At 43.1% G+C, this 231,355-nt stretch overlaps 2 protein-coding genes across 12 annotated transcripts; one reads left to right on the forward strand and one right to left on the reverse strand.

Annotated features, from left to right (window-relative positions):
- The first annotated feature begins 6,633 nt into the window (after nt 1-6,633).
- Nucleotides 6,634-132,873, forward strand: c8h7orf25 (chromosome 8 C7orf25 homolog). 5 transcript variants are annotated; one of them, XM_080193617.1, is made up of 4 exons: nt 12,230-12,310; nt 14,210-15,372; nt 23,934-23,988; nt 132,840-132,873. In XM_080193617.1, exons 1-3 carry the CDS (start codon nt 12,234-12,236, stop codon nt 23,945-23,947), a joined length of 1,254 nt encoding a protein of 417 aa, XP_080049743.1. In that variant the 5' UTR covers nt 12,230-12,233; the 3' UTR covers nt 23,948-23,988; nt 132,840-132,873. The 5 variants fall into 5 exon arrangements, with proteins under 5 accessions (XP_080049740.1, XP_080049741.1, XP_080049743.1 ...); XM_080193616.1 differs by lacking the exon at nt 132,840-132,873 and adding an exon at nt 64,729-65,468; XM_080193614.1 differs by lacking the exons at nt 12,230-12,310; nt 23,934-23,988; nt 132,840-132,873 and adding an exon at nt 6,634-6,715 and having other exon boundaries at nt 14,210-20,577.
- On the reverse strand, nt 25,898-229,934 carry amph (amphiphysin). 7 transcript variants are annotated; one of them, XM_080193610.1, is made up of 25 exons: nt 229,707-229,934; nt 141,737-141,817; nt 122,682-122,736; nt 118,926-119,020; nt 106,195-106,290; nt 100,709-100,816; nt 99,539-99,624; nt 91,957-92,032; nt 84,332-84,414; nt 80,795-80,945; nt 79,199-79,327; nt 72,801-72,851; nt 62,832-62,942; nt 60,000-60,023; nt 58,284-58,307; nt 57,406-57,756; nt 55,810-55,842; nt 52,539-52,601; nt 48,586-48,696; nt 46,761-46,820; nt 41,115-41,174; nt 38,760-38,831; nt 37,959-38,246; nt 34,682-34,783; nt 25,898-26,595 (listed from the first exon to the last, which is right to left on the reverse strand). In XM_080193610.1, the coding sequence occupies exons 1-25, from the start codon at nt 229,776-229,778 to the stop codon at nt 26,488-26,490; spliced, it is 2,490 nt and encodes an 829-aa protein (XP_080049736.1). In that variant the 5' UTR covers nt 229,779-229,934; the 3' UTR covers nt 25,898-26,487. The 7 variants fall into 7 exon arrangements, with proteins under 7 accessions (XP_080049736.1, XP_080049731.1, XP_080049732.1 ...); XM_080193605.1 differs by having other exon boundaries at nt 56,101-57,756; XM_080193606.1 differs by lacking the exon at nt 72,801-72,851 and having other exon boundaries at nt 56,101-57,756.
- Between the last annotated feature and the right edge of the window lie 1,421 nt (nt 229,935-231,355).

The raw sequence follows: 231,355 nt of genomic DNA on the forward strand, positions 1-231,355 counted from the left end.
ACAGATACCAGAATACACCTTCAGTTTGTCTAAGTTCCAAGTCCAATGACAAGAGTTGAAGATAGAAATACCAAGCTGAGAACATAGTGACAGTAGTGGCGAAACCTGTGTAAAACAAACATAAATATTATCGAAGGAACCACAGAGTGAAGGAACCTTTGAAAGCTCGAGGAATTTTGGCAGATGACAGAGGGACACAGGGAGATATTGGTTGGCAAGAATTGGCACTAAGTTGACATAGAGGTTTGAGTTGACATGGATTGGCATGGATGGAGCCTAGAGAGTGATTGGGGTGAGGGATGAGGCTTGAAGAATGTTATTTGTTTCATTATTATTTCTATCTATTTAAAGTACTTGTTCTGGAGTTACTCACTGAGACTATTCTTTCAGTTTGCACTTTACTGAGTAGTAGCCTGGATTAAGACTATCAACTATATAACAGAGGCAGAACAAAGATAAGATACACTTATTGAAGAAATTCTACCAACTTGAGGCAGACACGCTTTCATCAATAAGTGTATCTTATCTTTGTTCTGCCTCTGTTAGATAGTTGATAGATTTCTAAAACTTGCTTATAATCAATAAAATTTGATATTATTCATTTATGTTTTGTCTGAGTCTTTGCGTGTTGGTTATATCTCTGTCGAATTCAAAAAGTTTAAAAGGGCAATTTGGTTTCCAGTATTAAGCCTTGCACAGCCAACTTGGAACAGACTAAAACATCCAAACAACTCCTTTTAAACTTCCAACAGGCCACGTTGCATATTCTAGGCGTGTATTCCTTTAATCTAATGATCTAATTAAGGTTCAAGATGGTTAAAGCATCTCACAGTAGATCAGATGATGAAATGTTGTTCGTCCAGTTTACACCGGGCTTCAGTAGAGCATTGAGCAGGCCCTGAATGGAAATATAGGCATGAGGGCAAGATGGTGAGTTGAAATGGCAAGCAACAGGAAAGTTGGGGTCACATTTGCAGACTGAGTGAAGTGTAACCTTATCTTCCAATTAGGTGCTTTACTGTTGTCTGGATTTAACATTGAGTTCAACAACTTCAGATTACAAACTCTGTTCTGCACCTTGACTTTTTAACTCAATTATTTTATCCCAATGCTTCCCCCCCCACCCCCAATCAGATGGTCATCAGTCAGCTTTTCTTAAGTTTATCTTTCGCTGAGCGCTGACCCTTGTTCTCCCATTAATACATTCTGCTATGTTACCTCTATCACTATTAGTACCTTCTCTAGTCTTTAACACTACCATTAACAGCCCTTCTGTCTTGCGCCTGTGACATCTTTGTCAAATCTCTCCTGGCTCCAATCTACCCGTGATCTTCGATTTTTGTCCCACCCTCAACCAGCCTAAAATCTATCACATTTCTCCCTCTAACAAAGAGTCAAACGAACTCAAAGTGTTGACTCTGTTTCTCTCTCCACAGAAGCTGCCAGACTGCTGAGCCTTTCCAGCATTTTCTGTTTTTATGACGTTCTTTACGCTGTCACAGAAACAGAGATAATTGGTGTGCCTCTCCCATCATTGCTTCATTCACCGTATACAATGGAATGTGTACATTGTGTGTGAAGCACGGGATCAAATAAGGCAGTATCATTTCACCAGCTGTCTCTTCTCCAGTGTCTTCACTACAAAACCGCACCTCATCTCAGAAAGTTAGGCACACATGTGGAGAGAAGCTACGGAACAGCCAGAGAAGTCAGCACGTAGGCCGGAAATTTACTGGCACCCCCACCCTAATTCCAGGGGCGGGCGAGGCTCACAGAGCGTCATCCTCCGTCAGCTTCAGGCCGGATTGTACGAACCTTGGGCAGACGTGTCAATAAAATTCCGGCCTGAGTGAGCAACTCCAATGGTGGCACAACTCAGGGTTTAGTGGGCGGATCCTTGAGTGTGATACTTTTAAAAAATATATTGCTGCATAAAATATTGTGTTGTACTGATCTAAATAAAAAGATTGGAATCCTGGTGCTGGGATAGGTATAGATTTGTGGATTTTTTGTTCATGTATTAAGGGGTTTAAATCAGCAGAGTTAAGATAGCGTTGAATTGTATAAAGGTTTCAAACCATCTGATATTGGATTATGTGTATAAAACTTGTAATTACCTTTCTTTGCTGTTATTTTTGAAGGTTTTTTGAGGTAGAAAAAAATGCTTTTTGTTTGAGTATGTTATTGTTGTATATAATTTTGGAGGAATGTATTTTTTTTTGCCTCCATGAAATTTGAATGTAGTACTAAGTTGTGGACTGATGAAAACTATCTCTCAAAGTAAATTTTTCACTGAGATCTCTACCTCAGTCCAATCTGTTTCATAAAGACAATCTTCAGTTTCACTAATTCTGTTCCATTTTCTGTGCTCAACTTTCTTCTGATTGTGTTCCCACTGGAAAAGAGAAAGTTTGGGTTGGATTGCTGACTAATCCCAGTTTGTCCAATCCAAGCTTTTATTTTGATGACTCACGTTGTTACCGCATTGCATCTTGCATGTGAGCTGGTTTAAATGGAAAGTAGCACTCAATGTATTGTAATGTACTGAACATATTACAAATAAAGGTCCGTATTTATCGCGGTAAGTCTGTCTGAAAATGATCTGGTCAAGTATCAAATGACCTGGTCAAGTATCAAAGGATCTGGGAGAGGAGACCTCGGGCAGAGGGCGGTGCCAGGGTAGGTGCAGGCAGGCTGATGAGGCCAAAGCGGCATGAGGTAGGTCAGGCCACCTCAGAGTGAGTTGAGAGTGCAAGGGGCCAGTTTAGTTGCTAAGACCACAGTCGGAGCCTTGTAGGTAGGCTAGCCTTCAGGTGAAACCACACTGGCAGATCAGCATCTGTTTGCCGCCACACTGAATATCACATAAAATCAAGTTGATAAGTACTACGCAGGTTCAAAAACAAACTACACAGAGAGGCTGTGAGGGAATACCATCAGGAAGAGAGTACCATGGAGTTTGATTGAGGAGTCAAGAACTCCATCATGTGGTTGATAGCAGAATGACAATCAAAGTTAGATAAGAAAACTAGTTAAGAACCCACATAGTGTACCCAAGGGACAAAACAGTTAGTGGGTGGGTCAGAAGAAGAACAATGAACAGAAAGGGGTAATGTTTATATTTACAAATGGTTACACAAATAAATAATAAAATCCAGGAAAAATGGGGTGGTATAGTGGCACAATGATTAATTATTGTTACATATATTGGGATACAGTGAAAAGTATTGTTTCTTGCACGCTATACAGTCAAAACACACCATTTATAGGGTAGATATGGAGGAGGAAAGGAGAGAGTGCAGAATATAGTGTTACATTGATAGCTAGGATGTAGAGAAAGATCAGCTTAATGTAAGATAAGTCCAGTCAAAAGTCTGATGGCAGCAGGGAAGAAGCTGTTCTTGAGCCGGTTGGTACGTGATCTCAGACTTTTGTATCTTTTTCCTGACGGGAGAAGGCGGAAGAGAGTTTGTCAGTATGTGGCACTGCTTTGATTCTGACTCCAGCCTTGGGTCACTGTCTGTGTGGAGTTTGCACATTCTGCCCATATCCACCTAGGTTTCCTCCGGACGCTCCGGTTTCCTCCACGGTCCAAAGACGTGTAGGTTAGGTGGATTGGCCATGCTAAATTGACCATTAGTGTCCAGGGATGTATAGGTTCAGTGGATTAGCCTTGGTAAATGTGCAGGTTAGAGGTATGAGATGGGGCATGAGTAAGATAGTCTTTCAGAGAGTTGGTGCTGACTTTATGTCTTGAATGGCCTCCTTTTGCACTATACCATTAACCATAGGGATTCTATGGTTCTTTGGTAGTAGCTGAACAGATTGGGAGAGATGCTGAGGAGAATGTGGATGGAAGGGCAGCAGAAGGACTTTATGTAGGGAGTGATTAGGGAGGTATCCCAATATATGGATACAAATACATATTTCAACAAACCATCCCTATCCCTGCCTGACTTTGCTTGTGCTCCTGGAACATATTTTCAAAGAAAGAACAAAGAACAACACAGCACGGGAAACAGGCCCTTCGGCCCAACGAGCCCACGCCGCCATTTCAACATTGTGAGTCCCCTCTTCCACCCATGACCCTTGTCTACGCTTATGGCAGTCCACATTGGAAACCAGATTGAGGGGAGACTAATTTAGGGACAATTTGTTACACCAATCAGCCTAACAGCACATCTTTGGGGTGTGGGAGGAAACCGGAGAAAAAACCGGAGAAAACCCGCGCAAACTCCCACAGACACTGGCCCAAATCCATGTATCTGCACAGCAAACAGTGATAGTCACTGAGCTGTCGTGTTGCCCAGCATCTGGTCCAGTTTGAGTGTACACTAATGACTCGAAACATCCAAGAGCAGCCCTTGTACGACCCATTGCGTGTATGCCCCTTGTTGGACAACAAGGTGGACCGAATCACCACATAGGGATCAGGCAGGCATAGGGATGGTATGTTGAAATATGTATGGTGCAGGAGCGAATGAGATGATCAGAGCATTTAATGGCTTACTACAAAGAAATACAGTGAGATATGACTAGGCCATAACAGCATAGCGTAATTATATAATGGTGGGATATTACTATATAATGCAGGAACTATAAGGATAAATTTGAGAGTTATTCCGAGGATAGAGTGATGGATTATTCTAAGGCTAGAATGGTGGATTATTTTGATAGTAGCTTCATGGATTATTCTCAGGACAGCATGAAGGTGAGTGGCATATGATAAGATAATTACCCTTATAATTCAATTGGCAGAGTTTTCCCATTAACGTGTTTTACTGTAAGGCCATAAAACTAACTGATGTTATTAATGAACATTCAGCCTCTGTGAACAGCTTCAGGGTGTGAATACATGTTGGGAGGAGACAAAAGGCCAGAGGCGCTGAAGTTCACACTGACTGTCAGTTCCTTATTGATCTCTGAGCCTTGCTGTTTGTCAATGCACTTGGGAATTAGTATCCTCTCAAATTCTTCCGGCATTAGCGAAGATTCGGCCTTGAGATCTTCTTTTGCGACTGATATTATTTTGCTTGGCACAAAAACTGGCACTGGCAGGACTTTCTTATAAGGAAGCTGATACTCCAATGCTTTCTGTCCAAGCCTGCCCATCCTCATCCTCTGCTCAGGAGAACTCTGCACTATGAATGTAAGCTGTTGGTTCTGGTCATAGTGCTCTCTTCTATTGCTACTATCTTCAGTCAGAACAGTTCTATTAAATCAAGCATAGAGTGTTAATAGAACCATCTAAGTATGATAAAGCCGCTCCAAACTAAAGTAAATCAAACAACTGAAAATATTGTGATCCATTGAAATCATGTTGTACTTTAGAGATTTCATTTTTTTTCACAGGGATACTAATGCTACACGGGGCATTTAATTTATAATCATCAGATTCTCTTTGAATCAAAAATTTTAATTAGAATAAACCAGTGAGTAAATTTTAGCAGTCTAGAGATTGAAGTAAATACACAGCCTGGAACATCTATCACTGGCACTATTTTCATTTTCAGATCTGCAAGAAAACCATGACAAACATAGAAGCTCATAATACAGAAATACAGCTATTGTTTTCTGGATGATTTGCTGCTTCCAACACCTATTCCACAGGTAGGTTCATTCTGAGCAGATTTGTAAACTGTTGTAACAAACCAGCATCATCCTTGATCTATGTGCGTGCTATCACTGTGCAATAAGGGTGTATTCCTGCACCATTACAGACATGTGTGTCCATCTCAAATATTCAAGCAACCCTGGCCTCGGGATGTAGCATAGACAGATACCCTCTGTGCCATTCAGCTCAGTTTACTGGGTTTATTTTTACTAACCAAATGACTGGTACAATAAATGTCAACTCCAAATGACTAATGTGTATAGTTTGTTCTCTGTAATGAAATTTATTGAAAATGTTTGTAATGTTCTCATTACTGAACTGAAGCACCTCAGAGTGCATCTCGATCTCTGGAGAAAATGTCAATATCATTGAGTTTTACTGTTATAATAATTGAAACTTCCTTGTAATGTGCCTTTCAGATTTTATATGAATATATATTTGCAAACAAAAAGTGACTGATTCATTTGGGGTTGATTTTTTTTTGCAAACGTATACTTTATTCAAATAAAATGAATCAGTCACAACTAAACAAAAATATTAGTTGTGTTCAAAATTTATCTAACTTCCTTCAATGTTTTTGAACTGAATGCAATATACATAAAACACAAAATGACACAGGAAAGTTCTATCTCTAACTTGCACAAGAACTACATTTGAAATAGATACTATCTAGAATTTAAACGTTCAAATTTTCTGATGCCATCCTCAGCCAATATCTTCACCAACAAGTGCAAAATGAAGATTACAATAAGATTTGCAGCTATCCAACATCAAATATAATTTGCCAATACTTCACAATGCAGGACTCTACTGAAATAATCTGTAAGGAAAACGTCCTATACCTGCTTGCTGTCCTTGTTACCATTATCAGATCCTCCCAACAAGCAGTGAAATGTTCCCTTTTTGCTGAATTGTCTTCCTTTATGTTGCATCTTAGGGCAGCAAAGGGGAGACCCCCACCGAGACTTTTAAATTCAGAAATTGAAGACATCTTTAAACTGTATCTGCAGAAAATATGGGAAAGATCCTATGCGTGTTCTTTCGGTGACTCAGTGTCAAAGTCATAGTTGACTGATGTCATACTGCAAGGCGCCTGCTTAAGTAGGTTTGTACTCCTATTTCTGCTTAAGTTGCATCACTTAATTATTGAGTTACAAACTTGGCAGAGCAAACTGGTCTGAACTAATTGCGATCGCTACACAAAAATGTACAGGAGGTCAGGAAAGGCTTTCCTGTTTTCTCACGTAAAGCACAAGGGAGCAAACTAGAGTGTAATATTTTAATATAATTGCAAGCAGGCATGTGATGATATGTTTTGCATTGATGTCAGTTATTACAATTTTGGCCATTGGAGATCCAAATACGTGGAACAGATTCATTGATGTAAAATCTTGGGAATGGGGGCTGGGGAATTGATACTTCGCAATCTCATTGGATCAGGCTCCAGGTTTCTTTAATGCACTGACGAACTTTTCAACTCAGAGTTGCATCCACGGGTCACACACAGAAAATGCAGGTCTCATTGTACATGTTAAATGGTTCTGACATGGGTTCCCTGTTTCTCAGGCTGAAGTTACAAAATATATTTCACGGAAGCATTAAAGGAAAGCTTTTTTTTTTAAATGAAGAAAGATCCCTAAAGGTACACGGCTTTTCAACTTGATTTATTGTCACTTGTATTGAGAAACTGTGAAAAGTATTTTTTCTTGCACACTATACAGACAAAACATACTGTTCATAGAGTACGTAGGGGAGAAGGAAAGGAGAGGATGCAGAATATAGTGTTGCAGTCACAGATAGGTGAAGAAAAAGGTCAGCTTAATATATGATAGTACCATTCAAAAGTCTGATGGCAACAGGGAAGAAGGTATTCTTGACTCGGATAGCGCATGTTTTGTATCTTTTCCCCGACAAAACAAAGGTGGAAGAGAATGTGTCCAGGATTCAATCATAATATTTAATTGACCACTGGTTTTATTTCCCCAACCACAGATTATTCAAACTTTTTGTGGTAGGCAATGAAACAATGCATCCCAGGATCTGAGTTGTTCACATCTGCCATTATGCCACCAATTCTATCAATAGGCTCTGTATAATTACCTAGCAATGAGCAAAGAACCTGCTTTGGCATCGAGGATAGCTCGAAGATAATTATGGAGTTACGCACTGTACTGCGAGAACACTTGGAGCTAACCTCCAGCACAGGGGCAGCACTTACAGCACCAGTAAAGGTCACCTTCCTCCTTCAATTAGCACGTAACGCCACAGCCACCCGATCACCAGATTCACATAGGGATTTTTTGCAGAATCTTTTTCTTACACTTCCGCACCCGACTTATATATTCTGCTTTACAGCATCAGATTATGCCGCACAGTGCTTCTGTAATGAAGCCTCTTTTTTCTATGAATGGATTGTTAGCCCATCTTTTTACTAATTCATTCATCGGACATGGGCATTGCTGGGTGGCCAGCATTTATTATGATGTGGAGATGCCGGCGTTGGACTGGGGATGAAACACAAAGAAATCCAACAACACCAGTTTAAAGTCCAAACAGGTTTATTTGTAGCAAAAGCCGCAAGCTTTCGGTACAGCCTGTCCCTTCGTCTCAGCCACCTGACGAAGGGACAGGCTGTCCTGAAAGCTTGCGGCTTTTGCTACAAATAAACCTGTTTGGACTTTAAACTGGTGTTGTGGGATTTCTTTGTGTTTCAGCATTTATTACCCATCTCTAATTGCTCAAGGGCAATTGAGAGTCAACCACATTGCCGTGCCTCTGGAGTCAAATATAGGCCAGACCAAGTAAGGACGATAGATTCCTTCTCTGAAGGACATTAATGAATCAGATGGGTTTTCTGACAATCGGCAATGATTTCCTGGTCATCAGTAGATTCTTAATTCCAGATAATTTTTAATTGAATTCAAATTCCACTATCAGCCTGGGTGGGATTTGAACTTGGGTTCCCAGAACATTAGTTTCTGGATTAATAGGCTGGCGATAATACCACTAGGCCATCGTCTCTCCTCCTAGCAGCCAAACTGGCTAAATATAGATGCAGCAAGCATCCGTTACAGTCTTATCACAGACAAACAAGTACCCAGTCCATGACATCCAGTATACAGAGACCACAATGTTGGTCTCCTTCTTTCCAAAGTTACGGTATGTGTGTAGGAGCAGGGTCACAGTGGCTGGTGGGAGTGTTCTCAGTTATTTTGAGCCATGCCTACTTCTTTTCTGTGCTGAGCTTTGAGTATTCCTATATGTTACAGGTTGCTGGAGATCTTTGTTATTTTAGGTTCTTAGCTGCCTCATTGTGGTGATTCATTGTTAATATCAGTACTGATTTAGACTTAAATGTGGGAGGCATGATAGGGAAATTTGCAATGACACAATAATTGGCAGTGCAGTTTTTGAAAAGGATTGCTATGGACTCCAGAAAGATATCAATGGGTGGAAAAGTAGCAAACAGAACCTCGCTAAATATTTTTAAGACGCGGGTTGATGGGTTTTTGATAAGAGAGGGGATTAAGGGTTATGGGGAGAGGGCGGGAATGTGGAACTGAGCCACGACAGATCAGCCATGATCTTATTGAATGGCGGGGCAGGCTCGAAGGGCTAGATGGCCTACTCCTGCTCCTATTTCTTATGTTCTTATGTATTTGGTGAATGCAAACAAAGCAAAGGAATTCTCAATAAACGGGAAGAGAGGGGTGGTGGAAGTGAGAGATCTTGGAGTACATATCCACATATCCCTGAAGGTGGCAAGACAGATGGATAAGGTGGTATGTCTTTTGACAATGGATAAGTGGTAAAGCACACAGAATGGCTGGGGTATATAATATAAAAGCAAGGATGTAATGCTGGAACTGTACAAGACACTGGGTAGCTCACAGTTGGAATTTTGTGTACAGGTCTGGTCATCACATTTCAGGGAAAACATAATTGTTACAAAGGGTGTACAAGATTTACAAGAATGCTGCCAAGGGCTTGAAAATTGCAGCTATGAGGAAAGATTGGATAGGCTAGGGTTAAAGTCATAGAATCCCTACAGTACAGAAAGAGGCCATTTGGCCCATTGAGTCTGCATGACCACAATTCCGCTTAGGCCCTATCCCCATAACTCTGGCACTGAGGGGCAATTCAGCATGGCCAGTCAGCCTAACCCACACATCTCTAGAATGTCAGAGGAAACTGCAGCACCCAGAGGAAACCCACACCAACATGGGGACAGTGACTCAAGGCCAGAATTGAACCCGGGTTCCTGGTGTTGCAAGGCAGCAGCCCTAACCAGTGTGCCACCGGGAACAGAAGAGGCTGTGGGATGACTTAATCGAGGTGTGCAAAATTATGAGGGGTTTAGGTTGGATAGGCAAGAAAGACCTGTTTCACCTAATGGAGAGGTCAATTACCATGGGGCACAGGTGTAAGGTGTTTGGTAGGATTAGAGGGGACATGAGGAAATTCTTCTTCACTCAAAGGGCAGTGGGTGTCTGGAATTTGCTGCTTGGTTTGTTGGTGGTGGCAGGAACCCTCAACTCATTTAAAAGGTACCTAAATCTGCAGCTAAAGCAACATGCAGGCTATAGACAAGGTGCTAGAATGCAGATCAGAATGGGCAGTTCTTTTTCTTTGGCCAACACGAACATGATGGGCTGAATGGCCTCTTCCCATGTTGTAACTTTCCTGTGGTTCTATGATTCCTTCTAAATTGACTCTAGAGGGCAGGATTTTCCAGCCCGCTCATCCCAAAAACCAGAAAATCTCACCCGAGGGTAGACTTTTGCATGGTCCATCCTCCCACCTGCTATGATTCCTGTGGTGGACAGGATGGCAAAATTCCCCTCTACATTGATTTGTGGTGTAGAAGTGTTGCTGAGGCAAGCACTTTAAAATGCACCATAAAATTATAATTGTGTTTGGTCCATACTGCAATTTTACCTATGAAGGAGCATTGAAACCGCTACAAAGGGCTACTAAACCCCGGGTAAGTGGCAACTGAAATCATTTGAAAGGACAATGAAATAACAATTTGTATTGATGTAATACAGCAGAAAAATGTCTCAAAGGATTGAAAGTAACTGAGAAATCTCACTGATATGTGTAAGGTGGTCCTATGGGTTGTCGTTGCACATACATAAAATATATGGTGGCAATTTGATCTTGGGAAGGATGTTAAGGAATGGAGTGTTATACAACATTGCAGAGTGTGACAAAACTCAGAAAATCCACTTCCATTTCTTTAACTGACTAAAAGATATAATACATATATCCATGTATCTTGTATCCTTTTCACAAAGGAAGTTTGGGATTACATGGCCAAATCTGTATTTTATCCAGCGTGCACTGTGTACCTCTAGGATCTGGGTAGGCAGGAATTCACTGAACTTACCTTATTTGAAAGAGTGAATAGAATCAACAAATGGTTACAGTTTAGGGAAGCCATTTGGCCCATTATGTCTGTGTTGGCTCTCTGCAAGAGCTATTCACTTAGTCCCCTGCCATTTCCTTGGCTCTGCATTTTTTTAAATTCTTCAAATATTTTCCCATTGTCTTTTGGGAGCAATGATTGAATCTGCCTCCACCACATTCTCAATCTTAACTACTGTTGTGTAAAAATGATTTTCCCTCTGGTCACCTTCAGTTCCTTTGCCAATCAAGATCCTCTGATTCTCAACCCTTCCACCACTTTCTTCCTATGTATCTGTTCAGGTCTCTCATGATTCCAAACATCTCTATCAAATCCTCTCTGAGTACAGCCCAGCTTCTCTAACCTATCCACGTAACCAAAGTCCCCAAACTTTGGAACTATTCTTGTAGATCTTTTGTTTCCAATCTTCCCAAAGGCGCTAGAATGCAGATCAGAATGGGCAGTTCTTTTTCTTTGGCCAACACGAACATGATGGGCCCATGATGGGCAGAAATGGGCACAATATTTCAGTTGTGTCCAAACCAGTATTTTATAAAGATTCATCATAATTCCCTTGCTTATGTACATTGTGCTTTTATTTATAAAGCCCAAGATCCTTTATGCCTTTTGAACAACTTTCTCAGCCTGTTCTATCACTTTACACAAGTACCTCCAAGCCTTTCTCCCCTTGCAGCCATTTTAGAATTGTATTTGTTTTATTTTATAGGGCCTCTCCTCATTCTTCCTACTAAAATGTTTCACTTCACCCTTCTCACAGCTTGTCTATGTCCTCTTGAAGGCATTCACCATCCTCCTCATGGTTCACAGCACTTCCAAGTTTTGCAAATTTTGAAATTTTTCCCCGTGCACCCAAATCTAAATCATGAATGCAGTACAAGAAAAGCAGTGATTCTAATCCTGACCCCTGAGGAATTACACCATGTAACTCCCTCCAACATCTCAGGCTCCTGTCACTGCCCCTTCTATTCCAAAGGCTTTAACTTTTATGTGGCATTTAATCAGTAACCTTTTAGAAGTGCACATGCACCACATAACCGCAATGCTCTCACTAATCTTCTTGCCTCATCCAAAAATTCTACCAAGTTAATTAAACCAAGGAAGCTTCCCACTCCCCCCTTCCCCTACTACTCAATGATCATCTGCAGGGAATCCCCTCTTCCGCTACTGCGCATGCTCCAGGCCCTCACCAAGATGGCGGCGGCCTCTGGTTGGGACGTGGCAGAAAAACCGACTCACTTCCGGCAGAGTCAAAACGGAGGCCCGGGAAGGTAACAGGACAGGGGCCGGGGGTGTGGGGAAGGGGAGAGACTGGGGGGGGAGGGGAGAGACTGGGGGGGGGGAGGGGAGAGACTGGGGGGGGGGGTGGGGAAGGGGAGAGACTGGGGGGAGGGGGGGAGAGGGGAGAGACTGGGGGGGGAGGGGGAGAGGGGAGAGACTGTGGGAGAGGGGAGAGACTGGTGGGGGGAGAGGGGAGAGACTGGGGGGGGGAGAGGGGAGAGACTGGGGGGGGGGGTGGGGAAGGGGAGAGACTGGGGGGGGAGGGGGAGAGGGGAGAGACTGGGGGGGGGAGAGGGGAGAGACTGGGGGGGGGGTGGGGAAGGGGAGAGACTGGGGGGAGGGGGGGAGAGGGGAGAGACTGGGGGGGGGAGGGGGAGAGGGGAGAGACTGTGGGAGAGGGGAGAGACTGGTGGGGGGAGAGGGGAGAGACTGGGGGGGGGAGAGGGGAGAGACTGGGGGGGGGGGGTGGGGAAGGGGAGAGACTGGGGGGGGAGAGGGGGGAGAGACTGGGGGGGGGAGAGGGGGTAGGGGGGGAGGGGAGAGACTGGGGGGGGGAGAGGGGAGAGACTGGGGGGGGGGGAGAGGGGGTAGGGGGGGAGGGGAGAGACTGGGGGGGGGGAGAGGGGAGAGACCGGGGGGGGGAGAGGGGAGAGACTGGGGAGGGGAGAGGGGGTAGGGGGGGAGGGGAGAGACTGGGGGGGGAGAGGGGAGAGACTGGGGGGGGGAGAGGGGAGAGACCTGGGGGGGGGAGAGGGGAGAGACCGGGGGGGGGGAGAGGGGAGAGACTGGGGAGGGGAGAGGGGGAGGGGAGAGGGGGTAGGGGGGGAGGGGAGAGACTGGGGGGGGAGAGGGGAGAGACTGGGGGGGGGGGAGAGGGGAGAGACTGGGGGGGGGAGAGGGGAGAGACTGGGGGGGGGAGAGGGGAGAGACTGGGGGGGGGAGAGGGGAGAGACTGGGGGGGGGAGAGGGGAGAGACTGGGGGGGGAGAGGGGAGAGACTGGGGGAGGGAGAGGGGAGAGACTGGGGGAGGAGTGGGGGGAGGGGAGAGACTGGGGGAGGAGGGGGGAGGGGAGAGACGGGGGGGCGACTTGGGGTTGAGGAGGGGAGGAGTCTGGTGGTGGGAGTGCATTGCGAGGAGAGACTGGACGGGAGGGAGGAAGGAAGGGAGGGAGGAGTGAGGAGTCAAGAATGTGGGGAGAAGTGGGGGGGGAGGTGGTAGGCAGGTGAGAGGGAGAGGGTGCAAGCTGGAATGGGCGAATTGGTGGTGGTAGGTGAGGGAGGGAAGTGGGGGAGTGACAGAGAGGATGGGAGTTATTGATAGGGGTATGGGATACATGGGAGGGAAAGGGAGGAAGCGGGGAGGGGGATGGAGTGAGAGACTGGGGTAAGAGGGGAATGAGAGTTGGGGCTAGAGCATTGGTTGCGGACCAGCGATTGGCCCAATCTGCCAACCCCTAGATCTGATTCACTGGGCTGTATCTGTGTTCCCTACACAAGCCATGTACCTGTCCCACAACAACCCTCTACCCCCATCATCAACTAGCAATCCTGAATGTGCTGCTTCTCGGCCTTTCGGCTAAGATCAAGTGTAGAATTGACATCCTGCACTTGGCTCAAGTCATGAGGTTACACTGGGGCTTCATTTGAAGCAATTTTTAAAAGTGGCATCTGGGCCTTTTGGCTAAGATGCAAATGAGATCAAGCCTTGGAGGAGGTGCAATGCCTTCTCCAACCAGCTTGGATCATGTAGATCAAGCCCAAGACAGGCCCTGTCTTGTCAGCTTGGATCAGGAATATCTTATTTGCTGAGACTATGAAGTGGACTTTTATTGGATTGAATTGGATATAAACAGAAAAAAAACCCTGAATGTGATGGTTTTGTGTTTCAGGGATGCGATGTCCCTGCACAAGATTCTGTCCGAGAGGATTGCTGAAGCGCAGGAGCTGCTGGGGAGGGCAGAGGCGCTGACTCGCCGCCGTGCTGGTGGGGTGCAGGGTGGTGCCAAGCTCTGCAGCAAGCTGAAGGCTGAGCTTAAGTTCCTGCGGAAGGTGGAAGCAGGCAAGGTTTCCGTGAAGGAGTCGCACCTGCAGAGTACGAACCTCACCCACCTGAAGGCAGTCATTGAGTCAGCGGAGAGCCTGGAGGACGTGGTCAGCCTGCTGCACATTTTCAACTACCAGGAACGCTCTGGGGAAAAGCAGTCACTGGTGGTGGACGTGGTCGCAAACGGAGGCCTCACCTGGGTCAAAGCCATCGGCCGGAAAGCCGAGGCTCTGCACAGTATCTGGGTGGGGAGAGGCCAGTACGGGGACAAAAGTATTGTCGAGCAAGCAGATGACTATTTGGAAGCAAGTAAGCAGCAGCTGGTGCAGTACAGCAATCCACACATTGTGTTTGCCTTTTATAATGGCATTTCTAGCCCCATGGCAGAGAGACTGAAGGAAATGGGGCTTTCGGTGCGGGGAGATATCGTAGCTGTGAACTCAATGATTGATTTCACAGAGGAGGCTGATAATTGGGCTGACTCTGATGAAGATTGGGAGGAGCCACTGCAAGTGACAAAAGTAGATCGATCTACCGTCGTTGCCAGTGTTGCTTTTCCTGCCGAAGTTAAGGTGGATTTCTGCAACCGTGTCAATTTAGACATCACCACTCTGATAACGTTCGTGTCGGCAGTCAGTCACGGTGGCTGCTGCTTCATCTTTAAGGAGAAGGTGCTGACGGAGCAAGCTTCCCAAGAGAGGGAGGAAAGCGTCTTGCCCAAACTGCAGGCCTTCATGAAAGGCAAAGAGCTGTTTGCGTGTGAGTCGGCGGTGAAGGATTTTCGAGCCATTCTGGAGACGTTGGGTGGCCCTGGAGAAAAGGCCCGGGCGCAGAAGCTGCTGCAGGAAATCACGGTCGTTCCAGACCAGCCTTCTGAGCGGGCCTCCAGATTGGAAGCCAGTGCAAAAATAAACAGCCGTTCTATTACTATCTTTGGCACTGGAGATGCCTTGAAGGCAATCACGATGACTGCAAACAGTGGCTTTGTCCGAGCCGCAGATAACCAAGGTGTGAAATTCAGTGTGTTTATCCATCAGCCCAGGGCCTTGACAGAAAGCAAGGAGCCAACAGCGACTCCTTTACCTGGGACTGTCTTTCATGAGAAAATCTCCAATGGTGGTTTAGTGAGGTAGAGAGATGTCTGGTAATTAACGTTGTCATGTCAAAGGGGTTTGGGAGATGGTTTGACTGTGGGCACTGATGTAAAACTGGCCGTCACATTTCAGCCTCTTGGACATCCTGTCCTGATTTCCTTTCCATTGATGTCAGATCTTGCAGGGTGTGTAACAGGCAGCTAATTCAATATTGCTAGTTTCACACCATCCCCGACAGTTAGAATTACCCCCCATGTCACTGAAGTACGAACCAATAATACAAAAAAAATCAATTGACAGCTAACAGCCACTTGGGCAGTCCTTGACCTTCTCAGTCTGGATGCAAAAGACACTACACTGTTTAAACAAACTAGTGTGCAATTCTCAAAAGCCATGTTTAGTGATGTTTCATTGGAGTACACGATAACTTCAACAAGGTTGCAATGGCTAAAACTGTGATGAAAGCAAACGGCTCCTTTCATCGCTTTCTGTTGTTGAAAGCCCAGTACCCTTTGGGGTCTGATGAAAGGCTATTGGCGGGGGGGGGTCCATGGAAATCAAGCCTTGAAACTTCAGGAAGTAAAGTCTTGAATTGGTTATCGGATGAGAGATGCAGCTAAAGAATTTGTTTTCTAATGCTGAGCTTGGGCACTGTCTAGCTGGTGCCATCATATTCAGCTGGCAATGAAAAGATGTTTGGTGGGGTCTGGTTAAGCAATATCTAACGACAATGAATAATTTTATTTTTGTTTTCTGGGAATTAACAGACAAATAGAGACGGCAAAATAGGAAAGAAGCGGTGGAAGAATTTTAAGAGTAGAATTTGTAGGATTAAGAGGAAGGAAAGAAAAGAATGGAATTGGAATCGGGTAATGGGAGATGGTGAGTGGATCCAGATGTAGATCATCAGCAACATTGCAGGTCGAAGTATTCAAATGATGCAAAGAAACATAATGGGAACTAAAATCTTGCAGTCTTTTTTGTTTGTGGATTGTTTCTGCAGCAAGGTGCTATTTGTTATACAGTTAGGAACATGACTTTATTCAGTGTGGAGTTAGCTCTCTTCTGCTGGCATGTTCCTGTTTGCAAAGTGCACAATAAAAACTTACCTCTTACGCTGATAGAAAGGTACATTCTTTACAGTTAATCTATAATCTGTTAATACCTACAGATTTATGCCACAAAGCTTTTGAAGGTTAAAGAAAAATCAACATTTCTGGGAAGAGCCTGAATGCAGAAGAAGGGATTCCCATTTGCTCACCCATCTCCCTACCCATTCCCCTGCACCTTGTCCTATCCTCTAGCACAAATTTCCAGAGTGTCCACTATTTCGTCCCTAGCTTTTAGACAAAGGTCATGGGTAGAGGAGGGCACTCATAATGTTAAAATGGCAGCACGGGCTCCTTGGGCCAAAGGGCCTGTTTCTCGTGCTGTGTTGTTCTTTTCTTCAGCAGATCTCGGAGATTTGTCAGCCTTAAGTCTGAATATCTTGTGTGTGTATACTGACCACCTGCATTGACCTCTATAGTCCCGGTATCTATATCTTTGTGAAAACTGAGGTGAAGAGCTTACTGGCCTCTTGCTTTCCACAACAAGTTTGCCCCATCACCCTGATACTAGGGGATCTATCAGCCTTTTAATTACACTTGTTTTTCTAGCCTTCCTTACCCTCATCATTTGTGCAACCCATATTATTCCAACTCTTTTGCTACCCCTATTTTTCCATGAAACCCTTTTGGAATGAGACCTGATCTTTTCAATGTCATTGCAAGCTGGCCACACTGAAAGTGATTGTTCCTTTTAAAGCTGTTAGATAAGAAATGGTTGATCTCAGTCATTGAGTGCTACATCAGTGCCACAAGCAGTCATCCACTGTCACCAAGAGAATACAGAACAATATCAATTGGGATATTGTGCTCTTTCAACCTACACCAGAACTAGAGGGCACAGCCTCAAAATAAGGGGAGGGGGGGGAACACAGTTTAGAACAGAGTTGAGGAGGAACTTCTTCTTCAGAGCGTGGTGAAGCTCTGGAATTCTCTGCCCATTGAAGTGGTGGAGGCTACCTCGTTGCGTATGTTTAAGTTACGGGTAGATAGATTTCTGATCGATAAGGGAATTAAGGGTTATGGGGAGCAGGTGGGTAAGTGGAACTGAACCACTACAAGATCAGCCATGATCTTACTGAATGGCGGGGCAGGCTCGAAGGGCTCCTATTTCTTATGTTCTTACACCATGGGCTTCCATTAGTGGTTTAAGCCTGTGCCAGTTTTGGATTCAGCAGTATCCAGACTTTGGCCATTGTATTCGATGTCAAAGACCAGCAGCCAGTACCCGAGCTAGAATGTTGTTGGATTCCAGTTGCCATTAAGAAGCAGTAATTGAGGGATGTCAAAGTTGTGATCAGCTTGATATCCATGTTGATAAAGATTAATAAGGGTGCTGAGCTCTGGTAGGATCAGGCAAACACTCTCTAGTTCTTGTCAGCAAGCTCATGCTATCCTAACCCGTTAGCACAGCATGAGCTTGCTCTGGCTCCGGAGCAAGCTCCGACTCTGGATGTTAGAGGTTCAGCAATGCTTCCAAGCTGAAATCAAATTTGAAAATTTCTTAGTTGTGAGTCACAACAAGTAGCTTTATTTGAAGCATCTAGGTAACCAGAATTCAATTCAGCAAAGAACATGTAAAATTTTCAATGAAAAGTTCAGCACCTAAAGTCTTGTCGATTGGAAATTAGTATTTAGAAGTAAGCATGGGGCTGTGTGCAATTAGTGCAATCAATGTTTGTAAAGCTGTTATAAACCTAGAGTTTATAATGTCTCTGAGACTCCTTGATGGACATCCATCTACAATACATATTTTGAAAAACTGCCCAGAGATGGGTTGCTCTTTGAAAGAGTGCAGAGGAGAATTGTGAGAATTATAAAAGGTTGGAGGGACTTCAGTTACATGCAGATACCAGAAAAACTTTTGAGCAGAGAAGGTTAGGCTAAGGAAGATATGTTCAAAATAATTTGTGGTTTTGAGAGATAGGGAGACGTGTTCCACCGGAAGAAGAGATGGTCACCAAAAGACACTATGATAATGGGCAAAAGAAATTGGGTCGTGAAGAAGATCTTTTTTTATGTACAGTAACTTAAGGTCTGACTGAAAGGGTGATGAGAGCAGGTTCAATACTTATCGCACAGATATAAGTAATAAAAAATGTCTAAGTGTTGGGAAAGAGTAGGATAGTAGGACTAATCGGATGCTTTGCCAAAGATGCAATACAGGAGCAACAGGCTGAAATGTTTTCTGTGTTATTTAACTATGATTTAAATGATTGCATACATTTTGGACAAATGCAAAAGTAATTTGCCCCACTCCAGGCCAGTGTATAGTTATTTGACCACATGCCACCTATAAATTCTCTACTCTTGGGAAAGTTACATTTCTTCGAAAAAGTAAAATCAAGCATTGCGATTATTATCCCTCATTTCTCTTTCTTGACATAAATTGATCCCTTTCCATTTTAAAGTAATCAGTTAGCCTCAAAACAATCATCTCTGTGAGTCTATTCTATAGGAAAGAAAGTAAGTCACCCTACTATGCACTTGCAACCATTTACTTGTGTCCACAAATCTTGTGCTTGCTGTTAGCTTGTTTACTTCAACCATATCTGTACTCTTGTGTATTGTTATTTTGCAGTGCAGTGTCATGTCTATGTCAGTTGCTTTTTTCCCTTCAGAAAAAATGAATTTAATAGTTTGGACTTTACTTTGTAATTCAGGCCCCTCAGACATGGCTAATACAAGATGTTAAAAAAAAGTTTTAGCCGATTTAGGTATCATCATTGATCTATATTCTCAGTTAAACCTGTTTCATTTGTGACCAGTGCAGATCCGCTGCTCCCTTTGCATCCTGTTTGCCTCTTTGACAACAGCCTCGCGTTCACCAGATATGCATTTGGAGTACGGGGATAAGCACTCTCAAATTCTTTTACTTCACGTTTTATTTCAGGTTTTGCTTGGGCAGATAGTTGGATCGGCAGCATGAAGTGTTGAAGCTAGATGAATTGCCTGGAAAGTAGCTTTATAATTTTGTCGTTAAGTATCTGTTGTTATTGGATGCCTTGTCACAATGTACAGTCCCCGCCACTTATACCATCTACACTTGGGCACTAACCATTTCCCATTACAAAGAACTTGCTTGTAATGCAATAAGTGTATTGACTATTTTAGACAATTTGATAAATACTTGCCTTGTATATAATTGAGTTAAATAATCGACCAATCACTAAAAGTTGCACCAGAGGTGACTCAAGGCCATTTATAAAAAAGAAACAAACTAAGCTCTAGATTTTATTTCTAGAGGAATATAATTGAAAAGTCAAGCGATTATGCTAAATCTGTACTGTACCTTGGTTAGACCACACTTGGAGACAGTGCAGAGAAGTTTTATACGGGTGATATCTAATATGTGCGGGTAAACATATCAAAGAAATAATTCACAAGCTGGGTCTCTTTCTCTTGAAATAAGATGACTGAGAGGTCTTTAAAATTCTGAAAGGTTTGGATTGAGTGGATTAATCTTTTTCTGCTTAGGGGTTGAATTTTCCTGGAAGTGAGGCCTTTTCATGTCATAATTGTTTACTAATGCAGACTTTGATATGTATTAACCTTGATTTGCACTTGATTGAATCCATATCTGCCAAATCTTAGACAATAATTGATCCAGGACTCCTAAAGATGTTCTCCTTCCCTCCTTGTGTAATTCAATGTCATTGGCAATCTCATGCTAAAGATGCCTTATATCACTTGTAGAATGTGGTCTGGATTCAATGTTCATTACACTTACAGCTGCCCAGTGATGACTCAGTTATCAGGAGTCTGAGACAATAAAGTACCTTATACAGGAAGGCAAGTAACAGCGTGACCTTTTTAAGCAACCAGATTGAAGAATCTTCACAGAGTCATACTGATTCTAAATCAGGAAGTGTGAGTTGGAATACTTAATTCAATGCAAAATCATGTACTGATGGCAAAGTAGAGAGGGAAAGAAATATTCAATTGGAGAGATAAGGGACAGTTATTTTTGGTTTTTTATTTCCAATATTAAAATCCAAACAAATGCAATTCTACATTTATAATTTAATGTTTTGTGGTTATTTGGCAATTAAGATTTATTATGCTGTTAATTCACTTAAACTTGAATGAACAAGTTGTATGCTTAGTGGGTATTTGAGTGGATAAGTACTGAAAATTTACACCCTGACAAGGCTGTTATATCAGCAGGCTACTTTATCAGACACCATGTGCAGAGTGTCAGACTCTGGATTTTCATATTTCACTATCATTATGCATGCTCGGACTCCAAGGTTTGTTAACATCATGGTAGAGACCGGTAACATTCAGTTTTTTTTTATTAGTATTTAATAGTCCAGGTATTTATTAAGAGAACGAAACCACGAGGTCCAGTGTTTAAACCAAAATAATTTTACTACAACAAAATCAAAAGCTTGACTCTGAATAACTGCATCTGTCTTAAAGAGCCGGATACGTTAAACACAATTGCTTGCAATCTAAATAGAACTTCAAATTCTCTTTTACACTCATTGACACACAGCCCCTACAAATCCATGTCAGATATTTATCAGAAATTGGAAGATTGAAGGACTGTTCCAAAAATTAATTTAACAGTTGTGATTTCTTGAACCTTGCTCTTACTTCCTGTAAGGCTGTCTCTTCAGATCTCATCCAGCTATTCCCAGTTGTAGACTCCTTGTTTAACACAGGCATCACTAGCTACCCTGGGTCAGAACGTTTCCTGATTTGTACTGTTCTTTGACTCTTGGATCTTGCATCTTCAAACTCCTTCTTTCTCCTCCTTAACTTGGCAATCCAGAAGTTCAACTTGCTGTTAGGACTCTTTTAGTAACTATTTTAGCCAACGCAGAAGATTTAATTGGACAGAGATGTTTCCTGCATCCCTGCTTGTTCTAAAACTAAATGATGGAGAAGCCCTACTTCAAACAGGACACACACTCAATCATTCCACCCTTATAATTAACTTCTGATTGAGCATGCTATTGTTTATCTCCCAGGGAACATGGTCACATGATCATTTACTGAAAGTCAGCAACTTTACTAGAAATCCCCAATCAGAGAAAACTAATTGTTAAGAGGCCATCACATCAACATAGAATATAGTTATTTTTCACCACAAGCGCATTAGCCATCACAAGTTGCTGTCCAAGCATCACTGTTATTTTACCAAGCTTCCACTTTGTTAAAGCATAATGAGTATGATCTAGTAGTTATGTTTCCCCAGGATTTCTTCAAATCTGTGTAAGTTAATGATTCAGTGAATACCCATTGAAATTCAACTCCATAATCTTTACAAGTTTGTTTAAAGAATCCTGTAGAATGCCCTTAACTTTGTCATCCACTTTGCTTGTTAGAAAAGCTAGTTTATAATTACTAGATTTTCTGCCCTGCTGCTTGTGTTTTCAAATTCCACTATAGTCTTCCCTCTCCCAAACTCTCAAATCTCCTCAGCCGCCCCACCCCCAAAAACATCTCTTGTCTCTTCATGAAATGCAGGATGGGTGGTTGGGGTGGGGGAGAGAAAGCAGTGAGAGAACATTCAGAAATGTTTTTACAATTATGGAACATTTTTGCAGAGAAAATACTTCCTTATGTTGGGAATAGCGTAAGTTACAGCTATCAATATGCGGTAAGTCACCAAGACATTCAAAAGGGCTTGTTAGAAATACCTGGTCACCCAGAGTGGTAAAAATGTGGAACTCGCTACTAGGGAGTGGTTAGAGTGATTAGAATAGATACATTTAAAGACAAACTGGACAAGCATATGAGAGAGAAGGGAATACAAGGGTAATGATAGTGGAAGTAGGGAGGAAAGATGGATGGAACTTAAATGCTAGCATGGGGTAGTTGGACTGAATGGTCTGCTTCTGTGCCATGTATTCTATGTTTTCAAAACTTTTGCGTTCCTGTAACTCCTGTCCTCTTGAGTACGTACACTTCCTTCATCTGCCCTTGGCAGCCATGCCTTCAGTGCCTCTGGAATTTCCTCCCTAAATTCCTATATGTATTTTCTTTAAGGTGCTCGTTTAAAACCCATCTTTTTGACCAAGCCCAAAGATACCAGTTTCTGGCTCTGTCAATTTTACAAATTAACAGCAGGAGTAGGCCACTTAGCTCCTTGATTACATTCCTATGAAGCACCTTGAGATATTTTCCTACATTAAAGATGCAATATAAATGCAAGTTGTTGAGCCATGTTTGGCATCCTTCAGTTTTCAGTTACCACAGTATTGAAAAATATTTATCAAAGCAGTAATTCCTTTATTCCAGGTTGCATTATTTCAGTGTCAAGAACCCCACTGATATTGCCTGTGAGTGTGTCTCAAAACCTCCAAGGATAACTTGAAATACTGTTCTCAGTGGTGTATACTTGTTTGGAATAATGTCCAGTCCCATCGTTGCATAAGCAATTAATAATTAAAATGAAAAAACACAGATTAATATATTCCAATATTTAAGTTTATTAACCTTTTTTCTGAAATTACCTCTTATTCCCAAAATATACTCACTGAGACGCACCTTTTTTCAAACAACATCCAATTTAGCAATTCTAAACGTCAAATCAAGCTCATAGTCACCACACTATACATGACCAAGTCTGGGAAAACATCTTTTCCTAGCTCAACAAATGCACAAAACTGTGTCTTTTAAAGGAGAATGTCTTGCATTCTGTGACTCTAAATGTTAGGTGGAACAAGTTTCTGCGTCTCTGATCAGAGATGGAAATGACCTCTCTGAAGATGAGGTGGAGAAGGCCTGTCTAACTGATGGAAAACTAGCATATTTTCCCAATGAGGGTTCTAGCAGAAATACTGTTCAGTCTCTGATATTTTACCCTGTAGATTCAGCTCCCTACATCTCTCAGATTCCTTGCCTTTAGAAATGATCATTTGTAGCACCACTAATCTCTGGTAGACAAATGTTTTGATATGGCAGTTGGCACCTCAATTTCTCTCGTCACCTGCTAACCTTGTTACTGGGTAAATTGCATCTCACTATTCTTCTAGACATCTGCTAATTTGACTTGTTTGTTATTAACACTGTTGCCTCTCAATGCCAGGGACCCAGGTTCAATTCCTGGGTTGGGTCACAGTGTGGAGTTTGTACAGTCTCAGTCCTTTGCTGAATACTGAACTTCTAATCCTCAGGTTTGCTGTTTTTTCTGGCAACCTTATATGACTTATTTGAATCTAATGCTATCTTTAATTTCTTTTTAAGTCATAGTTAGATTGCTTTCCATGTGTTTTTGTGCCATAAAGGAATGTATAACTATTGCAATGCATAAATTTGTTCCCTATATGTTAGCCATTGCCTATCCATCATCATGCCTTTTAATGTAGTTCCCCACTCTATCCTGTCTAACACACACCTCATACTTTCTTTTGTTTAGATTTAGGAACCTAGTTTCAAATTGGAGGTCTTCACTTTTCATCCTAATGAAGCAGGTGAGAGGGTCTGAATGGCCTATTTCTGCTCCTATTTCGTATGTTCTTATGTTTCAAATTATCATGCCGCCTTTGAACATTTATGTACATCCAGATGTCACTGCAGGTCCTTTCAAATTGTACTGTTTAGTTCATATTAGTGATTCTCATTCTTCTTGCCAAAACGTTTCACTTTGCGTTTGTGTTAAATTTTACCTATGTTTAAAGTTTATTTATTAGTGTCACAGGTACACTTGCATTAACACTGCAGTGAGGTTACTATGAAAATCCCATGGTCACCACACTCCGGTGCCTGTTCAAGTATACTGAGGGAGAATTCACTCTTCGCAAAATTCAGATGTGCAGTTTTTCTGTTAGGTTTAAACCTAAGGATATTCTAGTGTAGCACCCTTTTAGCATAGATTTAGATAGGGCCAGTTACAGTCAACTATAACAAGGCGGCAAGTCATGGAATCAGTAAATGCTGCTACCACTTTCACAGGGACCTATCTAACTGGGCCAATGCACCTAACCAGCATGTCTTTTGGACTGTGGGAGGAAATCACAGCACCTGGAGGAAACCCATGCAGACATGGGGACAATGTGCAGACTTAGCACAGACAATGACCCAAGCTGGGAATGGAACCCGGGTCCCTGGTGCTGTGAGGCAACACTGTGCCACCATGTCTGCCCATTTTATTGTTTATTTCCTCTGTAAGTCTATTACTATCTCCCTCATTGTTCACATTTTTTGAGTTTATCATCTGCAAACATTGAAATTTTAGCCGGTATATTCAGGCCTATATATCAAAAGAAACATTAGTTCTGATACTGGGAGGTCACCATTCTCTCTAATCTGAAAAACAATTATATACAAACATTCTTTTTGTCCTTTAGCCAGTTTTGTATCCATGCTGCCACTCTCTCATCCCATCAGTTTTAATTTTGCTAACAAATCTGTTGTGATACTTTGTCAACTGTCTTTTGAAAGTCTGTATGCACAGCATCAATCCTCTCCGTAACTTCATCAAAGTTCTATCATGAAATGGTAGTTGAGAGTTTGTGTCATAGGACTTGATTTTTCAGACTGAAAAGGCTATTCTGCCTGAAAGGAGTTGCATCAGTTAGATAGGTCCCTGTGAAAGTGGTAGCAGGCACTTACTGATTCCATGACTCGCCGCCTTGTTAAAGTTGACTGTAGCTGGCCATATTTAAATCTATGCTAAAAGGGTGCTGCACTAGAATATCCTTCGGTTTAAACCGAGCAGAAAAACTGCACATCTGGATTTTGCGAACAGTGAATGAAATCATCAAGTAGTAGACTTCCCTCTTCACCTTCTGGGGATTAAGCATCAATGGGATTGCAGGAAGTAAAACTCTAGTGGAGCAGGACTTCACAGAAGCGTTTTATAATCCAGCTAGTTGCTGCTTAACGTCTAAGTGGTACAGATGAAATACTGCTGTAAACTTGGTTATGTGGCATTCAGGCTCTTAAATAACAGGAGACAGGGGGCAGCACTGTTTTGCTTTATTTTTATTCCGGCACGAGCAGTGAAATAAATAACAATGATCACAGAACCACACATCGATACAGTTACGACGCCTATTATTATGGTTGAATTTATTTTGGCGCATGTTTCACTTAGTTGGAATAAAACATGCCAAATAGTTGCTGCAAGGATAAATAGAGGCCATGGTTTTAGATAACTGACATACTGTTTTATTTCACCTGTAAAGGACCTGTGTCGATTATATAGAACAAAGTGGAATAGCAGAACCCGGCCAGTAGGTGGAGGAGTCTTGTCCCTTGAGCATCATTCTGGATTTATAATCTTTGTGCACAATACATTACAAACACGGCTTTTCAGATTCGTTTTGGCAATAAAGCAACAAGATTTGTTCAAAAACAGAGCCGACAGGAAGTGCTGGAGGTAGGAGCATGACATATATGGTGAGGGAATACATAAAGTAGGGTCACTTACACTGCATTACTGAAAAGACAGCTCTTCAGCCATATAGGTGTAGGTATGAAAACAATTGCAGTAAACATATTAAAGAGTAATAAGTATACAGATTATCTGACTACTTGACAAACTACTGAACTGTGATGCATTGCAACAAATTTATATAGTGCATGGCGCAAAATATAAATTTGTCATGGGGAGGATTACACTAATATTATACTGATAGTAAGGGGGTTCATTCAAGAATCAACATTAACTCCAGGAGAACATAAATAAACATGGAGTTGCACTTTGTTAAGCAAATACATATTCATTTCCATAATTGATTTGAAATATATCAAGGTCAATGCCATGCTTCCTGTGTTTTCAGCTAATATACATCTCCTCTCCTCATTGTGTTCATTAGATGCTTTCAACCTGGCATATTAGCTTATCAACTCTGATATTAACCTTTGAAGATTCTAAGGACACAACCGTGCTGTGGGAGACCATGTGGTTTGCAGGGTAAAGTCCTGTTTTTCTGATAACTTCCTCACAGACAGTCAACGGCTGAAGTCTACTCCAGTTGCTGAGTGAAATTCTTGGGAAACAAACCTTTAGAGGCATTGGCAGCGCCATACTGTAACCAGTCCGATTCCCTTATACCTGTGAGCCATCCAGCATCCTGTAAGGGCAAAGAACGTATTCATCTATCTTTACAGCGCAAAAAAATGTCATGGTACTATTCAAAGATCAAGGTCACTAACCTCCACCTCCAAGCCCAGGGTCTTTTCAATGTTTATCCTTCAAATGACATCACTAAAAAGAGACCCTTTGGTGATTTAGTCATTCCTGTGAGCTTGAGGGTGGCAAATTTGCCGCCACTGTTCACAGCCGTTACCAGCAACTTACTTTCGAAAGGGACAACCCGCAGCTTTGTGTTCTCAGGGGTAGGATTTCTGGAGTGTGTATGACAGGAAGCCCAGAGAGGAAAATTATCAGCTCACAATCCGTGACTTCTACCATATGCTCCCTCCAGCCCCTCTCATCACTGGAAGAATGGAAGTTGAGACTGCAACAACACACTTCATTCAGGATTTTATAATTGCCAAAAGAGGAGACTTCCATCTTATCAATCAAAATGCAGACACATAAAAAAATTATTGAACATCTGAAAAAGATCCATCGAATCTAATCCCTTGGTTTGTAGCCCTGTAGGTTATGACACTTCAAGTGCATTTTTAAAATGCAATGAGGGCTCTTGTCTCTCTTTCTGTGAGTTGAGATCCCCTCCACTCTTGGGATGAAAAAAATTCTTATTCCCTGCCAATCTTTCTATCAAGTACTGTAAATCCATGGCCCCTAGTTATTGACCTCTGTGCTAATTGAAATACATTCTCTAATTCTATCTAGGTCCCTCAGTTTTATGCACCTCAATTAAATCCCACTCTCAGCCTCCTCATTTCAGAAAAAAAACTCCAGCCTACTCAATCACAGCTAAAATTCTCCATCCTTGATATCATGCATGTAAATTTCTTCCATACCCTCTCTGTAACAGTTGTATCTTTCCTGTAAAGTGGTGATCAGCAGTATATTTTACTTTTTGATATGATTTATTATTGTCACAAGTATACAGTGAAAAGTATTATTTCTTGCTGCTATACAGACAAAGCATATCATTCAGAGAGAAGGAAAGGAGAGAGTGCAGAATGTAGTATTACAGTCATAACTACTGTGTAGGGAAAGGTCAACTTAATACAAGGTAAGTCCATTCAAAAGTCTGACAGCAGCAGGGAAGAAGCTGTTCTCGAGTCAGTTGGTAAGTGATCTCAGACTTTTGTATCTTTTTCCCGATGGAAGGGAGAATGTCCAGGGTGCTTGGGGTCCTTAATTATGCTGGCTATTTTGCTGAGGCAGTGGGCTGTGTAGACAGTCAATGGACGGGAGGCTGGTTTGTGTGATGGATTGGGCTACATTCATGTCCTTTTGTAGTTCCTTGCAGTCTTGGGCAGAGCAGGAGTCACACCAAGCTGTGATACAACCAGAAATAAATGCTTTCTATGGTGCATCTGTAAAAGTTGGGGAGTGTTGTAGCTGACAGGCCACATTTCCTTAGTCTTCTGAGAAAGTAGAGGCATTGCTGGGCTTTCTTAACTAAAGTATCAGCATGAGGGGACCAGGTTGTTGGAGACATGTTTACTAGCTGTTTACTAAAACTAGTGTTTTATACATTTCTAACCTTCCTGGCTCTTCTATGCCTCGGTTTTAAAAAAAAGAAAAGTATACCTTCTTTACCACTTTATCTACCTGTCCTGTTACCTTTAGAAGTGGATGGACATGTACTGCAAGTCTCTCTGTTCCTCTACACTGCACAGTATTATTCATTAGTGCTACCAAAGTTAGACTGACTAACCCCTTTTTGAACCACAGTACAATATTAGCAGATCAGCAGTCTTCTAGCACCACACCCAAATTGTGGAAGAGGATGCTCAGAGCCTTTGTTATTTCCTTCCTTAATTCCTTTATCAATTTGGGATAGAACTCATGGCAACCTTTCTCCTCTCTCACTACGTTTAAACTATCTGATATTTCACAGGCCTTCTTTTCAACAACAGTGTCTGCATCGTTGTTCTCTGGAGCAGTGTACTGGTGGCTGGTGAGTGTAAAACTGCGAGTGTACTGTTTTTATAAATTGTATTGCTGGGTTGTGGGGTTTTTTTCCTTTTGTGCTTTCCGTAGTGGATCCTAGGCGCAAGGGCTGTTGGGAAGGGAGTGAGGGAGTATAAAAACAAGGCCACAGTAGACAGCGGGCAGCGGAGTGAGGTGGGTGCTGAGTGAGTACTGCAAGGGCTTTGGCGAGAGCAGGCTTAGGCAAGGTGAGTTACTGGTCAAATTTTTCTAAGTGTGTCCATAGGTCTAAGGGTAGTCAAATAAATGGCAGGGTCCATGGGGAGACGTGTCAGCTGTGTAAGGTGCAATATGTGGGAGTTTCTGGAGACACAGCATCTCCGGAAACTCCACATCTGCACCAAATGTCTGGAGTTGCAGCGTTTGAGGGCCCGGGTTAGGCAACTGGAGTTGAGGCTGGAGGATTTATTTATAGTTAGGGAAAATGAGGCACTAATGAATAGGAACCACGTTCAAGAGGGGATCCCAGAGCCAAGGAGGGGGGATGGGTGGGTTACAGTTAGGAAGGGGAAAAAGAAGAGGAGTAATGTTCCAAAGACTACCCCGGGGTAGTCTCTCAAGATAGCAGGGGTAAGGCACCGACTGAGGTGGAAAGGGCACAAGGGGGAGAGGAAAATGCCTCAGAGGGAAGGAAGGGGGCTGGATGTGAGATAGTGGTGGGGGACGGGAGGGTTAGAGGAATTGATAGGCGGTTCTGTGGGCAAAAGTGGGACTCCAGGATGGTAGTCTGCCTCCCTGGAGCAGGGGTACAGGATGTGTCGGAGAGGGTAGAGGGAATCTTGAAGGGCCAAGGGACCCAGGTGGATGTAATTATACATGTAGGAGAGAAGGACATAGGAAGGAAGAGTAGGGGGGAAATACGTAGGCAGTTCAGGGAGTTGGGAGCCAGGCTGAAGTGTAGGGCCTCCAGGGTGGCGATCTCTGGGCTGCTGCCAGTGCCCAGCAATAGCAGGCATAAGAATAATGAGATCCTGCAGCTGAATGCGTGGCTGAGGGATTGGTGCAGGACAGAGGGTTTTAGTTTTGTTGACCATTGGGAAGTCTTTGCAAAGGAAGGGCACTTGTATAAGAGGGATAGGGAACACATACTTTAGCTGGGAGGCTGGCTGGAGTGTTTAGGCAGAGTTTAAACTAATATGGAGGGGGGGTGGGGAGGAGAGAGACAGCTCAGGCACTGGGAGTGAGTTGGAGGTTAGGGTAAGTCTAGATGATAGGAAAATCCACCAGGAGAAGGAGGATCCGAGAGGGCCTGAGGGTCTTCGGTGCATCTGTTTTAATGCAAGGAGTGTGACGGGAAAGTCAGATGAACTTAGGGCCTTGATGTTCGCAAGGAATTTAGATGTGGTGGCAGTGACAGAGACGTGGTTAAAGGAGGGGCAAGACTGGCAGCTAAATATTCCAGGGTATAAGTGTTTTAGGTGTGACAGGGGAGGGTTGAAAAGAAGAGGGGGAGTGGCACTCTTAGTTAGGGAGCAGATCACAGTGGTGCAGAGGGAGGATAATATGGAGGGGTTGGGAATTGAGTCTCTGTGGGTGGAGTTGAGGAATAGGAAGGGGGCCATTACTATGCTAGGAGTGTACTATAGGCCGCCCGATAGCCCGCGGGCAGTGGAAGAGGGTATATGTAGGGACATTTTGGATAAGTGTAGGAAGAACAGAGTTGTTGTAGTGGGAAATTTTAATCTCCCTGGGGTTGATTGGAAGGTGCCTAGAGCATGGGGGGTCTGATGGGGAGGAATTTGTAAGATGTGTATTGGAAGGATCCTTGCAACAGTATGTAGATAGCCCGACTAGAGAGGGGGGTGATACTGGATTTAGTTCTGGGAAATGAGCCGGGTCAGGTGGTTGAGGTTGCGGTAGGCGAACATGTGGCTAATAGTGACCACAACTCCGTCTAATGGAAAAAGATGAGAGCTGTCCTAAGGGGAGGGTGCTAAATTGGGGGAAGGCTAGATACAGCTGGATTAGGCAGGAGCTTAGGGATACAGACTGGGATAGGCTGTTGGAAGGCAAGACCACGTTAGGCATGTGGGAGTCTTTCAAGGGAAAACTGCAAAGGGTGCAGGAGAGGCATGTGCCGGTTAGGAGAAAGGATAGGAAAGGTAGGATTAGGGAACCGTGGATTACTAGAGATGTAGAAGACCTGGTTAGGAAGAAACGAGAGGCGTATGTCAGGTCTAAGCAGCTGGGAACGGAGAGAGCGTTGGAGGAATACAGAGAGAGTAGGAGGGATCTCAAACGGGGAGCTAAGAGAGGGCATGAGATGGCTTTGGCAGGTAGGGTTAAGGAGAATCCAAAGGTGTTTTACTCCTATCTTAAGAACAAAAGGGTGGCTAGGGGTAAAATCGGTCCTCTCAGGGACAGACGTGGAGAATTGTGCTTAGAGGCAGAGGGAATGGGGGAGATCCTGAATGAATACTTTGCGTCGGTATTCACGAAGGAGAGGGGCTTGATGTCTGGTACAGTCATTGAGGGAGTGGTAGACCAATTGAAAGATCTATCGATTACGAGGGAAGAAGTGTTAGGGCTTTTAGCTGGCATTAAAACCGATAAATCTCCGGGGCCCGATTGCATTTATCCTAGGCTGCTTAGGGAGGCGAGGGATGAGATTGCTGGGCCTCTGACGCGAATCTTTGTCTCTCCTTTGGACACAGGTGAGGTCCCAGAGGACTGGAGGATAGCGAACGTGGTACCGTTGTTTAAAAAGGGTAGGAGGGATAGCCCAGGTAACTATAGGCCGGTAAGCTTAACGTCAGTGGTAGGTAAGTTGATGGAGAGGATTCTTAGGGATAGGATGTATGCTCACTTAAAGCGTTGTGATCTGATTAAGGATACGCAGCATGGCTTTGTAAAGGGGAAGTCTTGCCTTACGTATCTGGTAGAATTCTTTGAGGAGGTGACAAAAACAGTCGACAAAGGATGAGCCGTTGATGTCGTCTATATGGATTTCAGTCAGGCGTTTGACAAAGTCCCTCATGGTAGGTTGGTACAGAAGATTAAAGCTCATGGGATATGTGGTCAGGTATCTAGATGGGTAGAGAACTGGCTTACAAAGAGGAGTCAGATTGTAGTAGTGGAGGGGTCCTTTTCTAGCTGGAGGTCTGTCACTAGTGGTGTGCCGCAGGGCTCGGTACTGGGACCTCTTTGTAGTGTATATAAATGATTTGGAAGAGGGAGTAGTGGTGTGATCAGCAAATTTGCTGTTGACACCAAGATGTCTGGATTGGCAGGCAGTGAGGAGCAGTGTCTGGCAATACAGCGGGATATTGATAGGCTGGTTGATTGGGCAGATATGTGGCAAATGGAGTTTAATCCGGATAAATGTGAGGTGATGCATTTTGGCCGGAATAATGTAGGGGGGAGTTATATGGTAAAGGGTAAGCCTGTAAGGAGTATAGAATCGCAGTGAGACCTGGGGGTGCAAGTGCACAAGTCTTTGAAGGTGGCAGTGCAAGTGGAGAGCGTGGTGAAGAAAACCTATGGTATGTTAGCCTTTATAGGAAGGGGTATAGAATATAAGAGCTAGAGTCTAATGTTGCAGTTGTACAGAACGTTGGTTAGGCCGTATTTAGAGTACTGCGTCCAGTTCTGTGCAGACACATGGATTTGGGCTGGTGTCTGTGGGAGTTTGCGCATTCTCCCCATGCTTGCGTGGGTTTTCTCCGGGTGCTCCGGTTTCCTCCCACACCCCAAAGATGTGCTGTTAGGTACAATTTATTCCTGCCAATCAGCCTAAATCAGATTCCCTCAATCTGGATGGCCATAAAACATTAGACAGGGGTCGTGGGTGGAGAGGGGGACTGGTGGTGTTGAAATGGCGGCGTGGGCTCGTTGGGCCGAAGGGCCTGTTTCTCGGGCTGATTTTGTTCTTTGCATCTGCCTTCACAAAACAAGGGGAACAAAGTATTCATTAAGAACCATACCCATGTTTTCCACCTCCACATACAGGTTAACATTTTGGTCTCTAATTTCCCCTATTCTTTCCTTAGTTATCCGCTTGCTCTTTGTAGTTATAAAACATTTTTGAGTTTTCCTTGCTTTCACCTGCCAATATTTTTTCCATATCCTCTTTTTACTTTCCTAATTTCCTTTTCAATTCCAGCCCTTGCACTTTTTATGCCCCCAAGGTTTTCTGCGAATATTGAGCCTTTGATAGCTCCCAAAAGCTTTCCTTCTTTGCTTTATCCAACTCTTTCTGTTGTTTGACATCAGGGTTGTCTAGTCTTGGGAGTTCCATCCCTTTTCTTTGTGGGAACATATTGGGGTATTGTCATGGGCAGGACAGAAAATTTCATGGAATATTGACTTGGGGGGAATTTCTAGTCCCAGGGCAGGAACGACCGGAAAATTCCACTCATTAGTTTTGATTTTTCTCTAATTGCTCCTTGACTGCATCCCATTGCTCTGACACTGTTTTATGTTCAAGTCCATTTGCCAAATCGCATATCTGCTTCATAAAATTGCTTTTTCTCCAAATTAAAACTCTTGGTTTACCTTTGTCCTTTTTTCATTACTACTTGAATTGCAGCTGAATTATGATCACTACCACCAAAAATGCTCTCCCATCGATACCTCTTCTCCCCATCCATTTCCTAAAACTAAATCCAGAACTGCCCTCTTGTTAGGTTTGCTGTATGTTAGCCAAAAAAGTTCTCCTGAAGGTATTTTAAGAATTCTGCATCTTTTACATATATATTTTATCTCGGCCAATAATAATGTAATTGAAATGTACTAATACTGCCTGAATGTTTCTGCGTTTCTCAGCAATTTGCCTACATATTTGTTCATCTATCTTCATTGGGCTGTTTAGGGATGTTTGGTACATTCCCAGCAGAGTGATTGTCCCTTGTTTATTCCTCAGTTGAACTCATTTGATGACCCTCGAAAAAACTGATCCTTCCTCACAGCTGTGATTTGAGATTCACTCAACCCCAGGTTCAGGTTGAAAGCAAGTGTTCAAACACATTTCATTAGAAAACTTGTACAGAAGAGACAGAATTCATTTCTAGTCCATGGTTATACTAAATATACTTGTGTTACTAAAAGCAAAGAAAACAAGTTAATTGCACCAGTGAAATATAAAATGGAAATCCAATGTGCCAGTCAGTCCCATTAATGTCCTAACTAACCATTTCTTGAATTCATTAACTAAGCTGCAATCTGGATACTCAGTGCTAACTCTTAAGGAGCTCTGGAATTGTGATTTATTTTTATTCTACAGTTCAAACCTGGAGATAAATTGTTTGGATTAAAAGCCGTAGGAAAGTCCAAATCAGATTTTTGCAAAACAAAATCTAGAAACCAACAGCTAATCCCAATCTCGTGGTTCTCCCTCTTTAATGTTGACATTCATTATCCAGTTGTTTTGGCTGGCCTCAGTTGGTTGCATTCTTGCCTTTGTTTGTGAAGATTGTGGGTTGAAATCCCACTCCAGCAGACAAACATAGGCTTTTGCTTCAGTGAAATATTGAGGGGGTCATGCATTCTGGGTTAGGCCCATTTCTTAGCTAAGAGGTAAAAATACCATGTGAAGTAAAGCAGGCAGCACTCTTAGTGTCTTGGCCAATATTTCTCCCACACCATCTAGCAGTCATTTATATTATCTGGTGTTTGTGGAATCTTATGGGTAAATGGGCTAAGAACAGTGAACACACTTCAAAAAGAATTAATGGGATTATAAAGCCCTTTTGGATGCTGGGATTGGGGAGACATTCTTATATAATTGCAAGTTTTTGTTCCTATCGGAGGCAAAGTACACGGAGTGCTTCATCAATGCCCCAAAACTGACATTCACCATGACTCTTAAGCAATGTCTCCAATTTTTGAAATTGCATCTGTTCAGAATTTCAGTGCATTGAACTTTCGGAATTTTAATTCTTCTAGCGAAGAGACCCCTTTCTTCCTGCACGTGCTCAAGAGTCAGGAAGTAATAACAATATTTCACTGTGAGCAAAACTTTGAGTTTCAGATTTTCTAGTTGCCAGGTCTCTGTGGTTTGAAAGCAGTGTAAAAAAAAAACATCTTATAGAACCATTCCATTGGAATGGTAGTAGCTCAGTCCTAAGATACTGGTTTCTGCTTACCTGGTCTTCAATGACCTCAGATGGAATCACTAACACAATGTCTCCACGCTGTAAGTTAAGCTCATCTGCATTAGCAGCTTCAAAGTTATGGAGTGCTTGAACCTGTTGGAAAATTCAACCCATAAAATGTCTGCTTTCGTTGATAAGGCATCCATCACATCAAGGTTACTTCATCTTGCACATCATATTAACACCCACAGAATGAATTACTACATGAACGTTCAATCTGTACTGCTCCAAAAATCCAGGGAAAGCACCTAAAGTAATTGCAGAGAAAGGAAGAACTAGATAATTGTCAGCCTTGGGCCAGTGGTAACATTGCCTCCGAGTCACAGGTTGTGGGTGCAAGTCCCACTTCCCAGAATCTTGATCACATAATCTAGGCTGAAAGTTCACTGCAGTTCTGAGGGAACATCAAATGGCCAGAGGTGCCATTTCTTGTGATGAGATGCTCCATCTGCCCTCCTAGGTTAGCACTGTTGCCTGACAGCGCCAGGGATCCATGTTCAATCCCTGGCTTGGGTCACTGTCTGTCTGGCGTCTGCATGCTCTCCCCATATCTGCGTGGGTTTGCTCCGGTGTCCTCCCACAGTCTGAAAGACGTGCTGGTTAGGTGCACTGGCCATGCTAAATTCTTCCTCAGTGCCTTGGAGTGTGGCAACTAGGGGATTTTCACAGTAACTTCGTTGTAGTAATAAGTAAACTTTATAGGTATGTAAAAAAGACTACATGGCACTTTAAAGAAGAAGGGAGATTCTCCTAGAGTCCTGGGCAATATCTATCCCTCAAACAACTTCACTAAAAACACGATTGGGTCACTGGCCGAAATCGTCCATCCTTGTTTGTGGCTGGGATTTTCTAGTGCCACTGAAAGTGAATGGAGTTTTGGTTGGAAGTCAAATTCTCCTTTCTTGCTCTCAATGGGTCCCGCCATAAAGAGACTGGAGAATCTCACCCATAACCTTCATTGCTGTGCACAAATCAGCGACTGCACTTGTCCACATTACAACTGATTACACTTAAGGGGATGCAATGGCATTGTAAGGAAGACAATAGCGTAGCAGTATTGCCATTGGAATAGTAATCCAGTGATTCAGAGTAATGGTCTGGGGACCCAGGTTTCAAGCCCATCACAAAATCTGTTGAAATGTGACTTATGACCCACAGCAATGTAATTGATTCTTAACTGCTCTCAGTTCAAGGGCAATTTGGGATGGTCAAAAAATGCTGACCTTGCTAGCGCTGCCCACATCCCATGAACAAATAATAACTTTTGGCTGTAAAGCCCTTTATGGGAGGGCGACAGGGGAAGGGTGCTGTCCAGAGGTCACGAAAGCCACCATACAAACATATGGGCCGCGATTCTCCCATCCTGCTGCACTGATCTTTTAGCACAGCGGGACAGAGGATTTACGTGCTGCCTGATCCACAGGTTCCACACTGGGCATGTGGCCCCGAGCACATTTCCCAGCACCTGATTTCTGGCATTGTCAGCTCAGCACAGAGCCAGATAACATAAGGTAGTTCTAATTTTAATATAATTTAAATATGATTAGCGAGCCCGGAGACCTCAGTCCCGGACCCACTCACCTCTCCCACCCCACCAGGAGTATTTCACTCCAGCGGGGTTTACAGTGATTCCCCACTTTTGGGGAGCTGGCAGCTTGATCCTGCTGGAGTTAAGGAAGGAGCAATTGGGGTTCCCCCCCAGAGGGTCGAGCACAGGGATTGCCCCCGGGCATTGACACCATGATAGTAATGGCCTGTGCCCCTGACAAAGAACAACACAGCACAAGAAACAGGCCCTTCGGCCCTACAAGTCCACACGGCCCATTTTAACACTCAGTGAGTGCCTCATTCCAATCCTTCGTCTACCTGCGACTATTGTCTACATCTCAGGGACTCCACAATAAAGGGGTGCAAATTTATGTGCGCCAGATTAAGGGAGACAGTTTAGGGACAATTTATTAACACCAATCAGCGTTTTTGGGGTGTGGGAGGAGACTGGAGCACCTGGAAAAAACCCACCCAAGCACGGGGAGAATGTGCAAACTCCCACAGACACCGACCCAAGTCGGACATTGCCCAAGGGGCAAAGTGCCAATGTACAGGGTGTGTCTTGGCACTGTCCATTGGGCATATGGCAGTGCCAAGGAGGTGGAACCCAGGAAGAGCAGGGGAGATCAGTGGGGTTGGGGGGTACCATTGCCGCTCTGCAGTCAGGATCAGTGGGGGAGCGAGGCCACCACTGAGATGGGGGCAGGGGTGGTGAGTCGGCACTGTGGGGGAGAACGATGGGGGGGTGGTGCTGGAGATCGGGACCAATCGGGCAGTGGGGTGCTCAGAGGGGCAGTGGTGTGGAGATGGCCAGCAATTGAGCTGGCCAGCAGACAAGGTTACACAAACTCATGTGCTGATCTTGGCACTGACAGATCGGCGCATGGGCAGTGGCTCACACAGCGCTATTCTGCCGGCTTCCTGAGCAGGAATAGGTCCCACCCACTGGTTTCCAATGTGATTTCCACTGGTGCACTCAGAGTGTGGGAGATGTTTCTCTGAACTCCCACTGAAGAAACAGTGTGATTTACTGCAGTTTTCACACGAATTTGACTCCTGGATTTTTTTTGGGATATTTGCCCCCTCACTACTTCTATCTCTAATACCTACCCTTTCACTGGAGGGAGGGAGGGAGGGAATGACTCCTATTTGAACAACTGATAATTGGTCTAAAAGGCTGATTAAGATATGGGGCGGAATTTAGCCATTTTTCGGCAAAGTGTCATCTTGGGCAGGAAAAGCGGAGTGGTAGCCAGCTGACTGCACTGTCCGTCCTCCGGTATTTCACTCCAGTGGGGTTTATAGTAATTCCCCACTTTTGGGGAGCTGGCAGCTTGATGCCGCTGGAGTTAAGGGAGGGGCAATTGGGGTCCCCCAGAGGTTCGAGCACAGTGGTTGCCCCCGGGCATTGACACCTTGATAGTAAATTGCCTGTGCCCTTGACATCGCCCAAGGGGCAAAAATGAAGCTGTGGGTCCCACAACATCAGGTTGGTGGGCTGAACTCTGAATGAGTCCACCCCATCAGCAACATTGAAAATAGCATCACAATCTTATAAAAACCAACGTGCATCTAGATTTACACAAATGGACCCAGCCCCACCTATGAATTCCCATTATGTCATTGATATAAAAGCCATTTTGGGATTCCTACTCTGCCATTCACACCCTGTAAAATACAGATTATTGTTGGTTTCACAGAAAAGCATAAAACAACTCACCTTATACATGAACCCTGGAGGCATACTCTGTGAGACAGGAACTTCACCCTCAGGTGCACTCTGCTGCTGAGGGGCAATGGCACTTTCTGCATTGACATCTTGGCCAGCACTAGCTGAGGTCATTTCTTCTGTTTGTTCTGGTGCACCGGCTGCTGCAGATGTCTTCACGTCTGTGGCTGGCGTTTGATCCAGTTCTTGCGCATCCTGAGATTCATCCTCTTCAGGGCTGCGATCGTCCTCCCCCTCGTTATTGGAGGCAGGCTGAACAATTACCAAAGGAACTGAAACCTTTCCAAAAGGCACACAAGTCAAATTTCAAACACCTCTCCTCTGCAGAAAGGTTATACGCTCTAATATTCCAATTATCTCAAGCAAATCAGATTGGGCTTTTGAGAATATGTGTAACCTGGCAACAATTTTGCAATATTTGCTTTTGGTGCACAGTGTGCACCACAGGCAAGTTTGCATGGGAAATAGCTCATGGTAAGTTTGGAAGTGTTAGGGTTTTTAGGTAGTATTAAAACTGATAAATCTCCGGGGCCTGATGGCATTTATCCCAGGCTGCTTAGGGAGACGAGAGATGTAATTGCTGGGTCTCTGACGCAAATCTTTGTCTCTTCTTTGGACACAGGTGAGGTTCCAGAGGACTGGAGGATAGCGAACGTGGTACCGTTGTTTAAAAAGGGTAGTAGGGATAACCCAGGTAATTATAGGCCGGTGAGCTTGACGTCAGTGGTAGGGAAGTTGTCGGAGACAAAGATTTGCGCTAGGTGAATTAGGTCTAGAGGATGGGTAATGTACCTGAGAAGCTTCCAAGTCTTCAGAAATTGCCTTGTCTTGTTCAGTCTCTGCCTGTGCCTCAGGTGTCACACTCTGTAAGGTAAAAATGAGAACAGATTTGAAAACAGTTTTGCAACATTTGAGTTCTTCTCTGTGTTAGTCTGCGTCATTGTGCCACCCTCTGGTTGGATGCCATTCCTACAGCTGGATGACAGTGTCTCTTGGCACTTGAAGAATTCTATTTAACTTTCTACTGGATTTATTGGTTCTAAACTCCACTATGTTCTTCAAACGTACTGTGGCATGGCATTTATATTGAAGTGCACTTAAAGCTGCGGAAGTGGAAATAATGAGTTTTAGGTTGTCCAATTATGGTGAGGAATATTTTTTAAAAATAAAGACAAAACTATTTGCACACCTCTGTCACAAACCAAATAAATTCACAAAGCTATTCGGGTTGTTCTTATTGAGTAAGCCCATATCTGAGACATAAGCATAGTTTATACTGAAGTGGAAACAACTTAGTCTTTATCTCTTTCTACTTCTTTGGACAAACTCAATCAACTAACCATTAATCAGAAATGGTTTCTCCATAGAACTTACAGAAACATCTGTTAAAAGTTAGTGAATAAAATATTGAACCAAATTGGTTGAAATAATTTTAATTAAATGCCATTTTTAACGTCACCCCAGTAACAGCTCCATTGTTTACAGTAAGAAATTATGTGAAAGACACACTTACGTTTGGTTCCATTTTGAAAGTCTGTCTTTATATCCCAATCAAATGTTAATATGGCAGTCTCTCTAAAGGCAAACGCTTACATTTAGATTTACCTCTTCAAGCCTACCTGGAGACTCTGATCTCCAGCCCTTCTAATAGCGCTTTGTCAGCAACTTTGGGAGAGCAAAGACTTTGGATATTTTGATGTGGAATGGGACTGGGAATGAGTAAAGAGCAATTGATTGGCATAGCCTGTCAGATTAGCATAGCTATCAGCAGTAGAAATGGGCTAAAATCATAATCATAGGTTGAGAAATCTGGAGAGAATTAAGATGCAATGTGTGGCATTGGCTGTGGCTAACATGTATATGATAATAAATCTTCAAACATTTACCTGCATGCTGAATTCATTGCTGGTGTATAGGTACAGGACTGTAGCCTTTTTGCCTATAACATTACAATACTGACATTCCTAATGCCAAAACCCCATTCACTATGAACCAGGAAGAAAGGTGAGAAAGAAATTTACACAAAGAAAAGACATAGATATGTAACATAATACGTATAATAGTGTGGAGGATGAGTTCATGAAACACATTCAAAGAGTTTTCTAGATAAGTATGACAAGGAACCAATTAGGGAACAAGCTGTTTGATATAAAGTATTGTGCAATAAGACAACTTTAATTAATAATCCTGTTGTAAGGGAGCCCTGGGAAGAGTGAGAATATTTTAAGAACTTAATTTTGAATTATCGAGATAAGTTCAAAATGGGAGTCTTAAATCTGAATACAACAAAGTACATAGTTACGAAGGGTGAGTTGACTAAGGCAGATTTGGAAATTGGACTTAAAGATATACTGACATATAGGCAATGGAAAATATTTATATTTAGTTTTAACTAAATACAGATATTAGAACAAAGAACAACGCAGCCCGGGAAACTGGCCCTTCGGCCCAACGAGCCCGCGTCGCCATTTCAACATTGTGAGTCCCCTCTCCACCCATGACCCTTGTCTACGCTTACAGCACTCCACACTGGAACCCAAATTGAGGGGAGACTAATTTAGGAACAATTTGTTACACCAATCAGCCTAAGAGCACATCTTTGGGGTGTGGGAGGAAACTGGAGCACCCGGAGAAAACCCACACAAGCACAGGGAGAATGCGCAAACTCCCACAGACACTATCACTATCAGCAGTGATAGTCACTGAGCTGTTGTGTTGCCCAACATCTGGTCCAGTTTAAGCGTACACTAACGACGTGAAGCACGAGGCTACTCTCGAAACATCCAAGAGCAGCCCTCGCACGACCCACCACGTGTATTCTAAGGAATGAAAGCCTGAATGGCAAAACTGTAGCTGCCAAGCGAAGTAATCAGAGGATTTGGAAGATATTAGAATTCAGCAAAGGATGATTAGAAAATTGATAAAAGAGAAAAAAACAATATGAGAATAAACTAGTAAGTGACGAAAAATAATAGATTGTAAAAGCTTCTATAGACATACATAGAGAAACAGATTAGTAAGAGTAGAGATGACATCAGGATGTATAGGAGCAAGAGCTGATGGCAAATAATTAATTGCAATGAACAATTTACACTTATAGATGATACAATTTAAATTTAACCCAGCCATCAAGCAAGACTGATTTACCTCAGTGCTCTCAGTCTCAGCACTGACTGCTGGCTCCTGCACTTCAGGCTCCTTAGTTTCCTTGAAGGGGAATAAAGCACGATATTTATTTAAATTGAACAGAGAATGGTGGAATGCTGCAGAACAGAAACACTCTATTCAGCTCATCAAGTCTGGTGGTTTTCTCGACCAATCTAATTCCACCCTTCTGCATGCTCACCATATTATTTCTGTTTTCACATGTCTATTTGATTTTCCTGTTTAAAAGCAATTTGCGAGCTTTGTTTCAGCAATAGTATGTGGCAGAGGATTGACCATGAACCACCTTTTCTGTAAAATAATTTTTACTAATCTCCCTAATAATTTATTTTGTGATTATCATAAATCTGCACTCTCTCTTCAAAATGATCAACTATTTGTTTGATCATGGCCCTCCAAAACAGATTGCTTTTGCAAGTTACATTACTTACATTACACAAGTGACACCATTGATTAATTTACACAGCTATTTTGCTTTTGCAAACTTTTGCAGTATAAAATAATAAATTGTGCAATTTGAATTGATCACAAAGATTATTTGAAAACAGGATGATTAAAGGATGAACAGCCTGTCCTTTTCAATAACGTGAGCCATTGCTTATAAATGTCTTCAGCAAAGTTCTAAAACTTTAGCACTGAGTGTAATCTATACCAAATGCACAATAATCATCCATAGGAACATTGAAATTAGGAGCAGAAGTAGGTAAATTCAGCCCTTTGAGCCTGCTCCGCCACTCAGTCAGATCATGGCTGATCTTTCCCTGGTCTCAAATCCACCTCTCACCTATTCCCCAATAGAATAACTATGTCTCTTCCTGCTTTATGTATAGTTTGAACATCCACTCCCTCCACCACTGATGTACTGCCATACAATGAATCTTATCTATAGGATGCACTGTAGCAATTTGTCAAGGATTCTTCAATTGCACCTCCCAAACCTGCATCTCCACTACCTAGAAGGAGAAAGATAGCAGGTGTATAGGAACACCACCATCTCTGAATTCTCCTTCAAGTCACACATCACCTTAGAGTAGATATATATTGCTATTCTTTGATCATCAAGCTAAAAGCCTGAACATCCATACCTTGAAGATCGATATGAAAAGTTCTCCAGTCAAAATGGGGAGAAACATATTTCATATTGTTTGTCCTTGCATCACTCTGGACTTTTAATCTCAGAACGAGATTTGGGATTTTAAAATCGCCATTTAAATAGTCAATATAGTAGAAAATAGATAATGTGATAATCAAACTATACAGAGCATGATTAGATCACATCCTGAATACCGCAACAAGATTTTGACCCTGCGACAGTGAAAGAACTGTGCTGTAGTTCGAAGGCAGGATGATGTGTGACTTGGATGGGAACTTTCAGGTGATGGCGTTCCCATGTAACTGCTGCGCTTGTCCTTCTTGGTGGTAGAGTTAATGGATTTGGAAGGTGCTTTCAAAAGAGCTTTGGCAAGTTGTTGCAATGCATCTCGTAGGTGGCACGGGCTGCTGTCACTGCATTGGTGGTGGAGGTTGTGAATGTCGAAGATGGTGGATGAGATGCCAATCAAGTGGGCTGATTTATTGTGGATAACGTTGAGCTTCTTGAGTATTGTTGGTTGCCTATCTAGGCAGATGAAGAGTATTCCATTACACTCCTGACTTGTACCTTCTAGATGGCAGACAGGCTCAGACGGGTTAGGAGGTGAGTTACTTGCTGCAGGATTCCTAACCTCTGACCTGCTCTTGTAGACATTGGATTTATATGGCTAGTCCAGTTCAGTTTCTGGTCAGTGGTAACCCCTCCCAGGATGATGATAGACAGAGATTCAGTGATGGTAATGCCATCAAGGGGAGATGGTTAGATTCTCTATTGTTAAACATAGAACATAGAAAACGACAGCACAAACAGGTCCTTTAGCCCACAAGTTGCACTGATCATATCCGTACCTACTAGGCCTATCTATAACCCTCAATCCCATTAAATCCCATGTACTCATTAAAGATGATCACTGTTTGAAACAAAAGTTATATGACAAATTGTGGTTGTATACAATTCTGCTGCTGATGGTCCTCAGTACCTCATGGCCACTCAGTTTAAATTGCTAGGTCTATTCAAAATCTATCCTACTTAACATGGTAGTGCCACATGACAGGATGTAGGGTATCCTCAATGTGAAGATGGTACTTGGACTGTACAGTGATCACTCCTGATATTGTCATCTATGACAGGCAGATTGGTGAGGAAGATGTGATGTATGTTTTTTTCCCTCTTGTCGCCCCCCTCACCACCTGCTGCAGACCCAGTCTACAAACATACAAACAGGAAGCAGGATAGGCCATTGAATACCTCAAGCCTGCCATAATACCATAAGATCATAGATGATCTGATAGCAACCGCAAAACCTCAAACCGCATACCTCTTATAACCTATCACCCCCTTGCTTATCAGGAGTTTAGCAGCTATGTTCTTTAGGACTTGGCCTGCTTGGTCAATAGTGGTGCTATCAAGTCACTTATGATGATGGACTTTGAGATCCTCACCCAAAATACATTCTGCACCCTTGCCACCCTCAATGCTTCCTCCAAGTGGTGTTGAACATGGTGGAGTACAGATTCATCAACTGAGCACGGGGTGGTAGGTGGTAATCAATGGAAGCTTTCCTTGTCCACATTTTATCTGATACCATGAGACCTCATGGGGTCCAGAGGCAATGGATTCCCAGAGCATCTACCTTCTGATTGCGCGGAGGGTGTGGAGAGTCTGCAGAAGGATCTAGATAGGCTGGGTGAACGGGCCAGGAAATGGCAAATGGAATTTAATGTTGGCAAGTGCGAGGTGGTCCACTTTGGTAGGAATAATGGTAGGAAGGACTATTACTTACGTGGCGAAAAACTGCAGCAGGCTACGGTGCAGAGGGACCTCGGGGTCCTTGGGCATGAGTCGCAAAAACCCAGCCTGCAGGTGCAGCAGGTGGTCAGGAAGGCAAATGGGATGCTGGCCTTCATAGCGAGGGGGATTGAATATAAAAGTAGGGAGGTCTTGCTGCGGCTGTATAGGGCATTGGTGAGGCCGCAGCTGGAGTACTGTGTGCAGTTTTGGTCACTGTACTTACACAAGGATATTTTGGCCTTGGAGGGAGTGCAGAGGAGGTTTACTAGGCTGATGCCGGAGTTGAGGGGGTTGAGCTATGAGGAGAGGCTGAATAAACTAGGCTTGTACTCGTTAGAGTTTAGAAGAATGAGGGGAGATCTCATTGAGACGTATAAGATGATGAATGGGATGGATAGGATAGAGGTGGAGAGACTCTTCCTGCTTAGAAAGGACAGTAGGACTAGGGGGCACAGCCTCAAGATAAAGGGGGGAGCGGTTTAGAACGGAGTCGAGGAGGAACTTCTTCACTCAAAGGGTGGTGAATCTCTGGAATTCTCTGCCCGTTGAGGTGGTGGAGGCTGCCTCGCTAAATATTTTTAAGACGTGGGTTGATGGGTTTTTGATAAGAGAGGGGATTAAGGGTTATGGGGACAGGGCGGGAATGTGGAACTGAGCCACGACAGATCAGCCATGATCTTATTGAATGGCGGGGCAGGCTCGAAGGGCTAGATGGCCTACTCCTGCTCCTATTTCCTATGATGGTATACCATTGTGTTTTCTCTGCTGGGTCTGTTGTGCCAGTGGGACAGGACATAGCCAGTGATGATGATTGTGGTGTCTGGGACGTTATCTATAAGGTATGATTCTACGATAGTGATAATGGCAGGCTGTTGCTAAACCATTCTGTGGGACTGTTCTCCCAATTTTGGTACAAGCCGTAGAGGTTCATAAGAAGCACTTTGTGAGGTTGCCAGGGCTTGTTGTGCTGTTGTCATTTCTGGTGCCTAGGTTGATGCCTGGATTCCTTCCTTTATTGACTTCTCCGAAGCAGTTTGATAAAACTTGCTTGGCTATTTCAGAGCACATTCAAAAGTCAACACACGTGTAGAGGTCTGGATTCACAAATAGGCAAGATCAGACCCTGTAAGGATGACAGCTTTCCTTCCTTAAAGGACATTAGTGAATCAAATGGGTTTTTACAACAATGGTTTCATGATCACTATTACTGAGACTAGCTTTTAATTCCAGATTTATTAATTGAATTTAAATTCCATCAGCTGCCATGGTGAGATTTGAACCTCTGTTCCCAAAGCATTAACCTGAGCCTCTGAATTACTAATCCAGGGGCATCACCACTGTGCTATCACCTCCCACAATAAAAGGAATGCAACATTAGTCTGGAAACAAAAAACTTAACTCAAAATATTACTTCACATTGAATCGTGAGCTGAACCAGACAGGGGATGTGAATAGGTGTCAGTGGTGCGGGGTGGGCTTCTGTATTCAAGAATTATTTTGAGGGGGGTGAGGGGGAGATCAGAGACTTTGAAGGGAGGTCAGAAACTTTGATAGGGCAAGTGGAGGATCAAACTCCTTGAAGGGTGCTATTGGAGGTCTAGGCTAAGAGCGGCCATGGGATTCAGATGCCTCATGGAAAATAGAAGGTGGATTAGAGATCTGAGTGGAGACCTGTGGGGTAGGTCAGAGTCTTTAAGAAGGTTGGGTGGAGGCTGGAGCACTTGCAGGCACACAGATTCAGACCATCCCAAGAAAGGTACTTACCTGCTGGATCCACCAGATTCCTCCTGGCTTAAGCTTTGGAGTTTTCCCCGAGGCTCATGAAATCAAACAGTGAATAATAATGAAGCATGCAGCCTCCTTGGGGTGTTTAAAATGTCAATCTGCCTCTTCTGGAGTGGGTTAGCTGCCCACCTCCCCATCCTGCTACTATCAAGAAATTGACATCTTGGGCGCTGGAATCAGATTTCTAAAACTGCGACTTCGCACTCAACCTGCCTGTTTTTGGGAAGTTTAAAATTCCTCCATAGAATCTTGCAGACAGAAGATTATTCAGCCCATCATAACTGCGCAAACAACTTTGTAAAATGTTTTCTAAGTGCAAACTATCCTGCTATCAAAGGTTGTCATCACTGGCTCTTGAACCAGTAAGCACAGGTTGGTAGTGCAAGGGAAAGTAATAATAGGAATACGAACATGAGTAGGCCATTCAACCCATCAAGCCTGCCCCACCATTCAATATGACCATGGCTGATCAGACACTTCAATGTCTTTTACACCCTTTAACCCCATAACCCTAAGTTACACAAAGTAACTCCTTGTATATGCCCAGTTAGTTTTTTTTTTAAACAGAGGAAATCTGATAGAAGTATTCAAGCTGCAAAACACTCAGTTAAAAAAAAAACACAACATGTAATGAAGGCAGAGTTTGACTTTATTCAGTCCTTTATGCCAACCGCCTTCAGAATGGGTTAAATGTACTCATTAACTGCGTTATTTCTCAAGGGCTGAATGTGCCACCAGTGCTCGATCAGCAAAGGGTTGCTGTCAAATGCACCCAATTATTTGCATGGCAGGGATATCACAGTCTTCTTTTATAATGTGCACAAGCGTCTCTGACGCACTTGAAACAGTTCCATTTGTGGAGAACTAATTGTAGGGATGAGATTTTGATGATAGATATTTAACCATAGTGAAGAGATGATCTTGTTTTTTACGCAGTCATTAAGACCCCATTGACATACCTCAGAGCTGCCAGTCTCAGCACTTACAGCTGGTTCCTGTACCTCAGGCTCCTTACTCTCCTTGATGGGAGGAAAAAAAATGGGAATTATTTCAGCTTGAATATACCTCCAGCATCAATCTAATTGTGTAAAACATAAGAACATAATGTGACTTGAAATGATCAAAGGGATAACTCAAAGAAGAATGGTTTCTCTGATGGGATTCGAGCAATGGGTATTCCTTAAAAACATACTTAAGGATGAGAAACATTTCAATACTGAGATGGACTCCCTAAAATGCTAAAAACAGCAGTGGTAGCAAATGTATCTTTTGAAACTGTGAACATTCAGCCCAAGCTTTTTTGTATCAGGGCAAAATCACTGTGATAACTGTAAAACAGAAAATACCCTGTAAGTCAGGCAGCATATGTGGGGTGTGAAACAGAGTTAATGGCCTGGATTATTGTCAAATTGGGCTGACTTGGGAGTCCTTCAAAATGGTGTGTTTCCACTCTCATTCCCATTTCTGGCCATTTACACTGGTGTAGGATAAGAGTTTGGGTAGCCAACCTACACATAGCACTCTTGTCCTTGCTGGCTCCATCGTGGAGGTGGACAGTTCAAATTCCTCTGCAATTTTGGGGGAGCCAAGTTCTTTCTTAGTTGGTGTGATTTGACATCTCTCAGAGGAATCATGAAACAAGGGAGAACTGAAATCATCAACCAAAAACAAAAACAGCCATTCTACATTCCCATTGGCCTTCTTACCTTATCATAAAGTTGCCAATTAATCACAGCCATTCATATTATCAATGTTAGAAGGATTTTTTATTCATTAGCATTCATGATGCCATCTGTTTAGCCTGTTTTTGTTGACATGGTTACCAGATGGCCTCATTATGAATTCCTGGCTCAGTGCCAAGAATAACTAATGCACTTAGATCTTAACAATGTTTATACAATGGGGTGGCACAGTGGTTAGCACTGCTGCCTCACAGTACCAGGGACCCGGGTTCAATTACAGTTTTGGGTCACTGTCTGTGTGGAGTTTGCATGTTCTCCCAGCGTCTGCTGGGTTTCCTCTGGGTACTCGAGTTCCCTCCTACAGTCCAAAGATGTGCAGGTTAGGTTGATTGACCATGATAAATTGCCCCTTAGTGTCCTAAGATGTTTGGGTTCAGCGGATTAGCAAGGTAAATACGTGGGGTTATGCGGATAGGGACTCAGAGGGATTGTTGTCGGTGGAGGCTCAATGGTGTGAATGGCCTCTTTTTGCACTGTCGGGTTCTGTGATTCTAACTGCAGAAGAGAGTGAAAACTTTGCTTGATTGACAACTTTATTATTGTGTAAAAATCTGTTGTTACTTCGAAGAGTTTTGTTCACTGCAGGTGTGTTTATTTACACAAGATTAAGAGGTCTGAATTGGATACTATGAATGTCTGTGGCTCACTAAGCATTGAAGAGGTTGGAAATTGAATATCTACTTATTCTGCCTGTTTCAAACTTACTTCAAATATATGTCAGGCTGTCCAATGGCTTATTGGTTCCGTACATAGTGGATACTAGGAGAATGGATATAGAGAATGCACAGGGGGAATGGAAGGGGCGGTGGGGAGTGGGGGGGGGGGGGGTGTTGAATATAAGGGTATGAGAGGACACGGGAGATATGGAGAGACATGGAAGGGGCATGGGTGTGAGGGCTGCATGGAGGATATATGTGTACACATGCAAAATTGAACAGAAAAAACATTTCTGCTGTTTGAGCTATAACAAAGGAGGAGGGATGGGATGAATGAAGCACTTGCTGTGAATTAAATCAGTCCACAGTCAGTCAGTGGGACTCACCACAACCTCCTCTGCAGCTTCACTTGGCACAGCAGGGACAACATCCTGGGGGGGCTCAATACCTGCTTCTGGAGCCTTGGGCTCCTCAGCAAGAGTGGATTCTGTGTTGATCTTTGGAGAGCAGAGTAAGGGAGCTGTGTTAGAACTTCAAGCACACAAGACAATTAAAAACTCAACGCTGTATGAGATGGAAACAAAAGTCTGATCTAATGAACTAATTTGACAAATTTTGCTGCAACTTAACAGCAAGGGTCACTGATTTATTGCTTTTATGCAGATTCAATGCTTACAAATTCTAAAATCCCATACAATGAACATAGACTGTGAACTCTTCAGTCAACATAAACCTCTTTGAACTTTCCGACCGCTTTGTTTTTTTATACACCTGGAGCTTACTTACCTTTCCAAACTATTCCAAATCTTCTGCTTTCCCTTTCCCCACTATATAAATTCAAACCCATCCCAAAGTTCCCAATCTACTTACCCAGGAGGATGCTGATCCCAGCTCTCTTTAGCTGCAGCACATCCATCGGTACATCTCATTCCTACCTAGCGTTACGTCCAATGATCCAGCAAACTGAAACCTGGCATTGGAATTGTGCCAAAATATTCAAAGTGTCGAATTTACATGAAAACTGGAGTAAATCATGCTGGTTTTCTCAGTAGGAGTTCAGAGAAGAACCTCCCACTCTTTGCACTGCAGAGGCGACCAGCATGAATATCATTAAAAACCAGGGGGTGGGACTTATCCCTGCAGGAAGGGTTAAAATCAGCGCACTGAGCGGGGCTACTGCACATGCGCCGATCTATCAGTGCGGAGATTGGCGCATGCGATAGTAGCGCCGTCCTAACAGTCTCATGATTGCTGGCCAGCTCGCAGGCCAGCCCCGTGACCCCTGCAATGCCCCCCATGGCTCAACTGCTGCCCCCCCCACCCCAACCCTCTTCCTGCCCCCATATCCAGTATCCCCTCACTGATCCCCCTCCCGGACTGGGAGGGGGTGGGCTGGGGATTGGGGCCAGGAATGGTCGTGGGGAGGTGGGGGGCAGCGATCATATCGTGGGATGGTGGAGGACCAGCAATGCGGTGCTGGTCAGCGATTAAGCTGGCCAGTGATTGCAAGTTCGGCAGTGCAGGACTAAGGCACATATGCCAATCTCGACACTGACAAAATCGGGCGCATGAGAAGTAAGCCTTTCCAGCTGGGATAGGGCCCGCCCCATAGTTTTTAATGATATTCACGCTGGGGACCTCTGCAGCGCAGAATGTGGGAGATTCTTCTCTGAACTCTCATTGAATTACTCCAGTTTTCACATGAATTCGACACTTAGAATTTTCTTGGGAATATTCTGGCCCAGGTTTTTAATCTCCGACTCCAGGGCTCACACAGAGTTTCTTTCCTCCTCAGACCCATGCTCTACCTTCCCATTGGCCAAGGTTCATGTGCTCCGTTCTGACAGGCCCTGTACAGATCATGTGACCCACGAATGCTGAGCCCATAAAGGGGGTGCGCTACCACATTCTACTTCCCTCCCCCGAATGCCCCTAGATATACACACAAAAAGACTTTGATATACAATTATTTACAACAGAGCAGAATTTCCAGAAAAAGGGAGTCAGTCAATCTGCAGACTTTTGGACTTTTGCAGAGCACTGCAACTCTACAACTCCTGGGTTGAGGTAGCAGTGTCTGTAAACAGTGGTAGGCAGATTCATAGGTTCCAAAAATGCCTCTTCCGCTCCTTCTGCTGACACCTGAGATTCCCCTTGTGAAATACTTGGTTCAGCTATCGCCAACTTGATTGTTGGCACACTTGAAACTACCACTGTGTCCACACATCCAGTGGGGATTTGCAGCTCCCTGCCTTATTATCTGGTCTATGTGCTCTTCCTGGGTAAGATACTCTCTCAGAAAGGTGGTGCAGATTTGATGGGCCAAAGGCCTCCTTCTACACTGTCAGGATTCTATGGGTTGTGTTGTATGAGAGAAGAAAATTGGCTAACCTGAGTGGCAGTGGTCTGTTGTACTGCTTTCATGTTGAGTGTTAAAAGTTTGTACTGCTTTTTCTGCCAACCCATTGGAAGCAGAGTGATAAGGGGCTTTCTGTAAGTTGAAATTCTTTGGCTGTGAAAGCGGTGCTGTTGTGAGAAACTATCATTTCAGGGATACCAAGTATTGTGAAGATTTGTCCCAGCTTATCGACAGTAGCTGACAAAAAGTCATCAAATGCATGACTTGGACCACATTCTCTATTTCTTTGCTAAATTCTGGCCACCAACTGTAGCTCCTGATCAACATCTGGAAGGATGGCATGGTGGCACAGTGTTTAGCACTGCTGCCTCACAGTACCAGGGACACAGGTTCAATTCCGGCTTCAGTCACCATCTATGTGGAGTTTACACTTTTTCCCTGTGTCTGCATGGGTTTCGTTTGCATGCTCCAGTTTCCTCTCACATTCCAAAGATGTGTGGTTTGGTTGACTGGCCACGCTAAATTGAACCTAGTGTGGGGTTACTGGAATAGTATCTGGGTGGGATTGTAGTCAGCACAGACTTGATGGGCCAAATGGCCTCCTTCTGTACTGTAGGGATTCTATGATCTTCATCTTGGTCTGCCCAGGATGGGTTCTGTGCAGCTCCTGTAGAAGTGCCTGCTGTCCAAGGCTGGTACTATCATTTGGGACCCCCATCTGAAGACCCTGCCTTCACAGCTAATTTCATCCCTTTGCAACAATTAGGGTCTCAATTATTCCGACTCCGATAATTCTCAATTATTCTAATGGCTGAATGGAACTTTTACAGTTGCATACTCATGAAGGTTCAGGGACTGGGGTGGTGTTTCCCAGTGCAACTGGTTGATCAAGGGATTTGGTATCCAGACCCTCAGGAAATTTCAGGGTTTTGTACTAAGTTATACATTTGTGGGTTGCAAACTGTGAGTAAACTAGCTTTTCCTTTTTCTTATGAAGTTATCTTTGAAAAATAAACCTTTCGATGTACCTCGAGTTTAATTATCCCTAGCTCTTCCAAGCGTTTCAATTCAACCTTAACTTTTTGACATTGGGTGTAAGGAAGAGGTCAGTGACAGAATCCTGTGTATATTTAAAGCTGAGATAGCTTTTTGATCAGTAAAGGAATCAAGGGATATGGGAAAGTGGACGTGAGAAACATTGGATCAGCCATGATCCTATTGAATGGTGCAGCTGGCTTGAGGGGCCAAATGGCCTACTGCTGTTCCTATTTCTTATGGTCTTATGGATCAAAGGGATCAATTTTCCCGAATAATGGTATGGCTTTTTGACTATGGTTGCTAAGGATGACTTTTTATCTTTCTTCCTCACAGGCTTTCAAGAGCTCACCCTTCTCACCCTCCTCCAAATTGTTGTAAGCGCAACTATGGTCCGATCTAGTCTCATTGCCAATATAGTAACGCAAGATAATACGACCAGGAAGCTTTAAATCACAATGGTGATTTATTAAACAGTAACAGCAGCAAAACAATGTACAAGCTCAACACTAACAATAGGTTTTTACTCTCTGACTCCAGGGCTCACACCAAGGGTTTTATTCCTCCCCAGACCCGCACCCCTACCTTCCCATAGGCCGAGCTTCACCTACTTCATTCTGATAGGTCCCAGGCAGGGCACATGACCAGCTAACAGAGGGGCCGTGTTACTGCATCTTCCTTTCCATATTTTAAAATAATAATTGAATTCAAATTCTCAAACTGGATATTAACTCCAGTTCAAGCCCGAAGTTTAAATTACTAGTCTGGTAGCATAATCACTACATCCAAATCAACTTTACCATACAATCTAATGTTTCAGGCATTACTGCAATTCAGTTCTTTCAGGCACATTGTGCATCCATCCAGCAGAACATAAGGTCTGAAGACAAGGCTGCCAAAAGTCAGATTATGGAATTAGAAAACTCCGGAGGAGCTGTGACTCACCACAGTATCAAACACGCTTGGGTTTGACAGCTCCACCACTCCCTCAGTGATACCAGCATCCAGCTTTAATAAAACAGAGATATCAAAAGGAAAACTGAGAACCAGGAGTGGAAAGGAATACAGGGGGAGGGATTACATTTCTCACCAAATTTCAGCTATGACGGCTGTGATTCTGTCAGATGAATCTAGGCAATAGCTCTAGAGGATTAACCAGATTGTGCAAAACAGGGTAAGAAGCACAGCTGGTCGACACTTTCATCTGTCAGAAGCCCCATCAATATTTATCTGCACAAGCTCCAGCACTGCACTATCCTCACGAATCTTTATTCAGGGATAACAGGCCTCCAAAGAAAGATGAAATACTATGAAGTGTCGGAATAGATAGCATCCGAGTCACAAACTTTAGCTTCAAGCCAAACCTCATGGTTTAAATATAGATCAATTCTTTAACATAATACTGAGGGAGGGCTTCATTGTTGCAGTTTAATGGATGAGATGCTGGTCCAAAACCCCCTCCAACTGTCTGCTCAAGTTATTGTAAAAGATTTTGCAGCATTACTCAGAGAGAAGCAGGGAGTTAATTCCAAAGTTCTCACATCTAAATATCAAATCAGGCCAACTGGTCAGACATCCTTGGAGCTGTTTGTGGAATCTTACCATCTGCAAGTTGGCTGCACTGTTTTTTAATCTTTCATGAGATGTGAGCAAGACTGGCAGTGCCAACTCATTGCTAACTGCCCCAGAGAAAGTGGTAGTGAGTTGCCTCCAGGAACCCCGGCAGTTCATCTGGTATAAATACACAGGTTATGAAAGGCACACTTATATTAGGTACACCCATTAGAAGTTCCAGGATTTTGGCTCAGTGACAGTGAAGCAACAATGATACAGTTTTCCAAGTCAGGATGGTAAGTGGCAATGAGGGGAACTTGTTGGTGGTGGCGTTCCTATAGTGACAGCTGGGAGAGAGGCTGAGGGCAGTGAAAGTTGGGGACTGTGTGCCAATGGCTGGGGAAAGAGGCAGTGAGGGCTCAGGAGAGGGCTGGCAAGAGCCATGGATGGCATGCCTTGTGAGGACAGGTTGAGGGAGCTCGGTCTTTTCTCCTTCGAGAGATGAAGGCTGAGAGGTGACCTGATAGAGGTGTATAAGAATGTTGAGAGGTATAGATCGGGTGGATTCTCAGAGGCTTTTTCCCAGGGCTGGAATGGTTGCTACGAGAGGACACAGGTTTAGGGTGCTGGGGAGTAGGTACAGAGGAGATAGCGGGAGTAATTTTTTCACTCAGAGGGTGGTGGGTGAGTGGAATCGGCTGCCGTCGGTGGTGGTGGAGGCCAATTCAATAGGGTCTTTCAAGAGACTTCTGGATGAATACATGGAACTTAATAGAATTGAGTGTTATAGGTAAGCCGAGTAGGTATGGATATCATAGGCACAACTTGTGGGCCGAAGGGCCTGCTTGTGCTGTAGTTTTTCTGTGTTCTATGAGCCTGGGGGCCACACATTGAGCAGGACATTGGCAGACTGAACACAGTGGAGAGAGCGGCTGTGCGAGAGATGTCACCACTTGCGCAGGTGCAACCTAGTATTGGAACCAGCTGACAGGCACACGCCAGCAGTGCCAGCCACGACAGAAACTGCATCTACACTGGCAGCTTCACTGTAAGTTTAAGGTAAGAGGGGAGAGATACAAAAGGGTCCAGAGAGACAATTTTTTCACAAAGAGGGTGGTGAGTGTCTGGAACAAGCTGCCAGAGGCAGTAGTAGAGGCAGGTACAATTTTGTATTTTAAAAAGCATGTAAACAGTTACATGGGTAAGTCGAATGTAGATCTGTTCCTGTTGCTTGGCCATTCACTATCAAAATGTAGTCACTGTGGCAACGTAGGGAAAAAAATCAGCAGCGAATTTACACACAGCAATGTGTCACAAACAGTAATGAGTAACAGCCAGATAATGGGGGCGATTCTCCCAAAAAAATTCGATGTGTCAAATTCGCGTAAAAACTGAAGTAAATCATGCTGGTTTTTCAGCAGAAGTTTCAAAATGAATCTCCCACACTCTGTGCACTGCTGAACGCACTAGCATGAATCACTCTAAAATTCACTGGGTGGGGGTCTATTCCAGTGGAGAGGCCGGCAGCATCACGCTGAGCTGTCAGCACCAAGATCAGTGCATGAGCGATGGCTCCGCAGTGCCGGCCTCCCAATTGCTGGCCAGTGGATTGCTGGGTCTCCAAACATGCCCGGGCCAGCTTCAAACCTCCCCCCCCACCATTGTGTGAGAGAGAAAGAGCTGTGTGTGTGTGAGAGAGAGGGGGAGGTATGTAGGAGTGTGTGTATCTGTCTGTGTATGAAATAAAGAGAGATATGTAATCATGTGTGTTTGTATATGTCTGTGAGAGAGGGTTTGTATGTGTGTGAGAGAGAGAGAGACTGTGTGTGTGTGTGTGTGTGTGTGTGTGCATTTTGCTGCTTCTTTTGCGAGTGAGTCTGTGTCTGTTGAGACTGTTCAGCAACATCTGAGCAAAACATCAACAGCATGCCTCCCGTTAAAAATGACAAAAAGTTAAGACTTAAGTATTTGTTGAAGAGAACTATTTAATTATAATAAATCTATACATATAAGTAGAAGATAATTTTATAAATTTGATTTTGTATGGTTTACCTCTTGCGCAGTAAGTCATTGTTTTGTGGTTTAACTCTTCGACACAGTAAGAATGTTTCTTAGGGGTTCTGACAGTACTCTTGGGAGGTCAAAAGGATTCCGTGGCTGGAAAGGTTTGGGAAACGCGACTGAATGGATGGGATTTTATGGCCTAGCTAGTCCCGAAACCATAAAATCCCACCTTAGGTCAACGGACTTTTCCATTGTCTGCTCTTGGCCCACTTCGAATCCCGTGGTGGGTAGGGCAGTAAAATTCCAGCCTATATAATCCAACATATGTACAGAGTGCTGCCAATTTTCTCTTCTGGGACTGGAGAAACTTTAAAGAAAAGGTTGTTAAGTGCCCAACATCTTAGGGCAAATTCAGGGCTCCTGCATTCCGAGTGGGAACGTTAGACTAGATTGGGCCAGCCCAGCCCCATCTGGAGTCCTCCCTTTTCCCCACTGAGTATTACGAATCTGCAGACTTTTCCTGTGCCTGCTGTCTGTCCAGGTGCTCAGTCAGGCAAAGCTGCACTTTGGAAACTTTATTTATTAACATCTACCAGCAGAGCTGAGCTGACTGCGCATGAAACCATCTTCTAAAGGGGACTGGGGTGCATTGTCTTACCTGTGTGAATCCATTAAAAGCAGCACTGGGCATCTGGAAACAATGGAGAAAGAAGTGAAATATTGGGTTAAAACCACATACTTTTTTCACTCCAACCACCATAACACACACAACAGGTATTACTTTGGCTATTTATTATGACATGTCCTTCGGGAGGAATAACATAGAACAACAGACGATTGAAGGAAAGGAATGAATCAAGGATCATAATGAAGCTAAGGCTGATATTTTACAATGGTATTTAGTCATACCTAGTAACTTTTTTTCTACACTAAACACTTGACAAGGTACCTCTTCTCTTTCAGCATCTAGCTCCTGGTATAACAGTCCGTATCTCCGATTAGCAATCTCATCCTCCGAAAGGTCCGAGAAGTTTGTTTCATTATCTTTAGGGCTGGATGAACTCTCGTTGCTAGCGTTGCTTAAGTTCTCGATTGGATAGGGCATTTGGGAGCTATGTATCTCTTTAGCTTGGCCTCCCTCACTAGTGATTTCATTGTCCCCACGTGAGTCCTGTTGTAATTGTGTTTCCTCATTCTGACCAGAACCACTCATCATGTTCCCAGCCCACGTGGCACCAAATTCATCAGAATCTGGTATAGGACAAACGGTATTGTTCTCATTAAACCCTTCCCAAAAATATGCTTTTCCATCTCCATTTGGGAAACCAAACTCCCCTTGATCTTCCTGAAATGGTGGCCAAGGGTCAAATCCATTAATCAGGCCTTCTGGCAGGCTAGAGAAACCCCACTCATTGCCGCTAACAGTTGGTTCCCAGTTTTCTGGCCATATCTCATGCTTTTCTCTGTTCCAGGGATCCGACTCCAGACTTTCAGGATCAAATCTATTGTCATCACCAACATCTCTGTGGAATATATCTGCTTGATTCACAATTGGGATATCAGTATAGGCTCCATCTGCTGGACTAATTTCCTTTTCTGTGTTTGGTGTGTTATCTGTTTCATTGTTTTTTGTGTCAATTGGTTCAAACTGGTTCTCTACACCCTGACACTGGCCGGTTCTGTCTGTACTGGAACAGCTAACACCAACTGTGTCATCCTGAAGGACCGCGATTTGATCCTCTTCATACCTGCAAACAACTCCCTCTATCTCCTGGTTACTCAAAGTATCCTCATTGTCACAAATAATAGGAAAGTCCTCATTCTCCTGGCTATCTGGAATGTCATCACTTTTGTGGTTAAGTGGAATTCTATCTATTATACAGTGATCAGCTGTGTTATCATTTTGATAGCTTCCGGGAATGTCACTGGGCTGTTGCAAGTTCAATTCTTCCATTTCTGCATCACTAGCACCAGGGTCCTCAACTGTGTGGCTTTCAGTCTCATTAATCTTACCTGCATTCTCTACTACCTCTTGTTTCAGATGTGATTCTGAATCACAATGTTCAAAATTATCTTCATTACTTATCTGTCCTAATTTGCTCAGACTTTCCTCTTCACTCATTTCTATGCCTCCGTCCTGGGATACACTAGGAGCCAAGGATGCCTTCTGATCTATACAAAATTTGGAGTCACGCTCTTGTTCCACACACATATTTAACTGCCAACTCCTGCTCTCCATGGCTTCAGTGTCTACCTGTTCGTCTAATGGATACTCCTGCCAATTCATTGCATTGTCTGAACCCTGTTCCTCTTCCTCAGCCTGATACACAGGGTTCGCAATGCTATCAGCTGATCGGGCAGTACAGCTCTCTGCAGTCTCTTGTTCCTGAGCACATGGCTGGGCTTCGTCGTGAGAACCATCTAGAGCTTCTTCCTTACTGCTAGTGAGCGGGCCAATATCGGTTAATCCCCACTGCTGCATACAGTTCAGGCTGGCCGCCATTTCAGATGTTGCTGTAGTAACATCACTTGGTGCATCAGCATCTGTGCTCTCCTCCTCCAAGGCCGGGTTATAGAGAGAGAAGAGACTTTGTGAAGAGTCGGGCTTTAGACAGAAAATGAGTGAAGACAGATATAAAAGATAATAGAAGCAGAGATGAAGATAAAAGAGCAAAGAAAAAACAGATTTCTCCACACAATAAAATAAGTTAATGTAAATGATATAAAAACATATGATAGACATCCTAGAATTATATACTGGCAAATATATCTCACAGGATTCTGGGGTCAAATGTTTATATGGAGTTTAGGTTACAAAAGCAGATGCTATGGGTTCACAGTTTCCCAGTCAATGCCCCACTTAAGTCCCATTTCAATCCTGGGACGCCTAATGGCAGATTCTCCCTTCTCCCCATAATTGGAAATAAATTAAACAAAAAATATGCAGTAAATAGACACAAATTTACCTTAATAAAAGCTAAGTAAATTTCAGCAAAGATGAAAACATAAAATTGAATTGGTGTAAAATAGTTGCACCGTAAGAGAGAAACCTATAAGAAGTGCGCTTAGAGATTCGAGAGAATTTATCTTTAGGACACTTTACATGATGAGAAAATGAGGAGAACTACTCACAGGCTGAACCAGTTCTGCGCTTGCCTTGAAATAAACAAAAATGAGTGATTAAAAAAGCACCGAGTGTCTATTCTGCAGCTTACCATATACTGTGCTCTTTCACAGTTATCTCACCCTGTGGTCATATCTCACAGTTCAAGCTATTTTCAATATTAAATGCAATGCAGAATTATTCAATTGCAATGCAATTTGACAGGTTCCTAAAGTCTGGGGGATATTCTGACAGCCTGCTGCGCTGCTTTTGTAGTGCAGTGGGGCAGGGAGACTCTAATAGGAGGCCATTTTGCGGGTTCCCCACTGGCTGCCATGGCCTCTATGCATTGGCCAACACTGGATTTCTGGTGCCATCAGCTCCACACAGGAAATTGGTGTGGAGCTGCATAATATATGCAGACCCTAATTTAAATGTGATTTAAATATCATTAGCATGCCCGGGACTGAAGTCTCCAGGCCTGCTAGCCTCTCTCCCACCCCCCACCAGGAGTATTTCACTCCAGCAAGATTTACTATACCTCTCCATTTGCAGGTAGCTGGGGCCCAACCATGCTGGAGTGAAGGGGGGGGGGGGGGGGGTGCAATCTAGGCCTCCCAGGCAATAGGCTTTGCCACCTTGGCAGTGCCAGCCTGGTCCCCTGGCACTGCCCAAGAGGCAAACTGCCACTGCCCATCAGGCAAGGGGCTGTACCAAAGGGCAGCGTGACTGGGGCAGGGCCAATCTGTGAGGTTGAGTGGTTCCGCTGTCACTTCGGATTGAGTGACAGAGTGAGGCAGTGATCCAGAGATCGGAGCTGTGGAAGCTGGGGACGGCGGTGTCAAGGGATATTCAGAGGGCCAGCAATCGGGCTGTTTGGGGGGTGGGGGGCGGTGGTGGTGCTGGTGGAGGGGTGGTCACAAGTTCGCTGATGTGGGGCTGGCCAATGTTCAGGCTGGCCAGCAATTAGGAGACCGGCACACATGGGCCAATGCACATGCACCAATATTGGCACTGACAGATTGGCACATGCGCAGTGACCCGCTGAGCGTTATGATGCCGGCCTCTGCGGTGGGAACAGGCCCCATCCACAGCTTTCTGAAGTGATTTACCCAAGTGCACTTTGCAGTGCAGAGTGCGGGAGGCTCTTTTTGAAACTCCCGCCGGAAAAAAACCAGCGTGATTTACTCCAGTTTTTAATTCAACGCTTAGAATTTTGTTGGTAGAATTGCCCTGACCCCCTCCACCCCCTGAATACTCCGTGCTTTTCTACTCTTACTTTTCAAAATGGAACTCAGTTTATTTCCGAGTGGTTTTTGGTTGTTGTGTATTTTCCAACTTATATCAAAGGATAAGCCGTAGTTGAGGGCATGTTGAACAGATATTAAACCACAACAACTTTTAAAATATATCAACGTCATTGCAGCCTCTTGAATTAACCCATTAGTTTACAGCCTTCCAGCAGCCAAATAGAATGTGCTGACTGATCCTCTGTGTTAAATGCCTGTCCTGGTTATCAGAGGGTCCACGGAATTCCACATTTTTGCTCACTGGCTACGCGAAACTGTTACATTTCTCAACCTGACAACCGTTTGCATCTAACTAAACGCAAAGAGTAAAATGATGCTTGCTGTCCAGTCTTGCAATGAATAACCAGTTGAGTCTTTAAAAGACAGCTAACAAGTAAGACCGTGTGAAATTCTGAAAACGAGGCCAATTTCAAATGGAAGGTAAGGTATACCTACCTCCCACAGATCCCAAGGCAGAGTCTGAACGTGGATTAAAAAAGGATAGAAGCATTGTTACATTAAATCAATAGGACTGTTTTTCCAGCTATCAGACAAATGCATTGTTATTTGCCATTTTTGGCGTGAAATCAATGTCCCTCTAGAATACAATAACAACTTCACTTGTATCACACTCTACTGATGAATAATGCCCCAATATGGGTTTGCGAAGAAGTAATCAAAGCTGATCTCAAGAGGAAGGGTAACCAAAATCTTCATCAAAGAGCTGGTTTTTCAGAAGGGTCTTAAAGATGAACAGGGAGGTGGAGGAATTTAGGGAGCAAATTCCACAGCTTAAGACTTAATGGTAAAAGGCACGGCCACCAACGGTGGGATGAAGGGAGGTGGATTGAGTAAGGTGTCAAGGGGATGGAGAGCTCACAGAGTCAGGAAGACTACAGGTTAAGAAGCAGTTATGGAGATAGGACAGGGCAAGGCCAGTAAGGGTTTAGGGTAAGGTGTTGGTGGATTCACTGCTAATGTGGGTCAGTGAAATAGCCAGGAGCCTTATTAGACAGGCATTTTAAAATTTCTTTCATGGGATGTGGACGTCACTGGTGAGGCCAGCAGTTATTGCCCAACCCCCACAATGCTGTTCGGAAGGGAGCTGGAGGATTTTGACCCAATGATAGAATCACAGAATCTTTACACTGCAGGGGACCATTTGGCCTATCGAATCTGCACTTGCTCACTGAAAGACAATTCTACCTAATCCCACTCCCCTATCTTACCCCTGTAAATTTGCACATTATTTATTTTCCGATAGTGATCCAATTCCATTTTGAATACTTCTATCGAAACTGCCACAACTATGCTCTCAGGTAGCTTGTTCTAGACTCCAACCTCCCCCTGGAAACATTTTTTCTCATATCACTTCTACTCCTTTTGCCTATTAATTTGAATATTTGCCCTCCAGTTCTGGATGTACTCCTGAGAAGGAATAAATTCTCACTGTCTGCACTGTCCATACCCTTCAGCATCTTGACTACCTCAATAAAGTCTCCTCTCAATCTTCTTTTCTCTAAATAAAACAGACCCAGGCTCTCCAATCATAGCTACAATTTTTTTTATCCCTGGAATCATTCTTGTGAATGATTCCTGAGGAACTGTATTACAAACATTCCTTCAATCTGAAAAGTCACTATTTATCACTACTTTGTTTCCTGTCATTCAACCAGTTTTTTATCCAGCGCTCACCTTCCTTCTTAAGTCCATGAGCTAAAATTTTGCACACAAGTCTGTTGTGTGGCCTGTAAAATTGAAGGGGAATTGCTGCTGGTGACTTGCTTTATTGGGTGATTTCAGGCCATTGTCTGATTAATAAAATTCTGCCTATAATTTTGAAACTTCGTCAGTAGGAAGCAACAGATAAATTACTGTTGTGTCGACCAATCTAATCTACTACTTGGTTTAAGATGAAAAATCAATCCCACGTGGGCCTTTTATTCCCTATTAATAGCCTAATTACTTTGTCTGCCCATTATTAAATCAGGTCCTAAAGATCAAATGGAGAATCTTTGCCACTGTATGTATGGAATATTCACACACTGCCACGTAACTTCCAGTGTCTATGAGATTGTAAATAGCCATTTTATCAGACAGAAGCAGAGGTTGCCAAATAAATATATTGAACATTAAATATGTCAATGTACATTGCTCAATACAGAGTTTATTTAGAGAACTGTCATTATAGTTTAGACTGTACTCAAAGTGGCAAGTGAGCAAATGCTTCACCTGCATTGTGATTTAATGTAAAATTAATTTTTGAATTACTCACTTTAATGTGATAGTGAAGCATTACCACCACGCTATATAATCTAGTCTCTGATGGAGGTGTTGAGATAGCATTTCTATCTCTGAGCCAGATTCTCAAGGGTTTGAGTCCACTATTTGATGGTCAAAGAAAGCGTGCTCATAATATGGCCAACAGGTTGATTATCAACATGTAAATCTTTCCAATGTGCCTTTGATGGGTAGCAGCATTCTGTCACTTTAAGGTGTTTTGCACAAGGCACAGGAAATGATCGATTTTAGTCTCTCTCGTGGCTTCAGACCAAATTTGAAGCTGAGCCCATTCTTCTTACAAAAAAGCTTAGAAACCTCTGGCTACAGAGCTGTCTGTCAAACAGATAGACTAAAATTGGCAAAAAGACCCAGCCACCCACATAGATATAGCTGCCAACTAAACTTGCTATCCTGGGATGTCACTGGTAAATCCTTTATAGAACAGAAGGAATCATCCAGTTGGTCCTATCCCTACCACCTTTTCCCTATAACCCCTCTCATTATGTTTTTCCTTTCCAAGTACATGTATCATTTCCTTTCCAAAGTCACCTTTCAGAGAAGGAAACTACATTTGGTGGTGGTGATGGTGGGGAGGGGTGGTGGGTGCAAGGAAGGGGTTTGGAGGAGGCCAGCAATGCCTTCAAATCTGGCTACCTACCCATCATGCTCCACATTTAACTTGCGCTTTTGAGCATGAGCAAGACACTTGGAAGAAGGGGACAGGGCTCTATCTTACACATGCAAAGGATGTTGGTTTTTTTTTCATTAACTCCCTCGCCACATTGCCGCAAACAGCTGCAGTCTCCCTCCCGTGGCCAGCTCCAGAATACTTACTGCCCTTTTGGGAGCCAGGCATCAAGTGGACTTCTAAGCTTCCTGACCAAAACTCCTACAACCCCCACCCACTTCAAAACCCAATTAAATACAATATTGGTAGTTCTTCATGAACTCTCCAATAAGATGAACTTATCTAATAAGATAAGCAGAAAACTCTGTGGTACAGACCTGAGCATGTGGTGATTGACTTTGTGTTATTGGAGTTGACTGGTCTGGTTTGAAGGGATCAAAGTCCAGGTCAAGTAATGACTCCACTGGTTGAGCACCAGGTTGTTCTGGCTGTAAAATGGATAAAAGATAAATTGTCAAAGCACATTTTACTTTTGGCTCCTCAGCAACTGCCGTCATTTTGCTCATGCATGTCTACTCAAAATAATGATAAGAAAGTTCCCGAATGGCAGTATTTTGTTAAAACATGGTTCCACTGCTAATGTCCTGGCACCACTGGTCTTTGTACCAATGATTCCCACAAAGGTGGTTCCCTCACCACTTGTCTCTGCACTGGTATTCCCATACTGGTGCTCCCCACACCACTCGTCTTCGCACTGGTGGTTCCACTACCACTGATCCTTGCATTGATGTTCCCTGCACCAAAGGTTGCAGAACTGATGGCCCCAGCAGTGATAGCCTCTTCAGTGATGCTCCCTGCACAGGGGCAATATTATCATTCCTTTCACACTATCCAATGAATGAGTTAAATTTAGGTGTTCCTGCACAAAAGTCTCTGTCCTTTTCCTCTCAGAACACACTCAACTTCCAGAACATCTAAATCTGGAGTGCAAGAAGCCATAACGCCATCTTTCAATACTGCACAATGATTCTTTAAGATAATTCAGCCAACTGCAGTCAGCAGTGCAATCTGAGAGAATTCATCCTCTCTGAGAATTAGGGAAATACTTTTTGTATGTTTTTCAGGACAGTCATGACCATTTTTAAAAATAGTGTCCAAGAATACTTTGGGGTCAGAAATCATGACCCATCTGGTTGCAAAATGGCTGCAAATTAAGCCAGGTCATAGCATGACTAATTCCTGACCTTCCCTGTAAGCCTCTTTGGGCCTTCCAAAATGTAGAGGGCTTAGCCTACAGCCACCGAAGGGGCATTTTACAGATGCACCATAGAAAGCATTCTTTCTGATTGTGTCACAGCTTTATATGGCTCCTGCTCTGTCCAAGACTGCAAGGAACTACAAAAAGTCGTGAATTTAGCCCAATCCATCATGCAAACCAGCCTCCCACCCACTCCCATTGCCTTGGAAGAGCATCCAACATAATTAAGGACTTCACACACCTCGGACATACTCCCTTCCACCTTCTTCTGCAGGAAAAAGATAAAAAAGTCTGAGGTCACTTACCAACCAACTCAAGAACAGCTTCTTCCCTACTGCCATCAGACTATTGAATGGACCTACCTCGCATTAACTTGATCTTTCTCTACAACCTAGCTATGACTGTAACACTACATTCTGCACCCTGTCATTTCCTTCTCTATGAACGATACACTTTGTCTGTATAGCATGCAAGAAGCAATACTTTTCACTGTATTCCAATCCGTGTGACAATAATAAATCGAAAAAATGAATTTGATTGCTGGAGAGGGAGGTTGCAGTGGAACCAAAGTGTCTAGCCCACTGTTTAGCTGGAGGAAGTTATGGCATGTTGAGGAATGAGTGTCAGACCAATAGTCTGTCAGTAATGGGGCAGCAGAGAGGTTGAAGAGAATATTGAGAATTGTTAGCAAACGAAATAGAGAATGCTCCTATCCCACATAGCAGCACCTTAATAGACCAAACTGTGGCTAATCTCCATCAAATAATCAGTAACTTAAGATTTGTAGGCTACCTTTCATCAACAAATTCAACACATGAAAAATAGTGACTAAATGGAACAGAAGATAAAAATACTGAGTTCCTGGGTCTCCAGTAAAATTTCTGCCTGCTTCATTATATAATCCTGGCAGATATACAGATTAAGGGAAGAATCACTACTCTGGTGTGTCAAACAAGCTAAGGTGATGTAAGACACACTCTACCCTGTCTAATACAATTGTTTCTTTTCCCCCCCAGAAGGATGGTTTCACATCAAGTTATATTGACAAGAAATATTTAAAGGTTTGTGGAGCAGCACACTTCTACCTCTGAGGGCTTTAAACAAGGCAGATTGAGTGTCAGGGTTCTTGGAAGCCAAGCTCACTATGACACCACAGGTTGATGGATCTGTTCATTACCACCCCTGGTTGTACTGCAACTGAAGATGACTGCTGCTGACATTTATTTTACCCTGAGACAAGAGATATCTCAATCTTGGATAGAATTGTGCTCACATTCATCAATTATCTTGAAATGGTTATTGAGCGTTACGAACTACTTTAGGCATTAATATTATTAAATCAGTTTTATTCTGTCATAATGTGTTTGCATAAAATTAGTTCATTATCAATCATGTAATGGTGGAAATGAAAGAATGATTCTGTAGCAGTTTTCATGTGCTTATTGTAAGTCATTACATTCCATTCAAAAATTTGTACAGTGGTATCAATAGCTCAATGATTTTGCAGCTGATGTGATGGAGGAAAGGCCTCTGCTTGTTTGTAAAGCAGTGAACGTTTGCTGCACTCCTACTAGTTCAATGTGCACTCGGCCTTTCCCTAGGTTCACATGGACATTACTTTCAGTGATGGATTACAGTCCAGAAATCCCTTGTTTTGATAACTGTAAATTGAGATGTAAAGATCTTCATTAGGTGTTAATTAGGGTATCTAGAGTGCGAGGCAAAAATATAATAAAAGCAACAAAATGGAGTATTAATGAGAGCAATAAATCTTACATTTATGAAAAGCTCAGATCAGCACTTGACTGAGACACTGCAGAGGCAATAACTCTCCATAATGGTTTGTGATATTGTTTTAGATTAGCAAAGTCAATTAAGTGGAACCAAGGAATATTTTGTTATCTTTCATTATCAGAACCAAATGAAAACAGTAATTATGACTTGTCAGAAAATATGGGAAAAATGTTCAATAAATTATGCGGCAATAAAAAGGAAACTGGGGCATGATAACATTACAGAATAATAATGATAGAATGTGTTCAAATGGAGAGCAAAACAATCCAATAAAAGTCCCAATCTATGAAAGGCTTCTTGTGAGAGGAATCAACAATGTGCATTCAGGTAGCAGCTTTAATGCAGTAAAACATCCTGGGGTGCTTCACAGGAATATTATCGGAAAACAAAATTCCCCTGAGCCGCATGAGAACAGGTGACAAAAACCTTGGTCAAAGAAGGAGGTCTTACAGCAAATAGAGAGGCAGAGAGGGTTAGGGAGAGAATTCCAGAACTGGAGGAAATTACATGAGATGCAAAGAATGAAGAAGTGCAAAGTTCTCAGCGGGCTGCAGAGCTGGAGGAGGTGGCTGAGTTAGGAAACGCTGGAACAGGAATAAGCCATCACAGCTCCTCAAGCCTGTTCACTATTCAACAAAATCATGGTTGATACATATCTTAACTCAACTTACCTGCCTTGGCTCCGTACCCTTACATATCCTTGACCAGCAATAATTTATCAACCTCAGATTTAAAATTTATTATTGAAATGATCATTTGCTGTTATGCAGGAGAATGTGCACCATACTTTGATCAGCCTTTGCATGAAGAAGTACTTTTTATAATCTCCTGAATGATCTGGGTTCTGATTTCAAGATTAGGTTCCCTTGTCCTAGAGCCTCTCACTTGCAGGAAAAGATTCTTTCTATTCACCCTGCCAGTTCCTTTCAACATCCTTAGAGCATCAATCAACCAACCTTTCAGATTCCAGAAAATACAAGCCTTGTTTATGTAATCTCTCTTCATTATTTAACTCTTGGAGCCCTGATAATATTCTAGTGAATCTGTGCTGCAATTCTTTTTAAAACTAATAAATCATCTCTGGGATACAATGTCCAGAACTGCAGATAGTGCTCCAGATGAGGTGTTGTAAGGACTTCATAGAGAATCATAGAACATTACAGTGCAGAAAGAGGCCCTTCGGCCCATCGAGTCTGCACCGAACACACTCCCACCCAGGCGCTACCCCCATATCCCTACATATTATACCCACTAATCCCTCTAACTTACTCATCCCTGGACACTAAAGAGCAATTTCTTAGCATGGCCAATCAACCTAACCTGCACATCTTTGGACTGTGGGAGGAAACCGGAGTACGTGGAGAAAACCCACGCAGACACGAGGAGACTGTACAAACTCCACACAAACAGTGACCTGAGCTGGGAATCGAACCCAGGACCTAGTAGAGAGATTGCAAAACTTTTTCCCCTTTAAATTTTACTTTGCTACTTATAAACGCTAAGATTTCATTAGCCTTTTTGTACCTCTTTTCTGCAAATACAAGCAATGATAGGTCAATGATAAATTTTAAATCTGAGATTGATGGAATTTTGCGATGCAGAGGTATTAAGGGATATGGGGTAGGGTGGGTTTATGGAGTTAGCTTGGAGGTCAAGCTGATCATGCTGAATGGCAAACTACACTTCAGGGGCTAAATAGCCTATTGCTATGTTTTTTAAAATTTATTTTACAGGATGTGGGCATTGCTGGCTGGGCCCAGCATTTATTGCCCATCCTAAGTTGTCTACCATTTCATTTCAGAGTCTACCACATTAGATTTAGAGTCACATATAAGTCAGACCAGGTAAGAACGGCAGATTTCTTTCCCTAAAGAACATTAGAACATTCTACGTACCTGACTGCCACATTTTAACGACCTGTGATTACCATTCCTAACTTTTCATCACATAGATAAGGCTCACGGCTAGTCCTTTGTTTGGATTATACATAGAAACATGCATAGAAAATAGAAGCAGGAGTACATAGAACGCTACAGCACAAACAGGCCCTTCGGCCCACAAGTTGCGCCGATCATATCCATACCTACCAAGCCATAGAACTATCTGTAACTCCCAATCCCATTAGGTCCCATGTACTCATCCAGAAGTCTTTTAAAAGACCCCAGCGAGTTCGCCTCTACCACCACAGACGGCAGCCGATTCTACTCACTCACCACCCTCTGAGTGAAAAACTTACCCCTAACATCTCCTCTGTACTTGCTCCCCAGCACCTTAAACCTGTGTCCTCTCACAGCGACCATTTCAGCCCTGGGAAATAGCCTCCAAGAATCCACCCTATCTATTCCTCTCAACATTTTATAAACCTCTATCAGGTCGCCTCTCAACCTTCATCTCTCCAGGGAGAAGAGGCCATCTGGCCCTTTGAGCCTGCTCCATTAATCATTCTGATCATAGCTGACCATCAAATTCAATACCCTGATCCCACTTTCCCCCCCGTATCCCTTCATCTTTTTAGCTCCAAGAGCTATATCTAATTCCTTCTAGAAATTACACATTTTTTTGTCATCAACTACTTTCTCTGGCAGTGAATTCCATAGATTTAACACTCTCTGTGTGAAGAGATTTTTCCTCACATCAGTCCGAAAAGGTGACCCTCAAACTACAACCCCTGGATCTGGACTTCCCCACCACTGGGAACATTCTTTCTGAATTTACCCTGTGTAATCCTGTTAGAATTTTCAAAGTTTCTTTGAGATTCTCTTTCACTCTTCTAAACTCCTGTGAATATAATCCTAACTGACTTAGTCTCTCCTCTCATCCCAGGAATCAGCCTGGGGAATCTTTGCTGCACTCTCTCTATAGCAAGAACATCCCTCCTCAGATAAGGACACCAAAACTGAACACAATGTAACCTCACCAATGCTCTATACAATTGCAGTAAAACATCCCTATTTCAATACTCAAATCCTCTCACTGTGAAAGCCAACCTACCATTTGCCTTCTTTATTACCTACTGTACCTTCTTACTTTCAGCAACTGATGCACGAAGATACAAAGGTCTCGCTGGGTGTCCACTTCTCTAGATTTATACCCATATAAATAATCTGCCTCTCTATTTTTGCTACTGAAGTGGATAACCTCACATTTATCCATATTATACTGCATCTGCCCACTCACTCAACATGTCCAAATCACACTGAAGCATTTCTGCATTCTTCTCACAGCTCACCCAACTTTGTATCATCTGCAAATTTGGAGATAATACATTTAATTCCCTTGTCTATGTCATTAATATATAATGTGAACAGTTGGGGTCCTAGCACAGAATCCTGCAGTACCCTACCAGTTACTGACTGCCAATCAGCAAAAGAAAACCCATTTATGCCAACTCTTTGCTTCCTGTCTGCAAACCAGGTTTTATCCATCTCAAAACATTACCTGCAATCACTTTAACTTTACATAGCAGTCTGCAATGTGAGACCTTGTCACCTACTAGTGCAATTAGCTGGTTGTAGGATTTTGTATCTGGTGTCTCCGGAGATATATGTCATCTCACGAAGTCATATGTATGAGGACCACAAAGCATGAGTAACATAATTTTCTCTTTTTCTTCAGCAGTTGTTTGGCTGCAAAAAAGTACTGATATTTTTTGATGTACTGGCACCAACTTTCAACCTCCGGATCAAACAGATCTATTTTCCTGGCACAACATTTTACCTTCCTTGCAGATTTTACAGGGATTCCACTCTTCCCCTCCAGATGTTGACATCTTAGTAACTGTAGGCCAGTTTATTCTCATCACCAATATGAGCTTTCTCAATGAGGAAGCTTTGAACCACAATGGTGATCTACTGAAGGATAGTTAAACTATAAACAAACCAGCTCAGTGTAAGTACAGGTTTAGTCTTAATGACTGCTGAGCTCATACTGAAGGTTCCCTCCTACCAGGACCTGGGCCTAACACCCAATAGGTGAAGGGTTGCATGCTTCTTTCTGATAGGCCCCAGGTGAGTCATGTGATCCACAAACAACTGCTCCTTAAAGAGGCCACCCTACCACACACAGACTACATCCTTACACTGAGGCAGATAATTGAAGTGTACTGGGCATGCGAAATAAAAACCTGTGGCTGTGCATTTTTACTGGAAGCAATAGTGAACTACTGGTAGAAATGCAGAGACATGGTGTCCCATTGTAAGATGTCATCCTTTGGCTCAGCAGCAAAATCATTGACTCTGAGTCAGCAGCTTGTGAGTTTAAGTCCCACTCTGGAGTCTGGTGTGGAGGGAGTGCTGCACTGTCAAGGCTGCTGTCTTTTGGATGAACAATTAAATGAAGTCTCAGATGGATATAAAAAATTCCATTGCACTATTTCAACACAAGCAGGGAAATTCTCACTGATGTCCTGACCAATGCGCAATTAGAGTTTTCAAGCAATTCAGCAGAGAAACAGGCCCTTCAGGCCAGCCGGTCCATGCTGACCATGGTGCCCTCCCAGCTGGTCCCAATTGCCCACTTTTGGCCCTCTAATCCTTTCCCCTCCATGTACTTATCTAAATGCTTTTTAAATGTTGGTATCGAGCCTGCCTTTAACCATCTTCTCTGGCAGCTCATTCCATCTATGCACCACCCTCTGCGTGAAGAAGTTGCCCCTCAGATACCTTTTAAATATTTCCCCTCTCACTTTAAACCTATGCCTTCTAGCTTTCAATTCCCCTACCCTGGGAAAAAGACTGAGTGTTCATCCTATCTGTGACTTTCATGATTTTATGCACCTCAATAAGGTCACCCCTGATTCTCCCATGTTCCAAGAAATAAAGTCTTAGCCTGGCCAACCTCTCCCTAAAAAGCTCAGACCCACTAGTCCTGGCAACATCCTCGTAAATCTTCTTTACACTCTTTCCAATTTATCAATATCTTTCCTATAACAGGGTGATTAAAATTGTACACAACACTCCGAGTGCAGCCTCACCAATGACTTATACAACTATATCATAATGCCCCAGTTCCTATATATAATGCCCTGATCGATGAAGATCAATGTGTCTTCTCCACTGTCTATCTGTGACGCCGCTTTCAACAAACTATGTACTTGCACTCCTAGATCCTTCTGCACCTCAGTTCTCAAGCAACATCAGGAAAATAGATGATCTCATTACCTCTGTATTAATTGTGAGACCTGCCTATGTTCAATTCAGTGTTAGCATTTCCTATGTGGCTAAAATTAGCTACAAAGCACTTTGGGGCACTGAAGATCATGTACAAATGTAAGTTCTCAATTTTTTAAAAAGAGGATTGCTGCAGGCAGAGCATAGGTATATTAGAATACTAATACACCAAGTATGAGAGTTTGGGAAAGGGCTCCAGCTCAGACAAGATCAGTTGGAAGGATAGAGCTAAGATGGTGACGCTGTAAATGGAGTGACCCAAATGAAAGAATAAAAATGCAGAGGAACCTGCAGGAGCTGACAGAAGTGGGAGAATAACAGCCAGGGTCACGTGGCATCAAAAGCAAGTCCATTTAAGAGATCTGACTGTCTGATTTGTCTTCTATAAGAAAAGGGTAAGTCATCATCCTCACAACGAGAACAAATGAGGAGTGAGGCGATTCGACATACGGTGGGTGCAGCTAACGTATTTCATTCTTGAATCTGTGCTTGCAAGATAATACCTCAAGTAGTGATGGCACTCTCTTGGCAAGTGTTCAATGGTGCATAAGAAAGAGGAAATCTTAAACAGATTTATTTTGTCGTGTTATTAAAAGGAAGATGCATTTCCCATTGCAGAATTTTTATTGCCGGTATCGATCATGTGACAGTTCCAATTGCAGCTAATCCTGCAGCCGGGTTATTTTGTGTTTGATTCAGAAAGCTCTGGGGCAATGGCAATAAAGGCATGCCAGATGTGGATGAGTTATGTTGATCTTTGGTAACCATGTAACTGTTTCCATGGTAACCATTACTCTTTGAGCTCCGGTTGATCTGTGGGGAGCAGAGAATCAGAAAGCACGGCGTAGAGCATTTGGTCCATTGTGCCTTTATTAGCTCTTTCAAAGAGCTAATTCTATCAGTTTGACTCCCTGCTCCCTCCACATGGCTGTACATTTTTTTCCATTTAAGAATGTATTCAATTCCCCCTTTGAAAGTAACTGCTTCCAGTACCCTTTCAGGCGTGATCATAACAACTTGCTGCAGAAAAGAAAAATCTCATCTCCCCTCTGGTTCTTTTGCCAATTATCTTAAATCTGTGTTTTAGTGCTGATTATGCATTTAATGTCCCAACCAGCCAATGGTAGGGTGAAGGAAATAGCAGAAGGCCAGGATTGGATTCTCTCTCAGATGGCTGTAGGAATGGAGGAGATGACAGAGATAGGGAGGGGCAAGCCACAGAATAATTTAAACACAAGAATGAAGAATTTAAATCGAGGTGTTTTGAATCAACTGTTTTTGGTCAGGTGGAAGATCAGCAGTCAGCCAGGAGAGCATTGAAATAGTCTAATCTGAAAGTAGACTTGCCCCTCTAATTCATAGATGGGAGTCCAATTGAGCTGAGATGATAACTTGCAGGAAATCAAACAGGATCAATTATGAGAGAGAGAGAATTAACAGTGCATGGATTCTGTAGCTGTTGTCCCTAGGAAGCAGTATGGAACACCAGGCTTTGTTTGTCTCCTTTGCGCAATCAGCGATCACCATATAAGTAGCACTGTGACACAGTGGTGAGCACTGCTGCCTCACGGCGCCAGGGATCCAGGTTCGATTCCCGGCTTGGGTCACTGTCTATGGGGGGTTTGCACATTCTCTCCGTGTCTGAGTGAGTTTCCTCTGGGTGCGCCGGTTTCCTCCCACAGTCCAAAGTTGTGGGGGTTAGGTGGATTGGCCATGCAAAATTGCCACTTAGTATCAGGGGGACTAGCTAGGGTAAATGCATGGGGTTATGGAGATAGGGCCTGGGTGGGATTATGGTCGGTGCAGACTCAATGGGCTAAATGGCCTCCTTCTGCACTGTACAGATTCTATGATTCTATTCCATGGAGAAATTGCACTTCATCCCAATCCAAGTGCAAACATTGATATTCTAGCCATTCAAGAATGGGAAGGTGTGTATTCAGGCTTGCTCCTAGACCATGGAGGAATCAGATATGTGAATGATTATCCATGATTGATTGTCACAGAAATTGATGGGGTGGGGAGTAGTGAATTTTAAAAAAAGTAACCAATTTAGAAATGATGGAAAATTAATTTTGAGCATTTGATGAAACAGAAACAGGTGATGGCAGATCACTGCTATTTACCTGTTGAGATAATTCTGGTACAGCAAAGAAGGATCCACAGCATGTCAGGGCCTAAGGAAAAAGGGGTAGATAATCTACTTAGTCTAATCAATAAGAGTAATTGCCTCTGCCAAAACAAAACTGTCACATCTCAAAAATAGTAACATCCTTTAATAGATAATTAGAATGACATTGAATGTATAGCAGCAGACAGGCCATTTGGCCCAACTGTTCTCTGGTGGCATTAATGTTCCACTTGAGCCTCTTCACACCTCTCTTCTTCTCACCCAATCCACATAAGTTGCTATTCCTTTCTTCCGCATACACTCATCTAACTTTCTCTTAAACGCATCATGTTATTCACCTCAACTACTCTTTGTGTTCAGCTGTTCCAGCTCGATGTTGACTTTTAAATACAAACCACCGTCTGATTTGTCAAGTAGCCAAATCTTTTCACTTATTACCAAGATGCAGAAGGTCTGAACTAATGGTGTTTTCAAGACTAGCAACCCAATGGAATTGAGCGTTTTGTATATCAACCTGGATTTGGATCACTCGATTCACTGGACTGGTCAATACTCATAATGGCTGATGCCTCAATGCCTGAAATTCACGTCTGTATTTCTGCTGAAACTTCTCAGCTCACTGCATGGCACCCAGTGATTGTGGCTGACTAGTGACAATTTGCTTTACTACTGTTTCACGAGAGATCTGTCTTCCATCTGTACAAATCCTCTGTTAAAAGCGCTGCAATATTTGAGTGTGATTTGTCACAGATTTAAGGTCACTTTGACAAAAGAGTCAAGAGATGAGATGTGGAGTTTTTTTTTACGCAGTGAGGTGTTCTGATCTGAAATGCTCTGCTTGAAAAGGTAGTGGAAGCAGATTCTTTAATAACTTTGGAATTGGGAAGATACTTGAATCAGGAAAATTGATAAGGCTATATGGAAAGATCAGGGAAGTGGGAGTAATTGGATAGCTTTACCAAAGAGCCTGTATGGGCACAATGGGATTCACTGACTTAAATCACATCTATACAAACTGCAGATCAGAGTTGCTAGGCATTGGCCAATATATGGAAGGTCATGGCATACCTCATTTTTAAAGACTTGCACAGCCTCCCAAATTTGCAAGTGCCCAACCCAACCTTTTTGCAAATTCTCACCAGGAACAATCGTCTTCAAGGAGTACGAATGGGGCCATTGCCTACATATTAATAAAGCTCAACTATGCGAAGGCAAACCATTAGATGTAATCAGTTGGACAATGGGACTCTGGCTGTGATAGGAATTTGTCGAGAAATGATCTAATCCTATAAGCCCTGCACCTGGAATCCACTACACCACAACCATTCGGGGTGTAGGTGGGGAGAGAGAATTATGTGACACATGTTTGTATGCTTAAACTTTTTTTTTCTGCAGACCAGCACGAGCAAATGAGACCCTCAGAAGCAAGATCACTGTCTCTCTATATAATTTGAAAGTTTTGAACCCTGTCTGTTTTTTTTGACTATCCATGTGGCTGCAGACAGAAATTTTAAAAGAACTCAACCCCACAGCTGCCACCTTCAGAACAGATAAATTGTCTGTCTACACTTTAATCTTTAAACACCGAGAAGGTCCAGTCCCCCAGTCAAGCCACAGTCTGAACCATTTCTAATATGCAAAATTAATAAATAGGATCAGGAAATTTTACAGAGTATTTTTGAGATGTAGTGGCAGGGCTGTTGGCATCCATTTAATGCCCTTGTTATATTTTGGGTTCTCGGCATCTCCAGCTGTTATGATGAAGATGGGACAGGCATTATACCATCTGCCTAGTGTATCTTGCCAGAGGTTGCAGGGGCATAAAAGATGTTTGAAACAATAAAGTTCAACAGGAGCTTTCATTAAATGTACAATTTTCTGACATTCACAACAGAGAAGGAGGCCATTATTTTCATCACTCTGCTGTCAGTGCTAGCTCTTCAGCTGAATCTATTAGCCAAAGTTTCCTACACTTCTTGCCCTAGGTTGGACCTCATCTCTGGGGTGAGCTGTGGCCAGAGAGATGCCACACTGACCCTTTTTTAAAATTCATTTATGGGAATGTGGGCGTCACTGGTGAGGCGAGCATTTGTTGCCCACCTCAAATAGGCTTGAGAAGGTGTTGGTGAGCTGCCTTTTTGAACCTCTGCTGTCCACGTGGTGTAGGTACACCCACAGTTCCAGGGTTGAGACCCAGCGACGATGAAGGAACGCCAACCTGTTTTCAAGTTAGGATGGTGAGTGGCTTAGAGGGGAACCTCCAGGTGGTTGTGTTCTTACGTGGCTGCTGCCCTTGTCCTTCTAGAAGGTAGTGCTGCCTAAGAAGCTTTGGAAGCTTTGAAGTGCATCTTGCAGATAGTACACACTGCTGCTACTGTATGTCAGTGGTGGACGGAATGAACATTTGTGGAAGGGGCTCCAATCAAATGGGCTGCTTCATCGTGGATGGTGTCAAGCTTCTTGCGTGTTGCTGGAGCTGCACTCATCCAGGCAAGTGGACAGCATTCCATCACACTCCTGACCTTTGTCTTTGAAGATGGCAGATAGACTTAGTGGAGTCACAAAATAAATGACTTGCCATAGTATTCCTATCCTCTGACCTGCTCTGGTAGCCACAGTATTTATATAGTCCAGTTCAGTTTCTGGTCAATGGTAACTCCCAGGATGTTGACAGTGGGAGTTTTAGTGATGGTGAATGCCACTGAACGTTAATGGGAGATAGTTAATTTCTCTCCTATTGGAGAATAGCCATTGCTCAGTATTTGTGTGGCATGAATATAACTTGTCACTTGTCAGCCCAAGCCTAGATATTGTCCAGGTCTTGCTGCATTTGGACACGGACTAAGGAGTCACAAATGAACCTTGCATAATTATCAGCAAACATCCCCAATCCTGAGCTTATGATAGAAAGAAGGTCATTGATGAAGCAATTGAAAGTTGTTGACACTATGATGAACACAGTGATGTCTTGGAACTAAGATGATTGACTTCAAACAACCACAATCACCTTCCTTTGTGCTAGGCATGACTCCAATCAGTGGAGGGCTCCAAAATGCCATACATGGTCAAATGCTGTCTTGCTATCAAGGGCAAGACTGTCGTCTCCCCTCTGGAGTTCAGCTCTTTTGGCCAAGGCTGTAATGAGGTCAGGAGCTGAGTAACTCTGGCAGAACACAAACTGAGCATCAATGAACAACATCACTCGATAGCATTGTTAATGACCTCTTCCATCACTCTACAGATGATTGAGAGTAGACTGATGGGACGGTAATTGGCTAGTTGGATGTGTCCTACTTTTTCAGTGCAGGACATACCTGGTCAATTTTCCACATTGTTGGGTAAATGCCAATGCTGTAGTTGTACTGGAACAGTTTGGCAAGTTCTGGAGTACGAGTCTTTAGTACTACTGCCAGGATATTGTTAGGGCACAAAGCATTTGCAGTATCCAGTGCATTCAGCCATTTGTTGATATCACGTAGAGTGAATTGAATTGGCTGAAGACTGGCATCTGTAATGTTGGGAACTACTGGAGGAAATTGAGATAGATCATCCACTTGGCACTTCTGGCAGAAGATTGTTGCAAATACTTCAATCTTATCTTTTACACTGATGTGCCCATCATTGAGGATGAGGGTATGTGTGGAGTCTCTTCCTCCAGTGAGTTTAATTGTCCTCCAACATTCACAGGTAGATGTGGCAGGACTGCAGAGCTTAGATCTGATCCGTTGGTAATCCTGTGTTGTTGCTCCACCAGGTTGTTTTTAGATGCACCTGGTGCTGCTCCTGGCTTGCCCTCCTGCACTTTTTATTGAACCAGGGTTGATCCCCTGGTAATGGTATGGGGATATGCCAGGCCATGTGTTTACAGGTTTTGGCTGAGTACGATTCTGCTGCTTCTGATGGCCCACAGTGTCTCAAAGCTCCCAGTCTTGAATTGCTAGATCTGTTTGACATCTATCCCATTTAGCATGGTGGTTATTGTGCCATACAACAAAATGGAGGGATCCTCAGTGTGAATCATCGAATCCCTACAGTGAAGATGCAGGCTATTTGGCCAATCAAGTCTGCACCAACTCACCAGAGAATCTTAACCTAAGGGACAATTTTGCATGGCCAATCCACCTAGCCCACACATCTTTGGACTGTGGGAGGAAACCAGAGCACCCGGAGGAAACTCACGCAGATGTGGGAGAATGTGCAAACTCCACACAGACAGTGACCCAAGCCAGGAATAGAACCCGGGTCTCTGGCAGTGTGAGGCAGCAGTGCTAACCACGGTGCTACTGTGCCACCCCTATTCATCAGAGTGTCAGGCTCTGACTGAAAACCAGTGTGTTTCTCTCCAGATGCACACTGGAAACTCCTCGTGTTTACCCTGCAAATCTCCCTGATCTACACATCTTGAGACACTAAGAGGCAATTTAGCTTGGCCAATGATCCTAATCCTCACATTTTTGAACTGTGGGAAAAACCAGAGCACCTGGAGGAAATCCACACAGACACAAGGAGAATATGTAAACTTGCAAACTCCACACAGACAGTTGCCCAAGGCTAGAATTGAACCCGGGTCCCTGGCACTGGGAGGCAGCAGTGCTAACCACTGTGCCATCGTGCCTCCACAAGCACCAAGCAGTGGTCATTCCTACCAGTCCTGTCATGGGCAGCAGCATCTGCAGAAAGCAGGTTGGTGAGGATGTGGTTAAGTTTGTTTTTCTCTCTTATTGGTTCCCCCACCATCTGCAGCAGACCCAGTCTAGACACTATGCCCTGTAGAGCTCGGTCAGCTTGCACTGTATTGGTGCCACCTTCCCTATGTTTCCCATTCCCATTCCCAATGAATCAAAGGTTATTAGCAGCACAAACCCACGGGTATTCCTGGCATAAAAAGTCACCGTACTCAGCCACTAACAATGAAAATCAAAGTTAATAACGCAGAATTTACAGGGCAGTATAAGCTATCCGCAAATACTTCACAATATGCTGTAACTTTAGTTAAAAGTACACAATCCGGGAAGAAGATATCATAGCACAATGTAAAAAAGCACACACTGATAGTACATAGATCATACATCACTTACTTCTAGCACATATATGGGTGTAACCTTGGCTCAATGGTACTGATCTTGCTGCTAAGTTAGAAGGTTGTGGGTTCATGTCCTGTTCCAGTGATGCAAAAAAAATTTGCAGGATATAGTTGTTGCTAACTAGGCTATAAACCTGCCCCATAGGTAGTGATGGTGAGCCTTCTTCTTAAATCACTACAGTTCATTTGGCAAAAGAGTTATAGATCACAGAATCCCTACCGTGCAGAAGGAGGCCCACCTGCGCCAACCACAATTCCACCCAGGCCCTATCCCCATAGCCCCATGCATTTACCCCAGCTCATCCCCCTGAGACTAAGGGGCAATTTCGCATGGCCAATTCACCTAGCCCACACATCTTTGGACTGTGGGAGGAAACTGAAGCACCCGGAGGAAACTCACGCAGACGTGGGAGAATGTGCAAACTCCACACAGACAGTGACCCGAGCCAGGAATAGAACCCGGGTCCCTGGCGCTGTGAGGCAGCAGTGCTAACCACGGTGCTACTGTGCCACCCCTATTCATCAGAGTGTCAGGCTCTGACTGAAAACCAGTGTGTTTCTCTCCAGATGCACTGCCGAGTTTTCTGACCTTGTAATCCCAAGATTTTGAGTATACAGTCTAAACTTGTGCCTAAATCTTCCAGTTTCGTCTGCCATGGGAATCATCACAAGTGGGACTATAAATATGACAGACAAGCCAAAGATCCATTGATCTCTGATGGAAATTCTGGGGTGGGCAGGATCAGAAAACTCCTCCCTAACACTCAGTACTAAGGAAACACTGCTTTATTGATGAGACATTGAACTGATGCCCTGTCTGCTTTTTCAAGTGAACACAACCACTTTTTGAAGTTGAGCAAGATGCCCCGACCAACACTTATCCTTCAATCGCCATCTCACAAAACAGGTACCTGGCCTTTTATTTCATTTTTGCTGTCTGATTTGGCTTATGATGCGACCGCTTCCTTCATTATAATAAGGACTATAATTAAAGAATATTTAATTAGCTGTAAGCACTTTGAGATGTCCAGAGATTATGAAAGGCATTAAACAAATGCAAGGTTTTTCTTTCATATCATTAGCTCTGTGGATAGCAAGCAATTACCAAAAGCAAATAGTGATGACACTTCCTGAACGTGACTGAAAAGTGACAAGTTTTATCCACCAATGTAATTTCTGTCACTAACTGAAAAGGCGTCAGGGAATATTGCTCATGCACATTCGGCCCACACGCATCCTACACACCTTCTGTGATATGAGATAAACCTAGGTAGGCCTGGCTAAGCAGTACAGTTGCAAAGTCAGCTCACCTGAGATGGACTGGTGACATTGATCTTGGGAACAAAGTTGTCCTCAAAGAAGTTGATAATGTTTTCCTGGTGCAGCTCCTTTGTTGGGGTGAGTTTTGGAGGTGGTGGGACTGGAGGTCCTTTTCTTAGCTAGACACAGCAGGAAGAAAGGAGAAGGGAGAGGAATGAGAGCAAGTCTGGCACAGAAACACCAGCCTAAGAGGACAGATTCTGTAATCTTGCACGCCCTGGAAATCTTATTGTGAGGAATCATAGACTGAAGTCTATGTAAGCCAGTGGGCTGTGTTTATCTTCAGGTTGGCACATAAACTGGATCACAATACTAACATCGTTTAGCTGAAAACACCACACTTTACTGCAATAGAGCTGTATAATGGCACAGTAGCACAATGATTGGCACAGCAGCACAATGATTGGCACAGCTCTTGGAACCCAGGTTCGATTTCAGCCTTGGGTGGAATTTGTACCTTGTCCCAATGTTTCCGTGGGTTTCCTCCAGGTACTCTGATTTCCTCCAGCAGGAAATCACCCTCAGGGGCTCTGGAATTTTGATGTGGTGAAAGGATGTATAGTTTATTTTTGGATGGAACTCGGGTCTGGTGGAATTCCACTCTTGCCAGGTGGCAAAACTACTGGATATTCGACCAGCTTATACCTCTCCGCACGTCAAACTATTTATGGGGAAGTTCTTCAACTGCTCAGGGACTCCAGACTATCTGGAGGCCCAGTGGAAGTCATACCACTGAGGACAAAGTACAATACAGCGAGGAACAGGCCACTTGGCCCACCAAGCCTGTGCCAACACAGGATTTCTAAGGCTGTGTTCGCCTCCTGCTCACGTATCTGTCAAGATACACCTTGAATGTTGCTAATGTGCCTGCTTCCACCGCCTCCACTGGCAGTGCACCCACCGCCCTCTATGTAAAAAACTTTCCCCACACGTCTCCCCCAAACTAAACCTTAAACCCATGCCCTCTTGAGAGTTGATACATATTCTCTACTGAGCCCAAGAAAGGCCTCATAAGGTTCCTGGGTATTAGTAATTGATCCCAATACAGGATAGATTATCTTCAAACTAAATCTTACATTTCCCTGGTAATTTCCATCCTTCCATCAGAACAGCATGGCATTGTTCTCATTTCCTAGCATGAGCCAATTCTGGGCACATCATTAAACTCATGTGGGCTTTCATTTCTGTGCCAGCTACTTAAATAGCCCATTCTCTGTAAATCAGAACAGGAACCAGGTCATCAGGGACCTGGTCACAACTAGTTGAGAATCAGCGTGCCCAAGGCCTGAGGATATGGAAAAGTGGCAACAGGCATTTGTGATTTATAGATGAAGCGTTAACATTTATCAAGAGCTTTACATCCAAAACATCTGCCTCGCAGCTGCTGAATGAAATGTTGTGCATTTTGCAGAATTTTCCACATTTGCAGCCACAATGCCAATGGTTCAAACCTGACTGTCTGTGCAGCAGGTGGGACACAATATGTGCAAAGGAGAAAATGTTCATTTTGTCTGTGCTGTTAAGTACAACACAATACTACCTGACTCCTGCATCCACAACATTTTGCCTTTGTTCTCAAACTTTACCTGAGAGGGTGACTTGGGCCGAGTCGGAGTATGAGCTGGTGATGCTGCCAAAGGTGCCAAAGTATGATTAGGACTGGTCACTGGGCTACTGGGTGGAGACGGTTCTTCGGGTGGTGTCGGGGTCTTGGAAATTCTCAATGGTCCCGAGTCACTGAACAGCAAACCAAAAATTATCTAGTGAATAATGTAAAATTGTTCTGTATACCTGTCAGTGACATTGGTTTTGACCAAAAATCTGGATCTAAAATTGTGTCATCCTCCTCCAATCTTCTATCAAAACACCTTTCACACAAGCTTCCGGGACCAGTGCTGTTGCTCTGTGAAGTACTATTCAGGTTAAAGCTTCAACTATCACTTCACTGTTCCATCACGCACACCGCAAACATCTTCCCCTTGTGAACACAGCCACAATACAGCCATTTACCCTGGCATGACATAAGAAATAGGAGCAGGAGTAGGCCATCTAGCCCTTCGAGCCTGCCCCGCCATTCAATAAGATCATGGCTGATCTGAAGTGGATCAGTTCCACTTTCCCACTTTCTCCCCATAACCCTTAATTCCCTTATTGATCAGAAATCTATCTAACCGTGACTTAAATATGATGATCACATGTAAATGATTTGGAGACATTTATCAGCAAGGGCAGTCCTGATGATAAAGAGTTTTGTTTTATGTCTAAGCTCTCTACTTTTAATTCTAAAACACAAAGAGGAACATTAAAGTAATCACAAAGAGATTGGATATCTGTCAAACTAAGCATGAACACAAGCAACAGATATATATCTAGGATAGATGCATAAGCAACAAAAGCAGGCTGATACTTACAATCAGCAGGGGCAAGATCAAACACTAATAAGATTTACCACCTGGTATTAATCTTGCTTCATCTTAGTTTTTTGACAGAAGGCCAAGAGCTAAGCCTCCTAGCAGGACTAAGGCTCACATGATTTGGTATTCCTAGTCACAATAAAAAACTAATCACTGCTACTACCAACTGTGTCTACATCACACACACTCCAAACCTACCTCCATGTCCTTTGTAACAGTAGCAAAAAACAGTGTGAAATAACATCAAACATTTGATCATATCCAACTACTAATCGGTTAAAAAATGAAACACTCTTGACTTTGATGTCAGAAAGACCTACAGTACTTTCGTGGTAAGAACCTAATAGTAATCAAATTAGATTTTCAGAAACAATTTAAGAACACAAAGAAGCCAGAAATAAGAATGGGCCTTTCAGCTCTTTAAGTCTTTTGACATCCCATGGACGTTACCGTATCATTGTCATCACTAATCTATTTAATCTCTTTCCAGCATGAACACTCAACTCTGTCATGGACTCTGCCCACCCATCTGATCTTCTTCCATGGACCATGTATGTTCTATTCTATTGTGGACTCTACCCCAACCCTTTAAACTAATTCCCATAGCCTGTTATACTCTAAATTCTTTTGTTGACTCTACCCCACCCATTTAATTTCCTTTTGCAGCCCATATTGTACCCTGTCATGGATCCTTACTGGGTATTCTTTTCCAGCAGCAACTTGGAGATCCTGTGGCCTACAGTCAGGCCCAGAACTCAACACCTCATCTTGTGCTGTATTCCAATTCCTTGATGCAAAGCCCACTAGAAGACAGGCAAGTGCCAGTGATAAAACCTAACATGCCAACATCCCAACTAATCCAGGCATCCTTATCTTAGTCACTGTATTTCGAGTACTGTACTGAGTCAACAGCTTTGTAAACAGGCAGGGGGAGGGAACAGACTATTGAAATAATTGTTAAAGAAGTGCATGTATTATCTATGGAAAAACACAACAGGATTTTCCAGTCCCACTGACCAAAGCTAATGGACCTTTTATTGATCTGTCAACTTTACCATCCCACCCCACAATGATTCCCATCGCAAATTCCCAGCCACTGTGTCATCAAATCATGAAAATGTGCAAACAGGATTCTTTTGGGCAATCAGGTGTATGATACACTGCTTGTGCACACTTACATGCATGCACACATGTTCAAACATATACACACAGATTGGTTTGATATAGAGTGCATAGTCTCCCCCTTTAGGAGCCTAACTATCCATAGTCATATCTACTAGACAATGAGAATGCATCAGTATTAACATTAGTGGGAAACATGCTTTAATTTGAAAGAAACTCTAAAAAGAATAAGACCTGCAAAGGTCTGATTCAGGAGCTTCACTCTGGATGTTTCTGAATCAGTTTTGGATAATGACATCTGCCCATTCACGGCAATATGTTCTGTATTAACCTTTATGCTTAGTGTATTTTCATACACTGGATTCAGAACTCTTTAGCTTCAGGCATAGTGAAAATTGAGATCTTCCTGCAGCCTTTCGTTTAGGTGCTGATATTAGAGAGTCAATACTGATTCTAATTTTACTGGAAGGTTTGAGCACTCAATCAATTATATGAACAACAGGACAAAAGTTAGCCATGCAGTTTCTCAAGCTTGTCACAGCTTTCAAACAGATGATGACAGATCTGATTGCTAAATAGTACCAATAAAAATGGAGTTTTCCAAAAAGGATCCCCCCCCCAGTGGTAAGTGAAGGAGGTAAACGATTCCCACCAGGACGGACAGCAGGGGCAGCATGAGCAAGGGACAAGTATAAATGGAAAGTAAAATTGAGCAGGTACAAAGTGAGCCGGTTGGCCTGATCCCATCAGTTTATCCATGGATGGGCTGCATTATAACTACTCCCTCCATATCTACAAAATCCAAACGCCCAAAGATGTACCAGTTAAGTGGACTGGCTATGCTAAATTGCCCTTTAGTGTCCCAAGATGTGGAGGTTAGATGGATTGCCATGGTAAAAGTGTGAAGTTACAGGGATAGGACAGGGATTTTCACAATAACTTCATTGCAGTATTAATATAAGCCTTACATGTGACTTTGGGTTGGCATGGTGTCACAGTGGTTAGCACCGCTGCCTCACAGCGCCAGGGCCCCGGGTTCAATTCCTGTCTTGGGTGACTGTGCAGTTTGCACATTCTTCCCGTGTCTGTGTGGGTTTCCTCTGGGTGCAGGTTAGGTCGATTGGCCATGCTAAATTGCCCCTCAGTGTCAGGGGTATTGGCAGGGTAAATGTGTGAGGTTATGGAAATAGGGCTTGGGCGAGATTGTGATTGGTACAGACTCGATGGGCTGAAGGGCCTCCTTCTGTACTGTAGAGATTCTATGACTAGGGCCAGGATAAGATATTCTGTCAGAGAGTTGGTACAGACTCAATGGGCTGAAAGGCCTCTTCTCGCTCTGTAGGAATTCTATGGCTGGAATTTTACTGGCCCACCTGCCACAGGAATCGGAGCATGTGAGGTGTGGAGCATAGGACCATTGACCTCAGGTGGGATTTTACAGTTTCAGGACGAGTGAGGCCATAAAATCCTGTCCTATGATTCTATAAAAATCCACTTCAATGATGTTTCTTAAGTTTGTCCAGAAAGTTGTGCAAACTTATCTTAAACTAAAGCAACAATGAATGAAGTTTTCATGAGGTACAATACCTGGGTGCACCTTGGATGCTAAATGCTTTGTCAGCATGTTGCTCTCCGAGCTTGCTCATTATTTCATACAGTTTGTGACAAAGCTAGAAAACAAAAAGGAACAAGGATGAAACGGTATCTCCAAATTAACATTCATAATGGCATCATAATAATGAGGCACTCTCACTTCCAGAACCTCAAAATATTCCATCAAGAAGTAACAAACTAAAACTGAAGTCTAATTACTCCCATCTTTTGTGAGATACTGATATAACATGCATGTTATGAATGATTCCTCTTTAAGCCACACCAACAAAAATTGTAAGTGTAAACTATAAGACTCAGTGCATTAAGCAACAGGAGACTATATTCAGGCACAGATTTCAGAGGGTCCATGAAACTCACAAGCCAAATTCCGAACACAGCCTCCGGTTTTGGAAAATTTTATATTAGCAGTCCCAGGTCGTCCAATTTATCTCAATGTTTTCAATCCTTTCACTTTGTAATACTTTCAATGAATAGGTTTGTTTAAAATGTCAAAGAAATTATATTGCTGTCTAAACTGCACACTATACAAACTGTGAGAAATAAAAGCAAATTTACTTGGACTAGTAATGACAAATTCATGGGTAATGATCTATTTGATATGTTCAAGAATAATACCAAGTATAAAAGAGATGGGATATGAAGAAATATTAGAGAGATCAGGATAGAAAACCTTTACAGGACACAAGCCTCGTGAAGGATTAAATGATAAACCCCGAATACTACTTGGTAGTAAGTGAAGGAAATAGAACTGGAGTAAATAAGGGAGTGGAAAAGTGCATTTTAAACAGTATTACAAAGGGCAGCACTGTGGCCTGGTGGTGAGCACTGCTGCCTTACAGCTCCAGGAACCTGGGTTCGATTCCCAGCTTGGGTCACTGTTTGTGTGGAGTTTGCACATTCTCCCTGTGTCTACGTGGGTTACTTCCAGTGCTGTAGTTTCCTACCACACTCCAAAGATATGCAGGTTAGGTGGATTGGCCATGCTCGATTGCCTCTTAGTGTCCCTGGATGCGTAGGTCAGAGGGGTTAGCAAAGTAAATATATGAGGTTTCGGAGTTAGGGCTTAGGTGGGATTGTTGTTGGTGCAGACTCGATAGGCCAAATGGCCTTCCTCTGCACCATAGGGTTTCTATGATTCTAACCTCTTTACTCAAGGCCATGTATGATCAGAAAAATTTGTCAGACAGACAGTGGACAGATAAATAGCTGGGAGAATGAGGATATTGGAGTGAGAAGTTGATTAATACTCGAGGCTATGAGACACATGTTCAAGAGCCCTACTTTGGGTTTCCTGCCAGAATTTGTGCAACCGGTACCCCGGGGGAGCTCAGAGAGCAGAGGGGAGTCAGTGGCAGCTTCACTGGGCACCTCAGATACAAAGGGTTCAGTATGGGTCATCTGAGAATGATGTGCAGTGCCAGGGACCAGGAGTTTTAAAAAGGATTGAGGAATTTACAAACTGGATAGGTATGGATTTTGTCACCCATTGTTTACTGTGTGCTAGGTTGAACACTAAACCCTATGGTAGTTACCACTTGATATTAACATGCACAACACCACCCTCGCTCCTCAACACAAGCTCAATGAAGTGGTTTACTGTAGCAGAAAGTGCTTCAATTAGTTCAATGCCAACTGCTCATTTAATAATAATATTTTGTCATAAAATATCAACACCCATCTCAAGACCTTTCAGCCATAGTATAACAAGGCACTAGAACTGTGTCAAAGCCCTTAGGCTTTGTGCTTGACATGTAATAAATCTTGTAATTATTAACTGTAATTATAAATGTTGTGAGTAACATGCAGCAATGGAAGAAACTAATTTCGTTTGCACCCTATGTAACGGTAACTTTGAATGTTTATATAATTTATTTTTATAGATGTTATGCATGATGTATATTTTTGGAAAGAAGCAGCCCCAATGCTTCTGCTTGAATACACCCATTCATACAGGCTAACTTAAAGTTGGAGATAGGCAGTAAAGATGAATATTAAATAATTACAAACTATTAGCAAAGGAAAATGTATATTTAAATATTTGGAGGTAAAAGCAATTTTGCAGTGTTGTAGAATTGAGCAAAGAAGGTTAAATATAAGGACGATGAAAAAGCATTTTCTCTACTTTTGAAGTCAGGGTTGATGGTCTGGTACTTGAATGCAAAAGCACTGAAACAGAAGTAGAGTTTTAGAAGAATTAATTAATTTAGAGGATGATTGTAATGAGTCTTCAGAGGCAGAAGTCCCTTCACCAAAATCCCTTTATTTACAAACACTAACACCAGTACACAAAGTGCTAGCAGTCTATCACCGGGGGAGTGGGGAGAGGGAGAGGGGGAGAAAAGGGGGAAAAGAGAGAGAGAGAGAGAGAGAAAGAGAAAGAGAGAGAGAGAGAGCAACAGACAAGCCCGGTTAAGCACAAGGCAAAGACTCCCTGATTGGTCCATCAGTTGGATGCTTAATCAGGGAGTTCATACCCCAGTTGGCCAACCTCAATGGCCTATTGAAGTCATTACAATGGTGGTCTTTTAACTATAATTGGAGCTTGTCAGGATAAGGCTGGAAACTTCAGACTCCCCGTTATAACATTTTCAGGGGAGATGGAGAGATAGAAAGCAGGAACTGCTCCTTCCCCACATGCTTTTATATTTTCTTGGCACAATCTACCTTTCTAATCACTTGTTGCCCAAGTACTATCAAGTTCAGTCTCGTTGAATGCTCTTGAATTTCCTTCTTTATAATAGGAATCACCAAGGTTTTTCTTACTATAAAAGACAAGTGGCATTTTTTAAAATTTGTTCACAGAAAGTGGGCATTGCTGGCTAGGCCATCATTTATCACCCAATCCCGATTACCCTTGAGAAGGAAGTGGTGAACAACCTTCTTGAACCACCGTAGTCCACATAGTGTAGGTACACCCACAGTACTGTTAAGGAGGAAGTTCCAGGACTTTGACCCAGTGACAGTGAAGGAAAAGTGATAAAGTTCCAAGTCAGGATGGTGACTTGGAGAGGAATTTTCAGGTGGTTGTATTCCCATGCATCTGTTGCCTTTGTCCTTCTTGACAGTAGAGTTTTTGAAGGTGCTATTGAAAGAGCCTTGATGAGTTCAGGCAGTGTATCTTTTAGATGGTATACACTGCTGCATCGGTGTTGGAGGGAGTGAATGTTTAAATTTGAGAATGGAATGCTAATCAGGCAGGCTGCTAATTCCCAGTATCCTGTTTCTCTTTCAAAATTGTAGCGGTAACTCTTTTTTAATCTTTGGGTTAGACATCTGTGTTTAATAAAGCTATTTTATAAAGTACTTAAGCTTCTGCATCTAGCGTCAGATCCTTCGGTATTTTCTAATATATTGTATTTTTTCCATCCAATCCTGTTGTTTTATGAATCTCAACTGCTTGAATGTTTTAAGCTTATTACAAGTCTCTATTTTCTCAATGATTTCCAATGTATTTTCTCCCACTCCACAAGCCGGGATCTCCAGCATCTATAGATTTCACCAGCACCACCCCGTCCTTTGATCTCCAGGACTCTGAGAAGATGAAGAACAGGAATATTAAAGGACTATTTTCAAGATCCCCTCCAAGTCACAGACCATCTTGACTTAGGAAATATATTGGCATTCCACCTTCACCATGGAGTGTGTGGCCTGGAAATCCACACTTCTCACCATCGTGGGACATTTATAGGACAAGGCTTCAAACGTGGCCATCCTAATCTCACTCATATAGAGATTAAACTTTGGAAGATCAGTGGTATGACGTATTTAAAGGATTGAATTATAGAACTCTTCCTACTGGCAGGATTTTCTGCTACTGCCAAGGTTAATGGACTTTTGAATAGCCCACTGCTTTTTCCAGACCCACCCTCATTATGACAAGTGTATAAAATTTTGGCTGAAGTTTTTTATTTACCATTTCAGACTGTATTTTCTCACCAGCTCTTCAACCATTATCCAGATTAAGAACTAAAAGTAGTTGCTGATTGAGTACTAAACGGGCAGATACTTTGAGCTGACATCAGTCTGTGTGGAGTTTGCACATTCTCCCTGTGTCTAAGTGGTTTTCTCCGGGTGCACCAGTTTCCTCCCACAGTCCAAAGATGTGCAGGTTAGGTGGATTGGCCACGCTAAATTGTCTTTTAGGTTCGGGGGATTAGCAGGGTAAATACATGGGTTAATGGGAATAGGGCCTGGGTGGGATTGTTGTCAATGTAGACTCAATGGACTGAATGGCCTCCTTCTGCACTGTCGAGATTCTATGATAGAATAGATATGCTAGTAAATTGTTCTCCATCGCTAATTGCTCGGGCAGTTAAGGGCTAACCACATTGTTGCGGGTCTAAAGTTACAAATAGGCCAGACCAGGTTTAAAACAGCAGAGTCCCTTCCCTAAAGCACATTAATCAAGCTGATGCGTTTGAGGTTTAATGGTCATTATAAAAGCTTTCAACTTTCGATTTATTCATTGAATGTAAATGACACCAGCTGCTACTGAAACCTATGACACCAGAGCATTAGCCTGGGCCTCTGGATTATTAAGCCAATGATACTACCACCACACCATCATTTCTCTCTACTAGGCTAATAAATTAATCTTTGACTTGGCATGTATTGCAGTAGCGTTGACCAAGACAATTAAGGATAGTCAAGTCCCCGCCTTATAAAAAGGATGTGAAAGACAAGTACAAAAAAAAAGACAAGTGCAGAAGCTGAAAAGAAGGATGCCCAATGATAACGGATCTGTGATGACAGGATTGAATGAGCTAAATTTTCGATGTCCAGATGATGAGTTTGGAGGTTGGGGAGCTGGGAATATAGCGAGGAGTTGTTCCCCTGCCACCAGATATGTTTCTCCAGGCTGGGTAAGAATGTGGTTCAGCTGCCTGCTGCTGAGCAATGGGTACTCAGGTGAAGTACTTGAGTTGCCTATTAGGGGTTATTGTTCATGCTTGCTGGCATTTTGCCACAGGTGGAACAGAACCTGCCACGTAGAGCTTAACGGGTGGAGCCTCCCTGTAGCAGCCCAGGGTGCCATCCCAGCCAGAGGCTTCACCTCCCAAAGAACAGGCTGCAGGCAGTTCCAATTCCAAACAGGGGCATTTCCCTCAATATTGAAACCCAGCCTCCTTCTCTTGTTGGGACAGCCCTATAACTGCTGGCCCTTTGATTGTGCCAGTGCCATTGGGATCCCACCCACCATCTTTGACTGGGACGCAAAGGTGGAAAGCTCATCAAGGAATATCCCTGAGCTGTTCTCATTACTGGCCACACTGGCTCAGCACCTCAATGTGGAAATTTATATAATTAAAAAAAAAACTCGACAAAGCAAATGCAGATTGTTTTTAGTGAAGACCGCTATTCTTGGAATAAAGATTGTCCCAAGTTCCACAGCTCAACAACAAAGGTTTTGTGTAAAACGTCACGTACAAAAACAGCAGAAAAGGAATGAGCACACTAACAAAATAAATAAAGGGAGAAAGGAAAGTGATTTAACATTTGGGAAGCTAAAATTTGCAATATATTGATAATATTCAGACAAATCAAGCCATTCAAGCTGGAAAGAAATGCACCAGAATTTAGTTTACATCATCTGAGGCTGCAGCTGGAGTACTGTGTGCAGTTTTGGGCGCCGCACCTGCACAAAGATATTTTGGCCTTGGAGGGAGTGCAGAGGAGGTTTACTAGGCTGATACCGGAGTTGAGGGGGTTGAGCTATGAGGAGAGGCTGAATAAACTAGGCTTGTACTCGTTAGAGTTTAGAAGAATGAGGGGAGATCTCATTGAGATGTATAAGATGATGAATGGGATGGATAGGATAGAGGTGGAGAGACTCTTCCCGCTCAGAAAGGACAGTAGGACTAGGGGGCACAGCCTCAAGATAAAGGGGGGGCGGTTTAGAACGGAGTTGAGGAGGAACTTCTTCACTCAAATCTCTGGAATTCTCTGCCCGTTGAAGTGGTGGAGGCTGCCTCGCTAAATATTTTTAAGACGCGGGTTGATGGGTTTTTGATAAGAGAGGGGATTAAGGGTTATGGGGAGAGGGCGGGAAGGTGGAACTGAGCCATGACAGATCAGCCATGATCTTATTGAATGGCGGGGCAGGCTCGAAGGGCTAGATGGCCTACTCCTGCTCCTATTTCTTATGTTCTTATGTTCAAGGATTCAGATGAAGATTCAACCCAATGTGGGCACTAGCTTAGAGATGTGGATGTATGTGCCAACAAATATGCAAGTAGATGGAAAATATCCACCTCATCCTTCAAGGTCAGGAGGAACAGGGGTCTCGATTGGAGTCAATTAGCCTACCAGCCTCAACTTTGTCTCATTCTGAGTCAGATTCACTTCCAAAGTCCCAGCCCAGCAGTAACTGTGTGCCAAGTGCTATTTCCTTGGATGACCTTGGGTTTTTCAATCCGGTTTCTGCTTCGCCCACCACTGAATGCTCCACAAGTGGTTTCTTTTCTTACCTGAAGACATTGTGCATGTCCCCAGTTGCAACTGACACTTCCATTGCAGAATTTACCCAAGGAGAAGCTATCCCTAGCCCCCTCTAGTGACAGTGAACTGTGGTACAATTTAATCATTTCTAAAATTACCGTGACACTACTTGGGGTAGGTTAAGGTTGAATGAGTCAGATTGGTAACATCCGCGCCCAATAAATTATCTAGTTGCATTATAGGTTTATAACCAACTGGTTAGGGCTTTAAATAACTAAGATACGATTTACTTATCCTGCAAGTTGCCACTGTACCATACAACTGAATAACATCCTTCAGTTGAACACAATTTGAGATTAATGAATCAAACTTCTATGCATTTCACATCATTAGTGCTTATGCTGGACCTCCAACTATACTGGGCAAATGGTGCTAACCACTGTTCATTATGAAAAGGCACGGTATGGTATATTAGATGCACTAGCAATTTTACATTGTTCAAACAACTGCTCACTCATTTCAAGGTGTCATTAACAAACGTGTCATTAGATCATTGCAGGCAGACTTCAGTTTACAATACTGCAAACCTTCCGTCATCTCCTCCCTGTACACCCCATACTGCAACTTCCAGAAGTGCTGCGATTGCTGCTTACAAACAATGGGCAGACACATTCTCTCACACAGTCTGCTGAAATCTAAGCTGTAGACCATGGAGTGTGGGGGACTGAATTGGAATAAAAGCCAGGAATCAGATATCAACATACGAGACAAATGAAAGCTGGGACAAAAGGGATTATAACTGCTGCTAACTTTAGCTCCATTCAGCTAACAGTATGAAGGTGAAACTGGTCAGACTGTGCTGTGTGTGTGTCTCTCTCTCATTTTGAACCATTCCTGCAGTGTGAAGAATGGCACCGGGCCATTTACATAGAGCAGCAAATGGAGACAGAGACAATGGAAATTCTTCTCACATTTCAAAACATTTCTTGGACACACCAGCCTCTACATATAATGGGAAAATTGTATTGACACCAATGGATCCAGTATGAGTGGAGGAGGCTGAATAAACAAACTAATAATAATCTGTTACACTAACAAAAGCCAATCTGAGAAGCTCTTTGAATGCCCGTACCATCCCCAGTGTCTCGAAGTCCACTCACCACTGCAATCTCCTTGTGAAATTTTGACTCTATACATGTAATGTTTCTGAAGGTGTTGACATAGAAACCAACCCGGCTGCGAAGGAAGAAAACAAATGATCAGCAAAGCTCATCCTACTATTTCAAAAACACATTAAAAAACACAACACTATTTCATGTGATTATTAATATGGGGCAAACTATTGTCTTTAGCATGCACTCACAGGCCTTTACAGGTGTACTGAGGACTGGATTTAACCCCAGCAGAAAAGTCAGGGGTGAGTCCATGTCCATTTGGCAGGCTCGTCCTGAGCCATTTACAGCTTCAGGGCTGTTGGTTGAGAGCAATACTTCTGAGGACAAGTCCTGCCTCATCAAATAGTCCCAGCAGTACCGTCAGGTCCAGTGACCACTGACGTGACTGCGTGGTGGGGCAAGATGGAGGAGGAGATGTTGAAGGAAGCTCTATAGGACCCAGGAAGTCAGTATTGGAGGCCCCACAACCAGGATCAGCGGTTTTGGCTGCTGAAGCGCAAAAAGGGTCAGGTCGCAAAAATGTTCATGGTCAGCATCAATGCGCATGGCATTCATTCCCACTGATGGGAAAGTCTTGGATAATGTTCTAACTGGGTCTAACCATTACGTAGCACATAGTTCCATTAGTCTTTGTTTGGATTTTAAAATGCAACAGTACTCCATATCCTATCTGGTTTGCTGTTGTCATGTGACCTCTGCCTGTGGGAAGCTTTCTGGAAGCTGCCATTTTAGATCAGTTCAGCCCTCACACTGAGAAAGACATGAAGAAGCACTGTTGTCTGAACTCAGAACATGGTGTCAGAAATGGAGATAAAACAGAGTTTCAAAAACCGAGAAATGCGATAGAGAGGCCACAGCTCAAATAGGCAAACAGAAATCTGCTAAAAGCTGCTGAAAAAGGACAATAAAAAAACATGCAAATACTGAAGGTTGCAATAAAATCCCGGGTGAGTTAACATGACTGCATACTCTCCCATCCCTGCTCCAGTAGAAATAAGAGGCAACGCTTTTCCACTTGCAATGGCAAGACTACATGTTTGCAACAAGCCTGAGCTGATATGAGTAGCCATTTTTCTAACACTGCTAGGGAGGGACTGCTACAAATCCTAAATCTAACCGATAAAAAAACAATTGACAGCAGAGATTTGAAAGCTTTGAATGTACATTTCAAACCCCAAGTGAATGTAAGTTATGAAAGCTTTGTAGCGGTCAAGGGGAGAAAACCCAGACATCAGTATGTGACTGCAGTAACACAGCTTGTAGAATCATGTGAACTGGGACAACTAAAAGATCAAATTGCCTTAGGCATACAAAAGCCCTCAGTGAGTGTAAGTCTACTGAAAGGGGAGAAATGTACACTCAAAGTGATAGATATGTGTAGAAATGTAAAAGTTGTAAAACGTCATCTGGAGCACATGCATGGCAGAACAAATTAGGAGATACATTATGCCAAGAAATATTCCAGGCCGAAAGTACAGAACAATTGTAGATAAAGGGCGGAATACAAACACTGCAGAAAACATTGTGCAAAGGAAAAGAAGGATTGTCCAGTTGGGGAAAGCAGTGCAAGAAGGTGAATAATTTCACACTCAAGTGCTTGGCCACAAATAAGTAAAGCAAATCTAAACAGATGGCCACTGGAGATATGAGCAGAAGAGTCTGATGAAGCCTACACACCAAACAACATGTTGCTTCCATCAAGTCAATAGGTGATAAATGGTTTGTGATTGTTACAATGCTGGTCGCAGAAGTAGAATATCGTGTGAATAGGTAGTGCCAGATAGACACTGGTGTGTAATGCAACATCATGACCTTTATAGGCTTGTGCAAAGTGGCTCAACATCGTGATCCAAAGATGAAGTCCTCGAAAGTCGTGTTGTGGCTTTATGCTGGCACAATACTTTTACCGAGAGGATAAATTAGACTGAGGGCAATGGCAAGAACGAAGATCTAGAGTTCCAGATCATAGATGGAATGCAACAGCCACTCATCCCAGCTTGAGCAAGCTTAAAGCTTGGACCAGTTATCCTGAATTTATACAATGTGTTGCAGCAAACAAAATCATTGACTGCTGAACAGATCCTCGAGGAGTACAAAGATGTGCTTACAGTGTTGGGCTGTCTACCAGGAGAATCTAGAAGTAGGTGAGAGTGTAAGACCAATTCAGCATCTGCTAGGAAGAGTTCCAGCTGCCCTCAGGTCAAGCCTAGAAGACAAGGTCAAAGAGCTGGAAAAGAAAAGGGAGAAATCAAGAAAGTGGCAATTCCTGCTGACTGGATTAGCAGCATGGTGGCAGTGAAACAACCTGGAAAGCTGTGAGGATGCTAAGACCCAAAGGATCTAAATAAAGCACGCAAAAGATCCCACTATCACATGCCAATAGTCAAAGGAATTTTGCCACAACATGCTAAAGCAAAAATCTTTACCACCCTAAGATGCAAAGGCTGGTTACTGGCAAGTGAAGCTGGATGAAAGCAGCAGGTTTGCAACTACATTCTGGATGCCATTTGGGTGATACAAATAGCTGCACACGCTGCTTGCCAATTCCATGACTCTAGAAGAGTATCAATGCAGACGGTATAAGAAATTCAGTTAGCTCCCCAGAGTGGAAGCCATAATGGATGATCTACCAGTCAATGGATGTGGAGAGACAATGGAAGAAGCCACAGTGAGAACTTATTACAACTAGAGGGAGATCACCAGATGAATCAGAAGCTGAACAAGAAAAACTTGCAATTGAAATGCCTAAAGTCAAGAACATAGGTCATGTACTGACAGCAAAATATCTTCACCTGCATTCCGACAAGTTGAGAGCTGTAGCAGTGAAGGAGCAATCAAACAGATGTGAAAGCAGCACAACGATTTGTTGGATTTGTGAACTATTTAGCAAAGTTTCTGTCTTAATTATCAGTGGAGTGTAAACCATTATGCAAGTTCACTGCCAAAGAGGTGCAATGGTATTGGGAACAGGAGAAGCCGCATTCACTAAAATCAAACAACTAGTGTCAATGATGCCAGTGATATCAATGATGAAATTACCTTGCAGTGTGATGCCAATGAGACAGGCCTGGGAACAGTCTTAACGCAGCAAGGACAACAAATCGCATTTTCATCCAGGGCAATAACGCAAATGGAATGACGCTATGCTCAGATTGTGAAAGAGCGCCTTGCTATTGTTTCTGCTTGAGAGCATTTTCATCAATACCTGCTAGGGAAAGGCAAAGTAACAGTGGAGTCCAACCACAAGACACTTCAAAGCATTTTTCGCAAACTTCACTATCTGCTCCAAAGCATCTGCAAAAAGATGTTACTGCATTTATGGAGATACCGTCGGGACGTGACATACAAGCAAGCAGCAGTTCAACACGGTCTGGAAATCATCAATCCAGCAGGAATATTGGGCGGCATTCTCCCATCCAGGACCAAGCCCCATGCCGGGTGTGGGGATGTGAAGGCTGATGGGAAATCATGCCATATCTTCCAGCTCTGATGTAATTAATCATGCATCCGGGGATTTGGTGGCATCGCCCGTGGCAGGGTGGTCTTGATGGTACATGTCCTGTCATTGGACCTAGGCACCATATTTAAAAGTTGCTGGATATCCACAATGTCAGACCACAGAGTGATGTCTTCAAGGTCATCTGCCAACCAGCTCAGAAATTCAGTGACACTTCCCTGCACATGTGCAGGTGAGCAGGAATGTGCTCTACCCATCTGATGAAAGGAGGAGGCCAAGAGGGCAACATACACTACTTGGGTGCACATAGCCGATGCCATCAGTGCCCAGGGGTGTACAAGAGATTGACCATTTAGTATCAGAGAAGAATGAATGACATTAGTTGCCCTGCCAGAATGAGTCCCATCAGCTGGACGCATAAACTACAAAGATTCCAACATGTCAGGGTCCAAGGCCAAGTGGCAATGGCATGAGCTGCCTTATAGTCCCACTTCAGTGTACCAAGTATACCCAGTGAATTGACCACTGTGCCTCCTTCACCCTTCAGGAGACATGGAACACTGTATAGAAGGGTAGGGGGAGGATCGAAGGAAGGGGGGGAAACCAGAGTAGGCGCAGATGGGACCTGCAACCTCTACAAATCACCTCTGAGGCTTCTCCTTGCATAATGGATGTGCCCAGTGCTCTGGAGGGAGATGGTCCACAACCCTTCAGTCCAACTCGCACTAGTGGTGATCTGCCTCACAGAACTGGACTAGAGTATAAGGGGAGAAATGATCATTGAACCAAGTTCCAATGCTCCAATCCATGCAATGTTGAACTCCAAACACGTTCTCTTCTTTGAATGGAAGCTCTGTCACAATAGCATTTAATGTCTGAAGGGGGCTAGGGTAGAGGGATAGCCATTTTTCAAATCTCTGATGGAATTATCTTAGAGAACATCTGAGATCACAGGAAAATAGCCTTGGCCATCCACCTAGTAAGGATTCATCCATTCATTGCAAATGAGGGTCAAATGAGCCCCCATATTGGAGGCAGCTGATGCTGTTATTTGCACTCTCTCCTCTTATCAACAGAGACCGAGATCTGAGGAGAAGCAGGAAAGGAAGACTCCCTGTCAAGCCTCAGCCCCAGCCCAAAGATGTTTTAGGAAGAGGAGAGTTCCATACCTGTATAGGTATGACAGCAGTCACTTGCACCCACCGCCAGCTCAGAAATGCACACCTCAGTGGGCATTAGTGGTTGTTCAGGAAGTGTCTGACAATCTGATGGTTACCGCACGGACGTGTGTCCACGGCTGGAGGAGGCAGGTTCAGCCAAGCGCCTTGGCTCTTGGAGGACTGCTGAGAAGGAGGCACCAGTGAGGTCCAAAACAGATAATGAGCCTTTGGAATTGGCCTTCCTTGCTGGACAGTGAGCAGGAGGCAAGGCAACATTAGGCAGAGCTGGTGGAAGCTCTCAACAAAGTGGCATATGACTCATGGGAGTCAATCCGCCTGTTCTCTACTGAACGCATGGAGGTGAAGATGCCATGGAGACTCAGGTCCAGCAGAATGCCCAGTTTATGCCAGAGAAGCAGGCCAACCTGCACGCCATTGCCATGGGTGAATTCATATAGTGGATACGCAAGAGAAGAACAAGGCACCTTGAGATCCCTTCATATGGTCCTTCCCCTCAAGGTGTCACGTGGAAGTCCTGAAGGAAGAAACAGCAGCAATTGGACACCCCATGAGTCATCCACTCAAGACTCTAAGAGGTTGTCTGCTTCCTCCGAATCCCCTCAGTCTGTGACCTCTTCAACCTCATTCTCAATCAATACGGGGGGGGGGGGGGGGGGAGAGAGAGAGAGAGAGAGAGAGAGAGATAGTCAAATTAAACTGGTGGTCTCCAGGCCTCGGTAACAGGGCAAAAACTCCACAGGCTGCCTCCACCTGCTGCAGACGTCAGAGCAGCACCTAGAGGTGATAGACAATGAAAAATCAAGACACTTTGATTACAAGCTGTTTTACAGGAGAACACTGTCAGTGTATTATCTGCACACATGGTAAATTGGGACATGTGTACAGATGTTGTCACCTCAATCGTACACGGTGGAAGTGAACAACCAAACTTACCAGCACAACCACAGGCATATATGCACAATGAGTGAAGCTGTTTCTTCACTGCAGTTGAATGGTCAGGCACAAAGGATCTCACCTGCTGTACTGAATACAGAACTACCATCAATCCCAAAGGTCTACATGTCCCCAACAAATGGATTGGAACAACAGTTACCACAGCAACAAGCGCCACAGGAACAGCACTCTCCAGACAAGGAACATCACCCAGACAATCAACCAATGACAACACATATAATGCCATTAGGAGACCTGTGCAGTGTAAAGATCATATGCAATGCAGGGGTAGAACAAACAGCTGTGAATGCATGAGAACAGTGTGCATAATGGGTAACTTGGGCAGCTTAGATATTCATGAATGTGCAAGCAAATTTGTATTCTGTCCCTTAAGAGGGATATTTGCATCTTTCTTTGTTATGAAAAGAGGGATATTTGAGTTTTGAAATGCAACAGTACAACATGTCCAATCTGGTTTGCTGTAGCTATCGAGCCACGAGGGAGTCTCTTTGGATGCTGCCATTTTACATCAGTTCAATAAAGAGAAAGACACTCAGATGCACTGCTGTCTTTGAGCTCTAAACAATACCACTTATAAAGTTCAAAACGTGTCTTTTGTGGCTTTATCCATCTTATTTTCATCCCAGGATGATTGATCTCATAATTCTGCAAATACATCTGCCACCTATCTATCCATTTCACTAGTTCTGTTCATCCACTTGGAGATGGCCAAGAGTGAGGGTGCAACCTCCTTCTCTATTCCTCTTGTCTAACACTGGCAAGCATGAAATTGGCATCTCTGCAAAATGGTTCAGCTGAGACCTGTAACACTGTGGGAAAGCATGCATAAGAAATATATTTCTTCCCAATTTTACACCACACATATTTTTGCCCCAATGTGTTGTGTCACTGTGTGTTCATCAAGGGGGAAACATTAACAGTGTCAGTCCAAGGGAAGCTGGATCTAACGGCAATTGAAATATCCCAGGTCACTTACCCACTACGGTGCCATCAGAAGCTGACCTGCGCTTTTTGAAAACACTCCACTGAATATATGGCAAGGACACCCTTTTTGACATATGTCTGTCAAGGCTGATCCATCACAGGACCAGATTGCAAGTGTTATTCAGAGGCAAGCACAGGAAGTGACAGTGGGCTCTGTGTCAGCATCAAGTGGATCAGCTTCAGACGAGGCTTCCAAGGGTGGCTTTAACTTTTTAAAATTTACTTTCTATGTTGGAGCTGGAAATCAGCAGTACTCCTCTAGCCTCCATAAGGGAATCTTTGTTCTTCACGGGGCCTCCACAAGATAGTTCGGCTGCTGATCTCAACTATTTGCTTGCTTGGTGGTCAGCCTCTGAGCCACAGAAATGTTTGCCACTCCCCACTGACTTTCCATTTGGAGCGAGTGTAAATTCAGCTGACAGCATCTAAAGTTTTTTAAAGTTTATTTATTATTGTCACAAGTAAGACTTAGATTAACACTGCAATGAAGTTACTGTGAAATTTCCCTAGTCACCACACTCTGGCGCCTGTTCAGGTCAATGTACCCCAACCAGCACATCTTTCAGAATGTGGGACGAAAGCGGAGCACCCAGAGGAGACCCATGCAGATATGGGGAGAACATGCAGACTCCAGACAGTGACCCAAATCGGGAATCGAACCCGGGTCCCTGGTCCCTGTGAGGCTGCACTGCCTCCGCAAGCACTGTGCCACCCCAAAATCTAACTGAGGCTCACATGTTAAATTATCCCAGGTCTTTCTAACATCAATTATTCCCCTCCGCCCCTCACAGGTAAAATCAGGTCTATAATGTTGATTACTGACGGGGACAGAGCTATGTGATGTACATGCTAAACTACTTGAAGCAGTGACTGAAAAACTATCTTGGTTGGATTAAAGCCTTTGAATTTCTCATTAAAAATATAAAAAATGAGAGAAATAAAATGTTTTTATATAACAAGAGTTAACATAAGAAAGAACGGCGTTTAATACCTTGACCACAATGATGGCAACTCATCCTGTAGGTCAGTATTAAGTTCCTCAAACACTTTCTGAGCCTTTTGAAACTCCTCTTCTGCCTAAGAGATAACAAGAATTTGGTGTTTTATTTTTGACAGTTGGAACAGTGAATACAAAGGCCTCACAATCTTTGTTTAATGCTGAGCAGATGATACATAGCCAATCGGAAGATGTCTCTCCATCAACCTGTAGGTGAAATCAGGGCAATTGTTAGTTTCTCCAGACCTATATTTCCAATGGTTAAGCTGGCTGTGGGATTATTACTCTTCAATTTAACCCCCATTCAATGTTCATACAATACTATCCCTTATACAATTGAAGCTGGCTGCTGATGACAGTGAAGTTTATATCAGAAGATTGAACATCAATGCAAATAATGCTAGGCTTCAGGCTTTTCTGTAGTACTTTAATCAAATCTGAAACTCATGATTTGATCAATGCTTTATTAGTCCAAAATGGATTACCACTCATATGGCTATATTGAAATCCATCTTATTTTAACAAACTTTAACCCTCATTGAAAGGGTGCAGAGGAGATTTACAAGGATATTGCCTAGATTGGGTGGCATGCCTTATGAGGATAGGTTGAGAGAACTCGGTCTTTTCTCTTTGGAGAGATGAAGGATGAGAAGAGACCTGATAGAGATGTGTAAGACGTTGAGAGATATTGATCGGGTGGATTCTCAGAGGCTTTTTCCCAGGGCTGAAATGGCTGCCACCAGAGGACACAGGTTTAGGGTGCTGGGGAGAAGGTACAGAGGAGATGTCAGGGTAAGTTTTTCACTCAGAGGGTGGTGGGTGCATGGAATCGGCTGCCATCGGTGGTGGTGGAGACAAATTCGATAGGGTCTTTTAAGAGACTTCTGGATGAGTACATGGGACTTAATAGGATTGAGGGTTATAGGTAAACCTAGTAGGTAGAGATATGGTCGGCGCAACTTGTGGGCCAAAGGGCCTGTTTGTGCTGTAGTTTTTCTATGTTCTAACATTTGCTGCTGTTTATGCATAAACTCTGGTGCAACAAATGATCCAACCTTCAAATTTTTCACTTGTTTTATGGTGAATGTCTTGAATGTACTTGATTTCACTTTGTCAAGAGGAATGATTTCAGATCATAAGCTTAAACGTTTTCTAATGCCATACCTTGGTGAGCTTGCTATCGTCCCTTCTCTTTGAATGCTGCAAAGATTCTAAATGATGTCGCGCACAGTCATAATCGACCAACTTTCTGCTGCGTTTTGCAATTCGAGTCTGTTTGAGATGCAAAAAGACATGGAAAAGAATGATCATCTTGGTCCTATTTTAACAACAGCTCCAACACCACTGCAGCGAACGTTTCTCCCTCCACATCTGTCACTGAAAACACAATCCCACTTATAACCGAAAGCTATCACGGTTGGAAAAGGAAAACCTATAAAAGTGTGAGCACGGGATGAGTTTTCTCTTTTTGTGCATGATTTGGAATAGAAGGCTTTTTTTCATCTAAAAAGGAAAGTTTTGACTGCTGACAGCTCACTGTGGGAGAGAAAGGCTTGCATTTATGTATCACCTCTCAGAAGTTCAGAATGTTCCAGAATGCTTTTCAGCCACTGAAACACTGATGTGTGATCACGGTGTAGGTGATACAGCTGCCAATGTCGTACACAGCAAAGTTCCACAAACAGCAAGCTGCAGTTCACCAAGAACGGTGAAGCTGGGACCAAAAGTGGAAGCATATCATGGCCAGGGAATTACTTTTGAAGTATATCCATACGTAGGCAAACACAGCCACTAAAACAGCTATTGAGATGATTAGTCACTTTATTTTTCAGGGTAGTGATTCAAGAAGGCGACCAGTAACCATTATCCTGGAGAACTACTGGATGAGATCCTTTACATCATTCTAAACAGATCTAAACCATTCCCATTCACAAAGGGATCCAGATCGATTTCCAAAAGGTGACAACATTTAAAGATCAGCATCATTCTGTACTGTGGTACCGCACTGAAATATCATTTACTAAAATCCTGAAATGGGGTATGAATACGTATCTGTACAAGTCAGATGTAAGTGTAACGCGACATATGGGTCAGAGAGTTAATATGCAAACAGCCGACTTCAGTGGTTTAAAGAACTGTAGGGATAGCACAGCAAAAGTTTAATTTTCTGCTATGTCACCATTTTGATGAAAAGCAAACCTCATCTCGCAGAAGGATAGAATTACATAATCGTCACAATGCAGAAGGAAGCTATTTGGTTTTTGTATATGCGCTACTTGGTGCCATTCCCCCTGCCCATTTTTCCTTTTCAGGTAACAGTCCAATTCCCTTTTTAATGTCTCGATTGAACATGATTCCACCACACTCCAAATCACAGTCACTCGGTGTCTGAAGAAGGTTTTCCTCATGTCACCACTGCTTCTTTTGCCAGTTACCTTAAATCTGTGCCCTCTCATTCTCGATCTTTTGAGTGTGTGGGAACAGATTCCTCCTATCCACTCCAGACACCGCATGACTTTGAATATTTCTATCCAATTTCCTCTCACCCTTCTCTTCTCCAAGAAAAACAATCCCAATTTTTCCAAGCTATCTTCATAATTGAATTTCTCCATCCTTGAAGCGTTCTCATGAATCTTTTCTGCACTCTCTCCAATGCTTTCACAATTTTCCTAATGTGCGGTGCCGAGAATGGGATTCCACAATGCAGGGGCGCGATTCTCCCAGCCCGCTGTGCTGCTTCAGTTTTTACGCAAATTCTGCACTTAGAATTTCCTTGGGAGAAACTTGGCGCAGATGAGCATAAAATTGTGTCTTAAACAAGTTCAACATAATTTCCTTGCTCTTGTGTTCAACACCTGTATTAATAAAGCCTAGAATATTATACGTTTTATGAACAGCTTTCTTAACTTATCCTGCCAACTTTAATGACATAGGTACATATATGCTCAAGTCCCTCTGCTCCTGCACCCCCTTTATATACGCTTTATTTAATATTGTTTCTTTATGTTCTTCCTACTAAAATGAATCATTTCGCATTTCTCCCTATTGAACTTCATCTGCCACTTGACCATCCATTCCATCAACTTGTCCGTGTCCCCTGCAAGTTTTACACTATCTTCCCACCCCTCACTATGCTTCCAAATTTTGTGTCATCCGCAAATTTTGAAACAGTGCTCTGTAGAGGTCATAAATATTTATTTATTAGTGTCACAAAGTAGGCTTATATTAACACTGCAATGAAGCGGGTGAAAATCCCCTAGTCGCCACACTCCAGTGCCTGTTTGGGTACACTAAGGGAGAATTTAGCATGGCCAATGCACCTAACCAGCATGTCTTTTGGACTGTGGGAGGAAACTAGAGCACCTGAAGGAAACTCATGCAGACAGAGGGAGAACGAGCAGACTCTGCACAGACACTGACCCAAACCGGGAATCAAACCCGGGTCCCTGGCGCTGGGAGGCAGCAGTGCTAACCACTGTGCCAGCGCGTTGTCCATATATCAAGAGGAACAAGGGTTCCAAAAATGGCTCCTAGGGAACCACATTACAAACTTTCCTGTAGTCCAAAAGACCTCCATGACCAGTACTCTCTGTTTCCTGTCACTTAACCAGTTTAGAATCCATGTTATTACTATCCCTTTTATTCCATGAGCTATAACTTTTCTCACAAATCTGTTGTGTGGCACTTTTCTATGTCCACGTACACCACATTAACAGCATTACCCTCAACAGCAAATTTTTGAAGTTGTGCCCTGTACAGGTCATAAATATTTATTTATTGGTGTCACAAAGTAGGCTTACATTAACACTGCAATGAAGTGTGAAAATCCCTGTTACCTCTTTAGGAAACACCAGCAAGTTAAACATAAATTTTCCTTAACAAGTCCGTGCTGGCTTTCCTTAACTAACCCACACTTGTCCATGTGACTAAACATTTTCCATCATTGTCTGACCTGGCATCTAGCTTCTGAGCCAAGGTATGGTGCTGTTTGGCACTAGTCATTGAGATCTAATTAAAAATTCATTTAGTGACCTCAACAGAAAATATTTTGCCAAGGTTAAGAGAATTAGAAACAAACATTTATTTTTAAGGTTGTGCATTTTTCATTATTGTTAAATGTTGTGTTGATCTGTAAGTGGAAGCTTGGAGCATCTGTGTAAAATTTTCTGGCTCCAGTAAGATGGGATCTTCCATGGTGGATGTGGCGATCCAGCCAAAAGTCCATTGACTTAAGTGGATCCGGAAATCCTGGTAGCGGAAAGACTGGAAAATCTCGCCCTGTATCTTTCAGTTAGAGATTAGAGATTGAATGGCGCAATATCAAAGACTTATATGGAACTCATGGGAGTTTTAGACTAAATCCACCCTCCCCCCGCAACCCCTGGGCTCTTAGGGACGGGAGAGTAAAATTGAATGGGTGGGATTCCCTCTGGAAACTTGCCCATCCAACCCAGACTCAAATGGGTAGGGTCTTGGATAGGCAACCCATCCATTTACCTATCAAGACCCTTATGCGGCCACTTAAGAGCCTTATCTCACCCAGCTTCAACTTTTAGGCTGGCAGAAGTGGGTGCTGGTAGGGTGAGAAAGTGACAATAAAAATTTTCCCCATGTCAGGTGGGAAGTGGGCGGGGAGGGGGTGTTCCTCAATCTGAAGGCCCCCTCACAGTTGGGATGCTCTCAGCCCCGGGGTGGCGAATGCCAGTCGCTCACTATCATTAAGATCTTACCCATTGTTTTTCAAGATAAAACTTCAAGTAAATGTAATAGGAAAGGAATGTGAGAACAGAAATAAGACAGCTATACTATAATCTTGCTATACCAGCAGAAAAGTAGCTTGTCAGTAAGGAAGTCAAAGAATTAAAGGTATTCAGAAGGTATGGGTTGAATTAGATTCTATTTATATAGCATGCTATTGTTGCAATTTGTTTCAATATTGTAATGCAGAAAAGTATAAATTGTCACAGTGAATCAGCCCGAAAATGTGTAAAACAAGGTACTTCCATCCTCATCCATTTCAAACAACAGAAATATTGTAAAGTCACTACCTATTCTATAGTTTAAAGGTATACATATCAACTAGATATGATCAGTGTAGTTTGCTCTATACGAACATTTTAAAATAAAATCAATCACAATAAAAAGGGTTTAGAATCATCATGAAATCAGCAGCAAAGCAGGATGCTTACCGCTGACCACAGAGAGCATGTCTGACTGAAAGATCTAGTCATCTCTTTGGTGAGCTTTTCACCCCTACGTGCAATGGTATTGTAGCTGATTGCAGTGCACTTCACTGGGCATTCGCAGCATGAAGCAGCAATTACAAGAAAGGATTTGCACAAGCACCCAAACAGAAAACAAAAAGCACCAAAATAAAATCTTTCTATTTTCTAACAATAGACCTAATTATAGATTGGGACATTTGGGTGGATGTAGAAGCAAAACTACTCTCTAGAAGCTATCTTTAAAAACAAATTGTGAGAAATGTTCCGCTTAAAAAAAATCTATCAATCAATCATATACCAGCTTTTCACCGATGTAAAACTGCCTTTTCAGGGTCATTTCTGTTATTAATCACATCCGTGTTAACAATCCAGTTATATCTGATTGTACAAAGTATTTTTATGGGGTTTGTAGCAGAGATGTGGGGCAGGTAAGTTGAAATTCTTGCTAATTTTGGTCATTGCCAGCCCTCGGAGCAGCGTGTGGGGGCTGGGCTGTGGCGGGGGAGGCTGCTGATTCTGTGGCCTGCCTGCCTCCTGTATTGTGGAGACCAGGTTGGGCGTGGGCATGAAGGATATAGGGTAGTCACCCATCATATTTTACGTGCCCCACACCACAACCCCTCCTGCAGAAAACACACCTGGTAGGGAGTGATAAAATCCAGTCCAGAGATTCAGGGGAAGACAGCAGGGATTGGAATTTTTCTATTTCAGTATCTCTGCCCCTCCATTTCTATCAAAGGTCAAAATTGCCCCTAATTTCTTTGCAAATAAGTTTGTCAAGCAAGATATGAACTAAACTTCCAGATAACAAATACACATTAAATAAATGACATGTACACTATCTATGTGGTATCAAACATATTGGAATAGATGTTGTCTCCAACACTCCTGCCGTAGCTGCCATAGTTTCACTCATGGGGACAAATTTTCCTGTTCCGCCCGCCACGGGAATCATAGCGGGCAAGGGGCAGACTATGAAAAGGTCCATCGGGTCGGATTTTCCAGTCACGGGGCAAGCACAGCTGGAAAGTCCCACCTAGGGAGTCTATATGGAAAAGTCAGTTTGCTATATTCAATTGCAATTCTAATCAATTCTAATCACCCTCCCTGCCACCACTAGTGGACTTCCTGTTACATTCACTGCAAGCAGAGTTCTGTACTGAAGATGAAAGTTTGCCCCTATCCTACACGTGTAATAGGCATCTAGTTCCACTTAACACAGGAGTCCACTTAAATATTGATTGAGTGGGGATCATTTTGATCGATACTAGATCAGTTACCATCATTTCCATTGACCTCCTAAAGTCAAATAATGGGCAGTTGATCTAAAAATCATTCAATATTGTCCAAAATCAAAACTCCTCTCAGTAAATAGCATTATGTGCAGTGACTAATATAATTGAACATTTTACAAGCACATGGTACCTTAATATCAGGAAACTGGCCCAGGTATGTGTCCAAGGTTAACAAAGCCTGATCCACCAGCTTCTGGTGAAAGTCTGCCCACAGTAAATCAGAATTCTGAGGAGCAAGGAAAAGATCATTTCAGAGTGTAACAATAGTACCGTTCATTATTTACATTAAAAAACCCGCAGCAATCAGAGAAATGGTCAAATCAATAGTGGGAACTACTACAAGAATGCACAAACAGATGGTAATACATTAACGATTAAAAGTAATTGATCTATAAATGGCTTGACCTGATAAATTAGCACACAACAAGCTTCCAGGTAGAAGATTGCATATTCATTCATTCCCTCCCTCCATCCCTTACTCCCTCCCTCCACTCACTCACTCGCACACACTCTTACACACATGTAGTGAGCACTTGGGTGTGAATGCCTGCGAATGGACATTAAACTCTTCCTTGCATATATAAGTAGTACATAACTGGGAGCCAGCAAAGTCAGATGACAGGAGGAATGGCAACCTTTGAAGAGGCTGCTCTCCAAACTGACTTTTTCAGAAGACACTCAAACCTCACTAGCTGGCGAGTCAGTGGGGAACACATCCCTGTGGACTCCGATATGCTATTTTAAGCTCTAATGAGTGGTGATTGGCAGAAGGCAGGAATTTCTATCCTCAAATAGACATAAGTCCTGCCTTGTACAGCTGCCGGCCAATAAGATTGGAATAGCTGACAACTCTTAGTACAATGCCGCAGTGGCCAGAAGATGAACTGGAACAACATATCTGGGATCAAGCATCGACACATGAAAGCTGGGTAAGCGACAGGGTCCCAGGGAGGGAAGAGTACAGGATCCCTGGTGGGGGTTGCCAGGTGGGTAACTGGGGAATCTGTGGATAAGCTAGGGGATGTGTGGAACAAGGTCGAAAGGTACATGGTTCTTGAGGGGAGGGTGCCGCCAGTCAGAAGGGGACTTCGAATGGAGGGCATTCCCACATCTTTACCGGGCAGCATGGTAGCACAGTGGTTAACACTGCTGCTTCACAGTTCCAGGGACCTGGGTTCGATTCCCGGCTTGGGTCACTGTCTGTGTGGAGTTTGCACATTGTCCTTGTGTCTGCGTGGGTTTCCTCCCACAGTCCAAAGATGTGCAGGTTAGGTTGATTGGCCATGCTAAAAAATTACCCCTTAGTGTCCTAGATGCATAGGTTAGAGGGATTAGTGGGTAAATATGTAGGGATATAGGGGTAGGGCCTGGGTGGGATTGTGGTTGGTGCAGACTTGATGGGCCAGATGGCCACTTTCTGCACTGTAGGGTTTCTATGATCTATGATCTGAAATCTTTCCACTGAGATTCAGGGTTTAATTTTTCTTATTTCCCTCTGTGATTTATCCGATAATAAATTTATGTGTCCACCAGCCTAAAAGTTGAAACTGGGGGCCAGAAAGTGGGAGTGGGGGTTGGTGAGGGGGTGGTAATGGTGGACTGTAACATTCAGACCATATAGATAGAGAACTTAGAAGGGATGGGGATGATGAAATCAGAGCCCTCTGCCAGTATCCTTTGGAGAAGGAAACCTTTCCCTTACTCATTGTAGCCTTTATGTGACTTCAGTTGACTAAAATGGGTTGAGTCTTATCTGCCTTCTGAATGACATGGAGATGCAGCGTTGGACTGGGGTGGGCACAGTAAGAAGTCTAACAACACCAGGTTAAAGTCCAACAGGTTTATTTGATAGTAAACCCACAAGCTTTTGGGGTTTGCCTCTTTGTCAGGTAAGTGGAGATTTCTGGGCTCTGTCAGAGCGTATAACAGCACACACAGTTTACAGAATACTGGTTAGATGCTGATTTCTGTAAACTGTGAGTGCTGTTATATGCTCTGTCAGAGACCAGAAATCTCCACTCACCTGACGAAGGGGCAAACCCTGAAAGCTTGTGGGTTTGCTATCAAATAAACCAGTTGGACTTTAACCTGGTGTTGTGAGACTTCTTACTGTGTGTTTACCCCAGTCCAACACCGGCATCTCCACATCATTTAAAAGCTTGTTTGAAGTTCAAATTTTACCCATGCCATCAGAAACTGACCAGCTGAAGGTAGGCAGGTGAACAGTAGGTTCATCCTGGCTTCTTAAGTGTGTCAGCAGGAAAAAGTGGGACTGGACACTTGGTAGAGAGTGTCTTTGCCGCTGCACAGGTGATAGGGGCTGAATAATACATCCCATCACACTGCATGGAATATGTACCCAAAAGTAGGTGGCTCTTTGACTCCCGCCTTTTCACCATCAAAGAATGCCACATAAATAACAATTAACCAATAAAAGGTGGTTTGCAAGGCTGAATACCTTTCTCCCATCCACCCAATCGGAACTGGAGGGTGGAATGTGCGATGCCTGCTACTTAGCTGCAATCTAGAAAGAGGTTATGGCCACTCATTTAAAGAATCACCTCCAGCTGGCTTGCAATTCTGTCAGGTAACCCAACAAGTGTGTTCGTCTTCATCCAAAGTCAGTACTTATTTGTCAGAGACAATATCAGGAATTGCTCAAGGCGAGTGTGATTCTTATTTAAATTGCCTTGATATCTGCAAAGTTTGAGTTGTTTCTTGTCACTGAGCACGGGTAGTATACAACCTGATCATGGAAATGCTTTCAAGATTTAAACATCATGGAGCTGTTTAGTTCTAGCATGTTTTCCTTCATAGACAGCTGAGACAGGAACGCAGGTGGAACATGGTGAACATCCACAGGTGAAAGCAAACTGAAATGGAACGGTGTTGATAAGGAAGTGGCTGAGGAATTGGAATGCAGAAACACAGGGAGGGAGAATGACAAGCGGCAGCTGGAGCGAGGTCATCTGTCATTAAGAAAGTGAGTGGTTAACCCATCGAATTGTGGTTAAAGGACTGAATGAAAATGAGAATGGAAGTAATTTGGTTGTAGTTAATTCTGATTTAGCGTGGCTGTGTGGGGAGTTGACAGCTTATGTTGATTTCTGTATCGACATTTCTTGTCTTATAAACATAATGATCACTATTAAAACAGATCAATGAATTGATCTTGCATGAGGATTAGTTCAGGCAGAATGTGGTGGGTTTTTGTTATTCTTTGAGTAAATAGTGGGCACTTCTTTCCATGCTTATACAGCTGGAATTTGAAACTCAGCACATTTCTTCGGTGTACTTTCATCTCATTGTTTGAACAATGAGCAAGCACCCAACTCATTCATTATAGCTTACTGCGACGGTTTGACAATTTCCACCACCAACATTACCTGATTCGAGACTTCTATAGTCGGCTGATTGTGGTGTTCATAAGGTTGAACAATGATATTCTCCAAAGATCAGTGCCACCTTTTTAAAGCTGACCCATTGTAAATCAGAATATTCCCCACACAATGAGGAATGATGACGATTTCTCGTTAGTCAGTGGATGGATTGTTGTGAATAACTTTGATTGTCGAAGGTTTTGGGAATGAACCTGCGCTGTTCTTTGTGGATTATTGGCTCCCAGTCATGGTACAAATTCTTTACTTTTTTCAAGCACTGGATCCTGAACTTCCTAACCCACAGATTACAATCAGTAACAACACCTCCTTTAAAATCATCCTCAACATCGGTGCCCCACAAGGCTGTATTCTCAGTCCCCTACTATATTCTTTATACACCTATAACTGTGTGGCCAAATTCTCTTCCAATTCAATTTTCAAGTTTGCTGATGACACCACCATAGTGGGTCGGATCTGAAACAATGATGAACAGAGTACAGGAATGAGATAGAGAATCTGGTGAACTGGTGCAGTAACAATGATCTCTCCCTTAATGTCAACAAAATGAAAAAGATTGTCATCAACTTCAGGAAGCGTAGAGGAGAACATGCCCCTGTCTACATCAACGGGGATGAAGTAGAAAGGGTCTAGAGCTTCAAGTTTTTAGGTGTCCAGATCACAACAACCTGTCCTGGTCCCACCTCCCCATGCTGATACTATAGTTAAGAAAGCCCACCAAAGCCTTTACTTTCTCAGAATTCTAAGGAAATTTGGCATGTCAGCTATGACTCTGACCAACTTTTACAAATGTTCAAATAGAAAACATTCTTTCTGGTTGTATCACAATCAGTGTACCTGCAGGAGCTGGAAGTGAGCAAAGAAAAGGTATTGGGTATGATGCTGTGCAGAGAGGCGACCCTGCTGTATGGTCCAGGGAGAATGCCTCCCACCTCTGCCTCACAGTCTCCGGCACAAAATATGGCTCAGTGTTGATGAAGCAAGAGTCTGTTCTGGATGCTCAGTTATTGATTGTTCCATGGCATTTCCCTCTCTCCTGCAGTGGAAGGCTTTGACACGAACTGCAGTTCTCCCCTTTGGGAGAACCAGTAGTCTCAGTGATGGCTACCATGGGGTGTCTACATTAATCATACACTTCATCTGACCCACCTCCACTCCTATGGGGTCTAAGTGGATGGAAACCAGTCGGTATATCAATGAAGTGCTCAATTTCCCACCAGAGCAGATTTCTGACCCAAAACTAAGCTGGGCCTTATTTACTGTTTCCACGTGAAAATACAGCCCACACACTCAAGCATATCTTGAGATACACTGGCAGGATTTTCAGTGCAACCCGGTGAGTGGCGATGGTCTGTCATTGACCACTGGTGGGATTTTCTGATTTTACTGTTGTCAACAGGTTTCTCATTCAACGCATTGCTTCCCGCAAGGGAACCCGCAAGGGGAGGGGGGTGTGGGGCGGGGGAGGGGGGTGTGGGGCGGGGGGGGTGCAACGGCAGCAGATCCGAAAGATCCCACTGATGTGAACGGCTGGAAAATTCTGGCCATTATATTACAGGTACAATAGATAGTTTGAAAAGAGATTACCTGGCAATGCACACAGCATGAATGAGTGGGACATACGACGGTGTGTGTAGCAGAACAGAGAACCATGTCTCTCTCATTCCTCAGCTACAGAACTCAGGGATTTAACCTTCATCTGAGATTAGTTTATGCTCTGAGTACATTCATTTACAATTACTTTAGGCTGTTCCAACTCCTGAACGGTCTAGCTGTGACAGTGAACGACTTGCATCCATATAGTGCTTTTTTAAGTGAAATGTCTTGGCAGGTGGAAGGAAGAAAGAATGTTACTGAACAAAAGCTGACAGGCTCTATCACAATGGAGCTTCTGTCACTTCAACAGGACGAGTGTTTAGAAAGGACACCCTCTAGATTGGTGTTGTCTCATTTGTTATGTTAAATCAAATCTTGATTTGCATATCCAATTGTAAATATTAATGATGAAGTCACCATTTGAAGTTGGGTTTGTGTGTGTGGGGGGGGGGGGGGAATGCAAAGGGATTGCATTGGCTCTCCCCCGAGTTCATTTGTCCTGGAGAGAACTTGATTCTGTTCTTCTCAAAAATTGAGAATGTTTAGTAACAGGAACTTCTCCACTTGCATCTGTTCAGAATTTCTTCACCCCCATGTAGTGGGGTGCAACTCATAGGCTGTAGCATTGGCTTTCAGAATGTTAGTGTACCCAAGTCTGGGACCTCCTATGGTGCGGGTTACTGTGCTCAACTGGCTGCAGAGTACCGCTGGATGTGGGATTCCTCCATGTGAATCACAGAGTAACCCAGTAGAGCTGAGCTCTGATGCGCTGCTCTCAATACCAGATTCTTGTGGTACCTCACAAGAACTTTCAGGCATTTGAGATTTTGTCTTTTCACTTGATTTTGCAGGTAGATCTTAAACATCAAAACTGGAATGCATCAAGTTGCTTCATGTGACAACGGTAGTTGTCCATGCCTTGCAGCCGCAGAGAAATGATGTGAGGTCCATTGCTGCGATCTTCATGTTGGACAAACTCCATGTTCTCTCTGAAGCCTGTGGGTGCCCCTGCTGTTGATGGGCAATTTCATCATCCAATATAGTGTCATTGGGTTAGGACAGCAGAAGGACACTATGTGAATTCTGAGCTTGACTGAAGTGCTTAAGGATAGTTAGAGAGTCATCAAGCAGGATGCTAGTGAAAGACCTCAAGCAATCTCATACCTTGGACAACAGCAGGAACACTGAGGAGAATCAAAGTGAATTCTTGAGTTGTGGCACACATTGATTGGGTTCAGGAGAAGTGAAAGAACCAGAATAACAGAATTGGTATAGAACAGAAGGCGGCCATTTAGCCTACTGTGTCTGTACCAGCTCTCTGACTGAGCAATTCACCTAGTGTCATTCTCAAAATCAGACACTGAGCCATGTAAGGGGATATTAGAATGAGGTGACCATGAGCTTGTGCAAACTGGTAGAATTAGGTACATTGACCCGAACAGGTGCTGGAGTGTGGCGAGTAGGGGAATTTCACATTAACTTCATTGCAATGTTAATGTAAGCCTTACTTGTGACTAATAAATAAACTTAACTTATAAATAAAAACAGAAAATGCTGGATAAACTTAGCACGCCTGGTAACATCTGTGGAGAGAAACAGAGTTGGCATTTTGGATCTAAATGTTCCTTCTAGTAATTTTAAGACATGTCTTAAAGGAGGGAAGAAAAGCAAAGAAGTGGAAGAGTCTCGAGAGGGAATACCAGAGTTTAGGACCTTGACAGCTGAAGATATAGCCATTTTTTATATAATGATGTAACTTGGGAATCCACATGAAGCCAGAATCAATGGAGCACAGCGATGTTGAAAGCATGTTTAACTAAAGGGATTTGAAAGCAAATGGGAGAATTGTAAACTCGAGGTGTTTCTGGGCCAAGAGTCAATATAGGTCAGAGAGCATGGGATCATGGGTGAACAAGCTTTGGTGTTAGTTTGTATATGGCAGCAAGGTTTTAGATGAGTTCAGTTCACACAGTGTGCAAGGTGGGCATCTGGACAGAAACCCATTGGAATTGTCAAGTCCAGAGGTAACATAGGCACAGATGATTGTTTCAGTAACAGATGAGCTGAGATTCTGTAAGGAAGTGAAAGGACATATGAAAACCATAGTAAAATGATACATACATATCACCCAGAAGAAAACAAAATGGTTGTACTTTATTCTAGCTTTATCCCAATAATTTAACTCCTGTATTCATAATCCAATAACCACTCATCACCATATAAGGCTGGAAAATTATTGGCATTTATTTTTCAATTAATTATTTTATTGTCTTGGAAATTTACATCTGATTAATCATTACATTAATCAGTTAAATGAGCTGTTGCATTACAGTGTGTGTGTGCGCACTTTAGGTTAATATAAAATTTTGACCAGTGTTATCTCATGAATCATAGGTTGAAATGTCAAACTTTTCATTTGGGAATTGAATTTTTATCAGCAGGATATGTGGCAAAAAATCTGAAATAAAGAGGTTGGTAGGCAGATCTAGAGATTACTACAGTTCAAAGGGTGGTCTGCATTATCAATAAGACCAGAGCCAGCAAAGCAAAAACATTAAACAATGGGCCTTTTGTGAGATTTTATGGGGACAAGATGTCTACAGTTTAAACAATAAAGGGTTAAATTTCCCAGATTAAAGTAAGGTTGGAAAGGAACTGACAAACAAGGGAAGGTCTTAAAATGTCCATATGCTTTTCAGATCAAAGAATATGCTTCGGAAGATAAAGTTAATTCATTGGAATCTCTTTCTGAAACATCGTAGGGGTGTCAGATTGCCATGGTAATAGATTACAGTGAGATAAGCTTTAATTTTGGGTTTATCTGTGTGGCTCATCAAAGAAAACGGGCAGTTTACATGACAGTTTGAACAGCTTGGAAGTAGGCAGAAGAGAAGGTAGTGTAGCTGAAACCATAAGGAAATGGCTATCAGAAACAAGTGTGTTTTTTTTATTTTGGAGACACTTTGCAAGAAAGCAGTGAGGCTCATGCTTGAATGAAGTGCTCAAGGTTAGATAGAGAGTCGCCTAAATGAATGCTGGTGAAAGACCTCAAGACATCTCATACCTTGGACAACTGCAGGAACACTGAGGAGAATCAAAGTGAATTCCCGAGAGCTGTGGCACACCTTGGTTGGGTCAAAGGAGAAGTGAAGGAACCAGAATAACAGAATTGGTTACAGAACAGAAAATGGCCAGTTAACCTACTGCGTCTGCACTTGCTCTCTGACTGAACAATTCACCTATTGTTATTTCACCCAACTTCTCCCAATAACATTGCACATTCTTCCTTTTCAAGTAACAGTCTAATTCCCTTTAGAATTCTTCAGTTGAACCTGCCACCACTAAACTCTTGGGCAGTCTAACTACTGGCTGCATGAAAATATTTTTTTCAGATTGTTATGTTACGTTCTCAAATTAATTTAAATCTGTGTCCCCTTGTTCTCAATCCTTCTAGGAGTGATAATAGTTTCTGCTCATCTACTCGGTGCAGCTCTCTCGTGATTTTGAATACCTTTACCAAATTTCCATTCAGCCTTCTTGTTACAGACAGGAGGGGGATTAATTCAAACAGCCCTAATTTCTTCTCTAAATCACCAATCATACACAAAAGGGTGGTAATTGATTTGCTTCTCCATTTATAAGCAGTGGTATGCTTCCCAACCCTTGTTTTAATGTGATTTCAACTTCCTATTAATAACCCCACAGCATACTCAATTTAGGGTAAACTCAGTGGGTTAGTTTATTTGCACTAAGTAGAGTAACACACTCAAATGTAGGAAGAGGGTAGCAATGTGGCATCATCTTCAATAATATAATAAGAGGGAAATAGAGAAAGAGATAAATACAGGGCAAAGATAGAGGAAGAATAATTATTGTTTCATGGGAGTCCAGAATCAAATCCAATGGTGTATTCTTTCAGAGCTCGACAGGTTGAAAACTGCTGCTGAATAATTCACTTCTCCAGTAGAGATAACCTCCACAAGTTCAAATATTCCACTAGAAACAGTATAAATGGGGGCCAGACATTGAAACTTGGACAAGGTCCCTTTTCTGTGCTGCATCTTCAGAGATGAAAAGTTGGCAGTTTGAGCTATGCAGCTTGTTAAGGCAGCTTTACAGGTTCCACCATCTGGGCTGTCATGTCACTTGCCTCCCACCCATTCACTTTAGTTTTGACAAAAGGTGCATATTTCTTTGTCTGGGTTCCTAAGACTGTTAAAGGTGCTACCCAACTACTAAGTCTTAATGGAAGGTTGCAAAGTCATTTGGCCTATCAGACCAATCGGCTCCAGTTGGCCTTACGAAATCTAGATGGTCTTTATATAATTTCCTCTGGATTTGGTCTCTGCAGCCCAAGAGGGTCGCGAGCACATCTTCAGAGACAACAAGGCGTATGTTTCTGTGATACTGCCAAATATTTCTTATTGTTTGAGGGTCACAGCCAGAACTAGCTTCAGCCATTGTAAAAAGTCACTGTCCAGTTTTTAAATTTTAGAAATTAGCCATGATGAGTCCATTATACAGTAACCATGTGTTGTGTACATGTTGGCTGCCTCTTTAAGACACTACGAAGTCTCACAATACCAGGTTAAAGTCCAACAGGTTTATTTGGTAGTAAACGCCACTAGCTTTTGGGGCTTTGCCCCTTCGTCAGGTGACTGGGGAGTTCTGATCACAAACAGAGCATGTAAAGGCACACATTCAGTTTACGGAATACAGATTAGAATGCGAGTCTTTACAGCTAATCAAGTCTTAAAGGTGCAGGCAATGTGAGTGGAGGTAGCATTAAGCATAGGTTAAAGAGATGTGTATTGTCTCCAGACAGGACAGTAAGTGAGATTTTGCAAACCCAGGCGAGTCATGGGGGTTACTAATAGCGTGACATGAACCCAAGATCCCGGTTGAGGCCGTCCTCATACGTGCAGAACTTGGCTATCAGTTTCTGCTCAGCGACTCTGTGCTGTCCTGTCGTAAAGGCCCTCAACCGGGATCTTGGGTTCATGTCACACTATTTGTAACCCTATTTGCATTCAGCCCATCAAGTCTGTACTGACCACAATCTAACCCAGGCCCTAGTCCCATAAATCCACATATTTATCCTGTTAATCCCCGGACATCAGGTTCAATTTAGCACGGCCAATTAACCTAACCTGTACATCTTTGGACTGTGAGAGAAAACCGGAGCACCCGGAGGAAACCCATGCAGACATGGGGGAGAGTGTGCAAACTCCACACAGACAGTGGCCCAAGGCCAGAATCGAACCCAGGTCCCTGGTGCTGTGAGACAGCAATGCTAACCACTGTGCCACCATGCCAATCCAATTGAATGATCAAACCACCATATGTAGAATATACAAATGAGCTGGAGAAATTGGCATTCTGCAGAAAGGCAGAAACTGCCCAGCTGAGAAGGACTTAGCAATGGACAAACCCAAAGAGAGAATACAACTGTTGCTATAAACTAGCAATTCATGAGAACTGCCTAATAAAAAGACAAGAAGAAGAAAGAAATGTTGGACATAGAAGTAGGATCCGATGTAACCACAACAGAAGGAATGTGGCAGTTGTCTGAAAACATGCAAAGCATGAGAATGGAGAGATCGTCATCAAAATGTTTTTGGAAGAGAATGATAGATTCATCTTGGAAGAAATTCAAAAATGGATGAATTGAATGGATGGCAAAAGTGGATGCATGGAATAAAGAACTACGCATTTCAAAGCAGAAGATTGTTTAATGCAGAAGATGAAAAGAACAGATTGGAAATTGAAGCCAGCCAGTTGAAGAAGTTATGCTAGAGAGAACCTGACAATTCAGGTAGAAAAGGAAACTGAGATTATATACCAGAACAAGATGGCTGAAATGGATACACTAACAGAAAAACAGGAAAACCAATATGAAAACATGCCAAATAGAAACACATGATCGAAGTACCAGAAATAAAGTACGACGACCATTTCATCCACGAGTGATGATCTGAGACTGTGTAAGAACTGTCAAGATTTAAGACTGGGTTGCACTGTGATGATGGCACCTGTGGGCCTTGTAGAGTAAGGTGTTTAACAGAAAAGGATCAGTAGAGAATTGGAGAGTGACACTATCCGCAGAGTAAAGTATGTAGTCCTTGGTCACTGCAGTTTAGGACAGAACTCGGAAAGCAGCAAGCCCGTATGGAAGAATCCCACACAAGACTATATTTGGAATTGTGCATAGTTGAAGCTTTCTAAGTAGTGATATATCAAAGACATAAGCCTCAAGATCCGTCCATTGAACAATCACTACATTGATTTACAAGTGTCTAACTTTTGTGTATAATGTTTATTTAGCATGTGGGTTGAGTAAATCGATTTTGAGGATTGTATAAGGAAGTTAAAAGTTAGAAATGTTGTGTATGTGGTGTCTATCTCTTCCAGACAGCACAGCAGAAGAGGCACATGACTTGAGGGACCAATGGAAACAGAGAGTGTCATCACCTCAGAGGATGGAGTTCTCTCTCAGAGAGAATCTTCTAGCAGCCATGTTGTAAGCATGTAAAGACTGGAGTTCTGCTCTAGGGCAGCCCAAAGCTGCAGCTTGTACCGGGTTTCTCTTATCAATAAATACTTTTCGTTCCTAATATAGTCTGAAATCTTTTGACCACAATAGAGCGCCACAACATAACACCATGTTACATTTCTCGTCTCCAAGGAAAATAGTCCTAACTTATTCACTTTACATTCATAATTGAAGTTCCTCATCCTTGGAACCATTCTCGTGAATCTTTTTCACTGAACTCACTCAAATGCCTTTACATCTTCCCTAAAGTGCGCACCAGGACTAATTGTACTTGAGCTGAGACTGAACAAGTGTCTTATACATGTTCAACATAACCTCCTTGCTCTTGTACACTATGCTTTGTTTAATTCTTGTACACTAAAAGTTTTTGTTTAAACATGGGATTTTATGGTGCAATTCTTTCAGTTAACGACTGGGAGTTTGAATTTCTTGTTTAAAAATAAATGGTCTCCCAGAGACCATAACACTGGAAACTACAATGAAGGATTAGGCTTCTGATTTTTTGTCAGTTACCATTTTGTGACAAATGGTCCTATTACAACAGTCCAATATCTTACTAGGCAGAACTGTTTGCATTTGCGTTACTTAAGTGTTTCCAATACAAGTCACAGTTTGAAGTGAATCTAACAGTTTATGAGCAGGAAAAGTGGAGGTTAGCAATCTTTCTCCTGATCATAAAAGATTTGTATTTCTGTAGCACTTTCTCAGCTTAAAGTCTCTCAGAGCTAGGTTAGCACAGATTTTTAAACCATTAGACATTGAGACAATGACAGAACCACCAGCTTGAGTTAAATTGCTTTAAAACAGACTTATAAGCTAACAAGAAAGCAGTTTACACACATATTGAATGCAGTAAGACATCTAAACAAGTGATTATGATTTAAAAACACATATGGTGATATTTTGAATACATTCATGTATTTTTAAGAGTCATTGTTCATGAGTAATGTCATTTAATTAAATGTAGCACCCAAAGAACAAAGAACAACACAGAACGGGAAACAGGCCCTTTGGCCCAACAAGCCCGCGCCGCCATCTTAACAATGCATTTTTCCTACACCTCCCTTGACCCGTGTCTATGTTTATGGTACCTCCATTGGAAACCAGATTCAGTGGAGAATAATTTAGGGACAATTTGTTACACCAATCAGCCTAACAGCACATCTTTGGGGTGTGCTCCCAAGCTGCATCAACTTCCCATATGAAGAGCAATGGGATGAATGAACGTTGATGTTTGAGTGTTTTGTTCGTGGACTTCTCTCATCATCAGTCTTCCTGAAAGAGGTAGCTTAATCAATGTACTCTAGATCTTACCTGTCCCACAGCTTTAATGTCATCTCTACCATACCATTCAGGCTCATAGACGTCATGTAGTGACTCTGTGAGCTTCGTGGAGGCTTCCTGCATCCCTGAAGAAAATAAATAGATCAGACTGTTAGAAGCTTTAAGGGTGTGCACTTGCACACTGATTTTGGACAGCAATGTAAGTATTCCCGTTGACTATTCTTTATTTCAGTGTAGATGCATTATTCCACCTTTAAATCACAGAGAATAGAAATAACCAGCAGGAGAGGGGACTACTGGGTAAATTAAAGTATAATTATTAGTCACAAGTACATTAACACTGCAATGAAGTTACTGTGCAAATCCCCTGGGGGATGACAATCTAAGGTTCTTGGCCCAATCAAAATGTAAAGATTGAAACTTAACTTTGGTTCTTTAAGAGTTTGGACTGTAGTAGAAAATTGAGCACAAGAAACATAGAAACATAGAACATTACAGCACAGTACAGGCCCTTCGGCCCTCAATGTTGTGCTGAGCTTTGTCCAATCCCAAGATCAAGCTATCCCACTCCCTATCATTCTGGTGTGCTCCATGTGCCTATCCAATAACCGTTTGAAAGTTCCTAAAGTGTCCGACTCCACTATCACAGCAGGCAGTCTATTCCTCACCCCAACCACACTCTGAGTAAAGAATCTACTTCGGACATCCCTCCTATATCTCCCACCATGAACCTTATAGTTACGCCCCCTAGTGACAGCTACATCCACCCGAGGAAATAGTCTCTGCACGTCCACTCTATCAATCCCTCTCAACATCTTATAAACCTCTATTAAGTTGCCTCTCATCCTCCTCCACCCCAAAGAGAAAAGCCCTAGCTCCCTCAACCTTTCCTCATAAGACCTACCCTCCAAACCAGGCAGCATCCTGGTAAATCTCCTCTGCACTCTGTCCAATGATTCCACATCCTTCTTATAGTGAGGTGACGAGAACTGAACACAATATTCCAAATGTGGTCTCACCAAGGTCTGGTACAGTTGTAGCATAACCCACGGCTCTTAACCTCAAACTCCCTGTTAATAAACGCTAACGCACTATAAGCCTTCTTCACAGCTCTATCCACTTGAGTGGCAACCTTCAGAGATCTGTGGATATGAATCCCAAGATCTCTCTGTTCCTCCACATTCCTCAGAACCCTGCCGTTGACCCTGCAATCTGCATTCAAGTTTGTCCTACCAAAATGAAGGATAAATGGAAGTCAATTCTGACATGAGTAAACTGGTGAAAGCATCAATGATGTTGGAGACCTGGAACCAGGAGGCAAAATATCCATCAATGTCTGTACTGCTTGAGGATCAGGAAATGGCGGATTTACTCACACCTACCATCCCCTTCCAACATGTCCACCTCGCAAGCTGACATTTTTTTTACAGTCCACTCAGAATGTATGTTTCTATTTAAATCGGGCAATGAGGCCAGCGACATGCAGTGTTTTTCATCATTATCACCTTGCCAAAACTGGACTGCAGCAGAGATGCTATACACCGGAGCCACCACTGTTGCTAAGGAGAGGAACCCAGCACACAAATCACCGAACAGTGGATTTAGGTGCATTATAATAGCAGACTTTTTTTCATTTTGTGCACCAGCACTTTTTTTTCCCCTACAAGGTAATCTGCTTCATTAAGTTCCCCCTGATCTATACCCGAAAAGTCACTTAACGGATATGAATTACTTCAGATGAGATAAGAACTTGGCTAAGGATGGCTACTGCTGGAGGCCAAGAACCATCAGGGCCAGCAGCCAGAGGGTGCTGTGAGGGAGACGTTGGTGTGCACATAGATGATCCCATCCTGAGCCTCCCATCCACAAGCCCACAACTAAAAATGGCACCAGAATCACCTGTTCTTGTGACTATAATGGCTTAATTTCAAGTGAAAACTACTGAACAGCAACTGAGACAGCAACTGAACAGCAACTAATCAAAAAGTATATTCTTGGCTTGTCATTGCCTTTTAGACTCCTGCATTTTGCAAAATTACTTTAGGTGAATGACTCTTAAATGGTTCTTCTGTCTGAACCCTATTGGATATAAAGTATGAAGCAGTGGATAGGTCAGCTTGGACTGTCTGGCATAAAACTGGACAAGAAAATTGACAATAAAATTACCAGGCCCATTCAGTAATATGAAATAAATTGTTCTGCAGATCTTAGCTTTTCTTGAAAATCATTCTAATCATTTAAATTGTTTCCAATGTCACAAGTGCAGATATAAGAGCTGATGTTAGTTATCAGCTGCATTAATGCTATATCACAGACACTGGGCGGCCAAAGGTGAACTAGATAAACTGTTGTTTTCATCCAGCAATTTCCATATTTTTAGATATGAAAGCAAAATACTGTGGATGCTGGAATCTGAAACTAAAACAGCCTTTATTCTCAACAGATGCTGTTAGACCTAATCAGATTTTCCTACATTTTCTGTTTTTATTCCATCTTTTAAAAGTAGTTTAACAAAAGTAGCCCTTGTGATGGTTTACCAAATAAACTTTTTTAAGGATTACACAAAGGTATTTCGGTGACATCACTTTACTGAATGATTAACATCAAGACATAAGACTGGAGTCTGCATGTTCTCCCCGTGTCTGCCTGGGTTTCCTCCGGATGCTCCGTTTTCCTCCCACAGTCCAAAAAATGTCCTGGTTAGGTGCACTGGCCATGCTAAATTCTCCCTCAATCTATCTGAACGGATGCTGAAGCGTGGCTACTCGGGGATTTTCGTAGTAACTTCATTGCAGCGTTAATGTAAGCCTACTTGTGACACTGATAAATAAAACTTGAAAACTAAACTTCAAGAAAATGGAGACTCAGAGCACCTTATCCAAAATGGTGGCAGGATCATTGGCCTGCCTCTATTTCCGACAGATTTTATTTTTGTCAGGAAGGTGAGTGCCTCTGAGTTGTTTCCAGGGATGGTGGCTTGGCTCCAGATGTACCTGCCTCTGGAACAAAAATCTTTCCTTTTGGGACTTTCGCCTGTGCTGAGTTGGGAATTTTCTACCTAAATTAATTCAAATTGATAAAAACACACTTAGCCAGCATATTCTCAACGCTAACAACCGTTAATTTCTTTTAATTTATCGTTTCATCATTTGCATGTGAATTGGAAAGAATCATCTTAATCTATTAATAATTCCGTTTTAGGGGAATTAATTAAAATGAACTGTTCACAAACTGCACCTTTTTCATAATGATTTTGAACAGGAAGAAATCTATGCCCTGATTTGACAACATATGGGATTTGTGTTTTAGTTCCCTGGCAACTGCAACTTCATTTCTTCCAAAGTGTTACAAAAATTATTTTCTCCTAAACCCTGGAAACCAAAAGATGAATTTAACATGTTTTGATGCCCACGTGTATCTTACATTCTATTTAAACAAAGCTACATGAGGTTCTGCAATTTCTTGCACCCAATATTGAAGAAGAGGCAGAGAAACGGGTCTGCTAAGTTTCATCAGCATCCTATACGCAGTTAAATTAGGTGGGGTTGTGGGGCTTAACCGGGTAGCACTGATTCTGCACACCATGATTCTGTTGGGTGAAAGTGCAGGAGCGCTGAGAAAAAAACCACAGGAATAAACAAATGGACCAAGCATAACCGTGAAGATTTTATCACTTTTGAAATGATAGGTACTGGAACCAACCCACTAGGTAGGAAAGAATTGCTGAATAACCGCGTCAAGATCCACGTCCCGCACAAAAATCATTGAACAAAATGGTGTTACAACCTTTCACTGCGGTTAGATAGCCCCGTAGTTCCCTCTGTAGTCGACTGCCTTCAGCCTGAAAGAAAAGCACAAGAATAAAACATTCTCCAGTCAGTGTGGAAAGCATGCCAATTTATATCCACAGTTCACTGTTTAAAACAAAAAGTGACTCAGTGGCTATTTGCCTAGCACATCCTCCCAGCCCCTGAAAAGATATCAACAGATCACCAATGATGTTTTGCACAACACCCCCACGCACCTCCCCCTTGCCCCCTTGCCCCCCCGCCCCGCCCGCCCACCCCCCACCCCCGCCGCACCACCCCGCCACCCCCCCCACCCGCCCCCCACCACCACCATCCCCAACCGCCTCCTCGTTCAAACGCTAGGGCATGGATTTTTGTGGAGTCATGGAGACTCTACGCTTATTCCAAGATGGTGGATGTGTCCTGATCCAGAAGTCTAGTTCCCATTTCCGTCAGATTCTTTTTTCACTTGGGGGAAGCCTTTCGATTCTATACCGACCACAATCCACCCCAGGCCCTATTCCTGTAACCTTGCACATTTACCCTGCTAATCCCCCTGATACGAGAGTCAATTTAGCATGGCCAATCAATCTAACTTGCACATCTTTGGACTGTGGGAGGAAACTAGAGCACCCAGAGGAAACCCACTCAGACATGGGGAGAAAGAGCAAAACTCCACACGGACAGTTTGCTCCTGCACTGCTGAGTGGAAGTGCAGGAGCACTGAGAAATCACATATATATGAAATAAAGAAAGAAATCAACCAAGCATAACTGTGAAGACCTTATCATTTTTGAAATGGTAGGTATTGGAACCAACTCACTAGTTAGGAAAGAGTCCCCGAATAACTGAGTCAAGGTCCAAAGATCTTGAGGGAAAGCCGATCATTAGGGCCATTTGAACAAACTGCTAAGGTCAGTGTGCACTGCAGTGTAAAAGTTAGATTTTAGTGTAGTCATAAATGCCCTTGCAGGATGGAAAAGGTCTGTAAAACGATCAAGCTATGAAGTTCTTTAAATCACCAATCCGTCTGCCTATATCAATGAGAGATTTTAAAAAAAAACCTCAAGCTGTAAAGTTAATTAAACCTTCAGCTCTTTAAAAAATATAAAATAAGCAAGCTGCCCGTATTAGTGAGAGGTTCAAAGAATCTGGCCTAGCAGCGACAGTATCTCTTGGCTGACATTCTCTAAGGACTATCATTATGTCACTATTAATGCTTGGCTACTTTCTACAATCATAACTCCCTGTGAGGGTCCCAGGTTCAGTTTCATAGCTCAAAGAGAATATTAAAGGATTTACTGTGTGAGGAACTAAAACTTCACTGTTTCTTTTTCTAAATTAAATATGTAGAGATATGCTCATTGCTATCTCTAAAAAATTCAGACCAGACAAAGACATATAATGGCTGATTCCATGGCTGTTATCAGGGGAACTTGAGCATCATCTAAAAATCAGCAACGAATGATGCATTGCAGATTGCACAACCAAACTCAAAGAGAGTGATACAAAGGCCATCTGCATTTCATCACTCAGACTCACCTGCTAAGATAAAGGGCCCTACAATCTTCCTTTCAGTTTTTAATGTTTGAGACATTTAACAATATTGGGAACCCAGATGAGGGGCTACACACCCTTTGTCAAACACAGTGCGAAGAATGGAAATCATGTGACATGGATCTCCGGTTTGTGGAACCAGTAATATTTGCTTGCTGTACTGTACAGTTACAGTCTGCCATTTTAACCAACTAACGAGCAGCTTCACAGACGAGCAGCCAATTAACATTATTTAACTTTCTCTGTGGTTTGCACTGTAAATCTTCCTTTTCCACCCCTATTTTACTGTATGAATACAAAAAAAACAACATTGTGATCCTCCTCCCGCATTTTGCATGTGTGCAAATAAACTAAGCCTTTGAGTTCATCCTATCTTGAGTTTGCCATGGGATTGTTAGTAGAAATTGGATCACACAACAAGATGTTGGAAAATACATCCCCACCACTGCCTGAAAGGGAGGAGCAAATCAAAAGCATTTTTTGTTTGGGGACAGTTGGTGAGAAGAGAATTAGTGCTGTTCAAATTAACCTTTCATCTGTCCATAACAATTGTCTTTGATGTGACACTATGAATATAAGCATGTCATTATTAGTGGTGAAATGTTTGGGGAGGTTTTTATGTTTTGAATGGGCTTTCACAAATGAGAGTGTTTCTTTAATATAGTGAAGTCTATGATATATATTTATAACTATTTTATTTAATTTCAATATGATTCCTGAGGTCTGCCCATAGTACATACTGAGTGAGTTGGCATGTTGGATGTAAGAGCAAAGGCATTGGCATTGGGGATTGGCATTGGGGTTATAATGAGCTCTGGAGGATGTATGGGTGGTACAGTGGTTAGCACTGCTGCCTCAAAGCACCAGGAATCCACGTTCAATTCCGGCCTCGGGTCACTGTCCATGTAGAGTTTGCTCTTTCTCCCCATGTCTGAGTGGGTTTCCTCTAGGTGCTCCAGTTTCCTCCCACAGTCCAAAAACATACAGGTTAGGTTGATTGGCCATGCAAAATTGACTCTAGCGGCAGGGGGATTAGCAGGGTAAATGTGCAGGGTTACAAGAATAGGGCCTGGGTTGGATTGTGGTCAGTACAGAATTGATGGGCTGAATGCCCTCCTTTTGTACTGTGGGATTTTATGATCTATGATTACTGCGAATTTAGACTAGCTTTACTCAGATGGTGGGGTTTCCCTTCCAGCCAGCTGAAGAGTTGGCCAACACAAAGTACCCCAGAGCCATTTAACACTCCAACAAGTGTTAATTGGCTAGAGGCAGGCTTCCACCTCTCACTCGGGAGGAAGTCCTGCCTCAGAGAACTGATGACTAGTCAGATTGATCAGCTGCAGTCTAGACTCTGTCTGGCTACCCGTTATCCCAAAGTAAATTTCAAAACTATTTCTTTAAGTGTAAATTGCTAAGGGACATTCTGTGACCATGTAAGGTGTTGTAAAAATACATAAGAACATAAGAAATAGGAGCAGGAGTAGGCCATCTGGCCCCTCGAGCCTACCCCGCCATTCAATAAGATCATGGCTGATCTGTTGTGGCTCAGCTCCACATTCCCGCCCTCTCCCCATAACCCTTAATCCCCTCTCTTATCAAAAACCCATCAACCGGTGTCTTAAAAACATTTAGCGAGGTAGCCTCCACCACTTCAACGGGCAGAGAATTCTACAGAGATTCACCACCCTTTGAGTGAAGAAGTTCCTCCTCAACTCCGTTCTAAACAACCCCCCCTTTATTTTGAGGCTGTGCCCCCTAGTCCTACTGTCCTTTCTGAGCGGGAAGAGTCTCTCCACCTCTATCCTATCCATCCCATTCATCATCTTATACGTCTCAATGAGATCTCCCCTCATTCTTCTAAACTCTAACGAGTACAAGCCTAGTTTATTCAGCCTCTCCTCATAGCTCAACCCCCTCAACTCCAGCATCAGCCTAGTAAACCTCCTCTGCACTCCCTCCAAGGCCAAAATATCCTTGCGTAAGTACGGCGCCCAAAACTGCGCACAGTACTCCAGCTGCGGCCTTACCAATGCCCTATATAGCTGCAGCAAGACCTCCCTACTTTTATATTCAATCCCCCTCACTATGAAGGCCAGCATCCCATTCGCCTTCCTGACCACCTGCTGCACCTGCAAGCTGGGTTTTTGCGACTCATGCACAAGGACCCCGAGGTCCCTCTGCACCGTCGCCTGCTGCAGTTTTTCTCCACGTAAGTAATAATCCTCCCTACCATTATTCCTACCAAAGTGGACCACCTCACACTTGCCAACATTAAATTCCATTTGCCAGTTCCTGGCCCAATCGCCCAGCCTATCTGGATCCTTCTGCAGACTCTCCACACCCTCCGCACAATTTGCTTTTCCACCAATCTTGGTGTCATCAGCAAATTTCGACACCATACACTCAGTTCCCTCCTCCAGATCATCTATATAAATGGTAAATAGCTGAGGCCCCAGCACTGACCCCTGAGGCACTCCACTAGTCACCAACCGCCAATCCGAATAGCACCCATTGACCCCCACTCTCTGCCTCCTATTTGACAACCAATCCTCTATCCACGCTAATACAAGTCTTTTCCACCATTATTCCTATCATTTTCTGTCTCTGTTGAAAAGTTTCATGGTGGTCTAAAACAAACCCTTCAAAAACAGTCATGTTCTATTTTACCTGCATGTTTCATGCATAAGCACACCCAATTCTCTCTGAATATCAGTTCATTCAAGTTTCACATATTTTTAAAAAACACTCTGCTTTGTTATTCTTCCAACAAAGACTGCCCCACATTACACTCCTTCTGTCATTTTGTTGCCCACTCACTGCACCTGTCTATAACTCTATGCAGCCTCTTTTTGTGCTATTTGTAACTTGCATTCCCAGCTAGCTTTCTATCATTAGAATTTACAATTAATATTGATTGTAAATAGCTGAGGACCTAGCATAGATCCTTGAGGAACTCCACTAGTCACAGCATGCCAACTTAAAAATGGCCCATTTATAACTAATCCTTTGTCTACGCTAATATATCAACACTGACTCTTTGTGCTCTTATCTTGTGCATGAACTTTTTGTGTGATACCTTATGGAATGCCTTTCAAAAATCCAAATACACTATGTCTACTGATTCCCCTTTATCCACTCTACTAATTACATCCTCAGAATTTGCCAAACAGGATTCCCCTTTCGTAAAACCATGTTAACTTTTTCTCATTGTGCTTTTAGCAGTGTATTGTTAATGCTTCCTTAATAATAGTTTCTATCACTTTCCCAATTAGGGGTGCATGGCTTTCAGTTCCACGTGCTCACTCTCCCTTCTTTCTTGAATGACGATCTTATTTGGTAACTTCCGATCTTTTCCAGAAATCTAGGTAATTGTGGAAAATCACAGCCAGTGCATCCACTATCACTTCAGCTATCTCCTTTGGAACTCTAGGATGTGGGCCATCAGGTCCTAGGGATTTGTTGGATTTTAGTCTCTTTAGTTTTGCCAGTACTTTTCTCTGTTCATATTAATTATCTTAGAACAAAGAACAGTACAGCATGGTCAGGCCCTTCAGCCCACCAACATTGTGCCAACACAGATGCCTCTCTAATCTAATATTTTCTTGCATCTATGTGGTGCATATCCCTCCATTCGCTGCCTATTCATGTGCCATCCAGATGCCTCTTGAACACTGTATTAGAATCTGCTTCCGCCACTTCCTCCAACAGCGTGTTCCAGGCAATCACCACTCTCTGTGTAGAAAATTTATTTCTTCACTCCTATTTGCCCCGAGGTGACCCTCTAGTTCTGGTTTGTAACTTGTGTCTTTTACTGTGAAGACAGACATAACATATTTGCTCATTGCTTCACACCCCTGATAATTTATCATCTCTCTGCTTCTAAGCAACCAACCTTTACTTTAGCTATTCTCTTCCTTTTCATAGTCTTGTAAAATCTCTAACAATCTGTTTTAATATTCCTGGCTAGTTTGCTCTCACATAATGGCTGGATTCTCTGGTCGTGCACATCCCTCTGCCAAAACCCACGGGAATAGAGGACTTGGCACTCAGCCAGATCTCCGTTCATAGCAGTGGGACCAGGGAATTCCAGGCGTGGGCGAATTCAGAGAATCTGGCCTCATGTCTTGTCCCTTTTTATCAAGTCCAGTGGCCCTCTGCTGATTTGTGAGCGCTTTGGGAATGATATTTTGAACATTTCAAATCCCTCTTGATATTTTTGTTATACAATTAGGAAGTACTGATTAGATCCTTTCATGGGAGAGATCTGTTGATTTAAAATAAGGAGGGGATAACTATTTCCTATAGTCACATTCCTATTACCAACCGGTGAACAACAAAGCTTCCCAAAGAATTGGTGGCAGAATCTTGTGATAAGAACAAAGAACAACACAACACAGGAAACAGGCCCTTCGGCCCTACAAGCCTGCGCCGCCATTTTAACATTCAGTGAGCGCCTCATTCCAATCCCTCTTCTACCTATGACCTTTGTCTACGCCTATTGGACTCCACAATAAAGGTGTGCAAATTTAGAGAATTATAACCAGATTGAGGGACGCTTAATTTAGGGACAATTTGTTAACACCAATCAGCTTAAGACCACGTTTTTGGGGTGTGGGAGGAAACAGGAGCACCCGGAGAAAACCCACACAAGCACGGGGAGAATGTGCAAACTCCCGCAGACACTGGCCCAAATCCACGTATCTGTGCAGCAAACAGTGATAGTCACTGAACTGTCATGTTGCCCGTCAGCTGGTCCAGTTTAAGCATACACTGACGACGTGAAGCACTAGGCAACTCTCGAAGGAACATCCAAGAGCAGCCCTCGCACGACCCACTGCGTGTATGCCCCTTGTTGGACATGATAGTGACGGAGGTCTTGGCTACGGGCTAGAGAGCTGGCGGGTCCTCTGTGCCATCTCTTTTCGTGAAAGTCCGGTGCATTTTATGCTCTTCAGGCACTTTACTGGCCAGCAGTAAGGACACCAGGGCAGAAATCTGCCCTATCACAAGCTATTGGCCAGTCAGAGGTCAGCAGCTCTTCTGTAGTGGAGGAGACTGTACTTCCTTCCAGTGCTACACTCATGCAAGGCCTAGGGTTGAGAGGGGCCCAGGCATGGGTGAGTGATGATGAGACGGAAGTCACGGGATGGGGTGATGGAGGAGTGCTGTGCCTGGGGTTGACAGTGAGGCCAGGAGAGAAATATCAATTTAATAGGAGGTAGGTCCATTCAAAAGCCCATTCAAAATATAGCCAGGTAAATAAACGTAATCTCATTCACATTATTATTCTCAGGGAAGAAGCTTTGCTTGAGTTGGTTGGTACATGTCCTCAGACTTTTGTATCTTTTTCCCAATGGAAGAGAGTACGTACGGGGTGCATGGGGTCCTTAATTATGTTGGCTGCTTTTTCACTATCGACATGATAAATATATCAGAAAATAGGACAGGAAAGTAGATGAGTACCTGCTCTAACAGAGATTGATAGACCCACAATAACTACCTGTACCTTTGTTGCAGTAACATATCAGGAGTTTCAGAGTATGCAGGCAGGCCGTAGTACCTATTTACACATCATGTAGGAAGACTTTATTTTGTTGCACCCTCCACTCCCCTACCTTCCCAATGTTGTCGGATATTCATTCAGACATGTGCCTTTGAATGAGGGTTCTTCTGGCATCCTGCAAGCAAACAAGGGTTTGCCTGTTGCGCTCCCTGCTTGGTGAACCCCTCGCCTGCTACTTGATTAATATCAGTGGTGCTGCCATGAGGCCCTTAACTGGGCATTCACTGCTCATTTAAGGGCCTTAATTGGCTGCAGTGCATTCTGACTATCCATGGACCTTCCTGCCATGGTCTTTATCAGAGTGCAAGCAGAAGATGCAAGACTTCCCACCCACCACCTTCCAGTCCAATTAAATACTCCCCCCTGTCACCAAACACTCCACTGGGTAAGGTACATTGTTCTGCTCTGGGAGAACAGAAAACAGTCATGCTGTACGACAGAGGGTGAAACCTTCCCAAATCTGCAGGGAGCCTTGTATACTGAAGACGCATATCGCAAAGGTTAGCACTTTCTCTGCAAGATTTTCCACTAATATTTGTAAAAATCAAATGCTGTACGCGTCTGATGTTCCAACATGTACTCTCTGCATGCAAGGGATCTTGAAGGAGTGCTTGGTTGGAAAATAACACCTTTGGGTATTTTGGTATCAGGTGCTTGATGCTATTTTTGGCATCACATCCTGGCTGCGTATTTATGGAACAGAGGTGTTTTTATTTTGTTAAGTATCCTCATTGAAAGAGGATTTAAATATATGCTGTCAGTGTTCCCAAGTCCCTTGGAACAACTCCAATATCAAAGAGCTTTCATGGAAAAATATATGTATTCTACATTTAGTTTAAAATGGAAGTAGATAATTCTTTCTGTCCCCTTGACCAATACCTGAGTAACTAGTCAAAATATAGCCAGGTAAATAAATGTAATCTCATTATTATCCTTAAATTATATAAGACTGAAAGGCAAATCTCAATCACCTCCATTGCTACAGTCAATCCAACAAAATAAAGTCTCCCTACATGATGTGTAAATAGGTACCATGGCCTGCCTGATGCTCTGAAACTCCTGATATGTTACTGCAACAAAGGTACAGGTAGTTATTGTGGGTCTATCAATCTCTGTTAGAGCAGGTACTTATCCACTTTCCTGTCCTATTTTCTGATATATTTGTCATGTCTATGGTGAAAAACCAGCCAACATAATTAATCCCCCATGCACCCCATATGTACTCTCTTCCATTGGGAAAAGGATACAAAAGTCTGAGGACATGTACCAACCAACTCAAGCAAAGCTTCTTCCCTGAGAATAATAATGTGAATGAGATTACATTTATTTACCTGACTATATTTTGAATGGACTTTTGAATGGACCTACCTCGTATTAAGTTGGTATTTCTCTCCACCCTAGCTATGACTGTAACACTGCATTCTGCACTCTGTCCTTTCCTTCTCTATGAAAAGTATGCTTTGTCTGTATAGCACACAAGAAAAATACTTTTCACTGTATACTAATGCATGTGACCGCAATAAATCAAAACAAATCAAAAATGACCTTGGTATCGTTTTCTGAAAAGGGGTTCACCTGAGTCACCAGCCTTTATTACTGTTGCAAACAGCTTCCTTAATTAGTATTGAAAATTTCATGCTGGGTGTAATTAAGACAAAAGTTCTTGCTGTTTAGGGATTTGGTCTAGGACTATCAATGATTGTAAATTGCTTTGGCAGAGGTGTCACCTTACTTGTCTCCTCAACCTCACTTGTTACAGTTTGACGTAGATGATAGCCCAAGCCTAGGTAACATGGGGGGAGGGGGAGGGAGAATCTATGTTCCTGACCTTGCCTGATGTTACTGAAACACCTGCAAACAGCCCAGAATTAAAACCTGAGCCAAAAATCTCAGCATATTTGGACAAGAATAAAATTGGTGCAGCCAAAGCCACCTGGATGCTGCCTTGCCAAATGGCAATCACTCGGTTTGGAACATGGATCTGAAAAGCAGATGACTAAATAAGAAGAGTAAGCTGTACATGGAGTGAGGGGTTGCCCAAAACAGAGTTCAACAGTGAAAAATATTAGAAGACCCAAGACCCACTTTTAATTCAAGGCATGATGGGATTGGGTGAGCATCGTAATTGTGTGAGGCCTGGAGAGATTTGAACTCCTGGGCAAATCCACTCGGAATCACTGGGCTGGGGGGGGGTGGGGTCAACAGGTATATTATATCCTGAATGGTCTTGACGAGGTGGATGAGGAAAGGCTGTTTCCTCTTGTTGGTGAGTCCAGGACTAAGGGGCACGGTTTTAAAATTAAGGGTCACCCTTTTAGTACAGGTATGAGGAGAACTTTTTTCTCTCTGAGTGTTATGTGACTTTGGAATCTCTGCCTAGGAAGACGGTGGAAGCGCGATCACTGAATATTTATTAAGGCTGAGGAGGTTGATTATTATTAAGGGAGGGAATCAAAGGTCATCAGGGGTAAATGGGAATGTCAAACTCAAACACAAGCTGATTTTGTTGAATGTAGAGCCTGCTCAGGGGGCCAGATGGCTGATTTCTGCTCCTAATTTGTATATTTGTATGTTTCAATTTGTCATGCTACCTTTAAACACCTGGGTACATATAATCATAGAACCATAAAAACCCTACAGTGCAGAAAGAGGCCCTTCAGCCCATCAAGTCTGCACCAACCACAATCCCACCCAGGCCCTACCCCCATATCCCTACATATCTCACCTGCTAATCCCCCTAACCTAAGCATTCTAGTACACTAAGGGGCAATTTTAGCATGGCCAATCAACCTAACCTGCACATCTTTGGACTGTGGGAGGAAACCGGAGCACCCGGAGGAAACACTCGCAGACATGAGGAGAATGTGCAAACTTCACACAGACAATGACCCGAGCTGGGAATCAAACCCAGGTCCCTGGAGCTGTGAAGCAGCAGTGCTCACCATTGTGCTACTGTGCCGTTACCCTTGTTATTGCAGTGCCTTTCAAATTGTACCTTTGGTTCACATTAATGATTCTCTTTTTACATATTAGTGAGTCCCTTGATGCCTGCAGTGAGACCTCTGACACCTCCTGAAAACCAAGAGTTAAAATGATCCTGGGTAGGAGCACAAGGTGAATGGAAGTGTCAGTATCCTGTCCCTATTTTAGTACCCATATGCCCTATTACGTTCAGGTGTAGGAGGGTAGGATTGGGCCTTTATTCTGTACAAACTAGACTGTAGTTGAATGGTGATAAGCTCGACTTGTTTCTCCAAGTCAGGGAAAGATGTAGAGGGAAAGCATAGACAAGGGTCACGGGTGGAGAGGGGACTCATAACGTTAAAATGGCGGCGCGGGCTCGTTGGGCCGAAGGGTGCTGTGTTGTTCTTTGTGTGTGGTTCAGGCACAATGAAAGAGAAATATAAAATAACTTGCAAGAATAAGAGTGTAATTTAAAAAAAACCCTACCAAGATATTTCAAGCTTATTTGTACCAGATGAGGTTGAAATGCACTTCATCATTCACCTACACCATTGCAACACTGCATTAAGACCACAAGTTTCATTGGTTAATTATTATTTATAGTTTGTTTGCTTTCAACCACTAACGATTTTTGAAACTTTGTTTCACTTCATTTCGAACAAGATGTTAATCAAGTATAATATAATGATATACTTCTGTACTGAAAGTGGATGTGTACATTAGCACAATTTAGTGATTGTGTGTTACAGTTTAACTTTTATACAACACTCATCACAGTCACTGTCTTAAATGGTACACCTATAATGCAGGAATGTTTGGAGATATGATCAGTGAGTTAAAAAAAGAGAAAGCGTTGCAGAATTTCAGAATAAGTGACCTATATTTACTTATCACTTCATGTAAGCTAAACAGTAGAAGCAGTACACTATAATCAGGACTAAACAATTCCACAACCAACAGATCAGATCTTAGCTCTGTAGCCCTGTCACACGCAGTCATAAATGGTGCTGAACAATTGCAGTTAACTGGAGGAGGCTCCACAGTCAACCCATCTTCAATAATGGTGGAATCCAGCACATAGTTGTCATAGAATTCTTACTGTGCAGAAGGTGGCCATTTGGCTCATCGGGTCTGCACTGACCACAACTTCACCCAGGACCTATACTCATAACCCCTCATATTTACCATGCTAATCCCCTGACACTAAGGTTAAATTAGCATGGCCAATCGCGTAGACAATGTTCCTCCGCACATCTTTGGACTGTGGGAGGAAACCGGAGCACCCAGAGGAAACCCAATGCAGATGCTGGGAGAACGTGCAAACTCCACATAGACAGTGGCCCAAAGACAGAAATGAACCTGGGTCCTTGGCGCTGTGAGGCATCAGTGCCTACCACTGTACCACTGTACTGCCCCAATCAGTGCAAAAGATAAGACTGAAGCCTTTGCAGTCACTTTCAGCCAGAAGTGCCATGTGGAAGATTCATTTTGGCTTCCTTCTGAGGTCCCCAGCATCACAGATGCCAGTTTTCAGCCCATTCGAATCAATCCATGTCATATCAAGAAATTGCTAACTTCACTGGATGTAGCAATGGTTATGGACCCTAGCACCATCCCAGCTGCAGTATAGAAGCCTTGTGCTCCAGAATTAGCCGTCTACCTGACAATGTGGAAAAGCACCCAGTTATGTCCTGTCCACAGTGAGGGGGACAAATCCAAACCCCTCAGTTACCAACTGGCAGCCATCTCTCTGTCATTAGCAAAAGAAGATGTAATTGACAATGCTACAAATCACACGTACTCATCAATAGCCTGCTCACCAATGTCGATTTGGGTTCCGCCAGGGTCACTACTGAGCTTCAGGCCTCATCCACACTGTGTGCAGTCTAAACGTGGACAAGATAACTGAATTCCAGGGGTGAGGTTTGGATAACTGCTCTTGACCTCAAGGCAGCATTTGACTGATGCGACATCATCATCTAGCAAAACTGAAGGCAATGAGAATCAGAGGGAAGATTCCCCGCTGTCTGGGTTGGATTGTATGATCAATCTGAAGGGAATATGAAGTTGGGATGCTAAAACAGATAGCAGGACTGAGTAATTTCTGAAGTGCATTCAGGGGAATTTTACTGATCAGTACTTATCTGACTAAATGAAGAAGGAAGTATTGGGGGAACTGGTTCTGGAAAATGACAAGTCAATTAAGTGTCAGTGGGGGACATTCAGGCGATAGTGATCATTCTATCAAAATAGTGATCATAATATCAAAAAGTTTAGATTAACTGTGGAAAAGGGCAAAGAGTAATCTAGATTAAAAATGTTTAATTGGAGAATGAGACTGTTATATATTTGGGGTCATTGTTGCATTGTAGTGCCATCATTTTAAGAATCTAGCCACGTGCATAGTTTGTGATGTCAGAATGTGTAGTTAGTGTGTATCCAATCCCACATGCTACAGCTTCACGTTCTTTTGCCCTGGGAACGCAGGATGTAACATAATAAAATGAACACTGGTGACAAGGAATGGATTTAATTCTTTTTCAGGCAAGAAAAGAAAGTTGGAGCTACACTTATCAACTGAAACTTTCGCTGTTGGGGCAGAATCAATGGGTCAACCTATTACACCTGGCATCGGACTGGTAAGGTTGTTGGAGAGAGAAAAAATGATCCATACCTAAAATTAAAGCTGACACCCAGAGGAGTTCAGACTGTAGAGCTTGCTATGTGCATAGTTCAATTAAGGCACAGAGGTAGAGTGGAAAGGGAACTTTCTTGCATCACATTAAATCCAAGGCAAGCTGCTATAATTGTCTTATATTACAAATTACCAAATAAGCTAGAAAATTCATATAAAGGAAAGCTCCTGGAGAAACACTGCTGAGCGGATTCCAGTATCAGTGTAAAATGTCAGGACAGTTAGGCGCCATTGGCCCATTCGAGGAAGAATCCAAGAATTGGAAGATTTCATTAATATATCTTATGGCTGATGATATCATCGTCCCTGCTTTCCTTCGCACCATTGGCAGTAAATCTTTTAATCTACTCCAGTCTGGTCCAGCCTGGAAAATTACATAGCAAAATATATCACAAATTAACTAAGATGCCAGAGGACCATTCTTCACCCAAACCATTAATTTTAGTTTTAGGTTCCATAGGAGAAACCTCTCCAATAGACGGAGAGAATATAACACAATTTTTTGCGACTAAAGTGTCTTGCAGAGCATTGTGAACTTGGTGACTCTCTGGATACTATGAGAGACCATCTGGTTTGTGGGCTAAAGTTTGAGGCTCTGCAGCGGAGATTGCTAACAGAATTAAATTTGTCTTAGAAATAGCCATTTTGATGCAACTCATAGCTAAGGAGGCTTCTCAGCTCAGAGCAGGCATGAGGATCCATAAGTTGGCCTCTGCCGGAGAAAGTCTATCCAGCAACAGGCTTATCATGGTGTGCAAAAGCAAACCAGTCACAGATTGAGTGCTGATGCAAAGACAGCCAATGCAAAAATTGTAGCAAAATTGGCCACAAGGTTGCTGGAGGAAACCAGTTTCTTCAGAAAAGAATGTCCAAAGGAAGAAGCAGGACACGCCTAAACAAAAGGAACTCCACCAAAAGGATTTATAGTGTGGAAGAGAAAAATAATAACAATGAAAACAGGGCTGGTGTGCGTGCAATGGTAAGATCACCTCCATGGAATGCAATCAGCAGTCACAGATCTTATGAGAAGGTAATCCCAAATTATGCTTATTTCGATAAAGAGAGCATGTTTAACTACGCAGCTATACCACTAATGAGAAGTGGGTTCCTGCAATAGTATTGGCTCAAACTGGTCCTATGTCCTATACAGTACAAACTGAAGGTGAGTTACTGTGGAGACAACACACACAGATCAGTTGTTAGCTGCATGCATCAGTGTACCAGTGCTGTGTATGCCAGAACCAGCTCAGGGTGAACTGCCATCCATACTACAGGATACTGTGACTGCAACTTCTGCTCCATCAGCCGAAAATGAGATGGTGGAAGAATCCCTTGCTGCTATAAGTCTTTGTTTTGCAAAAGAGACTGTCACACTTTCCAGGGTAGAGGCATCCTCTGAAGACCCAGAAAATAGCTCTAAAGTCAAGAACAACCAAATCCCTGAAGCGCACAGGCAACCAGTGTGGATAGACGCCCACCAGATCGTCTTTCCTATTAACTATCATTACTATGTAATGATTCATTGCCTGCCCTTGTGTATATGTTTTGATGACTTTGTAAAAGTACTATGATTATTTGTTGCTGTGTTGTTGCACTGTCATTTTGTAGAACTAAGAGCAATGTAATAAATCTGCATTGTTGTTTGCATCCAAACCCACATGCTACATCACATTCTTTTGTTGTGAGAATGTAGTACAGAACAGAACCAATTTTTGAAGGTTGAGAACAGACTTGTTCAATGTAATTTAGAATCAAAGATTGACAGACAAAACTGGAATCAGACAATGGGTAGCACTTAAAGAGGAGCTAATTAGGCTACAGTTGAGGTTAGCACATCAAAAACCAGAGCCCCTTGGATACTGAAAAAGATAGAGAGTAAGATAAGGCAGAGTAAGATAAGACAGGATAGATGTCAGGCTGATAATACAAGTGAGAACCAAGTTGAATGTAGAAAGTTCAGAGGTTCATTGGAAAATTAAATAATAGGCAAGAAGACTCTATGGGAAGAAACTGATAATATGAAAAGGAATGCAAAAGTCTTCTATAGGCATATAAATAAAGGGTAACAAGAGGAGGTGTGGAATTGAAAGGGACTGAAAGGGGATCCACATATGGAAGCAGAGGGCATGTTTGAGGTGCTACATGAACACTTGGGGGGGAATTTTCCCATCCCTCCCACCATGGGAATTGTAGGGGGTGGGGGCACAGACCATGCAAAGGTCCATTGACAGTGGCGGGATTTTCCAGTTTTGGGGCGAGAGCAGACGGAAAATCCCATCCCCTGTGTCTACCTTTACCTAGGAAGAAGATATTTCCAAAATCATAGTGAAACAGGAGATGGTTGAGAAACTAGGTAGGTAAAATATGGATAAAGAAGAAACTTGACTGTGAAGTTAGTAAGTCACCATGATCGGATGGGATGCATTCCAGGATACAGGTGGAAATTATGGACCAACTGTCTATGATCTTCCAATCATCCTTAGATATGGTGTGATGTTAGAGGACAGGATAATTGAAAATGTTGCATCCTATTCAAAAAAGAGCATCAGAATATACCCAGCAACCATAAGCCAATCAGTTTAACCTCAGTGATAGGGAAGTATTTTGAAATTATAATCTGGGAGGAAATGAACAGTCACCTGGACAAATCCAGATTAAGGAAAGCCAGCGTGGATTTTTTGAAGGCAAGTTGTGTTTAACTAACTTGATTGATTTTCTTTGAGGTGACAGGAAGGGTTGATGAAGGTAATATGAAAAGAAGAAATTGGAGCTGGAGTAGGCCTTTGACTCTTCAAGATTGCTTTGCCATTCAACAAAATCGTCACTGATCTATCACAATTCCGCCTCCCTGCACAATCCACAAATCCCCAATTCCACCAGTTTCTAAAAATCTATTGACCTCTGTTTTTAATATACTCAATGATTATTTTTCCTACCAAAGTGGATGACTTCATGTTTTGCCATATTAGATTCCACCTGCCATATTCCTGCCCCTCACCCATCCTGTCTCTATCCCTCTGCATACTCTTTATGTTGTTCTCACTGCTTACTTTCCAACCTAACTTTGTACCATCAGCATTCTTGGATATGTTACACTTAGTCCACTGATTTAGTTCATTAATGTAGTTTATAAGTTGCTGAGGCCCAGGTATTGATTATTGCAGTACCCTGCTAGTTATAGCCTGTTAACCCAAAACATTTATTCCTATTCTGTTTTCAATCCATTATTCAATCATTTATTCATACTAACATATTACCCCCAGTTGGATGAATCTTAATTTTGAGAAATAAATCTCTTAAATGGCACCACATCCATTGGTTTTCCCTTATTCAACCTACGTGCTACATCATCAAAACTTCATTAAACATGATTTCTGTTTCGTAAATCGGTGTTAACTCTGTATAGTCACGTAATCTAATGAAATTAAAGGTGTGGTGACAGCGTGGATGCAAAGTTGGCTGAACGACAGGGAATGGAGATAGTGATGAACAACATAAAATTAGAAAGCCCTGGAAATACTCAGCAGATCTGACAGCATCTGTGCAGAGAGAAACGGTGTTAGCATTTCGAGTCAAACGTGACTCCATCTGTTCCGTTTGTCTCTTCATGGATGCTGCCACACCTGCTGAGTATTTCCAGCACTTTGTTTTATTTCCAGATTTTCAGTGTTCGCAGTATCTTGCATTTATTGTAGTGGTGAATGGTTATTTTTCAACACTGAGGAAGATATATTGTAGTGTTTCTCAAGGGTCGGTACAGAGTTCATTGCTTTCTTGATATACGTTAATGGCCTAGACTTAGGTACAGGGCACAACTCCAATTTTTTTCAAATAACACCAAGCTTGCAAACTGTGAAGAATATGTAGTCAGGCTGGTGGAAAGGACAGACACATGACAGATGAAATTTAGTGTAGAAAAGTGTGAACTGACACATTTTGGTCAGAGGAATGGAGAGAGGCCAGAGAAACTAAAGGGTGCAATTCTAAAGTGGGTGTAGGAATAGAGCGACCTTGGGGTGCACAAAAAGTTGAAGGTGCTTGGGCTGGTTGAGCAGGTGATTAAAGAGGTGTGCCATCCCGTTGACTCTATAAATAGAGGCAGAGGCTGGGATTTTTCCGCCTCACCACAGCACAGTTTCATCTGGTGGATGTGGCAAGCCATTCAAATGTACATTGACTTTGGCAGGACCGGAAGACCCCCCATGGCAGGAGGAGCCGTAAATCTCTGACCATGGAGTGCAAAAGCGAGGAAATCATGATTACTGTGTGCAATTTTGGTCCCTTTATTTGCAAAAGGATATATTTGCCTTGGAAGGAGTACAGAGAAGGTTCACCAGGCTGATACCGGAGATGAGGGGGTTAACTTATGAGGAGAGATTGAGTAGATGGGGCCTGTACTCATTGGAGTTTAGAAGGCTGAGGGGGGATCTTATGGAGACATGTAAGATAATGAAGGGGCTAAATAGGGTAGAGGTAGAGAGATTCTTTCCACTTGGAAAGGAAACCAGAATTAGAGGGCACAGCCTCAGAATAATGAGGGGGGGGTGTCCAGTTTAGAACAGAGTTGAGGAGGAACTTCTTCTCTCAGAAGGTGGTGAATCTCTGGAATTCTCTGCCCATTGAAGTGGTGGAGGCTACCTCGTTGGATATGTTTAAGTCACGGGTAGATAGATTTCTGATCGATTAGGGAATTGAGGGTTATGGGGAGCAGGCGGGTAAGTGGAACTGATCCACTTCAGATCAGCCATGATCTTATTGAATGGCGGTGCAGGCTCAAAGGGCTAGATGACTTACTCCTGCTCCTATTTCTTATGTTCTTACGATGAACTTTTATAAAACACTGGTTTAGTTTCAACTTGACTATTGTGGGCAACAGCCACTAATATATATCAAGAAAACAGTGAACTCGTTACCGACCCTTGAGAAACACTACCATATATCTTCCTCAGTTCTGAAAAATAACCATTCATCACTACAATAAAAGCAAGATACTGCGAACACTGAAAATCTGAAATTAAAATAAAATGCTGGAATTACTCAGCAGGTCTGCAGTATCCATGAAGAGACAAACAGAATTGATGGAGTTATGTTTGACTTGGAAGGACATGAAAGCTAATTAGAGAATGTGCAGAAAAGATTTACAAAAATGGTTCTAAGGATGAGGGACTTCAACAGCATGGATAGGTTGGAGGCACAGGGGTTGTTCTCCCTTGGAGAAGGTTGATGGGAGATTTGATAGAGTTATTCAAAATCATGAGATGTCTAGACAGAGCAGATCCAGAGAAAATGTTCCAGATGGCCAAAACCCAGGAAACACAGATTCAGCTGAAAAGGCCATAAGTTCAGAAATTCTCTCCGTAAGACTCTTCCCCCACACCTCTCTGTCCTCTTAGATACATGACCAAGCTTTTCCGTTTACACTAATGTGTCTTATAATGTTCCTGCCACATGCACTGGAACATTTTACAATGTCAGAATGTGCTCTATAAATGCAAGTGTCATTGCTGCTTTTCATATTAACCAGGTATTGGTGTGGAGTGAGAAAACTCACTCAATTATAAAGGAGAGGAGGCGAGAACATCAGACAGTTTCTTAATGAAATTGGTAAAAATTGGTAAAATGAATGATCCATGAATTAATTATGGCTGTTTCTGTAAGCTTGTTAATATTCAACAACAGTGAGCATGACTTGATTATATTAGTAACTGGAAAGCATGATTTCATTCTTGACCACAGACTCACATCTTTTCTGGAAAACGAAGCAACAGTGTCTAGTTCTTGGCCTGAATGCCCTGTACCAGTGTTCCTCCCTCGAGCAAAGAAAAGAAACAAATCGGATTAACTTCCCAATCATTTCATTTTAGGGACTTTGTGTTCTAAAAGATTTGCTACATTAGCCTCAGTTTCGGTGAGGAGATGCTGGCATGGTGGTGATGTCACTAGCAATCCAGAGCCCCAGGCTATTGCTCAAGAACAAATCTCACCACAGTAGCTGGTGGAATTTAAATTCAATTCATAAGTAAATCCAGAATGATGAATTAGACCCTTACAATGTGGTTGATTCATAACTGCCCTCTTAAATGGCCTTGTAAGCCACTCAGCATAAGGGCAATTAGGGATGGGCAACAACTGCTGGCCTGACTCCCACATTCCACTAACAAATAAAAAACAACAGTGACCACACCCCAAAAATAATTCATTGGTTCAGATATACTTTGTGGAATCCTGGGGATATGAGAATGTCCTATATAAATGCAAAGTCCTTACTTACCTCTTGCTTTTTGAAGTTCTGTACAAATCCTTCAAACTGTTCATCTCTTGTTTCATCTGCTTTCCCAAGTTTCTGAAGCACCTGCGAATTGAGAATAAAAAAAATGTTACTTAACATTGGATAATTCACAAAAGATGCAGTAGTTAAAAAGATTTTCAGAGAGATGCTTGACTATTACTTCACTCGAGAGGCATTATTAGTCATAGAATTATAGAACATCTATTATACAGTATTGGCCCCTTAATTTGTTGCAAACATGACACAGCGAGTCCTATTTTGCCACTCATTCCCTGTAACCCTGCAAACTGTTTAACTTCAGATAATAGTTCAGCTCTCTTTTAAAAGTCCCAGTGGTTAGGAACTACAGAGTGCTGCCTCCAATCACACTCTCAGACAGCACTCTCTAGATCCTAACCACTCCTCATGTCACCTTTAGCTGTCTTGTTAATCACCTTGAATCTGTACATGACCATTCCACCAGTGGGAACAATTTATCTCGATTTATGTTGTCTAGGCTGTTCATCATCTTGAACACTTCTTTCAAATCTCCTCTCAAACTTCTCTTCTCAAAGGAAAACAACCCCAGCTTCTCCAGCTTATCCATTTAACTGAAGTCCCTCATTCATAAAACAATTTTTGTAAATCTTTTCTGCATCCTCTCCAATTCTTTTGAAACTGTGGTACCCAAAAAAAGGACACAATACTTCAGTTGAGGCCAAACCAATTTTTTAATAAAGGTTCACTCTAACTTCTTTCCTTTTGTAACTCAATAGGGACAGTTTTCTGGCCCCTAGCAGTCATGCACAGATCAGCTGGGGTCGTACAAGTTCGAAGAACCATGGGGAAGGGGACTTAGTGCATTTAGCACTGTTGAGAACCTCCGACATAATCTGGTTCCTATCCGGCAATTTAATAGATATTTAAATAGGCTTAGTCAGTTTCACACCAGATTCTCCCTATTCCTGAGATTCTCCCATCCTCGGGTGCAGTGGGAGCCCAGAGTAAATCACCACTGGTCTTCACAAACGGAGACCAGTTGTGCTGGCCATGCTGGGGAGCTCGGAGGCTCTTGAAGCTGTCAGGTGGTTGGGAATATAGCTGGGCAATGCCCTGGAACTTCCCCAGTAGTGCCAGATGATTCACTGCCAGGTTGGCAGTGCCAACAAGGTGGGGCACGAAGTGAGACCAATTGGGAGGGCCCCATTGCCGGCACTCACTGTTCAGAGGGGGGAGGGAGATTGGGCTGGCTATGTGTTGGTGGAAAGATGGGACATGCCATCAATTGTTGGGAGGGGAATGCGCTGGGAGGGCGGGGGGGGGGGGGGGGGGTGGGGGGGGGGTCTTCATAAGAACATAAGAACATAAGAAATAGGAGCAGGAGTAGGCCATCTAGCCCTTCGAGCCTGCCCCGCCATTCAATAAGATCATGGCTGATCTGTTGTGGCTCAGTTCCACTTTCCCGCCCTCTCCCCATAACCCTTAATCCCCTCTCTTATCAAAAACCCATCAACCCGCTTCTTAAAAATATTTAGCGAGGCAGCCTCCACCACTTCAACGGGCAGAGAATTCCAGAGATTCACCACCCTTTGAGTGAAGAAGTTCCTCCTCAACTCCATTCTAAACCGCCTCCCCTTTATCTTGAGGCTGTGCCCCCTAGTCCTACTGTCTTTTTTGAGCGGGAAGAGTCTCTCCACCTCTATCCTATCCATCCCATTCATCATCTTATACGTCTCAATGAGATCTCCCCTCATTCTTCTAAACTCTAGCGAGTACAAGCCTAGTTTATTCAGCCTCTCCTCATAGCTCAACCCCCTCAACTCCGGTATCAGCCTAGTAAACCTCCTCTGCACTCCCTCCAGGGCCAAAATATCCTTGCACAGGTGCGGCGCCCAAAACTGCACACAGTACTCCAGCTGCGGCCTCACCAATGCCCTATACAGCTGCAGCAAGACCTCCCTACTTTTATATTCAATCCCCCTCGCTATGAAGGCCAGCATCCCATTCACCTTCCTGACCACCTGCTGCACCTGCAAGCTGGGTTTTTGCGACTCATGCACAAGGACCCCGAGGTCCCTCTGCACCGTCGCCTGCTGCAGTTTTTCGCCACGTAAGTAATAGTCCTTCCTACCATTCTTCCTACCAAAGTGGACCACCTCACACTTGCCAACATTAAATTCCATTTGCCATTTCCTGGCCCATTCGCCCAGCCTATCTAGATCCTTCTGCAGACTCTCCACACCCTCCGCACAATTTGCCTTTCCCCCAATCTTGGTGTCATCAGCAAATTTCGACACCCTGCACTCGGTTCCCTCCTCCAGATCATCTATATAAATGGTAAATAGCTGAGGCCCCAGCACCGACCCCTGGGGCACCCCACTAGTCACCAACCGCCAATCCGAATAGCACCCATTGACCCCCACTCTCTGCCTCCTATTTGACAACCAATCCTCTATCCACGCTAACACCCTACCCCCAACTCCATGTCCCCTGACCTTCTGCAATAACCTCTTGTGAGGTACCTTGTCAAACGCCTTCTGAAAATCCAGAAAGACCACATCCACCGGCTCTCCTCTATCCACTGCCCTAGACACATCCTCATAGAACTCCAGTAAATTTGTCAGACACGACTTCCCTTTAATGAAACCGTGTTGCGTCCGCCCTATCAAGCAATTCCCTTCAAGATGCCTCGCAATTTCCTGCTTAATGACGGATTCTAACATTTTACCTACCACAGACGTTAAACTAACCGGCCTATAATTCCCTGCCTTTTGCCTGGCACCCTTCTTAAACAATGGCGTAACATTAGCCGTTTTCCAATCTTCCGGCACTTCCCCGGAATCCAGCGATGTCTGGAAAATAACCACCAAGGCATCCACTATAACCTCCGCCATTTCTTTCAGAACCCTCGGATGCATTCCATCCGGTCCTGGGGACTTGTCCACAATCAGCCCCTCCAGTCTGTCGAGCACCACCTCTCTAGTAACAGTAATGTCATTAAGACCCTCCAGTCCTACCACCTTTCCATTGCTAACACCCAGCAAATTATTCACGTCCTCTTCCGTGAAGACAGAAACAAAAAAGTTATTCAAGACCTTAGCCATATCCCCATCCCCTACCACTAGCTCCCCTTTCTCATTCTCTAAAGGACCAACGTTCACCCTAGCCAGCCTCTTCCTTTTTATATATTTATAAAAACTCTTGCTATCCTTTTTTATATTAAGTGCTAGCCCAGCCTCATAGCTTCTCCTACCCTCCTTTATCAACTTCTTTGTCAATCTTTGTTGACATTTAAACCTTTCCCAATCCTCTTCTCGCCCACTGCTCTTAGCTACTCTAAATTCCTCCGCTTTTAATTTAACACTTTCCTTCACCTCCTTCGTTATCCACGGCTTATTACCTCTCTTCCTACTGTCCTTTTTAACCATCGGAATAAATTTCTGCTGAGCACCAAGAAAGATCTCCTTAAAGATCCTCCACTGCTCCTCAGCAGACCTACCTTCCAACGCACTCCCCCAGTCCACATTCGCCAATTCTTCTCTCATCCTACCATACTCCCCTCTATTCAAACAAAGGACGCGTGTCCGGGAACCCACTTTCTCCTCCTCCATCTGCACCAGAAACTCCACCATACAATGATCACTCTCTCCAAGAGGATCCTTCACCGCAAGGTCCCTAATTCTACCCGCCTCATTACATAGCACCAGATCCAAGATAGCTCGCTCCCTCGTCGGCTCCAACACACACTGTTCAAGGAAATTATCCCGGCAGCATTCCAAGAACTCCTCCTCGAGCCCACCTCGTCCAACATGGGTCGACCAATCAATATGCAGATTGAAATCTCCCATAACTACTGCCGATATCATCCCTTGCTACCACCTTGATACTATCCTTAATCAGCAGAGCTACGCCACCCCCTCTTTCCTCCTGCCTATCCTTCCTAAACACTTGATAGCCCTGTACATTCATCTCCCAGTCCCTGTCACCTTGCAGCCACGTCTCTGTAATGACCACCAGATCGTATCCATTTGTGTCGATCTGCGCCACCAGCTCATCCACTTTATTCCGAATGCTTCGTGCATTCAGATAAAGCGCTTTCATCCCAGCCTTCACCTGGACCCTATTTGCCGTAACGCCACCAACTGGGACATCCTTGGCCTCTTCCCTTACCTGTACCCTATCCTTAACTTTAGACCTCGTAGCGTCACCTACCCTCGCACCCTCCCCCCCCCTAATTAGTTTAAAGCCCTGTCTACAGTCCTCTTTACTCGATTCGCCAACACTCTGGTCCCAGCACGATTCAGACCAACCCCATCCCGCCCGAACAGGTCCCACCTACCCCAATACTGGTGCCAATGCCCCATAAATTCGAACCCATTCCTCCCACACCAATCCCTGAGCCACCCATTCACTTCCTTTATCCTGTCAACCCTACGCCCGTCTGCACTCGGTTCAGGCAGTAGCCCAGAGACGACCACCTTGTCGGTTCTACTTTTTAATTCCATTCCCAGCTTCTCATACTCCCTCCCCAGATCCTCAGTCCGCACTTTGCCTACGTCGCCGGCACCCACATGTACTACAACGACCGGGTTCTCACCCTCCCACTCCAGGTTCCTCTGCAGCCCAGCTGTGACATCCTGTACCCGAGCACCAGGCAGACAACACACCCTTCTGTGCACTTTGTCATTGTGACAAAGGACAGTGTCAATACCCTTCACCCCACTATCTCCAATCACTACTACGTTCCTTTTCCCCCTCTCTTTGCCTATGTCCTGCTGCATCACTGTACCGTGTGCAGTTTGCTCACCAACCTCACCTGCCTTGTCCTCTTCCAGACTGGAAGCAAGAACCTCAAACCTGTTATGCAGATTAAGAGGCTGAGGCCTCTGCTCCTCACCCCCCTTCCTCCTCCCAGCAGCCCCCTTTTGTCCCTGACCCTTAGATTTAGCCAGTCTAGGGGCACCCTCTCTCCCCCTGATGAGCCTCAGTGTCTGTAGCTCAGAGGCCAGCTTATCCACCTTGAGCTGGAGCTCCTCCAGCAACCTGCACTTACTGCAGACATGGTCACTGGGAAGGACCCTGGGGTCCGCCAGCTCCCACATCATACAGAAACCACACATCACATGCCCCTCCATTATTCACTGTAATTTTTTATGGGGAAAAAATTTTTTTCCTTGTTTCTTGCTGTAGTAGTTTTGAAAAAATTTTTTGTCCTTGTTTTTTTTCAAACAAACTCACCTGGCCTTTTTTCCTCCAAGCCCTTTTTGATATTAAGCCCTATTAACTCACTCTGCTGCCCACTCACTCCGCTGCCCGCTCAGACGCTGCCCGCTGTCTACACCAGGCCTCCTTTTAAATCTGGCGCTGATTTAAAGCAGGCTGGTCCACAACTGCCTTTTCACCACACCCTCAGATTGAGAAGCCCTTGCTCTGTGTGAAATTGGGCTAGCTGACATGTTTCGGCCCTGCCCCTTTTATACTGTCAGATTCATGCTGCATTTCCCACCCAAAGTGACACTTGTTTTTTGGGAAAATTCCACCCTATGTCTCTATTTATAAAGCCCAGGGTCTTACATGCTTTATAATTTCTCAACCTGCCCTGTTGCCTTCAATGATTATATGCATGTACAACTCAAGATCCCTCTGTTTCATCACCACTTTTTGAATTGTATTCTTTATTGTATATCGACTCTCCTCATTCGACCAAGCATGCTGAGCATATTCCATCCCATCACTCCTCATACCCAGTTACATTGCAAAAGTAACCATGGTTCACTTTCTACATATTTTCTTATCTCCCCGTTTAATCATCCCAACTGCCACTCAGCTCAATCCTTTCGCAGTGGGATGTATCTGTTGATACTCTCACTAACTACACCAAATCCACCGGGGTACATATCTCACCTTCACCCTCTCACATATCCCTTGCCTTCTTGCTGTTTGTATGACAAGTCACAAGGGAAAGCACAGGAGGTGAGCATCCACTTATAGTCCAAATACAGTGGAGGAGGCCATGGATATAAGTTCCACTGCATCCGTGATAGAGATTGAGAGATCAAAGCTCACACATGGCAGTTGACAGAATTTTATTCTCATTTAGTTTTATGTCATTAAGCATTGAACTATGAGAAATCTAAAAGTGCTGATTGACGAGGTGATGACTTTGCTAGGACTAATTCATATATTTTCTTCTGCCTTCCAGAGCTTTGACCTATACAACAAGTCTGTCAGGTCTGACAACAATTCCTCAGAGGAGTTCATTTTTCATTGCACTGTCACAGGATCTACAGCAGTGCAACAATGCACATCTCCCCATTTCAATTTGACAGCTGAGTTGTCACCCAATGATTCATACCTCACAAGTGACCTTGAGCAGACTTTGGTAACAGGGACAGGTTTTCTCTTTAACCTTTTTGGGCTGTGGGCATTGTTGACAAGGCCAAAATTTGTTGCTCATCCCTAGTTGCCCTTGAGAAGTTGGTGGTGAACCACATTCTTGAACCACTCCAGCCTATGTGGTGTGGGTACACCAACAGTGCTGTTAGGAGGGTTCTTCCAAGATTTTGATCCAGAGGCAGTGAAGGAACAGCGATATATTACAGGATTGTGTGCGATGTGGAGGGAAACTTCGAGATGGTGATATTCCCATGTATCCGCTGCCCTTGGTCTTCTAGGTGGTAGAAGTAGTGGAGTTGTAAGGTGCTTTAGAAAGAGGCTTGGTGAGTTGCTCCAGTGTATCTTGTAACCGGTGCACACTGCTGCTTGTGTGTGTCAGTAGTAGAGAGAGTGAATATCTAAGGTGGTGGATGGGGAGCCCAACAAGAGAGCTGTTTTGTCCTGTATTGCATTAGGTTTCTTCAGTATTGTTGAAGCTGCATTCATCCAAGCAATAGAGAATGTTCCATCACATTCCTGACTCGTACTTGTGGATGTTGGACTGGCTTTGGGGGGAGTCAATAGGTGAGTTACTCACCTCAGATTACCCATCCACTGAGCTGCTCTTGTAGTCACAGTATTTATATGGCAGGTTCAGTTTGGCTTCTGGTCAATAGTGACCCAGAGGATGTTGATCGTGGGAAATTCAGCAGTGGTAATGTCATTGGATATCAAGAGGAGATGATGAGATTCTCTCTGGTCGGAGATGATCTTTGCCTGGCACTTGTGCAGCATGAATGCCACTTGTCACATATCAGCTCCAACACGCACCTTGTCCAGGTTTTGCTGCATTTAGGCACAGACTGATTCAGTATCAGAGGTGTCACGAATTGTGCTGAACATTGTGCAATCACCTGCAAATATCCCCACCTTATAATTGAGGAAAGGTCATTGATGAAGAAGTTGAAGATGGTTGGGCCTAGGATGTGGCATTTTTGTTACCTAAAATTAAAAGTCCAGGATCTTGTCGGATCTTCTAATTAAAAAATTCTCCTCGACGCACTTTGAGAATTCCGCTCCCTCTAAACCTTTCAGACTGTGACTACCCCAGGTAAAGTTGAAATCCCCCCCCCAACCTTTTCTCTTCTTTGAAATTTGCCTACATATCTGCTCTTCTATTTCTTTCAGACTGTTTGGGGGCCTATAGAACAATACAGATAACGTGATTGCTCCCTTTTGGTTTTTAGGTTTCACCCATATGGCTTCAGCAATCATAGCAGCCAGTGAGTTTTGACAAGTTGAAAAGCACTGAAGCTGTGATTCAGGTACTTTGCTGTATTTTTATGGCTTGCATTGTGTGAGCTGAGGATCAGCGTGGTGAGGAGGGTACTGATGTCACTGGGTGGGGCTGGAGCTCCATGTTACCAGGGGGTTGGGGAGAATATCAGGGCAGACAAAGCAGGGACCTGCCAGTTTGGCAATGCCCTGTTGAAAACACAGAGGATGCTCCACACAGAAGCAGGAGGAAGTAATTACAATTCACGAAAGGTACGTACTGGGTGTTTGACAAAAATGCTATGTTGCGAAGGTTGCTTTCTTGTTTGACATCACGTAAAATTTCAACTATGTCTCCTGCCAATGCAGGATGGTTGCCCAAGATGGTAACCAAGACCTGTTTGTGCACTTGCAGAAAACCAGTGACATTATTGGCTGGAGACAGTGCCAACAAAACCCATCTCTAAAAAAAAAACAGCAGTGGGGGTGGCGAGGACAGGAATTCTCCTTCAACTTAACAGTCTTGACGAAACGTCATTCAGGATCATTTATTTTCTATTTTGAAAACTAAACAATTTGAGTCCAAAAACTACAATTATCTCTAAATACCTGAATTTATAGATTGTGTTTTTTTTAATTCATTACAGATAAAAATCTTAGGCTCACGAGTACCTAAGAAACTGGAAAGTATAATTGATATGAATTCTTATCTTCCAGACACCGAGATCACAGATTTCACAGCATGGAAACAGGCCCTTCGGCCCAACTTGTCCATGTCGCCCGGTGAATATTTAGTTATATCATTTTGACTGGCATTGACCAAGAATGTTTTAAAAACACCATAGAAGAAGAAATTTGACTTTCAACAATAATATGAAGGCAACATTTTGATCAACAGCAGTCATGATTAGAACAGTAGCTGCCTCTACAGCAAGGAGTGCTAAACATTTTCAAATTTGTGCAACTGGGCACATTGATCCAGTTAACAGATCAGTTTAAATGCCAGAGTGACAGTGTTTGGGGTTTGGGGTGAAGGCTGTTGGGTGCTACATGAGTTTCTTATACTAGTTTTGGGATGGGGCCTTTCCTGATGTTTCTGCATTTGCTTAAAATACCTTTCACAGTTCTTGTCAAAACAGCTTCTAAGAGCTGTTTGATTAGCATCACTGCACATGGTCACTGTCTGCCTTGCCACATGGAATAAAACAGTACAACTGCACATGCACCATTTTGGCAGCAAACACAGCCTCAAAAATATTGGGTGGCGTTGCTTCCATGTCTTTCCTGCAATTGTATCCTTTTACTTGTTTTATCTTGCATGTCAATATATAATGAAACCCAGTGAGAAAATACAGTGGATGGATGAGTGATTGAACGACTGTTTAGTGCAAAGTGCAGAGGTGGCAGCGGTGCGTGTGGTGAGTGTTAGAGAATTTCATTTCGTTCCCAATCTGAGCCTTTCAATTAGGATTTTGCTGCACTTGGCTACTTTTGCTCAGCTGGATGACTCCTTCAAGATTGCATTGCAGATACATGCGCATCTTAAAGGAGACGGTTGTATTCAGCCTGTCAGTCCCCTGTGCACAAAGTCCCCAATTTCCACTTGTCTATCTACCCACTTAAAAGAAACGTTTCCCTGTACCTGTGGGGAATCAGTCAGGGATGCAAATCTGACTGTCTCCTCATTTTGCTTATTGCCTTTGTAGGGGAATTGACATCATTTGATGCACTGGAAGACAATTCCATGACCTGTTGCATATGGTACCAACTGTGAGGCCTTCCAGAGTGCCACTCAACAGTGATGACTTTGACAATAACTGGCAAAGTCGTCCATATTCTCTGATTATTATGGAAGGGGAGACAGTATGAGAGAGGAGAGACAGAGAGAAAGAGTATGGGAGGGGGTGAGTAATATGATCAAATAGATTGGTTGTTTAAAGGAAGTTTTTTGATTTAGTTGTTTTGCCAAAACAAATAGCTTCATCTACCATTTCTCCACTATTGTTAATCAATTTTATGCCAATGGCCTGGCTTAGCCATTGCTTCTTGCCTCTACGAAGATTATGGGTTCAAGCACCACCACAATCCTTGAGTATGTAGACTTGAAGTGCTCCTTACCCTCTGAAAATTTAAGGGGAGAGTAATAAATATTTGAAACAGTGGAAGAAATGGGCCTCTGGGGAGAAAGCAGAAATGGGATTTTTTTATTATTATTATGTAGCAAAGAGCTGACACAGACACAAATAGCTTCCTATGAACCTGCAAAAACTACTGCTGATTCAGTTGTGTCAGCATCACAGACTAATATCCAAACCACACCAACATTTATATGACTAGTACAAGCTAAACCAGGCATGTAATTGTGTGGACTGTCAGATTAACCTTGGTATCCAAGCATCCCTATTGCCCAAAGCTTTGAAATGGGAGAATGTAAAATTTATCCAAATTTTATTAACACACCATTGTTCAGAGAACTATTTAACAGAAATAAGTACAAGGTAAGCAATATATCCTATAGTTAATAACTCATTATCTGGGATGCGAGAAGATTTGTTTAACTTGTATCCTATATTTTTGAAAAGTGCGGAACTTTTTTATGACCGTACATTCAGCATGTGTTATATTGTTACAGTATTCCAAAATGATTTAGGAACTACATTGTAATGTGTCAGTACATGTGTATTTTCAGAGTGCCACAACAGTCATACTGCATAATATACCAAAGCAACAATGTATAATTCCACAGCACATGGTGAGATCTGGAAAAATACATCTGATGAAAGCTCCAATACTTATGTTGAAAATAGTAATCAATTTGAACTTCTGGAAATCACTAAACTGGTGGCAGCATTCTGGGGATTACCATTAACCAGAAACCTAATTGTACTAGCCACGTAAATATTGTGGCTTTAAGAGTAGGTCAGAGGCTAGGAATCCTGCAGTGAGTAACTCACCTGACTCCCAAAGTCTATCCACAGTCTACAAGGCACAAGTCAGGAGCTTAATGGAATGTTCTCCTATTGCTTGGATGAGTGCAGCTCCAACAACACTCAAGGAGCTTGACATCATCCAGGACAAAGCAGCCCACTTGATTGGCATCACATCTACAAACATTCACTCCCTCCACAACAGATGCACAGTAGCAGCAGTGTGTACCATCTACAAGATGCACTGCAGGAGTGCACCAAGGCTCCTTAGACAGTACCTTCCAAATCCATGACCACTACTATTTAGAAGGACAAGGGCAAAAAATACATGGGAACACCATCACCTAGAGGTTCCTCTCCAAGTCACTCACCATCCTGACTTTGAAATATATCAGTGTTCCTTCACTGTTGCGGGGTCAAAAGTTCCTCCCTAACATCACTGAGGGTGTACCTCACCAGATGGACTGCAGTGGTTCATGACGGCAGCTCACCAACACCTTGTGAAGGGCAATTAGAGATGGGCAGTAAATGCTGGCGATGCCAGTGATGCCTGTATCCCAAGGGTGATTTTTTTTAAAGAGCAGAGAATATTGAAAACTAGGAAGTCACTTTAGATCGGACAATCACAGTAGAAAATATGGGTTTAAACTATTTATGACTGATAGTAGAGAAGTCTTTGCACAGAGTGATAAAGTGGATTTCTAGTCAGGGTAGTGGCAATGGAAAGCCTGAAATCATTTACACATATGAAAATTGTGATGGGCAAGAATTATAGAGTCTTCCAGAAAGGATGAGCTATTGCTATTCATATTGATTTGGTGATCTGATCTGTGTGGTGAGTGGGAGGATGAGTAAGCAGAGTTCAGTGGTGATTAGGATTGGCAGTGAACAAGTGACAAGTAGAACGTTAACCTACTTCTTTATTAACTTTGAATTAATTTTATGTTAAAAGTTACATTATTTATCAATACAGGAATTTAGCAATGTAAAGTATTTCAACTTACAAAGGTATAATGTTTTATTTTTTCTGATGAGAAAGATCCTACAGAATCTAACTGCAGCTTTAACATTTAATGGGAAAATCTAATTTGCTTAAGTTGCACTTTTCAGAATCACAACTACAACTTTAAACTACTTTTACCATTTTTAGTTTTAATACTATACAACGGTGATACCAAATACATGTAATGTCATGAACTCTTAACATTGTGCAACTTTAGCGATGTGTACCTTTAATGTATTAATATGTGCACCTTTTAACACCATGCTCCTTCAGCACTGCACACCTTCAGCTTTATGTAACTTTAAAACCCTACACCTTCAGTGCATGTCTCTTTAATGCTTTGCAGCTACAGCAGGACTCTTTATAATTAATAACAACTGAAATTGCTGGAAATACTCAGCAGGTCAGGTAGCATCTGTAAATGAGAAACAGAGTTAACGAGCCCGATTCTCCCATTGTGACCCGTAATTTTTCTGGTGGGTCTGGATGGGAGAATCGCGTGTTGGCCATTTCGCGGGAGTCGTGCATGTACCGGGAATGCATGTGTGTCACCCAGAGCCGGTGACAGTCGCAATCGAGACTGTGCTGCAAACCGGCAGGAAGAGAATTAAGTCATTTAAATCTTATTTTAATGTAGTTTATTGGGCCCAGCATGGAACTTGCCAGGCCTTGTAGCTTCTCCCACCCAGCCAAGACGACTTCATTCTGGTGGGGTTTAGAATCGGTCCCCACATTTGGGGAACTAGTGGGAGACCCCGCTGGATTGAAGGGGGCAATCGGGGCCCCCCAGGGAGTCGGGCGGCAGGGGGTGGTGGTGCGTGCCCTTGGGCATGGGCACCTTGGCAGTGCCAGCCTGTGCCCCTGGCACCATCCAAGGGGAAAAGTCCCCATGCCCAATGGCATCTTGGCACTGCCCACTGGGCATTGAGCAGCGTCAAGGGGGCAGGGCCTATTGTGGGCAGGGCCTAGGGGCAATCAGTGGGGGTAGGGATCCCACTGCCACTCTGCATGGGCTGGAGGGAGAGCAGCGATTGGGGAGGGTGATCTGCTGGGGGGGCCTGCCGCTCTGTGGGGAGTCTGACCCCAAGGAGAGGGGTGATGTGGTCAGCATGGAAGGGGGCGTCTGCTGGAGTGAGGGGGTTGCAGGATGGGGCAATTGCCACTGCTGGGGGAGGGGGTTGGGCTGGACATCAGGAGGCTCTGGAGTGGGAGGGGGGGCATCAGGGCTGGCCCGGGCATTGTTGTGGGGGCCGTGATCGAGCCATGGGAGGTGTGGGGGCTGGAGGAGCAGCAATCGAGCAGAGTTCCAGAGCTGTCCACCTCTGGCGCGAAATGGCCCCGTTCCCCTTGGGTTTTTAATGAGGTTCATGATTGTGACCTCTGCAGCGCACAGAGTGTGGAGATTCAGGTCTACAGATACACTGAAAAAAAAAAGTTGTGATCTCGAACAATTTTCACACTAATTCATTACTTTCGGGAAAATCGCCCCCAACGTTTCAGGTCACAGTTGAAGGAAGATCAAAATGTAATAAGTGAAAGGGGAGGGAAGAGACATTAAAAATGCAAAAGTACTGGATATTAAAACAATGGCTGCTATAGCCAGATCTACTCAAAACCTCTTGAAATACACAATGGGTGAAGTATTTTAAGACAAGGTTACACAGCCACTTGGGAGAGGTTGCCAGGGACACAGGCATGGTCAAGAGAGTCTTTAACAGAGAAAACAGGCTGAGGACTGCTCTTTCTCCCTATTTTGGAATATGAGTATCGCCGGTTCAAAAAAACCAATGCTACAAGAAATCTACCAGCAAACCGAGATCTCAAAATAATTACAACATGTTCTGTATTTGAATATGTTCAATAAATCAATGAACCTAAAGTGGCCACAGTGTTTATATGTAACAGACAATCAAAGGACATTTAGCTGTCTATTATTTTGCCTTCTTTATTGGACTCTTTATTGTGTGTGTGTGTGTGTGTGTGTGTGTGTGTGTGTGTTTGTGTGTGTGTGTGTGCGCGCGCGCGCGCTGAATGCTTGAAGTTATGTTTTTATTATTTTTCTTAGGTCTAGTGGTTAGTAAATTTGGTCTTTCTTTGGCTGGAAAGAACCTTACTCAATTGGCTCCTATTACGCAGCTTAAATAGTTAAATACATCCTGATTTTGGAAAATACATGTTCTTGTCAAACGGGGCAGGCTCGAAGGGCTAGATGGCCTACTCCTGCTCCTATTTCTTATTTCTTATGTTCTTTCTTATAAATCTTAAACCTTTGCTGTCACCACCAAAGTAGGTTGAATAAAGGGGAGCCAGTTCATCCCCTCTCACCCAGTCATAGCTATTATATCTAATACATATATATTGTATGTATTACATATATATTACATGTATTATGTAATATATTATACATTACATATTATATATATATATGATATATTACATGTACATACATATTATATGTATTATATATATATACACAGACCGTGGCAGTTAAAACAGATGACAGTCAAAGGAGCCACATCCGTTGCTCCAAGTTTGTACAGAGGGAATTGCAAACCACTGTCAAAGGGTGAATATAGCCTTTTGGAAGTTTATTTTAAAATTCTCTCCTTAAAAAGCCATAAAACTAGTCTGGATCAATTGAAATATAAAATATTCCTGTTAGGTAAGGATATTAGGAGATGTGGAGGCAAGGCAGTGAAACAGTGTGAAAGTACCGATCAGCCATAATCTAATAGAATGATAGAACAGCCTCAGGGGGCTGAATGACCTACTCTGATTTATATAAATGACGAAATAGCAGAATATCTAGGGAAATTTCTCGAGTTTGCTATCACTGTGATATGCATCAGGGAAAAATGTAGTTTTGCCATCAAGCGTTTGGAGCAGAATTATAGCCGCACTGCTCTCAACAGAATGGCAAATATTATGTAAGCTTAAACCTGCTTGTCCTACAAATAACAACTTGTGCTTGGATTTATTGCAATTTGCTCTGGTAGCATTAATGCAAGCATCATTTATAGCTGCTATGGTCCCATCCAACACAATATAGGAGTAACATTGCAGATAGTGGTTCTTTCATTTCATTAAGCAGACACTGCTCAGAAATATGTATATATATTGGATATTTATCACCTGCCTCAGGCCTTGCAAGGATACTGGGATTAACAACTGTAGTGTGTTCCTTTATGACAAGTATCTACAACAGGGAAACCTAGTCTTTGGCAGCGCGAGACTGCACGCACTGACAATAACTAGGGAGAGTTGCCGCTGATTATACAGATATGCAAGGCTTCTTATACTGAAAAACCAAGCCCCAAACATAAAGCTGTTCATAAACCAGTTTCCACCCTTCTGAAAGATAGCACATCCTTAAGCACCAAAATCTGAGCTTCCATACACAAAAGTGCAAGACCCACACGTACAAGATATTCAACGTGCTCTCGTTGATAATCAGATGTATTTATGTGGCATCATTGCCTTGGTAAAACCTGTCAATGTAATCAGGAGTGTAATCAGACAAAAGTTGACACTGAACCAAAAATCAAACATTAGGATAGATGATTAAACACTTAGCGAAATAGAGAGGACGTGATTTTGACATACCTGAGAAATGTTGGGCTAAATTTTATGGCACCGTTGGGCATGGTCTCTGGAGCGGGAAGGCTGGTAAAATGATGTGTTAAGGCATCAGCTGACATACTCAATGTCCTCCTGCCCACTTCTCCAGTGGCAGGAAACATGGCATCTGGCCTGTCCACCCAGAACCAATAGAGCCACTGAAATAATTAATTGAGGCGGCCTGTGTTCGCATTTTACCAGCATCTCCAGATTCTGTAGCCAAAGTTTGGTCGACCCCCCCCCCCAACAACTCTGCTTCTGACCCCAGAGGCAGGACCTCTGCCATCTCAGAAAAATCCCATTTCCGAGGAAGAATCATACTGATTTCGAAATGTTAACTGTTTGTCTCTCCACAGATGCTGGATGAGTATTTCAAACCATTTTTGTTTTTTATTTCAGATTGCCAACATCAGCAGCACTTTACTCTTGCTTGGTCAAAGAGGCTGAGTTAAGCAGCATCTTAGAAGAAGAAAGAAAAGTGGAGAGGTAAAGGTTTGAGCAGGAATTCAAGCACTTAGGCCTAGACTGCTGAAGACACGGCCACCAATGTTGGACTAGGGTTGGAGGATACACAAGAGGCCAGAGTTGGGAAAACTCAAAGAGTTTTCGATGGATTGTAGCTGGAATAGGTTGCTGAGACAAGTCGGAGCAAGAACACACAAATTGAAGATGAAATTTTTTTTTTAAATTCATTTGTGCGATATGGGTGTTGCTGGCTGGCCAGCATTTATTGCCCATCCCTAGTTGCCCTTGGGAAGGTGGTGGTGAACTGCCTTTTGAATTGCTGCAGTCCATGTTCTATGGGTTGACCCACAATGCTGTTAAGGGAGGGAATTCCAGGATTTTGGCCCAGCGACTGCGAAGGAACAGTGATATATTTCCAAGTCAGGATGGTGTGTGGCTTGGAGGGGAACTTGCAGGTGGTGGTGTTCCCATTTATCTGCTGCCCTTGTCCTTCAAGATGGAAGTGCTTATAGGTTTGGAAGGTGCTGTCTAAGGATCTTTGGTGAATTGCTGTAGTGCATCTTGTAGATGGTACACACTGCTGCTACTGAGCATCAGTGGTGGAGGGAGTGGATGTTGTCAATGTGGTACCAGTCAAGCGGGCTGCTTTGTCCTGAATGCTGTCAAGCTTCTTGAGTGTTGTTGGAGCTGCACCCAACCAGGCAAGTGGGAAGTATTCCATCACACTCCTGACTTGTGCCTTGTAGATGATGGATAGCTCAGGAGAGTCAGGAGGTGAGTTACTCACTGCAGTATTCCGATCCTCTGACCTGTTGTTGTAGCCACTGTGGTTATTTGGTGAGTCTGGTTCAGTTTCTGATCAATGGTAACTCCAAGGATGTTGACAGTGGGGGATTCAGTGATGATTACACATTTGAATGTCGAGGGGCAATGGTTAGAGTGTCTCTTATTGGTGATGGTCATTGCCTGGCATTTGTGTGGTGCGAATGTTACTTGCCGCTTGTCAGCCCAAGCCTGAATGCTGTCCAGATCTTGTTGCATTTGAACATGGGCTGCTTCAGTATCTGAGGAGTTGCGAATGGTGCCGAACATTGTGCAATCATCAGCAAACATCCCCACTTCTGACCTTATGACAGAGAGAAAGTCATTGATGAAACAGCTGAAGACTGTTGGGCTTAGGACACTACTCTGAGGGAGTCCTGTAGAGATGTCCTGGAGCTGAGATGACTGGCCCGCCACAACCACAACCATCTTCCTATGTACCAGGTATGACTCCAAACAGCAGAGAGTTTGCCTCCTGATACCTACTGATTCTGGTTTCAGAGCTCCTTGATGTCACACTCGATTGAATGCAGTCTTGATGTCAAGGCTGTCATTCTCATCTCACCTCTGGAATTCAGCTCTTTTGTCCATGTTTAAGCCAAGGCTGTAATGAGGTCAGGAGCTGAGTGACCCTGGTGAAACCCATGTGCTGCTTGATAACATTGTTGATGACCCCTTCCATCACCTTACTGATGATCAAGAGTAGACTGGGCAGTAATTAGCCAGGTTGGATTATCCTGCTTTTTCTGTACAGGATATACCTGGGCAATTTTCCACATTGTTGGGCTGATGTCAATGTTGCAATTGTAGTGGAAGAGTTCAGCTCGGGGACCAGCAAGTTCTGAAGCACAAGCCAATGTTGCAATTGTAGTGGAAGAGTTCAGCTCGGGGACCAGCAAGTTCTGAAGCACAAGTCAATGTTGCAATTGCCGGAACGTTATCACGGCCCATTGCCTTTGCAGTATCCAATGCCTCCAACTGTTTCTTGATATCATGTGGAGTGAATCGAATTGGCTGGAGGCGGGCATCTGAGATGCTGTGGACCACTGGAGGAGGCTGAGATGGATCATCCACTCGGCACTTCTGGCTGAAGATTGTTGCGAATACTTCAGCCTTATGTTTTGCACTGATGTGTTGGGATCCTCCATCATTAGGATGGGGGTATTTGTAGAGCCTCGTCCTCCAGTGAGTTGTTTAATTGTCCACCACCATTCTCGACTGGATGTGAAAGGGCTAAAAAGCTTAGATCTGATCCGTTGGTGTGACATTGCTTAGCTCTGTCTCTCACTTGCTATTTTTGCCATTTGGCATGCACTTAGTCCTGTTTGGTAGCTTCGCCAGGTTGACACCTCATTTTCAGGTATGCCTGGTGCCGCTCCTGGCATGCCCTCCTGCACTCTCCATTCAACTAAGGTTGATCCCCTGGCTTGGTGTTTGAGAGTGGGATAAGCCAGGCCATGAGATGGCAGATTGTGCTGGAGTACAATTCCACTGCTGTTGATGGCCCACAGCACCTCGTGGATGCCCAGTCTTAAAGTTGTTTCTGTTAGTTAATGATGCAAAGACTATAGGACATAGATTTAAAGTTTTTGAGCAAAAATTGCAGGAGGAGTGTGAAGAAGAATTTTTCACAGTGAGTAGTAATGATTTGGAACTTGTTGCCTACGACAATGTTGGAAGATGAAGCAATTGATCATTTCAAAAGGGAACTGGATGGGTCTTGAGGGAAATAAACCCAATGGGTTATGGGGTTAGGGCGAGGCTTTACTGAGAGCTGACTTGGAGCTAATGGGCTGAATAATCCCCTTCTGTGCTGTAGTGATTCCGTAAGCTATATTTCACAGTCCCTTGTCAACAGTTTGAGGGTGGGGCTATTAAAATCCTCCTGATACTCCTCCTCCTCCTGATACATCCTCCTGATGACCTCTTGACACTTATCACCAATGAAGCAAATGAAGCTGGTGGTCAAGGCCACATGGACTGGATGTCTGCAGAAGATCTGTAATGGGCCTCTGAATGAAAGGAGAAAACAACTTTCCACCCTGCACAATGATGTTGTGACTAGACTTCACCATTGTTTCTGAAGCTCAAAACAGGAGCCGCTTGATGTGTTCTGCAAAATGCTCCCTATTTCCCTAAGAAATAACATAACCCCACGTAGACATCAAAATAACTCTAACTGTGTCATAATGAATCCTGTGGTGGAATCTGTCCAAAGCCACATGGGAATGGGACTGCTATTGGGAAGCTATTGAGGAGGTGGTGATCCAGGTCCCTGCGATATCAGCGTGTTATCATCAGTTCATTGCCTTTCACCAACTCATAGCAAGTATACACCCAACGCTGGACTAAAGGGCACCAGAAAATATTCCACCCAGTCAGGCATCCTACTGCTTACAAAGGCCCTGCTAACATCTCTGGTTTCAGTCTGGTGATGGATTGAGTGTGGTAGCAAGAAGTATAAATGGGGTTGAGAGGGGTTAGGCGATCATGTTCAAGAGGCTAGGGTGAAGTATTTAAAGGAAAGGGGTGCCCTTGGGAGGGCTGGGGTCCTTCATAAACCCCTACAGTCAGGTGACCATTAAAGTCCTTCAATGTTGAGCTGGAGGAGGATCCTTTTTCCAGTTTCCAACTGGGTGCTGCTTGGGCTCTCAGGAGGGTCATTATAGTGGCTGGAGTTCTAGCTTGGTAGACCAGGAGATCATTGATGTTTGATCGCTGGGTTGATGGCATTAGTTGTCATTTTTCACTTAACAAAGTGAGCCTCATAGAGGCCTTTTCCACTCTGGATCTCCCTGGCGACTGGATGGCTCGATAGCCAGCAACATTCAAGCATTGATCTTAGTGTTGAAAAGAGAAAACCCTGCTAACCCATTGCACTACCAGCTCTCGATCAATTCTAAACCATAGGAGTTTCAGCCAGGGACCATTATTCAGTTGTGAGAACAAGTGACTTGAAAACCGAGTCCACAAACCTATTCGCATTTGGTCTTCACTGTGTTTTCTAATTATTTCCTGGTTACACATTCTCTTCCAGTGTGTTTGAGAGGTTGATTGTACATTGAAATTCCATGCAAGGTAGTTGCTAATACAGGACCTTGGGAATTGTTTTCCCAACCATTCCTCATCACCTTTGAAAGCAGTCAGCTTCTTGCACTGATGGCCTTAAAGCAACACATTTTGTCAATTCTTGCTGTTGAACTCCTCTCCAGAAAGGGGTTTCTGATACAAATATTATTGCAGGGAATATCTAAAATAATTGGCATAATTACCAAAAGAACCAGCGGGCAACTTATTTATACAGTTGGATGTTATGATCTGGATTGCACTGCCTGCAAGGCTGGAGGGAACTGATTCAATTGGAACGTTTGGCAGCTAATTAGAAAATCTATAAAGCTACAGGAAATGAGCAGGAGTGTGGAACTAACTGAATAGCACTTTTAAAGAGCCAGCATGGCCAAATGGCCTCCAGTTCTGTGCTGTAAAAATCTGTAATTCTGATAAAGCAACCTAGTTGGTATTAAATACATTCTGCAATGGATCACTTTCCCAGTCAAATAAAACTTGGACTCTTCATGAAGAAACATGACTCATTCTTAGAATTGAAGGTGCACAAAGGGCAGAGTTTGGAAAAGAACAATTATAAAAATGAATTTAAAAAATTGAAAGACAAACTGGGAAATCTTTCCGAAGCAAGGTTGGACTCTGAAATTTTCTGTCAAAAATTATTATTGAAGCATGGTCACAGGGGGTAATGTTGACCCCCAAAATGGTTGCATTTGGGTCGAGTGAGAAGTTAAAAATATCAAACGCAACCCAAATGCGCCCACCTCTGGTGTGAATGGAGGGAGAACAGAGAGGTGCGGATCAACCTACTCTCAGGAGCCAGGACAGCTGGTAACAGCTTTTAAGGAGGATGTGTGCTTCCATTCACATAAGCTTTTTATTTTTAATGAATGTCAACCAGGTTTGCTGGGCCTCAAGTTACCCTGCAGATAGAAGGAGATGAGAAGGTAGGGACTAAACATAAGAACATAAGAACATAAGAAATAGGAGCAGGAGTAGGCCATCTGGCCCTTCGAGCCTGCCCCGCCATTCAATAAGATCATGGCTGATCTGTCGTGGCTCAGTTCCACTTTCCGGCCCTCTCCCCATAACCCTTAATCCCCTCTCTTATCAAAAACCCATCAACCCGCTTCTTGAAAATAACGAAGGAGGTGAAGGAAAGTGTTAAATTAAAAGCGGAGGAATTTAGAGTAGCTAAGAGTAGTGGGTGAGAAGAGGATTGGGAGAGGTTTAAATGTCAACAAAGATTGACAAAGAAGTTGATAAAGGAGGGTAGGAGAAACTATGAAGCTGGGCTAGCGCTTAATATAAAAAAGGATAGCAAGAGTTTTTATAAATATATAAAAAGGAAGAGGCTGGCTAGGGTGAACGTTGGACCCTTAGAGGATGAGAAAGGGGACCTAGTGGTAGAGGATGGGGATATGGCTAAGGTATTGAATAACTTTTTTGTTTCTGTCTTCACGGAGGAGGACGTGAATAATTTGCCGGGTGTTAGCGATGGAAAGGTGGTAGGACTGGAGGGTCTTAATGACATTACTGTTACTAGAGAGGCGGTATTCTTGCTGCAGCTGTATAGGGCATTGGTGAGGCCGCAGCTGGAGTAGTGTGTGCAGTTTTGGGTGCCGCACCTGCGCAAAGATATTTTGGCCTTGGAGGGAGTGCAGAGGAGGTTTACTAGGCTGATACCGGAGTTGAGGGGGTTGAACTATGAGGAGAGGCTGAATAAACTAAATAAGTTAATGTTTTTACAGCACTTACGTGGGCCAGAAGGAAAATGAGTGTTTGCCCACCAAAGCTGTAAACTCCCCACGATTAACAATTTCATGGGTAAAAGTTTAAGCACAGGGAGCGATCAGTGCTCACCATTCTAACAGTCAGCAGATAACATGCTACCCGCCGACTCTCGGAAGCCCACTGCCATTTGACACTCATGTGAGCGTTGGCAGTGAGCGGGTCTTTCATCCAGTCTTGGAAGGAAGTCCTGCCCGCGAGAGCTGTCAGCCAATTTCTTTTGTTTGTTTGCCCCCTACCCTACTGGCAATTTTACTGCCAGCCTAAAAATTGAGGCTCGGCACAAAAGGGCCCTTATAAATGGCTATTTTCAGGCCTTAATTGGTGAAAGGATGGGTCTCCCACCTGAGGCCCTGAAACTGTGCCGGGTGGAGGGAGGAGGTGGGGCAAGAAGGTGTGTGCACTGGTTCTGGGGATGGGGGGGCAGGAATCTGTCCTTTCAATTCTCCCCCCAGCTTCAGGATCCACTGTGGTGGGACATAAAATTCTACCCTAGATCTTGACAACTATTTCCCCCTCAGCACCCAACGCGCAGCAATCACCATCTTGTCTCACCCAACCCTGCTGTACCCCCGTTGCAGTCTCTTCCACCCTGATCACCATCCGACTTCCCTAACAATCACCTGTGAAGCTCTGACAGCCACTCAAAGTCCCCATTCCAAGTCTGATCTCTCACTACCTCCCTAGCAACCAGGCAGCCTCCTGGACCACAGCCCATATTAAAACACAATCAAGATGTCCTGTAATTGAAAGCTATATATATGTTTGGGAAACCTGTACTTTCCTCATCTGCCATCACCTCTCCTCCCCATTATGAATGCAAGGCCATAAAATTACACAGAATGTAAAGAGGCCATTCTACCCATCAAGCCTGTGCTTTTTTTTTTGAAAGGGTTACCAATTAGCCCCACTCCTATTTTCCCCATAACTTTGCAGATTTGTTTTCTCTTTCCCTTCTGAAAGCTACTGTTGAATCTGCTTCCACCCCATTTTCAAAAAGTACATTCCAAATCATAACAACTCAATGCACAAAAGAGAATCCCCTCTAGTTCATTGTCAGTTACCTTCAGTTTGCATCTTCTGGTTACCAACTCTCCTGCCAACATTGTGTCGAAATCTGTCATTAATTCTTTTAAAGAAGACACAAGACTATGCCTGAGTGAGATGTAGGTTGAGTGAGGAATTGTGAGTTTAGTTTAGGTGGGAATTCAGAGGGAGGGGTGACGAAGTGCTCTCTTTTCTATTTCTTTTAGCCGACAGTGGTTGGTGAGTTTCATTCCTTGTCTCCAAGCTAGGTGCAACTTTCTATCATTTTATCTTGGTAGGTTATTAACTAATTAAATAAAAAGGGGTAGACAGAAATGGCAAGGCTGGTGGTTTCTAATGACTGCAGCATGTGGGCTCTGTGAAACACACGACAATACTGGACAACTACGGGTAAGTGGATTGGCCATGCTAAATTGTCCCACAGTGTCAGGGGGACTAGAGTAAACACATCGGGTTATGGGGATAGGGCCTGGGTGGAATTGTGGTCGGCGCACACTCGATGGGCCGAATGGCCTCCTTCTGTGCTGTGGGATTCTACGATCCAATGAACTACATCTGCAGAAAATATCTGCAGCTGGGCTCCAAGTTGCTAAGCGGACATTATGGGTTTCTGGGAGCAGGAGAGTTACACTTTGTTCCAGGAGGAGTCACTTCCCTTAGAGTTGGTCAATGGTCAGGGACATGGAAGCGCAAGTATGAATCAGGCAAGTAAGGGAACCAGCATGTAGTGATGGAGAAGCTTCAGTCCCTAACTTTGTCCAACAGGTATGACTGAGGTCCTTGTTACCTGTGTGGATGAGGAGAGGAACTACAATGTGGATGAGTGGACTGACAATGGCACCATAGTAAAGGATGCCATTCAAGTGGGGAGTTGTGAAGATGAATGTGGTAGTGAAGGGAGCGAATATAGTCAGAGGGACAGATATTGTTCTCTGCAGCTGTTAGCGTGAGTCTGGGTAGCTATGTTGTCTGTCTAGTGCCAGGGCGAAGGACATCTGCTCTGGGCTGGAAACGAACTTGAAGTGGGAGTGGAAGAATCCAGTTGGGGTCATGGTCCATGTGGACAACAGTGGCAGGGGTAGAGCTGGAAAGAGTTTCCATCTAGGGAATATGAGCATCTAAATGCTCAATTAAAATGCAGGACCTCAAGGATAACAATTCCTGGATTATTACTTGAGCCATGAGCAAATTGGTGCAGGTAAATAAGATTGGAAAGATGAATGCGAGGAAAGATTGGTGTGCGTTGGGTTTCGAGTCATGGGGCATTGGCACCAGAACTGAAGAAAGTGTGAACTGTGCTGTTGGGACGGTCTACACTTGAACCATGCTGGAACTAATGTTCTGGTGGACTGTATATTGAGGGTGGTAGAGAGAGCTTTCAACTAAATAGTGGGAGGAAGGGATCATGTAAGAGGTGATTGTCACGAACCACACTTATGTTATCTGAGGGGGTGTCCCAACTTGAAACACCAGTGTGGTTTCTGGTTTGCCAGTGAGAAGAACCAGTCCAGTCATTATATAACAATGATTAAAGGCTACTAGTTAAACTAAAGATTATATATTAAATTAAAGAAAAGACCAATACACATGAATAGGATTACAATACTGTAACACAATTAAGTATATGAATTATTAAACACACACACAGTTTATGCAGAAATTTCCAGAATATATCTACAATCCCTGAACTCATTAAGACTTCTCCCTTCTCAAACAACATCCAAATTAAATAAATCTATAAATCAAATCCATCTTCTTGTTACAATACAACTGAGGATCAAATCTTTTCCTGATCCAACAAAGATCTAAACAAACTGTTTTTATGAAGGTTTCTGCACTACCTTGGCTCTAAGACTTAGATGTGGGCCTAGCCTCCTGGCTGTGAGTTGTGGACTGACTTCTCAGGCTGTTGATGTGAACTGGCTCCTTGGCTCCAACTAGCCTCTCTGAGCGTTCTGGCCATTTTTCCTCATTGATTCTTTTTTTGGCAATCTACATCTCTCAAATTCCTGGACTCTAGAAATTGGCATGTGTACACCACTGCTGATCTCTCAGTCATCTAGATAAAATGTTTCCCACTAAAAGAGTGATTATAACTAGTTCTGTCTAGATGCCTGGTAATCTTGTTACTGGGAAAATCACATCTCCTCATGCTTTTAAATGCTTGCTACTGCTGTCACTCAGCAGATTTCTATCTGTTGCTGGGCAGATCACATCTTGAAATGCTTTGCTAATTTTTTTGTTACTGTTGTTACAAGGCAGATTCATGACAAGATATAGCAAAACAAAGGAAAACAACAAAGTAATGCAGCAGAGCGACAGTTGGTAATGAACAATGGGTAATGAATTTCATCCTGTGACAGGAAGAGACAGAACATACAATCGTAAGAGTGCACCAGCTGATGACGCCGAGAATGGTTAACAAGAAACAGTTTAAAGCTCTGCATGTGTGTGCATGTAGCATTGGTCACAAAAGGGATGAATTGTTAGTGCAGGTAGAGATAAATATGTGTGACCTGATAGGCATTGCGGAGACATGGTTGAAAGGTGACTGAGGCTGTGATCTGAATGTTGACGAGTTCTGAGATATCAAAATGACAAGAAACTAGGAAAGGTGATGGGTTAGCTCTGTTTATTAGGATTGGTATTTGTCCAGTACTGAGCGAAGACATTTGCCTGAAAGAAGATGATGTAGAATCAGTTTGGATTGAGATAAGATATAATGAGAAATCACTTGTGGGAACTAGTTTATAGGCTGCCTGAAAGTAGTTACACTATGGAACAGGGTACAAGGAAGAGATAAACAGGGTGTGTTAGAAAGGTGCAGTGATAATAATGAGTGACTTTAATCTATATGTAGATTGGAGAAAATCAGATTGACACAGGTAGCCTGGAAAATGTGTTTTTGGGATAACTTCTTTCAGCACTATGTTCTAGAGTAGCTTGTCCAAACTCAGGCACGTGGGCTGCATCTTCATCTGTTCCACCAAGTCCAGTTTCACCCCAGTGAACTTACCAGCAAGCAATTCAGGGAGGAACCACCCTGTCATTGGGCAAGCCACATGCAATCAGTTATTCAGCTGCCAGTTAAGTTTTATTTCCCTCCTGAGGAGCAGAGTTGAAGAGCTGGGAGCACAGGCTGAGGAGGCAAGGAGGGAGCAGCCTGATAAACATGGAGCGGAGATGCCAGCAAGCAGGGCCCAGGCGTCCTGAGGGGCGCCCAGACAGGATGGAACAGGGCATGAGAGCTGGAACTGGACCCAGGTGGGTCAGAACGCAGCACGGGTGCAGTGGAAGACGGGCCCACCGGCACCCAGTAGGTGAGTGGCTAGAGACTGCAAGAGAGTTGGAGAATGGGGATAAGTGAGAGATTGAGGGTGAGTAGGAGGGCTACAGAGGCCGAGAGAGGAGAGATCTAAGGGAGGTGTCAGATGTGAGAGAGTCTGGTGGTGGGAGCATGTGTGATGAGGAAACTAGAATGTGAAGGGGTGTTGTCTGAAGCCCCAGACCTCACCATGGTTCTGGACCCATCTCTGCCCACCATCACTGCCGCCATCATCTCTCTGACACTCACTGCCGCCAAGGCTGTGTTAGCATGGGTGCCCAGCGTGGCCTAAGAAAGTGAAGAAGGAGAAAACAGCAGATGGAGGAGTGCAAGTGCCAGAATCCCCAACAGGAGCAGATCAGGGAGGATGAAGAAGGAAAGAAATTTGAGCAAAGAAAGTTGACCTGGAGTGGCTGATTGAACAGGGAGCCCAGCTGCTTGAGAGTGGTACAGAAGTGTCACTGAAAGGGACGTTTTAAGGCAGGTGTTGGTTTAAGCTTTCCTGCACCATTGCAGCCCTGGCTTTTGAGGGAGTGTTCTCCTATCTCCTACTATGTTCATTTAGATCCCTGGCTGTAAACCAATTAAGTCAAATTTATTTGAAGTTACACTCATTATCCTTCTAGATGTTGTTCCTCTTTAAGGCTATTTTTACTTTTTAAATTAAACACATTAAAATCTTGTTGCCTCTGTTCTCACTGGTTGTGCAGGGACACAGTTGTTTCACATCTAGACCAATCTGATATCGTGGGTTCTCAAGCGTAGAGGAAATGAATTTCTTTGCTAATTGCGGACAGCATGCATTTTTGCCAGACTTGCACCCATTTTGTGCCAAGCTCCGAGGAAATTAGGTCTCCTGCGTTTATTTGCAGCCATGTGTTAAGGCAGTGATCAGTTTGACACACAGCCTACAACGAGACTGAACAGGGGGAGGTGATGGCTTAGTGGTTTTACTGCTGAACTATTAATCCAGAAACTCAGCTAATGATCTGGGGACCCTGATTCGAATCCTGACATGGCAGATGGTGGAATTTAAATTCAATAAAAATATCTGGAATTAAGAATCTACTGTGTTGATTGTTAGAAAACCCATCCAGTTCACTAATGTTCTTTAGGAGAGCAAATCTGTCCTTTTTGTGGGATCACAGTGTCATTTTAAACTAGCATTTACTGTCCAATCAAATGAGATGAGTTTGACCAGGATTCTCCAACCTCGCATGCAACAGGAATTTTCCACTCCCATTGCAGTTGTGTACAACATCAGAGAATTCCTGTCTGTTGTTTCTTTCTTAAGGCTATGTATCGAGTTCTCCTTAATATTCTGGTATATTTTGTTCGCACAATGGATGAACGTTGGTTCAAGTAAGATTGATAACTATTTAGCATTTGGAATGCAAATGTCATGGGGCAGGGCAAGGTGTGACATCATTGGGGCAGGGCACGATGTAGTTGGGAGTGAGGCATTACATCATTGCGGGGAGGGACGTGACATCATTGGGAGGGGGTGCCAGAAATGAAAGTGAGCACTGGTGGGCAAGAGAGTGTGAGGGGGATGAGAGAGCCATAGAGGTCTACAGCACAAAAAAGGCCTTTTGGTCCATTGTGTCTGCACCAGGCAAAAACAACCACCTAACTATTATAATCCTGTTTTCCAGCACTTGTCCCATAGCCTCGTATGCCTTGGCATTGCACATTTGCATCGAAATACTTCTTAAATGTTCTGAGTTCCTGCCTCTCCCACCCTTTCAGGCAGTGAGTTCCAGATTCCCACCCTCTCTGGGTGAAAAGGTTTTTATTCACATTTCCTCTAACCCTGTCCCTTACCTTAAATCTATATCCCCTGGTCATTGATCCCACCACCAAGAGGAAAAGTTTCTTTCTGTCCACTCTATCATAATAGGCCCCTCATAATTTTATAGATCTCAGTCATGTCTTTGCCCCCATCTCCTCTGCTCCAAGGAAACCAACACAAGCCTTTCCAATTTCTCTTCATAACTAAGACTTTTCAGCTCAGGCAACATCTCGGTAAGTCTCCTCAACAACCTTCCCACCTCTTTCACATCCCTCCTATAATGTGGATCCCAAAACTGTGCACAATACTGGAGCCGTGGCCTAAGCAATGTTTTATATACTTCCAGCATAATCTCCCTGCTCCTAAACTTGATGCCTCGGCTAATAAATGCAAGTTCACCACGTGCCTTCTTAACCACTTTATCCACCTTAAGAGACTGGTATATATGCATACCAATTGATCATGTATTCCCTTGCCTTGTTAATTTGGGGGGGAAGAGAGTCTAAGCGAGGAAGGGGAGAGAGAATGTGAGGTGGGAGAGTCACAGAGTCATAGAGATATACAGCACAGAAACAGGGCTTTAGGCCCAACTCGTCCTTGCCAACCAGGTTTCCAAAATTGAACTAGTCCCATTTGTTTGCGTTTAGCTCATATCCCTCTAAACCTTTCCCATTCATATACCTATCCAAATGTTGTAACTATACCTGCCTCTATCACTTCCTCTGGAGCTCATTCCATATAGGCACCACCCTCTGTGAAAAAGTTGCCCCTCAGGTCCCTTTTAAATCTTTTCCTCCCCTCAACTTAAGCATATGCCCTCTAGTTTTGGACTCCCCTATCCTGGGGAAGATACCTTGGCTATTCACCATATCCATGCCCCTCATGATCTTTGAAACCTCTATAAAGTCACGCCTAAGCGTCCTAAAAGTCCCAGCTTCTCCTTACAATTCAAACCTTCCAGTCCTGATAACATCCTTATAAATCTTTCTTGCACCCTTTCCAGTTTAATAACATCCTTCTTATAGCAGGGCAACCACAATTGTATGCAGTACTCTAAACGTGGCACAATCAATGTCCTGTACTGTTGTAACATAATGTCCCAACTCCTGCACTCAGTGCTCTGGCGATGAAGGCAAGCGTACCAAATACCTTCTTCACCACCCTATCTACCTGTGACGCCACTTTCAATGAACTATGTACCTGCACATGCGCGCGCGCGTGCGCACACACACACACAGACTCCTTACATCATGTGCTCATACCTTGTGTAGTATATTTTGATCTGGTACTACACAAGATATGAGCGCATGGTGTAGGAAGTAACATATTAGCATGGAGAAAGATTGATTAGCTAACAGGAAGCAGAGAGTAAGGATAATATTTTTTAGATCAGCAAACTGTAACTAGTGGAGTGTCACAGGATCAGTGCTGGGTCTTCAACTACTTGCAATTTATATCAATGACTTGGATGAAGGGAGCGAATATATGGTAGCTGAGTTTGCCAATGACACCAAGATAGGGAGGAAAGTGAATTGTCAAGAGTAGAGGCAGAACGGTGGCACAGTGGTTAACACTGCTGCCTCACAGCGCCAGGGGCCTGGGTTTGATTCCAACCTTGGGTGACTGTCTGTGTGCAGTTTGCACATTCTCCTCATGTCTGTGTGAGTTTCCTCTGGTTTCCTCTCGTCCAAAAATGTGCAGGTTAGGTGGGTTGGCCATGCTAAATTGCCCCAGTGTCAGGGGGGTTATTGAGGTAAATATGTGGACTATCAGGGTAAATACATGGGGTTATGGGGATAGGGCCTGGCTGGGATTGTTGCCGGTGAAGGCTCAATGAGCTGAGTGGCCTCCTCCTGCCAGTAAGGATTCTATGTTTCTAGGTAGAGAGTCTGCAAAGAGATATCGACAGGTTAAATGAGTGGGCAATAAATTAGCAGATGGAGTATAATGTGAATGAATGCTAAGTTGTTCACTTTCATAGGAAGAATAGAAAGGCACTACACTTTAATTAGAGGACTGTTATGGAACTTAGTGTTTGGGAGGGATCTGTGTGTCTTAATACATGAATTACATAAAGTTAGTATGCAGGTACTGCAAATGATTACGAAGATCAATGAAAGCCTCTATCCTATCCATCCCATTCATCATCTTATACGTCTCAATGAGATCTCCCCTCATCCTTCTAAACTCTAACGAGTACAAGCCTAGTTTATTCAGCCTCTCCTCATAGCTCAACCCCCTCAACTCTGGCATCAGCCTAGTAAACCTCCTCTGCACTCCCTCCAAGGCCAAAATATCCTTGCGTAAGTATGGCGCCCAAAACTGCACACAGTACTCCAGCTGCGGCCTCACCAATGCCCTACACAGCCGCAGCAAGACCTCCCTACTTTTATATTCAATCCCCCTCGCTATGAAGGCCAGCATCCCATTCGCCTTCCTGATCACCTGCTGCACCTGCAAGCTGGGTTTTTGCGACTCATGCACAAGGACCCCAAGGTCCCTCTGCACCGTCGCCTGCTGCAGTTTTTCGCCACGTAAGTGATAATCCTTCCTACCATTATTCCTACCAAAGTGGACCACCTCGCACTTGCCAACATTAAATTCCATTTGCCATTTCCTGGCCCATTCGCCCAGCCTATCTAGATCCTTCTGTGGACTCTCCACACCCTCCGCACAATTTGCCTTTCCTCCAATCTTGGTGTCATCAGCAAATTTCGACACCCTACACTCGGTTCCCTCCTCCAGATCATCTATATAAATGGTAAATAGCTGAGGCCCCAGCACCGACCCCTGAGGCACTCCACTAGTCACCATCCGCCAATCCGAATAGCACTCATTGACCCCCACTCTCTGCCTCCTATTTGACAACCAATCCTCTATCCATGCTAACACCCTATCCCCAACTCCCTGTCCCCTGACCTTCTGCAATAACCTCCTGTGAGGTACCTTGTCAAACGCCTTCTGAAAATCCAGAAAGACCACATCCACCGGCTCTCCTCTATCCACCGCCCTAGACACATCCTCATAGAACTCCAATAAATTTGTCAGACACGACTTCCCTTTAACGAAACCGTGCTGCGTCTGCTCTATCAAGTAATTCCTCTCAAGATGCCTCGCTATTTCCTCCTTGATGACGGATTCTAACATTTTACCTACCACAGACGTTAAACTAACCGGCCTATAATTCCCTGCCTTTTGCCTGGCACCCTTCTTAAACAACGGCGTAACATTAGCCGCTTTCCAATCTTCCGGCACTTCCCCGGAATCCAGCGACGTCTGGAAAATAACCACCAAGGCATCCACTATCACCTCTGCCATTTCTTTCAGAACCCTCGGATGCATTCCATCCGGTCCTGGCGACTTGTCCACAATCAGTCCCTCCAGTCTGTCGAGCACCTCCTCTCTAGTAACAGTAATGTCATTATGACCCTCCAGTCCTACCACCTTTCCATCTCTAACACCCGGCAAATTGTTCACGTCCTCCTCCGTGAAGACAGAAACAAAAAAGTTATTCAGGACCTCAGCCATATCCCCATCCCCTACCACTAAGTCCCCCTTCTCATCATCTAAGGGACCAACGTTCACCCTAGCCAGCCTCTTCCTTTTTATATATTTATAAAAACTCTTGCTATCCTTTTTTATATTAAGCGCAAGCCCAGCTTCATAGTTTCTCCTACCCTTCTTTATCATCTTCTTTGTCAATCTTTGTTGACATTTAAACCTCTCCCAATCCTCTTCTCGCCCACTACTCTTTGCTACTCTAAACGCCTCCGCTTTTAATGTAACACTTTCCTTCACCTCCTTCGTTATCCACGGCTTATTACCTCTCCTCCTACTGTCCTTTTTGACCATCGGAATAAATTTCTGCTTAGCACCATGAAAGATCTCCTTAAAGATCCTCCACTGCTCCTCAGCAGACCTACCTTCCAACGCGCTCCCCCAGTCCACATTCGCCAATTCTTCTCTCATCCTACCGTACTCCCCTCTGTTCAAACAAAGGACGCGCGTCCGGGAACCCACTTTCTCCTCCTCCATCTGCACCAGAAACTCCACCATACAATGATCACTCTCCCCAAGAGGATCCTTCACCGCAAGGTCCCTAATTCTACCCGCCTCATTACATAGCACCAGATCCAAAAACTCTTCCCGCTCAGAAAGGATAATAGGGCTAGGGGGCACAGCCTCAAGATAAAGGGGGGGCGGTTTAGAACGGAGTTGAGGAGGAACTTCTTCACTCAAAGGGTGGTGAATCTCTGGAATTCTCTGCCCGTTGAAGTGGTGGAGGCTACCTCGCTAAATATTTTTAAGACGCAGGTTGATGGGTTTTTGATAAGAGAGGGGATTAAGGGGTATGGGGAGAGGGCGGGAATGTGGAACTGAGCCATGACAGATCAGCCATGATCTTATTGAATGGTGGGGCAGGCTCGAAGGGCTAGATGGCCTACTCCTGCTCCTATTTCTTATGTTCTTATTTCTTATGAAAGATATAGGGCAGGATTCTCCGATCTCGTTCAGACCCACCCCGCTGGCAGCAAGAATGGAGAATGGAGAATGGAGAATTTGGCACTCAGCCAAAACTCCATTCACTGCAGCAGCACTGGAGAACCCCAGCTGTATATGAGGTCAAAGAACAATACAGCGCAGGAACAGGCCCTTCGGCCCACCAAGCCCATGCCAATCATGTTGTTGGAGGCTGAGTTAGACCGATTATTGTTAGGCAAGGGAGTCAAGGGTTATGGGGAGGGGGTTGACAGGAAAATGGAAGTGAGACCACAACCATTATCAGCCATAATGTTACCCAGAAGGAAAAAACAGTTCAGACAAGTATTCTTATTTCTCCATTTCACTGGAGTTCTATTTTAAAGTATACAAGGATGGTTCTGACCAATATTCTTATTTTCCCGTTTTATTGTTTTTTTCCTTCTGGGTATTGATGAGTGGAGCAGGCTTGAAGGGCCAAATGGATTATTCTTGCTGCCATGTTCCTTAATCGCCGAGTCAGATTGCGGATCTGAGAAATAATGGTTCTGCACCTTGTCTGGCCTCACAACACTTCACAGTAATTGAAATACTTTCGAAGTGTAATGTAATGAAACCAGGAAGCCAATTTGCACACCACAAACAACAATGAAATAAATAACCAAGTATTTGGGGTAAACATTGGCTAGGAGAATGCCTCAGCTCTGGGATATTTTTATATCCATCGAGGGCTTCAGTTTGAAACAATATCTCTGACGATGCAACACCCTCTTAGCACTACACAGAAAAGCCATGATAGAGTCTGCAGTGTGGTGTTGAGCCCCCAACCCTTTGATCCCAAGATGCAGGAGCTACCAGAGGCACAGCTTGGCACCTTAACAGAGAAATTATTTATTTGTTATAACACTGCAGGATTGGATATTTAGCTTAGATCTTCAGTTCTGATGCAAGATAATCAATCTAAAACATTAGCCTTATTTCTCTCTCTACAGATACTGCCAGAGTGAGGAACATAGGATTTAGGAGCAGGTATAGTTTTTTGGTCCTTTGTGCCTGCTCCGCCTGCCATTCAATAAGGGCATAGCTGATCTGCTTGCGGTTTCCATTCCACTTTCCTGTTTGCTCTGCCACAACCCTTGACTCCCTTCTTTATCTACATGCTAAGTATTTTCAACATTTCCTGTCTTTTTTTCCAATTTCCAGCATCTACAATATTTTGCTTTTATATTTCTTTTCAGCCTTTGGAATGCTGCACAGACTTGCATCTTGTAAGCTGGTATTGAAAAGCCAGATGGCCATGTTTGGAATTCCATGTTGGGTATTGTACGTCTGTATGATGCATAAATTATAAGCCCCAAACCAGAAGGGCATATGCCTTAACTGCACCAAATCCTTGGATAATCCACTTATATATCTTTGGAAATTATGATGAGAAATTATTCATATCACAGATGAACAGAGCACAGTGAGCAATTCATAAGGAACAATGTACATATTACAGAGCTAATGAGTATTTTTAGTTGTGACTATTGAGTGGCATTGAATGTGCAAGGCTATTTCTAAAATCTCTGATAACGTGCAACGCCAATGCAAGTTCTCATCTTACTCCAATTTCCACTCCTCCATAGACTATAAGATAGGTAACAACATCATTCAGCCCACTGATTGAAACGTTTGCAATTATAGTTTATCATAAAAAGATTCTTCCATAATCTTTAGGAAAAATAGGAGAGAAAAGGCAATGCAGTATTTATTATAATCCATTTTCTTCCTCATGTCCCTTGGCAATATCTTAGCTGCTTGTAATATGACCAAACAAGCACACCAGCTCATTAACAAATACTGCTTACCAGGTCACCTGGGGATAGGGTTAGATTATGAACAGATGTAGACTTCATGCTGGGATCATAATCTGAATACATGCTGTGATGTTATGGCAAAGTCAGGCACAGGCCTTCATGTAGAACGACAATGAAGGAAAAACAGAGTAAATTGCCATCTGATGGATTAGCAGTCTCAATGTTAAGCGCTACACAATGGGAGCACAAGTAGAAATTTGGGCTGAATCTTCAATTAATGGAGGGCCAGATTTGAAGGCTGAATGGCTCCTCCTGTTAATAGAAAATCACAGGGCCATGAACCAGGCACTGTGATCCCAATAACCAAACTTCTGCTGTGCGAGGGTTGCCAACTCTAAATGGGTATATTCTGGGGGATGGAACAGAAAGCCTTTGGTGTGTTTCTTCACTGACCCAATTTTTCATCCACCCTGCCATCTCACCCCTCTTCTCTTGGCCACTCTCCCAGTCATTTTTTTGATATTTATTTCACTTTTTGGTTTCTCCTTTCTCTCCTCCACAGATAACCATCTCAGTGTATTTTACATGTTTAATTCTGGGCTTCTAATGCAAGTTGCATTCAATGACTCAAGATGCACTGACAGTAATTCCATCCAGGCCCTATCCCTGTAATCCCATGTACTTACCCTGCTAATCCCCCTAACACTAAGGGGCAATTTAGCATGGTCAATCCACCTAACCTGCACATCTTTAGAATATGGGAAGAAACCACAACATCCGAAGAAAACCACTCAGACACATGGGAGAACATGCAGACTTCCGCAAAGACAGTCACCCGAGGCTGGAATTGAACCTGGGTCCCTAGCACTGTGAGGTAGCAGTTTTAACTACTGTGTCACCCTGCGCTATAAATGCTGGCAGATGAGATTAGGTGGGAGTTCAGGCGTTTCTAATATGTCAGCGTGGACTTGATGGGCTGAAGGGCCTCTTCTGCGTTGTATGATTCTATAATGGGAAGAAAACTGAATAAAGCCATACCACATTAAAAGTCTGCAACACTCCCATCCACTAACTAGTTGGGGTTAAAGTAACATGCTCCAACCTTAACGACTGATACAGTGAGGGAAGACCCAGTGCCTAGGTTGTCACTTCCTGCACAATGGCTGCCATTTCACTCAATAAATTACTGAGTCAAACATTTTTTCAACAAAATTAATGTGACTTCACAGACAAAAAGTTGCTGTATCAGCAACTTTGCTGATAACACCATCTTACGACAGTGACACTTTTAGGCCTTTTTAATCGATGTAATTATTTGAGCGAGCAGCACTCTCCTTTACCTCCAGTCTGGGGACTTCCAGCCACAGGTAAAAGTGAACTCAAGGCTCAGACAAAGCCAGCAGGACAAAAACAAGCAGTGGCAGCAGCAATGCACAGCACGGGTATGTCACTCACCGCTAGATCATCACGCTGCCACTGTGTGGCTGCTGCAAACGCAATAATCAATGATCACGAATGAACTATGGTAGGGGAAAGACAAGTTAGAGATTGGAAGCACGGAATTATCGGGTAGAATTCTCCCAAGTCCCCACCGAGTTCAATGTTAGGCTTGGGGGGGGGGGGGGTGTTGCAGAGAACTCTGTGGTGATGCCAAAAATCAGTTTTATACTGGCGTGGTTTTTCAGTGGGAACTTCCACTGGTACCCTTCTGCCTGAGAGGCCAGAGTGCTTCAACTTAGAAATTACACCCTGGAAATAGGCCAATTGGCCCAACAATCTATGTTTGCACCTATCTTCCATGTCAGCAGTAGTTCTAATTGCACGTGCTTGTCCAGTTCATATGCCCCCTTCTTTCTTTTTACTTCAGATGTCTATTTAAACTGTTGCAAAATCTATGTTGAAGGCTGCATAGGCTGCTTAAAGGTATGATGTCACTTAACAAGAACCTGGGTTCAATTCTGGCTTTAGGTGATTGTTTGTGTAGAGTTGGCACATTTTCCCTGTGTCTGCATGGCTTTCCTCCACACGCACTGATTTCTTCCCAAGTAACACCCTCCATGCTCACCCATGACACTTATACGCGTATCCATCCAGTATATACTTTATAAAGAAACACTGAACCCTACAGTATCAATAAGACATGTGAAAAATACTTTAAAAACACAGTCATTCAATTGTAACTTATTTCAAAAATAGCTTACTACAGCCTATTAAAATTGTCAATAATCCAGATGCTTTAAAGTATCAATAGGTGAAGCTGTAAGCACTTGACACCTTTTCAACTTGTGTAAGCATACATTGTGAAATAAACAGAATAAATCACAGAGGAAAAAGTGATGGTTCCCTGTGAAATGTACAGGGAACTGCCCTGGGGGACATGAGTCTTGTTTCATCAGATTAATGGATGTCTGGGCTGTTAGCCAGACTCCACTAATACTTTCGTGGACTAGTATGCCTATCCCCATAATGGAGTAGGTCGGGTTGGGTGTATACAGTGCGGGCTAATGACCTGTACCAGGCCACAGATTTATTCACGTTGGTAAAAATGGGGAGATGCCAAGAATGGACCAGGAATCTTGGAATCTGGTCCTGGTCACCATTTTTAAAGGTCCATGAAATAGTTTTGCAACAGTTTAAATAGACATCTGAAGTAAAAAATAAAGAAAGGGACAGGAGAACTGAACAAGCTCATGGGACTAGGACTACTACTCACGTGGAAGATAAGCACAAACATAGATTGTTGGGTCGATTGACCTGTTTCCAGACTATAATTTGTAAGTTGAAGTGATCTGGCCTCTCAGTCAGAAGGTTGTTTTTTTAAGTCTCATTCTAGAGGCTCGAGTACAAACTGTAGGCTAACACTCCTCAGAGGGAGCGCTGAACTGTCAGTGTGCCACCTTCTGGCTGAAGATTTCAGTTGAGTTCTCAGCTGCATCTCAGATGGTAGTAAAAGGTCCCCTGGAAATATTTGAAGAAGAGCTGATATCCTGAACAACAGTTGTCCCTCAACGTATATCAGTAAACCAGCACCAGGGACTCAAGTTCAATTCCCAGCTTGGGTCACTGTCTGTGCGGAGTCTGCATGTTCTCCCCATGTCTGCGTGGGTTTTACCTGGGTGCTCCGGTTTCCTCCCACAGTTCAAAAGACATGCTGGCTAGGTGCATTGGTCATACTAAACACCCTCAGTGTATCTGAACAGGCACCAGACTATGGCGACTAGGGGATTTTCACAGTAACTTCATTGCAGTGTTAATGTAAGCCTACGTATGACACTGATAAATAAACTTAAACTTATCTTTGCTTTTATACAGTAAAACAGGGATAGATAAAAGAAGGTTTTATAGTGCAGAGACCACAGAGAAAGTAAATATTGGTTCTCATGTGTCCAGAGTCCAAAATCAAATCCAATGAGGTATTTCTTCATGGAGATCAGGGGTGGGGATTGAAAACCAATGCTGTATAACTCATTTTTCCAGTGATGTTGACTTTACACAATGAGATAGGCATTCAGAGAAGAATCAGTCTTATAGGCAATGGTACAGAATTTCCAACAGAAACAATTGCAGATAGGGCCAGGTGTCCAGCCTGGGCCAAAACTTCATACCTGTCAGGCTGCTAGTCAGATGCTAAAAATCAGACTGAGATGTTGCAGTTCAGCAAGGCAATATCATTGGTTCCATGAGCTAGAGGCCCATTCAAATGTCTGTCACTTCTCCACACTATCTATGACAATATATCCCTCGTTTGGGTTCACAAGATTGTTAAGTGTCTCGGCCATTAAGTTATGAAAGGAGGGTAATGGAGCTCTTTATCTGAACAGCAACTCCGATTGGCCAGCCTGGGTTATGAAATGCAGATTGCCTTTGAATAACTCTCTTTGAATTTGGCCTGTACAACCCACAGTTAGTGGTTCTTCGGGGATAATCATGTGTGAGTTTACATAATACAGTCAAGTAGCTTCTTTTGTTCAGGGTCAAAGACAGACATTGATTCAGCTTTTTTGTGAGATCAGAGACCGACAACAGATGAATGAACATCACTCAACAATCACCAGGCAAGACTGTTTCCTTCTTGTTGGCAAACACTTCAGCGGTCACAGGCATTCAGTCTCTGATCTTTGGGTAAACGTTCTCCAAGGCGGCCTTCACAACACACGACAGCACAGAGTCACTGAGCAGAGACTGATAGCCAAGTTCCGCACACATGAGGATGGTCTCAACCAGGATCTTGGGTTCATGTCGCACAATCTGTAACCCCTATGACTTGCCTGGGCTTGTAAAATCTCACTTACTGTCCTGACTGGAGACAATACACATCTTTTTAACCTATACAAATGCTATCTCCACTCACATTGTCTGCATCTTTAAGACTTGAATAGCAGGTCAGCTGTAAAGACTTGCATTCTAATCAGTATTCTGTAAACTGTGTGTGACTTTATATGCCCTTCTCTGATCAGAATCTTCCACACACCTGACGTAGGAACACCGTTTCTGAAAGCTTGTGGGATTACTATCAAATAAACTGGTTGGACTTTTACCTGGTGTTGTGAGACTTCTTACTGTGTTTACCCCAGTCCAACACTGGCATCTCTACATCTTGAAACTCTGAAGTCAGAAATTAACATTTGTCCCATTCTTCACTTATTCATCAACACTGATATCAGTCTCACACTTCAAAAGCATTGATGGTAATTATGCTGAGTCATGTCTAACTATATATCGAATCAGAAATGAAAATGACATTACAACTTATTAACTAGAAAGCTATGACTTTTTTCCAATTTTCATGACTAGACTGCCTGATTTCCAACCATAATCTAGAAAGTCTTGTGGGTGCTACTGGGCAGTTAAGACGCTAAGCAGTATTTTCACTACTGAGTCGGAATGTGAAACTCCAAAGACTGAAACAAGTTATCCTGGGTCAATCTGCGCAGTGCTATAAAGGTGCTGCACTGTCAGAGGTGTTACCTTTCTGATAAGATATTAAACTGTGCTCTGCCCTGACAGGTGGACGTCGAAATATTCCATGGCACCATCCAAGGGAGAACAGGAGAATTTGTCTGAACATAAGAACATAAGAAATAGGAGCAGGAGTAGGCCATCCAGCCCTTCGAGCCTGCCCTGCCATTCAATAAGATCATGGTTGATCTGAAGTGGATCAGTTCCACTTTCCCACTTTCTCCCCATAACCCTTAATTCCCTTGTCTATCAGAAATCTATATACCCGTGACTTAAACATATTCAGCGAGGTAGCCTCCACCACTTCAACGGACAGAGAATTCCAGAGATTCACCACCCTTTGAGTGAAGAAGTTCCTCCTCAACTCTGATCTAAACTGCACCCCCCCCCCTCCACTTATTTTGAGGCTGTGCCCTCTAGTTCTGCTATCCTTTCTAAGCAGGAAGAATCTCTCTACCTCTACCCTATCTATCCCCTTCATTATCTTGCAAGTCTCTATAAGATCCCCCCTCAGCCTTCTAAACTCTTAATGAGTACAGACCCCGTCTATTTAGTCTCTCTTCATAGGCTAATCCCCTCATCTCCGGTATCAGCCGGGTGAACCTTCTCTGTACTCTCTCCAAGGCCAATATATCCTTTTGTAAGTGCAGTGACCAAAACTGCACACAGTACTCCACAGTCTGGTGTTCTGGCAAATGTCTACCTGTCAATCAAGAACTAAAACAGATCTTTCTCTCTTAATACTGTTTGTGGGAGCTTGTTACAATTCCTACACTGGCTGCAGCAGTGACATTGAAAGCACGGGTGGCTGTAAAGCATTTGCAACATCCCATCGGTGTAGAAGGTGCAAGTTTTTCTTTTACAATCATTGGCGCTATTTTACACGTAATTGAGGTGCAACTAATGTGTCTGTAGCTGTCGATGCCTACATTGTTAAAGTTAAATGAGGCCAGAGTCTCCAACTCCTGGGAGCTACCTTGCTGACCAAAGATCAAAATGTAACCCAACATGTCCAATCAATGCAGAGGAGTAATCAAAAAAGTCAGTGCAGAACAATGTGAGGTGATACATTTTGACATTAAGCATGAAAAAAAATGCAAGCTAAATGGTAGAATTGTCAAAAGAATGCAGAAACCCAGCAGTGTTTATGCACAAATCATAAAGCACATGGAATCCTGAACTATATAAATAGAGGCAGAAAGTTATATTAAACCTATATAAAACATGAGGTCAGTCCAAATGAAGTACTGTGTCCAATTCCAGGCAGCACATTTCAGGAAGGATGTGAAGGCTTTGAATGCAGAAGAGATTTACTCAACTGATTGGAGGGATGAGGGATTACAGTTACATGGATAGAGTGGAGGACCTAATATTGTTTTCATTAAAGCTGGGACAAAATTTGAAAGAGATGTTTAAAATCATGGAGGATTTCAGTGGAGTAAATAAAAGTGTCTGTTTCGAAAGGATAGAGGGTCTATTACCAAAGAGAAATGACCCAGTTAAAGGTGATTGGCAACACAAGGAAAAATACTTTGATGTATTGAGTGATTAGGATTTAGAATGCGATCCCTGATCAAGTGGTAGAAAGAGATTTGTAGTTTTCAAAGGAGAGCTGGATAATTAAGTGAACGGGAAAAAAATGCATAGATATGGGGAAGGAGCTGGGGAATGGAGCTAATTGCTTTTCCAAAACAGACTTGATGGACCGAATGGTTTTCTTTTGTGCTGTTCTGTTTTCTGATTGGAATTTTCTGACTTGGATTTACTGGCCCCAAACGGTCGGTTTCCCTGTAGCAGATGCAGTAACTGTTCAGATCTCCATTGACTTGGTTGGGACCGGGAGATTCCATTGGTGGGAGGCACCAGAAAATCCCACCCTACGATTCTACAATAGAATGTTAAATGACAAAGCTATGATCGGGGACAAAGTCACAATTAAACTGCAGTGTTCAGTTTGTACATTGAATACTGCCAAAGCTATTCCTTAATATCAAAGGTCTGACATGAAGCAAGCCTGAAGCAATGAAGCTTGAAGTTTATTTGTTAGTGTCACAAGTACGTTTACATTAACACTGCAATGAAATTTCCCAGTAGCCACATTCCAGCACCTGCTCGGGTACACTGAGGGAGAATTTAGCATGGCCAATGCACCTAACCAGCACCTTTGGACAGTGGGAGGAAACCGAAGCACCTGGAGGACAAGCAGACACAGGGAGAACATGCAGACTCCGCACAGACAGTGTCCCAAGTCGGGAATTGAACCCAGGTCCCTGGCGCCGTGAAGAAGCAGTACTAACCACTGTGCCACCATGCTGCCACATGAGAACTGTGAGAGGTGATCTTAGAGAAACTGCCAAGATCGTTAAGAGAATAGAGAAGATAGATCAGAATATTATCAATTATGATAGTACGATAGCAGAGAACAGGTTCAAACTGGTAAAGGTGAATTCAGAACTGATAGCCGCTGTTATTTCATACATAGAGTGGACAATTCTTGGAATGGATTCTCAGAGAGTTGTGGAGACAAAAAAAATTGGAATAATTTATTCAACTGGATGCTACTGATGGGGCACCTTTAGAGCATATTTTGGATTGATGACCTTTATCCATAATTACATGATCCCAAACACTTCAGACTGTTAAAAGATTAATTTACCCAGTACAGTGGAGAAATACCTGAGACAAAAATGAGAAGACAAAACAAACGTCAATGAAGACCATATTCATGGTCACCTCGAGGAATCAGTACCATTCAGCACACTGTCTGTCATATTACCGGCATTTGCAGATACTTCATTTTTATACTGTTTCTCACGCTTTGATGCACTACCCAAATCATGATTATTGATCTGAGAGCCCATTGGCAGGCTATTTGACTGTGAGGTCCATCACAGGAGAGCTTTATCCTGTCCTCGTTCGACATCTGTGCACACACATATCCAACATAGTACACTGGATATTGATCAGGTGCAGGAACTTTGGCCAATTTCCCCTCACTAGTTCAGAGACACATTAGTCTTCCAAATCATACAACTCAACACATGCCGGAGTTCCTTCCTCGTCTGTGTTAAATTGTTACTTACTGGCTTAACCATCTGAGAGCACTAATGGAGTCTTCTCCTGGGGCATGCTGGAGTGCTGTACTTACTTTGTACTTTCCATTCTCTTTTCACCTTTGTCTTCCCAAGACAGTAACAACCCGCTGCACCATCAGCATGTCCTTGTTTCAGATTTTTAATTAATTCACTATATACTGTCACTTTGACCAAGCTGTTACAGCCCATATCACTTAAGCACAGCTGCAATAAAGATACCATCTGGCATCTTCCTGGGGCAGGGGGCTACAATAGGAATTCTGCCAAGATGTAGAATGGCATTGCCTTCCTCTTTGGTGATCAAATTGAATGTTATTGAGCGTGTACTTTTTGCTGCATGTATTTTTGTACTATTATTTGATAAGACAACACCTTCATTCCACTTTCAAGGTATGATTCTTCTTTCTCCTCACACTGCCCCTGGTTCTTTTGGCAATATGTTTTCTCTGTTTATCAACTCTCCCACCTGATTTACTATCCTAATAATTTCGAAAACTTTGATTAGAACTCTTCCTAACTTTCTGTGTACCCAGGACAACAATAACAGTTTCTCTTTCGTCTCTCCACATAACTAAAGATCCTGATTCTAATCAATCTTCTCTGCCCATTCTCCAAGACCTTGACATCATTTCTTATGTGTTGTGTCCAGAACTGGACACAATATTCCAGCTGAGGTATAGTGATATCACTGACCAGTGATATATAATGGTTCAATGTTACTTCCCTGCAGCAACCGATCACCTTCCAACTCCATACAGGGAGGAAATAGTTTCTCACTCTAGCTTTGTATTTATTCATTCACAAGACCTGGGCATTGCTGGAAGGACCAGCATTTGTTACCCATCCCTAATTGCCCTTCAGGTGGTGGTGTGGAGCTGTCTTCTTGAACCGCTACAGTCCATGTGGTGTAAATACACGCACGGTGCTGTTAGGGAGAGATTTCCAGGATTTTGGCCCAGCGACAGTGAAGCAATATGTTTCCAAGTCAGGATGGTGAGTGACTTGGAACGGAACTTGCAGGTGGTGGTGTTCTCATGCAGCTGCTGCCCAGTCCTAAGTAGTACTGGCTCCGGGCTTGAAAGGTGCAATAAAGAAGGGTTGCTAAGATTTTGGAGAGGTTTTAATGATCAAGAACGGTCATTTGTTTTGTAGACACTGGATAAAATTTGATGGCTTGCTAACTGATCTCTCACCTCATGCTCCATTGTGTCAGATGGGGTATTCATTTGCCAGCCTATGTTTTTTAGCTTTAAATAAACGTGAGGTATTATGCCTAGGTGGCCCATTTACCTGACAGGTAGGAGTCCAACAGCTTTCTGCAAATGTCCTCAATCCCAGCTTAGAGCCTGGATGAGGAACACACTCCAAGAGGAATGTCCTTTCATTAAGAAGGGGATCTTTGAGATGAACTTGCAAGTGTTCTCTGAAGAGGGTGAAGATCAATTTTGTAATTGCAGCCTAATAACAGGAAGTCTCACCTCCTGGGTGTATAGATCATAATATCGGGGGTTGGTGCAAAGCCTACAAATAAATATAATTTTAATATCCTCCTTGAGCAGCTTGTCATTGTGAAGGGAGCAAGATGAAATTAGAAAATATTGCATCTCTTAAAGGGTTGCTGCTCAAAATTAAAAGGGAAGAGGACATACAAAACCAAATGTCTATGTCTCAAAATGTAAATTGCTGGAAGCCTTTAATGACAAAAGTACTTTTGAGAAAGTTTCAGCCTTTGCAAAGGCTGAATCAGAGGAAAGAAGCACTAAAAATTGCTCTACTGGTGTTTGAGTTCAATTCCCATTCTCACCTAAATGAATTGTCGCATAAAAAAACCTACAAAAACATCATCTTAGAGTGAATCAGCATGTGTATTTCCTCTTGATTGGACCAACATAACACTTAAAATTACTGATATAGTATCCAGGAATCCCAGGACCTGATTTCGGATCAGGCTTTTGGGAAAAATAGGGTAATAATAAATTAAAACATAAAGCTAGGCTGATTTCTGTGCCTCAAGAGCGAGATAAGCGTTAGCTCAGGAGGGGGTGCAAAGCTTCATCCTGTCAGCTTGGATCTTGATTGTCCCTCGTGTGGGGACCATGATTGTACTTCGTTTGAATTGGCTTTAGAACATAGAATGTAGAACACTACAGTACAAACAGGCCCTTTGGCCCACAAATTGCGCTGATCATATCCCTACCTACCAGGTCTATCTATAACCCTCAATCCCATTAAATCCCATGTACTTATCCAGATGTCTCTTAAAAGACCCCAACAAGTTTGCCTCTACCACCACTGATGGCAGCCGATTCCACTCACTCACCACCCTCAGTGAAAAACCCAAAACTTTCTTGATTAGAAATAAAATACCAAAGGTACCAATGAAAAAATGAGCAGGGTGTTGAATGCCAGACCAGCCAGCTTCCATGCTATTGATCCCAACGTGGAATAAACAAGGTTCGACCCAAAGGGCCTGGGATCAGCTCATCATGACCCAAATGTGATAGACAGCAATGCCTGATTCAGAGTGTAGTTTCCAGGGCGGAACTTGGTTTCGGGTCCTTCTGAATTTGCATCCAGTAAATGTAGATATATGAGTGAATGTATGACTATTTGATGCACCCATTGGTATTTTAATGGAGGCCCTAGCCTATTTATTTTAAATGGAAATACAAAGAGCCCTCATCAGGGTTCATGGGCTATTTTGTCGAGAATTGAAACAAGATAATTATATCTTAATTGTGTCTTATTGTACACAGGTGGTGGGTATTAACTGAAGAATCACTTGTACCTCTAAAAATAGACTTACACTGGAATTCTACCACCCCGGCTGCCATGGAATCGGAGCGGCTGAGGGGTGAACAGCGAAAATGCCCATTGACCTTGGCTGAGAATTTTCAGTTTCACTCGAGCGAGGCCATAAGACCCCGCTCATAGACTGTAACTGTGGATGATGGGTTAAGAGGTGCTTTGTAACTGTGTAGACAAAGGATAAAGTTGCCATTGTCCCAGATGGCCATAGGCTGCTCTGCCCTTCAAGAGGGAGAGTTGACTGGTGGTGATTTAACCTGAGGATCACCACACCTCAGGCGTGGGGGGAGGTTGAGAAGCGGGGCTTTCATGAATAATCATGAATCGAATCCATGCTATTGGCATCACTCTGCATCACTAACCAGCTGTCCAGTGAACTGAGCTAAATAATTGTTTATAAAAAATGATTAAAGATTGGTTACAGTTAAATCTTTTGCCAATTGTCGTTCTGGAATGGAAAGTAGTATAATATTCTCAACCCAATCTTCTGGAGAGATGCTCACTATATCGGTTTGTCCAGAAAGAATGGACATTTGAGTGAATTTCTGAGAATCACTGGTTCTATCAGAATAATCTCAGTGTGGCCTGTATCCCAAGTGTGGCCTGTATCCCCGGGATGACCTGTATCCGCCGGGATACAGGCCACACTGGGGATACAGGCCACACCGGGGACACAGGTCAGTTGAGAACCTTCCACACAACCGACGAAGGAACACCGTTTCTGAAAGCTTGTGAGATTACTATCAAATAAACTGGTTGGACTCTAACCTGGTGTTGTGAGACTTCTTACTGTGTTTACCCCAGTCCAACGCCGGCATCTCTACATCATGACCTGTGCTCAACAGGACCAGCACCTCAGCAAGACTTTCATCCTAGTGCAAATTGTGCCCCATGTGAACTGTGTCCTACCAGAGCAAAGGAAATCAATCTGGAGAAAATTATGTGAAGAAAAAAGGTAGCTATTTGGCAAAGTGAAGAAAAAGTAATCTAATTCTCTACACCCACACTCACATTAGACAACCTGTACTTGAAGTGAAAGAACTGCAAAAATATAGTCCTGCATCACCGATCCAACCTCCCTTTGTGTTTGGTTCTTTGCCGGCAATGTGGAGTCATTTTCATCATTCTTAAACCTTTCTACAATTACTATAGAACTAATCATGTAATGTTAGTGCTGTGAAATAGTACAATTTGAAATCTATACATATTGAGTGATCTTCACTAACTATATAATGTGTTGAGACCAATTCTCACACTGTGAAATATCATCCTTTTTGAATACTGCATTGTTATCGAAGATAAAGATGGAATGTTTGCAATCAAAAGATCACATATTGCCTGTTCCTAGAGATATTCCCTGGGGACCTTCACTTCCATCTCGTCCTTCTGGTGCTAGGTCTTTGAAGTTTTGGATAAAAGTAGCATTTTAAATATTAAGAACACCTCAAGGACCTTAAGAGATACCACAAGATAAAGAGAGATCAAGCCAAGAAAAAAAATCTTACATTTATTTAGCAACTTTCACTATCTCAGGGTCTCCCAACATCCTATAAGTCAATGAAACAGTTTGAAAGAGTAATCATTTTTGGAATGCAAGCGACTACAGCTGCAAATAGGTCCCACAAACAGTAATTTGATGATGACCAACTAATCTGTTTGTGGTTAGCACTGCTGCCACACAGTGCTAGAGATCCTGGTTTAATTCAGGCCTTGGATGACTGTGCGGTGGGCCTGGGTATGGTGCTGTTTTGGAGAGTTGGTGCTGACTGCACTGTAGAGGCTCTACAGGGAGATATTGGCCAGTCCACTGGAGAGAAATTCAAAACCATGCCACGGGATCTTTTCAATCGATGTGAGAGGATAGTGCTTGGTTAATGTCTCATCCTAAAGATAACACTGCAACAATCCCTCAGCGCTCCGCTTAAGAGTCAGCCCAAATTATAAATTCAAATGTCCAGACTAGGGCTTGAACCCTGAACTTTCCTGGCTGAGAAATGAGAAGGGAGGAAGAGACAAGAGGAGGGTGTCTAAAGACATGTTTAATGAGGCCAGTTTTGAGAAGACTATAAAAAGAGGGAGGTGGAGAAGTGTCAGGCTATTGCTCAACTGCTTAAGAGTCGATCAGATATTTTGTTAGACAGAATTTAGTAGGTTGTCATAAGAATGTTTCATTGCCTGACACGGGGCAATGGTTCTGCAGTCTGTTTTTATTTTTAAATAGAATAATGCCCATGGGGTATTATCCCCTGGGGCTGCTACTGCTCATCCATGTGCTCATTCACTGGGTTTCCTATCCTGGAATTGCTCAGTACAAGCTCAATAGCTTTTACTTAGATTGTTGAGTGCACATTTTGATCATTACAGAAAAGCTAAAAATAACAAAACTATCAAAAAAATGATGAAACTAAGAAAAATGTGAAAGGTGGAGCTGTTGATAAATAAGAGCAATCATAATTAGTGTCCTGAGATGTGTAGGTTAGAGGGATTAGTGGGTAGAATTTGTAGGGATATGAGAGTAGACCATGGGAGGGATTGTGGTCGGTGCAGACTCGATGGGCCAAATGGCCTCTTTCTGTGCTGTAGGGTTTCTATGATTCTATAAATCATTTTGAATACGTGAACATGCTATTTTCTATAACCTATTTATCCTGTTACACACATTAAGTACATTTGTTAACACTGTTGGCTACATAATTTTCTTAATGTATATCTTCCTGGATTGAGGGAAGAGTGTTGACAATTCTAATCAGTGATGTAGTTTAAGCTGCTCTCGCTAATCCTCCAACAAGCTTATTTATGATAATGCAGCCAGACTCATCACGGTTTCCTATTTCCTGAAGCCAGTTGCGTTGTTCCTCCTCGCTTTTCCCAAAGTGTTGGAAACGGGTAATGCAAAAACCAAAAGAATAAAGGAAAGTTGAAAAGGAAGGGGGAAGAGAAAGACAAAAAGGATGAAGGGAGGAAAGAAAGGATGGAAGGGCTTTTATAGTATATTTTACAGTGTCTAAAAACAGTTTGCTGTGAATTATTTTTGGTCTGCAGTGACTGTTGACAATTCATTGGACATCCTGCACTGGGAACAGGTCACTCGGTGAACTTGCTGCCCTTCCTCGGGCAGCACCAGGAATCTGTTAGATCTAGTTTGCACATTCTCCTCGTGTCTGCGTGGGTTTCCTTCAGGTGTTCTGGTTTCCTCCCACAATCCAAAGATGTGCGGGTTAGGTTGATTGGCCGTGCTAAAATTGACTGTAGATGCATAGGTTAGAGACGATTAGCGGGTAAAATATGTACGGATTGGGGAGTAGGGCCTGGGTGGGATTGTGGTTGGTGCAGACTCGTTGGGCCGAAGGGCCTCCTTCTGTACTGTACGGTTTCTACGATTTCTAGTCGAACAAGCAGACAGGACCTTGTTTAAATGTCTCATCCAAAAGCCAGCAATTCTGGCAATGCTGCACTTCCTCAGTGCTGCACTCAAAATATTTCAAAGGGGGAAATCTCAAAGTGAAATTGTGGCATTCACAGGATTTCATTCCAAAGATTACGTCATGCATGCCGCTTTGCTCAAAGATACAGGCACTCACAGAATTTCATATCAAATTTTACAATAAAACTGGCAGCAGAGTTTTACAATCCTGGCGCTGGCAGTTTTGAAGGTCTTGCAAAATGCAGCTTGTGGCCTGCCAGCCACCTACCCACCCAACTCCTCTCCCATTTTATACAGTACCTTGGAGGTGCAGATACCCGCACTTGGTCATGTTGAGGCTCGTAAGTGGCCAATTAATGGTGACTTGAATGCCTCATAACCACCCTTGCTGCTATTCATGGCTTATGAAGGGAGGCTAATGCCAACTGGGGAGCCCAGCAGCTTTAGCACCACAGACTGGTGTCAGACGATGGGAGGATACCTCCTTTGGGGATCCACTGCGCCCATCAGAGGCATCCCCTTTAACTCTTCTCCCCTCCTCTCAAACCCAGCCTCAACCCCCTCACTATCCACGCTGGGGCCTGCCAGCACCCCAGACTTATCTCCAGTTCGCTTCCATTATCTCCTCCACTTTGGGGACCAGCTGAAGCCCCAGCAGTGACCACCACTCAAATGAGGCACCTGCTGGGGACACAAAACTGTCAGTCATCTGCTTGGCTGGCAGTTTTCTAAGGTGGGATTTCTCCGGATGCGGCGAGACTGCCCTTAACCATTCAACATAGTGTGGAACGTTAAATAGCTGCGGGGCAGCCAGATTTGGGAGGGGTTCATTCCCTGGGGGTGGCAGGGTGGGAATCCCAACATCTAAAAGAACCTGTCCTACAAGCTACAGAATTTCACATAAAAAATGGAGGCACGCATGGAATTTCCTTCCAGGAGTTTTGGCAGGAACTGAATTTCACAACAAAACTGCAGATAGGCAAAAACCTCATATTTGGCAGCAAAAGGAAAAACAGGATAGAGTTCCAACCAATAGCAGTCAAACTACCAACAAGCAAACACCTGCACCGTAATTTTAGTTGTCTGCTGGTTCTTTTCATGGAAGCACAAGTCACCAAGTTCATATCACAGTAGAATTGAAATGAAAATACTGAGGTAAAATTGCAGTATTTCACATTCTGTTGAGAGGTGCAACTAGTTTTGAACCTTACACTGGAGCACATCTTTTTAGTTTTGCTACCTGCAAGGGGAGATACATTTGATGCCTCTTTTGTTCTTAATCATCAAATGAAACATTGCTTGGCATAAAAGCCTATTATCCATCTAGTTTGTCTTCTGCTATCCTAGACACTGGATAAAGTAGTAATAGAGCTGTTGACTATTCGTAGCAATCAATCTCTATCCGTTGGCATATAACGGACTGAGAAATGAAGGGTGGTGGGGGCGGGAGTAAATCACTAGTGGTGGAAAGCTTTAAGAACCACAGATCCAAAATCACATGTACACTCAAGCATGCGACATTAACACATTTTGTGACTCAAATTACTCAAATGGTGTATCCAAAATGTTACCTTTGGAAGAAAATCTATCTAACCTGCATTTGAAATATTCAGTATTAACTTGTTCTACTGTTTCCCTTGGAGAGCCCCACTCCCATTTTTGGAAGCTACTGAATTTTTAGCTTCTAACTCTAGAATCAGGCCACTGGACACCAGAGATGAATGTTATTTTACCTCCATTGTGAACTATGTCTCTCATTCTTGAATTTAGTTATATTTATCAAGTATGAGGGATGAATTTGCAAGTATTGGTTAAAAGGAGTTGGGGTGTCAGTTTGCGTATCTTGCTGCATTTGTAAATTTTCAGTGACTAATTCTATTGATTTAGAATTTGGGATTACGCAACTTGATCATACTGGATTGTTGGGGGGAAAGATTTGATTGCTCCCATTCTTGCCACAGCGCCCTGATTTACAATTAGCCAGTGTCTGGTCACTTAGAAGAAAGCTACATGTAAACTTAGTGCTGCCTCCTCATTTGAATGATTCGGGATGCAACTCAACAAACCCACTTGTGGCTGGTTGCACTCAGCAGGCAACGTGTATGGTTAGAACATAGAAACAATTCAGAGAAGGTCTGCTTGACTAATTCCCGAGATGAAGGGTTTATCTTCAAAAGAAAGGTTAAGCCTGTATCCATTGAAGTTTGAAAGAATGAGGAGTTATCTTATTAAAATAGACCAGTGCTGCCTTTTCCAAATTCACCTTTTGCAACATCCACATACATCAACTATTCAGCTGTGGCACATCAGCCAAACACATTGGGACACATTCACTGATGTTCTTCTCTTATCTTGCAGGACAAGGTGACCTGAAGGGGCAAGGTGGATGCTGTGAGAATGTTTTCTATTATGGGAAAGACGCAGGGGACACAGGTTTAAAATAAGAGGTCTCCCATTTAAGATGGAGATGGGAAGAATTCTCTTCCCCAGAAAGCAACAGAGGCTGGGTCATTAACTATTTTAAGGCTGAGTTAGATTCTTGATTGACAAGGAGGTCAAAGGATATTGGGTAAAATAGGAAGGCACACTTGAGGCCACAATCAGCTCAGTCATGATCTTATCAAAGGGCAAAGCAAGCTTAAGGGGCCCAGTAGCCAACTGCTACTCCTCACTCGTGTGTTGCAAGTTTTAAAGGCAAACTGCTACTTTTAAAGGTAAGTTTTACTCTGCTAACTGTGGAGTGGTTAGAAAATGCAGAAATAAGGCCGAGAGAGAGAGCGGAGGTGGTGCTCTCAAGTTTTCAAACATTTCAACAGAGGACCAATTGGCCATCAAGGCCAACCCGGAGAAGTAAATGGGAGTGGGTGACAAAGGAGGTGAATTCATGGGGTTCTGCTCCAAGGGCCTGGCAGCAATGATGCAAGAAATTCACTGACCTCACAAAGATGGTCAAGGTCAGTGTGTTTTCTTCACAAAACATTTCCTACCCACACTTCCAGCAAAATCCCACGCTGTTCAATGTATCACAGCCCACTCATTATCCATCAGCAATCAGACTCAGGCCTAATGTTTAGAGTCATCACCTCAGGTCAGTGCTGCCATTCTCTAATCTACCTCTCGTTACATCCACATACATCCAGCTATTCAGCTGTGGCATATTCGCCAAATACATTACAACACACTCACTGATGTTCTTCCCTTATCTTGCAGGACATGGTGACCCATACCCACAGGGAGTAGAACAGTACAGGAGGGAACACGCCACATAATATAAATGGCAATCTAAAAGGATGCCACATAAAATAAGCGCCAGGGTTACAGTTATAAAAAGACAACTATCGCACAATCCTGATGCCAAAAACCAACCCAGCACACTCCCCAGCAGAACAAAGGAGATCCATTATCAACTCACAAGCAAAGAAAACAACTTGATTACAAACACTAGAACACGGGAGTTTAGAGTTGATACAGGGGCAGAAGCAGGGTGGACAGATGCCTTTACCCAAACCACTTCCCGGTTGCCACACAGAAAGACCATGATTGAATGCAAACAGTAACACATCTTAAACTAAGTTCTCCCTCATTCCACAGCCAGAGCAAACCAGTGGATGAATCCCATTATGAATAAATGGGAATCTCTGGCTTTCAAAGAATAACAGGCGACAGACACCTTAGTGCACATATATCAAACACCTTGTCAGAATAAAAGACATCACCACAAAATCAAGATTATACTCACAGGAAGTAGTTCAGGATCAATGATGAATTGCAGGGTAACATAGCCATCCACAGGGCTCGAAAAGGCCAGAGCCTTGGCAGAATTGTTGAAAAACATCATGGCTCCATCCGTAGTTTCACCAAGGCCTCTGCACCTCCATCATATCATTGCCCAGAAGCCTTGATAGAAAGAAACCTAGATCCCGATAGGTGGCGAAGTTCAATCATATCCAGCCTCCATCAACAGACTCCAAGGTGAAGACAACATAAGACCAGCAGTTGCGGTCTATAACCGACCACAGATCTCGAAGACCGGATACAATATGTCTCTTTGAGCTTGATACACCTAGCCTTCAAATTGAGATTACAAAGGCAGCCCGTTCTCAAATTCAGCCAGGAAGTTAACCTCAGCTCCTCTCAGGAGATCAGGCACATAGGCAATCCTTTGCCAGCCTCATCTCTCTGAATTAGCCAGCATGTCTGACATACCATGCAGCAGGATTGCCAGGAACTGAAGGTAAGCCTCCACTGATGAAACTGCCCTCTTGACTGACAGGATTCTCTCTTCTGCTTCATTCATTTTCTTTCAGATATCTTGCAGTGCATCAAAATGAGCATCAATGGTTTATGCCAGGGACCTCAGAGCATCATCCATGACCTCATTCACAATGGTAGCCATCACCTCAATGCCTACAACATCACCAGAGCGTGAGCCCATTCACCAACTACCACTGCAAACAAAGCCCCACCCTGGCTGTCTCTGACTGCCTTGATCAAACAAGGATTTTTTTGACTTTACACGGCTTCCTGTCACCCCAACTTGATTTGATTTAATTTATTATTGTCACATGTATCAACACACAGTGAAAAGTATTGTTTTTTGCACGCTATATAGACAAAGCATACATCCATAGAGAAGGAAACGAGAAAGTGCAGAATGTAGTGTTACAGTCATAGCTAGGGTGTAAAGAAAGATCAACTTAATGCAAGGTAAGTCCATTCAAAAGTCTGACAACAGCAGGGGAAAAAGCTGTTCTTGAGTCGATTGGTATGTGACCTCAGACTTTTGTATCTTTTTGCCGACGGAAGAAGATGGAAGAAAGAATGTCCAGGATGTGTGGGGATCCTTAATTATGCTGGCTGCTTTGCCGAGGCAGCGGGAAGTGTAGACAGAGTCAATGGATGGGAGGGTGGTTTGTATGATGGGTTAGGCTACATTCATGACCTTTTGTAGTTCCTTGCGGTCTTGGGCAGAGCAGGAGCCATACCAAGCTGTGATACAACCAGAAAGAATGCTTTCTATGGAGCATCTGTGAAAGCTGGTGAGAGTTGTAGCTGACATGCCAAATTCCCTTAGTCTGCTGAGAAAGTAGAGATGTTGATGGGCTTTCTTAATTATAGGGTCGGCATGGGGGGCCCAGGATAGGTTGTTGGTGATCTAAATACCTAAAAACTTGAAACTCTCGACCCGTTCTATTTCATCCCTGTTGTTGTAGACGGGGGCATGTTCTCCTTTACCCTTTCTGAAGTTGATGACAATCTCCTTCGTTTTACTGATATTGAGGGAGAGATTATTGTTTCCATCAGTTCACCAGATTCTCTATCTCATACCTACACTAGAAGAACCACAGAACCCTACAGTGCAGAAAGAGGCCCTTCGGCTCATTGAGTTTGCACCGAACACAATCCCATCTGGGCCCTACCCCCATATCCCTACACATTGTACCCACTAATCCCTGTAACCTACGCATCCCTGGACACTAAGGGTCAATTTCTTAACATGGCCAATCAACCTAACCCGCATATCTTTGGACTGTGGGAGGAAACCGGAGCACCCGGAGGAAGCCCACACAGACACGAGGAGAATGTGCAAACTCCACACAGACAGTGACCTGAACTGGGAATCGAACCCAGGACCCTGGAGCTGTGAAGCAGCAGTGCTAACCACTGTGCTACCGTGCTGTCTACGTACTGTCTCATCATTGTTTGAGGTCCAACTACGGTGGTGCCGTCAGCAAACTTGAAAATCAAATTGGAGGCGTCATAGTCATATGTGAATAAAGAGTATAGTAGGGGGTTGAGAACACAGCCTTGTGAGGCACCGGTGTTGAGGATGATCGTGGAGAAGGTGTTGTTGCCTATCCTTACTGATTGTGGTCTGTGAGTTAGGAAGTTCAGGATCTAGTTGCAGAAGGAGATGATAAGGTCCAGGCCATGGAGTTTGGAGATGCGTTTTGTGGGAATAATGGTGTTGAAGGCTGAGCTGTAGTCACTACATAGGAATCTGACATATGTGTCCTCATTATCAAGGTATTCCAGGGTTGAGTGCAGGGCCAAGGAGATGGTGTCTGCTGTGGCGGTTGGCAAGCTGTAGTGGATCCAGGTAATCTGGGAGAATGGAATTGACTTGTATCATGACTAACCTTTTGAAGCACTTCATAATGATGGCCTAGGATCTTTCAGGAACACAGCACAGAATATACACATCAGATTAAATAATAATGGGTTGTGCATCATGATAGATAAAAGGACTAAAAGATGAATAGTGCAAGAGCATATGAAAACACAGCTATTCCTGTGCTTACCATAGTGTCCTGATAGTGCAGAAAGACCATTTGGCCCATTGAATCTGCACCAACACCAAAACAGCATCCCATCCACGACCTCCCCTCTGCCCTATCCCCTTAACCCCATGCATTTTTCATGGCTAATCCACCTAACCTACACATCTTTGTACACTAAGGGGCAGCATGACCAATCCACCTCACCTGCACAGCTTTGGAGTGTTGGAAGAAACCAAAGCACCCAGGGGAAATCCACACAGACACAGGAAGAACGTGCAAATCTCAAATACATAGTCATAGAATCCCTACAGTGCAGAAGGAGGCCATTCAATCCATTGAGTCTGCACTGATCCACTTTTTAAAAATCTTATTCAGGCCTTATCATTGTATCCCCATGTATTTATCCCTCTAATCCAATTTAGCATCACCATTCCACCCAACCTGTACATCTTTGGACTTTGGGAGGAAACTAAAGCACCCAGAGGAAACCCTTGCAGATATGGGGAGAACGTGGAAACTCCACAGTCCCACACAGCCAGAATCAAACCTGGGTGCCTAGCCCTGTGAGGCAGCAGTGCAAACTACTGTGCCAACATGCCAGTATATCACTGTGAACCGCTCCCCCCACCCCGTCGCCGCCAAGTTTACTTTTTCTATTCGCCGCCCTAATCTAACTAGAGCCCACCAGCCCAGAAACTGAAGCTAGGTGGGACAAGGCACTTAAGTGGCGTCCAAGGCCTTGTCCACCCTACTATGAAACGTATAATGTATCTGGGGTGGACAGGTTCGTGGAGGGAATCCCGTCCAGTCAATGACACGCTTTCCTCCCTGCTTTGGAATCCATATCAGGGGAGGGGGGAGGAGCGTAAAGCTCTGGCCATGGGTTTTGTTGCATCTCAGCTCAGGTTGCCAATTCAGGTTGAACATAATCGGGGAGGTTTCAATGTGTGACATTTCACCAGCAATCACCCAATTCCATGTTCCACAATGCCCAACTTTCTGAATGAAAAGGAAACAGACAAATAGCTGACTGGATGATTGTCAAACAGCCTTTCCCCTCCTGTGTTCAATTTATATTCATGTCCCCATGCTTTCTTTCCCAGTTTGAGGCGTTCAGGTGATTAATCTTTAATTCCTGGAGACCCCAGAACAATCCGGGGTGGCTGGCAGTACTGGACAGGAATAGAAGAAACAGGTGGAAATCTGAATTCTGAGCAGCACAGCTTTGAATCTTCAACAATTCAATTCCTAGTAACTCTTAGTAAGAAATATCCTCAAGTCAAAATAAACTTTTAACCTCTTCCACAATAAATTATATTGACATTGCCCCGTGGAATGTTTTCATTTATAATGTTTGCATGGATCATTTTAGATAAATTGAATTTGATTGTAGTGTAAGTTAAAGTACCTAAAAATATGATTACAATAAAATCAGAAAGCAATTACTTTAGCAATTCGATTCAATCTAAAGTAGCAAATCACAAATATATACTTCAGCTAATTGTTTAATTCTGTTCCACAATTTGAATGTACCCAATTGCTTAAATGTGTCATTGAATGGGTACTATACGGTTCCATTATATTTGTAATTCTTTTGTGGGATATGAACATCACTGACAAGGCTAAGCTCTTTTGTTCCTCATCCCTCAAGAAGGCGGTGGTGAGCCACTGAAGTCTACCTGGTCTGGATACACCCACAGTGGGATTTAGAAAAGAGTTCCAGGATTTTCATCCAGTGACATTTGAGGATCAGCACTTAGTTCCAGGTCTGGAATGTGTGCGATGTGGCTGGAAGGGGAATTTGCAAGGGGTGCTGTTCCTATGTATCTACTGCCCTTGTTCTTTTAGGCAGTAGAGGTCACAGCTTTGGAGGGTGATGTTGAAGGAGCCTTGGCGAGTTGCAGCAGTGTACCCACCGTGTATCGTGGTGGGAAGAAGTCTCTGTTTCAGATGGTGGATGGAATACTGATTGAACAGGCTGCTTTGTCCTGTATTGCGTCCAGCTTCTTGAATGTCACTGGAGCTGTGCTCATCCACCAAGTGAAGAATATTTCATCACACTCCTGCCTTGTGCCTTATAGATGGTGGACAGGCTTTAAGAGTCAGGAGGTGAGTTACTCACTGCAGAATTCCCAGTTTGATTTTCTCTTGCAGCCAATTAAGTTTCTAATCAAAGGTAACCCCCAAGATTTGGCAATATAATGCCTTTGAATGTCAAGGAGAAATGATTAAATTCTCTATTGTTGGAAACCTTCATTGTTTGGCATACTTCTGTAGTGAAATGTTCCTTGCCATTTTTCTGCACAAGTTTCAATGTTGTGCAGGTCATGCTGACATGTGGACACGGATGTTATGAATGATGCTGAGCATTGTGTAATCATCAAATATTCCCGCATCTAACCTTATGATGAAGTTAAGTCATTGATGAAGCAGTTGACGATGGTTGGGCCTAGGACATCAGCCTGAGGAATCCCTGCACTGATATCCTAGGGCTGAGATGATTGACATCCAACTGCTACAATTCCCTGACTCTTATTAACTTTTTGCAAGGACTCCTTGGTGCTATGTTGGCACTGCTGCCTCACAGCGCCAGGGTCCCAGGTTCAATTCCCGCCTCGGGTCACTGTCTGCGTGGAATTTGCACATTCTCCCCCTATCTGCGTGCGTTTCTTCTGGATGCTCCTGTTTCCTCCCACAGTCCAACAATGTGCAGGTTAGGTTGATTGGCCATGCTAAATTCCCTTAGTGTCAGGGGAATTAGCAGGATAAATGCATGGGGTTACGGGAATAGGGCCAGGGTAGGATTGAGGTCAGTATAGACTTGATGGGCTGAATGGCCTCTGTCTGTATTGTAGGGATTCTATGATTTCTATGATTCTATATGCAGTCAAATGCTGCCTTGACATCAAGAACACTAACTCTCACTTCACTTCTGCACTGCAACTCGGTCATTACTAAGAGCACACCATATTATGGGTAGCTTGATACTAGGTTCAATTCAGAGACTGAGCTGCAGCTATTCATCAAATTAGCACATAGGAATATAGGTATGATTATATATCAAATTTTACAATTGTTATTCCATTTAGAAAGCAAAAGAAGTTGGCAATTATTTAATCTGAACAGATAATTTATGATTTCACACTCCTGAGCCAAAGCTTGGCCTACTAAAAGTATATATCAGTCCTTCAAGAAGGTAGATCAGTTAGTTATACTCTCAGTGAGTGACATTTTACCCCAGAGCATAGGATTGCAAATATTAACCTTATGAGTTAGCTTGCATAAATTGGTAGGATCTTTGCCTTTGAGTCAGAACCTGTCGCATTTTAGCAGCACTCCAGAAACATGAACGCATAATTCCCTTAAATTTGGGATCTTGAAGGGTGGTCTAGTGAAGTATTTTAAAATAATTGAGGAATTCAATAGGATAAAGACAAACCATTTATGGTGGGACAATCCAGAACAAGACAACACCATCTTAAAATGAGAGTTGGGACATTTAGGAATGAAATTGGAAAGCCCATCTTTCACACAAAGTAATAATGACAACAACATATATTTTTGTTTTCAATGAAATGGCAGAAGATCATGAGGAAGAGCAAAAGTTGGCCATCTGGCCTACTGAGATTGCCCTGCCATTCAATAAAATCACGGTTGATCCTTAACTCTACTTTCTTGCCTGTCACTTACCCACAATTCCCACCCCTGCCCCCCCCAATACCCCACCCCTGTCCCACACACACATAACCCTCCATTCCCTTTTAGATTTAAAATGTGTCTAATTCGACCTTGAAAATATTAAATGACCCAGAATCTGCTGCTCTCACCCTGGAAGAGAACTCCAAAGACCTGAGAGTGAAAAAAAAATCCTCCTCATTTTCCATCCCTTTATTTTCTGTGATTAACGGGCAAGGTTTATCATTTCTTTTCACTAAAAATATAATGAACCCTGCTGTACTTGAATAACCAACAGGAAGATTAGCGTGTGAGTCACATCTACAAATGACTACTTTCATCCCTTTTGGGTCACCCAGATCTGGAAATCTTCTGAACTTCAATGTCTTGTTTGCTTTTAGCACTTCCCCAACAGTAGCACATTTCAGCAGGGTTCTGAATTCTAATGCGCCATAGCACTCATCTGGTCTGGTTTGTGTGCATAACCAGTTTAATTGCCCAATTAAGCTTGTTAATTGATTTGTTTGGTTTTAGAGTCTTTCTTTTGTGAGGATTTGGCCAAATTTAGTGAGCCCAATTAATATCCTGTAGATTGTTGAGTCAAGGTTATTCCCAATTTAGTCTAGTTTATGCCCGACCCTAGACATTTAAAAACTCCAGAAGCCTGACTTCCTATTTTGAATTACTTCATAATTTCATCTATCTCAAACGTCACAGATCCTCCCCACAGAAAATTACCTATATACATTAAGAAAATACTTGCCAGTTTTCCTTCATAGTTCCAATAAAACATTGCTGGATTTATCTAGCTGAAAAGTAGCATTCTCTGGATGCTTCAGTTAGTCTGTAAACACACTTGTTCACCCTCCATAATTTTGTCTCTACATCTCCAGCTACTTTTTGAGGTTTTAAGAATACATCGCTTTGAAATTGCTCCCCTTGCAAAAATGTTTTGATGTCAATTGATTTGTATTCCCATGCTAAAAGCGCAAGTAAAATCCTCAAACTAACTTTTCCTGCTGTTGGGGAGTCTACTCTAAATTTCCCAATTGTTCTTCAAGTCCTCGGGGAGTACTTTCTCCGTATACATCAATCTTTGGATCAATACTGGCTGTCCTCTGTTTAGCACCTCCAAGTAAACACCAAACTCTCTCCAAGCTTTTTTTTGTCTTGACTCCTTTACCAATTTACCATCTAATTTGTTAGTAGTTACGAAGGCTTTCCTATCATAGGGACTCTTTTCTCTGATCCTTGCTCCTGTTAAACTACATCCTCTACTAGGCCTATTCCTATCTGGGCTCCTACTGTTTGACCTACCTTTCACAAGTTCTGGATCTTTTCCTTGGCTATGATCACCATTAGGCCCACTGCCTCAACTCACATAATGTTTCTTGGCTTTCCTCACCAAGTAAGAAGTCTCACAACACCAGGTTAAAGTCCAACAAGTTTATTTGATAGTAAACCCACAAGCTTTCGGGTTTGCCCCTTCGTCAGGTGAGTGACTTTAACCTGGTGTTGTGAGACTTCTTACTGTGTTTACTCTAGTCCAACGCCGGCATCTCCACATCATGACTATTTTCCACACCAATCCATAGATCTGATATTTTTCCAGATAGTTTCCATATTTCCGTTTGGCGTTTCCAGCCCGTTTGACTGTGATGTCTTCCCTTCAGTCACTAGTTTTTTCTGGCATATGTGCCATCTAGTTCCAACTTTTGATGGCTAATCTTTGTGATAAATGGCCAAATCCAGATCTTCATTATCACTGGTCTACTCTCAGTTAGCCCATTATCTGCCACAATCTGTTATTTGTACAGGTCTGGCATACAGATGTGTGATGTGCATGGTGCATCTTCAGTTTCCATCAATGTGTAATCAGTGCCAGTAAGCTGTGTGGAATATACTCCCATTGTTTGGTTACGATGTTGCAAGGTTAGTGTTTGTCATCAGTGTCTATAACTTTTCTTAGGCTGCTCCATTCTTTCCGCTCTGCTCTTTTGTAGCACACAACTCCAAGCTTAAAATTCATTCCTGATGGTCTAATTTGATATTTCAAAGCTCTCCTGATTTTTTCTGAACTTCATAAATGTTCTTCTCCCCGCATGCACGGCATTCAAATACTTTGCAAAAAAAAATGAAACTAATGATAGTCCCTTCTCAACCTTTGGCATGGCATCATCAGAATCCTGCCAATAACTAATGGATGGGGGCTTTAGCTGCTCATTCACAATTCGGTTGGTCAGCTAAAATTTTTCAGAGTATTTCATCAATCATGGTACGATTTCTCTCACATGTCCCATTGCTAAAAGGACCTGCTGCTGCTGCATGCATTAAGAAGTCTCAGAACACCAGGTTAGAGTCCAACCAATTTATTTGACAGTAAACTCACAAGCTTTTGGGGTTTGCCCCTTTGTCAGGTGAATGGAGAGTGAGGCCAGAACTCTCCATTCACCTGACAAAGGGGCAAACCCCGAAAGCTTGTGAGTTTACTGTCAAATAAGTTGGTTGGACTCTAACCTGATGTTGTGAGACTTCTTACTGTGTTTACCCCAGTCCAACGCTGGCATCTCCACATCATGGCTGCGTGCGTTGCCATAATATTGAAATTTTCACATATTCTTCTGAATTTATCATTGGCAAATTCTCCTCTGTTGTCCATTAAGAATTTAGTTGATGCTCCCAGCCCCATCCATTGTCTCATCAACAATTACTTTATTATAAATTACCATTGGCAGACTAAATCTAATTGCTACACCTGTAAAACGTAGAAGTAAAATATATTTTTCTTTATCCCATACATGGAGGTCCATCGCTACGGTTTGATTAACATCTCTTGCCAATGGAAGTCTAGCGATGATGTTTTTCTAAACTTTTCACAAATATCCCATTTTTCACTGATATCCTCAACAAGTCTAGTATATTCCACATTCAGTAAGCCTGCATCCTTTCACTGTTGGACAGAGGGATGTACAAATAGTCAATGTAGTTTTGTAATAATTTGCTTCTTCCCCTTTAAATCTCTATTGCCAGCTGTCATTAATACATTTTTAACATTCTGTCAAGCGATAATAGACCTTAAAGGAAAACAATAATGTCCTGACTGTGCAAATTGTGTTCCTACAGATCACGCTACATGATAAACTTTATTTGGGCCTTTTTCATTGAAGGCTTACCGAACAGTAAAGATATTTCACTCGATACAACATCAGCACCAATAAAGTGGTGGATGGGATGTCAGTCAAGAGAACCGCTCGGTCCTGGATGGTACAAAACTTTGTGAATGTTGTAGGAGGCACACTCCTCCAAATACGTGGAAAGTATTCCATTACATTCTTGACTTCTGACTTGTAGATGGGAGACAGGCTTTGACGAGTCAGGAGGTGAGTTACTACAGAACTACTGCCCTCTGTTACAGGAGCCAGAATATTTATATGATTTGACCCAGTTAAGTTGTAACTGGGCAATTGTAACTCCCAGGATGTTGATAGAGAGGGATTAAGCAAACATGATGCTGCTTCAGGTGGCCATTCTATGGCACGAATGATACTTGCCCTTATCAGCTCAAAGAGAATGTTGTCCAGATCTTGATGCACGCAGGCATGACTTCATTATCTGAGAGTTACAAATCAGACTGGACACTGTGCAGTTATCAGTGATATTTGGGTAGTTAAAGGAGGAGCGGGACATTTTAGGGGCCAAAAAGGGATTCACACCTGGAAGCAGAGAGCATGGTGAAAGATAAATACTTTGCATTTATCTTTATACCAAGGGAAAAACATGCTGTCAAAGTCATAGTGAAAGAGCAATTGGTTGAGAGACTGGGTGGATGAAAAGTTGAAAAAGAGGTGTCAGAAATATCGATTATACTTAAAATTGCTAAGCCACCAGGGTTGGCTCAGACGTATCTGAGGGTATTAAGGGAAGCAGGGTGGAAATTGGTGAGGCATTGGCCACAATCTTCCATTCCTCTTTAGTTACAGGGTTGGGGGTCAGAGAACCTGTTGCAAGCCTTCTCCAACCTCACCATGGAAGAGGCGCGACAGCTGTCACCCACACCCAGCACCAGCGTAGATACTCACACCTTGGTGGGATCACTAAATAGATAGGCTTCTGGGTCATTCACTGGTGAGCACCTCACAGCTGAAGATCACTGCAAATGGAGGCAGGGACACCCCTGGAAACCGGCACTTGGAGTAATGTCAGAATTCTGCTGGGCCCCTGCATGACGAAGTGTCACTGGGTCTGGTGGTCACACACCTGGTGGAATTGCAAAGGAAGAGTCGCGAATATCAGGAAGGGATGACAGCATCTCTCCTTGGACTACAACGCCGATTGGAGGAGTCCCATTGCCTTCTGTCTAAGGAGATGGTGCCATCGCTTCCGTGCAACAACGTTAACACTGCAATGGTGGCAACCACAGTGGAGACTTTGGTGTAGGACATGGCAGGTGACGTTTGCACCATGGCTCAGTTTATGATCTCCATGTCTGGGGGCATGAGCTTCAAGGTGTAGGATCTTCGACTGCATGAAATAGAGAATCCCTACAATGTAGAAGGAGGCTATTTGGTCCATCCAAGTTGCACTGACAATAATCCCACCCAGGCCCTATCCCCATAACCCATGTATTTATCCTGTTAGTCCTCCTGACACTAAGGAGCAATTCAGCATGGACATTCAACTGAACCCACACATCTTTGGACTGTGAAAGGAAACTGGAGCATCAGAGGAAACCCATGTAGACGCGGACAGAATGTGCAAACGCACAGACAATCACTCGAGGACGGAATTGAACCACTGTGCTACCATGCTGCAGGCATGGTGACAGCACCAGAGGACACCAGGACTTCTGGATCTCACTCCAGCTGTCTCTCTATCCTATGGAGGCGCACAGGGGCTCATGGGGAATCGAAGAGAAAAGGATTGACAAGGCCCTTCAGCCAGGGGATCCTGGGCATCACCAACCCATCTGACAACCCCTCCCTGTGAGTGACACATCTCCAGCTCCACAGCCTGAGAAGGACAGCAGTCAACTATCCCTGTTGCACAAAGCAGACATGGACCTACAGGTTCACCCACAGAGCCGCCGCCCTGTCTGTTAATGCCACAAAGCCTGGGGAAACATCACGCTCATCTGGCGCCTCATCCCTGTGGAGCATGAGAATGATGTAGAGATGCTGGCGTTGGACTGGGATAAACACAGTCAGAAGTCTCACAACACCAGGTTTAAGTCCTCGCGGAGTCACTGAGCAGAGACTGATAGCCAAGTTCCGCACACATGAGGACGGCCTCAAGTCGCACTATCTGTAACCCCCATGATTTGCCTGGGCTTAAAAAATCTCACTTACTGTCCTGTCTGGAGACAATACACATCTCTTTAACCTAAGCTTGATGCTATCTCCACTCACACTGTCTGCATCTTTAAGACTTGAATCGCAGGTTAGCTGTAAAGACTTGCATTCTAATCAGTATTCTGTAAACTGTATGTGTCTTTATATGCCCTTCTCTGATCAGAACCTTCCACACAACTGACGAAGGAACACCGTTACCAAAAACTTGTGGGATTACTATCAAATAAACCTGTTGGACTTTAACCTGGAGTGAGAGAATGGCAGTGCTATGTCCCTCACACAGTAAGGAGGTGCACCCCCTCCAGGGCCCATGACCCTATCCAAGGAAGGCTGAAACCCTCTGCCCCACTTCATCAAGTGAAAAGTCTGACAACACCAGGTTTTAGTCCAACCTATTTATTTGATAATATACCCACAAGCTTTCGGGTTAGTCCCTTCGTCAGGTGAATGGAGAACTCTCCATTCACCTGACGAAGGGACTAACCCGAAAGCTTGTGAGTATATTATCAAATAAATAGGTTGGACTAAAACCTGGTGTTGTCAGACTTTTCACTGTGTTTACGCCAGTCCAACGCCGGCATACTCACATCACCACTTCATCAAAGCATAGCCCCCTCATGTGACCAACAGAGAACAGTGTCAGACAGGCCAAGGGCTGTCAAGGTGCCGCCAGGCTTGATTATAAGATAGACTTCGAACATCAGGACCCCCGAGGTGAATGGGGCCTATAGTAGTTGATGCTGTGCACCCCTCATTCCTGAGCCCTGTGATAAGTCCATTCAATGGCAGGGCACATTAAAGGAGTCAGACATATTGCTGAGGATGGGAGGAGCATCACTCTGTCCTCAATGCAAGTCACCATTGTCCTCCTGCAAAGTCCAGCCAATAGCTTCAATGTCCTGCCCATGATGCCTAGTAATAGCATGGCAGCATACTGCTGGCACCACATTACTGGTGAGAGGTGAGTCCCCATGGTGGGAGAACTCTTCGCTCCCATGACTTGCTTGTCCCTGAAGCAAAACTCTGAATCCATTCTTTGTGTGCCCATTGCCTTGGATTCTACTGCCTCCTCCTCCTCTATGTGGTCATCCTCATGACCCTTCTCACGAGCGGCACAATGGTTAGCACTGCTGCCTCACAGCAACTGGGGCCAGGGTTCGATTCCTGGCTTGGGTCACTATCTATGTGGAGTTTGCACACTCACCTCATGTTTGCTTAGGTTTCCTCCGGATGGTCCAGTTTCCTCCCACAGTGTGAAAGACTTGCTGGTTAGATGCATTGGCCATGCTAAATTCTCCTTCAGTGTACTGGAGTGTGGCAACTGGGGGAATTTCACAGTAACTTCATTGCAGAGTTAATGGAAGCCTACTTGTGACACTAATAAATAGGCTTTAACTTTATGAACTTTAATATCCTCCTCATCCGAGGAGATGAGGCATTCCTCCAGCTTCAGGTGGTCTCCCCTCTGCAGCACAAAGTTGTCAAGAGCACAGCAGATTACAACAATGTTGGCAATCCGGAAGAGAAAACGCTGGAAAATCTCAGCAAACATCTGTGAGGAGAGAAAAGAGCTGCCATTTCGAGTCCGGATGACCCTTTGTCAAAGCTAATAGGCATAGCAAGTGGGAGATATTTATACTGCAAGGGAGGGAATGAAAGATGAGTCATCGCCATAGAAACCGGGGAAAAGACTGTTAATAGCCGTCTACAGAGGGTATGTTGGAGACCCTCTGGGGGCTATATTTTAGAACATCCCCTGCCTATTCCAGGCACTGAGCCACATCTTCAACAGGCCAATTATTTGTACAATCAGCACACACTTTGCAGCATGAGCCTCATTGTATTGAGTCTGTGCTGATATTTGTGGCTTTCACACTGGCATCATCAGCTACCTCTTGAGTGAGTATCTTCTGCCCATGAGGAACTATCCCTCCAGCCGCCACTCTCCCTTAAAGGTAGCAGGGATCTGAGACTGCCCCAAGATGTAGCTGTTATGTACACTCCCCGAGGAATGGATACATACCTACATGAAGTGCATTGTGCAGTCGTGAATGAGCTGGACATTGAAGGATAAGTATCTCTTGTAGCCCAACATTCCCTCTGTGGACAGCTATTAACAGTCTTTTCCCTGGTTTCTGTGGATATGACTCATCTTTCATTCCCTCACCCTGCAGTATAAATATCTCCCACTCTCGATGCCTTTTAGCTTTGACGAAAGGTCATCTGGACTCGAAACGTCAGCTCCTTTCTCTCCTTACAGATGCTGCTGAGATTTTCCAGTGTTTTCTCTTCTGGGTCTCAGTGGCACCAAACACCTACATTTCCCAGCCCCCAATCCCAACCAAAGCATGAGTTTGCAGCCACCCTTGCCCCAAAACCAGAAAACCCTGCCCAAAGTCAATGGACCTTTGCATGATCTGCCCCTACCACCCTCCGCCCCAACACTGGGGAGCACATCCATGTTATCTGCGTGATGTTGCAGCCTTTCTGGGAATGTCAACTCAATTGCAAAGGATTAAGAGGTGGCCTCGACTAAATGGCTGTGATGTCTGGCTGCAGCATATTTCTTTTTCTCTATATTTAAACAATTTATCCAAATACATTACAACAATCCAAATACATTATAATTTCAATCCATTTACTGCCACTTGGGTTAGAATAAAGTATTAGCAGGCTGATTGAATTGGCCCATTTCCTTACTAGAGAAGGTGGCCAATTCCCCATGAACTGTCGTCTGCACTGAATGAACTGCCACTGTCAATCTTGATACAAAACCATAGCAACCCCATTAACACGGTGGGCAGCCAGCACCGGCCTCTTTTTAGCAAAGGTTAATAGCTTGAATGTTTTAAAGTGATAAATATTAAAACCAATTATTAAAGCAACAAGCTGATATGGTCATAATGTCAACAGCAAATATACTAATGGAAATCATTATTATTTACTATTACGCTTTACTATTTCAATTTAATACAGCAGCAAACAACTTCCCTTCCAATGAAAATGGAGTCCATTGGAAGTTAAATTATCCATCACCTTCCGGGGTTACGCTGTCCAGGGTGTCAACATTCAAGGTGATGACTTCTAGGAATCCAACCAGAACAATAGTTTTCACAGAAGTCCCAAGAGCATTTTTGGCATAACCACTAGTAAAGGGATGCTTGGGGGTGGGGGTGGGCGGGGGGGTAGCTTTTCAGACAAGTATCTGCCTCTTGTGGCAGATGAGGCACAGCTGAATTGTGTGACACCAGCAATTAGCATGTCATAAGAACATAAGAAATAGGAGCAGGAGTAGCCATCAAGCCCTTTGAGCCTGCCCCGCCATTCAATAAGATCGTGGCTGATCTGTCGTGGCTCAGTTCCACTTTCCCGCCCTCTCCCCATAACCCTTAATCCCCTCTCTTATCAAAAACCCATCAACCCGCGTCTTAAAAATATTTAGCGAGGTAGCCTCCACCACTTCAACGGGCAGAGAATTCCAGAGATTCACCACCCTTTGAGTGAAGAAGTTCCTCCTCAACTCCGTTCTAAACCGCCCCCCCTTTATCTTGAGGCTGTGCTCCCTAGTCCTACTGTCTTTTTTGAGCGGGAAGAGTCTCTCCACCTCTATCCTATCCATCCCATTCATCATCTTATACGTCTCAATGAGATCTCCCCTCATTCTTCTAAACTCTAACGAGTACAAGCCTAGTTTATTCAGCCTCTCCTCATAGCTCAACCCCCTCAACTCTGGTATCAGCCTAGTAAACTTCCTCTGCACTCCCTCCAAGGCCAAAATATCTTTGCGCAGGTGCGGCGCCCAAAACTGCACACAGTACTCCAGCTGCGGCCTCACCAATGCCCTATACAGCTGCAGCAAGACCTCCCTACTTTTATATTCAATCCCCCTCGCTATGAAGGCCAGCATCCCATTCGCCTTCCTGACCACCTGTTGCACCTGCAAGCTGGGTTTTTGCGACTCATGCACAAGGACCCCGAGGTCCCTCTGCACCGTCGCCTGCTGCAGTTTTTCGCCACGTAAGTAATAGTCCTTCCTACCATTATTCCTACCAAAGTGGACCACCTCACACTTGCCAACATTAAATTCCATTTGCCATTTCCTGGCCCATTCGCCCAGCCTATCTAGATCCTTCTGCAGATTCTCTACACCCTCCGCACAATTTGCCGTTCCCCCAATCTTGATGTCCAGCACTTTGTAAGAAGGCACCCTCTTTCTCCCAGGTCACAAGAAGTGCAGAGCAGCCTTCCATCACCCTTTGAGATCTGCCATTACTTGCAAGCACCTCTGACAATTGGGGTTTGGACTGCCAGGCAGCTTTTCCCATTTTTCTCCACACCATTGCCCGAGTGCGACTTCTCATCACCCTGCGGTCTTCCTCCCCCCGAGTGCATGGCCCTTCAGGCTGCATGAGGGTCAGCACAGCCCATTCCCGATTCCCCTACTCTGCCCTTACAGCCTGACCTCTCGTGGGACACCACCCAGATAACTCACAGTCACCCTCCCAAGTGCTGAGCCTCTTGTTTTCAAACTCTCCCAACTACAGCCAGCCCCCACTAAGGAAGGGCACTCCCTCAGCTGTGATATGGACAGGAACCCAGGAAGGACGACACAGAAAGTACTGCCTGCATACCAGCCTTCGGGGCACCCCGACAGGAAGTAAAGATAAAGGCTACAAGTGACTCCTCTTGACGTCTCTCTCTGATATGGCAGTTCTGGGATCCTCACCCCCAGTCCTGGGTTACATTTATGTGTGCTCCCTAAGTCTTCTCCAGAACCCCTTGCAGCAGTGTACATCATGGAGGGTAATGGCTGCCCATGCACTCAATTTCAAAATCTCCCTTGGAGGTGAAAGTGCCAGGTTCATGCTTACGTGAAGCTGTTGTAAATGGCGCCAGCTTGACATTACAGCAGTACCCGCTGAGTATTTGGTGAAGGGGGGGGGGGACGTCCCAGAGAGAGTGTTTGCTAATGACACGGTAATGTATTAAAATGAGCTTACGGGGATCTTGCAGCACGTTCAATGCTACATGTGTGTAATTTTAGTCCCCTTATTTGCGAAAGGATATATTGGCCTTGGAGGGAGTACAGAGAAGGTTCATCAGGCTGATAGCAGAGATGAGGGGGCTAGCCTATGAGGAGAGATTGAATAGACTGGGCCTGTACTTGTGGGGGATATTGTAGAGACTTACAAGATAATGAAGGGGCTAGATAGGGTAGAGGTAGAGAGATTCTTTCCACTTAGAAAGGAAACCAGAACTAGAGGGCACAGCCTCAAAATAAGTGGGGGGGGGGGTGGTGGTGGTGGTGGTGGTGGCGGCAGTTTAGAACAGAGTTAAGGAGGAACTTCTTCTCTCAAGAGGGTGGTGAATCTCTGGAATTCTGTGCCCATTGAAGTGGTGGAGGCTACCTCATTGAATATGTTTAAGTCACGGGTGGGTAGATTTCTGATCGATAAGGGAATTAAGGGTTATAGGGAGCAGGCGGGTAAGTGGTACTGATCCACTTCAGATCAGCCATGATCTTATTGAATGGCGGGGCAGGCTCGAAGGGCTAGATGGCCTACTCCTGCTCCTATTTCTTATGTTCTTATGCGACAATAATAAATCAGATCAAGATTGGAGCTCGGAAACTTGCTAGCGTGAATCGCCTTTTCTGAGTCTCTCCAGATTTCGAGCGTGCACCACCATTCCTGCAGGTGGAGAACGCGGTCTCAAAAATTACCCCCAGAACCTCAAACAGTACAACATTCCCTCAGCAGTGCACAGGAATGTAAGTGTAGATTACATGTTGATGTTTCCGTTGTGGGGCTTGAACCCGTAATCACAAACAGGAGTGCGACCACTGAGCCAAGACTGACATTGTTCTACCCTTTGTTCTCTGATTTTTCGCATGGTGCTCTTCATCTGGCCATTATTGTCAGCTTCACTGGGTCTAGCTGCAGAAAGCAATCTTCAGCAAAGGGCACCTCTACACTGCAGTTTCCCATTCCAAACAGTGCCTGCACTTTGGATTCCATCCAAGCAGTATTCTAATTATATGGCTTGACTACTGCTTTGTGGACCTCTAACCAAAGGGAGAAAAACCCACAGGCCCATGTAAATCAAGCAAAGAGTTCTCTCTAAGCAGGTAGATGTTTAAACGCTGAGAGAAGACAAAACCCATTATTTATATTAGGGTGAGGTAGGTATTGAAAATAATAAATGCTTTCAAATCTAACAAACCTCCTGATCACAATGTAACCAAATTGGCCAATATACTGGATTTATACTCATTGTGTTACTAAACCAAAGGATTAGGACCCTATTCTCTCCAGGAAGTCTGACCACATTTTACCTTTAGATTCCAGTGCAAGACGGACTCTGGATTTTCACAGATATTAAAATACAAATGGTTTTAACTTTGGGCAATTGCTAAATTGACAGTTTACTCATGAACCAGTAGAAAGTTTATGTTGAATTTCCCTTGTGGTTTAGTCCGGTATTAGGGAGAGTTGTCTGTATGAATTCACTCATTGACTCCTGCAAAAACTGTGCATCCAAGTTCATGAATGAACAGTGCTGGACAGATATGTCTGCATTTATGAAGTCTGCCAGCCCTTCACTGTCATGGATAGCTGGTTTTCATTTTACTCTGAGCTATTTTTGGTTTGGATGGGGACTTCTTATTCAGAGTCCTGTGTCTAATTTCATCCTAACTTATCTTCAGGTTATCACGTGAGCAATGGTGGAACCTCAACCTCTGCAACCATTCAACAGGTTTGGTGTTCTTACAGCTTTTGTGGATGACAGCAGGGCTATAGAATTGTATAACCAGGGCTGTGAAGAAAGCTTCAAACCAAATAGTTGTGGGAGAGGTGGGGGGGAGAAGGAGTGGGTAAGTTCCACGTGACAGGAGCTTTGGAAAGTTAAGCAGAAAGAGCAGGGCAATAGGTCAACAATACGGGGTAATACTAACTAGAGTGTGACAGGAAGGGATAGGGTGTACTAACATAAGGATTCACCAGCAAATACGGTTAAAGTCAGGAGAATCAGTTTTTAGTTAACACTGTTCAGGGATAGAGTAATGGGGGAAGGGGGAATTGCAGTTCAGGTAAAGAGAGATTTCAAAATCCAAAGATAAAATTTGAGGCAATAGAAAAAGTTTATCAATGGGGGTAAAGACAAACTGAGCCTGACAGGAAGGAACAGAGTTTACTGATAATAATTCATCAGGAAGTAAGGTAATAGGAGTGAAAAAAACTGAGGTAATTTTATATGAATACATGGAGCATCTACCGTCAGATTGATGAACTAATGGAACAATTTTAAATAAATGATTTAGATATAATCACCATTACAGGGACATAGTTATAAAGTGACCAAGGATAGGAAATAAATATTCTAAGGTACACAACATTTCAAAAAGACAGACAGAATAGAAAAGGAGAAAGAATAGGCCAGATATTAAAGGATGGCATAAGGACATTAGTGAGAAAGTATTAAATAAAAAAAAATTAGGGCTTACAGCAACTTCAGTGTAATCATTGTTGGGAACTTTTCATGTAGACTGGATCTTTCAAATTGGTAAAGATAGTCTGAAGGATGAGCTTGTAGAATCCTTTCTCCACAGTTTTACTGGAACAATATGTTATGGAGCCAACTGGGGACAAAGCTATTTTAGAGCTAGTATTGTGCAATGAGACAGGGTTAATTATTAATGTCATAATAAAAGATCTACTGGAAAATAATGGTGATAAGTAAAACCGAAGGCCACTATTTTCCAGTAGATCTTTTATTAAGTAAAACTGAAGGCCACTATCTTAGTGATATACATTTCTGACACAGATGGCCAATGATGCTTTCGAAGATGGGGAACCTACCACTCCTAGGCCAAGGGATGGAGTCCAATAGAAAAGATTTTACATAAGGACTGCACACAAATTCCTTTTAGCAAATGAGATACAGAACTGTAAATAACCCACCTCCTGACTCCCCAAAGCCTGTCTACTATCTACAAGGCACAAGTCAAGAGTGTTATTAAATACTTTCTTTATGCCTAAATGAGTGTAGCTCCAACAACATTCAAAAAATTCAATACCATTCAGGATAAAGGAGACTGCTTGATTGGCACTTCATCCACCACCTCCAACATTCGCTCCCTCCACTGACGCAGTGGCAGCAGTGTGTACCATCTAGAATCGTAGAATCCCTACAGTACAGGAGGTCATTTGGCCCATTGAGTCTGCATTGATTCTCTCTGACAGAGTACCTCATCCAGGCCCTTTTCCCCACCTTAGTCCCATAACTCCTCACATTTACTATAGCTAACCCATCTAAGCTCCACATCTTGGAACACTAAGAGGCAATTTAACGCGGGCAACCCACCTAACCTGCACATCTTTGGACCGTGGGAGGAATTTAGAAGATGCATTTCATCCGATTGCCAACGGTCCTTCAATAGCACCTTTCAACCTGCCATCTCTACCGTCTAAAAGGACAAAGACAACAGGTGCAAGGGAACACTATCACCTGAAAGTTCCCCTCCAAATCACACACCATCCTAACTTGGAGCTACATTGCCGTATCTTCACTGTCGCTGGTCAAAATCTTAGAGATCCCTTCCTACAACACATGGACTGCAGCAGTTCAAGAAGGCAGCTCACCATCATTTTCTCAAGGGCAATAAGGAATGGGCAATAAATGCTGGTCGAGCCAGTAAGGTCCACACCCCATAAATGAATTTAAAAAAAAATCTCAGCATGGAATGTGGTGGGAGGTTTAAAACAGCAACAACTTATATGTATATAGCACCTTTAACATAATAAAGCATCCCAAAGTATTTCATAGCGGCATTACAAAACTAAATCTGACCAAAAAAACTCTGAAAGGTGACTTAATTGGCTGCTTCTCCCAACAACATTGCTACATGACGAGATTCGATGACAGGAAAATAAATAATAAATAGCGACACAAATTACTGCTTCTTTAGAAACAGCAGACCACTGTAAATATCTTTGACAGATAAATGGCCACTAATTAAAGTGGCGTTATTTGATGCTTGGTACTCTTTGTGAAGCTAAATAAAACAGCAGATTAAATTACTTTTGTATTTAACCTAAGGATGCATAACTCTTATAAACCATACCAGCTTAATGGGAGATTGCCAAATCTAGATAGATTCCTTTCTTTCCAACCTCTGTGGGCAACGCTTAGCATTTGATGGCAAGATCACTAAATATACAATGCTTTGTGCTGATGGAGTGTGTAATCCATGAAGTTGATCTTCAGCTGCAAGCAGCTGACTTGCTGAGATTCACGGCTGAACTCAGAGATGTCAGTCTGTAAGCCTTGTGCCCTGTGTGATCCCTAAAAACAAGCCAAGCACTAAATAATTCAGGGGAACATGAATTTAAACTGTATAAGCTCTTTGGTGCCCACATGTGCTTTTTGAATGCAGAATGTTTGGGCATCCTTGGCCTGGAATGGGCAGCATCTATATGAAGGGGGAAATTGATTACATCTTTAAGAAATAATTTTTTTGTTAGTATAGTGGTTAATATCCTCACCTGTCACGCAGGAGACTGGGGTACTATTCTGCAGTGGGGAGCTCATAGCAAGTTTAAGATGTCAAATTTGGGGGCAGTGCGATGACACACTGGTTAGCACCGCTACCTCACAGCGCCAGGGACTTGGTTCAATTCGGCCTTAGGGGACTGTCTGTGTGGAGTTTGCACATTTTCCCCGTGTTTTCTCCGAGTGCTCAGGTTTCCTCTCACAGTCCAAAGGTGTGCAGGTTAGGTTGAATGGCCATATTAAATTGACCCTCATGGCAAGGGGATTAATAGGGTAAATATGTAGGGTTATAGGAATAGAGCCTGGGTGGGCTTGTGATCGCTGCAGATTTGATGGGCCAAGTGGCCTCCTCTGCACTGTAGGGATTCTATGAAATAGCACAATTGTAGAGGAGAATTGGGAAATGATGCTGGCCACTCAGCCGTAGGAGTGTTAACAAAGTCATTACTGATTCAGTAAAACAAAAAAGAAACTAATGGCATTAACATTATGGAGATGAGATAAAATTTACATGTGTTCATTATGGCATCTTACACTAGCAACTTTGTATTACAGCTCTCCAGGATCCAGTATTTTAAATCGATGATGGGTTGCATCTATATCTCTTTTTGGCACAACTGTTCCTAAGCAGTTTTGTTCGGGATGCTATTTGACCATACACTGTGTGAAATGATTGCAAGTTGATAATGGTAGAAAGTGGTATTGGTACCAGATGCAGTGCATCTGTCACCATCTGTGCAGCTGGTTTTTGTGCATTGCTCTTTGTTGATCTACTCCCCCCATTAATCTGTGCTGCTTCCTTAAAGCAGCAACCCACTCCCATATTTACACTTTTCTGTTGGAAGAATAACCTAGGCAATAGACAGGGGCCAATTTCACCTTCTAACCAGGCATCCTATAAAGAGGCTGATCTTATGGTAAATCAGCCCCTTACCAACTGGCAACCTTGCTTGCAGAGGACAGAAAATGATTAATTTTGTTAGCTGTTCCCATCCTAGTCTCGGGTTCAATGCCACAGCTACCCCTGCAATATTTTTGAACTTTTAGCAGCCAGTGAAAATCAGCATTTGCTGAATGCAATGATAATATGTAAAGTGGTTGCTGATTTGCTATCACACATTTTTCATGTAACAATAACATGTTCCTGCTCCATGTGTTCAAATTGTAAAAATAGCATTCACAAATTTCATCTGTGCCAATGCTCATCCTTCCATTTTGATCCAATTTCCCTGCTCTTTCCCTGTGTGCTTCTTGTATTCCTTTCAATTACTTTTTCAGTTGATGTTTGAGACTGTCACAATAGTTCCTTGTGGTAAAACATTTTGTGTCCTAATAACACTATGGAAAAAGGTTTCATCTTAATTCTTCATACCTCAGTCATAGCCCTTTGTTAATGATTTGCCAACCAAAAGCAATGATATAAGAACATAAGAAATAAGAGGAGTAGGCCATTCAGCCCTTCGAGTCTGCACTGCTAATCTGAGATCATGGCTTACCTTCTATTTCAACAGCATGGGTAGAGTTTTTCCAGCTCATCCACCACAGGAATCGCAGCAGGTGGGACACGGACCATGCAAATGTTTGTTGACCTCTTGTGGGATTTTCTGGTTTTAGGGCAAGCGCAGCTGGAAAATTCCAGTCCATATTCCTGGAGTAGCCCATATCCCACGATGTTTTTAATATGTAGAAATATATTGGTCTAAGTTTTGGGCACACTAAATGACTGAGCCTCCACTGCTCTGGGTAGAGAATTGCAAAAATTCATTACCTTCTGAGTGACGAAATTCCTTCTCATCTCAGTCCCAAATGGCCTCCTCCCTATTCTGAGACTCTGCCCCTCGTTCTGGAATTCCCCACCCTCACCACCACCACTTCCTGATATCTATTCTGTTACATTCTGTAAGAATTCTGTATGTTTGAATGAAGTCACCCCTGATTCTTCTAAGTCCCAGTAAGTAAAGGTTCAGTCTATTTAATCTTTCCTCAGTCTATTTAATTTTTCCTCATAGGGCAATCACTCCATTCCAAGAATTAGTTTGGTGTATCTTTGTTGCAGTCTTTGGCAAATCTATCTTTCCTTAGGTAAGTAGACCAAAACTGCATACAATACTATAGGTGCAGTCTCGCTAAGGCTCTATGTAATTGCAGTGGGACATTTTTATTCCTGTATTCCAAACCTACTATGATAAAGGCCAAACATACCATTTGTTTGATGTATCTGCAAGTTAGCTTTCAGTGACTCTTGAATAAGAACACTCAAATCCCTTTGAAGTTCAACAATTTCCAGGTTCTCACCATTTAAGAAATGATCTATTTCTGTTTAACTTCACATTACTCCAATCCGTATTCCATCTGCCAGGTTTTTTGCCCACTCGCTTTGCCTCTCCAAATCCTCTTGAAGCATCATCCTGACAACTCACACTTTCACCTAGTTTTGTGTTATCATTAAATATGAAAATATTGCTTTTAATCCCCATATCCAACTCATGGATATACCTTGTGAATAGCTGGGGCCCCAAGCACTAATTTTTACTCTACTTTACCCCACTAGTCACAGTCTGCTAACCTGAAAATGACCATTTATTCCTACTCTCTGTGTGTTGATCAGTTCTCAGTCCACGCTAGCATTTTAACCCCCAATCCAAGGTGCAACCTTTCATTGTTTACTCTTCCATAACTTGGAAAATATTTATTAGATCCTTTTGTTTAACTTTCTCTGTTCCAATGAAAAGACACCAATTTTCAAGCCTTTCTCCATAGCTAAAATATTTCATTGCTGATGTCAGTCTGGTAAACTGTTCCAGACAATTTCCATGACTCTAATATTCTGCCTACAATGATTTAGAATATGATGATTATAATGCCTTCTGCCTTAGAATTTTCACACAACATTTCAAATCACTTGATTGCTTTTATATTCAATGTACACCTTTGAATTGCATTTATCTTTTTATAATCTTTTCTACTTCTGCTCCCACCTCTTGGAGATTAACATCTACTGTATTCACTTAAAATCTATAATTACAGCATTAACTTGCACTCATACAATGCCTGTCACATCCACAGGACATCCCAAACAGTTTTACAGCCAATGCAGCACATTGTTAAAGAAATGTGTCACTTTGCAAAGACGCACAAACAGCAATGATATAAATGATCAAATAATAAATGTTATCCATTTGTCGGTAAAAGTCCCTTGCTCTTTAAATAATGTCGTGAGATTTTTTACAGCCATCTGAGAGACCGGAAAAATTGTACACTTGACTTTAGTAAAGCCTTCAATAAGGTTCCTCATGGCAGGCTGATACAGAGGGTGAATTGGGGGAATAGTGGATAATGAGGAGGATTGTCAGAGGGTACAGCAGGATATAAATTGTCTGGAGACCTCGGCCAAAAGATGGCAGATGGAATTTAACTCAGACAAATGTGAGGTGATGCAATTGGGAAGGTCTACTGCAGAAGGAAATATACAGTAAACGGTAGAGACCTTACAAATATTAGCATACAGAGAGATTTAGGTGTGCAGATTCACAGTTCCCTGAAGGTGGTCAAGAAGGCATATGGCATGCTAGCCTTTATTGGTCAGGAGTTGAGTATAGGAATTGGAAAACCCTGCAGCTGTATTAGACTTTGCTTCGGCTGCATTTGGAGTATTATGTACAATTTTGGTCGCCACACTACCGGAAAGATATTGATGCATTAGAAAGGGTGCAGAGATTTACCAGGATGTTGCTTGGTTTGGAAGCTATGGACTATGAAGAAAAGTTGAACAAACTTGGATTGTTTTCATTGGAGCATCAGAGGAAGAGGGAAGACCTGCTAGAGGTTTACAAGGTTATGATACACTTGCATAGAGTGAATAATCAGAGTCTTATTCCAAGGGTTGAAGGGTCAATTATGCGAGGGCATAGGTTGAAAGTGAGAGGGGGAAAAGCATCTTTAAAAAAGACGTAAGGGGCAAGTTTTTCACACAGAGGGTGGTGAATGCCTGGAACATGCAGCCAGAGGTGGTGGTGGAAGCAGGTTCTATAACAATGTTCAAAAGACATCTGGATAGATACATGAGTAGGCAGGGAATAGAGAGATATGGATCACTTAGAGGCAAGAAAATGCTAGAGACATCTGTGTTGGCACAGAGTTGGTGAGCTGAAGGCCTGTTCCTGTGCTGTGCTGTTCTTTGTTCAAACAAGGTCTTAGTTTAATGTCTCATGTATGGAGAAATGGAAATCAGTTGATTTTTCTACCAACTTGCATGACTCTTGGATCTAATACTATCTCTATATTCCCTGGTCAGCCATGGTTTGGCTACCTTTCCCATTTTACTTTTGCACCAGACAAGACTAAACAATTGAGTTTGCAAGTGCAGCAGATGGTAAAGAAGGCAAATGGTATGTTAGCCTCCATAATAATAGAATTCAAGTACAGGAGGAGGAGTGCCTTGCTCCAAATATATGGGGCTATGGTGAGACCACACCTGGAATATTGTGTGTAGTTTTGATTTGATTTAATTTGTTATTGTCACATGAAGTTGAATACAGTAAACAATATTGTTTCTTCCGTGCTACACAAACAAATCGTACCGTTCATAGAGTACATAGGGGAGAGGGTAAGGAGAGGATGCAGTGTATAGTGTTACTGTCATAGCTAGGGTGCAGGGAAATATCAGCTTAATATAAAGATAGGTCCATTCAGGTCTAATGACAGCTGGGAAGAAGCTGTTCTTGAGTCAGTTGGTATATGATCTCAGACTTCTGTATCTTTTTTCTGATGGAAGAAGGTGGAAAATAGTATGTCCAGGGTGCATTGGGTCCTTGACTATGCTGGCTGCTTCTCTCAGGCAACAGGAAGTCTAGGCGGAGTCAATGGATGGGAGGTTGGTTTGTGTGGTGGGACGGGTCTCAATTAATCATTCCTAATCTAAGGAAGGATGTCCTTGCTATAGAGTGCAGCGAAGCTTTAACAGGTTGAGTCCTGCAATGGCATACTGATGTATTAATAGATATTGAGTCAGTTGGAATTATATTTACTGGAGTCCAGAAGAATGAGAGAGGTTTTCATAGAAACTTATAAAACTCTAACAGCATTAGACAGGGTAGATGCAGGAAGGATGTTCCCACTGGTGGGGTATCCAGAACCAAGAGTCATAGTCTAAGAATAAGGAGTAAACGTTTTAGATCAGAGATGAAGAGAAATTTTTTTCACCAAGAGAGTGGTGAGTCCGTGGAATGGTCGAGTAGCATAGTGGGCAGGAAATATGAGCATGAGATGAAAAATTGGGCTTGCACCTGATTCCTCATCTCTCCCGATACTGCTGATCCCCTTCTCCTGGCGCAAGGCTGATATAAATATTTATTACCGTATTTTAATGTAATTTATGAATCCAGGACGCAATAGTCCTGGCGAATTTACCTTTCTGTCCTTGCTGGTAAAGGTTCTCACCAGCGAGGATCACATATGTCCCAACCAACCGGGACCAAACGTGATGGCCCCACCAGTGGGACTGGAAGCCATGTTGCCTTCTGGGTGGTTGGGGGTAGGGCCAGGCATCCTTGCACAGCCCATTGGGCAGTGCCTAGGAGTTGAGGCCTAAGAGGTCTGGGTCTGCCAGAGCAGGGTCTGAATAGGGCATGTATGGGGAAGAGATCAGTAGGAGGGGACGGAAGGGGGAAACTCTGCATCAGGGGAATTGGAGTCTGAATGGTGGGGCCAGCAATCCTGTGTTGAGGCTGTTGATTGGGTGTTGGAGCTGGCGATCAAGAAGCCAGCAATTAGGGACTGGGGCTGGTGATCAGGAGATGATGATCAGGGGGTCCACAATCAATGGGCTGGTGATCATGATGAGGTTGGGGGCGGGGGGCAATGCCATGCCAAGCAGTCTGCAACCTGCTTCACAGCATGAATAGGCTTTGCCCGCTCTTCCTGCTGGCTGGAATCACGTTATGGCCTCTCCAGTTCAAAACTTAGCATTTTTCTGAGAAAATTCCGTCATATATGTTTTGAAGAGGGAGTTAGATTTAGCTCTCGAGTCAAAAGAAATCAAAGGATATGGGGAGATGACAGGATCAGACTACTGCGTTGGATGATCAGCCATGATCATACTGAATGGCAAAGCAGGCTTGAAGGACCAAATGCCTATTCCTGCTTCTATTTTCTATGTTTCTATCTGTGGCCACTGTGACGAAGGTCATTACACATTAGAACATAGAACATTACAGCGCAGTACAGGCCCTTCAGCCCTCAGTATTGTGCCGACCAGTGGAACGAATCTAATGACCCTCTAACCTGAACTATTCCAATGTCATCCACATGCCAATCCACTGACCATTTGAACGCCCTTAAAGTTGGCGAGTCCATAACTGCTGCAGGCAGGGCATTCCACGCCCTTACTACCCTCTGAGTAAAGAACCTACCTCTGACATCCATCCTATAATTACCACCCCTCAATTTAAAGCTATGTCCCCCCGTGTTAGCTGTCACCATCCGAGGAAAAAGGCTTGAATCGACAGGATTGGAAAAACTTAAATATGTTTATTTCCATTACTGAAGGTTTAGCATCTTGAATACTGAGATCAACTAATTTATAGCGCATAGAAACTTTCACTGAGAAAACGGATTTAGTTTTAGAAACCTGACAAAATGCTGCTATATGTCATTAATTTATAAATGGGCTCTTCAAGTTGCTATTCAATGACTGGAAAAGTAACTGAATTATTTGAAGCAATTGCAGTGAAATAGTAAGACTTAATTACCTGCATATCACATAACCCACTATTTGGACATTGTTGTGCAAATGATTCACTTGTGTTTTCAAAAGCCTCCAGTATATATGCCTCAGTTCCTAATTTGGCTATTGAACCTGATGATGTGGCTTACTGGAATTCATTTAAATTAAATACAATGTGCGGCAATATATACTGATGGTAATTCCTCGTTGAACACACAAAGTGGAGCAGTAAATATTCACTCGTATATAGTCAGCATAGCAGTCAGTAGTTATATTGTCAATTCTTGGACTTACAAAGCCTGAAGGCTATTATTGATGCATTAGACCACTATTGTTCAAAATCCTAAATTATAATCTTAAAATGCTCATGTAAAGGTAAGCAATTTCCACTGTGGTGGAAATTACACCAATTTTCAGTTCCAATAAAAAACAATAGCATTAGAAATATATTCTCATCTTAATCTATTAATTAATAATTAGAATTTTGCTGCATTTTAGAGTAGAAAATTCATGCTTATCCTCATTTTACTGAGTTTATTAGATTTCTCAAACAGCAAATCATCCTTAAGAAAATGACGTGTCAGAAACAACCAGCTGGTCCATCAAGCCTACCCTATATTCATACTGTCTACAGCAGGCTCATTAATAATCTGACAGGATAATATACAAACAGTGCTTTCAATGTTTGCAATTTACTTTATACCAAACATGGCTGGGGCCTTTTTTGGGTTCTCACACCTATACAGCGGGAGGAGGGGGGAATCATTCATGTTCACTGGATTTGAGCATCAGGCTGGGATGTCAGCCCAGAATTTAGGGTCAGAGCTCTGGCCTCCACTTGCCAAAATAATGGTTTGAACTCCACCTTTTTTGACAGGAATGCCAGTTCTAAGCCAAAGGCTTGGTCCATACATCAGAAATAGTAAAATGCAAAACACGAGTACACGAATATAGCATTTCAAATGATTATATACAGCAACTGACCGCTATGTACCTTCTCATTATCGAAAGGAAAACAATATTTGCTTCAGCAACCAACTTCTTTTATCGAACGATAGGCTGCACCAAGTTAATAATGCATATTGCCTCTTTTTCTTGTAATCAACAATGTGGTTTATCGTATGAAGAAATATTTAATTCAGTTCCCATGTTCAATCAATTTTAAAAAATAAATTTAAAAATAACAACACATTGGGAGCTACTCATTTAGACAGTACAGAGTCACTTAGGGGATTTGGATTCAATTTGAATTGTCAACTGATATTCACACTACTGTCTGCACAAGGAGGCTTTTTCTCCTAACCAGATTGTCAGATATAGAATAGACACAATTTTTAAGCAGCTGTCCAACTTTGGATCGGTCGTACGGTAGTATCTACGGAAATACGGACAAGTAGAAGTGCCTAATTTCCCTGATGTGGAGATGTGGCTTTGGACTGGGATGGGCACTGTAAGACGCCTCACAACATCAAGTTGAAGTCCAACAGGTTTATTTGGAATCACAAGCTTTCGGAGCGCTGCTCCTTCATCAAGTGAGAGGCAGCGCTCCAAAAGCTTGTGATTCCAAATAAACCTGTTGGACTTTAACCTGGTGTTGTAAGACTTCTTACTGTGCCCAATTTCCCATCTAAGAACAACAGCATAAAGCTCTGGTGGTTCCTGTAAGGCTTATATCTGCAGAGAGTGGGCTTTGTTCATTTTGGACCTAGTAATGGCATCAAGGGTGAATGGTTCAATGATTACTCAAAGCTCCTTCTCCCACCCCAGCTCAGAAGATTTTTTTTTAACATCCATCTTCAGCCCAACCTGGGCCATTTGCTCCCCTTCTTAGAGAAGCAGGGTAGGAACCCTAACGAAACCTGCAAATGGATCAGGCAAGGCAAACACTGCTCATGGTAAGAAAAAGATAGCTATCATTGAACCAGAGAGGTTTACACCACAGAAGGAGACCAACATCCCAAACTATTCCACGATCTTGCTCACTTCACATGACCTTCCTCTACATTAAATATTTAGCCAATTTTCCCTTAGAAGATGCAACAAGGGCCCTCACATCAACTACTTCTTGCAGCAAAGCATAGCGCCATTCACCAATCTACTGCATAAAGAAATTTCTCCTAAACACTTTCCTTGCTCTGACAGTGAGATTTTTAAATTGTTAAGCGTCAGTAATATGTTTTCAACATTTCCCAAGCAGCTAATGAACTAGTTAAACAGTAAAATATTAAAAAAAAGATTCAAAACTCCAGCAGTAATGGACAACTTTTGGAAAAATGCCAAAACACAAAGACTGATTTATAAAGCAGTGTTGATGAGTGTATGACGAAACACAAATACATATTTGGTGTTGAGAAAATAACCTCAAGGCAAACTAACAGATGTCAAATGTGGCAATTGACAGCATTAACACTCCTCAAATCAAAAAAAGGAGATCCAAAACACACATATTGTAAAGACGAGTACAAAGGCAAGGCATGAATATTGCTGTAAAATAACTGAAGAGTTAGATGGAAAATCACACAAAATAATAATATTTAAATACATCTGCAAAATACCCTGTCCCAGCATAGAACGTTGTTCAGGATGTAACAAACAAGAGAATAGAATACAGTAGAACTCAACATAACATATATAGGGGGGAAAAGAATGACTTGTATTATATATTGCTTTCCTTTTATGAAGAGTAGCTCAAACCTTTCTCCACAAAACCTGTCCACCACCTACAACATGCAAGTCAGGAGCATGATGGGAAACTCTCCACTTGCCAAATGAATGCAGCTCCAACAACACTACAAGAAGTTCAGCAATATCCAGGACGAAGCAGCCTGCTTGTTCGGCACTCCACCCACCGACTTAAACATTCAACCACCATCACCAGCACTCATTGGCAGCAGTGTGTACTATATATCCAATGGACTGTAGCACCATTCCAAATCTCCTTTGACAGCACCTCCTTAGCCCACAACCTCTAGCCCCTAGGACAAGCATACTAGATGTTTGAAAGCTCCACCACCTGCAAGCACCTCTCCAAGCTACACACAATCTTGACATGGAACTCTATTGCTGTTCCTTCACTGTGGTTGGGTCAAAATCCTGGAACTTATCACCTGACAGACTGCAGCAGTTCAAGATGTCAATTCACTACTACTTCTCATAGGCAATTAGGGACATCTTTTGATGTGAACAACAAATGCTGGCCTTCCCAGGCATGCTCACATCCCATAAAAGAATAAAGAAAATGACTGTCCAGTCTACCAGGGTCTGAGGTGTGAATCACCAAGTGAAAACACAACTGTTTAGTTGGACCCATTGAAGTGGGGATATTTGCACAGTTCCAAAATCCTGGAACTCCCTAACAGTACTGTCAGAAGGACTGCAGCGGTCTGAAGACTGCTCAACATTACCTTCTCAAAGGCAATTTGGGCAACTATTGCTGCCTTGCCAGCAAGCCAAGAACCTTCTGACTGGATCATAACTACAAATGGAAAACTGCAGAAGGCACTTGTAGCGGAGAAGATAGAAAATCATAGAATTCCTACATTGCAGAGAGGCCATTCAGCCCATCGAGCGTGCACCAACAGCAACCCCAGCCAGGCCTTATCCCCATTACCCAGCTTATTTACCCTGTTAATCTTCCTGACACTAACGGGCAATTTAGCATGGCCAATAAACCCAACTTGCACATCTTTGGAGTGTGGGAGGAAACCGGAGCACCAGAGGAAACTCATGCAGACGTGGGGAGAATGTGCAAACTCCACACGGTCAACCGAGACTGGAATTGAACCTTGGTCCATGGTGCTGTGTGGCAGCAGTACTAACCACTGTGCCACCATGCCCCCCCCAGAGAGCAGTGGAGGAAGCAGGACAGAGGGAGCAAATTTGGATTATTTTCACAAAGAGCCAGTTCAAATAGTATGAACCAAATGACCTGTGAACATCAACGATTTTATTCCAAAATGGAATACATAACAATGTTTCATAAAGGGCCTTTAACATAATAAAATATCCCAAAGCATCTCATAGGAACGTTATCAGACAAAATTGGACACCAAGCCACACAAGGAGATAAGAGGAACAGGTGTCCAAAGATTTGATCAAAGAATTTAGTTTTAAGGAACATCTTAAATAAGGAAATGGGGGTGAAGGAGTTTCGCAATGGAATTCCAGAATTTAGGGTCTAGATATCTGAAGACATAATTGTCAGTGGGGTGAAAGAAACCAGGGTAGCAAAAGATGCCAAATTTGGAGGAATGAAGATTTCTCATGGGGCTTTAGGGGCTGGAGAAGTTTACAAAAGTGGGGGCAGACAAGCAAGGCCATGAATGGGCTTGAGTAAAGAATGAGATTTTATTTAGTTAAGGTCGCCATTTATCAACAAGATGAAAGAAAGAGTTTCATGATCTCAGGACATACCAAAGCACTTTACATGCTGTGAAATGTTTTTGAAGATGCTGTAATAGAGGAAATGCAGCAGCCAGTTTGTGCACAGCAAGGTCCACAAAAACAATGTTATAATGATCAAATTATAACCAGATAATGTGCATTAGTGACAATGATTGAGGAGTAAAAGCAATGACCAGGATATCAGGCATAACTTCCCTGCGCTGCTTTCAAATAGTATTGTAGGATTTTTTATATCCATCTACCATGACCCCATTTTAACAGCACATTTGAAAGATGGCATCTCCACCAGTACAGCATGCCTTCAGTACCAGACTGAAGTATCACGCCTAGATTACGTGTTTGAGTCTCTGATGTGAGACTTCAGTGCATGACCTTCTGACTGAAAAGCATGAGTACAACTACTTAAACATCATTTAATAATTTATTTTACAACTGAATTTAAACTTAAGATTAGAAGTAAATTTCAATTGGAAAATATTAATATAAGACATGCTTTTCATGTTTTAGCATTCAGAAGGTTAAAATAGTGAAACTGTCTTTAGTTGAGATCAGTATATATTCAGAGTGCTACACATTGAAAATACAAATAAATGTGGATCAAACTACAGTGAATCATGATTATAAAAGCAATGTGTTCAAGGAGGTAGTTTACGTTAGTCTGTTTTTCTGTAGCTTTGTGTTTATATGCATGTCTCATTGTGCTTGGGGGCACAGTGAATCCTTCGTACTGTAATAATCTCAAGGAAACATATTCTCAGTTACCAGCAGATGAAAAGCAATGCCCCAAGAAAAGAACTTATTTTCTTACAATCCACTGGTGTGTAGTAAATACATAAATAAAACAGTCAATGAGCTGAGCATTATTGTCCATACTGCTCCGGCCAAATTTTTCTTTGTGATAGCTTTAACAGTGATTATGCTGCCCTGCTATAGCCCATACTATATTTTCAGGGAATCCCCAGAAGATTGGAACAGATACATATGGAATTATTCTTCTTAGAATATATTTACTTGTAACTTACAAGTTGAAATCTACCTTTATAACAAAGGCATTGTTGAGAATCCATTATCCCCAGTACAAAGAGTCCTATTGCCTACATTCATTGCATGTTCTTAAAGTTGTTTTATCAGTTCAAGGAATAAGCCAACCAGCTTCCTTGAATTAACAAGAGTTAGTTTTATTGCTAAACAAAATGATTAACATGTCCAACTACCCACTATTGCAGAAACAGTACACACAATCCTCTCTCCTTCAGCCCACCCCACCCACCAGTTTATTAAAAGAAATAAAACTCTGCAAAGTATCAGATCTAAAGAATCTTGGCCAAGGAACAAGTTACATCCGGGAAAAAAAAATTCATGATGTCCACCACTTTGTTTACAACTGAAGGATCCCTTTCCACAGTACAGCAGTCAGTCAGCAGCTGTGGCTGGTTGATTTAGAATTCTCCTTTAAGGACTCTTTGGTTGAAACAGTGAGGTCTTTTGGTGGGTTTTTCAAACCACAAACAGCTTAGCTTTGATGAAAGGGGTTTTAGAAAAACGTGAACTGGGGAAAGGTTGTTGCCCCTGTGGCAGCTGCTCTGACCATTCAAAATCCAGTTTCTTTTCACCTAAGAGTTGAATCATGTGACTCGAGAGCATCATAGACTCTGTGTCTCTATAAAAAGTAACTTGTGCCCTTCACAAATGCACCATGGCAGCTGTTCTAAGAAAAGATTATTTGCTTCGCAAAAAGTGTTATTTTCAAAAAGTTCCATATATACACATGTCCAACCAATAACATTATAAATTGATATCTTACATATTCAAGAGAGAGAGAGAACTAGGTAGATATAAAGAGAGATAGGTAAATATAGAGATAGATATAGAGATCAATAGATATTGGAGAACTGTAACTTCAAAGGTCATACTAAAATCAACATGATAGTCATTGTTCCAATCTCCATCCACATTTCTGTGGAAGTCAAATCAGAATGAACATGATAAGTCAGAGTCAAACCCATTTGGACTTGTATATATTTATACACAGGCACGTGCACACACGTACACACAATATACATCTGGCAATTAATTTTCTGTACATTGTGAAAAATCTCCATCTAATGGTTCCAGTGGGCCACTTCGAAGGTGACTTTTTCAGGCAATTTGCACTGTACATCCAGCAGTAAATTAAAACAGCTTGACGGCACAATCTTACTTCAAATGAGTAGAGTGAAATCCCCTCGATAATTTATAATCCCATGAAAAGTGTTTGATCCTGTGCAAGGAATGACACATCCACCAAGTTAAGAAATGTACTAAATGCTGGAGTTAATTGAAATAGCACTATCTCACCTTGGATGTGGCACTGAATACATTAAGAATCATAAAGGTATTAATAGCCGTCTTTAAATTCCCCACTGCACCATTTTTTTAAAAGTATAGAATAATTCTGATTTTGGTTTAATTTCTCATGATGTCACACTGCCAAATCAACTTAGAATTAATGTATCCAGTGAAGATTTTCTACCCAATACTGGCAGAAAAACATTTTTATTTAAGGTCAGCAGAAATTGATAAGTCCCTGAATAGAAGAGGTGACTTTATGCGTACATTACTGCTTTGATCCAATCAATAACAATGGAAAAGGTCAAAGATTTCTCTCTGTGTGAATCAGTGCCAAGCAGCCAGCTCACACCAATGAACCAACTGACTGCAAGATGCAAACCAAATGTTCTCGTCACCACTAATATCAATTGAAAATTAAGGCTTTTAATTTCAGTCACTCGGTCATGGGCAAAGCTGGTAAAGATTTTCAACTTCTTTGTGCCCGTGAAGAGAAGAGAACAAAATTCGACTAGGGATTAGAGCGACTGCGTGTGTGTGTGGAGATATTAAAGGAAAGGAAATCCTCTTATAAAAACCATGTGGGGGCGGGGATGAGTACCAAAGCACTGAACCCATCTCTCTCCAATTTTTCGATTGCTTAGTGGGACATCAAGAAAGGCCAGCTTAACTCTTTCCTCGCCCGGCTACTGAAGAAGCCTTTACGGATAGCTTTTTTTTGTAAATCGGAAGCGTGGAAAACACGGACCACTTGGTACTCGGGCCCAACAAATGTAACATTTAAATATTCCTGGCACTGAACAATCTGGCGGGCTGTGATGGGGAAGAGGGAAAGGGGAAATACGAGAGTGAAATCAGAACCCTACCCTCTCGATGCACGGGACAAATGACCAAAAATACACTAGAAATGGAATGCGATGGGTTATATGTCCCTTATTTTCCGTCTGCTTTCACTGGGCTCTGTCTATTTCACAGCAGTGTTTGACTTTATTCCCGGCTGATTCTCTTACTAACCCGCTCTTGACCTTGCGGGTGTAAGTAGGCGGCTTCTGGGCTAACCTGCCGCACTCTCTGCTGTCAGTTCACTCGGATCGGCCTTTGCCATTGATGTGCAGGATCCGCTGCACAGCCCAGCTCTCTCTCTCTCTCTCTCTAATGCCATCTGCTCAGTTCCTTGTGATGGCAACAAGGGCTCGGGTTCCACACGTCCCCATGGCAAACCCGGCCGACAGGCAACAGCAAATCGCAAGCCCTCTCCTGCTCTGCATCGAGCCTTGCGGAGCAAAGGGAGTCAAACTGAGACCGGGCTTGTCCCCGTCCTCGCCTCTCTCCACCTTCCCCGCCACCTGAACCTTCCTCCCTGCCAGTGTCCCTTCTCCGCCTCTCTCCATTTCCTCGCTGTCACTTTCCTCCCCCTGTGTGTTTGCTCTCCGCTGGTCGCTGTCCCCTCTCCTGGTGCTGAACCTCTCCGCTCAGTGCAGCTCTGCAGCAGCGGGAAAGGGGGGGGGGGAGAAAAACACAACCCTGGCAACAAAAGCTGCTCTACCGAGATGAAAGGAAGGAAGCCGCCGGGTTATTCTCAGCTCCTTACCTTTTCTTGGGCCCTGTTAAGCCGTTTCTGGACGTTTTTAGCGAAGACTCCTGTTTTGATGTTGTCCGCCATGGCTGATCAGTGCGTGTGTCCCAATCCCCGAGCTGTACTGGAACAGGCGGCCACGGCTCCGACTCTTAAAGGAACCTCCACCAACCCAGCACATATACACACACGTATGCAAATACACAAAGGCGCAGGCAAAATGCTCCACATATGCATTTCTGCGTACACGCTCACCCATATAAACAAATAATGACTAGATCTAATTCATTGTGCTTTGAGGTATTCACGTGACAAAGCTCAGAAAGCATTAAAGGGATAAACAAGCAGGGAGCAATATAAAAAAAATCCACCAAATGTCTTTAAGCAATCAGGTGAATGCACACAGATAAACAGATATTCATATAGAAATGTGAATATAACAATATGCATACAGCCACAAACATTTATAAGCACAGGTGTGTACAGTTAAATAAAGGGAAATATATCCGTAGGAACAAATTACTTCATCTTTGCTAATCTATTTAGTCTCACAAGCTATTTATAGACTTAAGCTCGTTTCCTTGCATTTCTATGGCAGATGCACTTCATTTATTTTTGTGGTGATTCAGGACCGAGGATCACTGTATCGAAGTTAACATGCGGCATACCATCCAATCTGTAGCACTGCGTTGAGGAGCAGTCGGCTACACGTAATTTGTTTACATGCTTAGCTAATGTGAACTGGGAACTTGGAAAGTTGAGAATCATTCGGTAAAGTGAGGCTTACTTCCTGATTACAGCCTGCTCAACACCATAAATAGCACGAGTTTCTATTTCCAGTGAAAATGGCTCAAGCGGGACAGCAAAGGAGTCCAGTTGCAAAGGGGATGTTAACTTCATTGATCTAACTGCGATTCCAAGTCCTGCGCCCGTGTCCCTACAGGATGATTACGTTTAAAAGCCCGGCTATATCTGTGGGAGACGGTTCATCAATGCTTAAAATTATTTAAACAGGAAATAGACATGGTGATAGGGTAAAATAGAACTTCATTTGGGTGCTACTAATTTAACTTGATTCGGTAAAAATAGATGGCATTTGCCTTATGATGGCATTTTTTGTTCTTTCATTACGACTATTAACTTCCGCCGTCCCTACCACCAACCTTCCCGCCCCTAAGGTCGAATCTTAGGGTTGCATGTCTAACTATTTGAAGTTCCCCCTTCACCATCAGAATGAAAGGATCACACTTGCTCCCCCATCCCGGTGCCACGTACACACAATCGTGCCAAAGGAAACTATGTTCGTTTCGCGTTTAATCGGAGAACAGAAACATATTTTATACAAAAAATTCAGGAGAATTTCGGCTCCTCAGAATGTTTCCAATTGTTTTACCATGATTGAGATCTATTCCAGGCACTGTATTCTCTGGTTACAATGTGTTCAGGAATCATTAGCCATCTCTTTCCACGCAACATTGCAACTCACTCTCTGATGATTCCTCATTCGAACCACTGGCTATCAAGGTGCAAGTTACTTGCAAGTGATTAACCACAAACTATTCAATTTTGTTCAGGCGGTGGAAATAGCCACATGCAAATAAACATGTTACCAATACCACTACCACTCTCCCACACTTCCGAATGCTGCCAGATACCACAAAAGT

This window comes from Carcharhinus amblyrhynchos, chromosome 8, assembly GCF_965287045.1.
Source record: "Carcharhinus amblyrhynchos chromosome 8, sCarAmb.v2.hapA, whole genome shotgun sequence".
Classification (NCBI taxonomy): domain Eukaryota; kingdom Metazoa; phylum Chordata; class Chondrichthyes; order Carcharhiniformes; family Carcharhinidae; genus Carcharhinus; species Carcharhinus amblyrhynchos.

What these genes read in the sequence shown, in the direction of transcription:
- c8h7orf25 (XM_080193613.1), top strand. Translation starts at nt 12,234, where the DNA reads ATGGCGGCGGCCTCTGGTTGGGACGTGGCAGAAAAACCGACTCACTTC. An exon ending in CAAAACGGAGGCCCGGGAAG is followed by an intron (nt 12,311 to 14,209) that starts GTAACAGGACAG and finishes TTTGTGTTTCAG; the next exon opens with GGATGCGATGTCCCTGCACA.
- amph (XM_080193605.1), bottom strand. Translation starts at nt 229,778, where the DNA reads ATGGCGGACAACATCAAAACAGGAGTCTTCGCTAAAAACGTCCAGAAA. An exon ending in AGAACTTCAAAAAGCAAGAG is followed by an intron (nt 122,737 to 141,736) that starts GTAAGTAAGGAC and finishes CTTTTCTTTCAG; the next exon opens with GCTGAAGGCAGTCGACTACA. An exon ending in GCCAGTTTCCTGATATTAAG is followed by an intron (nt 100,817 to 106,194) that starts GTACCATGTGCT and finishes CATCTCAAACAG; the next exon opens with ACTCGAATTGCAAAACGCAG.